This window comes from Notothenia rossii (genome assembly GCF_949606895.1).
Source record: "Notothenia rossii genome assembly, chromosome: 1".
Classification (NCBI taxonomy): Eukaryota; Metazoa; Chordata; class Actinopteri; order Perciformes; family Nototheniidae; genus Notothenia; species Notothenia rossii.
The window spans coordinates 66,981,880-67,270,237 of record NC_136912.1 but is presented as its reverse complement, the minus strand read 5'-3'; the positions used below and the strand labels follow the sequence as shown (position 1 = coordinate 67,270,237).

Genomic DNA, 288,358 nt, shown 5'->3' with positions numbered 1-288,358 from the left:
ATCCTCTGTAGAACCCGCCGCAGGGCTCCTAAAGCCGCCTGGAAGGAGCTACCATGGACCAGGATATCGTCCAGGTAGACCAGGCACTCCTGTCGGGGAACGTCAGCGAGCACCCTTTCCATCAGCCGCTCAAACGTGGCCGGAGCGTTGCACAGGCCGAAGGAGAGGACTCGAAACTGCCACAGCCCCCTCCCAGTGCAAAAAGCTGTCTTTGGTCTGGCTTCTGGGCTGAGGGGAACTTGCCAATACCCGCTGCGCAGGTCTAAAGAGTAGAACCAGGATGAGCCAGACACCAAGTCCAAACACTCATCTATGCGGGGCAGCGGGTATGAGTCTTTCTTGGTCACACTGTTCAGCGGTCTGTAGTCCACACAAAACCTCATCTTTGAACTCTTCTTCTTATTGACCATCACAACCCCCGAGGCCCAGGGGCTGTCAGAGGGCTCAATAATGCCAGCTGACAGCATCTCATCAATAGCGCTGTCTGCTGCTGTCTGATGGGCCAGGGGAAGGCGGCGGGGGCGTGTCTTGACGGGCCGTGCGTCGCCCGTGTCGATATCGTGCTGCACCAGGTGTGTCAGGCCCACTTCCTCTTCTGTCAGAGCAAAAATGTCCTTAAACTCCCACAGCACTTGCCACAGTTCCTCCCGCTGCTCGGGTCTTAAGTCATCACAGCTGCGTTTCCACACCTCCTTCACTGCCGCCCGTCTGTCCCCCTTTAGAGCTGCAGGTTGTTGTTCCGGGGCCGGGGGCCGTACATCAACTGGAGTACGGGGTGTGGGGTTGGGGCTGGGGTTAGCATTGATGACAGGGGGCATGGCTGCAGGGGGGGGGGTTTGGGGTGGGGGAAGTGTTTCAGTCACTCTTGATGTAGGTGGGTGTGGTGTCGTGGCAAGTGTGGGGTGCACCATTTCAACTGTGGGACCCCCTGGAAAGGCCAGCGTGTTCCTCCCCAGGTCTAGCACACAGCGTGCAACCCGCAGAAAGTCAAGTCCTAATATGCAGGAGTCCTGTACTGCCGCAACCCACACCTTAACAGACACTGACAGCCCCCCCACCTGTATAACCACCACCCCTCTCCCAAGCATAGGGGCTAGCTCACCGGTTACTGTTCGCAGTTTCACCAGAGTGGGTGTCAACCGTGTCCCCGCTGGGACCACGTCCGGTCTCATCAGTGTCGCTGTGGAGCCGGTGTCAACAAGGGCCGTCCATGGGGCCCCTGCCAGGGTGACGGGGACATGGCAGAAATCCCCCGCGTGAGTCCAGCCCACCACCCTCACAGACTCTGCGATGTCGTTTGCTTCTGGGGGAAGCGGAGCCCCGCTCCCCCCTCCGTGCAGCTGGGCTCTGTCCACTGGAGACCAGGCAGGATGGGACCCAACGGCGGGGGTCTGTGACGTCCCATTTACACAGACCCGGGGGCGTTTCCCTGAATATCAGCATTCATGGGGCACCTTGTGCTAATATGGCCGACCTGGCCGCACCCCCAACACACCAGAGGACCCCGACGAGGACGGTTGCTGCCCTGCGGCGATTGCAGTGCCATAGCACGGATTAGCTCAGTCAACTCAGCCGCCCATGCTGGTTTCTCTTGTCCTGGCTCCTCCTGTCTCACCGTTCTCACAACCGGGCCGCCTCCCGTGTGCGTGCTCTCTGCCGCCCCTCCTACAACCTCTCTCTCCAACGCCAGCTCCAGTGCTTCCTGCAGAGAGCGGGGATGTGCCAGTTGTGTCTGGACGCGCAGCTCCCTGGGGGTTATGGCCCGGATAAACTGGTCCCTAGCCAGCTCGCTCTGCACCTCAGGGGACATGTGGCTGTATGCCCTTCTCGCCAGGGTTTCAATGTCATTAGCCAATATGCGGAGCGGCTCACCCGGCTGTCTCTGTCTGCTTGACAGCTCCGAACGCAGCACCCCAGGCTGGCTGCATTGTCCAAACCGCCGCTTCAGAGCCCCAACCAAGGCCCCATAGTCAGTTCTTTCAGCCGGGCTGAGCAGTAGCAAACAGGATAAAGCTTCATCTGTAATACACAGGGCCAGCTGGAGCGCCTTATTGTCCTCAGACCAGCCCACAGCCCGTGATAACAGTTCAAATTGGGCATGGAAGGCTTCCCAGTCGGCTTTACCGTTGTATTTCGGTGTTTTAACTTGGAGCCGGGCGCCGCCATCATTGTTTACAACCGGCGCCGCGCCACTCCCGGGGGAGGTCCCTGCGCCGACGTGCCGCTTCCCGCCGGCCGAGTCGAAACCGGCAGCAGCATTTAATTCACGCCATAAATTGTCTTCTGAGTCACGCCATAAGCCATCCATCTCCTCCTTGACTTTCGGACGAGCTCCGGTCCGGTTCATCTGTGCTTCCATTATTTACCGGCCGATGAAGCAGAGCTAACGTTAGCCGAGTCAGTGCTAGCTGCGGCTACCGGCGATTAGCGGATAAAACTCTGTTTTTTTTGTTGTTTTTTTTACTTCTGACACCAATGTAACGTCCACCCGGACGTGTCGGAATGACGAGTGAAGCGTTCTCAAGTTAAACAGGTTTATTAACAACCAACGGCTCTCATCCGTCCTTTCTCACTCTCTCTCCTCTCGCGCCAACCTCTCACTCACCTCCACGCGCCCACACAGACACACACACACCAAACCCTCTGCTCCCCAACCCCGCCCCTACCTGCTCTCCTCACAGAAGCCTGACACAAACAGTTAACAGAACACTTGAACAATAAATGCAGATCGCTACAGTACTATTTAGTTTTTCTTTAGTTGTTTTTCCGTTACATTGGAGTATGACAGGTGAGGCTCTGCCTCCCCTGCCTCCCCTGACTGCACGTCGCTGGCTGACACAATACATTACGCTGAGGTGATGAGGCTAAGGGGTGGGACATCTCTAAGCTGTTGACCAATCACAACAGAACCGGCCAGTTAACCAATCAGAGCAGACTGAGCTCTGGTTTCAGAGAGGGTGAAAAGAGGTGCTAATAAAGAGCTTTTTGAACATTAAAGCATGGAAACATGTCACAGTAGAGGAACAGTTACAAATATGAACCTGAAAATGAGCCGAATAGGGCTCCTTTAACAATACTGTATACATCCCTACTTGTCCCATATTGGACTGAACATTGTTTAGAACCAGTCCAACTGGGTTCCTGGATCAGGTTTTGGTTCAAAGGAGCAGAATAGACCTCGGAAAATAAGCAGTTGTAAAATATACTGTTATAGGTCTTGCCAACGTTTGGAGAGGAATAGCCTAAGTGAAGTACAATTAGGTGTGATGTAAAGCCTTTAAAATGTTTCCTCCTGATTCTATAAATTACCACCTGTTTAAAAAGTCAAAAAGGCCTTTAGTGGAAAAAGTACCGTCTGTTTTTTTTCTGCTTTGTCTCAGAATCAGTCAGACAGTTTGTCCTACAGCATGAGGGGATTTGATCTCATCCTGCTGGAGTTTCACATTTCATATCATCTGACCTTATTGCCAATACAACCCAATCTTTCCACATTAATTCAGCATTACTACAATCTCTGCTATAGCTCCATCCTTCACTAAAAGGAGAACAGGATAATTACAGCAAGCACCTCAGACCCATAATACACCTGGCAAAATTCCCAGAAACTATTACTCTGAAAAAAACTGAAGAAAACTATTCCTCTCATCTTTTTAGTTCGAAACAGCAGCAATAATTTAGCCGTGTGGCTTTTTACAGAATGTTTGATTCCAATTAAAAAAATATGTCAGCATATGTGGGTTTCACTCAACTATTCATATATCTCCTTGTAATTTTTCAGGCATTTGCTGTGATCATAGATACTTTGCAGGATCTCATATGAAAACTTATTTGGGAAATAGCTGATAAGCTTTCAGAAGGAAATGTTGGTATACCAGCATTTTTCAAGTTTTTTTCCACAATAAAACAATAAGGAAAAATGCTTATTTTTATTTATTTTTCAAGTCGTTGAATGTTCCAATCATAGCCATAATAAATAGCATTCTGATGAACAGCAGGATAAATCTGTGCAATAACAAAACACAGATGCCGTCATTTCTCTTTTCATTTTTGTCAAGACTGTAATGTGATTGAGTTTCATTCATGCCAAACAGTTACTAAAGGAAACTGGGATTTCCGGCCTTCAAAAATAAAACACAAATATATGCTAGTGCAGCTGTTTGGAAAGGTTTTCTGAAATGTTCACACGTAAATTAATCTACATTTTAAATCAAAAATGTTGTTTCACAGTAGACCCTGCACTAGCTGGCCCCCGGAAAAGAAGGATGGAGGGAAGCATTAGTATGCATGGTGTATCTTCAGATTTAGTTTTTAGAGGCTGTAAAATGTGTTAAGATTAATTAATTAATCAGATTTTTTTTAACAATACAATCAGGGTTCGATTGAGTAAGGGGATACACCATTACAAGGGGGCTACTGTATGTATCAATACACCAATGTGGATGGAAGGACATCACAGAGACAAAAATACATGTTTAGTTTACATTTGTCCAGCAGTTACGATTTCTATTATGCCAAACAACACTTAAACACACTTGATCTTATCCAGTGGCAGCAAGTACAATAAGGCGATCAGAGATGCTGCAGAGCTCCTCAGCTGTACATTTAAAAAAAGGACCTTTTGATGTGTCCCGTCAAAAGTGTTGAGTTCAGTCATGTTTCATGTTTTTTTGTCTTGTCTCCCACTTCCTGTCTTAGGTGCCGTTTACACGAGGACAAAACGGGTTGTATCCGCTACTTTTCTCTTTCGTATAGCCCGTTCGTTCACACGAGGCCGACACATAAACGCGGAAACGGACCCCACAAACGATAACGGGTCCCAAGGTGGATAGATCTGCAAACGGAACGCTCTGGGGGGGGGCAAACGGCTCTGTGTGTACGCCCATAAACGCCCATTTTCTGATAACGATGTAATAGCCCCGCCTCCCTCTCCCAACGTCTCCTGCTCAAACATCTGCTGCTGGGCTGTCAGAAGAGGGGGAGGAAAAGAGAGGCTCCGTTTATTATTATTATTATATTATTATATAGAGCCGTTATCAATTTGTTTTAAAGCTCAATAAATAACAAAGAAGATCTCTGACCGGCACTTTTCTAATTTTGTCCGGAAGATTTCAACTTTAACAGACACTTTGACCGGTGGAACGTTTTTTTAACGGAAACTCTGCCGCATGGTTCCCTCGTCCCTTGGAAGAGGCGGATAGGTGGGTGTTTTTCATCTGCAGGTGGACTACTACCGGTGAGATTTACAGCAGGAGAACACGGCATCCACCGCGGAGAATAAACAGAAGGGCAACCATGGCAACCATGCTCCGGGGTCTTCTTCGCTGCTTTTGCTGTATTTTGTGGCGGCAGCAGCGCCACTTACAGGCTCGGCATATGTACTACAGTGTTTCCAGCGGGTCGAGCAATATCGTGTGAACGGACACGTTAATTGAGCCGAATGCGTGTGAACGGAACACTTTTTTGAAAACGAATTCGGTGCGTAAACGCAAACGTACCCGTTTCATCCTCGTGTAAATGGGGCCTTATTTTGGTACTCACCTTTTGTGTTTCATTCTAGGTCCCTTCACTCCCTATCCTTGTGTGTGTCTCCCGCTCTCATCAGCGTCAGCCCCGCCCTGATTGTTTCCATCTGTGCCCAAATTACCTTTTGTTTAAATGTCCCAGCCTTCCTTTGTCTTGTGTCAGTTTGTCTTGTCCTGTCTCCATGTCAGTCTGCGTACCAGCAATTATTGATCTTATCTCAATCCTGATTCAAGCTCCTGATTTACTTTGTACATTTTATTCCTCACTTAGAGAGCGATTTTATTTTGTGCCTTTTTGAGCCTTTTTTCACCTCGTTTAAGAGTGTCGATCTTTTTTTGTATTCCTATTTTGAAAAGAAAGTATTCACTCATACTTTAACTCTGTCTCCCGGGTCGTGCATTTGAGTCCTTTACCTTGTGTATCCACGCTTGTGACACCTTTAAAGAAGCAGAAGAAGAAGCATGTTTCATTTCAGAAGCGGAGCATCTTGCCTGCCGGCTCGCAGTTTTTGTTGATTTGGGCATATTTCCTGGACAGGCTACTTTGAACAGACAAAGTTAATAATAATTGTAATATCCCAGTTGTAAACGACATGAATCAAAGATGTGTTGCTGTATTTTAGTGGTAAAAAAATGCATTCATCATCATAATTATTCTATATATACAATTTACACAGTGCCTGTAAAACGGAGGAGAACGCTGGCATTTCTCCTTCAACTTGAAAGACTACGGAGGGATAGGGTCTGCAAAATTAGTTTATTTTGGGGATCGGCCGGATGCTCTGACCATTCCACTTCCTGCCCGGCACCTCTACAATGCCTCGCGTTGCGTGGAAAAATAGACTTGAATCCTATTTTGAGCGCAGCCCAGCGCCGAGACACTTCTGGGATGCTTCTGAGCCGTAACGCGGCACACGTGGTGGAATAGCACCCATTGATCGTTGCGAACGCCGCGGCGCAGCCGTAACGCGGCCGTATCTAGGGGTTAGAAGCATTTTGACGGGTGATTAATTGCCGCCCCTCACACACACACACACACATTCTTACACAAACAGAACGTTACAGATAAATGCGGCTTAATTTGCCTAATCCTCCCTCGGGGACTTTAACGAAAACGAACCGAGGTCGACATCAAAAAGTCTTCCGTCCGCACGGAATCGGCACAAGAAACGTGTCCGTCCACACGAGACCACTCGACCCGCTGGAGACGCTGTAGTACTTATGCCGGGCCTGTAAGTGGTGCTGTACTTCCGCCACAAAATACACCAAAAGCAGCGAGTATGGTTGCCATGGTTGCCTGGTTACCCTTCTGGGTATTCTCCACGGTGCATTGAGCAACATGTAATTAATGTAGTTCTCCATGTCCACTTGTTGCTGATGGTTGTGGTAGAGGAGCTGTGGATTTTTGCACTAACATCTGGAGCACGAAAGCAACCCTGTGATCCGCCATTGTTGTTGTTGTTGTTGGCGAAACACATCAGCAATGACGCAGGTGACGCTGGTGTGAGCAGCAGAGGTGGGGAGAGCTATGGCGTCATCATTATCAGGAAATGATCGTATTGGGCGTACACACGGAGCCGTTTGGCCCCCCAGAGCGTTTCGTCAAAAGATCTACCCACCTTGGGAGCTGTTATCACAGGGCTATCGGATCGGGCTCCGAATCCGCATTTCCGTGTCGGCCTTGTGTGGACGAACCGTCTATACCACTGACCATCAACTGGAGGCCCGTGGGGCAACATCCGGCCCACCAGACATTCTCATCCGGCCCGCGAAAGTGTCTATTGGATAAATGTTGGCCCTTGGACAAATGTAGTTGGTGACCCCTGGTCTATACGATAGATAACGTTAGCGGATTCAACACGTTTAGTCTCCGTGTAGAAGGGGCCTTATTCCGGTGAGAACGCAATCTACTAGGACAGTTCGAGGGACTAAAGAGTTTGGGGGGAACAAGTAAGTAGTTTTGTTTCCAACTACTATTCTAATCACATGTTCAAACGGGGGAAAATAGGCTACTATCAAAACTTTATTGAGAATGCAGTTTCATTGTACAGGAATCTCATCTTAAAATACAGGGTTTCTTAATGCCCACTGTGCAGCTTTATTTCTGTATCTGGAAAATATATTAATCAAAAAGTGATGTATTGTAGGCAGATCAGGACCAGGGTTAAAAGAAGAAAGATCTGAAGTTACAACGACCGTATTATCCAGTTCGTACATAATGAGAAATAAAAATAGTTTTACTGCAGTATAACAGACAGAATAACAGTGGAGATTCAGCGTGAAAGGAGGAAAATCCTTGACTCATGCACCGTTTCAGTTGCCACATCGTCTTTCCAAACACACCTAGTGATTACCCCAAAGCAGAGACAGGCCAGGACACATCGGACACATTACATGTTACTTGTTAGACGCTTTTATCCAAAGCGACTTACTGTACATAGTATACTCAATACTGTGGACAATTTGGGGTTAAGTGTCTTGCCCAGGGACACAACGACATGCCCCACTGCAGTGGGGTTTGAACCTCTGCTCCCCTGATCCGAACACCAACGCACTAGCCCACTGCGCCACACACCTCCTATGACACGCAGCGCTACGCTAACATTACCGGAGACTCATCTCTCCCCAGAAACACTTTTCCTTAATGTCGCTACCTTATTTCCTTGTGCTTTTCAATGCAGCTGCATCATCAAAAACATCATCATATGGCAGGCACGCACCTTATGAGTCTCTATAGGTGAAACACAGCATGTATCAGAGCGCATGTTCTTACCTGTTCGAACTCTCTGAGGCTGTGCATCTGTACCGGAAGGCCTTTGTCTGTCTCATCACACGAGAAATCTGTACAGGTGGAGAAGAAGGTTGTAAATAGATCAAAGCAGACATGTCTTTATAAGGGAATATATGGGGGAAAGCAATAAAGAAAACTTGGCTCCATTCATTTTTAACTTTCATTTCATCAATCTTTCTTCTCGTTTTGTCTTTGGTTGTGTTTTATGACCACTTCTCTCTGAGAAACGTTATGTTCCATGTTTTTTTACTGCTGACTGACATTTTTGTCCAACAAGCGCTCTCTATTGTCTAGGGGTGTAACGGTTCACAAACATTTCGGTTCGGTACGTACCTCGGTTTTTAGGTCACGGTCCGGTTCGAAACGTTTTCGGTACAGCAGAAAAAATTATCACAAAAAATAAAATCTTTTTGGGGTTTTTTAAATTATTATTAAACTGTGAACAATGTATTCACTAAAATAAATACAAAATATAATAAAATAAACATTAAGGTGCAGCATTTCGATGAACTGAAATAATCTGTATTTGAACTTTACTGTACTAGTACTCACAAAACATAAACTATTAGTTTTGGGTTTTTAATTATTATTAAAATGTGAATATTCACTCAAATAAATACAACATATAATAAAATAAACATTAAGGTGCAGCATTTCGATGAACTGAAATAATCTGTATTTGAACTGTACAGCCAGTTTGACATTATGACTTGCTTTTCATTGTATTTTCAAATTTTTTAAAGAAATATGAACTTGTCCACATTGCTTGCCGAAAGGGCAGATCTGCTGGCACTAACAATGTCTCCTGCTGTGGAGAACACCCTCTCACTAGGGACAGAGGTAGCAGATACAGCCAGGTAACGCTTTGCTAACATGGCAACATAAGGATATTTGGCGTTTGTAATAGCTTTGGCTCGATCTGAACTTTTTGAGAGTGGTGGAGGCTTAAATGCTAGTGGGAGTTGGGTTTGCACTTCAGTCTTTTTTTATTTTGGTACCGATATTGATATTCACGTTCGGGTGATGCCTTTTCAAATGATTGTGGAAGTTTGATGTATTGCCAGCCGTGTAACCAATTTTAGTTGAACAATGCCGACAAACAGCTTTGGTTCGGTCCACCTGTCTTTGTCCGTCATCCTTGTACGTAACTGCGAAACCAAAATGTTCCCAAACCGGAGACTTCAATGATACTGGAGGATTTTCGAGCTCAACTTTACCTGCGTTCGCCATTTCGACAATTCCTCAAATTACTGACTAAATTTGAACGCATCCCTCTGACCAGCTTTCATAGTATGGCTCTCGTCCAATGAAATGACTATGACGCGTTGAACCCAATGTGAGCAAATTACTCTGAATGCTGCGACGCAGCACCTGAGATTACTTCCAGAAAGTTGTTCACGTTCTCAATTTTTTACGTTTAACGTTATATTCGTTCGGTACACTTCGGTACACACGTGTACCGAACCGAAGGGCTATTCGGTACGGGTATGTGTACCGTTGCACACCTACTATTGTCTCTTTTCTTAAATAGTTGGTTGTTGCTGATAGATAAATGCACGGTTTTCCTCTTCACACCGCAGCGGAGCAGCCTCTTAGCTCCGGAATCCGGTTCGTCTCAAGCACCAAAAAATTGTCCGGCCAGAGCAAAAGCACCACATACGTCACGCTTACGTCGAGGCGGGGGCAGGGGCAGGGGCAGGGGCGGGATCAAGTCCTGAACAACAACAAAAAGCCGGCGTTTTATCCAGTTTGTACATAACGATGGAGAAACTTAACAAGCAGCAGTGGTCCACTGAAGAGACCAGCTACCTACTAAGAATCTGGTCTTCCGAAGAGGTACAGAGGAAGCTGGAGCACAATCGGCCGTAGTTGTTGTTGTCGGTGTCAGCTGTGAGGGGTCTCCGCGCGGTTTGGCTTTATGAAGCAGGCACGCAAACGGTTACGTCATGACGCAAACGATGACGCAATAACGCAGCACCAGTCGGACTCTGGGCAGTGTGAAAAGAGCCGGAGCTAAACCGAAGAACTGGTTCTGAACCTGAAAAGCTCTAGCACGGAGTTTGAACCGGAGTTGCGTTGGTGTGAATGAGGTATCTTTCAGGTTAGTAATGCTCCATCACATGTTTTACATCTATTACACGGTGAATCTTAAACAGAAGCTCGACTTTGAAGCAACCCAACGGAAGTTTCATGTAAGTTTAGTTCTTTCACTCGTAGCTTGGGCTGCGGGGGTGCTAGAGACGGGAGCACATTGATACAACCTTTCTAGCCGGAGATATGGCCGCATTTTGTAATAAACTTCTGTTGGGTCGCTTAAAAACAAATATCGCAAATCGAATCGCAATTGCAATATCTGTCAGAAAAATTGCAATTCCATTATTTCCCCAAATCGTGCATCCCTAGTGGGCACCAGAAAAGCCTGAACTGAACTATATATTTGAGACCTAACATGTTTAAAATTACCAAATTATATGGGCCTTCTTGTTGTATTCTTCTTTTAAAAACCATCAGCTGACAAAACAAATCTTTCCTCTGCTTTTGATTGATCACATGGTCTTCCTCAAGAGAGTAAAAGTAGCTTAGCTCTTGAAACGTTGACACTTTGGATACAGGAGTTTACATTATTTAGAACCCTTTTAGGACTTGGGACAGGATCTATACAGGTCATAAACTTCCTTTGCTGATGAAGACCCTGTGAAACATTTCAAAGCTCAACAACAAGCAAAAAATTGGGGAATGTTTTGTCAACTTCGTTTTTAAATGGAAGCACACAAAGAACAGGTAAATCTAGTTAGTTGTGCTTAATGCAAATAACCATAGACCATTAATTCTGACTTCCTACAATTAAAATAGTTCCGCTGTTCGGGAAACACAACAGAGCTGAAATGTAAACACCTCTTGGCTTTAGCCCCTCTGAGACGCCCTGATCAACCCTCGCCTCATTATAACCCTATTAAACCTTGATATATGGGCCGTGTCCACACACACACACACACACACACACACACACACACACACACGCACACACACACACACACACACACACACACACACACACACACACACACACAGATTTGACACAGTGTATTAACGTCCAGCTGAAACACTTCCAGCGGTCTCAAGACGTCTCAAAGCCAAACTTATCATCTGTAAAAGGCCAGGAGCCTTCCCAGAAAACTCCACATAGAAGGGATTTATACAATAGTTCATATTTTATCCCTTTAAAAGCAGGCCAATTGGTTTGCAGTGGAATAGGGGCGGGGGTGGTGGCGTGCCAGACCCCGAGGGGTGTAATCAAGATGACTTTGGCAGAGCACAGATTTCTGACGGTTACTTAAAATTGCGCAACATTATTATTAAAAAGCTACTCCGTAACATGAAGGTAGACATTTATTCTGGATTGAGGCCTGGAGCACGCTGCAGTACAAACTATTACACAACAGTGATATGAATGACGCACGTGTAAAACTATGAACACACAAGCAATTAAATATGTTGTGTTACTCTAATTGTGAGGACCTTCATTGACATAATGTGTTCCTTCGTGCAAACTGTAATGCCTTAAATCAAAAGTTTAACATTTTAGGAAATGTGCCATTTTTGCGTTTTTGTTCATATTGACATCAATGTCTTGGTTGTTTGTTAAGAACAGAGCTGGAGTCAAAGATATACTTAGCTAAGCTTAGCATACAGTCTGAAAGCGGGGGGAAGCAGCTCTTCCTCTGTCTAGAGTTTAAAAAATAGACCTCAAAACTAAGGCAAACCTCTTAAGATGAATAACTACCATGTTATTATATCTCGCTTGTTTAAAATGTACAAAAGGTATCATCTCATTAAAAAAAGCCAATTAGCACATTAGCACAACTCAAGACAAAGCCAGCAAGATCATACATGTTTCCGTTCACAAAGGCCCATGTCCCAATTCAAATGTCTGATTGTCTGGGATATCTTTCCAGTACACTTTCATTAAAAAACAAGAAACAAAAGTGGTAATGCTTTTTGTTTAGCAATACCACGGTTTCCTTCTAATTTCCTAGACATAGAACCTGTTTATTCATCAAAGGCACCTGTTAAGCACTATTTAATTGTCTTCTAATCATTTGGGATTTTTACCCTTTTAGTCAATTAATTGAACTGAATTTCCAGTGTAATCCTTATAGCATTTAGTTAGTGAGCAACTTGTAGATAAAGGAAAGATAATCTCCTTTTTGAATTAAAATACAAACATCAACTTGAGTGTACAGATGTCTTTCTGTTAAAGTCATTTAATCCTAAAAATATAACAAGATCTTCAAATGTTCTCTATTTCTTCTTACTATTAGCAACACATGACCCAGCTACCCGTAGGAAATAATCAAACCTGTAGATTCACACAACAAAATCTGATCAAAACACATTTACCCGCCATGCTGTACATGTAGCCTAAGGCATCAACACCTAGGGCCAGACACACACACACACACACACACACACACACACACACACACACACACACACACACACACACACACACACACACACACACACACACACACACACACACACACACACACACACACACACACACACACACACACACCTTTTGGAGGGTGGTGGTTGTTACCGGCACACTGAGTCATTCATAGCAGCATAGTGGCAACATACTGTTGCTCCTTCAAACAGCTAATTAGTCAAAATACAAGCTTGTACCAGGCCATGGTGGGCGAACGAAAAAGGCTTTAGTTTATATGATTTTCCTGGGGGGGAAACAGTCAAGTCTAACACAAAACATGACACAAGAGCACATTGATTAGAGACGGCAGATTAAAGAGTGAAATCTTTACAACATTAAACAATATTTAGAAAAAATTTACTTACCCATCATAGGTCCAATGCTTTTCGGCCTGGCCCGTTTCTCTGCACTACAGTGCCTGAAACAAGAGACATTAATCAGCCCAGTTCCCTCAAACTCAACACTGTCCCATGTGTCTTCCCAAGCAAGCAAGGAAGCAAACACACACACACACACACACACACACACACACACACACACACACACACACACACCTGTTTTTCCACATGTATGGTAATTAACTATCTTCTCATACCCTTCCTGCTGCTGCTTAATGTGTCTCTGAAAATGTGGTAAAAGTCTGAAAAAACACAGTAGGTCAAAAATAGTCCAGGAGCTTTCCCAATGACATGTTGGAGACAGCAGACACGCTCACACACTGGTGGTGGAAACTGAGTCAGCGCATGCTTTCAGTCACACACTCATCACTCACCAGCTGAGAAACAGTAAACAAAGACGGAGAGTGGAAGAATCCCTCAACTCCTTCCACTGACTGTTCAAAACTTAAATAACAAATGAAGCTGTTTATGAGATGTATTTATGACAGGGTTACTTATAGAGTACCATTTATTGTTAATTTCACTAATGAAAATACTTGATGGGCTGGTAAAGTAAAAAGAATTTTCTAGCTTGGGAAGTAAAGAAAAGACTGTTGGATCCTGAGACGTCTCAAGTGGCTTAAAATTGATCAATAAGGCGGCTTTTTAGGATAAGAGGAACGTAGACAGGATTTCTCTCCATTAGCACCTCCTAGGAGCCTTCATGAATAATCAATGAACGAAGTCAAAGCCAATCGTGCAGGCCTGTAAAGGCTTCTTTTATTACCTAAAGTGAAGATAAGGCAGGCAGAGGAGCTTCACACTAGGGTGAGAGAGACCCTTTGAATAACACTGGAATCAAAGGCTTTGGGTGAATTGAGAGGATTAGCTCATTTAACAGCACCTTGACCACCTGGGTGTGTGTGTGTGTGTGTGTGTGTGTGTGTGTGTGTCTGCTGGTCTGCTAGACCTCCATGCTGGTTTGATAACTTGGTGGCGACAGCTGGAGGAACTGCTGGAGATGTGGGTGCACGTGTGACAATAGAAGCAGAGTAGACAACAGTAAATTACTCTAACAGCAGCTGTGTGTCGTGTGAGAGCATTTGTTTTCTCCTGTGTGGTTACTTTTCATCAAACCTCAGCAAATCAGTTCCGTGTTAACTCACCTAACCTAACCTATGCTGAGGTTTCTGAAAGATAACCTCTTGGTCAATGATTTGCCTCCTTAATGTCCCTTTATGCTCATTTTCAGGTTCATATTTGTATTTTGTGCCTCCACTGTGACGTATACTTGCTTAAATGTTAAAAAAGGGCTTTATTTTTCTCATACTGCCTGTGCTGCAGCACCTCTTTTCACCCTCTGTCTGAAACCAGAGTCCAGTCTGCGCTGATTCGTTAGCTGGCCGGCTCTGTTGTGATTGTTCAACTCCAGAGATGTCCCGCCCCTTAGCCTATCACGTATAATGTGTTGGAATTCATGTCAATAGAAGTGCAAATATTATGAAGTGATATCACTATGTTGCGGTAGAAAACAAAGGACCTAATTAAGGTGGTGGGGAAACATTTAATTGAACACAATATTTTCAGAAGGCACAAAAGGTTAATCCCAAAATTACAGTGTAATTATGTCCTGGATACAATTATATAAGGATTTGATTTAATGAAAAATAATAGAGTTAAAAACATAATTCTAAAACCTAAAGATTAGCCTGATTCTATAAACTGCCTTTAGGTTTTCAATTGAGAAAATAATCTGGATATTTGACTATGACAAGCCACCACTTGAACCTTGAGACATACATTTGATGAAAATAAAACTACTTGACGTGTTATTTATATCCACAGTATATATTTTAAACTTGCTGACCTGCCATGTGGGTCATAACAAACTGATCAAACTTTGTTTATTAAACCCACACAAGTGACTTTTGTACTTTAGATGGCGTCCTGACATTTCCAAGGTTACCAAATGTGTCTGACTGAACTTCAGGAAATGCATAATTTAGCCCATTTGAGGGAAGGATGGTGCCAAAGAATATGAACTTACTTTTGAATATTTCACCCAGTGAAAATATTATGAAGATTGAATGAAGAGCTGTAAATAGAGGATACACAATATGTATGACCCAATCAGATGTGGATTCAAATGAACCCTAAACGCTCTAAAGGAGAAAAATGTGAGTTAAAGTAAGACACATTTCTAGCAAACTGAACTTGACTTTGACAACATGCAAAACCAGCGAAGTGTTGTGTCTGGCAGGCTTCAAGAGGTCAGAATGACAGTAGTGAACAAAGACAATGCAGGTGTTTGCTTTAAAAGCGACTGAAATTAGCTCAGCCAATAGCTGTCCATCATGCTGGAACGACACATGTGGGGGTCGAGACCTCATTATGTAACACTGGCACAAAGGTCCTATTTCTTTGCAAGGTACAGAAGACTTTTCCCTTTATTTATCTGCATACACTGAAGAGGACAGGCCTTTCTGTTCATATTAAATTCATGAATGCACACCCACACACACAGAAAACCACACCGACCCCCATGACTCATCACTAGAGCTGTAATCATCCAAAAAGCCTTACCTTCCTCTGTAAAGATATTCACTCATTTTTCATAGAAAAGTACACTTCCAGTTGATCCAGTATCTCCTCAACTGTCAGGTGAGTCCTCAGTCTGACTCGCTCGAAAATATCTTAACACATCTGTTTATCCTCAAACAAGCAAAGCTCCCGAAGAGGCAAGGCTTCGAGTAGCCTGGAATCTTCCAGCCAGTAGTTTGTGACTCCTCAGACCCAGAGCAGAATGACCACAGTCAGGCTCTTCTGGCCACGAGTTCCCGGAGGAGCGAGCCAAGCAGCAAGCCGGTCATTTGACGTGGCAGAAAGCAGCAGCAGAGAGCCGAGGTAAACACCAGTGGGGAGCAAAGGTACACACACTGCCTGTTCAGCATGAAAGAGTGATCTGTTTCAGCATGCTCAGGAACAGAAGCTCCACTAGCTTTGTGTGTCAGCATGTGCACAGACTGCACCAACGTCTGCCTCCTGGTAAAACAGTCACTGAGCTGTCAATTCACTATTTTGCCCCTGGTGTTTGTTAAAAAGCAGGGTGGAACACAAGCAGGGCCGTAGTGTGTATATGTGTGTTTTTATGCATCCCCTCCTCCCCCTGCAGGTGTGTGTGACATGTCGGAGCACGCTTCCAGCAGGTAAAACAGGGTATGAATTCAAACCTGCCTCCGGCACAAAACACACATCAAGCTGCTTTACATTTATGTCTGCAGGTCATGCACACACAGGTGACACATCCAAAATCTTTCTCTGAAAAACCACATTATCTGAGGCTAGTATCGCTCTCTTAGAAAAGCCGTTTGAAAGACAAACAGAGCAGATGAATTGAGTTGATTCAAACAGACGGGCAGCACATTGAGGCTGGTGCAGGGAGCGCAGGATCAAAGGCCCCGAGACTGGATCAACCGCCATGGAAATTCCTCCTCCAAACGGGAAGGTTTAATCTGATGGAGTGTGTGGTGAACAACACAACTTGAGTATTTAGTTCCAACTTGAATAATCATCTGTTTGGTTATGGGTACCTAAGTCCAAAACATATTAAGTCATTAGTTTAACTGTATAGTACGTTATATTTTAAATATTTTCACCTCTTCACCTTGCCACAGACAGCCTTTTCCAATGGGAAACTGTAGCTTCTATATTCATCTATGCTCTCTCCAAAGCTACCAGACTCCATTGACCAGAACTGTAATTTTACCATGCAGAAAACAGAAATTGCTGGGCTACCACTGCCTCAATCTTTATGTCAGTTTGTGTTATTATGTGACTTTGGTGACTCCATTTGAACAAAAGTTCCAAAAAAACACAAGCTAAATAACTAATCGAGGCAGCGTAAGCCCAGCAACTCCTGTAGTCTATAATGCAAAATGTATGATTTTGTTAATGGAATCTGGTGGCTGTGAAGAGGACCTTAGTATAACTCAAACTGGATGTTCTTAACGGCTGTAAAGGGGAGAAAGTGTTTGCAACGTGCATTCCAGATTCAGGACTTTGTGTACCTTTAGGCCCCGTCCACACGGACACGAAACGGGTTGTATCCGCTAAAGTTCTCTATCGTATGGATGGTTCGTCCACACGAGGCAGTAACGGAACCACGGAAACTGAGCCCTCAAAAGGTAACGGGTCCCAAGGTGGGTAGATCTGAGGACAAAACGCTCTGGGGGGCCTAACGGCTCCGTGTATATGTCCTATACGATCATTTCCTGATAACGATGAAGCCATAGCCCCGCCTCTCCCCACCTCTGCTGCTCCCTGCTGTAACATGGTCAGTAGGTACTGCTACTGACCATGCTACAGATGTTAATGCAAAATCTACAGCTCCTCTACCAAAACCATCAGTATCAAGTGGACATGGAGAACTACATGAACTACATGTTGCTAAATCCACCGCAGAGAATAAACAGAAGGGCAACCAGGCAACCATGGCAACCCAGCGCCATGGCAACCCAGCGCCATGGCAACCATGCTCGGGCGGTCTTCTTCGCTGCTTTTGGTGTATTTTGTGGCGGAAGTGCTGCGCCACTTGCCCTGCATATGTACTACAGCATCTCCAGCGGGTCGAGCAGTTTCATGTGGACGGGCACGTTTCTTGAGCCGATACCGTATGGACGAATTTGGTTCGTTCTCCGTTTCGTCTCCGTGTAGATGCAGCCTTAGTCTGCAGACACAAATTCTAGGAATCTCTCTCCCTTTCTGTATCTTTTCGCTTCCTCGACCAAGAGAAATCTCCTCACATACCTGCCTCACATTCCACACATGCAGCTGGTTCAGGCAGGAGTGCTGAGGGGAGTGCAGGCCTACAGGGCTGAGCAGGGAGGAGACCTCACATCAGAGGTTGGACTGTAAGGCTTCCCTCTGCCGTGCCAAACACATATGCTATCAGCCAAAACAACAATCCTTAACTCTCTGATCCACTGCTCAGTTCATTTGGAGTCTTAGATCATTATTAGGTGTTTTCCACTTCGGAGAAAAAAATTCCCAAACATGGTTATCAAGTCAAACGTGAGGGATGATGAGAAGGTATACAAAACAAAAACTGAATTCTGCCTTGTTTGTTTGCCATAGGCTTTTTCTCTAAAGTTGTACTTATTCCTGCTTCAGAATTTAAAAGCATTACCAAACGGTACATAATTTTTTGTTTTTTGCTGCTTGTAACAAATAAGCTACAACAACTTGTGACAAGGGCTCATGAGTCAACATATATTTATTTATTGGGAACTAGTGTGTTATTTCAGATCGTTCATGTTAGCCGTATTTCCACTGCATGGTAACACTCTTAACCTGTTGAGCCCTGAGCCTGCTTTTCAGGTCTCAGGCTCGAAAATGACATTCCCAGAACAAATGACTACTATCTTCACTTCTAAAAGGGGTCAATTAATAATATTTTTTCTCAAAGCAATGATACACCTGTGAGTTGGATGTAGAAAAGTCAGAATCAATATAGATTTTTTTTATTTTAAAGTAAATTCAGATTGAACATAGTAAAAATATGTAAATTATAGTGTCCTTCCAAAACACGGGTGGGCGGGGGCTGCTGGGCTTAACAGGTTAAACCGACTTGCCCTGGTTTTTGTTTTCCATTGGAAAAAGTTGTGTATAACACATGGTACCTGGTACTTCTTTATCGCTCCAGTTGAGAGACCAAGCAGGTTTACTGGATACTAGAAAGTGCCCCTGCAGACCACTGGTTGGTCAGGAAATTGTCTAGGGTGACACAGGACATTCTGTCTAAGGACTGATTTTTAAATAGCCAGGTACTGTCAAAAAGGCAATATCCACCTGACCCAAAGGTGTAGAAATGTCCGTCATACAATTGACAAAGTGGAAAAATTAATTTGTGTGGTTGCCGATAAAAGGATTCAATGGGTGTTACATTCAAATATGTCATAACTGGTACAAAGTTGCGCAATGGCATTCAGCTGATAATCACACCTACAACGAGTACAGGAAAAAGGGACCTGGTACCAAAAGTAAGTCCAGGTGAACCATGCAGTGGACATGAGGCAACACAGTCTAATGGCGCATTTCCACCATGGCGCGGAGCGCGGTTTAAGCGTGCCGTGTCGTGCCGGGCCCGTTTTTGGTTGCGTTTCCACTGCCTAGTCTGGCCCGGGGCTACTTTTTCACCTTTTTTCTGGCCTGACAAAATTGTGGTTCTATCGGGGCCAACAAACAGGGCTGAGTCGGGCTGAGTTTGCTAAACTAGAGAGATAATCGCTGGCAAGGGGGCTACAACTACAACAAGATAAACATATTTGACCGTGATTTAATTGTGAAACAAGTTTCAAAATGATGCCGAAGTAACAACATACTGATAGCGGTTAGTAAAAACCATGAATTAATTATTTGACAAGTCTGCAGACAGACGGCAGGCGAAAAACCTTTTAAAATGCGTGATCTTCTTATTATAGACACATGCATTTCCAAACATTTGGTCTACCTACGCTGTAAAATGTATTATCTTTTCAATTTACACACGGCATCTATTGCACGTCTGTCCGTCCTGGGAGAGGGATCCCTCCTCTGTTGCTCTCCCTGAGGTTTCTCCCATTTTTCCCTTTAAACTGTGGGATTTTCTTCCGGAAGTTTTTCCTTGTACAATGTGAGGGTCTAAGGACAGAGGGTGTCGTTTTCTCATACTGATATTCTGCACAAACTGTGGTGTTGTATTTACTGTAGGGTATTTTTATTATATGCACAGCACTTTGGCTCGACCAAAAATCGTTTAAAAATGTGCTATATAAATAAAACTTGATTTGATTTGTTGTCTAAATGGAGATTGGCTAAGCTAACGTTGTATACAGTATGCTCCGACCGTCCACACTCACAACAACGGCCTACAGACATAAATAAACCAGCGACTGTATTCGCAATGACACAGACAGTCTGTGGTTTGTACTTGTCTAACTTTTGTCTAGTTTCTGAACAGATATGAGGAGCTGTGAGCTCTGAGTGCTAACAGCTAATGGCTGATGTTGTTTTTCTGGGGTGCTCATTGAAGATGACGTCACGGCTCCGCCTACACTGCGTTACTATAGTTACTGCCCCAGCTCCTAAACTGTAATGGAAGCGCAGCATTAAAGTGAGCCGGGCCTAACAAGGCCTAAAAAAAACGTACTAAGTCGAGCGAGGCCTGCGGTGGAAATGCGCCATAAGTTCAGACTTCTGAGGCTGTGTGAAAACGTCTGATCAGCTTCCTCTTGGTTGAGTTACTTTTGGATATTTATTTTCAGACGATCAGATAACCTTAGACACACTCTGATGATCTGAACCGGGTCAGAGAGAAACAACGAGGACAGTTTTTTCTGGATTTAGAATCAGTTAAGTTGGAGTTTATGTTCTGACACACGTATTTCATCACAAAGTTTACCAAGATGAATCTTAGAAGGTTATAATCATGGTTTGAGGTGAGACCAAGTGGAGGAGGGAGGGAGTTACAGTAAGAGAAAAAGAAAAACATCAAGGAGACAGACGTGGTAGAAGAGAAGGGGGAGTCTGAGGAGAGAAACGTAAACCCTGTTATTATCCTGATCACACCTTTCCTCTACCCTTCTTCCACTCGTCCCAGGTCTGCATCCCTGCCTATGTTTCTCATTGACTTACTTCCTCCTTTCCCTTCTTTCTTTTGGCTGCTGTCATCAGATCCCTAACCCTAACCCTAATGCTGTGGTAGTGAAGGCACTACCACAGCTGATCCTAACCCTAACCTCCGTCACCTAAATGTCATACTTACTACACTTAGACAAACCTACAAATAACTATCTGTAGACAGAAAACACAGCTGACAATCTCCAACTAAGCCTCACCAAACAAAAAGAAAGCTGTAGATGTTTATTCATTTTTATTCAACTTTCTGTTTGCCAAGCTTTTCATCTGGGACATTGGAACACAACCTGAGAGATGAATCCAACATAGGGATTGTAAGGTAAACATGAGGGTTCATGAGACGGTAAACAAAAGAAGGAAAAAGAACAACATAAATACATAAATTGTTTGTTTGTCTGTAGTAGTGTTTTAACTGTCATACCTCACCTCAATCTCATACTTGCTTCACACAGATAAACTGAAATATTGCTGTAGACGTAAACACGTGTTGACAATTTACAACTAAGCCTCCCCAAACAAAAGTAAGGCACAAAAAACAAGAAAAGTTAAAAACAGAAAGTTAATTAATCAGCTGGCTGGCTAAGCTAGTGGCAGACATTGATCAATCAAATCACAGGAAACGGAGCTTCAGCAATATGACAGTTACGGTTATGCATATACACTACTGTATACAGCGAGAACAGAATATGGAATACCTGGGGAAATGTGATTTTCTACAGTCCAACAGATGTCTAAGATTTTAAGACATGAAAATGTTGTTATATAGGCAACATTTGGAGTAAACCTACATATCTGCGTCCAAAAATCAAACTGCATTGAATGCCATTTTCCTCAGAGCCTACTTACTACCAACTTAAAGACTTATTTAGACCATCTGGGTCGAATATTTTTTTATTTAAATATATTAAATTGCTATTTATCCTAAATACTTCATAGGACTCATTTTGTTTTCCGAAGCTTTGTGCCATAAATCAAGCCTTCATTGCATAGAATAGACATGGCTTATCTAAAATCAATGGTGTTATTATTCTGCAGCCAACGTATTGCCCAATCAACGTTTACTTTATAATGTAAGTTAAAGCAGAAAACCTTTATTGCCAATTTCAATCGTACAATTTTTCAGAGCTAGAAGTCCTGAGAAACCTCTTGATTACCAACTGTTCTCTGATCCGGTTTTTTAGCATTCAACATAAGATGTAGATTTTTTCTGAATCTTTATCAACCATTATGTTAAGAATGAAACCCAGACCTCCTCTCTCTCTGTGTCAGTTGAGAGGGATGTAATTGTCCACTTATATTGTTCCTTTCTTTACAAGCTGCCAATGAGTATCTCTCAAAATGTAATGTGTGTTTTTACAAAGACAAGACCCTGTCAGAGAGGGCTGGAATAATGATACACATTTTAACAGTCAGGCCAAAAAACACCCATAAAACATCACTCTGGTGTTTTCTAATAAAAACAGAAAAGGAATGATTTTATCGTATCAACATGTGCATACAAGCAAATTATGGGATTGTCAACGCTTCTTTTGGTTCAGAGTCGTAATTATTCTCCTACAAATGTTTCAATTAAACCTCAGCATGCAACTGCATTCATTATTTATATGGACCAACCCCCTATCCCAGTCTCATATTACTAAGACCCCTTTTACAAAGAAATCAATAAGTCAGTGTAATGTTTTGGCTTAAAGGTCCCATGTCATGCTTTTCCGGTTATTACCCGTCCCTTTGTGTGTTATGAAGGTTTTTCTGCATGTAAACGGTCCGCAAAGTCACAAACCCTCAAAGTACACCCTGTAGCGATTAAAACTCTAGCACAGAAAAGACTAAGTCTATGCTGCCCCAGAACGCCTCGTTGGAGATTTTTATTTTTCTTCCTGGGTACAGTGACGTATTGGGTATTAGTTACGTGCGCGGAGCCGATACGTTTGGACCAATCCACGGACTTCCTCATACACACACTCAATCCTTTCTCAGCTGCAGCTCCGCGGATTTCTCAGCCTGAGAGAAGGCGGGATGTGGGGAGGCTGCGGGTGTGTGTGTGTGCACACACACAGACTCACAGCCAGGCTGCGTGTGTGTGCTCGGGCTGGGTTCGGGCTGGGTTTCACTGTGTCTCGCTGTCTCGCAGACCCCACCCAGCAACCAGGAAACGACACCAGTAATCCAGCTCACACTGTCTGCTCCTCGCATCAGCGAGCCCTGCAACGTCCCCGCCAACACGGCACCCAGACCCCACGCAGCATTCTCATCTGTTTGCCATTGCTGGTGTCATTTTCTGGTTGCTAACAAAAGCACAGTGGGCTCATAGGGGGGGGGGGGGGGGGGGGACAACAAGGCGTTTAGGACAGAGAGTGAATACACATACTATACAGAGATGCTGTATGAGAAACCAATGTGATTTTGGAACATTGAACAATGTAAATCTATTCTAGTAGACCTCAACAATGGAATTATGATCAGAAATGGACATGACATGGGACCTTTAAACATTAACAATAGCCTCCAGGAACAGTTAGAGTACTTATCACATTTCTTTAAAATTTGTGATTTTGTCATATTTTAGTTGTAAACATCGCAGTTTTTTCAGGCTACATAGATAAACAATGGAATCTGATAGTAACTAGATGTATCCAAAACGTACTCAAAGTCAATTTGTAAAGAAGTACCAATTGTTTTGAACCTTAAAGTTTATGTTAAGCAGTAAAGTGGATTGTTTCTCAAGTAATTTGAATAAGAAGATATTAAGGAAGACAATGACATGAAAAAGGAAGCAAGTAAAGGGACAGATCCTTGAAGCTGCCATCAATATACTTAATGAATGTTTCCTCTAGTATCATTAAAGTGTTAAAACTGCATATGACGCCTTAAAGTCTCATGGAAAAGGGAAACGTTATTTGGTTGTTCGCTATGATTTAAAATCAAAAGCAGATAATAGTATCTGCCTGTAGAGTAGACAAGTATATACCAGTGTTCTGGTTATATACAGTTTAACAAGCTGAACTGGACATCTGCTGGACAAGTCAATATCACTTTATGTGAAAAACTGCAATTAGGCCAGTGTGGACAGTCAAAATGCAAAGGCACGTACCTTAGATCATTTTGTCACAGTATCACTAGATACAATTCTTGCCACCATGATGTATTATCCCATGTGTTTTGCATCTGATAGGCCTTAAAATGTACTGTTTCTGAAACTGGACTTCCTGATCCACCTTTGCCTGAAGAAACACACCCCCACCACTGCAGCCCCTTGCATAATACAGGGCTAATTTCACTCTAAATGCTAACTGGCTACATTTAGCATTTTGGGGATATTTTCAGAAAGGTCTCCTTTCACATTTGAATGCTAAAACAATAGGAAAATGCCAATATATCTTCATGCATAACCCAAACACTGTCCGTACAGACTACAGTAGGTCACCATGTTCCTGCTCATTGTGGACAAAGAGCTAAAACAGCTTGTTATAGACAAAGTCTGAGATCCAGCTGTGTCTCTGCTCACACTTCTCGTGCTCCATCCGCCTGGAAAACACCATCACTATGGGATTTGCCACAACCATGACCTCATTGTTATACTTTACGAATTATGCAGCAATATGGATTTAATGAAACATGTTTGTCATGTGTTAGCCTATTATCTGCCGACATATCCCAAAGCACTGTCTGTACATCATTCAGGAAGCTCTTGGCCTCCATTCATTCAATACAGTTTGAAAACGTACTTCCTTGAAACTTGATTGATAAAGCTAATCAATGAAACAAACAATATGTTCCTTTCAAACACAAACACACACACACACACACACACACACACACACACACACACACACACACACACACACACACACACACACACACACACACACACACACACACACACACACTGGGCCTGTTGAGTTTGATACAGCTCACAAATCAATACATCAATACTGAACAGGAAACAGTTATTGGCTCAGGGCAGCAGACAGACAGCTGTCACACTGACAACATCAACACTCTGGATCCTGGTTTCAAATGAACTAACTCAATAACCCTGTTTTGAGAGTAGCCTTATAACACTGCTGCAACATAAGTAACACCTTTCTCACATATATGCAGATAAGCAATGTGTAAAACCACTTATATCACGGGTTGCAGTGGATTACCTCTCTGTCCCTGACTAGTGTTGTGTAAGTCGGTGACAGCAGTAGTCCCCTCTCCATCCTTTTCCAGACACGTCGACAATATCCTCCAGGAGCATCACCGGTATCCTAAAATTAACCATCCGTCATAACTCCACGATTAGATCCCGGTTCCGTCCGCCAGTATACCCGGTTACCAGCCGGCTCTGGAGTCAATGTCAGAGGGATGCTGCAGCTGCGCTCCGACGCACCGCCGATGCTCCCGTTTCAGCTCATTGGTCGGTAGCAGAGAGGGACTCCCCCCCCCCCCCCCCACCCCCACCCCCCCTTCGCCGCGACCCAAACATCAAAGGAGAAAGCCTCGTGATGCACGGGCGGGGGGCATGCATTGGTTTTTAACGCACAGTCTCGTGAGTGATGAGTCTGTGGAATTAAAGGTGTTACAGCAGCAGGGACAGGAGAGGGGTCTGAGGGGGGGGGAGGGGGGGTGGGACACGGCCCGATGTAAACAGACAGGGAGATCCCATCAGGTATACGTCACACAGGTGGAGGAGGCTAATGATAATACTTGTAAGTTATCAAAGGACACACTTGGGTCATGTCCTTTGTATGTTTGTGGGAATTAGGAGAGTTCTCAGGCTACAATTATACAAAAGGACCCATGGTGAAGAGCAACAAGTCCTCCAACTACGAACAAATAGGTCGATTGTTCAAGCCCTTATTACGACCAAATAGGTCGATTGTTCAAGCACTTATTACGACCTATAATCACGTTTTAAAGTTTTCGACCTCTAGTGCTCCCGTTGAATGCAAACGCTACGGAGGGTCGTATATCCACAAATAACCCTCTCTGGAAAATCCTAAATTGTAGGATAGTTTGTCCATTAAAATGCTTTTTGATTAGATTTCTAGCGGGCTGTTTTATATCTAAAAACAGCAAATAAAACATTGTGCAAGAGGATATAAATAAGGCTAAACTTACTATTCTGTAGTTATCTCTCTTTTTGTATGGATATAACCCATTGAAAGCAAAGAAAAGCTAAAGCACATGGAATAACAGAATAATTTACATCTTCTGATGACCATTTACATCTTCTTATACTTTCTGCGCCATAGTATACATTTTTAATCTATAGGACATCACAGAGACACTTTTTAAATGTGTACGGTCTGTTTCCCTGAAGGATACACACATTTATATATCTGTATATTGTTTTAATCACATCATTCTTGATTTGCTTCTTGTATTTTTTTAGTTTTGTTTCATCACTCCCCAGTTGTCCCACACAGCAGATGAACCAGTGCCAACTATTGCTTTTATGTCACTTGGTGGCCAAATGCTGAACTACACCCCTTTGTTTTTGTTGTCACTTTTTGTCATGCAAAGTGCAAGTCTGGTTACAAGTAGTCTCAATGTGTTTTCAATGTGTAAGGATTGCACCTGATCCATCATAGCAGGGGCGGACTGGCCATTGGGAATACCGAGAGTTTTCCCGATGGGCCGTACCGAGTTGGGCCGGTCGAGTTTCCCGGGCTGATTTTTAGTCCCAGTCCGCCCCTGCATCATAGTACACAAACACTGTGCAAGGTCTAATCAGTGGCCACACCGCCTTTTGATTTCTGAACCTACTTAGTGTAAACAATGTAAGGATATTTACAGAGAACAAAAGGTGCTTTAAAAAAAAAAAAGAGTACGAATTATCACTTTTCATTTAGTCTCTGAGAACCGTCACTTGTGGCTCACCCAAAGAGTGTCAGGTTCTGTCTTAGAGACTTTGTAAGCAGGCAATCAAGAAGGAGTTACAAAAACGGCCGACAGCACAGAAAATACGCAAATAGCAAGGCGAAACGCCAAAACTGACAAAGGTCAAGGTTCCAAAACAAGAGTTAATCTGGGATTGGCAGAGATGGGGGGAATACTGGAAAATAAAGTGTTCCTTTCCTTTAAAAGGTGGGATGTTTAGACTGATATAAATTGCATGCCTGTTAGCTTAGTTTAGCATAAAGACCTGAAGTAGGCTGAAGCTGCCTGGCTCTGCTTCAAAGCTCACTGATTACATAACATTACATGTCACTTGTTAGACGCTTTTATCCAAAGCGACTTACATACTCAATACTGTGGACAATCTCCACAGGAGCAATTTGGGGCGAAGTGTCTTGCCCAGGGACACAACGACATGCTGACTGCAGCACGGTTTGAACCTGTGACCCGCTAATCTGAACACCTACGCACAACCCACTACACCACACACCCCTTTTAACACAAATATATGCCTTTTTTAATCTGTAAATAATCAGAAATGTAACAAAAATTGATTTTATTGGTGAATGGTCATAGCTGTAAGTGGACAGGCAGCTACAGACTATAGGCTATGTGAGGTCCATGATGTTGAATCAGGTATTTATAATACTACATTACGTTACTTGTTAGACGCTTTTATCCAAAACGACTTGCATATTTTAAAGGAGTGTGAGTTTACACCTTGCATGAATCATGTAGTGAGTACTGACTCTGGGTGTGTTGATGATTGACATTGCCTTTATTCATATTTGAAATGATTACTTTGTAGAAAATACTCTTTAGTTTCCTGCTGTGTTTGTTTGAATTTGTCATAATTGTGCGCGAGGTGCCGGCTGATGCCAGGACATTTCAGCTGACTGTTAATATTACATCATTCCTGCACAGAGATGATGTAGGGATCAAAACCTTCATCACTGGAGGATACATCCAGCCTGTCACCAGCCTGCCACTCATATTAATCATTACCTTCATCCAGTTGGCCAAAAGGTGGGTCCGTCATCATGCATGGTATACATTTCCATAAAAGGGTATTTTTATAGTTTACTTTTGAATTGTGTCTGTTGAGTTACTGAGTTAAATGATGATGGTGATTGAAGCTGCTGTTCTTCATGATGGCAATGCCCATGAGGGTCCAATGACGAGCAATTATAAAGTATACAACCCTAAACATTACATTTTTTAATTTCTGACTTCTGTCTTCTGACGTTACCAAAGTAACAAAGGAAACGCTTAAACCTTATATCTCCAGGTAAGAATCTGTCATTTAATTTACAGATAAAAACTATTACTACATACTATTATTACCTATAAAGAAAAAAAACTCCAGCAGTTTTCCAGCATGACAATGGAGGGTTGTGATTGGTGAATATACTGTGGGAGTTTAATGAGGGAATAGGGAACAGGTTAGGCTCAATCAGGAAAAGACTAGAGGACCTTAGTGCTGGGGCATGGTGAGTACAGGAAAGTCAAAGGGCATCTGCTGGAGAGATGGTGTATGGCAGGGTCCCAAAAATAATTCAGGGATTAGAGGGGAGGCAGACAGGGGCTGCATCTCAGGTCGATTAAACGGAATCCTTGCGTCCCTCACTTGCGTCGTTTCCCTGCGTTTAGTCCCTCCCATCAGGGAAGTATGGAGAGACGCAAGGAAACCACGAGAAGCAGGGAAATTAGTTATAAGAGCAATGGGACGTCCTTTCCTCCGGAGCGTCACGTGAAGCGACGTCCGTTTGTGATGGGAAACGACGGGAAACGACGCAAGTGAGGGACGCAAGGATTCCATTTAATTGACCCGAAAAGGACCCAGGGTGGGCAGATGTCACCATAATAAAGTCATCAAAACTATTACTGAAAATGAAGTAAGGAAATATACTACAAGCTATTATAAATATCATAAGTATGAACTATGATGGGAAAATGCTACATTAAATTGTATTTGACTACAACTTCTCATATGACAAAACTAGCAAGAATTCAGCACCACATTTTAATTCTGAACGTTAACATGTTCATGCTAAATGTTACATACGCAATGTTTGCTAATAGCTCAATGCTACAATTCAGCAGCCAGCATCAGCATCTCTAGTGGATGAAATGCTAACTGAAGGGGTGTAAACAAGGTTAGCTAATCTTGTTTAAACTAAGCTAGTAGCAGATGTGCTTCCAGTTTTTTCCCCAAGCCCTGGTCACATGTTTCCAGTTAATCTCATCTGACTCTGACTAAGGCAGGAAATACACCAACAATTAATTGCAGTATTAATGGGGTTGTTATGTTTTTGGTTTAGAAATACGGTCCTTGTAGGTCTTCTGCAGAAATGGTGTTAAAAAATGTAGGGTTTGCAGGTCACAAGACACTTATTTCTGCAAGAGAATAGTGAACTGAGGTTACTGTAAATGCCATGAGCTAAGAAAGATTGTTCAAATAAACCTAAGGCTTCTGTAGTAGGTCAGAGTTATCTTTGATGAACCACTCTGTTTTTCTCCGATTTTTGCTCTCCCTTTCACGGCCAGCTGATTTTCTCCCATCATTCCAGCTGTCTCTGTAGATGTAACATGTGTGCAGGGCTGGCTGTCTGACCGAGAAAAGATCTTCCACAGCACAATAGTCCAAAAACTCACATAATGAGCGAAGAGGGGAAAATAAAGATGAAGAAGAGACTCTCCTCAGGGGGAAAGAGGCGTCTCGGAGATTTCATTAGGCCCGTTCAGACAGACGATGAGTCAGAAGAAAAACTGAATTCCTCAGATAAAAAACTGCAAAGCTCAAGTCGTCCAACTTGTAACCCTTGGATGATGTTTAATGTAAAGTTTCTGGTCATAATGTATTATTATGGCATTGTTTCAGTTCAGAATCAACTTTTTCCTGCGCCAAGACACATTCTGGAAAGTGCAGCGTCAAAGCTTTTTATGGCAGCTTGGCTGAGCTGGAGGCTCGGTTCAGTTTATCATGCTCTATGTGTGTACTGGAATCATTTGTGCTTTCCTGTGCTCGTCCAGCAGAGCGTGAACAGAGTCTGGATCACATAGAGGACCACTTCTCAAAGTCCAGATTGTCTGATCAGGGACTGCAGAGTGTAACTGAGGTAAAGTCCTTGTCATGTTTCTGGGAATTTGGGGGATTTCTGCAACTTAAGGGAGGTTATGAATACTAACACGTATTGGGTTGTTGTCCCTGGCTAATTTAACTATTCTAAGACTCAATACATTTAAGTTGACCTTCAGTCAAGAAAAAAGTGATTTAAAAAATAATTCAAGTTGAAAATAGTTCACTAAAGTGAAGCTGACATGGTTGTCACTTCTGATTTATTGATTGATCAGAGAAAGAGAGGCTGCCACATCCGAATCTGGAGACAAAGATAGTAGTCTCATCTCCCCCCACATACAAGCACTTTTATTCCGGGACTGTTATTTAACAAGTAGTAGTAGTATTATTACAACATAACCGTGTACTTGGCAACTTCACATCCATAAGACCATGAGATGTGGTAAAAGCTCTAGAATCCTAAAGAAATTGGATCTTGTGTTTGGAATTTGATAGATTTAACAATGTTTTTTAAGTTGAATTGGCCTGTTAAATTTGGAATAGCTTAATTCAACCCTTACATAATAATATCAGTCATTCGAACGACGGTGTAAAAAGAAATAAAAAAAAGGCAGCTAATAGACAATCCATTCTAGATTGTATAGGTTTTCGACACTTCAAACTACTCTAACCTTTATTGTTTTGCCAGAATTTTGCAAGAGTTATTATCTAGCATGACCCTATTGGGTTAACATTTCCATAACATTTATATTTATGGTATTGAATTCAAAATGTTATGATTATCAGTCTAGCTGGACTCGCTAGTTCCACCAATTTTTTGTCAACAAGGACAAGTTCGTAAAATTAAGAACTTTAATATGCTGTTTGTCTAATAGAGTAAAGTGTGTCTTGATCTGACGCTTAGGTCGACAGCATTTCAAACTCTGATATCTGATTTTGTTATTTTTGGGAGAACAGTCTCAAGAGAACTATAGTCTAGTTTACTCAGAGGCCGACAGGTCAGGCTATAGATCAGAGTGATGGAGTAAAAGGAAATGGCCTGGTGCGCTTGCAATTTAGAATTCTGTGCCTTTAAGTGGTAGTTTGTATTTGGGATGAAAAGTGACAGCCCCACTGAAGAGAAGGCTTTGGAGTGCCATTCAGGCTTCATAAATAAACTTGTTGGAAGACATGCAATCCTTGTTTGATCCTTGCCACTACTGAGATGAGTTACACTTTCCAAGCCCAGCAACTTTAAAATAAACGTTTTGGGAAATAAAACTTGAAAGCAATATAATAGAACAGTCAAATAGGGGTCCATGTGTGGACTTTGACTCACCACGCCTGTATTTTCAAAATACTGGCTGCTGGCCTGGGGGAAGAACATAATTTTAAAACAACAAAACACTTAACATGAGTTTATTTTTGTATGTTGATCACAATCTCCATTAATTCCCCAACATGGTTCTCTTTTTGTTCCCAGATGCACTCAGTCAATGTATTCCAACCTGGATCTCAATCAAGTGCATTCAGGAAATTCAGCCAATGCTCAGAATTTATGAGTACAAATACAGAAGTTGTGTCTCTAAAAAAACATTCTTATTCAAGTTTGTAATAGTCTTAGTGAGTCCGTAGAGGTTGTGATGGTAGGAGGCGATTACTGGAACTGTAAAAACAAAGAAACAGCCGCAGCGTCACAGCTTGATGTCTCAGAAATATATTTTAAGCGGTGACACACGCTAATCAGGTATTAGTTTAAACGCCATTGTTAAATGAGGACAATGCAAACATTTCCTCTCGGCATGGAGCCCATCAGGCGCCTGCCACTTACACTAAATTGATAATTGAGAACAAAATAAACTGAGGGGTCCACTTGCTGCAGGCCAACTAGATCTGCTGTGTGTGTGTGTGTGTGTGTGTGTGTGTGTGTGTGTGTGTGTGTGTGTGTGTGTGTGTGTGTGTGTGTGTGTGTGTGTGTGTGTGTGTGTGTGTGTGTGTGTATGTGTATGTGTATGTGTGTGTGTGTGTGTGTGTGTGTGTGTGTGTGTGTGTGTGTGTGTGTGTGAGGGAGAAGGCTCGGCCTTGGGTCCTCTCAGTGTGTGTGTGTGAATGAGAGAAAAAGGGGATTGGAGGGGTTAGCGCATGCACAGCCACCAGTGAAGGAAAATTGAAGGCAGATTTTCCGACGGCAGGCGTTGGCTCCAAAATTGCTCGTTTTGGAAGGGGAATTTGCTCTGGCACGAGATGTGACAATGATATTCATTTCAGAGCTCGCCCCCCATTTATACCGAGCTGAACACACACGCAAATACACACGCACACACAGCTGAACCAAAACTATTAGAGAACACTCAAACTGCCTTCAAAGGAGAAAAAGAAACATTCCTCATAGCCTCGAGTTTAGGCACTGATCAAAAGGCACATAAACCGTATCCCTCTATTTTACTCTCTTTCAAACACACACACACACACACACACACACACACACACACACACACACACACACACACACACACACACACACACACACACACACACACACACACACACACACACACACACACACACACACACACACACACACACACACACACACACACACACACACACACACACACACACACACACACACACATTTATGTATCCCTTGTTTTCGGACGCACACATGCATGCCCAGACCTGCAACATGTGCCCACATTTCGGCTGATTTATTCCAAACCCAGTGTCGTGTTTCTCCAAATAATCATCTCCAACTGGCCAGCATGGAGCCCATTAGAGACAACGCCACCGCAGATGTAGTGTGTCGTTTCCCGTTCTCCTCCTCCGTCAGCAGTACAGAGAAACACGAAGAGGTAGAGACACAACATGTCATCACAGAAAAGAAAGCATATTAAAGAACGCCAATTTCTCTCCAGTTTACATAGAACACTTCAATCCTTTTTATCGTCAGTTGATTAAAGATGAAGAATCAGATCCTTCCTTGATAAATAATGATATCAACCCTTGATATTTGTTGTATGTTAAGGAAAGGGCCAGTAGCTTACCAATGATAAGCAATTGTAGACTGTTATTCAACCAAGGATCCAATCAGCCCTAAACATTCCTAAAATAATTTCAACACAGGAGTTGAGAACAAGATTGAAAACCTTTCTCTAATAGTCAGAAAGGGGGGTTGAAAATAGTCTCATTTAACATTCATGGCATTTGTTGACTCTAAAATTATTCATTAAATTATTACAAAGAAATCTAAGCTTTGACCAAGTCAATTATTGTCTGTAATTGTCTCACTTGCAACAGCGCCTTTTTACTTGTCAATTGTGTCTCATCATGAAAAGCTACTGAACGGGGCTTGTAGTGGGATCGTTGATTCAATTATTTTCTAAAATTCAGTTATGGAATGTAGAGCAGTTCGTTGCCATATTTTCTTGTTCAAGATGCATTTGTAAACGATTATTGAAGCAATTCAATTTCTAAACAAAATGGCCTGAAATGTCGCCGCCTTTATAACCTATTTCAAGAAAATAGATGCATAGGAAGCATTAATATACAGAAAACACTTTATAAGCTTAGTTGGTTATTAATTGAAGAATTCTTGATAGTTTCATGACACTGTGCTCTCCCCGGTGGTCAGCAGCTTCTCCTGACCTGTGGCTGTGTGGACTGCCAGTGTCCAGCAGAGGGAGTGAGACAGCTGATAATCTGAGGAAGAGTCCCTTGAGGTTACATATGGATACTTCACATACTGCCATGCACTTTACTGTCCTGAGAAACAAAAGAAACGGACGTTGGTTGTGTTTTTGACTCAACTGGTTGGTTCAACTGTTTCCTGTTGCAATCTATCTTAAGCCTGACAGTTGGAGTGGATGGATTTGCAGCTCTGACCCTCACTTCAGGTCTTCAAAGTGGACGAGGAGCCTGAGGTTTGGACACTGTATCACACACTTAACACCAGCTGTTAGGAACACATGAAGGGCCCTCAACAGGCGCTGCTTAGTTTTCTGATAACGCTGTCTTTTGAAGTATTTCACTGCTCTCTGTAGGCTGTGGAAGAACGGCTTTAATGGAACAAAACTCAAATGAGCTAGAGTTCTTGTCAGAAGAATAAAGTAATATTCCCTGCGGTCAGTAAATGTTTGTACTCCTGAGAGTTCTTACATATTTCCCAGGTCCTGCACGCGTTCTGCTGCAGAGGCCGGACTTCCTGTAAGAGATTGAGAAAGTCTTCCAAATACTTAGAATAGTGTGCCATGAGGGAATATGAAACTCTGGCGCTGATTATATAGTGACAATTTCTCTGAGCTCATGTCACGTCACTCACCATAATTGTTGTTTTGGACGTTGCCCCGCTGGACCTCAGCAGGGCCAAGATAATTCAAATGCTAATTCATCCAGGACCAGAACGCTCAACAGCCATTTAAATCCTGCCTGAAGCTTTTTATCACACCATAATTACATTACTTCCAGAACAAGACAATAACTATCTTCGAGACATTAACATGGGAAAATACAGAATGTGACATTTTGGTTCCTACTTCCTGTACTTATGGTGAAATGCAAAAAAAACTCAAAAGCTCTTGGGCAACGTTCATCGAGATTCCCATTCATCCCAACTACCTTTGAAGGATGATTCAGATGTATTTTGTTAAGTTTTATGAGTTATGATAAGATGGTACTCACCAAGTAATAGCTACCACCTGGAAACATGGCAACATCACTGAAAAGAAGTCTGACAGGTCGAGAAACACGAGCAGTCGGGGTCAGTCAGGTTAAAAACAAACTTCCAGGTTAGCCAGAGACACTTCCTGCTTCGATGTTTAACCTCCTGTCATTACTGTAGTTGTGTGCTCACAATTTTCTGTTGCAATGGGGGGATTATTAGCAACATCTTAGTTGCGCTCTTTTACCATTTTACCTCTACCGAAGGTAACTGTTTGCTTGATCACTACCTGTCTGACCTTCTGACAGTTTTTTGTGATTTCCACATTTCCCAGATTTTAGAAATTCATTCTGTGAGTACGATTTTAGATTAACTGATACAACTGATGGCCAAAAGTTGCAATATACCGCAATCATTCTTTTACCATGAGTTGGCCAAACTTCTTGCAACCCTTTCACAACAAGAACATTGTCTTCTCAGAGATGCAGAACCCCAGGAGATGTTCAATGACATTCACTGCTGAGATTCAAAATGTGCATGGTAGTTAGGGTTTGTTAGGTTTATGGTTTCCAAAAAACCCACAAACTACACTATTTTGGATGACAGTCAGGTCTTTGCATGACTGTCAGGGTTCATTACCTTTGAAAGAAACTAGTTCGTGTTTGCAATATGCACACTAGAGGGCGGGGTCAACTAAAGGCCAACCCTCATTGATGTCTTTCCAGTTTAAAACACTGGTGTCACATTAAATCTTTCCCGTGAAGAGTATCAGGACCCCTACATTCTTAATTGGACAGGGATTTTTCAGACATTTAGGCAATCGGACAAGTACTTCTTTACATCATACAGAGGCCTTGCCACATACAGTAAAGCGCACACCATTTCCAGTATTGGCTCTGAGCAGTGCGACCAGAGGAAAATTGTTTGCTGCAGAACTGTCCAATGTGAATGCATATCGAAAAGCTGTTTTCTAGCCTTTTCGGACACCGTTGCAGCAGTATCACTATAAAAATAAGACCCACGTTGTCATAAACCGTAGTTAGCCTTTAAAGTTGTTATGGTCTCTAGTTTCTAAGCAGATTAAATGACTTTTAAGGCCATTCAATCCTGTGTATATATTCACAAATAGTCCACGTTAATCAGAAAATGTAAACATCTCTTTTATGGGAAAAGCTGCAGCATTTCTCACTTCCCGAATAAAAGAAACAAGCCTTGGTTGGCGATGGGAGAACAGTACATATGGTCATCAGCGTTAACCTTGAGATGGCAGTTTGGAGTTAATTATGTTTCCTTTACAGTGCAACAGACTGAGTGTGTATTCCAGCCTGCATCTGTGTTTATGAAAAGTGCGTAACAATAGTGACTTAATCACACAAACAGGGCAACCTCTCAGTCAACTTGACTTTGCGTGGAAACTCCACATCTCTGGAAATTCTTTTGGTTGTTCACCCAAACCACACACTGTTAACAGCTGTGCAGTATTTCACTCAGGCTGCTCTCAGATTTTCTCTCTTCTTGTTTTTTTTTTTTTTTTTTTTTTCTTGTGCCGAGTTCTTTTCTAAAACCGCTCATTAATAAAATATTTGCGATCATGTGGCACTGACAGCGGGATAAAGATCACTGCATGCAGAGAGGGAGGGGTGAGAAAAGCAAAAGTTAAGAAGAAACGATACAAAGAGAATGAAAGAGGAGAAAAAAGGTGGATGTTTTAAGGGGAGAAGGGTTAAGAAACACTATTTCCCGCTCTCTTGCACACACACACACTCTGCACACAGACTCCCCGCCCCTCCCTCGCTCTTACTGTCTCCTCTGTAATGAGCTCCAGATGTGTTGCAGAGGACGGGGGTGGGTGGGTGAGGGCGGGGGAGAAGGGCGGTGGGGGAGCTGCCTTGTGTGTCATGTGCTCAGGCGAGGAGAGACGCTGTCCGAGGGGACGGTGTCAACCCTGATGGAGTGGCTGGCCAAGGCCTGGGGGCAAATGGGGAGGGGCGGGAGGAGGAAAAGAAAGCGGGGGAGGAAGGGCGAAGGGGTGGGAGGGTCAAAAAGATCTCCACATCTGGAATCACTTCAGGTCAGCCCGGGCCCTGGCCATGAAAGGTGAGACCGGGCGCCTGGCAGGGGAGAGGGGGACAGGGGTCTGACACTGGACATACCACAGTCAGGGATCAGTGATCGGAAAACAACCAACAGCAGAAAATAAAACGGCCAGAGGGAAACAGAAATATCCTTTTTCTAATGTCAATGAAGCTCTTTATTACGACTAACCACACAACTCAACAAATGGCCATTACATCGTTTACTTAATCAAACTGCAATCAAAGATATACGCAATTATAGGTTGATCCAAAAAATTCTTAGTTGTAAAAACTCCCACATTGGAGATAATGAAATGACGAAAAACTCCCCAAATCTTCATGCTTTCACAGGGATTCTCCTGCTTAAAATCAGATGATGGATTACATGCCAAAGTGGAAGAAATCCTCAGAGCTCATTCCCTCTAGGGTAGCATGCTACAAAGACTAACAAAAAAGGCTTTTTCTAAGAGTTTTCAAAAGGTTTTTTGCTGGACAACTCGCTTATTTCGTGAGCTCGCCACATGTTGGCTGTTAAATCTGAATCTATAAAAATAAAAATGTCAATAAATGTTTTGAAATATTGAAATACTTCAGTAAAGTGTCAGAATTTCGAAGCTGTACCAAGTACTTGAAAAATAAAATGAAACAGAAAGCTGAAAAGTTGATGATGGATGCCAAAGGAAATAGCACGAGACAATACCAATAATAGTGAATCCAAATATTTTTGGAGGATTAAAGTTGCCTGAAATGTAACTTGTATGCTGAATTTAACATAAAACTATAGGAATTTAGAATATGTTGTACGCAAAAGTTCATGATGTTTAAAAATTTGACATCAGCAAAGCTAAAATAACTCTCAACTCAATGACAAATAAAAAAAAAACCCTGCAGTCGTTTCAGTATTGTATGTATTTCCACAGACAATATGCTTGTGTCCCTTTTGATAACTTTTTCCTGAAAAATCGAAACTCTCCCACATCAACTGCGGTTTCAATCGTCCCCACTCTTTGGTCCTGTGTGAGTCATAGGAGGACGAGTGTGGACATGTGTTTGTTGCAGGCGGAGGTTATGAGGGGCCAAGGAGAAGAAACACTTTGTGTGACAGCCGCAGAGTCAGACGAGGCCCAGGGGCCCTCCACATTAAGGAGAGGATTTCCCTGCACATAAATATCCTGTTTTTAAGATGGAAATGTCAGGTTCTGGTAATCAGGAAAAAAAAGAGAAAACACAAAGCAGGAGCCGCTTGAGGTTTCTGTGAAGAGAATCTGTTCTCGAGTTGTAAATCTTCCTTTTATGGAACTCATGAGGTCCAACATCGTTGTGCTTTCAAAATGGATTCAACTGTCATACAATTATATGTTATTCTTTCTCCAGAAAGTGGAAAATGTGTTGAACTGTTGAATTGGACACTGTGCCATTGCATTGCTTGTAATGCATTTTTTATTAATATACATGTTTTTATTCTGTTACAAATAAAGGTTATCATAGGAAATTTAGAGAAGGTTTTGGATTCAGAAATACATTAGCCTCTCCTTTATATTGGACCATTACACGAAAATCAAAATGCGTTGAAAATGTTTGCTCGTCAGTGGTATAGCATGGCAGAGAAAATGTGGAAAAACAAAACTTTTTTTTTTTTTAATTGCATAAATGTCAGAGGAAGTCCTTGTCGGTGTATTGTTGATTTTAAAAGTGGGGGGAAAAAAGGGTTGTTGATCCCAAATTTGATGTGTCATTTATCCAAACCACAGCCAACGGGACAAAGGGAATTCCACGTAGTCCAAACACGAGTCTCCGTCGAGAACAAAAGTTCTTCGATTGAAAAAGAAAACGTTGAAAAACTCTCCTTCCATTTCAGTCACAATCACAAAGGTAAAACTAGGCAGATATTTGGCTACAGCTTCCAGTCTATGTGTCTCTTTGTACAAACGAGAGTTCAGCGATGCCCAGGAGGATAAAAAAAGGCGGCTTAGGGAAAATCCGGACATCACTCGGGGTCCGACAATCAGCATATAGGTGTAGTATCGCTGCCCCAGGAGGAGAGGAGGCTTCAGGATCCAGGGTACGTAAGATGATGCTCGACCCAGAGACGGTGCCCGTCTGCAGGGGTCCAGCGGCAGAGAGGCCCCCCCCCTCTCCTGCACCAGCCCCCGGCCTCTCCTCTTAGTTGACCGTGGGCACTTGATTCAAGCTGTACTCCTTGGCTTTGAGCCGCAGGTTGGCGATGCTGTTGGCCATGTTCATGCCCTGGGACGTGTTGGTGTTGGAGCAGGTGGGCGGGTAGGTGGCCATGGCGCTGAGAGACAAGAGGGGGGGGAAAGGTTACATCACCTGTGGCTGACAGCGAGCTGAAGCTCAGCATGAGCCGCAGCTGTGGAAATATGAAAAAGGAACAGAAACAGGTATCACTCATCATGTGAGGAGACTGAGACTCAATATGACGTTAAGACATGGCCCGAAACCCCCCAGAAGAAATGAACCAGTGTTTTTGCACGTTTTACCTTCACTTCACACAGTTTATCAGAGGAGGGTTTAACGTTTTATCGCTCTTATTGTATTTCACCTGAGTTCATTTGGATTGAATCTTTTCAGTCTTTTTAATCTGGCAAACTATTTGGAAGAAGCCATCGTGATACACACATCCACTTTATTTTCACATCCTCACCAGGTTGTGTTTTTTAAAAACAACTTTTCATGAACAGGGTTCGGCTTTTACGGCAATATTTCTTTTATACAGAAACGGGTTCACATTTCTTCCCCCTATTTTCATAAAAAAATCTAATCTGCCCATTCAGTGAGGAAATGGTGGATTGAACTGGGATCTAATAATAAATAATTTAACAAATACTTATTAGTCACAAAGCCCTTAACTGGCCTTTTTCTATTGCTCTCTTAGAATAATTTTTTTTCTTTAGGAATTTGAAATGTATTTTTGCATCATTTTCTTTACTTTTTATTTTTCCTGCATTTTAAATGAGTCTTCTTTTACCTCCTTATGACTGAGGACATATGTCTCTTCTTTCTTTTTAACCAGATGTGTTTCTCCGTGCATGATTTACTGACTTGTTTGTTGTTGTTTTTAACAAAATGTTCTGCAGCTTTGTTTTTAGTTCATGCAACCAGTCAATTATGGAGGTGTTATTTTGGTGGTAATCTTGTCTGCTTTTGTTTTTGTTAAAGTCATGTCCTTGTCAGAATGAACAATGTTGAACAAATGTTTTTTATTGTTTTTTTAGTTTTCGCCCCAAAACTGCGGCTCCTATGACTTGCATTTTGTTTGTTTGTTTTGTTCTTTCAAGACTCCTATCAATCATCATGTGTCACATGCACATCCAAAAGGACCTTGGTGACTATTCACATTTTGTATTGAAATTCTATTTCCAATGCTTCATATATTTCAGGTGTTTATTGCAAGGTTTTCAACATAAAATATAAGAATAGTCCAGATTTGATTCAAACGCATTGGTAGTCACTGGCTTTTAACCACTTAAGTGTTTATTCGAGACAATTTTATTCTTAAAATGGTCAGTTTTTTTCTTATCTATATTTTTGTTCTTATTCTTTTTTTACTCAACTTTATTAGTAAAACAGTTTGGATCAACTGTGTGCTATTATCGTGTGATAAATGAGCTGTGGGGTCAGATGGAGATACACATCCTAAAACTTTAGCACATTACGATAACATGATGAAACTAAAGCAAACATGTTGCTCACTAATAGATGTTCTATCTCAAGCATATTTCAAGTTGCAGTATCTATTAGTTTTACTGTATAGAAAGTGATGGCTTCATGAAGAAAGGAAGAAATTATCAAACAATAAATTAATGGTTTTTTTTAAATGGGTTGAAATGTGCAAAAACATTGGTATGATGCTTTTAAAAAAAAAAAAAACCCCAATGTTTTTAAAATAAAAGTATAAAATTGACATAAAGGCAGAATACAATTCAAGGAATACATTCAAAGCTTCAAAATGGTTTTGCAAACAGTCAGTGTAAAAAAACTGCAGTATTCCTCTTTAAAGGAGAATACTGCGAGTTTTCTATGATAAGAAAAGAGCTGAGTGTAGTAAAGTGAATGCGTACTTGTTCTCTGAGGGCAGCATTTTCTGTGGCACTCGCACTGGCCCCCCCTCCGGCATCGGATACCAGCTTTAGGATAATATACATTGAAGTGTTAGCACCACATTAGCGTGTTCCACATTATGCATTATTCACAGAAAGATTTCCATCGCTGCCCTGCGTTCAGCCAAAACAGCTCTGAGAGAGTCTGAGCCGTGGCCGCAGGGTTTGGCATTTTACACCGAGCTTCATAACGGAGGATTACTGTAAATCACGACCAATGTAACCAGAGTCACAAAAAATGTTGCCCAATAGAGCCATGTCCCTCTGTGTAGCGTTCATTATATGGTGTAGTGTAGCAGGCAGGGGTCACAGGGGTCAACAGTGGATTTAATACGGTTTGTTTTCACATTATCACCTCGTCAGGAGGGTCACAGGATCTGGGCCCGCCCTGCTCATGCTGACAGAGGGGAGTGATGGGACTGAGGGCGAGGAGAAGGGTGTTTTTATTCAACATAATTTGAGAGGTTGGAGTTAGATGTGTGCAAGAAAAGACTGTTATATATGCAGTGTAGGAAAATAGCTGGAGGAGAGACAGAGGCAAAACACGGCAGAGTAAAAGAGACAGAAAAGAAAGTTTAAAAGTAGAAGTAGACAAAACACAGCTTTCTAACAGCCATGGAGGACGGACTCGGGGCTTATATTACAGCGTGTTATGATTACTTTGACTCCATTTTTGCAACACAATCTTAATGTACAAACTTTAAAAAGGTTTATATGTAATTGAGATGACCAGCACTAATAGTCTGTGGAGTACATTTGCAAGACAACTGCTATATTCCTTCTAAATACATAAAGCATAACAACTTTACCAATATAAGTAACGCACTACAACACTGTATTTGTGCTTCAATAACTGTTGCATTTTATAATAAAATAATGCAGTTAAACAATCTTCATCAAGGGGACATGCTTTCAGATTTCTCGCAATTTACACATAAGTAAGTATTTGATAATATCAGGACAAACTGAAGTGGAATTTCAAAATGAAAGCCCTCTAAGATGTCATATATCAGGAAACTTTCGTCTAAATTCAGATTAAGTAAAAGGAGAAGGCTGGTTGCCGCAGACCATGATTAAAAGATTCAAGATGATTAATCTTTAAGTAGACCACCTCGGAGTGACAGTAAGCAATTTCAGGACGTTATGATGTGGATTTTCAAAATGAAAGTTCTTACATACAATATATCTTGCCTTTAAATTAGGATTAACACTGTGATGTGAAGATAATCTGGTTTCAAACCTGATTCAACACTACGATACATACAAATATTGTGTTTTGACATGTTTTGCTTCAGATATTTAAATACTGGAAAGCATAAAACTGAGGATGTGATTTAGTATTTTTCATGTTGTATGTCTGTGATTCAACAGTACATTTTACATGGCAATTTGGCGCTAGGAGGTTTGTTGTTGGGAACGTTTGGCCAAAGATACCACAAAATACAGTAATATGAAAACCGGAAGATACTAGTCACAGTTATGTCCTTTAATGTTGACTTAAATAAAACGGTTTAAAGGGAAACATTTCTTTATCTGAGGAATTGTAATCCTAAATAACTAAATCCATTTTGAGTGAAATCCATTTTAAATCCATGTACAGTATTGACCAAGACCGGCGTTTTGTCATGAAACGTTTATCCTCTGATTTAAAGAGGACACAGTAAAGAGAGGGCCTCAGAGGATCAGAGGAGAGGAAGATGGTCAGAGGAAGTATGAGGAGTATGTGCAGCAAGAAGAGGACGAGGAAATGAAACAATAACAGAGAGCAGTGTGTGTGTGTGTGTGTGTGTGTGTGTGTGTGTGTGTGGTGTGTGTGTGTGTGTGTGTGTGTGTGTGTGTGTGTGTGTGTGTGTGTTACGGTGGTGTTAACATGTGGTTATAACAGCTTTTGCTTTTTCATCTGGAGACACTTGGTGAGAGGAGAGGTTAGTCAGCACTGAAGTACAGCTTGTAGTAATGCAACAGAGCACATTATGGATGTTGGTACACTACATTGTGCTCCACTGCAACAGGATTTATATCCAACATGCAATCATTCATATTGGAGGTTTCCTCTTTCTTCTCTTTCTCTCTTTCTCCTACTTTTTTTGTGTGAAGTTTCTTATCTCATTTTGTATTTCCTGTTCTTCTTGCTTTCTCTTACATTTCTATACCTTTTAAATGCCATCCTTAGCTATTTGTTTTTCTTCTCCCTTGCCTTCAAACTGTCCTTTCCTTCACTGCTTTCCTTTCCTCTGTCATCTTTTCTTTTTTACTTTCCCATACAATTCTTTAAACCATCCTTTTATATGGAATGTCTTCCTAAACTAAAGTCAAAGAATGAAAAATCGAAAAATGGTAGATTATAAGGTTTTGACTTCTTCACAATTACAGTATTTTTCCTATTGATACTTTAGACATTTAGTCTATGTCCCTTGTGGTTGTCCTGCCTTTGCTTAAGTCGTTTGAGTTCTTCCCTTCCTGCTGTGCTGCAGATCTTCACTGTTAATGCAGACGTTAGTACAGAAGCCGTGTTGAAGCAGTGATGTGTTGTTGTGATGGTTGCTGGTTATGTCAGGTGACAGAGCAGAGGGGAGTCTACCTGTAGGGGGCGGCGCTCCCCCAGGACAGGTAGTCGTTGGGGCGGGGTGCCGGACGCGGGACGATCGGCTGCTCCACCGCCGTCACGTCTCCGGAGTAGGACTTGAGGAGCGAGGCGTTTTTGCTGGCCAGCATGGCGCGCTCGTTCCTGCGAAACTTAGCTCTCCTGTTCTGGAACCAAACCTGGAACAAAAGAGGGCAACGGGGTGAGGGTTGGGAAGTAGATTGCCATTACCTGTTTATAAATATGAGCTAACGGTGTATATGAACATAATATAACCTTTGTGGAACTGCAGGAGAGAGTCCAGAGCAAATGTCCATACAGGGACAATAGAGTGCATCGTATCGTATTATCGTAAACATGTCTTGTCATAAGTCATTCAAAAAGAAGGCAAGTCAAGGTAGATGCATTTATAGAGCACATTCCATTACAAAGAAACTCAATGTGCTTTAGATTACAAGGGGAAAAGCAGCTTCTCTTGTTTTGTCTTCAACTCTTTAACCTCTGTTAACCTCTTCAATCACTACAAACTCACATTTCCAAAACAAAACAAAAGACTTCTAGAAAATGTCCCTTTTATGTAGAGTGGTGCAGTAGATAAAAACAGCCCTGGATTATTTTGACTAAAGACCTTCTATTGGATCAGTCAGCAACAAACTTTGTGAAGAGGAAGTAAGAAGTGTGGACGTCGGGGTGGAGGATGGACAGATATCGAACAATAAAAAAAACAATATGCGTAGAAACAATGACTCTTAAAAAGTGTTGCCATGCTCCTCGGTCTGCTCTTACAGTACATTGTTCAAGAAAATATACCCAACTCAAAGATTCAAAAACAATTTTCAACCAGCTCTCATAACCTTCATCAGTGGCTAACAGAAGTGTACATGTTATGACTGGGTTCCTCTGCACTATAAAGTCAAATCAAAAGTAATACAACTCTGAAAACGAATCTTAAATCTTCATCTAAATACAAATCAAAGCAACACACACAAATCCTTGAACAGATGATGGTGTGACCCAGGGGGTGTTAACATTGTTCCTCGCTCTGAAGTGAAATCCATTATTAGACGCTCACAGGCTCGCTGCTCGCTGACGCACAGCCTCAGGAATGAGCCCAAAGTCTCTTTTATCAAAGCATCGCTCTCTGCTACACATTATTCACAGATGTGCAGCTTCTCTCTCCAACTTCACAATTTCCTCTTCCCCTCTTTCTCTGCCCACAGAACAAATGCTCTCTCTGTTGTGTTCCGAAGACAGGCAGTTAAAAGAGACCAGAAAAAGCTTTAAAATACATATTAACCTGCAGTGTGGAGGCGCACATGTGTAACTCGTATCATTATTTAACAGGTGCTAAAGCCTGTTCGCAATTGAAAGAATAGTTGGAATAATGTTTCTTGAGCTGCTTATAAATATAGAAAATGCTTTACATAAATGCAAAAATATGTATGGACTTTTTCCATTTTACAAAGTTGTTCTGCATATACAACACAGAAATAGATAAGTACACTTTTTTGGTGGGAAAAAAATACATTTTGATTTGCGGATGATACAGGAATGACTTTGCATCACTAGCTGGAAAACTGGAGAAATGTTCTTTATTCAATGCATTTCAACACACTTTATCGTGGTTTTGTTACTTCAGCACAAAGTTGCCAGGAGAGGTGACGGCACCCGCCTCCTGAGATTTTGAATAAAATATGAATTAAAACTATACGCAGCAGGGTTCCAGGGACATACATTGACACATTATGTTTACAAAAACGTAACACGTAATGGTTTATACAGAAACTAATGCAGCATGACTTATTTTCTCTTAGACTCATGGAACGCACTGAAATGATTGATGATGTATATTTTAGAAGGTGTATGTAAAGTCAGAAAATAACATTCACTTTTTACAGTATGCATAAAAAAACCATGACTCTCGAGATGAACGAAAAATGGTTTGCATTTAAAACACTAAAGCCATATTCTAGCTTCTTATTCTATGTTTGGTAGTCTGATCTCACTGGCCAGTTACAGCGTTGTCACATTTAGCTCGGGTTCTGCTGCAGCCCTCATGTGTTGCACATTTGCCGTATATCACTGATCTGTTAGGCACTGAGGAAATTAGACATCATTACATCCACTTTACTGATCACATGCAGTCCCTTTGGGGAGGCAAACTGCTCTCAGCCTCCACACTATCAGCCATCACTGTAGAGATAGTAAGTGTGATGTGTGTGAGGCGCTGACAAGTCCTTATCAGTTCCTCAGAGACCCCAGAATGGGGAATCTAAACATGGTAATAGGCACTGATAAGCCACTAAGTAGGAATATTAACTTGTAAGAGCTACCAGATGATGTGAAGATGTCCACCTCTGTAACTTCATGTCCTCATATAAAATGTCTCTCTAATAACAAGCTGGTCCTGCTCTGCTGGCAACCCAAACAAAGCTGTTCATGAATCATTTCAGAAATCCCGGTGTGAGTCATGAGGACCCACAAGGATTCATTAACAGGTCCCCCGGGGGTCCCAAAACCTCAAGAAGTATGTTCGATGGACCAAGTAATGGAGGGAGTTTTTGTGTGTGTGTTTAAAGAGATCTGTTTATTTTCCCTACACTGACTAAAGCGGTTTACAGAAGGATGACCACAGGCATCTTCCTACTTCTGATGGCTGTTATGGCTTTTTTTCCGTCAAAGTTTGTCTGATAAATTACCGCCGCTAAAGGAGAACCGTCAAAACTTCCAAGAAATCCGGGTCTGTTTTGTCAAAAATATCCCCTGAATATATATAAGTAAATTATTTTCTTTCCCTCCTATTTCATGTTTCTCATTATAATGAGGCCACACCTCAGGCCATTATGATTATCATTTATTATTTGTATTAATTTTCTCTCTGTGCTTTTATTTCAGGAATGTGTATGTAAGCTGAGATATAGATATCTTGCTACATGATTAAGGTGAGGTTATTGTCACCCAGTGATGTATGTTATGTGCGCAGTGGGTGTATGTATTTATGATGTCTGAATGTTTACAAAAATGACAATAAAAAGAGTATTACAAAAATAAATCCCCTGAATGAGGTTGAGAGTAACATATTATGTTTTTGCGGTGCTACTCCTATTCCTACCTGGACTCGGGCCTCTGTGAGGTTGACCCGGCGGGCGAGGTCCTCCCTCACGAAGGCGTCGGGGTAGTGTGTCCTCTCAAACACTCGCTCCAGAGCCTGCAGCTGGCTGCTGTTGAAGGTGGTCCTGTTCCTGCGCTGCTTCCTCTTCTTCTTCTCCTCCGTGTTCATCTGCTCATCTATAGGGAGAAGAAGAAGAAGGGGATGTTATACAAAAAGAATGAGACTTTAGATGCTTATAGGTTGAAGCTTGAGACACTTTGCCGGAGGGGATATAATAATAATAAAAGAAAGCAGCGTGTCAGCCCACATCACATTTTAATAATAAATATAGCTCTTCACATTTGTGCAGTTCACTGCTGCTGCGGGCTGTTCTAAATAGCTGCGGCTGCCTCAAACATCAATAAGAGCTTATTGATGTTTTAAAAGAATATGCACCATTGATGTTCATCAAATAAAGATGTTTTTAATGTTTCATGGTATATTCTAGTACAGTTTCTCAATTGTAAAATCTGCAAAAGTAAAAATCACAATGCGTCGTTCTTGTTTGTATAAAAGTTGAAACTTTCAAAAATGTTTGTATATTATGATTGAATCCGGATAATATTACTTCAATAATAACTTTGTCCGTTGCAACTTCAGTTATATTGCCAGATTCAGACTATAGACCCGCACTGTGTTTTAAAAGCCCCACGCAAGCTTTTTGTGAGTAGCGTTTCCATCTAACAGAGATTTCCAATATAACTGATGAATATACAGTATCTGATAAAGCTGTTAAACGTTTACACTTTTAATATATTTTGCAGATCTTTTTCTGATTCTTGCATTGGACTGTTTTTCTGATCCAGTAACTGTTAATGTTTTTTTGATGTGCATAACCAACGAAATTTAAATTCCTTGGCTGTGCATGAACAGGTTCAAATATTTTTTAGGGTGCAGGTCTTGATCAAAAAGCTTCCAATTTGCTCTACCACCTGACCTACAGCTGCTACACAGTACTTTTAAGTGAGTACAGGTAATACTTATGTACTCTGAACACCGTTTCCCTCGATGATAACCTGATGGCAACTGTAACTAAACAGAGTATACCTTCACAAAGACACAATTCTCAGAACGTTTGAATTGGTATCAAAAGACACAAAGTGGCGGCTGTCGCTCTCTCAGCGTCTAAGAATTGTACCAGGTAAACATCCAGGATTTTAGCCTTGCAAGGTATCTTAGTTGCATCTCCCTTCACACTTTCTATCTAACGCCGACCCCTATTGTATCAATTAAAGGAAAACATGCCCATGCAATACGGACAATTCAGAAAATTGTTCAAATGTAAATATGTGTGTCTCTCAAATAAAAAAGAAAGATGGTCCAACAAAAATTCAAGACAATACAAATGAATTCAATAATTCCTCCTCCAGATTATCCATATTTATTGTATGATTGAGATTATGAGACTAAAATCTAGATATCAGAGAGAGCAATCTCAAATGTGACATGAGATAACAATAATGTTATTTAAAAGAATACTTTTTTGTTTGTGTGTGTGATTCTATTAAATCCTTTAGAAACTATTCCTGGACCAGCACTGAAAGCACTAGCACATGTAGCAGCTAACGATCAAAGGTAAATATATAATCTTTTCTGCACCTTCCAGCAGCTTGTGTTGTTCAGGGTAAACGCTCCTGTAGGGGAATCAGTTCTGTTGTGGCTCCACAACAAGACCACAAAATAACACTTTCACATGGGAAGAGAGGCTGTGATCATGCTGCTAATTACACACTCACACACACTCACACACACACACACACACACACACACACACACACACACACACACACACACACACACACACACACACACACACACACACACACACACACACACACACACACACACACACACACACACACACACACACACACACACACACACACACACACACACACCCATAACACAATCTGCATCAACACACAAAGACACACACTGAGGTGGGAAGTTATTGTTCCTCATGTTCTATACTGCATTACGTCTAAGTGCCTCATAAATAGAATTTGAGTTTTGAGATTATATATTTCAGAGGGAAATCTATTTTTTTGTTTATTGCACTGTGTTTATCTAGGAACTGGATGATTAATGGATTATTTTGGAGATAAAGATTTGATATTCAACATTAATCCTAAAGACATCTTGTACGGTAAAATTATACTTGTCAACCTTTAAATATTACATTTTTAGAAGCGATGCAAAACAGGAAATAGTATTAAACAAATCTAAATTAAACTGGTGAAAACTCAAAGGATTTCGATGTATTTTATAAGTCTTGTGTGTCACCACTCAAGGCTTATTTGCTGTTTGGCTGTACATTATTTAGCATTAGAACCCAAAACATTTGACGAGTGTTTTCTTAAGAAATTCATTTAAAATACATACATGAAGTGGGTGCAATTGGATATTCTTAGTAAAATATATTTGTATCATGAAAATAATTTGTTATAAATAAAAAAAAAAGATTATGACGTTCATTACTTATTTAAAACACAACTGCAATCAGCTGTAGTTCGGAACAGCTCTCTGCTTGTTCTTCTCTGACTGCGTAACGTGTTTTTACTGTTTTAACTTATTAATTTTAATTAATAAATTGAACCTCATCTTAAAATGTAATTGACCTGGAAACCTTGGTTTAAGAAAACAAAAAGTCTTCCAAGCTTTAAATCACATCTCATGGTCTTCCTCAGCAAATCTAACATGTTTACGTCAGGTTATATGCTGAACCTGCGGAGAAGATTTTTTATTTTAAAGATGCAAAACTTGCTGACACAAGAAATTCCCAAATTCTTAAAGGCTTTGGCGAGATTTCTAAAACGGCAGATCTTCATACTACTAAATAGGTGTATTCCTACATTGGATTGCTAATGCTCTATTGAACTGTGAGTATGTGTTTCTAGTCAAATTCTGGGTACAAATGCTTTTGCTTTTCCACACACACTTGGTGTCACACACTTAGAGCAGATGATGTTTGTTTTGTTGTCTAATGAGAAAAGCTCCCCCGCAGCCTCAACCAATCAGAGAACAGCTGTCAGTAAACTAAATGTAAACGCTGCTTATCTGCTGGTTAGAAGTCACCCTTTAGAAAAAAGCAATATTGACTTGATCACATAGCAAACATTAGTTTGTGTTTTTTAGTTTTTTAACAGGTGGCCCAAAATGTCTTAATTTTGATTTTTACAGGCCGGATTTGTTAAGACACTCAGTATTTTTTGATAATAAATGCAAAAATTGGATAGAAAGCAGGAAATAAATGGAGATCATTTTGGTTGAAAGAAACCAGTTTTTTTTATCAGTCCTCATGTGGCCTTTCACATTTTCTTAGGATCTCTTTGTAGCATTGTCACCGTTTGCAGCAGTAAGTCCTAATGATTCTTTATTTATATTTGTGTGACGAAATAGATATGTTTTTGTATTTGCTGTTTTGTTTTGTTTGAAAAATACATCAGGAAAATACTCTGAATGCTGTGAAGCTGTTTTCCTTCTCCTTTCCAATCCTATGAATCCTTGAGTGATTTTTCAGATTGACCTCCCCTCTGTGGGGATCGTGACTCGGGGATAAGAGCCATTCAAATGTTTTTTGTTTTTCATATAAAACTTAAATATGTATATTTATATATATCCTTTTCCCTTCAAAGTATATTCCTGTAATTGAATCGGCTATATGCAGACAAAAACTGAGCTCACATAATATTGTATAATATATAATATAAAAGTGTTCTTAAATAAATGACATTCTTGCAATGTATCTTCGGTGTATGACGAAAGATTTTAAGAAACTGCGATCAAAAACACTGTCCTCTGACTTCCATCTTGTATAAAACAGTTAGTTATAAATCAGTGCAGCGGCTCAGCAGGCTCACAGTTTAGGATCAGTGTAAATGGAGAAGTTTCAGAGTGGACGCAGTTACAGTGCGGCTGTAAACGACCAAACAGCGGCCGACCGCGCATTCTTTCCCCAGAAAACAGCCGCTGTTCAGGCTCGAGGTTAAAAGGAAAATCATGAAGCACTTCATTAGTCCGCGCGCCCGTTTGATGACGTTACAACCGGAGAAAAGCGGGCAAATTAGATTACATGAGCAAATAAAAAAGATTGTAGGCCATACATATGCTACTGAATAACATATTTTTGTATTATTATTAAGCACAACATATGGTACGGAAATATATTTTTTGTGAAAAAAAAGGACAATTATAATGTAACTTCGATAGAAAAGCCTTATTTTTTTTTAGAACTAAGTTCAATTATATGGTGTTTCTTGGATGACCGATTCAAGTTTTTCAAAAATGTTTTAGCTCTGTTTAAAGTATAAATAAAAATATAAAATCCCAGAGGGAACTCTTGAATGGTCGTGCAGAGGCAGAGCGGCGGTTTGGCCTCGGAAAGCTTTAATTAAACATGCAGGGTAACATTAAAACCAGCAAATCCATTCCTGTCATCATCATCATCACCATCATTATCATGCAGCCAACACGTGTGATTACATTAATCTCATTAGCAACTATCAGTGAAAGTCAATTAGTCTTGCCAAAACTCTATCGCGAGAAGAGAGGTTGTTGAGTTCTCAAATAGTAATACAAAAAGTAAACATCAGGCTACATTTAGATATGTAATACTTTACTTTAAAATATTGTACTTTTAAATGATAGATATGGTTATTTTGATGATGTGCGAAATATATTACATTTAACATTGTTGCTTCACGTTTCTGTAAGTAAATCGGAAAAATAAAATGTATGAACATTACAGCTCCAACGTTTCATTATTAATATCTGAATCTTGCGTAAATCTGCTGATGCATTGTTTCCTCATTATTAAATACGCAAATAAACAGCACAAATGTTTCTACTCATCAGACAAATATTAGTTTTCTAAACCCCTCTTTCTAAGTATCTCTATCCACATGTAATCCGATAAGATGCTGTTATATGATTCCCTAATTGTTGGCGCGAGGACACGCGCGGTAATTATGACAAATGATTAGGCTCCGATATTCTGAAAGTGTTTGACAGGACGAAAATAACCGCGAATTAACGATGTGACCCGGCCACTTCCTCCCGCATATTTCTCACACGATTTTTAGCCTTTTAAAAAACTAACAATAACACTCATTAAACCCTAACGGCTCTGTCAGAATGGCCCTATGAGCAGAAGAGGAGGAGGAGGAGGAGGAGGGAGCGTTTATTTATCCTCTCAATGGCGAGCCGCGGATTTATCGGAGATTTAGTCAACTTCCATGCACCCAATGGCACATTTAATGAAATAACACCCGTAAATAAAAGTTTTAAGTTTGAGGTTCGGGCGTCAGCGGCAAATCAGCTAAAAGGACCCGCCTGGATCACCAAACTCGGCTTGGAATTGCTTCGTTTTTACCCTCACGCCCAAGAATGACTGGTGGTTGAGAAAATGCTTTTTATCATTATTTAATGGTTACCTAATAGAGATGTGTGTCATAAAACTAGTATACACATGAAACGACCAGCGCGTGACTAGGTATTTTTAATGTATTGGTTTTCTCTTAAATAAAAAGATGTGGCTTCATTTTGCTCATGAGGAAGATATTTATTACCCCCGGGTTTTACTTGCAGGGTTACTGCATCGACCATGTCCACCAACATCACCATACCTCACTGACATCAAAGTGTTAATGGTAAATTAATGGCCGTTTTGAGGGGGAGGCCGTCAGGGATGATGCATTGCCAAAACTCACTAAAGGATTCTTCTCCGTGCGCGCTGCGTTCTGACGAGCTTCATGCATGCGCCCTGCACGCGGACACACGCCAGAATATAACGAAAACAAATTACTTCAGTTTTCAGCTGCTCATTAGAAATACATCTGTGCGAAAGTTGCCGTATTTTCTGGGATCGAGCCTGAAGACTCGTAGTTTAGAACCAAAACAAACAGAGGAATTTTAACATTTTTGGCCACAACATTTAAATGATGTTCTTTGCTCAGTGCTATCTTTCACTTACTCTCCTGCTGGGTCGTGTCGCTCCCGCTGGTCATCCCCGGGGACTCCAGCATACTCCTCCCCGCCTCCCCGACGCTCTCGTCAGCCTGGGTGCCGACCATTTCCCCGGCCTCCTCCAGATCCAGCAGGTGGCTGACCGAGAAGTTCTTTTTGGCTTGCAGGTTGTCCAGGTTAGAGGTGATCGGACTCTCCAGCCGGTTTGATAGCGAGCCTTGCCTGTCCATTGCATGTGCATAGCTAGAAGTCATGACGCAAGAGGGGAACAGCGAAAAAACGCAGCGATATTAAAAAGAAAGAGAAGAAGATCCTTGCATGCAGAGCGTCCGAGCAGATTCTCCAGAAATACACAGAGAGACTCGGTTTGTTCCGAGCAGATCTCAGGTCTGCTCACATCCAGATCAGCCGCGCAGGGCTCCAACAAACTTCAGCAAAGTTTTCTCCTCGCCTGATGTTCCTCCCGATCAAACCCTTTACAGACAATCCATCCAGCCGCGCGCGTGAACTGCAAAACAAGAGAAACATCAGCGTGTCCTGCTGCAGGAGAAACTGTCTCTTTTTTCCCAGAAGTCCTCTGATTAGCAGAAGAAGCTGTGTTCCCACTCGGGTTGAGTCACATCTGAGCAGGAAGGGCTGCTGCTGCTGCTGATGACGACCAGATGCGCGAGCTCCGTGTGTGCGCAAAGCTTGCTCAGCGGCAGCTAGGCGCGAGGAGGCAGGACGATACCGCCGCACCTCCAAACCATTGGAGCCTATAGTCTCTCTCTCCCTCTCTCTCTCTCTCACTCCTTCTCTCTTACTCACTCTCTCTCTCTCTCTCTCTCTCTCTCTCTCTCTCCTAAATGAAAGCGTCGTAATTACGTGGCAATGCCTTTATGTTGTGTCTGACGTTTTACAGGCCCCCATCACCACCTCCTCCTCCTCCACCACTCCTCCTCCTCCTCACCCTCCTTTTAGGCAGAAACATCCCCATCAGCACCATCAACACCCTGCTACGGCCTGTTTTTGTTCCCCATGCTGGCAAAGCTCAGGCCTAATGAGTGTGAGAGACTGTTTGGGGATCAGCAGCAGCAGGAGACACACATGCTGCTGTTATCACTGCTCTGTGTTGATAAAGCCACTCCGACCGTCCTGCGGTCTGCCACCAATTAAATAAACCCTAACCAGTGCCAGTCTGCATGAGGCTCAGCTGCCAGGACAGCAGGAAAACGAAGGAGTTCAGCTAAGTCTATGACATAAAATGTATAGTCAATGGGGTTGGAATTAATTAATGTATCTGCAACTGCTTAGGGCCACCAGCGGCCCCTAAATGTGCAAACCAAACTTTAAAAGAGGACATTTAAAGCTGCACTAATTGACATTTTGATATTAGAAATTAACAGAGGGATGTTGTTTGGCACACAGCTATTCCGGTCAAGGTAACAGATACAAAAATGTAACTTAAAAATGTAATGTTTCTTGGTAAGACACACCTGAATGTCTCTCAATCTTTTTAGGGAATAATTTCAGTTGTGAAAATAAAAAATAGCCCATTTTAAAACAGTGTTAGATAGACATTGGAAACGTGTTCCTGTTTGTTAATAGACAAAGCCTTCATCACAGAATTGGTTCAAATGTGAGTAGGGTTGGATGGCGTGATGTCACACAACTATAGGACAATTGTTTGGTAATGAACATCATGAAATTAACCATTAATTACCTAATTTGGGAATATATCATTGGTATTTCGCAGGAATTGAAGTGTGCCCACCATCGCCTAATACAAAAAGTGTCACTCATAACACCCACAGACTCTACAGATCAACCCTATACAGTTCTAAAAAGCTTTTAAGACTATTTCAGTTACAAGTTAGCACTAGAGATGGAAAGTGACTCATCTTAAAACATTTTTTTAAAATATGATGAATGTATGCAATGATACATATGCAGTAACATTCAGATTAGTTGAGGAATGTGAAACTCATAAAAGCATTATGATGTATTTTCACAAGGTAACATAAGATAATACTTTGTTTATTCCAATCTAACTAAGCTGACCAGTATATCAATTAGCTTATACCACCATCATTCATAATTATATTAATGTAACATATATAATGTACATTTGCCCTCATGACAAAACATTTAGTATTTTTGTAAGCTTAATATGTTTTGTACTTTTATCTGATTCAACATTTGAATGCAGAACACTTTGTTATTACACTTTGTTATTACACTTTGTTATTACTGCTTTTCTGATTTTGGTGGAGAACAAACAATTGCAAAAATACATGAAAATATTTGACTTACATTTGTTGAAATCATAACTGAAATGTTGCTCCTGATAGTTGATTACATATATTACATTTTATTTAGCTGCTACTTATGTTAAAGGTCCCATGTCATGGTCATTTCTACTGACCATAATTCCATTGTTGAGGTCTACTAGAATAGATTTACATTGTTCAATTTTCCAAACTCACATTGGTTTCTCATACAGCATATCTGTATAGTATGTGTATTCACTCTCTGTCCTAAACGGCTTGGTGGAGCTCCTGCCCCCGCCCCCTCCCTGTGAGCCCACTGTGCTCTGATTGGTCAGCTCGCCCACTCTGTTCTGATGAGTCAACCACCGTTGCAGCGGAACATCAGTGATCATGTATTACAATGGCGTTTGTTAGCAACCAGAAAATGACACCAGCAACGACAAACAGATGAGAATGCTGCGTGGGGTCTGGGTGCCGTGTTGGCTGGACGTTGCGAGGCTTGCTGCTGCGAGGAGCGGACAGTGCGAGCTGGGTTCATTTCCTGCTTGCTGCGTGGGGTCTGCGAGACAGCGAAACATCAAGAATGGACGCGGGAAGGAGGGGATGCTGAGGGGGCTGCAGCACCCCCATCTGCGAGGCTACACCAGCACCCGCACCCCCAAACGTGGCGCACCTAAAGTGTAAGCGTGCCACAGTTTCACCGCTGCGAGGATCCACTAGCTCCTCCCACCCCAGCGGGTCACAGTTTAGCCGCAGAGAGAGTGTGAGTGTGTGAGGAGCTCCACGGATTGGTCGTGGGTCCATTTGGGTATGGGCACTTCACTGTACCCAGGAAGAAAAAGAGACATCTCCAACGAGGCGTTCTGGGGCAGCATAGACAGGTATTTTCTGTGTTAAGAGTTTTACTCGCTACAGGGTTTACTTTGAGGGTTTGTGACTCTGCAGACCGTTTACATGCATACAAAGCTACATAACACACAAGGGGATGGGTAATAACCGGAAAAGCATGACATGGGACCTTTAATTACTTCTATCAAACAGCTGCACTGAGGTTAATCTAGTTATATATACCCAAACTTACCCAATCAGAGCAGGAGAAAAGTATGGACCCGCCTACCCTTCAAACCCTGAGTTGTTGGCATTTCCAGAAATATATATCTCCCACAGTTTCCTGTTAGAATAAAAGTCCCCAAAAAGTACAACACCTGTATAAATGGCAAAAAAAGAAAAAACATCGTAAATGTGCACAGTAAAGTCCAAATGCCTGACGGTTTACGGCTAGCGTCCTGCACCCACCTGTCAGTCAAAGCGGCCACGCCCTTAAAACATGTGTAACTATTTTGTAGGGACGTGGTACATTAGCTTTTGATGCCTAAACCATTCTTTATAACAAGGCCTTATCATGTTTACTTCAGCTCTACATTTGCATTTGTGGGTTTAGGGAATTTACTCGCTATCGGAGCCAGCCTCAAGTGGCTTTCCGAGGAACTGCCTATTGTTGCTATTTCCTGGTTAATTTTTCTGCACCATAGGATGCTGGGTACCACGTTGTTATAGTTAGTCAGTGAATAGTAAATAAAGAAGAACTCCTGTTACTGTTACGTACCACTGAGGCCCCGGCCCCGTTTGCGTTACTGTTTAGTGTCATATAGACCGTTCGGCCACACGAGAACGACCGAATATGAAATTAAACAACTGCGGAAACGATAACGGGTCCCAAGGTCGATAGAACGGCATACGCAACGCTCTGGGGGTCCAACGGCTCCGTGTGTGCGCCCTATACGATCATTTTATGATAATGATGACGCAATAGCCCCGCCTCTCCCCACCTCTGCTGCTCACCCCCGCGTCAAAGTAAACTGCACACTGAATTCAGATTATTTATCTTTCTCTCAGTCTCGATATGGACATAAACGCGAGTGAAGTCTAATCTGACAGGACGGAGACACGCAGCTCTGTTCGCCTGCAGCTCCTCCCGCTGTGATGCAGCGGTGAACGGAGCAAAACACACACTTCAAGTCAGATCATCACCCTTAGCTTTAATTACCTCTCAAACTACCTAAACTAATTATAAATATGTTTATTTTTTACTGTCGGTCGGGTCACTCATTACTGGATCAGCTGCTGCTTGAGACAGACACTGACGCTGTCAGAAGAGAGGGAGGAAAAATAGAGGCTCCGTGTATTTTATTATTATATTATATAGATTCGTGATTCATTTGTTTTAAAGCTCAATAAATAGCAAAGAAGACCTTTGACCGGCACTTTTATAATTTTGTCCGGAAGATTAAAACTTTAATTAAGCAATCATATACGAGAGGCCGTTCTTGAACGTCATTATTGGTACGACAGTACTGGTCCGTACGCCTGTACCGGAGTACAGAGCTCATACACATATAGAAGAAGATATAGAATAAATATGTTTACTTACAACAGTCATAAAGAAAATAAAACACGTACAGAGCTACTAAGAGCTATTAAGAGCTAATTACTAGCTAGCCGCTAGCTGCTAACTGCCGCGGCCGCCTCGTTAATATCAAACTCCATCATATAACAATCCAGTGCCATGCTGTCATGAACGCGCGGTGCTGTTACGTGTACGCAAATTGACGTGTTTGATGTGAACGAGCATTTTGGGGGACATGGTTAAAGTTGCGCATGCGCTATGAGCGCACATACGGGTACTTCTCAGGCATGCCGGATAATCTGTGACGTTTCGCTCTCTCGAAAGTTGGGCCAGCAACTCTCATAGGAATGAATGAGGCCCCGCCTCCCACGCTGTATCCAGTTCTTATTATACATCCATGGTTGGAGCTAAACGGAGCTGTCTCGTGTGGACAGACACTATCCGGTGAATATTGCGTGTGGACGGAAGCTTTTTTGCGATTGCGTTTGTGTTCATCCTATGCGTTTAGCCGTATGCGTCCTCGTGGGGCCGGGGCCTAAGTCCAGCCCTCAGATAAATGCAGTTGAGTAAAGAGAAGGTGTTTCCCTCTAAATTCAGAGAAAGTAGAGAGTCTTCAACCCTTCCCACCTCAGTGTTGGTACTGAACTGTTGGTTTGAGAGGTGGTGGGGGTGAAGGGATGAAGGAATGGAGGGAGCTGGATAGTAAAGGTGATGGAGGGGGGGGGGTTTAGTGGGGGGGTTCATGTGTTCAGATGGCAGGAGTCGACTCTGGGCTCCAAGCTGCCATAGACATCCCGTAGCTTCCAGCCCCTGATCTGGGAAAAGAACACTTGATGCCATCAAAGGGACGCAGATTGAATCCAGATGTGCCTCTCTCGTTCTTTCCATGTATTTAATGAAGGCACAGGGATAGAGTAGACTTTTTCATCATTAGTTTTCCCCCCAGATTCTCTTTTCCTGCCTACAAGTCCATTCCGGTGCCAGCTAGGGCAGAGGAAAAAAAAGAAAAAAAGGCCTCCCCATGTCTCAGACTCACAGTCTTTCCTCCAGGGCCCCTATTCTTTGTTCAGAGTCGATGTGAAAGTGGCCTGTTTGCTCCGGCTGCTACAAGTTTGTCTTTAGCGAATGGAAACGTCTAAACATATCTGAAAGGAAAATGCCATCCTGCAGAGCTGACGTTAGCAGGACGAGTCTGTGAAAAAAAGGCTGAAATGGGCTTTGGTGCTAAACATCTCCATCGGGATGAATACATTGGTGCATAGAGATTTGGAGAACTAAACTGTCCTTCTGCATTGAGTTTATTTGGCCAAATAACAGATAGTGTTGTAGACTTCATAACAAATAGCTGATTTGAAAGGTTATTAAATGTTTGCTACAAGCAGTCAAGCTTTATGTAATTAAAATAACTCTAAATGGTTTGTCAAATTAGCATGTCAAGCCTGTTTATTAATAAAGCACATGTAAAAAATGTGTTCTTAAAAAAAAAATCTGAAAAACATCAGCGGCAGAATCAATTATTAAGAATCCATGATTGCATGATATGGACGTATAAAGAATCAGAGGTTAACTGTAAAATGTAACAGAATTGTGAGCTGTCAAGATTTAATGATCATTTTAGTCATCGGGAACAACTTCTGAAGACTTCACATTTAGTTTATGCAGCCAAACTTCACAGAGTTGTCTTTGAGGAATTCAGTAGCCCTGAGTATGAAAAGGGAAATATCTTTTTTGTTACTTGTAAACTAAATATTATTTTCATTGTTTGAGTCTTGCAAAACTTCTTCAACACTGCTTCTTTCTTTTCGTTGCGAGGGTTCAAAATATGTTCACCTGTCAAACAGCATCATTTCAGTCTTTACACACACATACAGGATCTGTAATTTATTTCTAATTGTTACTGATTCAACCCATATTTAATTCATATTTTGAAGAATGAAATGGGCCCATGTTCGATGACACCAACAGAATATTAGCACCTTTTGTTTTCAGCCAAATTGAACCATGTGAGTGTCACTTTGCGTCCTGGGAATTTTTGTCTGCAGTCAAACTTTGACAACCTCTTTTCTGTCATTTTCTTTCGCAACACAAAGTAGGAGTGTATTTAATCCCTAAATCTGAAGCAACACTTCATCCAAGTCTCCAAGTGTTTCATCACTGACACAGCCTCACTCAGACACACAGTACGAGTCTGACAGGTGGGCCCTGGGCTCATATTTCACTACGATAGAGTGTGTCACATAAATCTTCTGATACAGTATCAACATTGCCAGAAAAGTGGATGATCATAAATGAATGCAGAGCTTCATTAAATTGGTTTCCTGAGTTTGAAATGATCACACAGAGTCATGAAACTGCACACTTTAACTCATGTCAGGGCTGAGAGGCTGAACTGGGATAATGAGGGTCCGTACCAGGGGTTAGTCTGGTCCGGCTCGGGACACCGTGGGTGGTAACTGAACGGTGAACCCACAGAAACCTGCTGACCCTCGGGGGCCGGCGTAAATCTTAATGAGGTGAATTCAGCAGGCAGGTGAATACACAGTGTCTGCATGCAGCGTGTAGGATTAGGGTTATTGCATTGCAGTGAGTGAAATCCGGATGATTGAAAAAAGCAATTACAGGCCTACTTATATGACATTTCACAAGGAGGTGGGGGGTATTTGTCATGCATTACTCATGTTATAATATTCCAACAAGAATAAAATTAAAAGTTAAGGTGTCAGTTATAAATAAATATGTATAATGTGCGGAAAATGTATTGTAAATATAGGTGTTTTCTTATCTATAGGGCTGGTTGGTGGCGGTCATAACGTTTAAATGCTATGATATAAAGAACATGTAACAAGCAATAGATCATTCAAACTAAAAGCAGAACAAATGTAACATTATATAGAATATCTGATAATTTTTAAAGCCTATTTTTAAAAGCAATTCATCAATAGGAATGACTTCCTGTAGCAGTCAGACTACGGCTCATAGTGGGTCATCGCACAAAACTGACTATAGCAACTCTGTGTGCAATATATAATGTATAGTATTGATGTAATACTACTTTATTAATGCTTTTAGTACTTGATACCATTGTTGAGATGACTGTGCTATGAGCAATATACACTTTTACACACTGTTAAAGTTGTCACTGGCTGCTATCTGAGCTACCATTGCTTTTTATATGTTCACTTAATTTTTAAATACTGCTTTATAATGATATTATTTTTTGTTCCATGTCTTTTGGAACACATTTCGTTCCATGTGTTTTCTTTTTCTTTAAGGTGTGTTTTCCTCTTTATTTAATGTTACCCCTGTACTCTACTAAATATGTTTGCATTTTGTCTGTACTGGCTTCTGGCTGAAACACTATAGCCTAAATGTTCCCGCTGTGGGACGAATCAAGGATTTCTGATACTTATTATTGACCAATAAAAATAATTGTTGCTAATCTCTCAAAATACCATAGTAAAATATTCATAAACAGTAACATTTAACCTCACTATATAACAAGTTACCCTTACAAAAATAGTGAATGGCTTTAGATAAAACAGGAATGCAAACATATTGATGTTTCATAGTTGTTTGTGTGACTTTTAAAGTAGCAGAAATAGAGTAAAGCACCATATAAAGTAGTTAAATTAAGTATGCAATAATTAAAATGTGGCTTACATGCTTTTAAACTCAGTGTTGATTCTCTTATATAACATTATGCTAATGCTTCTCTTCAGGTTATGTTTTAAATGCACTAGATTACTTTTACTTGTGTGTGTGGTTTAGGGTTGGGTGTGTGTACACTGTAATCATTTCGATTTAAAAACTTCCCATACCAGACCTGTCAATCAAAGTGAAATAACATACCTTCATGGTGTTAATGTGCTTCCTTTCTCAGCTGGTCCTGCATCAACTCAGTCCCTCAGTGCAGGTCTGGCCCCGGGCTGAGGAGGACGATGATGTTGAAGGTGATGAAGGTGAGGATGTCGCCACCCTGCCGCCGCCGCTGTCCACTGAACCCTGGTGCTGATTGGAGCAGCGCTTTGGCCCCTGTCCTGTTTTATTTCCCTAATTGGGAGTAAATGGCCTCCTTGTTGACTCTCCACATCCTGTGCAGGAGCACATGTTGCAGACACGCTCCCCTGGCTGCTGGCTGATTGCAGAGCTGCACCGGGACTCCTCTCAGCAGATCCCACTCACACACTCTGAGCTGATTACAGATCCAGAGGCGCTGGAGCTGGGTCACATAACAATGCAGCAGAACAAATGTTAGCTGGCTGGTTTTGTTAAACACACAGGAAGTACTCACATCCCTTATTTTTCACATCATAAAAAGGATATTTGTATGTCTTTATAAGGATCCCCATTAGTACTATGAGGATTGACTATTCTACCTCGGATTCACACATAAACACAACAAACCTGAACAAAAAAAACAACTTATATCATGTAATTAACAATCATTGGAATTGCAAAAAAAGAGATAATCCCTTTAACCATCCTGCGTTCACACATATTACATTTCAAGAATATAGGGTAATGAAAAGAAAAAAAAAGAATACAAAAGTAACATTAACTGAAATAATAACACCAATGTACAGTTATGTTTAGATTTGCATGCCTAGTGGTGGAATATTACTAAGTTCATTAAGGCCTAATCAAAGTAGGCATTTGGGTATGCGGGGGCCACTTCTTCTTGAGTGTTTCTTAAATGCTACTTAATACTTAAATGTCCTCCCCTTTTAGAGGGAAACTATCACATTTGTAGTAAGATTTACAGATTTTACACACAGAACATGTGATTAGTTGTTTATTTTCATTAGATTTTTTTTACTTTGAACTATAGGCCTATATAAAGTATATTCAAATATGAAGTACACAGGAATGAAAAAAAACGGGAAATGTGTGTCTATTGTGCATAATGCATATGTTTACTTTTCATCTTTAAATGTACATTTTTGCTGATTTTACTAAGTATGCTTTGGATGCAGAACTATGACTTGTAATGGGTGTTGTTTTATATATTGTATGCTACTTTTACCTAAGTCTGCTATGTCACTTGGGTAATATTGGTAAGGTAATGTATAGACTAGTTTTGTCAATTATTTTTTATTTATTTATGACACTGTTGTAAATGTCCCTCCTCCATTATCCTTATCTTGCCGGCTACCTTAACCTACCCTGAATTATCTTTAATATATAGAAGAAATTCAGTATGTCTAAATCTATGTGGTAATGAAGCAGATTCCGATTCTGACATTTTCAACGAAAAAAGGTTAAAGGTAAAGGTTCTTAATTTAATTCCACTTAGTGCCTTGTTAAATTAGATTTTATAATTGCAAAATAATTGACGAATGTGTATTTCAATAAATCCCCAAAATTAAGGTAAAAACCCGTAAAATAATTGATATTTTACCTGCGCTTAAAAACAACCTTTATCTTCCATCTATTCCCGCGCATCCAATTAGGCTGACGGATCACGTGCTCCTCTGGCCTGACAGAAATACAACTCTCCACATTATGCCAGAGATCAATGCATCTATGGGATCGAGCTGAAATAAACCAGAAAAAGTTTTTTCGTTGAAAAAACTGTTTTGTTTTATGATATGATCTGCAAATGAACTCCAGCTGTCAGATAAATGTGGTGTAGCCTAGCAAAAAATATATAAATACTACACCGCCAGTAATTGCGTTTAATTGTAAGTAAACGTAGCTCTACTTATACGAGCTATCTGTGTCCCCTCTTTATATTTTACGACACGTTTTGTTCTGCTGTTGTTTCCATTGTTGCAGGCGGCTCGCGCTGCCCTGCTGAAACTGTAAACGGTCTGTGGCGTCCCGACATAAAACAGCCAATCTGCTCCTGATTAAAATAACACGGAGGGTTTACACAGCAAGGCCGTGTGAAATTAATTCAGCCGAACTCCCTCTCATTATTACAAAACCCCAAAGCCCGCGAAAAAAAAACGTTTAACACCGCAAACATTTAACCAAAATACACAATCAGTTCATTAGTGGGTTCATTTATTTGAGGGTTTGGTTCGTTTATTCGTTAGGTTAAGGTGTGGTTCATTTTAAATATGAAGTAATTAACAAATATTGTCCAAACCACACATTTTTCTTAATTATTGATATATATTTTAGTTTGTTTTCCTCTCATAATACACATAAATTCGCATATGTATCGAATTTGTTCCAATTATATATTTAAGTAGCCGTGTCATTAAGCCAAATTAGGTTAAACTTCCTCTATTTTTACTTAGTCTAATTTTCATATCATTGCGCAAAAATAATCTATATTGACAACATCGATGGGTTTTTATGGGATGTATCCTAAATTCGGCTACAACAGTGAAAGTTTAAATCAAACGTAGAAATTAGAAAGTTAATAATAGAGCAGCTAAATGTAGATTGTGTTGATTGCCATAACAAATAAAAGAGGGGCATGGGACTACTTTCCGATAGTGGGCCGCCTCCTTACAGTATTTATTGTCACTGTGTTTCTGCGTCTTCATGGCTGTACCGACAGTGGGTTCAGAGTTCAGTTGATATAAAGGTGAAGGCTCCAGATGGTTGAGGTTTTCAGGAAAACTTGATTTGGGTTTTTTTTTTTCTATGGCTCTAGAACTTCTCGGGTTTCAGAGTCTCTCTCGACCTGTCGGGGGACGCCAGCGCCACATAAATCACACTTTACTTTATAAACCCTCCGCTCTCTGAAGTCCGGCCCAACACACACACACGCACAGAAACACACTTCTCCCCAATGGAAATGTACTTCTATAAGCCATTTCTGCAGTTTGGAGCCCGGCTGGATGCCCTAATCTCAGCAGCCTGTATTTTCTCATTTTTCTCTTGTCATAATCCAGAGCACACTTTCTTTTCAAGGGGCCCCCCTCAAAGGAGTTCTGACAATTATCATTATTCCCATTTTAAAACGAAGCAGTGGGTATAGGATCATGTGAAAATGTAAAGAAGCTTCTATTGTGTTGCTTTTCTACATCTACTAATTAAACACATACATCAAAATGTTCAACAGCAGAGCAGTTAACATTCTGAAAAGGGCCATTGTGCATAAAACGTTTTTATTCTTTGTTTCGCTTTATGAATTCTATTCTCTCTTTTTTTTTTTATTATTATTATTGATGCATCAAGAGGCATTTTAAAATGTGTATTACTGATGGAATCCAACTTTATGAAGTAATGAAAAGACTATAACTTGCTTTTCATGAAAAAAATTAAGAGAAACAATGTTTAAAACAAGTAGCTTAAATTGAGGACTTCAATCTCTTGGTAAGGATGTATTGCTGCTAGCATCAGGACATTAAAGCATCATCATTATTGAGAAGAGTTTAAATCTGCAAGTAGATCTGGAGAAGATGTGTAGGAAACACTAAAGTAACTCAAAATTGACCAAGTAAATCTATTTCATTACATTCCAACAATGTGTTTTGGTATGACATAATTCAGTCCTATTTATCTGATTATAATTTGGCCGAAACTGATCCTAAATCTGCTGTGGGGGACTTCAAACGTTGACCTTGGGTCTGGGACAGACAGGACGGTGGTCACTCTCCCTCTCCGAGCTTCTACCTCCCGACTAATTAAAAAGGCTGCTTTTACTGCCTCTCCCTTCAGACGGCCAGATGTGACCGGAGCGCTGTAAAATCTCAAAGCGCTTTACAGAAACACTTACTGCACTTTCAAAAACCACTTGCAAAAGCGATGAGAGTCCCAAAGTGCTCCCTGTGTTAAATTCCTTCCAGGAGCTTCAGTCCTGATAAGTCATTATCTAAAATGAGCACAAAATACAAGAAAAACACACTTTTTTAAAGAATTTATTTTAGTAAAATATCACCTTTTTTAAATATTTACCCCATTTAAATCACTTTAGATGCTTACAATCAGGCGCTCAGGCCCACATATTTGAAGTTTAACATCAGATTATAATCATATATATTATTTTCGACACATTGTGCAGCCAGAGAAAGTAAACTGCATAATCCCATGCAGCTGAAAGCATCTGTACATACATTAGCAGATATCATCTTACCCTTCAGGAGGCCCGCTGCTCCTCCACTGCACTGACAAGAGCAGAATTAGCTTTGTGAAACACGAGCCCGCGCCGGCCTAACATGTTCATCTACAACACATGAGACAGAAGGGTTTATGTTTGGAATAAAAATGGATTCATACCTCCTTCCCATCGGCGTGAAACTGAGACTCTCCAGGAAGTAAACGGGACCCATCTTTCACTGTCGCCCACAACGACCAAGAACTTGGGAGTACAACCTGTGCTCACAGAGATGATTCACATGTGATGTAAAACCACATGTTTAGAAGAAGAGATTTCTTTCCTTTGGAAGACATAAAAAGCAAACCGATTGAGGATAATGGTTGAAAGATACTCCAAATTACTCAGCAGCTGAATATGATTCTGTCTGGCCCTGCAGGTACACACACTGAGAGCCCTTTGAAAATGTTCTATCATTTACCCGACAAAAGATGTCCACATTCGCCAAGTGTTGCCTACATACAAGCCATGAAAGAAATAGGCGTAAACAACTTCTGATTATTAGTTTGGTAAATAAAATGTCAGAAAATGATGAAGAATATCTATCCCAGTTCCTCAAAGGTCTTTAAATGTCTTGTTCCGTCAATCCAAAACCCAAAACTATTCACATAAATATGATATAAATAAAAGAAAAGCAGGACATCTCAATAATTGGTACGCAATAGTTGTTTCTGCCATTTTTACAATTATTAAAATAATTGGCAAATATTTTTCTGTCAAACTAATCCATTAGACGCCGACTAAAAACATAACTATATGATCAAAACATCACATGATTATTAACCTGAGCAGCTGTTTGATGTAGTAAAACGCTGCTAATCTGCAACAACAAAAGCCTTTTGATGGACGTGCAAGACTGCCCACAGTATCTGTTATTGCTGATTCAGTGTTTTAGCCCATATGGGATAAATATGACAAAACGTGAAGCTGCTATAAAAATGTCATCTTAGTGAATAACTGAAAAAGGATGTGCTTAATTTTTCAAAATGTAAAAACCAAAATAATAATATAAAATAAAGACAATGGATGCAGGACAGAAACCCCCTTCCATTCACCCGAGCTCCTCCCTATGGGGAGCCAAAACGTATTTCGCACAAATATTTAGTAGCGTAAAAGTGTCATTTTTGGGAGAAATGTTGGTCTGGATGATACATCATTGCTTTCCACATACAGTGGACAAAGTGGTAGTATTAGTGTTTTAAATGAATGCCCACAGTGCAGTTTGTGCAATAGTCCCACTATCTTCTGTCTTTTTGGCATCAAGAGGCCACAATTTCACTCTGAAAACCGTTTTCCAGTTTTTTACAGTCTTGTTCGGTCTTTGGTGGTTCAGTCATCGGGTGGTGCTCCTGCTGGACGTCACCTCCCTTCTCCTCCTCATCCTCTGTGGGTTTACAGTCCTCACTCGATTGCACTGTTCCCTCCTGTTTCTCCAGCGAGCCGTTTTCTTGTTTCTGCGTCTCCACACGGCCTCCTCTCTCCTCTTCTCTCTGCTTCTCCAGCTCTTCCTCGGTGGTCTGCAGGTGCAGCTGCTGCATCAGCTCCTCCAGCTTGTGGGCCTTGCGCAGCTCGTTCTGCTGGATGATGGCGCAGAGGTGCTCCGTCAGCTGCTCCTTCACCTCCGTCTTCTTGTGCAGGTCCAGCTTGCTCTGCACGTACTCCACCTCCGCCTTCTCATAGCGCTTTCTGAGGGACAATGGAAAGGAAATGTTAAATAGAACAAGGCTGCACAACTTTTTATTTAAATGATGCATTGTCCATCATATTTATCTTTTCCATATAATGAATCAAAATGTACAATGTAAGACTTTTATCAATCCCTGAGAGGAGCTTCAGTTGTTCAGTACTCATGTCACATATTCCTCTTAATGCTTTCTTTATGTGAAAACTTAACCACGTGAGTGTAAAAGATGGACAGAAATAAAGCGAGGATTCCTATATTTTTGAGAGAAAATATTCAGCAAACATATTAAGGACATGGCTAAGTAGTGTTGGGATTTTTTTGTTGAGAATTTGGTGCTGTGCTGATATGATAATTTAACCAATTAGTTTGAACATGAAACAAAATGTCTAGTATACTTTGGTTCCAGCTTCTTGTCCGATTTCTTTCTTCTGTTTTAGATCCCTTTTCACATTGAATATATATTTACATTTTGGACTGTTTGTTGTAGAAACAGCTCATCAGCTTCAAACAATATTCTTTGAAGTATAAGATTGAATGTTTGTATTGATGTGTTAAGCAACCTAGTTGGAATGATCAGATCCAGAATTGTCCAATTCTAACATTTGAGAGCCTTTTGTTTTATGAAATGTCAAAATATGTTATGTAGAGAAGATATTTATAGTTTTGAGTCTCTGGTATTGTATTGGCACAACCCCCATCATTCCTCCAACGATCTCTGAATGCAGAAACAATTTAATTGCGAGAAACAGGACGTCACATGCAGTTTGGACACGCTGCAGTAACTAAACAGATGATGTCAAACATTTCTCCTCGGAGGGGGGGTTTATGTTGTGCCTCAGCGAAATCTACACAATTGATTGTATCAACATAATCATAACACAGTCCAGTGAGATGACCGTGTGAAGGTCAGGTCCTCTTCCCATTATACAAACATCCGTAATGAAGAGCGTTTCATGACTTTGAGCTAATCTGGCTACACAAGAGACTGAATGAGGAAATCACAGCTACAAGGTCAAACAAAGCGGCTCTGGGTAATTGCTGGAAGAAAAAACAAACAATATTTGAATCACACTTTACACATTCTGTGACTGCAGCGAAAGTTTTTAGGCCGCACTGATCAAGAGTAAAATAAATAACTAATTATGTTGGTTACATTTAGCTTTTTATTCAGGGTTTTAGTTCTAATCCTGTTTCATTAGTCTCTGTGTGTTGGCTCTCGAGATCATCGGATCAGTCTGCTGTTTTTCAGTGTTTGAGAACATGTGGATAACAATCGTTGGAAGAATACAGGAATACTGGAATCCATCTGCAGGGGGCAGCATTAACAGTGGAAGTCCAATTTATTATATGCTAATTTTTCAAATTCAAATCTCTGTAAAATATGGTGTTTAGAAGAAAACAAATCCTGAGAACTTGGTGGCAGTTGAATGACATCTCATCTGTCCACATGTTGAAGTGTGTTTTAGCAAACCCCAAAAGTTTCATCATGTTGAAGTAAACTTAATAAGTAGAGTTGTCGCTTCCTCAATAAAAGTTTGCAAATTAAATTCAACAGTGGCAGGGTGTCAGCTCTCTTTACGACTACTTAAGCCTACACTCTGTGATGCTGGTCTGTCCTTGAGGAGCGTTCAGAATAGAGAGAGAAACACAGTGAAAGCTTTGATTATGTATCCAAAACACTGGTCCTAGGTGTCACTATGAGACATGTGATGCCCTTGTGGGTTCATCTGGAGAGGGTGTGGCTGTGCTGTGTCCAGCCTTGATTGCAGTAACGCAGGGCACCTGGGTCTGGTGCCCTGCAGCTCCTTAAAGTCTCTCTGCTCCTCTCTGTCTTCTCTCTGCTTTTGTCCTACAGGTATTTGTCCTACCCGGTTCTGTTGAGTATGCTATGAGTTACTTGAGTTGCTTTACTTTGTGCACCTCAACACCCTCACACATACAGGACTGTCTCAGAAAATTAGAATATTGTGATAAAGTTCTTTATTTTCTGTAATGCAATTAAAAAAACAAAAATGTCATACATTCTGGATTCATTACAAATCAACTGAAATATTGCAAGCCTTTTATTATTTTAATATTGCTGATTATGGCATACAGCTTAAGAAAACTCAAATATCCTATCTCTAAATATTAGAATATCATGAAAAAGTATACTAGTAGGGTGTTCAACGAATCACTTGAATCGTCTAATTAACTCGAAACACCTGCAAGGGTTTCCTGAGCCTTGAAAAACACTCAGCTTGGTTCAGTAAACTAAATCACAAGTATGGGGAAGACTGCTGATCTGACTGCTGTCCAGAGGACCGTCATTGACACCCTCCATCAGGAGGGTAAGACACAAAAAGAAATTTCTCAAAGAGCAAGCTGTTCACAGAGTGCAGTTTCAAAGCACATCCACAAAAAGTCTGTTGGAAGGGGGAAATGTGGCAGGAAACGCTGCACAACCAAGAGAGATGACCGCAGCCTTAACAGCATTGTGAAGAAGAGTCGCTTCCAGAATTTGGGGGAGCTTCAAAGACAGTGGACTGAAGCTGGAGTCCAGGTATCAAAAGTCACTGTTCACAGACGTGTCCGGGAAATGGGCTACAATAGCCGTATTCCCATGGTCAAGCCACTTCTGAACTCAAGACAACGGAAGAGGCGTCTGACTTGGGCTAAGGAAAAGAAGCACTGGACAGTTGCACAGTGGTCCAAAGTCCTCTTTTCAGACGAAAGCAAGTTTTGTATTTCATTTGGAAGTCAAGGCGCCAGAGTCTGGAGAAAGGCTGGAGAGGAGCAAAATCCAAGTTGCTTGAAATCCAGTGTGAAGTTCCCACAGTCAGCGATGGTTTGGGGAGCCATGTCAGCTGCTGGTGTTGGTCCACTGTGTTTCATCAAGCCCAGATTAAATGCAGCTGTGTACCAAGAGATTTTAGAGCACTACATGCTTCCGTCTGCTGAAAAGCTCTATGGAGATGAGGAATTCATTTTCCAGCATGATCTGGCACCTGCCCACAGTGCCAAAACCACCAGTAACTGGTGTACTGACCATGGCATTACTGTCCTCGATTGGCCTGCAAATTCCCCTGACCTGAACCCCATAGAGAATATGTGGGGTATTGTGAAGAAGAAGCTGAAAGACACCAGACCCAACAATGCTAATGAGCTAAAGGCCGTTATTGAAGCATCCTGGGCATCCATAACACCTCAGCAATGCCACAGGCTGATTGCCTCCATGCCACGCCGCATTGATGCAGTAATCCGTGCAAAAGGATTCCCAACCAAGTACATTAGTGCATTAATGGACATTTTCAAATGTTTGATTGTGTTTTGCTGTTATAAATCTTTTTTTTTTTACTTGGTCTGAGGAACTATTCAAATTTTTTGAGATAGGATTTTTGAGTTTTCTTAAGCTGTATGCCATAATCAGCAATATTAAAATAATAAAAGGCTTGCAATATTTCAGTTGATTTGTAATGAATCCAGAATGTATGACATTTTTGTTTTTTTAAATTGCATTACAGAAAATAAAGAACTTTATCACAATATTCTAATTTTCTGAGACAGTCCTGTACATGTCCATGCAACCCTCACCCTGCATTTACACTACGGATACCACTGACGTCCACACCTCATGCTTTACTTACTTTGCACTTTAATTAATTAGGTTAATTTGAATTGTTTGCTTAAATCAGTGGTTCTCAAACTTTTTCTGTCAGGCCCCCCCTTTGGAGAAAAAAGAAAGTCGGGCCCCCCCAAACACAAATAGTCACGTAATGGGCCAAGTTAACCTTTATTCAAATACATCAATATGAACGTGAGCATTCCTTTCAAAAAAACAAACCATCACTTTGCTAGAACAGTGATAATAAAACAATGCTCCATAAGTCTGTGTGGTAAAAAATAATAATACATAACACAATTGTGCAATCCCTTTGCTAGAACAATAAGTTATACTTTGCAATCTGTGCAAAAAAATGAAAAGAAAGAAAATGCTGATATTTGGCAAAAAAGTGTGTCTTATCACAGCATTAGTGGATGCAATAGTATTTGCTGGCATTAGCATTAGCATTAGCCAAGCGCACAAATGGAGATAGACTAACTTATGGCAATACAAAAAAAAACATGGTAGCGGTGGAGATGAGGAGGTGTCGGCGTTCTGGCGATTTACTCGGAAGGCTTCAGTAGAAGCAGTTGGGAGTCCCAGCAGCTTCTACTGAAGCCAGTCCCCAACTCCGGGGACTTCGGGTATACGCCGTGAAGTTGTTTGCGGCCTGCCAGTAAACCCAAAGCAGAAGAAGAAGAAGAAGTGGCGTCAGCGGCTTCATTTGCGTAATCTTCCCTCAGGGACTTATTCCGGTGTGAACGCGATCTGCTCTTTCGTTCCATGGGGGTACTAAGTGCTGGGAACTAAGTACGGCAAAGTACTTGGTGTAAAAGCGGCTATAGCCCAGGGTTACTTTGTTCAGGGGGACTTGCTGGTGCGTAACTGGGTGCCCTGTGTTGGTGACGCAACACCCTCACACATACATGTCCATGCAACCCTTACCCTGCATTTACACTACTGATACCACTGACGTCCACACCTCATGCTTTACTTACTTTGCACTTTAATTAATTTGAATTGGTTGCTTAAATAAACATATTTTTATTAACCATTGATATGGTGTGCCTCCCACTTTGTTGTGGCCTTTTGAGTCAGGTCATAACAGACATGTGAACCAATTGATTTAGAGCGTTACAGACTAAAGACAGCTTGCTTCAAAATTTTGCAGCAGCTCCCAAGCAATCAGAGTACAACCTGAAATCATGCAGAATACACACAGTTTGTTGCATTCAGGGCCGGTTGTTTTGAATCTGAGGTTTTGAGCACATTTAAACATGTTTTTAAATATGACAGCAGATTAATATTGTGAGTTGATGATGTGTCTGTCTGCATTTTATTCTCCATACTGTGCTACATTAATCCAGCCATTTGCCCCAACGTTTGACATCCACAAAAAGAAGGTAACATTTTATGAGACTCATCTAATTAACATGCAATGATTCTGCAAGAGCGCCACTATCACAGTGTGAATGGGCCATTGGGATTGTAAGTACTTTACATATAGAGCTGCCCCCTTTTCTTGGCTCAAATTGAAACACTAAAGAAGTTTGATAGATACCTGTTTCTAAGACCCCATTTACACGGGAACGTTTATTCACCGTATGCCTTTTCAAAAAAGTCTTCCGTTCACATTCATTCGATTCATTTAACGTGTCCGTTCACACGAGACAGCTGGAAACGCTGTAGTACATATGCTGGGTCTATAAGTGGCGCTGCTGCCGCCACAAAATACACCAACAGCAGCGAAGAAGACCCCGGAGCATGGTTGCCATTCTGTTTATTCTCCGCGGTGGACGGCGTGTGCTCCTACTATAAATCTCACCAGTTGTCCACCAGCAGATGAAAAACACCCACCTCTCCGCCTCTTCCAAGGGACGAGGGAACCGTGCGGCAGAGTTTCCGTTAACATTTTTTTTACGCCGGTCAACATGTCCGTTAAAGTTTAAATCTTCCGGACAAAATTAGAAAAGTGCCGGTTCTTTGATATTTATTGAGCTTTAAAAAAAAAAAAGCTCAATAATAAAAAAAACGAATCTATATAATAATAATAATATGAGAATAATAAACGGAGCCTCTCTTTTCCTCCCCCTCTTCTGACAGCTCATCAGCTGATCTCTGAGCAGGAGACGTGGGGAGAGGGAGACGTGGGGAGAGGGAGACCGGGCTATTTCATCGTTATCAGAAAATGATCGTATAGAGGCGTAGACACGGAGCCGTTTGCCTCCCCAGAGTGTTCCGTTTGCAGATCTATCCACCTTGGGACCCATTATTTTTTGCGGGGTCCGTTTCTATCGTTTTGTTACGACCTCGTGTAAACGAAAGGGCTATATGCAAGAGAAACTATGCGTATACAACCCGCTTCGTCCTCGTGTAAACGGGGTCTAAATCTCTCTAACACTTAAATAAGGGCTTGTATGAAGTGTTGCAGTGACTATATATTTTTGTAGTTACCATTGCAAGGGCCATTTCAGTAAATTAGTAAAGTAGAGATTTCAGAAAATTATAAAAAAATAACATCCGTGGCAGAATGGCAGAACATTTATGATACTTGCATGTTTTCTTCAGCAGGATAATCTCCACATATTAACACCACTGCCTTCTTTTTTTAAACCTAAATGCAATCAGCAGAAACAAAAATGCTAACATGAGGCTATAAACAAACTCCATCACTCATGTCATTTTGCGTCACCGCTGCTAAACTAAAGGCGGACTAGTGTTCATTGTGATGACGTTTAGTAGTCTCATTTGGTCAATTGTAAGCAGTTATCACTGTTATGATCCTACATAGAAGCTTTGGACATTCATGAGTGGGGTATTTACTGACGCATTGTATGTCATAGAACATGTGAAAATCTATTGATCTTGTATTAACTACAGAACTTATTTCAGGCATCTTAACGACATATGCCAACTCAATTCGAGGTGTTATGACTCATTCCTTCACGACTCTATAAGAGCTTACAGCCAGGGAAGATTTGGGGGATTTTTCTGATTTGGATTCCTGATCCTGAGTCTGTAGCTGTTGTCATGTGCACAACCTTAGCTTAGTTTCTAGAGTTGGTTATTATCACAAGATGTCTCTCTACCTGGCACCGGAGAACTCCCAGCTGGCCTGTTCTATCCGGCTTCTTAGGATGCCGATATCATTGGACACCATGTCATCGAGGGCCTGGAGCTCCTTCTGGATCCTCTTCAGCTTCACAGCCTCTGCCTGAGTTTGTTTGGACCTGTGGAAGATACAAAACTCTTATATTTCTTCATTTGGCCTTAATGTTGGGCTTACTTTCATGAAAACAGGTTGCACACTACAGTGCCACAAGATATCCAGACTTACTTCTCAGCAATAGTTTTTGTCAGCAGAGCTTTCTTGCGCTTATTCCTCTCTTCGATTAGCTTTTGCTCTTGCTGCAGATGCTCCAGACGTGTTTGTTCCCGTCTGTAATCAAACAGAGAAATGAACACACCAAATGCATTAATATTTTTTAAATGCCCAACAAAAACTAAATCCACAGCATGAAAGGAGGTTTGGGTCTCCTATGGCAGAAATAGTTCAAAACAAGTATGCAAAGGCAGCTTGATGCAAAGTAAATAAAAGTTGCCTCGAATCCAACAGAAAGGTTTGGTGGTTATTCAAAAATAACGTAGATACATAAAAGTTTAAAGCAGGGGTTCCCAACCCCCGGTCACCCCAGGTGTTACTGCCGGGCCGCGAAATAGCTGTGAGTTTATCGTAATATTTGCAGAATTATAAATATATAAAAATATTTTATAATTTTTGCACCAGTCATATTATTTCATCCAGTAGCCTAGTTAAACTTTCACCAGAAAACCGTTGAAAATGGCTTTTATGATGTTCCGAGGGATTCGGCAGCTCAGCCTAAGGTCTCAGCTTCTTGTGCGCATGAGAAAGTTACCGGTGCGCCAAGTAGGAAGAGGAGCGCACAGGAGACAACCGTTTGATGCAGACTGTTATGTTAATGTGGGGAAATGGCAGTGCATACATTATTTGAGATATATTTCAAACTCGGACTTCATTTTAGGGACATGTCGGCCAGGGGTGTAGAGCTATTTGTTTAAGCACCGGATTGGCAAAACAGGAGTAAACCAGTCTGCCTTGATCTATGAATTCATGTCCGGGACCTCACGGTATCTGCTGCCCGCAGCTGTTTTATAGAAGGAAAACCTCCTTCACTTCATGAAATGGCTGCAGCATCAGGAGGCAGCGGGACGTGTAACTCCGCCTCTGAGAAGTGCAGCACCGGCGGGTAAAGAGCTGTGCCTTTTTACGCACCGCCTTCTCTGTGTTTACCTTCATCAGAACAGCTTAAGAGTGACTGCAGGCTGCTACGTGTTAACCACACACACCTCTACACACATCGAACTGCCCGATTACTCCCCCTTTTATTAGTTTTATGAAGGAGATGTCCAGTCACCAAGGCGCATGATGTGTGTGTGTGTATGTGCTCTGCTCAGCTCAGCTCTGTGTTCCGTGTGTTTGTGTCTGTCCGACACCGGCATTTGTTTTCAAATGACCATGAACAGTAATTTACACAAATCTGGCTAACTCCATAGGTAACCTATATGCGGGTGTTCCCAAAAGAAGTTAGTTTAATCTTAATCTCGATGTAGTGCTAAATGCTATCCGATTGCACCGGAACGAAGGTTAGAAAAACAGCCCTGTTTTCAGCTTCGTGACAATGCATTTACAGCTGATCCAAGAGGCTTTTTAACTTGTATATTAGGCTTAAGAAGTAGTATAACTTAATCACAAACATTCAAAAGCAACATATCTGTAGATAAATGGTTTTCACTGGACAGGAAAGGGATGGAAAAACTTTTATCTGGAAAATAAATTGTCAACCAAATGTAGTGAAATCCCAGCAGTAAGTACAATAAGGAAAACATACTAACAGTGCCACCTCTTGTTTCTCCAGCTCTTTGACGGCCGGGATCTCCTCTTCTGGAGCCGGCTTTATTTCGCTTGGTTTAGGTAGCACCCCCTGTCTGACAGCCGGAGCTGCTGCTGCTGCCGAGGCTGTGGGCTGAGGTTCAGGCTCTTCCCTTGGCGGCGGTTTGGTGAGTTGTTGCTCCGGTGAGAGACAAGGAGACGCGTTTTTTTGAGCGGCCATCTGAAGAGCATTCTCCCGCTGTATCTGCTGTCGACTCCGGTTGGCTAGAGCTGGCTTTCGTCCCCGGGCAGCCGCAGCGGCCATCGCGTCTGGAAACACATGCAGCAGAAAAAATGTCACACAAAACGATTTCGACTTAATGTAAGGTTTTATTTCAAAACATGTCAACAAGTGGGGGAGCTAGAGTCAGAAGCTAACTTCCAAGGCTATAATTAGCAGGAAGAGATGTAACCTTTCGGCTGCATCTTCCGTAACTCCTCGTCAGAAAAGCCGGCCCAGCCGCTCATTTTACAGCTTCACGCCTAAAGTACTGCAGGTAATACAGCAATAATTATGCATGTAGTAAATATTTAGTTTATTGACCTGAAATAGTCATTTTAAACTTCTAAAAGACGGATAAACTGTGAAGCTCAAAACCTCTCCGCCATATTTGTTTATTAATGCCACGTTAAGGACCCAAAAGAAGACCCGTGAGGTTGAAGTTACAGATGTCGCCTGAATAAAAAGAAAATAAACACTCGCGTAATGTGAATTTAAATAAAACAATACACATTGCTATCATCATATACAATCTTTATTACAGATAAAATATTATTCTAGATTTTGTATGCACCTTAAGACGTAAAGGTAACTTTGTAGATTATAATACGAAGGGCATATTTATGGTGTACTACATACTAGCTCCATACATCTCCTTTAAAAGTTCCCTTGAATAAATTCAATTGGTATTTATTTGCTTTGGGTTAATAATAATACTAATAGTACAGCATACAGTTCACCTAAACGTTCTTCATTGAGAATGTTACTTTAATACAAGTATGTCATCATGAAAATGTTGTATTTAAAGTACAAAAATGTACCCTGTTGCTGTTACTAATAGTAACTATTATGTTATATCATTTGATTATTATTATTAGGATACTCATGCATTAATGTAAGATATGTTACTTTGGTAATTGGTTGAAATGGGAGTCATTTTGAACAATTAATTATCAATCATTTTCAGTTAACTAGTGATAAATGGTGTCCCAATTACCCGAAAGCAATGCCTTCATAATATTTGTTTTGTCCAACCAACAGCACAAGCCTCAATATTATTACAGATAAATTCCAATCATAACAAATATTCAAAGGAATAGCAGCAGTTTTGTCTGCAAACATCTTAATTTGAAAAGTAACTAAAGCTGTCAGATAATTTAAGTTAAGTAACATTTACTATATTTCCCTCTGAGATGTAGTGAAGTAGAATGATAAGGTTACTTATTAAATTCCAACCTCGGAATTTCCTAATCAGTACACTAATTTCCTAAAGATACTGATGCAAAAAGGCTGCACATAATTCATGGTGTTCATTTCATTTTCCGCCAATTTTCCGCTTAATTTCTCATCCACTGCCCCGTCTAGCTCTTTTCTTATAGAGTGACTGCCCGTGTGTCAGAGGGGTGAAAGGTTAATTAAAGAAGTGCTTCATGTGAAAGCAGCATGACATTTAAGTGGTTGTACTGCAAAGGAGGGCAAAAAGAGGGCTACACACACCCTGTGTGCAGAGTGTGGTTTATTATACTACGTCCCCTTTTGCGAATCAGCTGGTTGGTATACAGATATGAAAATAAACTAGAATCAACCAAAAACAATAAATTAAGCAGAAAGGTTTCTCCTTAGATATTTCATTATAAATACTTTTTACCTTAACCCATCTATCCATCCAAATTGACTTTAATATGTTAATTTTTAATTCCCAAATGTCTAGCAAGTCTACAAAATCAGGGCATCAGGCTGACTTGAGGAACAGCAGAGAAGATGAAAAACAATCCATTAAGGTCGAATGGTTTAAGGAATAGATTCATGAGCTTGAAGGCTCATTACAAGTCAAAACACAGAATATATTTTCCCTGAATACCTTGCATGTTTTAGCGATAGCCTTTGTACCATGTTTCAGTGGTTAGAACAGTCTGCTATTATCAGTCCCAATATTACATTAGGGGTCACCATTTATTACTTGGTATGGTTACGCCTTAAAGTGATGTCTGACTTTCAATCAGACTTTTGAAGGTTCTTATGCCTGCCATGTCATGTGCTTTTCTTGTGAATATCGCCTATTAACTCATACAAATTAACAGCAGACGTATCATGTCTGGTGAGTAAGTCACGGAGGTGGAGCCTACGGACATGAAACAAGACAGAAGGTATTTCAGGACTTTGTAGAAAAGGGCTGAGTTCATATGATTTGATTTTTACTGCTTCCTTCACCACTGTCATTTAGCACACATCATCACACACTGGGTTCATTCAGCTCTAAATTCCAGCATTACTGTCATTTATGTATGACTTTGTATGGACTCCTTATTTCTTTCAGTAATTGGTTCAACATAAAGCATGTCTTTTTAACCTTGGCAGCGCTGAAGAGTCGGAGCAATGCAAAAACAATGACCTCTGCTTGGCAACTAATAAAAACTGGCCTCCACATCTTTTTCTGCATCTGGGGGCCAATTATGTGCAAGTTAAAAGGCAAAACACCTCAGGAGGGCATAAATCGCCGGCAGAGTGGAGACAGGGCCAGGCATGGAGGCCAGATGGCAGAGAGACAACCTCTCCGGGTTCAGAGTGTGTTGATGCAGCGGCGGCGGCGGGCCGAGGATGGGACGGCCTTGGATCCCTGATTAGTGAGCGCCAGAGGGGACCACATGGCTCATTATTGAGGTGACCTGTGGAGGCACATCAGGGTTAGAGGTGGGGGAAGTGTATAAATTCCCTGTAGGAATGGGTGGAACTGATAGGAGAAAAGTAGGTTACCATGATGGCTGCACTCAGTTCAGAAGTTCAACATGTCAGATCTGTCGTCCACGTGTGTCGAGACCATAGACGAGACGCGTCTTCGAAGAACCAGAGAAAGTTCCTCCTCTCTCTTACACAGCCATTGGACATAAATCTGAAGTTTCACGGTTAGTTTAACTAAAAATGTATTTCCTGGGTAGGAACCAGAGAGATTAATTGAGTAAAACCTTCAAGCATCAACTCAATTACATGTTACAATGGCAAATAGTATTCCATTTACAAAAACAATAAGGAAACTCAATCCAAAAAAACAAACTATAGTAGTTATTGTTACTTGAGGTAATTATCTGGTTCTTTGAAAAAAGCAAAGCATGTCGAGGTTTAAACTGAAGGAAATAAGTCAGCTATGAGTTCGGGATGAATTCAGCAACTATGGTAATGTTTTCTTCCCAAAGGCTATCCCCTCCATTGAAAAGCCCTTACCTTAACAACTATAAAGAGACACAGCACACCAAGCTTTGGCAGTTTAACATGTCAACATGAGGTACATGGAGCTGTAGTGCAACTTCTATGAACAAGCAGTATACTCCTATTAGCTATTCTTTCTGGGGTTACAGATGAAATTAGGACTTTTCCCCAGCACTTTGAGGTATAGGAGATGCAGCTTTAATGTCTTAAGATAACACAAAGGGCAGACTTGAAACAGAGCTAAAAACCAATGGCAAGAAATGATCAATCAATTACAGAAACGTACACATTTCATTTAGTCAACAAACTGAACAGACAGGCACACAAGCTAGCTAGCTTACAACTAACATAGTCGGTGCATTGTCTGTTTTGGGTGAATCACCACAAATTGCAAAAAAAGCAACTTAACGGTCTCAAATGAGGCAACGGCCAGACGTAATGTTGCTGTCTTTTAGCATGATAGACTGCATGGTTTTGCTATAAAGGGAACCAACCAGTTTAAGCTAATTAGCCTACCAGCTACAGTTGATAAATCTGCTAGCTTTCATTTAGGTTAAAAAAAATAAAAATTGCAGGGCTATACAAATACAAATGGCCCTATGCTGTTTTAGGAATGTTAATAACGGAGATACATTTAAGATACGTTGAAGAAGATTGACTGCTTGTGGTGCTGGATGATTTAACATGTGTGGTAAGTATGCACCTGACCTTTGCCCTCCCTGTTATCCACAAAGACATACAGCCCGTGGTGCTCAATCAAACAGGAAGCGCTGTGAAAAATAAACAGCCAATCCGAGGAGACACGTCTCAAACCTGAATGAAATTGAGGATGATTAGGGGTCAGGCTGTCGCCGTGGCTCTGAGCTAGAAGCTGGAAGAACTTCTAATTGCCGTTTAAAAAATCTGTCTGCCGGCTCGACGCTGACCCTCGTCCCGGTCAGAGCCCCTCCTCTCCGCTCAGCTGCTGCTCTGAATTTGTTCATTTCCATCTCTGACCTCTCGTTCCGCCATCTGCAGCCAGTTTGCAGCACTAAAACAGCGACCTGACATCATGCACACTGTTTCCCTTTATCTCTCAATCTCCGCACCCTCAGCGTCTGTTTTTCAATCTTACTGTTTATTTCTCTGCCCTCTCTGTTTTCTCTGGAGAAGAAAGTGCTACTTGGATTAAATCCACAGTTTTATCTGCTCCCTTTCAGTGGTTCTGTTTTGTCTTTGGCTTTGTTTGATGATATTGGACTTAACAACCTTGATTGACCTTCCTATTTACTTATTCTACTTTATTTCTTTAAATTACTTAAACATTTTAGACAATGTCACATGTGACCCTTGGTGTTGCTGAGGAAAAACATTTACAACATTACAGATTTCCTCACTTAATTTTGCTAAAGCCATATTAAACCTTGTAATAACACCAGTAGTCCATCAATACCATTTCCTCCTGACCGAGCTTTTAGTCTGTGTGGTGCCAACTTCACGCCAAGCCCTCTTAATGTTCTTGGAGAGTGTCCCTGATCCATCTAAAGAGAGGTCTGTTGCTGCAGACTGTGAGGAGTCTCACCTGTAAGGGGGCCCAAACAATGCCTCCCTGTCTCACCTGCCTCCCAGCTCTGTTTCCCCTGGCAGGCGGTTTGGTGTGCGGGCTCTTTTATACAAGCCAGTGAGCTCATGGACATCGTTCACGTTTTCAGCGCTTTTCAACAGTCCCTTCATCAGTCTGACGTCCAGACGTTCGGGTTCGTTCTGGGAACTGAGGCTTCAGCGAGCAGGGCGGACGGGTGAAGGTCAGGAGTGGAGTCGACTGTCGACTGTCAGTTTGTGTTAAGATGAAAAGTACAAGCAGCTACAGACACCCGGACAAAGAGAGAGGAAGGCAGGAGTAGAACAAAAGGACACAAGGGAAGTTCTAGAAATGTAAATAAGGAGACTGCCTGAGGCATTCAGACCATTCATTTAGGAATCTTAAACAAAATGCAAATATGAACTCTCTTTGGGCTTCTCTGCCTTTAAAAGTATTTAAACGAAATACATGACATATATTAATTTGGGTATCAATCCAATCTCAGTTATCGTAGCATAGTCTTGGACAAACACAGGAAGCAGGTAGATCAAAACTGCCTTTTCTTTAATTCCGAGCTGCATCTTGTGTGTCAACACTGACACACAAGTAATAGGTTTTATGATCCAATATCTAGGCCAAACTGTACACAGTACGAAAACAACCTCTTGGAGTAAGGCAAATGACCTCTGTTTCTCAGGTTCTGGGACCGGGAGTCTAAGGCAGGTATGCTTGGATGAATGGTTGTGTCAAAGTGTCTGACTGTCACACCGGGGGTCACTGTTTGCATCCCATCGTCCAACTTTGTTGATTGGTTTTGGAGACCTAGTGATAGAACAGCCATAGAAATAGTCATTTGAGGTTTATGGAGCAGTTTCTGAAGCCTGACCACACTTACAAATTGACAACTCTGGCTCATTCCTGCATCAAACCCAGCTGATTCTGTTTCTCATCAGTTATGTCCTATAGGTGGAGTTTTTGTATTTGTGTTTTTTTAAACAGAGTATGATTCTGGAAAAAGGTTTCTAGCATATGTTTGGAACTTCTTGAGGACACCTTGATTTTCATAGTAACCTCATTCAAGTCGTTAAATGTTTGGTTATTATAACTCGTGAATTAATATGCAAATATGACACTTTTTTAAATGTTAAAATAGGAAAAGAATGTGATCGGGGTATTGAATAGAGCATACAACCACAAGGCAGTTATTCTAAATGTTATATCACAGGGTCAAGCTAGCTGTTTCCCCCTGGTTCTAGTCTTTATGCTAAGCTAGGATACTCACATCTTGAATCTAGCTCTGTACTGAACACACAGTTTAGCCTAGTCTTGTTAAAACATCTGTTCCCATGCAATAAAACCACAGTCAGTGACCTTTTGAGAGAAACATATTCTCTCCAGGATTATATTTGTTTCACAAATATGTTGGTAATCATAGTCTACTAAAGTCTGCTTGGTTGAAGGGTTGAATGGGCGAATAAAACACAGGACTCTTAGGGGAACGCTGTTTGTGCCCAACCCAAATCCAAAAGCCTTGACTTGCATTAAGAACTGACTTAGAAAACTCCTAATTGTTTTTTGCCAAACCATGATGTTTTGTGTACAAAACGCAGAGCCTAATTGGGGAGAAAATATGTTTACCTCGAAGCGTAAGAACGTATTTTATTTTTTACGGGAAAATCATTTTGTCAGAGGCAGGGTTGCTCAGACATGAGATTCATATTGCTGTTATCTTGCTCTCCGAAGAAAAGCCAATATCCGTACAAATGTAGGGGCCGTTATCGAGCCCCAAAAGACCATCTCTAATATCCATGATTAATGAAAATGACAGGGAGCTGGAGGCACTTGTTTATAAAGGCAGGTTATTGGCTGCAGAAGGGGAGTGTTTTGACTTTGGATTGACCCTGGGTGAACCTGACTAAACAGCGTCAGAAAGTTTGGGACTTTTTTAAACAGGCAATCACACGTGATGACAACTGATTCATTAGGCCCCGAGCTTTGCCCAGAAATCCCCATAAAAAGACCTCGATCCAAGTCTCGTAGAAGCTCGTTAGGGAAAATGTGGCCTCACACACCAGAGCTCAAATAAAGACACAGCTGTCTGCAGCATGGCCTCCAACAATTTGGCCGCCGAATCAGATTCTTAATCAAATTATTTTTAGCTATGGCGCATTTAATCCACTGTTGTTTTATTCATTAGCCGTTCCACAGATTTATTGTGGCTCTGGCGGCCCTTACTGTCTCTCATCTCAGCCATTTCCCAGAGTGTAACACACACACATCTGGTCCCAATCAAGGAGAGAGAGGCAGAGCGAGAATGCCTATTAGCAGCCTCTGGCATAGGTGCATTGCGAGCAGTGGCGCCCCACTGAGTTTCTGGTAGTTTTGAGCTGTATACAAGCTCTAAATCAGCTCATTTGCCACACCCTTGATACCTGGTTTCATTAGGAGGCGAACAAAAAGAACAGGAGTCATGGATTTGGATCTTTTTTTGGCAGTGTTGGAGGTAAGGAGTTCCCGCTGAGAGCAGAGTAAGGAGATTTATGACACAGAAATGCAGAGCCTCTGCTCAGTTAATCACATTAAACCCAAGTATGTGTCGTGTTTGTGGATATGCAAAGCAATAATGACTCATTGTTCTAAAGAGAAAAAGCTGTTATAATTACTTTAATTTATGCCCTTCCTTTGTTAGGTCTTTTAATGTTCTTCATAAACAATAACATAACACTAATTTGATTTTTTTTTATTAATCTGACTGTAAATAGGATCACTGGATTGGAGATTTAAAACATTACAAATGTGAGGTGAAACCAAAAGGTCACACAGTATATTCCAGTGAACTCCAGTTAACAAGCTTTCATTAAAAGTAGCAGCCAGTTGCTAAAAGATCCCTGATGCTGTGTTGTCAGTGAAACATGTGTTGGAATTTTAATGTGATTGTTTTGATTTCTGGTAAAAATTATCTTTGTTTAAATATTTTTGAATAAATGATGAGAAACAATCCGATCCAATGAACTTTCAACCCCCTTAAAACCACCATGACCAAAACCACACCCATCATCACACACACAATTCATCCTCTAACCTAAGAGGACTGGACAACATATTTTCACTTTCCCCCAAATAAAAGCATTATTTTTCTTAAAATGTACATGTTCCAAAAGGGTCTTTAATTTCCAAAATGTCCACACTTCAAAACAATGTTCTTACTTTTTCCAAAAATGTTCCTTATTTTGAATAAATACCCTTCATTTCGAAAATAAAACCCGCTATGCCCTCTCTATGTTCTCAATTTTAAATTTGGCCCCACGTTTACTATATATTCCTAAATTTCAAAAAATGCCCTTACTTTCCCATGTTATCTTTATGATCCAACAATATCTTACTTCTAGAAAAATATTCTCAATCTGTCAAAGACATGCAAATGTAATGAAATGCAAAGTTAGAAATGTAATTTACTCACTACACAAGAAGCAGAGTGGAAATTACATTCAATAAACTGTATACTGTACATTATTCTCAAGTCGTTCATAAATGTTTATAGGCTTTTAACAACCACCAAGAGTTTTAATTGTAATTTTATAAAAGTATATTTACACTGAATGAGTCTTCCACAGGAGCTACTTGCTGAACATAAAACAGGAAAGGGTATCTAAGGGGATGGTTAACTGGAGGGTTATGATGTAAACTGACACACACACACACACACACACACACACACACACACACACACACACACACACACACACACACACACACACACACACACACACACACACACACACACACACACACACACACACACACACACACACACACACACACACACACACACACACACACACACACACACACACACACACACACACACACACACACACACACACACACACACACACACACACACACACACACACACACACACACACAGTGATCAAGACATCCTCCCACAAACACACAGTTAATCAGATCCAGAGAGTCTACGAGCTATTCCCCTCAGAAACCACCTCCATATTTTGTGGCCTGATTCTAAACATCCTGACGCTTTCTGCTCCGGGTGACAGATTCCTGAGCTGCAGTATCAAACCACAACCCACCAGCTGATAGCGGGGGAGTGGGAACATGGTGGTCTGGTACCATGGGAACCAGTTATAGAGATTGGCACACATTCAAAAAGGTACACTGGCATATCATGGACACAACACACAGGACCAGGCACGTTGTAAGACATGGCACATGTAAGAAAGGCTCTTTAGATACAGTATGTGTGATTACTGGAGAGGTTTGCCTACATTCAACATTAGTTCATCGTCTTTACTGTAAGTGTTGGAACCCTCAAGAACACTTGTGACAAAGCTCAGAGAACAAACATGGCAGCAGAATGAATGTGGATTTAGAGTTTTTGTTCACATGTCCTTGTGTTAAAGTTGTTCTACTCAAAGGAAGTTATAGGAGGTTTTTAGGCTAGGAATGTGCAGTTTGGTCTAATGTCAGTCCTTGGCTCAAACTTTTGAACATCCAACAAAAAACAGGATTGCCGCCAACACAATAAGTTCTGGTGTTATGCTTAGTTTAGTCAGACAACTCGTGTTTTAAATGTTTATTAACACTAGCATATAGTTTGAGTCTTGCAGTTTAAATAGAGTACCAGGTTTACGGAGAATGTTTGGTTGGTTGTTTTAGGCAGTAAGGCATATCACGGGTGCTCGAGTTGACTGCCTGAACCAGATTGCAGGCTTCGCTCTATTTCCTATAAAATATCAGACTGAACAAAAAGGAAAAAGACCTAGAAGGGCAGTCGGAGATCACTGACCTCCAAGGCCATTTCCATAAGAGAAAACAATTATACCTGTGATTTGCTACAAACCGAAACACATTACCTCAAGGCGGAGGTCAAATCCTGAATTCAGCCTGATATTCAGTCCAGAAAAAAGCTACCATGACCCAGAGGTCAGAACTGTTTGTGAAACAGTATTGATTAGATGGATTGATGGATTTGCTGAACTGATGTGGTTAATTTTATCATGAGAGAAAATAATAAGTCCACACAGATCCCTTTGTGTGAACAGCTTTAAAGAATCTCTTCTTGCCATCTTCACAGGGAGCAACAGTCAAGCACAATAGACTGCCGAGTAATTTGATTTCTGCCGTTTGTTTATCTAATTTGAGTTACAGCCCCATAAATGTATCTGCTGTCGCCACCGCAGCAGTTTTTCTTAACGCCCGTCTAAATGTATTCATGAAATTAGCCGTTTGAATCTGCGGCCAAACGCTTTCATCAGTGCGTTTGTTGGTGTTCATCATTTCTCAAAGAGCTTATCCCTCTCTGTGTCTGTCTCTGTCTGTTAGTGACATGATTACCACAGCACCACATCACAGCCCGGCACTGTTAAAAGTCCCACATTTAACATAAACATGAAGGGTTGCCATGGGGAGGACTGCCCACTTTCTTTCCTATGGTCGTCATTATCAAGCACCTCGAACGCTACACAACATTTTGATTTCCACAATAGTCCCCACCAAAGCTACACAATCTTCACTAATTACTTATGTCAATCAAATACTCCTGATATAACCTAACCTGAATCCTGTGAGTCCCGAACTCCTTAAATGTCAAAAGGTTATGGTAAGATATTTTCTCTTTTGAAGAGTCACTTTTCCTGCTGATGTCATCTGAACTGACTGAATCACATACTTTGACTCATTAGGACTCCTCCACGCTAACAAATATATATTTTAAGATGCATTTTATGTGTCACAGTGCTTTTCCCCCCTTTGCGTTTTCACATTTTTTTCTAAAACAGCCAAATCTACTCTCACCAGCATCTGGTACAAACATGGTCCGTTCCTCTTCTTGAGTCTCTCAGCAGGATACTTCTTTGTTTTGTGTCCAACGACACAGAGAGAACTTGTTAGGTTTTTGGATGCAGCTAATCGCGCCAAACAGATACAGGCGACAACAGATTGAACATCTTACAATAGCAATTTCAAAAGTTCAGTTTCCATGCAAACAATAACATGAACGAATATTTATTTTATACATTTCGGGTTTTGCAAAACAGCAATTCCTCCTCTTTAATGCAAGTTGTCATTCACTGCAACCACAACATTCTTGAGCATAGAGTCAAAAATGAGAACAAAACATTTTAAGGGCTCAGTTGTATGCGAGATCAGGTGCGGACCGACAACCAGACATACACCCTAAAGCTGCAGTCACATGATAGGCGATTTTCTCTTTGCTCACCACGAAGTTGGTTGCAGAGACTTGCAATGTTAACAGCCATGTTTCTATGATCAACTCCTTTGCTAGCTTGCACTGCTACAATCAGCTTGTATCTGATTGGCTGCGTGTCGAAAGATCAGCAGTAATGAGGTCAAAATTGAAATAATTTGAGCGCCTGGTGACAAGGTTAGCACTTCCGCCTAGTCGGATGGCACTGCTCTGTCCATAGATACATGCAGAGCCGTTTTACCGCGTATTATGTGAATGCACCTTAACCCATGACCGAACACATCATTTACGATAACAAGCTATGTTGCATTTTCGGATCTTTTGCCACTAATGGTAAGTTAAAAACAGATACCATAACATTTGCTTTCAATCCAATAACATGTCATAAAAGGGCCAGGATCAGTACAGTAGAATGGAAAAGCTAATTTAGTCCATATTTGTCTGGATATGGCAGCTGAAATGCTTATTATTAAAGGACCTACTGTGGCTTGAATTGTCGCAAAGCCAACAACGGAGAGAAAAACATGCATTCCCACGTTTATCTGCATTTGTGTGAACGTGGTCTTATTAAAAAAGTGTTGCACCTTTTTTCTCATTTACACCCCTGAACATAACTCTCTCTCTTGTTCAGTATTTTCTCTCATCACACAGGTCCCCTGGAGCCCCATGAATACCCATATGTTTGTAATTACATCTCTTTAGCCACCAGTGACATAGAGGTGCCCTGGCACAGATTCACTGGCAGCCAGTGCCTCTGCCTTAATGTTTGTGCCCCCTCCCAACCCCACCACGCCAACCCCTGTGCCCAAAATAGTTTAATGAGGAGCCTTTTAATGCCTTTATTATAGCAGAAACTGGCACCATGTGCCGAAGCCGAATGCCACGCCGCCCCCACCTCAGCTCACTAACTAACCGCTAGAGGTAATAATGTGTGAGCGCCTTGCCCTCAGGATTGGGGAACATTTAAAGCCTGTGTTGCCATTTTGTTTTTAATAGGCTAACCCTTAACCACACACTGCCGCACGCACCTACCTCTGCATACATCTCGCTAGCATGCAAAAAAGCATTCATGCACAAACACACACTTACTGTATACAGCTGTGCACTAATCAGGCCTCCTCGGGGGCAGTGATTTACTACCCGGGACTATTTTATTAATTTAATTACGCATTTACAATCATTCTTCTCAGAGGAAAACAGGGAGAAAAGTGCTGCCTGTGTGTTTTTTTGCGGAGGCAGACAATCTTGTTTTATTTTATGGCCAAAAGAGAAAGATGTTATTTTTTTATTTTACGAGTAGCCTCAAGGTTTCCTTAATGTGTTAGAAACACAAAGGGTGTGTCCTGTAAAGCAGAGGTTTTTAAATGCTGTTTTTGTTTGTTTGGTTTCTTCTCTTTAAATTTCCACCAGCACGACGAAGGAAACAATCACTCAAAGCAAAACAAATGAGAAGCCTTTTTTTCTATTAATTTTCTAAACTCAAGCTATCTGTCAAAAAGAAACAATGCCGGGCCTTCTTACTGAATCATGAGGATCTGCTTATGTTCCACACTTAAAGGGCAAATCAAAATTGTCCATTAGTCAATGTAAGACAGCTTCCCACATTGCAAGAGTAAAAGTGAGTTTGGGTCAGAAAAGCTGTGAGATGAAATGAAGTGGAAAAAAAATAGTCACATTATTGTTTATTTATGAAATAATGCAGAAACTCAGGAAAGCTGTTTACCAATCATGGCTGGGCCATTAACTTACTATAAAAGATTCATTATTTTGCTGACTAATTAATGTAAAATTCAACACAAAGTTTAATAGGTTTTCGAGAGACTCTAATCTAATGCTCTAAGTTAACAAGACACGAAACGAAAACAACTTAAAATGTGTCCAAGTCGGAACCTAAATGATAAATTGAGAACATATTGGTGTCAAGACCTGATATTGTGGAACAGACTGTGCAAAAGGAGTCAAGACCCTGCTCTTGTCAAGAAATTTGACAAAAACAAGACCCATTTTGAATACTTGAATTTTCAGAAACACTACTGTACTCCCTCAGAGTTTTTAACTCCCCCCAAATTGCCATTCCAAACCACTCAAGTCACATTAACACATTATGACATTACAACAGTGTTTGACAGTTAAAAGCAGAACAAGTTGAGGAAGTTCAGACACAAAAGTCTTGCTAGTGAAATGTGTTAGTGAACTTGTGGTGAGCGCTGCTTTATCCTGAAGGCCTGCTCTCTCCCTTGTGTTGTAATGTTTACCAAAGAATACACTGTACCAAATCTCAATTCTCCACTGGGTTGTGACCTCGAGCTGTTCGTGGGCGTATCACGCCAATCATCTCATCACCTTCCTCCACCGGGGCTGGTCAGAAAAGCCACCATTTGCATGCATGGATCTGTCGTTAGCATGCGGCCATCAGCTCTCAGGGAGGTTCGTCTGCGGTGGAAAACGTCAGTCAGCCGCCAGTGTCTGACAGAGCTCATTACTCACGTTACCGGCTGACGATGGCAAGGAGCCTCGGCTTCAAGTCAAGACATCCAGCATCGCCTGTTATTTGGGCCCTTCAAGTGCCAGGGCAGAACACACACAGACAGCGTAGCCACCAGGAATGTGTGTTTGCCTTATTTCTGTTGATGTGTAAGAGCAGCGAGGGAGAAGCATCTGTCTTCATTTTCCCTGAAACTCTATATATGCAGAACAAGCCTTAATGCTGTCATTACACGTACTGTCTTATTGCTGCAAATCAAAACCATGGTCATTGAATCAGTAATAGATATGGCTGACAGTCACTGTGTGTCCGTGTGTGCATGTGTGTGTGTGTGTGCGTCTGTGTGTCAAACGCAAAGGCGTGTACAGATTATGTACAGGGCCGGGGGTCATTTTTGGAATGGGCACCTCTTTTTGAACACAGGCTAAAAAGGAGCTCTTGCTGTGCTATGGATACAAAATTACATTTATGGGCATGCGCTCATGGATTACTATTTCAATTATGGGGTGGCCTTGAGTAATATAGTTCACCAAAATTAAATACCACAAATATCAACCAGCTGCATTCATCTACATTTGTCATCGTCTAATTGTTCTGACCACATCTAGTGGCGACGACAAAAAACGCTTCTTTCTTGTAGGATAATCCACATCGGCCTATTTTGACATTCACAAGTCTATAATATTTCAACGTTTATACGTGCAAAACAACTTCTATGAAAACCCGACCTACAGAACAAGAGAGGAGTGCACGCCAGGCACAGCAAACCATTAAAAAAAGTTGGTTTTGCAGCCGGTCAAAGAGGAGGAACACATGCACACACAAGGAGAGCTCTTGGAATTAGAGGGCCACTTCGGCCAAATAAACAGGGACAAATGCACAAACCAAAAAAGTGGTTAGCCTCCTAGAAGGGCATTTGGGCAAAAATATAGGCGCACCTAGTCCAATCGTTTATCCAATAATTGGAATTTCAGTCAATCAGAGGGATATTATGTCTACTGGGCTAGTCGGGAAGCATTTTGGCCACTGAAGTACCCCTTAGCTTTCATAAGAAAATAGGAAAAATAATAAAGCGAGTCCTGTTAATGGTAAGATACATCATGCCTTAAAAAAAAGCCACTTTAGCTTGTCCTTTATGGTAAATGATCTTTGCTTTGTTCCCTGTTCCCCTTAACACACACAAAAACAAACACACAGAGGCGGCACCCTCCATGAGTGAAGTAATGCATACACCAAACTATGACACCTGTTAACATTCATGTCTGTTACTGGCATGAGCATGGCCCGAATTCTAGTGAGAAGAAACTATTTCCCACCACAGCCGAGCTTTGTACAAAACATTGACTAACCTCTGGCCTGCAGAAGGCAGATTATTACAAAAATGTTCGCTTAATGAAAACAAACACACACGCATTAAGCCATCACAGGAAGAATGACTTGCAATGGAGATTACAGCATCCTTCATGAGTCAAACGTGTGATATGTTTTATGAGGACAAGGGAAAACAAAAACACATGGATCTACTTTGATTTTATATATAGGAGGATCTGTTGGCTTAACAGTGTCCAAGGTCGTGACACGCACATGCTCAAAACACACACACAATTACTCCGAGACCAGAGATCAGATCTGAACCTCATTTGTGCCACAAAATATTTATGATTGCAAACACAGACATTTCTTGTCCAGTATGTGAAAAGTTCAGATTAGTGTGTGTCTGCCTTTTGGAAGGGGGAAGGGTGTTCCAAATTAAAGTATAATTGAAAACAAATCCATATTGCAGTTTATTTTAAGCTGTAATGAGGTTAAGTCACTGTTTGCCTGGAGACATGCAGGTTGCTGCGCCTTGGCTGCTCCTCTGTCATGGGAGAATAAAGCCAGCATCGCACCTCATCCATCTGACTGCTGGACAACTGCCACACTAACACACACCTACACACACACACTCTTCTACACACTCACACTGGGCTGACCCTGGCATTGTAGAGGCTCTTAGAAAAAATATCTATCTGGTATACTCATTCTTGGAAAACAGAAATCTTTCAAATATTGTCACTGATTTGATTGTGGCACCAAACTGTCAGCAGTTCTTAAATGTTGGCAAAGCAACCACAAATTTGTTATTTGCAATTTACTCAAATTGTGTCACAGCATGCCCAAATCCCCAAATCTGGTCAAGTAAATGCAGACGTTGGTAGATGTTAACTTGCAAGATCTATCTATTATTAAGTCCAAACATTTTCTTCAGACAAAATGCGTTATTTGTTATATTCCAAAATGTGGTTAAATCACCCAAAATGTTGAATTGCCCACTTCAGTTCGGCAGTTGCTCAGTCAGTATGGGCTTGCACTGTGAGCCGTAGGGTCGCCGGTTCAAGTCCCCGACCAGACCTAAATATGGAGTGTGGATTGGTACTTGGAGAGATCCCAGTTCACCTCCTGCCCTGCCGTGGTGCCCTTGAGCAAGGCACCGGACATCCCCCTTCCCCGCTCACTCCCATTACTCCCCGGGCGCTGTACAATAGCTGCCCACTGCTCCTGGTACTAGGATGGGTTAAAAGCAGAGAAAAATGTCACTGTGTGTGCTGTGTGCTCTGCATGTATAAGTTGAAATGGGTTATAATGCCCATGTTTTGTGCTCCCAAATTCCCAATTAATAACAAATCCCCCAATACTTTATATAATCCTAAATGTGTTTTTGCATCTCCAACTTGTTGAAATAATCCCAAACTTCTTTTGGTGATGCCCAACCCCCATAGGAAGTCAGAAAAATACCAAAAAATGGTAGAGCATTCTTCCAACCAGTTTCGCATTAAATCCCAAAATGTCATACCGCACCAAAATGCGGTATCATGCACCCCAATTAGTTTTAACGAAATCCAGGCATTCTGAAAATCTTGACGGGAAAAACAAGATCCAACAAAGAGCGTTTACCTCTTTTAGGTCATTTGGGTCGCTAGTGGGTCGTACCTGCTTGTACACACTAACTTGTACTCTTCATTGGATAAGAGTTTACCTGAGCTGAATGCTTTGTTGTGTGTGTATGCATGTTAATAGACAAGAGTGTGCATTGCGTGTTAGCTGGGATAAAAAAAAAAACAGCAGTGGTAATACATCACACTGGTGGGAGTCCATTCCTCACCACATCTCCCCTGTGGTGGAGGATCCTCCGTGATATTAAACCCTGGTGCGGTGCGTCAACACGCGAAAAATACAAAGTCTGGCAACCATGCAAAGCGCAGCAATGTCCCCGTATTCCAGCACAACAAAAGCTTTGAGCTGTCAAAAAGCACCCATCTGGAGCCAAAGAGAGAGGCTTCATTGTTCTCCCTCCCTCCACCTCTCCTCCACGACCCCATCTTCCTGTTGTGCTGGCTTGGCGGCGAGAAGGGGATTTTTATTTTGGTTTCTCTGCTGGAGGTCAAAGTTCCCTGGGATGTGGAATCAGAGAAGACGTTGCCATGTTTCCCCTCCCTCGTTTTTCAACCCTTCCCAGCAGTCCCTCAGGGATAGCGAGCAGCGTTTTTCATCTGCCATGAGAAACGGCAGCGAGCTGCACGGTGGAGTTGGCGCAGAATTTCATGATCACACGGCGTGCAGAGGGCTGTGCCGGCACGCAATCCCATGTATGATGCATTCATGCAAGCATGCGAGCACATGTGCTGCTGCAGATGATTTCACACACATCCAGAAACTTCTCTGTAGCTAAACAGTTACTTTTTTTTATTTCTTTCACTTATTGACGACTTTTATTCCTTCGTGCATGGTTCAATAGGATTGAATAAACACATTTCCAAAAAGTCAATTTTAATGTTCCAATCCAGAGCTCTTAATGAAAAGTCCTGCGTTGCTTAACAAACTATGTGAAATATGGTAGTTTCCATGGACGTTTACACGAGACGGTTGGGTAATAACTTACAGTCTTCCTTCGTTTGAACTTTTAATATCAGTGTTTTATATGATTGTGTGAAATTGGACTTTCCTCATGTGGCGATGCTCATTAGACATTGCAAAGCTGTGTCTCCGCAATTAAGCTGCCGTGTAAAATGTTATCATAACCAATAAGAATAATGGTTAAAACCACAAAAACAGACCCAGCTTTTTATTTAAGTCTCTGGTTGGACGTGATGGAGGTCTTTAGGGGCCCAGGCCAATTACATCATTATCTTAACCAAGCTGACGGAGAAGAGGCCTTGAGACCTCTTTCTTCAAACACAATCAGGGGAACATTCATCACAAATGCCTTTTTTGTTCCTCCTCCCACCTCCTATTTTTCTGTAAATAATTTGTTGCCGTCTGTTCCTTGACGGCGGATATGTTTTGGTGACACACTCCGTGTTTTGTCAGGTGAGCGTCTGACACAGCGATGAGTGGCCTGCAGATGTGTCCGTCAGCAGCAGCAGAAGCCGCAGTGTTCCTGTTCCTGGCCTGCAGACAGACAGCAGAGATGACTCTCCCTTGTTGTTGCGCAGCACAATGATGAGTCATTAAGTGTTTTTAGGAGGCCTTTTTAGATGTCTGCCCCCCACCCCCTAAACCTCTTCTGCCTTCAGCTTGGCTGTTCATTGCAAGTTGAGGGGGGTTTGATATTTTCCGTGCACTGCGTCCAGGACATTTACAGTTGGCGTCAGGGTACGCTGTTGGTCTGAGGAGAGGCACTTTGAAGTGTTTGCGGTTTCGCCACATCTGCAGGCAAGATGTGCGTACGGGGCTGGGGGTTTCGGAGGGGGGGTGGAGGGAGAGGAAGGCGGTTTAGAGGGAGGAGGTGGAGAATTTCTGACGGTGCTCCTAATGTCATGTGACAATGAACAACATCCCTTAACTCTTTCCAAGGATCGCTCGGTGGATTCGAAGCAGCAGTCCGTGGTGATGCGGTCGTTAAATTCTCATTTCTCATACGGTAAATGTGTGCAGCGTGCTTGTTTTCTTCAGAGAACAGAATGTGGCAGGCATCATGTGTTTGTGTACACAAAGACAGAGATCCTGTCCACAGGAAGGGGAGGATCTCAAGGCTGAAACAGGGACTTTCCCAACATGTGCTTTCTATGTAGTCAGGGAGGTGTCTCTGCTATAATGTTGATAAATGCCCCACATTACTCCAACATTGAGCCTCAAAACAAGAATGCTGTCTGAGTTGATTGAATGCTTGTTAGTACAACTTTGCAGAGTCATTATTTTCAGTTTGTTTCAAACTCTAAATTAAGAATATACAAAGCTATAAAAAGGCACTCCAAACATCAGCATCACAGTTATAAAAGTCCCACCACAAGGCAGGGGTGAAGCCAGGGTGGTACCGCAGTACCCCATTAAACCGTGTCGCGGTTCCCGTCAAATATTTCGTCAGACGTTGGTTGTCTCAGTCTACTCGACTTCGTCAGAGGCCAAACTTCACCCCGCAAGTCGCCAAAGCAAAGTGGAACGTCTATACAGAATTAAGCCCCCGCCACAGGGACATTGGTTTAATAATCAGTTTATGGAGCTGGATTTCACTGAGCCCATAGTCGCCGCGCCCACAAGTATTTTCGCATTTCCTTAGTTTGCAAGACCGAGGGAGGTGGCGGGGAGCTGGTGTTGATCCCAGCGTTGGAATTTCAACTTCTTTAGTTTCCACACTTTTATTCCGCCATGTTGGTCTCCCTCCCATTCTCCCAGACGACGGCGCTGCCATTTGAAACCATTATTAAAGTCATATTTCACAGCTTAGTTCATAAAATCTCTCAACTTGCTTCAAATTAGGAGGATTGCCCTCCCTCCTCTCTGCTTCTCTGTTCCTTTTTGCCTCCCCCAAAGCATCAGAGTGAATGATGAGTTAGAGCTGAATTTCACACTGTTTCTGCCATCGAGCTTTGAGCTGCCATCTCAGGTCAGGATTTCTCATCTCACATCAGGTTCAGGTTTGAGTCTTGGCTCCTTTAGCCTACACATAGCAGCACATTTCCTCACACCATAAATACAGTGTGACAGAGTCTCTGCCTGATACAGGCTTCATACTAAAATGCTGCCTGCTTTAAAATTAATATCAACTGCACTTCATCAATTCATAATTTGAAGCGGGTTTTCCTCATTTGACCAAACCCATATAATTAAATCTTCATTCAATAAGCTTAAAACAATAATATAATTGCATTGTGTCAACACCTACATGTTTGTCTATTAGCAGCATCATACAGAGCACGAGTGAGCACGAGTGAGCACGAGAAACTAACCGGTTAGCCTGACTTTTTTGGCAAAATGCATTGCACTATGAGTACCCGGATGGTGCACGCGTTGACAAAGTTGACATACCTGCCAACTCTACCGATTTTGGCGGTAGTCTATCGCTTTTAACATGTTTCTACCGCCTACCTACTTAGCTGACTTTCCCTACCGATGTTCAATTTTCCCAAACTATAACAAATTTAAATGACACTACATAGACACTGGACTCGACTTTTGGCGGACACCGTTTGCAGCGTGTCTGTAATCCCATTATACACACAGTACTCTGTGTTTCTGAAAGAGAAACAATGTGCACCCCCGGGGCTGATGGGTAATCACTCCCAAATGAGTTTAAGGGAACAGAGACGAGGCATTTGAGTCCTGCAGGGTTTCCTCGTTAATATCAGTGTCTCGAAAACACATGTTGGCGACTGAAAGACATCCAGTGTTTGGTATTTTCCTGAAGCATCCTTCACCAACAGCAGGGATGGGCCAATGGCGGCCCGCGGGCCGCACGCGACCCCCACCTCCTCTTTTTGCGGCCCTCAGATTAATTAATAAACAACGTAATAAAAAAAAAAAATTAGTACTGATACCGTCCACTAGACTCCTAGTTACGTCGCGAGCTGCGTACATGATTTCAAATACTGCAAAAATAATCTGTGACGCATTTGTGTGTATTGTGTTTGTTTCCCGGGGAAACCCTCACAAGAAACACCGGCTGTTGTTATGCCTGCTGTGACGTTAAATTGTAATTATGCCTTTACAAGCTTCAAAATTGTATTTATCATCTGAATTTGGCGAAACAAGTTTAATATTCTTAAAACCAAGACTTTGTTTATTTGAAATCAGATGAAAACAAACTTTCACGGACCCTGCCGTGTTATCTTACTACGCTTTTCATTCATAATTTCAGCGGGAGGGAGGGGGAGTGTTGCTGAGGAACAGCAGAGTGCGGGCTGACAGGTTTCTGTGTTGACATTCCCCTTATTGTGGAATAAGGGGAATGCAGAGACTGGCTACAAGTGTTTTAGGTTCAAGTTAGACAACTAATGTCTGGGTTAGTGCTCATGACTTCATGTGTATGTCATTTTAATGGTTAATCTCAATACACACACATTTTCCGTGCTTTCCAATAGTTTAAAATAGTTTTATTAAACTGTTTAATAACCTGTTCAATACAAACATGCCACTTGTAAAAATTAAATAACATTTCTGTGAACTGATATTTGTTTAGTGAGCTTATTAGAGGATGTTCCCTGAAAGATTGTAAAATGTCAATGATGATGTCAGACTTAGTTTATTTGTTAATAATTACATACAACACATGGAATCTTTGTGTGTGTGTGTTCCAAGTTAATCTGCGGCCCCCTGGTGGCCAGTACATCAATGATGTGGCCCCCACCACCATCAAAGTTGCCCATCCCTGACCTACAGTGTCTCAACTGAAAGAGGAACACAAACACACACAAAATATAATACAATTTTGAGATTTGGGGATTTTTATCTCCCATTCTTTCACTTTTTCTGACATTTTCAACACCAAACATGTTGTTAATGTCTCTGTTTAGTGAACTACAGCAATCTGAAAGCCTGTACATTATTTATATCACACTTTATCAGTAGAAAAATGCACGAAATGACTTTTTTAAATGCTGTATTTTCTGATTTATGGCACAACACAAAGATATTTCGCTCTGTGCAAACCTTTGACTCTATATGTCAACAACATGAAACAAGAATATGAACCTGGCTTTATCCAATGTTCACACATAGTTCTACATCCTGACACATCCTTGATCTACACTGTCTCAACTGAAAGAGGAGCAGAAACACATTGAAAACATAATAAAATGTGGAGACTTTGGGATATTTATCTCCCATTCTTTTACTTTTCGGGCATTTTACAGACCAAACATGTCGTTAATATCACTGTTTACCAAACTAACACTTTTTCTGAAAAATGCATAAAATTATGCAATATATGTTAAATACATGGTTTATACATGTAATTACTGGGGTTCCATTTCTTCTGATTACCTAATTTGGGCGTGCACATTTGCCGTGCGCAAACCAACCTCTTTTGGATTTGGAAAGGTTGGCATGTATGTGTTGAGTGTGGAAAGCAGTACACTTCCCACACTCCACAATAGCTAGCTCTGCTACGTAGGCTAGCGAAAGTTGCGTGACCAGGTGCGGTTGCTCCAGTGAAAACACTACAGCACTATACAAATAATAGTTATTTAAAAAAAAGTCTCTATTTGATAAACAAAATGTAAGCTAGTCTGCACAAGCTAGTCTGCACAAGCTACGCTACAAGCTACGCTGAAAGCTGTAAGTAAGCCACAGAACACCAAGAGAAAACATCATGCCTGGAGATAGACACAAAGGTCGATGTCGTAAACGAGGGACCCCTTCAAGACCGGCATTGACAGTCATATCTGTGAACATTGAAGGGTTCTCCTCTGCAAAACAAACCATCTTAGCAAAACCTATGTAGCAAGCAAAACTGTGACGTCCTCTGCTTGCAAGAAACGCACAGAGGGAGTGAAAACAATCGCCCCACCATACCAGGAATGGTCCTGGCCATTGAGCGACCTCACCGGCAGTACGGCAGTGCATATTTGTAAAAACAGGCTCAGCTATAGAAGATACAGATATGTCAGATGGCCATAATAACGAAGTTCTATCTGTTGAGCTAAGCAGTGTTTTAGTAACATCTGTCTACAAACCACCACCTGTAGACTTTGTATTTTTCAGCCAATCCCCAAAATACACGGCAAACCACAGATCGTTATTGGTGACTTCAACAGCCACAGTATCCAGTGGGGCTACCCTGAAATGAACAAGGATGGAGAAGCAGTAGAGGACTGGATGGATACTAACCAACTAAGTCTGATCCATGACCCCAAGCTACCACACTCGTTTTTCAGTGCTCGCTGGAAACGTGGCTACAACCCAGATCTCACCATGGTCACAAGTAACATCGCTGGACTGTGTAAAAAGATGGTGCTGGACCCTATTCCATCAAGCCAACACCGTCCCGTTGGGATCCTAATCAATGCGGCTGTAGTCCCAACCATCGTGCCCTTTAAAAGGCGCTTCAACTACAAGAAAGCAGACTGGAAAGGTTTCACCAACGAGCTGGAAGAAAAGATCACAAACATAATACCAGTTAGCAAGAACAACGACCAATTTGCTAACCTGGTGCTGAAAACTGCTCGGAAAAATATCCCACGAGGATGTAGAGTTGAATATATACCGGGACTTTCAAAGGACTGTGCAGGACTCTATGACAACTACGTCAGCATGTTTGAAGCAGATCCCTTCTCAGATGAAACAACTACCCAAGGCGAGAACTCTCTGAACTTTCATTCATGTAAACGCAGAGCGCTTTAAGGATACAGTCCCGTCGTGTTTCAACTGTGGGATCCTGAGGGACAAACACATTTTCAAAATCTTCACACAAGAATACTGATTATGCTTGTGTGCTGATTTTTGGCAATTCAAAGAAACGGGGTCAGAGAGGTTAAAATATATTTATATGAGAGGGACAACAAGAGAAAGAGATAAAGAGAATATGGTGTTGCAGTGCCAAAACTACACAATTTAATACAACTACATACCTTGTCCATGGCTGTCATGATCAGGCCCAAATTGCATCCTGCTGTTCCCCCCTTCTTTTTGAAAACCTTCATCGACTGAGACGAATGGCGATCCAGTTGAGACATTAAGGTAGGCAGCAGCGGAACAGTGGTGATGCGGGTGAATTCTGCGTTTACCTGCAATACATTGTGATACAGGTTAAAATGTTTTGTTTAAAGGTGTTGCATCTATAATAATATCCATCAAGTGTGTTACGGCTGCTGCCTTCCTGGTCGTCTGAGTGTTTTCAGCTGTGTGTGTTCTATGTAAATGAGCTGTGCGGTTGCCCTCCCGGCATTGGCTCCCATCTCCTGGTCCGCCCCTGAAGATTGCGATTGGAGCACGCCGGGCCCGACGCACTCCAATCGCAGCGCACAGCCGGCGCACACCTGCTGGAGATTATTACAAAGCTTGGGGACAATCATCATTCTGGAGGCTCTGTAGGTGGACAGATGCCTCTCGCTACTTGCTCTTTGTTCTGGGGTTAAAACTTGTGTGATTAGTTAGAGTGTAGAGTAGCTTAGTTAGTGTTTAGAGTATAGTTAGGATTTGTGACTGTTGCCTTTAGTTTAGCTGTGTTTTTGTATAGATTCTTTGTGTTAGTTGTACCACTTTTAGAGTGAGGTTTTGTTTCGTTCTTTATTTAGTATATTAGTATGTATTTTCACTGTATGTCTTTAGACTCCCTTTTTAGAGTCCTCCTTTAGTTGGTTATTTGTCAACCTGTACCCTTTTGGCTCTTTTGTTTGTTTCAGGCTGTTTGCCTGCTATTTTGTTTACAGCTGTTTTAAATAAACGCTTATAATTAATACCAATTACATACTGGTGTGTGTTGCATTCCTCTTCCCCTAGTTGGGACGTAACAAGTGTCATAGCAGAAAGGACAGGAGTTCATCTACTGGTGTAAACCAAACAAAGAAGTTCAGCTGAGGTTCTTTTCTTATACATGTGCATCTATTAAAATATTAAAAAATTCACCTCGCTCTCTGAAAACAGAGCTGGCCATCTCTCTCCGAACTCTGTGATGAAGGGCTTGTCCTGAATAATTTTTAATTTATCGTGCTTCAGTAATTGGTACCTTGTATTGAGTCTCAGTACACTGTTTGCATCTCTACATTCAAAACCTACAGAAAAAGATAAATGTGTTAATGATCAAAATGTACTGTAAATAACAACTATTATTGCAGCCACATAATTCAGGGTGTGAGGTGCAGGATATAGAAACCCATTACTGGATCTTAAGCAGTGGTGGAAAAAGTAGTCAGATCCTGTACTAAAGTAAAAGTATAAATACTCCATTATTTGCTATAGTCCCAAGTTCAAAATAATACTCACCAAAGTGTTATTAGCCAAATATAATCAAGTATCAAAAGAAAAAGTACTTTTGTAAAAGGGTTGCATCATTATAGAATAAAAATGAATGTTCTTATAATAAAAAATAGACATATATACAAGATGTGTTAATGTTGTGATTTGTTAATATAGAGCACATTTTGGAAAGAACTGAGTAAATTAGTAGTAAATGTATGTGAATATAAACATTATCAAAAAGGTAACTACAAGTGTCAAATAAATGTAGTGTAGTAAAAGTACAATATTTCCCACTAAAATGTAATTGAGTAGAAGTACAGAGTAGCAGAAAATGGAAATACTCAAGTATATTTCTGTGGTACTTGTACTTTGTGCAGTAATGTAAATGTAGTTGGTTACATTCCACCACTGATCTTAAACACGGCATGTGCTTAGAGTTGAAGCCAACTTAGAACATTTTTGGTTTTAACTGACAAATCCTACTCATTTAGCATTCAACTTATTTGGAGACGTGAAGGATACTTACTGTACTTTTGAGCCACCAGCTTTCATTGATACATTTGGCTAATCCTCAACAACTTGGAAATCTGAAATTCAAAGTTGGAGAATTAGTCACACAATGAACTTCATGTCAAAAATAATTAATCCTGTATACTGTCATTAAAAATAAGAATGTTGCAACTGCCACAAACATTAGGCTTGTTTGAAACAAGCGAGACCTGCGCAATTTCGATCAACGCCTTGCTAGTGCGTTGCATGATGGTTAGTCATTTTGTCCGACTTTCTCTGGATGCTCGCCGACATGAGACGTTGAAATCTCGCGGGACAAAGACGCCCGCAGCCTTGAGAGCGAGGCGCAGCGAGGCGGCGCCATTCCTCTCCACGGGCTGCGGAAGCGAAATGCTTGATGGGAAACGACTCGCTGGTATCTCGAGCTGAGCGCTCATTGGTGGTTTTTACCACGTGCTGGTGATGAAACTCTCCAATTGGCACGGCTATTCTCGTCTACTTTCGGGGCAAGCCGCAACGCGTACTAGGCTTGTTTGAGAAAAAGCTCGCCTGAAGTCGGACAGCTCCGAGTCGGCTTCTTCTTCTTCTTCGCCTTCTTCTTCGCCTTCGCCTTCTTCTTCTTCTTCTCTCGGTTTTTTGGCGGATTGCAAACAACTTTAAGGTGCATACCGCCACCTCCGGAGTCGGCTTGACTCGGTTTGCATGTGTTTAATCGTTAATGTCAGATATGTACTAAGTAAATACATTTGTTCCTGCTCAAGATTAGATTCAACTCTATTGTTATTGCACAGATTACAGGTACTGATACAACCAAATGCAGTTTAGCTTCCAACCAGGAGTGCAACAAGCAGTAAAGTGAAAAGTAATGTACACAATCTACAGAATAAAATATAGAATGAATTGAATGATGAATAAACAGTGAGGGGTATGAATATACACAGCAGTCTGTGAGCAGTGTGAACAGTGTATGAATATGCTAAGATGTATAAAGTATGAAAACGGTAAGCAGTGCAAGTATAGTATAATATATATAGATATTAATTTCATGATGATAAACATTGTGGAACAATTATGAAAAATGTTAATGGAGGGGGCGACGTAAAACTGACACAAAACAACAGCAAACTTTTGCCGAGCCAATTGGAGAGTTTCATCACCAGCACGTGGTAAAAACCACCAATGAGCGCTCAGCTGGAGATACCAGCGAGACGTTTCCCATCAAGCATTTCGCTTCCGCAGGCCGTGGGGAGGAACTGCGCCACCTCGCCGCGCCTCGCTCTCAAGGCTGCGGGCGTCTTTGTCCCGCGAGATTTTAACGTCTCATGTCGGCGAGCCTCCAGAGCAAGTCGGACAAAATGACTAACCATCATGTAACGCACTAGCAAGACGTTGATCGAAATTGCGCAGGTCTGCGCAGGTCTCGCTTGTCTTAAACAAGCCTACTGGCATCTGCGGCGGAAGTACCTGCCACTACCACGATTTAATCTTGCTCTCTCTCTCTGATTATGATAAAGAAACATGTTTTCGGGGGAATTCCGTGTCTATTTAAGAGCTGTCTTAAGTGAAGATGTGCTTGTTGAGTGCGTTCCTTTACATGCTTTAAATAATTCACATTTTGATATTCCTCACCGACATAATTAACGTAACGACCAGGCACGGCTCCGGCTGACGCAACAGTAGGCTACAGTGCAGATGGGAATTTTTTTTCTTCCAAATAAGCTTTACAATTTAACAAAAAAACCTCCCTCAGGGCGTTACACTTGATGAAGTTATTTTTAACAGACTTAGAAAACCTTAAACGACTATGACCTTTTTGGCATTTGCAACCAGGCTCTCAAATCTTTAAATCAAGCACATTTAAAACACATTTTTTTAAAAGGAGAGAAAAAACGTTTCCACTTGGTCAGAGGTAAAAGTTAAGCTGACATTATTAATTATAACCACATCAAGCTAAAATCATTAAATACATAACGAATGAGACTTCTACAGACAAAGCTTGAAATTTCACCTCTTTTGTGACATATTGATTGACATATATGTTTTTTAATTCAGAGGTTAACCTGGTATTTTTACTCCACTATATTTATTTTAGTTACTTTGCAGATTCTGATTAATGATGTGACATATAAACAACCATTAAATCAGACTTTAGTTACACCTGAGTAAAATTCAGGGAAGGTGATTATCAAGTGCCAACAATTAGGAGAGATATTTGATAGCAGATCTCTATAAAGTATATTCATTACCCGTTATTCTTTACTAATAGTTAATTAAAGACTGTATATAAAGGCTATTTTGCACATCCCTTTCAAGATTTCAAGATTTTCTAAGGTTTATTGACATATCATATACACAACTACGGTGTAGTTATGCAATGATTAGAAACTTGGGTCGCAGGTTCCTCAATCAATATGTGTGTATACCTCCACCATTAAACTGTCATATTCTACACATTTCTTATACTATCTACATACATCTTATAAGAGTATAATTCATATGTATAATATCAGTTAAAAATAAGTGCTTCAACATAGTTAACATTGCAGGAAAGCAGTATATTAGACGTTAAGAACTTTGTCAGGCTTCATATTTATCTGTAGATATCCCCAAAGCTTTATTCTTATTTAAAAGAAGACCTTAACCTAAAGTATTCTTTAATGTTTAAATAAAGGTTAATTAGTATTTCCGTTTTGCACCTCCTCCTATTAATATCTTTGAACACCCAGCACTAAACTGTTTCATTGTAGAGATCACTACAGTATCTTCTTGATTTTTTATATTCTATATTTCTATCATTGACCTTCTACTTTCCCCCTATTTTGTATGTACTCTTAATATTTTTTCCATCAAATATAACATATTCAACAAACATATTAATATATAATATAATAACATATAATTAATAAATGGGTGGAAATGGCTTGCGTCCATAATGGGCAGCATTAATATACCCACATGACAGCTAATGTCTGTGACCCCTCCTGTTGTTCATTGATAAGCCTGAAACATGCACTTGTCAAGGTTCAGAGGCAAATTTTGCAAATATGGCAGTCAACATCGATCATTTTAAGATAAGATAAGATAAGATTATACTTTATTGATCCCAAGTTGGGAAATGTTTTTGTTACAGCAGCATGTACTACTTTGTTATACTCCACTACAATTCCGAGGTTAACCTGGTATTTTTACTCCACTACATTTATTTTAGTTACTTTGCAGATTTTGATTAATGATGTGAAATTTATAAACAACCCTTAAATCAGACTTTAGTTACACCTGAGTCAAATTCAGGGAAGGTGATTGTCAAGTGCCAAAATAAACTCTGCAATATATTAGACGTTAAGTACTTTGTCAGGCTTAATATTTATTTGTTGATACCCACAAAGTGTTGTTCTTATTCAAAAGAAGACCTTAACTTAAAGTATTCTTTAATGTTTAAATAAAGCCTTATTAGTTTGTCTGTTTTGCACATCCTCCTATTAATATCTTTGGACGCCCTCTACTAGCTGTATTATTGTAGAGATCACTGCAGTATCTTCTTGATATTTTCTATTCTATATTTCTATCATTGACCTTCTACTTTGCCCCTATTTTGTATGTAGGCTTCTCTTAAAATTTAAATGTTTTCATCAAATATAACATATTCAACAACAACATTCAATAACGTGCTTTAACCACTAGGTGGTGCGGGTTTCAAAAACAGTGGTGTAGTTCATAAAACATAATAATATCAAACATAATGTTACTATTAACTTTATTGTGAAATTAAAACAGAGCGATAAAGAAAAATACAGTTTCAGTCTCTCGATTTGAAGCTTAAGCATTGTACCATGAACCTGTATAGACCTGTAACCGTCAACTGCATGAGGAGTTGGAAAGGTAGTTTCTGAAGATGTTACAAATAACACACAGCATATAATGCCATAATAACTTTGTATTATTAGAGTAAGACACATATGTATCTGAAGATGTGTAGTTTTATTCATGTTTTCACATAATTGTACAGGATATTGCTATAATATTTCTCTAGAACTACAATATGTGAAATATTATAGCTGATAATGAATATATATATATGATATATGATATAGATAATGTAATATTTGATTTGAAAAACATCACAGACAGAAAGGTATATCCGTCATTTAATGGTAAGCTATTGAAATTCTGAATCCATAGATGTGTCTCCCATCACCCAAAACCCCTGACTATTCTCTCAACTCAGTATTTACATTCTTATATTCAAAGAAAATCATTAATATCTTTAAAAACTATGAGTCACTTTCTATCAGCTGTGCACCGTTATAGTGTAAATATAGCCTATCTACCAATTGGATCAAATATAAAAGTCAGCCGAATTAGTGTTGATACTGCAAGGAGACGTATTGCGTGAAGAGAAATTGAAGATGTTGTTTAGTTGCTGATATATTTATGATCCACGTCACATATTCAGTTTCGCCGGCATTTCTTCCAGTTCGTCCAAAGATCTTTTAATCAGGGCTCTATAAATAAAGAACTACGGCAGATGTGTAATATTTAATGCAGCCGAACCGTGTATTACAATGCCGTTATGTGATGACTTCCAAAGGGAAAAGCAAGAACACTCGGAATACATTTTATTTTCCCCTCTTCGAATTTCATATCGCATAGACACCATATCCCAACATACATTGCAGCTAAAACATCCAATCATTGAGCTTCAACCATAGCTGAGGATCTTGGGTATTCAGGTGTGTATCGCACGTCTGTTTCCGGTGAATTAATTTTGAAATTCAGTTCCTGACGGACGGCAAAAAAGCCCAATATTATAGAATCCAACAAATAAATAAAAACAAGGATAATTGTGTGTTATTGTTGAGTAAATAACAGTGTGTTATTTAGAAAAGAATAACAAATTAGATGGAAATACATATTTCAGTATTCTGAGGCTCTGAGCCCCATTTATTTTCCTCACGGATAGCAAAAAAAGTCTGGCATTATACCATTGAAAATAAAACCAATAATCGTGGCTTGATATTGAGTAAGAAAATGTTTTTATAAACCACACAGCCTCCAATCTTCCAAGACAAAAATAATGGGTGCAGGCGCGAAACATACTACCAATAGAAATACATTGCTTTTATAAAAGGGGGAAATCGTGTTGGTGAACACGAATCAATAGATGAAATGTCGTGACTATAACACGAAATGCCGTGAGACTGGGTTGCCCTTTCAAGGAGGACACTGCAGCCGTGTGCGATTTGAATGCTACATGGTCGAAATGATCACACATTGCAAGTGTTCAAAGTCCATGGTACGTTATTAAGGATAATATTTGAATTGAGACACAATACTGGTGTAATCATCACAATTTTAGCATAAGCATTGTTAACTTAATCCTTTTGTTTTTTTTACCTCACAGTTTCACTTACTGAGTTTACTCTCAGCACTCTCATCAGAATGGATAAACCCACTGTAAAACGCACGCCACCGTGTGTAAGCTCCGTTATATCAAGCAGGGGGCGACTCCAAACGTTGAAAAAAAAAAAAAGTAAAGTACATGCGAAACTACTTTTCATTTACATTTTTACCTCAATAAACATTATCATGATCAAAGTCTTCTAAATTAAAGCATGATGGTAATTTAGTAAATGATGGTTCCATTTAGATTAAAAGGAAAATAAAGCAGTGTGTGGCTTTTGTCTTTTGTCTTGCAGTGTTTTCAAATGATTAGACTTAATTTTACCATTTTGGTCACCAATCCGGTTGCTTTTGCTCAACCTGCTTGTGTCACTTCTGGTTCCATAAAAACAAGATGGACGACAGCCAAGAAACCAAACTCAGGTCTATAAAATGGAAGTCCACATACCAGTGAGTGACATCATGAAAAGGTCAACTTCTTCAACCCAATCTATTCATTAAACTAATTTAACCTATTGCTCTTCAGAGGTGCTGTTGCTATGAATCACTTCCTCTCTTAACCAAGTGTGTTTATGATTCTCCAACACATTTCCTTTGAAACAGACCTTGATTTTCCCTTTTATTCTTGCAATGTGTAACTAAGCTAACAAACAAACAAACAAACAAACCTCTTGTGACTGTGTCAAGAAGTAAACAGCTATAAAATGCTAAAGAAAGGTTTTTCCTATCCACATCAATCTACATATTTGATGTCAACCGTGAAACACTTTGATTCGTGCTTTTAATTGATCATTAACTTTAACAATAAGCATCACTTATCATGCAACTCAACCCAAATTACTTCAAACTATTATCCTTCTCTGGAGTAGTCGGCCCATATGAAGGCAAATTACTATTACGTTTTACTAAAAATGTCGCCCATGTGAGTCCAATAAATGTCTCCCTCACATCTTAACCACCGGAGTGTTTCAATGTTCCCCTTGTATACAAGCCCAGGAACATGACTGAACAATGTCTCCCTCTATCATAAACTCTTTTAGTGCGGTCTTAAAAGTTCACATCCTGTTTTTCTCCAAATGCAAACACCCTGCTTGAGGTTGGGATCTTAGAGTGGCTTAAAACCAGGAGAGGAACACAAAACACAAGAGAGGTTTCAAGATGTTGCTGCTCTTTCCTGTGTGGTTAGAGAATGAGTATTCAGACAAAAGAGGCGTTCACTGTCTCTTCCTGTCATCACCAGAAAAACGACCCAAAGGTTGTTTGTTAAAATGTCCTAAATAACCAATAGTTATGTCAATCTGACAGGCTTTCATGTCATCGTATAAATTATAATTTATGACCTTTGTGTTCCACAAGGACAACATAGCACGACATTTTTCACTTTGACACCTTACTACCAAAATTCCATATTGCTTGGATGAGACTTTTGACTATGAAGATAAAAGTTTCCCAAATTTAAAGAAGAAAAAGAAGACCCTTTATTTATCCCAAAAGAGGACAATCGGTTGTTCACTCAGTTGTTATTACACACAGTCCAATACACAAACATGTACAAGACAATAGCTGGATACATAAACAAACATTATTTGTTCTGTTATATGGTGAGATGACAGAGAAAACAGGGGGTTCGGTGCCTTGGTCGGGTGCCTTGCGTGAGTACTGGCACCTCTCCAGCTACGAGTCCTCACTGTATTATTTTTGGTCCGATTGGGACTTGAACCGGCGACCCATCGGTCCCAAGCCAAGTACCTACAGACTGAGCTACTGCCTTCCCCATTCAACAAAGTAAAACACCCGTAAGTAAGCATTTTTGCTTCACAACTAGAACTATTTTCAACCACAGCAACTCAATTAAAAAATGAAATGCCCTGTACACATTACAATTGAGTTTGATCTGATAGCATTATTATCCTAACTATATGACATGTAACAAATACTTTTTTAATCATAGTCTGCAAAAGTCTGCATAATGAGTAGGTTGTGGATGGATGGGATAAATAAACATTGGACTTTAATCCAGGAGACTGCTTTCCATGTCCTGTGTTTAACCAAAAGTCAACGTTGACTGATTTTAACTTATTGTAAGCCAAACCATGATCTTTAACCAAACCTAATAGAGAAGTTGTGTTGCCTTACTAAAACCAAGATGTTCTGTTCCATATTTTTTTTGTTTTGTCTAATCTTACAACGTTAACGGGACCAAACTCTGACCAAAATCCTGGACGTGATTGACAATGCAGTCATCAGACCTGGTCGACAATAACATGGGTGATTTTCTTTCAGATAACCCACAGTCATTTTGTTCATGAAGAATTGTTGCTAGAATAAAATATTTGATTAGTTGGGCTTTAATAAAGTGGTTTGCTTTATGATAACCACACCTTGCAGGAATATTGTGGGAATCATTTATTTTTCGAAAATTGGCAGCAGACATTGGGAAACGTTGCCAAAGTCTAGTTTAACAGAATTGTCCAATTACAACAGTTGGCAAGTGGGCTTCATGCTCTCACAGAACAAATGGTATACACACACGCGCGCGCGCACACGCACACGCACACGCACACGCACACGCACACGCGCACACACACACACACACACACACACACACACACACACACACACACACACACACACACACACACACACACACACACACACACACACACACACATACTCAAAGAATAAAATTGAATAATAAACTGTTGGCATCAAACCGCAACTTATTATGAAGGCCAATCCCCCACCGGCAGAAATGAGCTCTGCCTCCCAAGATCAAGAGACAGGAAATACCTGCCGCTGAAGGGCCGACTCTCTCAGGTCCCAGCAGATTTACTGGAGCAGCTAATGGCTCCAGCAACGGGGCCTGTTTCTCTGCCCTCCTCATGAATGCATCACATCACACTCACACACATGCCGAAGTACACACATGCAGATAAACATACCAATGTCAAAAAATATTATATTACAAGAAACGTTTATAATTAACTTAAACATTTATGTAAAAAAGGGGAATAGATCACTTCAAGGACAAACATGCAAGGGCCAGATACTGTTGTTTGGGGCACATTTGACCATTTACCAACAACACAATGAAATTCAACCCAGGAAATCTGGTTTGAGTAAGATCCATGATTTAGAAGATATATCAAGATGGCAAAATACGGCAAGGCAGTTTATAATGCTCTGATACCTCATTCACACCAACGCAACACCGGTTCAAGCTCAGTGCTAGAGCTTTTCAGGTTCAAAACCGGTTCTTCGGTTTAGCTCCAGCTCTTTTCACACCGCCCAGAGTCCGACTGGTGCTGCGTTATTGCGTCATCGTTTGCGTCATGACGTAACCGCAGCGTGCCTGCTTCATAAAGCCAAACCGCGCGGAAACCCCTCCCAGCTCACACCGACAACAACAACAATGGCCGATTGTGCTCCAGCTTCCTCTGTACCTCTTCGGAAGACCAGATTCCTAGTAGGTCGCTGGTCTCTTCAGTGGACCACTGCTGCTTGTTAAGTTTCTTCATTGTTGTGTACAAACTGGATAAAACGCCGGCTTTTTTTTGTGGTTCAGGAGTTGATCCCGCCCCTGCCCCTGCCCCCGCCTTGACGTAAGCGTGACGTATGCGGTGCTTTTGCTCTTGCCGGACAATTTTTGGTGCTTGAAACGAACCGGATTCCGGAGCTAAGAGGCTGCTCCGCTGCGGTGTGAAGAGGAAAACCCGGTGCTTTTCAAGCTCCAGCTCCGAACCCGCCCTGAACAACGTTGGTGTGAATGAGTTATGAGAGTTTACCTAGCAATGGGGATATAATTTTACTATCATGACAATCACAATTTAAACAGTGATATTCACATTCCCAGGAAGATGAATGCAGGGGAAACTTGACTGGCAGGATTTTTTTTTGCACGTTTGCTTCTACTTCATTGTACTATTTTATATGAAAAATAAAAAGTTGTCAGATAAGAAACATATCTATGCAGATTTGGGGGATATTGTGCTTTCAAATCAGTTTAGGAAGGAATGAAAATAGAAAACCAAACCAAAAAAACGGAGCCTGTTTGGAAAAAATAAATGTGTATTTAATTTCAGTCTTAGGATAAATATAGGGCAGAAAAATGGCCAATATTATGAAAAAGTTCTGGAGACTCAAAATGTCAGAAAGCTACAAAACTTGAATAAATGTACTGTGTTACTTTCCACCTCTGATGCAACACACACACTCGAACACACACACTTGACTCCCAAACACACTTGACTCCCTAAAGACACACAACACGCTCCAAACCTCTACTCCGCCTGGCTCTCTGCTCTGACTCACGTTGGAAAAAAAGATTTAATCATAGGAGTAAATTGGCTCGGTGGAAAATGATTCGTTGGGGCATAATGTGCATGTGCGAGCTATTTTGGCTCATTACGCAGTGATCTGAAAGGTTATGGAATTGAAACCAGCATGAGGGACGAGGCTTCCAAGGGCAACGAGAGCGCAGGGCCCCGAGAGCGGCTCCACATGTTGTCAGACAACACACTACCACAGCAACACAGAGGGGGGCTGAGGCGGTATGAATTGTGGGTAGCCCATATCTAATTGACTGGTTCTGCTTAAAAAAAAAAACCTCAGTCAGAGGAATAAAATGAGGTGTTTGTTGTTCTAAATTATCCTGAATTAATGTATACACTTTCACTTACCACACAAACACCCACACTCATACAGTACACACTCACACATGGATGCCATCATCTGTGGTGTTAGTTTCCAGCTGTAAATTGCTGCTTGCTTTTTTTACAGGAGAACACTAAATATGGACAAAAATACGGAGACACCCATAATATTTCACAACATGTGATCGTGTGTAACATCATGGTGATAAAAGTGCTCCTATAACATAATTCATTGGTTTAAGCCTTTCCAAAAATAATTTGGACAACAACAAATTCTCTAAGTTAAATGACAAAATAGACCCTTCCCCCACATCCTCTCAAACAACACCTAACGGCAGTATCTATCAACAAAAACATGTATGTGCCGTGGAGAGCTGGAAATCATCAGTTCTAAAAAATAAATCTGTTTTATGATGTGGTAACTCTATGGCTAAGGTTGGTTAATTTTAGGAAAGTATCTTGGTTTTGGTTAAAAATATTACTTTGTAAGTTGAGGGGAGCTTCGTCATCATGGTTACTATAATAAGCATGTGGTTTAAGTTGTGAAACCATGGTGGTTTTAAAAAGAAAAAAAACAACAATATTGACTGTCTGTTTGAAAAGAGAAACGTGTTTTAGTTCATCCCAAAGGTTTTTGATGGGGTTAACGTCACAGCTCTGCGTTGGCAGTCAAGTTCTTCCACACAAAACTGGGCAAACCATTTCTTTATCATGCCTGTTGTCATGATTACACACCCAACGATTTAACAATCATGTGAAACCAGCCCATTGCTCTCCTTCTATCATCTAAATCTATCATCATGATCTCTCCTAGTTTGGGGCAAGTACGACGTTACCTACGGTGTAACATCGGCACTCCCTAGTTCCCTACAGGGTAACAACGGCATTCTTGTTCCCCAGCATGTAACATGGGCACTCTCTCGTTCCCAGTGTGACATCGGTGCTCTTTCGTTCGTTATGGTGTAACATTAGCACTCTTGTTCCTTAGTGTAACATTGGTGCTCTCTGGTGCCCTAGGGTGTAACATAAGCACTCTTGTACCCTAAGGTGCAGCATTGGGCTCTCTGGTTCCCTACAGTGTAACATCAGCAGTCTTGTTCCCTATGGTGTAACATCTGCACTCTCGTTCACTGTAGTTAATCATTGTTGCTCTCTTGTTCCCAACGGTGTAGCATCGGATCCCTACGATGTGACATCGTCAATCTTTCGTTCCCTCAGTGTGACATTGGCACTCGAAAATGAATATTGTATTAAAACATTTTAAAATATGAACTTACCTAGGGCTTATGCCTTTTTCAATGAACAATGTTTGAGACAAACAAACAAAAAGTAGCCCATTTCAACCACATAATTGTTTTTGTTTATAAATATATAGTTTTTTCTGTTGTGCAATATGTTTGGATAACTAACAGAACACTCTCTCTTTCTCTTTAAAGCCCCAGATAGGAATTCATTCCTCCTTTTTTTGTTGTTGTAAGCAACGTTTTCTGTCAAATGCTAATGAGGAGGCAGTTCATTTTTTGTCAGAGAAATTATTCCTCCTATTATTATTTTACAGTCTCATTCCTAGTGAACACAGTTTTAGTAATCATAGGGTAAGCTATATTTAGCTGAAGCTGGGACATACTGGATGTCTGTATTAGACAGTCTTTGTTTGGCTCACAAATTAAAGGTGACCTATCATGCAAAATGCACTTTTGTACGTCTTTTATACATGAATATGTGTCCCCGGTGTTCCAGGGAACTCACCGAGTGTCAGAAAACACAACCCTCTCTATCTTCCTCCATACCCAAATCTCTTAAAAAGGGGCTGCAACGGATCTGATACAGACTGATCCAGATTTGAACACTTCTATGACGTCACAGAAGTGGCGCTACGGCTATTGGGCCAACTCCACCAATCAGGAGGAGACAGCCACGGACATTGCCTTTCGAAAGCGCTGGAGACGCTGTAGTACATATACCAGGCCTGTAGATGGTGCTGTTCTCACTGAATCAGCAGCACCTGATCCAGGCACCCAAACCACATCGCGCCATGAAACATTACATGTTCAGTGGCCGGGCCCTATAACAAGTCTGTGTAACTAAAGGCCGCTACACACCAACCTGAGACCAAAGAACGCGTACCGAAAGCGTCCCGACTTTTATGTTCGCTACGTCGGCTAAGCCGCCCGCCTACGAACACATCGTAAAGACTTCAGTCGACGAGTGGCAATAACTGTCCTTACCAGCAGGCAGCGGTAGTGTGTATTCGTCATTCAAAAGAGGCAACAGCCAATCAGAGCGATTTCTTTGGCCGACTTTCTTTGGCCGATTCAACATGTTGAATCAGCCGCGGGAGGTGTGAAAATGTGCCGTAAAGCAACGACGGTGCGGATCACACCAACCTGAGTAAGGCGCCGCGAATGCCCGACTGCCTCTGACGGCCTCTGACTCCCAAAATCGGGTAGGTGTGTCAGGGCCTTAATCCCTGCCCTCTGAGCTGAGGAGAGCTGAGTGGGGGGGGGGGGGAAGAGAACACCCTCACACCCTCGACGACATGCTGGGAGAGTTAAAACCCCCCGTGAGTAGCCAAAGAAAAAGCAGCCCAAAAATCATCAGTTCTATTTTTTTTCTGTGTTATGTTGTACTATGACAACTGAAGATGAAGAGCAAGCACATTCCATGGTGTGGATTCTCCCAGAGACTGGAGGTTAGGCTTACTCCTCTATGTCTCAATGAAACCGTCCCGGCTCCAGAGACTGACTGAGGTTTTCTCTCCGCTGCAGATTCCACAAAGCCTCAGTGTGTTCATGATGAAAGCTTCAGGCTGTCTGAGCTGATGGCTGTGCTCTGTAAATGACGCCTTTGCTGTTTCCTAGGGGGTCTTCACTATCTCCACATAAGGGTAGAAGCTGTAGGGTGAACGTCACTTTGTGATTGTTCGCAGCAAGAGTAAAGAGGCTCAGTTAGCACCCCCTAGAGGCTGCAGTGTTCATTACATCACACAATTAGAAATAATTGAAAACCTTTTGTCAATTTCTTTGTTTTACTGGTAATGAGGCTTGAGAAATTCTAAGAAGAAAAGTTAATCACATAATATATATATTTTTTGCAACAGGGTTTGGGTACAAAAAGCAGGGTCAAAATTCCCACCAATATGTGTCCCCCACTGTATATTCCCTTTAAATATGTTCTTTTGATGATGTTATTAAAGCTGGGGAGGCAGTATACAGTATTTGGACGTCATTGTGCAAATATTCCTTCATAACCTTGTCAGTGTACAGAAACTTCTCCACCTCCAGGAGAGCAGACCACGCAATTTGAATTCAGCCCTCACAAACTCCAGTGCTTGGAGTCATAGTGGGCTGTTGCAGCACTGTATCTAACAAGTGTTATCACAAGATAGGATGGGCCTGGGCTCAGCTAGCATGCTAATTTCCTTAGATATCTATGGAACACATACTGTACATGTCTTCTACATAACGGCAATAATGTAAACTTTTCAAATTCTGTAGATTTCTCTGTTTAGAAACTTAATGTCTGACCATATCTCACACATTGCACCTTTAAAGTGAAAAGTTAATGATGTCGGCATGCACAGCACATGTGACTGATGTGAGTGAGGTTTTGGGATTACAAGCTACCCAAATGAATGGTGTATTACATGTTTAGGCGATCACACATCCCTCTGTGCCCTCTGTCTTCCTCCTGTCTCTGAGAGCTGTCTGAGATATACTCTGTCTGGAATGAAGCCCAAAGCTCTGCTCTGCTGACGTGACCGGACAAATTAGTGTTACTCCAGCTAATATATTCAAACTGCTGCCGAGCCGCTGCAGAGAACATTGAGAAGTATTAGAAATGATAGCCTTGACTGTCAGCGACGCTAACCACTCCTGAAAAGGTGACAGCACATTTGGCTGCTATTTGCTGCGGGAGAGAGAAAAAAAACACTTACAAGTTTAACTTTGGGGCATTTTGATCTTTAATTCATACGGGATGTGGAAAAACGTGTTTGGTCTATTCACTCTCAAAAGAGTCATTCTGACCAGATAAACATGCCATGGAGATCATCTCACGCCATCGGGCCTTCACCACTTTGATGATTTTATACTTTCTCAGTGCCAGTCGACTCATTGACAAACTATCCTTTCATAGAAAAGCCCAGGGAGGAACAACTCCGCACCACTCCCGTCCCACTCTCACGCACCCAAATGCTGAATATTTGAGGCGACTCTTGGATGTGTTTTATGCAGACAACATCTGACAGGCTTGAAATGAAGCCAAGGCAGATATGAAAGCCGGCACTGTCTGTCAAAACCATGAAATAATCAGCCCCCCCCCCCCCCCCCCCCCCATCCACCTCAGGGGCCCAGCTGAAAGTCATTAGTCCAACACAATGTGCTGTCTCTACAGTTAGTCTAAAAATATAATAATAGTAATAATACTTAGGAGAATTACCATAACTATCGGAGAGGATCTCAATTATCTGGTGCGTTTTCAGCCCACTGTGGCAGATTGCAGCGCGGTCACTGTCAGGGCTGAACTGTAGGAATATTTCGGGAAAATTGGTCAGCATTTATGTTCCAGCCTTGATTATAATAGCCAATGGCGATTACCCATCTCTAATCCTATTAACTTTGTTTGGATCATGGGATGAAAAACATAAAATATGAAAAGGACATTTCAGAAATCATTAAACTACATCCATATGCTTTCAGATTGTTATTTTTTTATTTTTGAAAAATGTAAGTAACAACTAAGCTAAGCAAGAGCTACATTGAAGAAAACAAACAGTAAGTTATAAATAAATTAAGGTTTTCTTATCTTCACATTTGTAGATATTGTGCAAGAAAATGTATTTAAGCAAATAAAGCAATTTATAGTGTAAATGCAAACACATAAAAGAAGAAAAAATTAAGAACTCCATATAAAAAAATCGATTCATCTGCAATATTATAAGCAAAAATAAAAAAACAAACTTACATAAAGTTTTAATATTTACACCAGACTAGCTTGTACTGAGTGCACTGAATGAACAGTATTTCTCCTGCAATACAATGTGAACAGAGAACTACATGTTGCACTGAAAGGTGACATTAGGACCTCATCTCCAACCGTTATTAAAGAGGACATATTATGCTCAATTTCAGGTTTATATTTTTTATATTAATTCTAAATCATTGAAGGATTAATATTTTTGAAACTTTCCAAAACCCTAGAAAAGCAAGGTAGTGTTAGAAAAAAAAAAGTAGTAGGAAGTTCAGCATTGTGCAGAGCAAGGATACTATTTCCAATAAAGAAAGCGATTTGGCTCTCTCAGGGAACAGAATTGTGAGACTGACCCCTAGGCTACTGATATTTTTGTCACATGACCTTTGTTAACAGGTTCCCCCGCTCAACTTTAAATTCAGATCATATTACAATGGGTTGAGAATTCATATAACAAGAAACTCTTATAAATATCAAGTTTAAAATAGTTACCATGTTTAAAACATAAAGCAATATGTTTTTATTTAGAAATCTAACATGGTACATTATGGCTGAGTGCTGTCCTTGTAATGTAACATGCTGGATTTAGTGTCTAACGGGATACAAATCATTCACTTGGCAGACAAACCATCTTAGTCCACATGTTATTCCAATGATCCTCGTGGTTGAGACAGGAACAACTCAAGAGAGCTGAGGGTCCACCTTTAATGTCATCACGATACAGACCCCGGAGTTGGTCGGCCGACAATAAATTACAGTCTAGCTTTGGTGGACGTACAGAGTGCTTCTGTAGAAGGTTAATGTCCACGTAAAACCTTTATTTTACTTCTGGGCTGTGCAGAAAAATAGCTCCTGTCTCCATAAAATCTCCCCGGGTGCCATAACACACTCCACACGGCGGTTTCAGGATTTATCTGCTGTTGAATACTTGAAAGGTTTCTTGCTGTGGTGTTGTAGTTTTTCGAGACCTGATCAAAAATATAGACTCAGACAAAAGAGGAAAAACGTGTGCATTCAGATTAAGGTTGGATTTCCCTCTGAGGGTTATGATGTCACTACTTAATTGCAATCATCCAGACAGGCATGATGATGTCAGGGAAGCCTTCCTGCTTTTCTACAGCCAGGACCTCGAGGCCGGCCTTGTTGATGATGCACCTCATGATGTCCAGGTGGCGGCTGATGCTGCTGTCGATTGGGTCCAGCTTGCAACCCTGCCGCGCCATATTATCCTTTATTATGATGACGCCGTTTGGATGCAGACTCTTCTTACAGCGCATCAGGAAGTTCATCAGGTCCTTGTCTGTTAGGTGGCCTAAGGAGAAAAACAGAAAGGATAATAACAATCCCCAAATGGTATACATCATAGTAGATAGAGTCAACAGCACTCTTCTGTGATGGAAACTCCTGAAGCAATGGAGACGAAACTCAGTGAGGCAATGGGAGAGCTGGGGCTTGATAGCAAAAACTGAAGATTTATTATGAAGTTAACGGCCGGAGAATTGACAAGACATGTGCTGCAGCCACGAGGTGACACAGTGGTTGACGGACAAATTCTGAAGAATCTTTCCCCAGTCCCGTGTATTTAGCTGGTTCTGAGAGAATAATCAACATTGTGAACAACAAGATAAAACAGGCAAAGCACAATAACACCTCTATCAGCTGACGCCAACAAGCAGGAATAGGGAGACAAAACAATGAGAGCACAGCAGCGCAAGGTTGCAGGCCTGTGCTCAGTGTACAAATTGATAAACTGGGTCAAAGTTATGGGCCTAGGAAAATATTTCCCCAGCCTCTTCCTTATGTATTGCTGACCTACTGCAGTCTTAAGAAAGGTAAGTCACAAGAGAAAAGATAATTCTTTTTTTTTTGGTATTTCCTCTCACAAATAGCAAACAAGGTCATGCATCCTCTGGAGGACCCTGAGACGTTTCCAGGCCTAATTTATGTATCCACTGAGAGTTTTCCTGCATTCATAACAGTGGTTGTACACCAAGCTCATTCCTGGTGCTCAGACACCTTGGGACATTGTGCCTGCCATGACCCATAATATTATTTTTTGTTCGACACTATCTGAAGCTTTTGAACAGAGGTGAGCAGTGGCGAGCCGTGACTTTTATACCTAAGGCCTCTCACCCCCACATCCCTCGAAAAAAAAGAAAAGAAAATAGTTATTACGTTACAACGTATACTTCAGCGGAATATCAAAACAACGGTCCGGGGTGCAAAACACATCAATGACAGCGACCCTCTACCACACAAAACAACACCTGTAAATAACCCAATTTGTGTTCTTTGAAATTGAAAAGGATATTGCATTGTGTTTGTTGCTTTCTTTGCAGTTGTTTATATGTCTTAATATAACTTCAGAAACACTTTTTGTTATATTCCATGGAATGCTCTTAACATCCCGATAGCAATGAATACATGAAATGCTTTGACAATAAATACATACAAAGATTTCATCTGTGCAAATTCTAGCGCACTCGAGCTGGTTTCTCCATTCTTACCTACCCTACCTTTTACATGTAAGTGTAATTTGGCTTGGCTTCCTATTTTGTAAGGACAAAAGCGAGTTTAAGCTGTTGACAGGAAGTTGTTGTTGCTATGGAAACAACGTCACGGAGAAAAGCTTCACAGCGGGCGGAACATGTCATAAAGTCTGCGATAATAAATCCCACCCATTTAGAGGGAAGATATGATTGGTCAATTGTACTGTTATTTGACATTACTCTCTCGTTGAGTTACTATAGTGGGCCCTCTGGGAATTCATAGCTGGACCACCAATCAGCTCCTGTCTTCACAGTAACTCGCAGAGACGAGCTTCTTTCATTTAACCCTTCACATTCCAACAGGAACTGAATAGGCAGATTTGAAGGATTTATTTCTTTGGAAATGTTATTTTAAATATAATTAAATACATTTATTTTGGTAAAACTAATGAAAAATATAACTAAAAAAATATTTAAAAAAAATATATGTATATATTTTTGTAATGTTTTTAAATATTATTTTGTAGAATATCTTAGGCCCTCAGAGAGGGCCGAGAGGGCCCTGGCGGCTCACCACTGGAGGTGAGGAATGGACCACAGATAAACTGGTAAATAAAAAGTCAGGCTCAGTTTCCTTTTAATCCTAAGAGTCCATATTTCTAACTGATGGGGTAATTGTGTTTCATAATTACAGAAGAGGAAGTGGTAGTGCCTAAATGATTCTGTCCGAGAGGAATAACTTTTTTTTGTAAATTGGATAATTAGTAGATTTTAACCTAAACAAGCTATCAATTGACCTACAGAGCTGCTGAAAACAAAACTCGGTGTGCTTTGGAATGCAGCGACTTGCGTCCAATACCATGTTGTGCTCTTTAAATAATAAGTTAGTAAAGAGATACAATCAACTGAGATACCTCTAATACTTACATGCCACCCACTGCATCCAGATGACGTCATATTTGTTTTTTGGAGGCGTGAAGTCTTGCAGGTTGTAGCAGTAGTAGGTCTCAATGCGGTCGGCATCATCGCCAAGGTACTCCTCGTGAGCATGGAGCAGGAAGTGCTCCATCATGTCCACCAGCTCCATTTTCTCAAACACAGGGAGGAGGACGCCTTTGCTCACACGGCCGATGCCTGAGCCACAGTCCAGGGCACACTGTGTGCCTGCCTTACCAGGACCCTGTGGGTAAACAAACGGTATTAAACATTCATAGTTGTATCCACGTTGTAGTATAAATCAACCTTATTTAGAGGCTTATTCAGAGGATAATATAATCTGTTACATTTCCAAATTAAGATTATTTTTAAGGAAACCACAACAAATATGTTTCATGTTTCACAGAAAACAAAAAGTACATTTAAATGTCAGTTTCCTTGTAGCATGTTATTACCATATCTTTAAATCAGGAATCTATACTTAATTTTCTGTTGCCAGATGTCAGGCATGTTCCCTCAAAAGCACCGAAAGCACAAACAAGTCGAGCTCAGTTCCTCAGGGCAACGAAACTATGAACTTCACCATGAAAGAAACAAAAAGTCACCTCACTTGAATCATGCTTGGTTTTCTTCCTTTTTCATTTGGTATTCTGACCTCACTCCAACCCCTCCACATCTTGGGCTGAAAGATGGGGCCCCGAGGAGCTCTGTGCTTGTTGCAGGAGGTTTCCTGGTTTCGGTGAATTACTGCCATATTGCTCAGTGCGTATGTAGCTCAGTTTAATCTGAATGTATTCTAAATCTTTTCCTTCCCCAACTTGTTTGAATGGCCCTGTCAACTTTAAACAGGAGCTGCTGACAGCCAGGGAGGAGGATGTGTAACTGAACACACATTTGCAGAAGAGGTGGTGGAAAATAGACAAACCTTTGGACACTTTATTTTGTATTTATTCATGTTAGGAAATAAACTCTACCTATTAGATGCAAACCAACAAAAAAAACACCAACCACTATAAGTCACAAATTTCCAAATGAAGTTCATCCCTTTAAAGAGAGATGGACCACACAAGTATAGGAAGTTGCAAACTCTATTATTTAAGAACATTCACTGTTTTAAAGCTCCTTAAAGACTACTTTTGTTTCACAAATGGATATGAATGCACAATAGTTTTTTCCTGAAGTATGGCAGTCGTGTTGTCTCTACGATTATTGGATTTCCAGCATCTGGCAGTGCTGCTGCCCACTGGCTTTAACATCATCCCAGTGCAGATGTCCAGACAGAAATTAACATGAACCAAAACACTTCTATAACAAAATTATGCATTATGCATTTCTGTCAATTTGTTGTCTAACTTTATTGGTTTTATACAATATTATACAATTACTTGTTTTCCTCCCACATTACAAGAATGGTGTAGTCAATAAGAAGAAGATCTTAAATATCAAAATGTTACGAAATACATTAGTGATAAAAGGCAGTTTGACAAAAACCTATATTTAGCATGTGCTGAAAAAGGCCATTCTTGACTAACAAAAGAAATACAGATGAACTACAAATCTTTCAGCTTTGAAATTAGGCCTTTGATTTGTAATTCATCCTGTTTGGAGATAAATGTGTTGTTTTATAACTATCATCAATTGTATTCTGACATTTTATAGACAACTTGATTGATGAAAATAACCAATAGTTGTGGCCCAGCCCAGTCGTAGTTTCTGAAATGACAGCTCAGCTAAACTTCCAATGTATGGTAATAGACTATCCCTGTAAGCAATCATGTTCTCGTGTCAGACAGAACTCTAACATCTAACATAAACATAAACAGTGTGCTGCATTGTATTAACCAGTAATGGTAAGATGTGTTTAATAGGGGCTTGTAGTGTTTAAAAGTAAAATGTAGCTACTTAGCCATCTGCAATTCCTTCAAAATATCCAATCTTAGCAGTTTATAATTAGAGCTTCTGTAAAACTGATCCTCTAAATAACCTTGTCCCTGGGCCAAACCCATTCCCCGGAATTAGCACTTGGGCTCTCCCAACATCTAAAAATACTTTAAGTTAACTCTGACATACATACATACATGCTCAAGATGCATGTGTGCAGGAATGGAGGAATGTTGTGACAAGTATAGGAAGCTGAAAATGATGACGTCATTTATATAAGTAAAGCTACACCTTTTAAGGACATATACTGAAGTACATTTAGTACAATTTTTGTTTTGTACAAATTAAACAAACAAGATATGTGAATAAGTGTAAATGAGTGAACGTATAAAAACTGACCCTAGCTTGTCTTGTTTTGTTTTGGTGTTTATGGGGCTGACATCAAGTCTGAGCTACTATTATAATCTGCACTGAGGCCTCGTCCCACGTGAAATTATTTCTATGCAGTAAGAAAGATTCCTCAAACATAATAGATTGTGATATATATTTTGTGATAGCTGCAACAGTGTTAATGGATTGGATACACACGTGCATAGTGTTTAGAAGTCGCAGTAAAGCCTTTATTATGTAGAAACAGCAAAGCAAATGTACTGTTGTTACTTTATCAGTTTAACAGATTTCTTTGAGACTCGAGAACTTGAACAAGAGTTGCTATCTTGTGACTCACCACAAACCTCTTCAGAAACTCACGGGAAGCCTCCAGATCCACGTTGCATATCTCCACAAAATCTCCCAGCATGCCCTCCTCCGAGGCGGGGACGTCCTCATAGAACTGCTGAGATCTGTAGTAAAACTGTTTCTCTCCTTTGATGATCTCACAGGTGACTGGAAACAGCTTCACTGTTAGGACACATGGACAGACAAAGAGAAGAGAGGCTGGATTCATATAATGAACAATGAAAAACTTTTCAGACAGATTCTAAATGGTACCTAACATGGTATATTGGTATGTTAGGTGACCTTTTAAAGAGTAAATAAAATCCAGGAGGAAAATAAAATGTGGTTTAATTTAGTCAGAAATGTGCTTGTTGCACATGTAAACAGCAGTGATGTCATGTTGTCCAGTACACCCTTACATCCAACCCATTCTCACGGCATTTCGTTTACGAAATGTAATCTATTGATTTGTGTTCACCAACACTATTTTCCCCTTTTTTTCGTGTCACACAGAACGATTTTAAGAGCAATGTATTTATATTGGTAGTATGTTTCGTGCCGGTGTTACAGTATAACTAGAGTCATGACAACTGGCGTCATTCTATTATTTTAGACAGATGTATCGGGGACGTGTACATTGAGGACTCATTGTTCAGTTACCAGGAAATAAACATTTAGATCGCCTCGTCTGTCGTTTACGTTCATCTTTTGCTATATCTGCCTCCATAGGATCACTTTGGTGCACATTCAGTACTCGTATGTGAAGTTGTGGGTGAGAGGTCGATATCGTGACGCTTACAGGGAGGTATCGAAAATTACAAAGCAGGTGACTGCGTGGATGCCTGTTCAAAACATTACAAACTTCAATAAATCATTTAAATTATATATTTGTGTCCGACTTTCATTTGTACATCGTTCTTAATGTGATGTATAGTAGCTTTGATAGCTGTCCATACCTTCAGAGAGCCTAAAAGTAAAACACAAGTTGTTTATTCACAGCCCGAAAGCAGCATTGAGATGACTAGATCATCTGTGACAAGTTGTGATCAGCTCAGATTAAATTGTGATATAAATTCTGTAGCTTGTTAATCAAATGTCATGCTCCGACACATCTTTTAGTGTAAACCAGACTCAGGGACCACGGAACTTAACTATCATGAAAGATAAGATAACGAAATATTACATTTACTGTTATATAACTCTATAGTTTAATGTTTGCAAAAAAAGTTGGACGTGAAACTGAACTTTGCTGTTCACAATCTCAAAGGAAATGTAGAATCATAATGTGATTACCACAGACTATAAATAAAGACATGCTGCACTTGTCTTCCACTCAGCTGTTACATGATATAAAATAACAAGCTCGATGATTCATCTCCGATTGTTATGCATTTACACACTTAAATGGCAGAAAGTTTATATTTCTGTGAACCTAAAAGGAGTTTACATTCCATTTAAGTATGTGTACTACAACACTTCTCTATTATAATATGGTGTCAATGACTACTGTGACATTAAGAGATTTAACAACTTCTTACACTATCCCAACCCTTCACTGCCTCAGTTCTGCAGATCTGAAATAAATCCAACAGAATGAACGCAGCATTTCCAAAGGCTTAAATGACACGTTCCTGGTGTAGAGGGGGTGGGAGGTGGTGGTCAAGGGGGAATATCAGTGCTCTTGTCAATTATCTCCAGGGGCTGAATTCATGACACCAAAGTGAAACATTAAGAGGGGGAACTCAGTTTCTAGCTGGACTTCCTCCACCATGCTAGAAACAACAAGATGGAGCAGGGAGCCACAAAGGGGACTGAATCGTTCAGCACCTGGAAGTCAGGCTGACAACAAGGTGTAGAAACAGACAGTTCATGCTATGACTTTCCTGGCGAGTGCCCATTGAGATGTTTGAGGATTTAGTCTCTGACATTAGGTTTGATTGCATGTCATGAGACACCTCAGGAAGTCTATCAGTGGAAGGGTAATTATAGAAACATTAAGACCAAGAAGGGGGGAAACCAGAGTGATGACATACACGTCTGCCAAGGAAGTGTCAATCCAGTGCCACCATGTTCTTTTATCTCGCACCTTTAAAGTGGACCAGCTACTTAGAAGACAAGACTCACTTTTGACCTTGGATCAGGCCTACATTTAACCCCAACGACATACCCTTTAACTTGTGTTCAATATAGCTAATTTAGGTTCACTACTTTTGCTTGACATGTTTTGGATGAAGACATAAGAAAGCTGAAATAAATATGTCTTTCAGTGCATCTAAAGCTGTCGCGGTTGTGAGTAAATAATCCCACTGCAACTGTCATGTATAGCACTGACTGACATGAGTTAGAGCTTTAATGCTTGGCATGCCATGCCATTAATGGTCCTTGTATCCCGTGAGTGTTAAGAAAATAAGAAGTCTTTGAGACAGAATGGCCAACTGGTCAGGATCTCCTATTTCTGCAGCCTAAGGACTCAAGATGGACAAATGCATAGTCGGCAAATGATTAGTTTTGACCTTCTTACGAAGGAGTGTTTGTTATAATATATGCGCACCAATATGTTTTGAATCCCCTGTTGTATTGAGGTTTGTCTTTCTCCTTCAATAAAGGCCGATTTTACAGCATTACCCCATTTAATTCTAGCTTTTTAGAGGCGTTATTGTGCACCTGACACTGAACCCGTTTTATTTTAAATTCTGCACACATCTTGATGCTAAGCTTACAATTTATTTTACCAATGACTGCTTGTTTTTATATTCTTATTCAACTGTTGCTCAGAGGCATATTTGTCTCTTTGGCCTTTAATTGTCAGTCTGGTTGAACCATTGTAAAATACAGCACACCCTTCTCCACAGTGGCGACTCGTCATTAGGAGCAGGCGCAGCCCCACCTACTGTCAGCAGAAATTAATTAAAATAATAATTCCAAAAATATATATAAAATATGTTAAAATATATTTTAAGATCATGTTTAGTCGTCTGATTCGTCTCTACATTGCTGCTTCGGACTGCGTTCTTCCGATTAGTGTCCACAGTGTGCCTATTGAGCCGTATTGAGCTGTGTTGAGCCGTGTTGAGCGATGTGGGGCAAGCTCTGATCTAGCCCCTCTCTCTGCTGTCAAAATGAATGGGTGCTGTAAAAACTACACTGCGCATACTCATTGCGTCTTTTTGTATTCAATGTGTGAGGCAAAAAAATAATCACAAGTGGGGCAAAGTGATGGCAACCCCACCAAAACGTCATCTCATAATTCAGAGCTGATTGGCTGTAAGTATGTGTGCCATGAAAAGTGTTCTTGTGAAGAGGAGACGAGAGAGAGCAGCGTATAGCGATTAAAAACTGTAAAACGCAAAATAAATGAATGAAGTTGACCATCTACTTCAGCAGTTCATTTTATGTCATATCTTTTGTTGATCTTCTGTGTTTTGCCAAGATGCTATTGCTCTGCTGGATCGATTGATATTGCGACCTCGGTGATGAGTGTCTGTGTTTTCCTTATTTTTACAGTCTATGGTGTTTTAATGCTGAAACATTACGCTTGTTGTTATTGTTAAGTATTGCTTTTTGATGGTTTACTCCATGTTCTAAGGTGCATTACAATAACATCCCCATGCTGTGTACGTAAATGTATGCGCTCACAGTGTTGCTCTGTGTTGCTCTGTGTTCTTCATTCAAGGCTTCTGACAGTAGTCATTTGACACTCCCCCCCCCCTCTCTCTATCTTAACCATGGATAGCCTACAGCTATTTGTTTAAAAAAGCTTAAAAAAGCACCAGAAGCTTAAATATAAGTTGTTCGTGCCCCACCACTTTTGTATAAAAACGCCACTGCTTCTCCATGATCAAAAGCAAGAAAGACCAGTCAAGTATACAAAAGCCGTCTGACTGAAACCAACCATGCCCTTGTGATAAACAACTTTTAGATGGTATTGCTTGTTATACAGCATGCATTCACTAGCAAATGCTGGAAAATATGATTTCTCCTGGTGTACTTCAAAGTAGGAGCAAAAAAACATGCAGTATAAAGAATACAGTAATGAACAAATACAACTCAGCAACGCATCAGACATTACAGTCATTGTGTGATACACAACCTATGTTACTAGATTTTGTTTCTCATTTAGTTGGAATGCTGACACAGCATTCCAACTATCTGTTATGCTACGTACGAAATTCTTTATTATTCCGCCGGGTTATTTTGCGGTGCTTCTTCTCCCACATTGAACATCGCAGAAACTCCGTTCAAACATCAAAACGTTCAGCTCGGTCGGGAATCAATGGCGATTACTTTTATCCTTCATAACTTTCATAATTCCAGAGATACATCCCATAATACATCCAATTTTTAACATGGAAGTCAATGGAGAACTCTACAGACTTCAAAAATCTTCATGCAACTTCAACTGCTAACTGCTCCTTCATACTTTCACTCAGAAACCTCATTCCAACTTTAAAATGTCACACATCTTTCTGACATTATTCGTGTAACACAACTTTTAAATCGGACGCGTACTTTTAGAGGTATTAAACATTGTTCAGACCTTGGTAAAGAGGCCTTCTTCCGATTTTAGAGTGCGTAATGTCACAGCTAGAGTGGAGGACAGATTTAATTTTGCCTTCATATTTTCTTTTAAACCTGCCATAATTCCCAAACCCTACATTCCTGAGACATGATTTTTCATGACGAACGTAGGAAAACACCTCGTAGCTTGAAAGATAAACAAAAAATTAAGCAAAATAATTAAACAAAATGCCTCTTGACTTAATTTCAGTGAAAATGCTGCAAATGGCCCAAAACTTCACAGGTTTGGTAACAATGCAGCCATCTACGCATCTAAGCGTATTATGGGATGTCATCAAATGCCGTTGACATGGCGACAGATCATTCACCATCAAGTTAGTTCAAACGTTTGCAGTTCAAATATTCTGCTGCTTTTCCAAGCCTTTTTACTTTCTTTTCTTCTCTCATCACACATTCAAGCCCCCAGTGTTCATGTATCATTTCAATCTAAATTCTTCACTTTCTTCTTACACATTACATTTCAGCGTAGCAGTTTAACGTCAGGTTTTCAGCATAAAGCATTCCCACTAGCAATTTCTTCAGGAATTGCATTCTACATGAAACACTCTGGTTCTGCCAACAGGTCCTTCAAAGCTTAGTAATAAGCATGCGGTGTCTCATTTATATAAACAGAGTTGTGCTATCAGGAGGAGTTACATGCTGGAAGTATTGTTTGACAGTTTGCTCAGTGAAAGTGTGCAGCTTCCTAATGTCTTGTCATCACAGAGAGGTAGCCAGCTTTGAAACCTTGGAGTGCAGAACCCAACATACAGTATGTGATCACTGACCATAACAGCACCATAGTTGAAGAACTAGATGGAAAGATACAATGTCGTTCATTAACTAAGAGTAAAATGTTTATGTTGTCAAACTTTGTTGTCCTTGTTTTGAGCTATATGTTTATTCGTAAGTACATTTTGAGCAAAGAAATACTGGAATGAATTGCTTGCATTACTCAGTTAATAAAGCTGATGATGGGTATGGTCTGTAGCATGTCAGGAGAGATTATAGATTGGCTATTCCAGTGATTTATTAGCGTAGGAAACCCCTACACTCATAATCAGTCCCTATGTTTTATGGTAACCATTGATTTCCATTTTTTCTACAATATGCAAATCAACTTCAGACAGGTGATCTTTTTCAGTGTACATCTGGTCTGATTTGATTTGTCTCAATCTTCGTGGCATAAAGCATCTTTGAGCGTTAGGAAAAACACTATAAAAATCCCATGTTTTATTATTATTATTGTTCTAAATGGAGTATACAGCTTTCCAATCAGGAACCCACTTTTTAAATGCATTACCTTGTGATGAATATGCGATTCGACTCATTTGAAACAATTTGTTTCCTGAAATACAAGTTTAAAGCCAACACATATCTTTTTGAAGGAAAACCTTTGAGAAACTGTTGAAAATAAACTACTTTTACTGCATATGGTGTACTTACAATGTATCAATACAATGTAAAGTGACTTGTACTCAACCAAAACATGCAAAACCTCTGGCATGCTCGTTCAGCCTTGCACGATCCTAAATGGAGTCAAGGATGTACAGTAGATCTTGACTGTTTGACTGTGAAGCTGGTGAGTGGCCCTTCTTCTTACCAACAGGAATCTTCTCCATCAGGTACAGGTAGCTGGCAAAGAACTCACTCCTCAGCGAGTGGTGCAAGTGGAAGGACATGCTGTGGCGACACATGGTTTCATCCGTCTCTTTCCAGCGGTCCCTGAATGCCTGGTGAGCGGCCTTGTACTCGAATGAGCCCGTATCTTCCCCTACAACTGCAGACTCCATTTTGGCTGGATGTGGCCTTGCAGCACCTCACAGAGCAGTACTGTTATCCAGAAGGTGCTTGACTTGGCAATGGTAGAGACTAACACCGTGTGTTTCAGTGCCTGTTTGCGACTCTGTTTCTTCAGCTGCTGCTATATCTGTCTAGCTGAGTGTTCAACACGTCTCTGCCAGCCTTCAAGCGATCGGCGGAGATCTTTTTCACGGGGCGGTGCTCAGGAAGCCCTGCCACATGTACAGATCACCTGCTAGGGACACTGACTGAGTACAAGTCGGGGAGGGGGGGGGCTGTCACATTTTCTGTCTCAGGACAAACAGAGGCGACTGAATTTCAGGCTTCAAATTCCACCCGCACATGAGAGTTCATACAAGGCCTTGTTGCCATCAGAGTTGGGTAACGCGTTACTGTAATAATATTACTTTTGTCGGTAACTGAGTTGTTATAATTCAGTAATCACACTACAGTTACTAACATTGCCCCGACGCGCGTTACTTCGTTACTTTTATACAATAATCACACTCACTGACAGACAAGAGGGGTTTCCGCCGCAGGTTTGTATACATGTAGGCCTGTACGCGATTTGCGCGTCCACATCTCCACGTGCAGTGCTGCATAAACATAATAATAATAATAATAATAATAATACATTAAATGTATAAAGCGCTTTTCCTGGTGCTCAAAGCGCTTAACATTGCTGAGTCTTTTCATCTGTAAACTTCCTCAACGGGGCCGCTCGCTCTCTTTTCTTGATTGCCCTCTCACGGGTGAACAGTTCAATGTCCCGCTTCATTGTAGGAATTCTGCCATGTCTCTACCACTTTAGTTTGACCATCTCTGTTACTAAGTTATGGAAAACTAAATAAATAAGTAATTTGATACCTTACCGTTACTGCGGTCATTCATAAAGAATGATAAGAATAAGAATAATGTGTCTTGAACTGGTTTCATTCATTAGTGTCTTTACGTTTCACAGACTGTTAGCTTGTTGTTGTAGGCTGGTAGCCTATTTTATTAAAGAGCATATCAAAAGAAAGACTTGTGTTATGTCTTTCTTAATGCAATAGTAATTGGGGGTGCAAGTGGAGTCTCGCGGAGGCAAAACTGTGGCGCGCTTACACTGTAGGTGCGCCGCAGTCTGCGTGATCTGCCTGTAGGGAGGGGCGGGCCGGCCCTGCGAGTAAAGTAATGAGGAAAGTAACGAGTAAAGTAACGAGTTACTTTATGTAGACAGTAACGAAGTAGTGTAATATATTACTTTTTTAAAATGTAATATGTAATATGTAATATATTACTTTTTTTTAGTAACGACCCCATCTCTGCATGTAATGTGGCCATAAAATTAGCAGCGTCTTCTCATGTTTGTATACATTATGGCTCCTGTGTTGTCCTATGTCCTAGTACTTTTTCATAAACCAAAGAAGTACAGAGAGTACGCCGTGGGCTCCAAGTCAGCTTATTCTTTTGGTACACAGACAAAACTCAACGTGTAATTTTTCCACCCATTTATATTAATAATGTAGAATGAAGACATTTTGGTTGGTTACAAACATGCACTTAAATAGGTTGTGGTTCATTTCCTAATCCAAGCAAAGACCGGTAGCCAAACATATTTCTAAGTTGTTGGGAGTTAAGTGCTGCTGTGGGACAAAACTTTAGTTTTGCAAGTCTCAACTTAAATGTAATAGGTAAAAGCTAAATGATCAGCATTATTACAATGGCTCAGGCTCTAGTACCAGTTAAGCTCCTACATTTTTGAAATTTCTAAATTGAATATTTTTAATATTGAGTCTTTACATTTGAACATCCAATCACAATTGTTTGTTCAATGTAATTGGTTAATAAAACATTAGTGCAATTAAGCTTCTTTGCTACATTTTGGTCAAGCTTCACAGTCACGACAAACTCTTACTTTGCAGAACTGGTGTTTGTTTTTCTTTCTTTCAAAATGGTTGCAATCTTTCATCTCAACACTTCTAAACATCTAAATGTGTCTCAGTGGTTTAAGTAGCCGTTTGTGGTTCCCATTGACTTAACATACGAATAGACAGCTTTACAGATGAGGTATTTAAACCTCAATGACTGCAGGTGTCTGTTTTGCAGAGTAGGAAAGGGGTTCTCTAAAATTGTGTGCATATTTTCTACAGATGAAAAACAAGCTATTTACATTGAAGCACATTCAGTCCATCAGTCAGTCACTAGGGAATACTATATATTTTTAACCCCTAACACAAATACTCAGATATATACATCACTAGTCAGAGACTAATTATAGTGCGGTGACATCAGCTGTCACTGGTGCAGAGACAAGCAAATACTTTCTGGAGAGCAGATGTACCATGTTACAGTATTAATTACACCTACTCACTATTTGTTTAATACTTACTTGTAACTTTGATTGAATAGATGGATGGCATGACAAATGCTTCCCTGAAAAACAATGGCTTGTCTTATTACAAAGTGAACAAATCTGCCAGTGCAGAACACATCAACTAGCATTAATTTTCAACTTTGATATCTTGTTCTTTTTCTTTTATATTAAGTTATGATCTGCCTTATTTTTTCTTCAATCCAGATACTGACACTTTTTTTTTGTAAAATGTTTAAATAATTTAATTGCTTTGTATTGAATACAACTTTTCTTGTTTGAATAAAAAAAATGTTTAGGATTCAATAGGCCAAAAGACTTAACAAAATAGCTGCTAAGAAAATGACTTTTGCAAACTCTTCTGGGGAATGCCTCAAAAACCAAAACCTAAAGTAGACATGAGCATGGCAGTATACACTTATATAATGGATAAAGTCAACCAATTTGACAAGAATCCACTTGATAGACTGAAGATATTTGACACAAGGTATTAATAGTCAAAGGAAAGTTAAAACCAACACGTTTCCTAACACACCCTAAATTCACAGATCCTTTTTTTACATTACGCTATGTTTGGAGTTATTAATCCAGACTTACCCTGGTGGTCTGTCACTTCAGCCTGCAACAACATCATCCATCATATTGGGCAGATAAACTCCTTTAAGACTGATTTTTCAATATTCTTTATAAGTTAGTTGCGCATAGAAAATGAAAATGAATGTTTAATAATCTACACGTCTGGGTTTAAAACTTTTATTTCAGATATTGTGCATGGCACTGTTACTCTCACTATAGAACAGAACAGAGACATCATTTATGTTATTAGTAACACATGTGCTTCTCCTAATGTGACAAGTGAAATGTCTGCTTTGAAATTGTAATAGTTTTGGTAATCCTCTGACTGAACATTCAGTATATTTATGTTGAAAAGTAAAGTAGGTAAAATCAGGAAAATGTAAGAAAAATACAAATTGATAAATGTCCGAGGCTGTGAGTGTAATAATGTAACATGTGCAATTATTTGATTATTATTATCACTCATGTATTCATGTGAAAGCAAGATTAAATGCTGTAGTTGGTAGTTGTGTAATTTGTGAGATTCTCACTAATGATTTTTTTAATCGAGTATTGAATATTTTGTCCATTAATTGAATAATTGTTTTTTTTTTAAATAATGAATGTTCAATATAAACCAGAGCCTTAAAATGTGCTAGGTGACTAGAAGGAAAGCCAATATGCTCATTAAGATGTTATCAATTTTTGCAATGTGTTTTCAACATATTGTTTCAAGTCTAAAACGTTCATGTTTTATTTGTTTAAATCTTAATGCATTTTGAATACACAAATCTAAATTTGTAAAGTAATTTAAGGGGTCATACCTTTTTTCATAGTCTGGCTTTTACGTACACTATTTCCCTCTCTGTAGAAGTGAAACTTGGTTTATAGAAGATACTTAAGTAAAGTACCCCAATGTTCTCGTTTGACAGTATTTGAGCTAATCTGGCATTTCATACTTTACACACGTAATTATTTTTTTTGTCAACTCGCCTGGTCCTCCTTGTCTACAGGTGGCAGCAGTGCTAGCCTGCTGTAGCTACAGTGCATGCTGGGAGCTGGGTCGCCGCCCTAGCAACAAGCTGCATAGATAAAACATCCGCCCTGTTTTACCCATCATCAGCGGGTCCCGTTTAGGAATAAGGACATTTTAACGTGGGCTTTTCCCCCTTTTTTAAATGGACAGTTTACAAACAGGGGATCCACGGTATCTGAAAAGGTAACGGCTGCTAACGCTAGCTTGTTTAAGTTTGCACCGTGAGGGAACAGGTCGATGAGGCAGCAGGATGCTCAGTGATAGCCTAACGGGACATTTAAATGAGTGACTGCTAAACTAACTCTGTTACAAATATTCGTGTTACAAATATGAATGTATTTCTGTGCAAAAACAGAAGTAACAACACTACAGTTAGCATCATATTAGTAGGATCTGTCTTAGGGTGTGTACGTAAAGAAAAATCGATTAAACGTGACATGAAAAAACCTGCAGCCACCATCGAAATTAGTAACTAAAATAATGAGAAATATTCAGGTTTATTAAACAATACTGTATTGCTTGTTTGTTTGTTTGTTTTTACACCCCTACAAAAATATATGAGTGAAAAGTAACTTAATTACATTTAGTATTAAAACTGCGTATCATCTAACGTTTGAAAGTACTTGTAATTAGCTCAGGTAATTGCATATTGGTTGGTACATTTTATATTTTTTGCTGAACTACATTATTTTCCAACTTTAGCCGCAATATTATTTTAGATATTAATTAATGAATACTATCAAAATAAGCCACACATTGATCAGCTGCAAAATGTTTATAAACATGTAATAATTGTATATGTTTTTAAAAACTGATGATTCTGACATCATCTGGTTAGCTCTTCTTAATCAGGACCCTGACACATAGGATAAACGAGTATTCAAAGAAGCAGAGTATTTCTTATGATGCTTGCCTCCTTGTTTAGCTGAAGGGAGATGAAAGGGTTAAACACAGTGAGGGCTGGCAGAACTGTATGCAAACACAAACATATCGTACACAATTTCTCAAACACATACCATTTATCGAGTACACAGATGTACATCTGCTATATTTAGCCTATATAACAATATTAATGTATTTTATATTACTCACTTTAGCTTACTTTGTGTCTTTGTGACCAACAGGAAAGTGAAGGGCTGTACTCTCGATGTACACCCCACTGAGAGGGCTCTTATCGTTCAATATGAGGTGGAGGCCACTGTCCTGGGAGAGCTGGGGATCCCAATGGTTGGAGAACGCAAAGAGTGTCAGAAAATGTGAGAATCAAACTTAAGACAAATTATGATCGTGTATCAAACAATATCAATCTGATTCTGTATCATGATTTCAATTTTTTCTATAAGTCTGAGAGCCAGTGTTATTCTCAAAAGCTGTAATTTCCCTTGGTCTATATGTTTGTGCTCCCTACAGTATTCGTCTGAAAAGCCTGAACGCCCACACAGATACGGCCTCTTTGGCCCGAAAGGTCGTGGAGGAATGTCGACTGATTCATTCTTCCAAACTCCTCGAGGTGGAGCAGCTGCTCTTTTATTTGCAAAACCGCAAACAGTCAAATGGTATTTATAATCACTACTTTATAACAATATAGATGTGTCTGTGGTAACACAACTTTTCTTACTAAAAGGTAAACGTGGAAGTAATTTGTCTTTGTGATGCTGAATTTAACCTTTCACAGACAACCAAGAGAAGAAACACATCTCATCTCGAGAGCTCAAACCTTACACAGGAGTGGAGGTAGAAGTTAAGCTTTACAGTACAATATGTTTGTGTTTGCAAACAGTTCTGAAGACATTTGCCAGTCCTCAATATGCTTAACCCTTTCATCCCCCTTAAGCTGGACGAGGAGGCAAGCATCAACAGCATCGATGAGTATGTGGAGCTGCTGTATGAAGACATCCAGGAGAAGATCAGAGGAGCCACCCTCATCTTCCAACTAGCTCGAAACCCAGACAACCTGGAAGAACTCATACAGAACGGTACATTGAATATAAAAGTACATTTATAGCATGTTGTCCATATTTACATTTAATCCCTCAAATGGTCAAGTAACTTAGGTTGACACACCATGTCCGTTCCAGCTTTGTTTCAGATTTAAATAAAAATATCCCGAAGTGTAGCCTTGCTTTGTTCACAGTATGGCGACAACGCTAGTCATTTCCATTATAAACTGATGACATGACTCTACAAACTGATGTGCAACAAATCAAAGTTGAGCTGGTCTCAAACTTTCTTTTCCGCGTCGAATGACGCGGTCAACCAATCATAGTTTTTTGTTTCACCATTTTGGACTTCCCATTGTTTTTTTTTAACGCCATTACAATTTAACAGCAAAAATGTAGCTAGCCACCCTGTTTTTAACTTTGCTTCTTGTAGTGTCAACAAGAAGTAGTGTTTGGCAGTACACAAATTGAATTCAGGTCTCGGGTATTGTTTAGGCAGTGGTATCAACACATTTCTAACAAGACCAATTTCTACTGGTATATTGATCACTTCAGGGTACAGAGAGCACAAAAGAAAAGATAAATAAAAGATATTTCATGAAATGTAACATTCCTCTTAATAAAAGGATTCACGAGTTACTAAGTATTATGTGAACAATTTCTAAATATCAATTTCAAGTTTTAACATGAATGTGGTCACGAAGGTCAGCAACGGTCTGCAATATGTTGTTATAAGCAGACCCCAAATGTAGTATAAACAGATCCGCCCCTCTGCGTCCGATGTCCATTTTCTACTATTTCTGTCCCTTTACATACTGAACCTGACAAAACTTTTGTGAAGCGCATGCAGGGAAAGGCATGTGAATGGCCTTCGTCTGTTAGCCATCCAGTGACTGTTGGTATGATGGCTATCTGTGTGACATCTGAGCAGACTGCATCTCCAGAGGAAGATCTTGAGATGTGGTTGACAGCTCTAAAAAAGTCAAGGATGAACTTTGATGCTCAATTATTCAGAACGTGTTCATTTTCTGAAAATAAACTTTTCCTGGCAAAGTGGATCCAATGGCTAAAGTTGAAAAGCGCAGCCATATTCCAAATTCTCAAGCTAAAACTGGATTTTTTTACAAAAACTTTTTGTATTGCTTGAGTGTCTGACATTTATCAGCATGTCCTCTCTGCTCCCCTTTTAAAGAAAACAAAGCTCAGCTTCACTTCTGCTCCCTTCCGTGACAACCGGGCTGTTTCTCTCACAACAGCACGAAGCCATCATCCTGTGCTGCCGCGGTGAGATGGCACAGCTTCATTTGTATCTGTCATAACGCGCCGTCCGCTCACTCTGTCTGCCGCACCGCATCAACCGGTCCAATGTTGATAAGAGCAGAGTGTTCGTGTGAACCCAGAGGAATGGGGTCAGGGTGGAAAGCGGAGACAAACCCTGGGACGCACGTCTTTAGGTTGAGAAGCACCCATCGCTCAAAATCCTCAGGAGCCTCCGACCTCATCGCATTCCCCCACGCTTCTTCAAATTAACCTCAAGCTGCACCGCCCTCTGCGCAATCTGACTCTGATTGAATTCCACACACAGACACTTTTGTTTTACTTTCTCATCTGTAGTCATTCCTTATTATCTTGCCTTCTCTTTGTTTGACCTTTTCTTTAATTCTGCCTTTGTGTGCGTGTCTTTATTGACATGTTTTTGTTCGCCATCGTCAGAGGCGGCCATTGGAGCCCTGGCCAGAGTATTGAGGGAGGACTGGAAGCAGAGCGTGGACCTGGCAACAACCATCATCTATGTCTTTTTCTGCTTCTCCAGGTAAACCTGCTGTTCTAAAAAAACACAAAGTTTCTGCTTCTGATTTATTTATATTGGGTGTTTGTGATCGCTTTTATGTGTTATTTTTTTATTTGTTGTTTTTGTTTGCATACAAACCCCTTGACATATCCTAATGTGCTATACCAACAGAGAGCTGCAGTCCTTAAACTCGGAAATGAGTTGGACATTTTTGCACTGCCTGTTTCCTCAATGTTAGTAAAAAAGAAATTGTTACATCCCTGTGGTCAAAACAAGCTTAACATATTCTATATCTAAATAACTACACTGATTGCATTTACGCCTCAAACTTGTGCTAGTACCATAAACTATCATTCTAATTTTCAAAAATGTATTTTAATAATATTGGTTACTTTTTAAAAAGGAAACCAGGGTCATGCTAACTTTCTGGTTAACATGCAAAAGTACTTAATCCCTAAATCCTTCCATATGTGTTGAGTTGGTATGAAATGCAATATGGCTGTAGATTTTGAGGATGCCAGTTTAAAGTAATGCCTTACACATTGAAGTTGTTTAAAACTTAATTTATCGTCTTCAATGTTTCATGGTTTCATGGTGACTGCATTATGTAAATGTATTCATTAACCCATGCCCCAGCCAAAGACTTTTACTGTCACACAGAACCGTGTGCTTGTAAACGTGCACTTTAATACTATGTGATCTGGCTCACAGTTGTTGATCCAGTCCATCCCAAAGGTGATGGAATGGTTCAAGTCGGACAGTCAAGACACTCGAAAAAAAAATGCAAGGGCTGCATTTTTATGTAAACAGGAAAGAGACTAGTATTAAGAATTCCCTGTCATTGGGACCAAGAAGCTGAAACAAGGACCATAAGCTTAAATCAACAGAACACAAATTCACATTCTTTTGAATTTGCAGCACAAAGCCAGTAAACCAGAATAAGTCAGTTAAACATTTTTAAGAGCCATATGGTTGCCTCCTTGTGTGCAGTAACGATACATTTCTGTTGTAACATCACTGACCCACACCCCCAATTGCCTCTGCTCTCTTTTCTTTTTTACTGCTCTCCCCCTTTCTTACAGTAGTCATCCACCTTTTGGCAGCATACCTAGTACTGAAGTTTCACTCTCCAACTGGGGGTTAGGAAACACTAAAATTAGCCCTTGCTAGAATAATACATAAATGTCTGTCAGAGCTGATTTAGGAAGCGAGAGGACGTGTTCTTCTGAAAACTGATCGTCACTCTTGGCTCTTTTCCATCTCCATGTTATGCTGTTTGGATTGTGGAACTGTTCAAGTTGGACTGATTATAAGTCGGACCAGGACGTACTGTTTGACTGAATGTGTTTTGACTTTGACAGTTTACTTTGTAAACTACTTCAGGGGTGACAGATTGGGTCATTTTAGTGACAGCTCCCAGCTGGAATCCTCAAATCAAGGTGGATTTTTCAGTTTTCAAAACAATTTTGGATAAATAGTATTTTTCTCTTTCTCTCCCTCTTATTTTTCTCCTCTAGTTTCTCCCAGTTCCATGGCCTGGTCACACATTTCAAGATCGGAGCCCTGTGTATGAATATTATTGAGCATGAGCTGAAGAGATACGACCTCTGGCAAGACGAACTACAGAAGAAGAAAAAGGCCTATATCCTTTTTATAACAAATCCAATACAAATATAAAGTATGTTTTTTAAATGGAACTCAAGCTTGGCACAATACTAAACCTGGAGACATTTGTAATGGTGCAGTATAAGATGACACTGTTTTAGGCTTTTTCTATAAAATGTAGTTCCTTGACTTATAACACATGAAGAATTCTCTGAGAACCAAAATCTGAAAAAGGAACATGAGAAGTCTTTTAGAAAGTACCAGAGCCTTCTGATCAAACAAGAGCATCTTCTCAGAGGTAACTGTTGAAATGTTTTGTTCAATTTATCTATCCCATACTGTAGTTATCAGAAAATGTTTGTTTATGGAACACTTCTAGAATATGTATGTTCAATGCACTTGTGCAGGTTTAACAACATTTATCTTAAAGATGTGAAAATGTACCTGATGTGCATTATTGATTAATTCATTTATTAAGCAGATCAAGAAGAATGGTTCTTTCAAACTTCTCCAATTTGACAACTGCTGCTTTCTTCTGTTATTTTATTTTCAAACTAAATGGATAGACAAAACAATTTGTTCAACATTGATGGAAACGACTGATCAATTAAAAAATGTTTTGTCGAGGACTCAAGAGGCACACTTAAACTAAAATAGATATAACTTACAAAAGCAAGAAAACACAGCCAGGGAGTACAAGTGAGTTGCAGTTAGATTACTGTCCATGTTTCCCTGCCTGATCCTGTTGTCTCTGACACGTTTCCTCCTGCAGTTGCTCTGGGCCTGCTGCTGAACTTGGCTGAAGACACCCGCACAGAGCTGAAGATGAGGAATAAAAACATCGTCCACATGCTGGTGAAGATCCTCGACCGGGAGGACGAGGAGCTGCTGTTGGTGGTTGTCTCCTTCCTCAAGAAGCTCTCCATCTTCCTGGAGAACAAGAATGATATGGTGAGACAGGGAGTTATTTTTTTGTTAAAGGTCCCATGTCATGCTTTTCCGGTTATTACCCGTCCCCTTGTGTGTTAAGAAGGTTTTTATGCATGTAAACAGTCTTCAGAATCACAAACCCTCAAAGTACACCCTGTAGCGAGTAGAACTCTAACACAGAAAAGACCTGTCTATGCTGCCCCAGAACGCCTCGTTGGAGATTTCTATTTTTCCATTGTTTACTTCTTGGGTATAGTGACGTACGTAGCGTAAGGGCGGTAAGAGCCGTTACGTTTGGATCAATCCGCGGACTTCCTCATACACACACACTCGGCGGGACGTTGCGAGGCTCGCCGCTGCAAGGAGCGGGACACTGTGAGCCGGCTCACTGGTGTGGGGTCAGCGAGACAGCGTGAAACCGCGGAACTCAGCCTGGGCTCACACACAAACTCCCAGCCAGGCTGCGGGTGTGTGTGTGTTTGGGGCTGGGTTTTGCTGTGTCTCGTTGTCTCGCAGACGGCTACTTGGCTCAACAATGGAATTATGATCAGTAGAAACGGCCATGACATGGGACCTTTAAGATATAGAGTAGCTTTATTAAGTGTCACCTATAGAGTGCTTCAGGGATGATGTATTTCTCTAAGCTGACTTGGAATTTTCCATTGCCTTGTCTCCCTCGACAGAAAGCCAAAGGGATATTTCATTTGGATTTCAGATTATTGTAGAAAGTAACTTCTGTGGTAAACAAACATTTTCTATGGTTACGTGATTGGTTTGGGGAGACGTATTTACTCCACTTCAATGGTGGTGTTTAATAATTATAATTGTTTTGTGTCGACTTCAAGGATCTAGATTTTTTTCATGTTGCTTTGATTCATTGTTATGTCAAACATGACATGTACAGTATCATGGATTTTGAAAGTAATTTAATTCATTAATCTAAAAAATGGATTCTTCTTAAATAAATATTTCTAAAGGCTTAAAACTACAAAAAAATAGGCAGTAGGATTATTTTAATCATGCATTTTTAAATCTCAAAATATATATTTTTAAATAAACACCTCTGACATTACAGTATATTTTTTACTTTAATTATGAGTGGCTTTAAAACGTCTTGGCTTTAAGAACCATGTATGATTATAACAAAACATTTGAATCTAACTTTTAATAATGATTTAAGTCCCTGCAGAACTTTTCATTGTTTGAAATGAAGGGCGTCAGTGTGCTGTTTTGACTTTTTAACAACTAATCTTCTTTCTTTACATCTCTAATGAATGTGTCTTTTACAACGTTGTTTTTGAGACATTTAACTCAATTAGTAAAGTTAAGAGGAAACAATCTTTCTTTAGTTGTTCTGTAAAAAACTCCCAAAGTCACTTTGACAAATGGTCTTCCCCCAGAAGAAATGCCGGTTGAAACCACGCTTATCAAATTTCAATTTAATAAATGCTTAGAATGTCCGCTTTTGGCCACGTGTCCCCCAGCGCTCGTACAGGCACCTCAGCGCTCCGACTTTCCCCTAATCCAGCCCCACCTGGTTCCAATCTCACTCAGTTTGCAGGACTTTATCAAAGCCAGACCCTGTTAGGAACTGGTTTTATCTCCTTGTTTCCCCCTCAGTGTATCTTTGATTCAGATTAAAGAACCCTTCAGGGGGTTTGGACCCACTCAAGCAGGGAAATAGTGGTTTCAACACTTTCACTCTGTTGAGTATATCAGTTTACACAAGGGGAAATATGTTTCCATTTAAAGACATGGGTGTTTAATTGATTACATTAAAGAGTGATCACTTAATTATGCTGTATGTCATCAGGTTTTATTTACTCCGCAAATGTATTGTAACTTTCTCCAAATCAGATATGTCTCCCAAAACAGTGTGATGAGTTTATTTTGCTGTCGCTGTCACTAATGGAAGGGGAATGTCAGTGGTAATTGATGAAGGCTGCAGTTGATTATGCTGCTCAAGGTCTGGTTTGTGATGGTGCGACTGGAGCTGGTTTTGCGCACAGTAGCAGCGAGTGCGTTTTAACTGGGAGCAGGTTGCGTCACTGTGATATCTGGATGTGGAGAGACCACAGCAGAGGGGAGACGGGCATGTTAACAAGCGGCACCGGCTGACGAGCACTGCTGCATCACTCTGACAGTCATATTGACAGCATGCATTCCAAACAACACCACGCTGTGCACCTTTTCACACATCAGTGTTCCTCTACAGAGTCGCTGGGGCGTGACTTTGTGTTTTTAGTCTTAGTTCTGTGTCATCAGCTCAACACCTCCACCTGCCTGTAGATCATGTGAACCTTGTCCAAGCTTGTCACCAGGTTATTAAAAAAGTAATAGCAAGATATCAATATGTTATGCAGATGTTTACTAATGTTATTTAAGTGTTCTAATTCACCCTATTTCAAATACATCATGACGTTCCTGTATTTAATGCAGGCGTGTTAATGGATGGCAGGTCTGAACAGTTAAGACCGACAAATAATGTAAAACAATTTTAACTTTTTGTGGAATAATTGAATGCAAACGTTCTGCCCATGTATATTTTAAGTCTGCAAAAAATAGATAACCAAATTATCTTTTTATTATTCTCTTCAAACGTCATCTTTTAAGCATTTCAGCTGTAGAAATGTCATCCATTATGGTCTTTTCTTTTGTGGGAAATACTGTTTTTAACTGCTTAAAACAAAATTAAGTATGCTTGATAATATTAGTGGTTTTAGATCTATAAAAAATATGTTCCGATGTTCCAATAAAAAAAAAAAAAAAGTGTTGTTCTCACACTGCTCACACATGTACAAAACGTTTTCCAAAGATTAATAGCAATGCATGGTGGCAACTTGTTTGTGCTTCCCCAACCTGTTGCGCGACTCATATACTGGCCTATCGACTGCTAGTATTATTACAGATGCCAGTTCTCGTCTGGAGCAGAACCTCAAAGTGTTTGTTTCACTTGTCCGTTGTCTGCAGGCTGAAACGTTTGCCGTGGAGAAACTGGCTCGGCTGGTTCCCTGCGAGCACGAGGAGCTCCTGAGCACCAACCTACGCCTCCTGCTCAACCTCTCCTTCGACACGACGCTGCGCAGCCACATGGTCCAGGCAGGACTCCTTCCCAGATTCTCGTCACTGCTCGGTAATACGTCTCACTGTTTACTGATGACTGTTTGTATTCCTGTAGTTGTGTTTATGCTGGTTCATTGTGTGTATTTATCTGTGTGTTTATCACTGAGGCTGTCCTGTCTGTATTTGCATCAGGGGAATCATTATTTCAGGTTTTCACTCCTCACAACAGACACGGGACAAAGAAACACTCATCCATCCTCAGCCGGCGGTGGAGCCTCTAATCTGTTATTACTGCGGCGTACTTGCAGGTGCAGCTTTTACACAGCACCCAGGCCTCTGGTGGCCATTACAGCAGTGACCTCCTGAAATCTGCAGAGCATGCGATCGTGCGATGTCTCATCCGTGAGGTCGTGTGACACAGTCAGAATCATATCTGACGGGCCTTTTGAAGCCTCTCAGGGGGAGGCTCGGGTAACGGCGCATAATTAATGTAATATATTTGTTAGAATAACATGCCAGAGCCTCTGCACAAATGTTGTTTTTGCAGGAGCGAGCAGGAGAGGTGGAGAGGTCTTCAGAGATTTAGGGAAGGAGGGCTGTTTTTTGGGAAGTGGAGGGGTGGGGGCTGCTCATACAGGAAGCAAGGCACACACATAATATAAGTTAACAGTGAAATATTACGCCTGCTCACAGTTTTGACACTGTTGAGTTTGCCTGTATTTGTGTGTTTGCGTATGTGTGTAATGCCGTCTGTATGTGAGCCGATGCTTCATTAATCATCTGCTTCACTGCTGACTGTCCACCTTTTCAACTGACACACTCTGCATGAGGACTTTGCTCTTATCTCTTAGAGAGAAGACAGAGGAGGGGGGGGGGGCGTGTTTATCAGCCTCCAACCTCGCCATCCAGACCTGACCCCAGGACAGGACCCCTGATGATGAGATGAAAGTGGAGCGGGAGCCTCCACTTGTCATCATCACCATCATCACATCCCAGTAGATCCATCCCATCAACACTTGAGCTCAACTTAAAGTAGAAGATTCCTCCTAGTAATCGTTTGACTAATGTTTACAGAAAGGGCAGAAATAATGAATTGATTAGTTAATTAACAGAACTATATTATTAAAAATAGTTCAAGTAATTTGGAAGGAAAAATTCCAAAGGTTGGTTTTGGGCAGTTGGCCTGGCGAGAAAAAAGGCACTTTGACTCGATGGCTTTTTTGCGTCAGCATAGCTCAGAAGGTCTGCGTGATGTTCATTTTGTGTCCATTCATGGCCCAAGTCTGAAGATTTCTTGTAAATATCCGTGCGTAGCTTTCACTCATCCACATATGATACAACCCAGTTAAATGATTCAATCTTTGAGTACAGGGGCCGTCAAGCAGGACAATGATGCCACGTTGACTGTACGCACGGACCGAAAAGAGCTGTCTGCACCCGTATGTCCAAAATACCGCCTGTAATATAATTCAAACATTTCTTTACCTCTTAACGCTTTAATTCTTAATCAGATTATCTTTTTTCCCTTGTTGGGTTCCACTATTATATACTAAAGAATTAATTTACAATTAAATAGGTGATAGATTAATTAGCAGATTGGTAAATGATCAGGAAAAGAATATTAGTCCATGATAATGAAATTAGTTGGACACGAAAATGTATCGGCATCAAGTCTTGCCAGACATTCTCATTCTTTTCAAATGCGCCGCAGAGTATATATATTTTTTGCACAAAACTAAATACATTTTTTTAAATCTGTTAATCAACCAAAAGTATTATTAATAATTAAACACAATCATTTGCAGCAGCCCTATTTACAGAATTGCCACTCACTCCAAACTTCCTTAAATCTTTTAATGCAGCATGTTGACCTTCATTACATTGCAAAAACAAATTAGGGAAATTAAGTGAGGGTGGGGCCCAATTTTTAAAAGCATTTCACCCCCATCATGCGGTGTGTGATGTCTCCAAAGACCCAACCCAGCTTGCTTGTTTATACAGAAAATGCAATAACAACGGAGTGGCGCTGTCCACAAAAGCTCGCCCAGACGCCTCCTAATGTGTGCGGGTGTAATTTTACGAAGTTTGGGGCGGTTTTAAATCAGGCTGGGGTGTAATTGGAGATTAGCTAGCCCACTAACTGCCCCTGAACAGTCTAGTTAATTCTTAACAGCTCCCCTTCACCTTTTTTTTTCTCTCTTGCCCCAACCCTACCAGTGTTTTGAACATTTAATAGGATCTCTCTCCTCGCCCAGAAAGGATCCTCCATGTTCCTACCAGCAGAGTGAGTCGGCAAGGTCTGCAGGAGCTTATTGCCTCCGTCTGTGCGCTTGGTTTTTTTCATGTGCATTTTAAGGTATCGACTGAGGTAAAGGATCGCTAATGAGAAGCACGTGTTCTGGCCAATCGCTGGCCGCGCTGGAAGGTCCGGAGCAGCAAGCGGCGTAGCTTAAACTTAAGGCAGTAAAATTGATGCTTCCTCCTGTTTTCCCAATTAAATCTAGAAGCCGTCTCTCCCTCCTGTGATTCCAGGGCTTCACTGAGCACATCTGGATCTTATACTTGGCGATAAGGCTCCCTGTATGGCCAGTGACCGAACACGGCTGGGACCAGTTTTAACTGGACCTGGTCGGGCTTCTGGAGGCTGGTGGGCATTACAGGAGGTCTGCCGGTGGTTCTGCTCCAGTGAAGAGCCTCTCTCTTAACACTTCTCTTAATGAAAAGTTCCCGGGTCAAACTCTGGTCTGAACTCTGTTAATTCTCCCGGGCTGGCTCCTCCTCCAGCTCCCCCCCAGCTCTGGTCAGAGGTCAAACTCATGAAAGTCTTGGGCTCACTGACAGTCTAACACTCAATCCATTCTGCCTTTATCTCCTCCATGTTGCTGTTGAGGCCTGATAAGCTCACAAAACTGTAGATCCAGAGTGTAATACATTTATTAAACATATATTTATGGATCAGTACAATAAATGAAATTAAGCTGTATCTATCTATGCAAATGGTTTTGGTTTTATTTATCTTTTTATCATATGCATGACATCGCCATGACACATTGTGTGCATAGTCTAGGTGTCTTTAATTGTGAAACTGAGAATCAGTGACAATGTATTGAAATAAATAGATCGACTGTATGCTGAACAAAAGGTGTTGATTTTGGAGGATTTGAGCTTGTTCCACTACCTCCAAGTAGCAAAGACATTATTAATGCAAGTTGATGTGTCTCTACACGAACACTGTCCCAGTCTCTCTCTGGAGAATCAACAGACCTGACTGTCCATAGTTTTCATTGGAACTACTTTCTGCTGTAGAAATGGTCCCTGTGTAAACCGTCCTCAGTAAAGTCTGTGGAGTATCCTAACACCAGTCACTGTTTCTGGAGGGAGAAGAGATGTTTTTCAAATAAGGCTGGCATCCTTCTATATGTTTTCTATTCAAATCCCATGTATAGAACCAAACCAAAAACATGTTAGTCCGTCTCCCAATGCTCTTTCAACTACCGTCTGTGGCCCTCAGCTGTAAGCTACTGTTTTTTAACTAAAGATGTATATCTTATATTCTCCCAAATATAGTCTTCCTTCTTTATGAGGCTTAATACAAAAAATACGCATTTGTTAATGGTAATCAAGAAAAAATGTCTTCCAGTGCAACCATGTGGCTCATTGAGGTCTTTAAAACATTCTGCACAACAATGGACCTCTATAGCACAGACGAAGAAGATATATTAGGCTTTGATAGACAATACCTTTTAGTAGATGCATTCCATTTTGGTGTGGCTCCAAATGTTTTGAGAAAAGGGAAATAAAATATATTGTCAGACTTATCCCTAGCTGCTGTGTGTAGCAGAAATGTAATTCCATTTCCCCTGATTTTGACAGACATCTGGATATCTCAAAACCTGAATAACGTATTTTAGTACAACTGTCCCTTTGAGCAGCATGAAAAGCTTGCCTTTCTTCTGCAGTAGCCTGCTGAAGATCCACATTTAACCTTTTAAATATTGTTTTTCCTCTGCTTAGCTGCCTGTGAGACACGACAAATTGAGAAACTGCAGCCGACTCGTGCTGATTCTGCAAATAATGCAATTTGACCTCCAACAGAATTCCCTTAAAAAGGCCATTCAGCTCATTAATATTTTCAAAAAACACATAGCTCTCCTAGATGTGGTCATTGGCATCCCACGAAGCGTAAAGGCACAACCAGTCATTCACGCATTGACTTTTCTCCTCCTCCTGTGTTTATGTTGCAGCTGACGAGGGCCAGAGACAGCTCAGCATGTGCATTCTGTACCACATCAGCATGGACGACAGATTCAAGTCCATGTTTGCCGACACAGACTGCATACCGCAGGTAAGACTGGCTAATGTATACCGCCAGCAGACCAAGACAGACACATTAGCATGGGCAGCTAACGGCACCCGGGAATGAATGCATGAGAAACAGAGTGAAGGGAGGGACCCGTGCCACATCTGGAACCAAAACCACTGATGCACAGTCTTTGCTCGCATTGCAATGAAAACCTGCAAAACTCCTCATTTCATTTCATCCTTTTCTGTATCTTCTCCACATACCCTTAATTAGCATTGCCAAACTGGTCCATCAACAAACAATCAGCACTGTTATGTCCAAAATGATTTGGAGTTATGATCAGTAAAATTAAGTTCACAACTAAAGTTCAACACCCCTCAGGCGTGTTTCTTTCAACTTTCGATCACAACATTTTTGTTGAGTTGCACTCCCTCTTGATTGAGTTGACCCGGTCAGTCGCTCCTCTCATCATTGGCGATTAGCTAAATGTGCGTTGTGTTTGTTTGTTGAGATTGGGTGTAAATGCGAGCCAGATGTGGCCGGGAGAGTCGCCTGTTTGTTCAGAAGGTCACGTCAGCAGCAGATCTGAACCCCAGGCTCCCCCCGTGGTAGAAAGGATGCGGGGCAAGCAGCATGACCAGGATGTGACCTCCGACCCCGCCCCGAGGCCCGCTCACTCTCACCTCACCACCCTCCTCTGCCTCCATTTCTCTAATGTTATCAATCCATCTTCAGCTCAGAGCAAAATGTGAAGCTGCATGTTGTTCTCTCCTTTTTTACCTTCAATCCACCAACTGGAGAGGATAGAGAATCGATGACGGACACTGTTTGACAGAACAATTAAGAAGAACAAACTTCCTGTATTTGGGGAGTTGTATAACATTAGGAGGAGTTACATTGTACAGTTATATGCATTAATTGGGAGTTTATCATAAAATATTGATATGATTTACTTGTTCAAAGTGCTTCAAAAACAGGATTTTACTGTGTTCAAAGGTTTTATGTCATGAAATCAGAAAAAAGTTGTTTTAAACCAAAAAGAAGCCTGTGGATGCAGGTCTTTAAGTAAAACCACATGAAAACGCCATTGCAAAAGCTAATATTCATACTTAAATCATTTATTAGAAAATGAGGTCAGTTTAGTGTGGACATAGTTTCAGTTTTTATTTTTATTCAATATTATTTGTATCTTCATCCCAAATTGACCCCAATAATAGTCCAACTCTCCTCGTGTTCTTGTCACACATGATATCAAAATATTCCTCCAACTGCCTTGTCTGTAAAAAAACGTATATATAACAAACAGCTTCACCCAGTTCCCCACCTTTTTTACCCTCTCACCTATTTAGTAGTTTTAAGACTCTTCTCTTGTATCGCTTTCCCAGGCTAGTGACTGACCTGCCCCTTTCCCCTTCTCCAGCTTTTAATGGGGTCACCGTTTGGTGCTGGATTTGGGGTTTCCAGATCGGGGATGTCAGGAGGGAGGGAGGAGAGGAACAGAGGTGGAGGTGGGGGACGGAGGTGTGTGAGCTGGTCAGGCTGCAGCGTGGCGTTGGGCCCTGACTGGGCCTCCGGTGGTTGTCTGTGGTAAATAAGCAGAGGCAGGTGCCAGAGAGTCTAGACGAGGCTGATTTGGGGTCCGGGGCCCCTGGTATGTGATACCTTACCCAGGCCCAGCCCAGCCTTTCTCTCCCTCTCTCTCTGATTCCTGACTCCTCACAGGGAAGCAGTGCACCTCTGCCCCCCCCACCCTCCCTCAGCTCTTCCTGTTTAATGTTAAATCAGTGCAGGAGAGACGGACAGACAGAGGTAGGGAGGAGGAGGAGGGTTTCAGGGAGGATAGAAATGACACTTGCCTTTATCTCAAACACTCTCTTTCTGAATCACACTTATTTTATATCATAATTTTCTGTTTTATTTTCATCCCCCCTCCTCAGCTTCCTTTTCTCTCATTGGCTCTAACAGCAATGATTGGCTTTAACATGATCAAATAGACTACAGGGATGTTCTTAACAAATGTGAGGCTTTTCAAAATGACATATTACAACCATGCACACAAACAAAGCCACAGACTGAAGACGTTTTGTTTCTTTTTGGGAACCACCTTCCTAATCAAACAAACACTTATGTGTGTAGTTCATTTATTTATCCTAAGTCTCAGCGATGGTTGAATTAAGCTGTTAACTGACATTTGAAACTTGCAACTGACAGCTGATGAAGATGCTGTGTGACTGTGTGGAGAAGGAGTTAGATGTGGAGCTCATCTCGCTCTGCATCAACCTGGCTGCTAACAAGAGTAATGCGCGTATCATCTGTGAAGGTATGAGCTCCAAAGAGACAATGAACACAACATATGGACGTTTTATTATACCGTATGTTGTTGAGTTATATTATGTGCTCTTTGTCCTTGCTTTCTTTCTCCTTGCTGCCCTAGGCAACGGTCTGAAGAGATTGATGAAGCGTGCTCTGAAGCTAAAGGATGTTCTGGTGATGAAGATGATCAGAAACCTTTCTCAGCACAACGGACCCACCAAGAGCCTCTTCCTGGTCAGTGCCGGGTCTATTCAACTCAAAAACGTGTTTGCATTATGGTGGCCTAATGTCTATCTTGTTAACCCTTAGATGCATAAGTGGGACTTTTTTGACCCGGTGAGCTGGTTTTCTTGAAGTATCTTTTGTCGTTTCATATTCCAGCTATTCCTCAAAAAACATTTTTACATTTTAAGAAATTGTAGTTTTTGTATTACTACCCCAAGCTTCCATAAGTGGGTCGAAAACGTTTTTTTTCAAAATGTAAAAAAAAATGTCTAAAATTATAAATAGTGAAAAATTAAATATAAAATATTTCTAGTGTGAACCAAAATATAATACTAAATATTATACAAGTGATTTTTCTTAACCAAAATGACAAAAATGGCATAAAAACACATATTATTCTAATACGGGTCCTTTTTGACCCACTAATGGAAGAGTGTAGGGTCTAGCCACTCGTGCATCTAAGGGTTAAACACAAAATAGAAATTTCCTGGAGTAGAAGAAGAAATGTAGTGTACATCCATGGCTAGAGTACAAACAGGAACTGCTAGTAGTTTATACAGCATGACTTTTCATTGTTCAGAGCCAGCAGATTTTAAAGATCGGCAGGTCTCCCTTGTAAAAGAGATCGTTGGTCTCAATGAGATTTTATTTACCTGGATAAATAAAGGCTACAAACAAACAAAGAAATACATGCCCACACAGTGATTCCTCAGCAACATTACACTTTCTCTTCAGACTACATAAAGAATCTGAGAAACCCTGATGTCAAAATCTCAAATGTTCAATTCAAACAGGAAAAGAAAATCAGGAGTGACAGGTTTCTTGAACCGCTATAACACAGACAGCGATCCATTCATATAGAGAGATTTACTGTGGGTTGAAAACATGTGGACATACACGGGGGAAAACCTTTTTGATGGTATATCTGAGTAGCCTACCATACTCTGCAAAAAATAATATATGGCATCCATAGCTGAAATGTGTAGCGACAATGCTATAAACCTGTAAGGAATATGGCGGAACAAATCTGTAACTGAATGCTGTTTTTTTTAAATTTGTCCATATATTATCCCAAATTTAAAGATAATATGTGTTTCTGCTTTTAGGACCATGTGGGTGACCTGGCAGCTCAGATCAGTGAGGAGGAGGCGGAGGAGTTTGTGATCGAGTCTCTGGGCACGCTGGCCAATCTCACTATCCCCGACCTGGACTGGCAGCTTGTACTAAAGGAGTTCAACCTGGTGCCCTACCTGAAAGACAGACTGAAACCAGGTGTGTGTGAAATATTTCTTAAAGTTTGTGTTACATGGTGAAAATATTGCGATATATTTTATAAACACCAATGTAACAAAATACGCAGTAACGCATCCATACAGGAAGACCCTGCCACATTTCTATCATCTATCTCCTTTTAAAACCAGAGGCCTGGTCTCTCTCTCTTAACCCTTTAATCAGTGAAGTTTCCCTGATCATGAGGACAGAGAATACTCATTTAGGTCTGGGCCTTATCACTTCCTTTGATGACCACTGACCTCAGCTTCACTTTTTTTGGCTTTTATAAAAGCAGAATTAAAAGTCTTATGCAATTTCTTTAGGTCCTTCAGCATGATAGTAAATGGTGAAGAATGACAGAAAAGTTGGGGAAATTAAAGGGGAAGGAACATCAATGTAGTTATGGCCTCAATTGTGTGAACGCTGATTCAACAGCAAGAACGAGAACCCTGGCATATTTAATATAAGATCCATGTTTGTTGTATGTTTTGATACCTGTGCCAATGCAGTATCAGAGTTTCAGCTCCCTTACAACACGTTTTTGACACTTGACTTAGACTAGTAAATTCGCTTTTCTACATTACATTCCAATGTTCTTGATTTGTTTTGTTTTTTTAACAGCCAATCAAATACTTGGCTAAATTTAGTCTAAAATCAACAAAGCTGTTGTAAATATATTGTTTCCAAACTAACGTAGAGAACACTTTTATCCTAACCTGACATTCCTAACTGCCTTTAAATGGTCGCAAAACCTGGTGCTAGGGCCATGTTAGGTCAATGCAAAAATTATAGACACATGCATTTTCCAGCATTTGAACTACCTATGTTGTAAATGTATTATCTTTTTAATTTACACACAACATCTATTACACGTCTGTGCATCCTGGGAGAGGGATCCTCCTCTGTTGCTCTCACCGAGGTTTCTTCCGTTTTCCCCTTTAAACTGGGGGGTTTCTTTGAAAGTTCTTCCTTGTCCGATGTGAGGTTCCAAGGACAGAGGGTGTCTTATTCATATTCTATATAAACTGTAAAGTCCACTGATACAAATGTAAAATGTGTGATATTGGGCTTTATAAATAAACTTTGATTGATTGATTATAAAAGCAGTTTTCCAGACTGCATTAATATTAAGACAAAGCAGTCAAAAGAACTCCATCCAGTTTCCCTTTAAACTGTGGGTTTTCTCCGGAAGTTTTTCCTTGTACGATGTGAGGGTCTAAGGATAGAGGGTGTCGTTTTTTCCCATACTGATATTCTGAACAAACTGTGCTGTTGTATTAGCTGTAAAGTGTCTCTACTGTAGGTTATTTGTATTATATGTACAGCACTTTGGCTCGACCAAAAATCGTTTATAATGTGCTATATAAATAAAACTTGATTTGATTTGATCATCTCTGTGTGTTCAGAACCAAATACTCACAGAACATGCACGTTTTCCCTGGCTCAGCATTATTTGATTCTACTCGTTTTCAGAGGCCAAGTGTTTTCATTTTCGTCCTCTCAACTTGTACTTTTCCCTGATGTCAGGGTCTGCTGAGGATGACCTCATTCTGGAGGTGGTGATCATGATCGGCACCGTCTCCATGGATGACTCGTGTGCAGCCATGCTGGCCAAGTCTGGCATCATTCCTGCTCTCATCGAGCTTCTAAATGGTAAGAACCAACTCCCATACTGCAGCTTTCCCAAGGATTATGAAATGTACCATGTAGTGTTTTTTTAATTAGCTTTTAATGCCAGAGACTAAAAGTCAAGATCCTACATGGATAATGACTGTTATTTAAATCTAAAAAATAAAATATCTGATTGGGGGAAAATCCTTCTGTCATCCACTTTGAAAATCTTATTTTTATTTTCCTTCTCTACCTGTTTCCATCTCAGCCCAACAGGAGGATGATGAGTTTGTGTGTCAGATTGTCTACGTTTTCTACCAGATGGTGTTCCACAAAGCTACCAGAGACGTCATAGTCAAAGACACGCGTATCCTTTTGCTTATTAAAGTATGAGTCCACATTTCTTACCCATTGAAAGAGATTTATGTTTAGAGATGCAAGACATCGACATGAATGCAATTAATGGATTTCTAACCAGTCATGGTCATACTGGCTGTATATTGCTCTCTCCAGAGTTACTACATTTTCCTTCTTCTTTAGTGTGTGTGTCTGGGCCTTTAGTCCAAATGTTAACTCCCAGGACTGTACTGTATTTATCTCTCCTTGCTGTTTGTCCCCAATTGCTTCTTCATTGCAACCTCTTTAACCTCTCGATTTAGTTGTTTTTAACCCTCTGGGCATTCTTAGCTGCCTGTAATTGTGCACAGTTGTGGTCGGCGTTGGCGGTTTGTTTCAAATTACAAATATGCCCTCTGTCAGCACGATTGATGTTTTTCTTTCTGCGTGAAGAATAGAACAGGAATATCTTATGTAAGCACCGCTGTAGGAGGAAAGTGTTCACTTCATCACAGGAAATGCAGACAGTGGTTCCTCCAGCCGCAGGGCACCTGTCTCCAGTCTCTGTCATTAAATCAAAGCGTAGGAGAGGACCACAATACCACCACATCCCACCATTCCCCCTGCGATTGATTAGGGACACACAAGTGATTGTTTCGATGTCCCAGAGCAGAGAAAATGTTTTCTTTCTTTGAGTCCTAATCTCAGAAGCCCCTGCATACCTCATCGACCTGATGCACGACAGCAACACAGAGATCCGCAAAGTCTGCGACAACACGCTGGATATCATCGCTGTGAGTAAACACATGTCTTATGAACATCGTTTTTACACTCCATTTGATAACTTGGTTCCAAGGTCACAAGCAAAGGAATAAGGAGTCTAACATAATCATTTTCCCCAATGTTTTTTTAACACTTATAACGATAATATTTGACGTTTTATTTTCAGAAAAAAAGGAAATTGAACACAAATATTCAATATTATAAAATCAAGAAAGCCAACGGGAATTTGGTTTTAAGTGTGTGTTTTAAGGAATTGCACTCATTTGGGTTATGTTAAGGAAGAGCAACCACAACAACGTGTTTGTTTGCTGAACGCAGGTTTTTAGCTAAAATAGGAATATTCACAAAATCAACAAAAAATAATCATGTTGCTGAAGGTTTTAAAACAAGATTTTGACACTTCCACCAAGGATCTGAATTTAAATGATAAAGCAGAGCCACTAACAAAATTAGATGGGTCAAACTGCAACAAACCGAGTCCCACAAACTAATGCTTTTGTGGGTCTGTGGCCTTATTCAGCTCAGTTCCAAACAAACATAAAACATTTTGATCTTTTCCAAAGTCCTTACTTTTTACTGATGTGCCCGAGTCAAATTTGACTTTGGCAATTAACAAACCGATAAACTCCTGAGTCACCTTTTGTGACTGACAGGTGTGGTCAGCTCCCAGTCAGTGAGTGATCGCTGCCAGACCTCAGATCAGCGTAATTAGCTGTAGATTACAGCTAGGGAGTGCAGCGGGGCAAAGGAAGTGTTTCATTGAAATTATCAGTGCGACCTATTAAGCCGTGAGCCACATGAAAGGCAGCTCTGGAGTGTGTCAGCAACTGGACAGCAGAGGTGAGAGAGAAACCAGAAGCAGAGCTGCGGACACACACACACACAACACACACACACACACACACACACACACACACACACACACACACACACACACACACACACACACACACACACACACACACACACACACACACACACACACACACACACACACACACACACACACACACACATACACAATCATTAAGGGATCCTTTTGGCAGCACACGCCATAATGCTGCAGTCCTGAAATGTTTGGTCTTTGATCATCGTGGCCCTGATCATGTACAAACACACACGTGGCTTCAGGAGGAACTTTGTAGAGGTTCCAAGTACAGAGGCTTAATTCACTGTGATTTATTCTTAGCCCAGCCACATTTCCAGAGGAATATGTTGAAAAGCTTCCAAAACTGTTGTGCATTTCCTCGCCCCGCTGTGATGAGCTCATTCTGTGATGAGCTCAGCTGCTAACAACTGATTAGGCATATTTAACCAATAGAAAAACATGATTGTTCAGTGAAAAACATGAGTCATAATGCTTTTTCAGCCCCTGCTGACAAACTGTCCCACTGTCACCTCCAGTGTTTTGGGCGAGGTGGCCCTCTGTGACAGTCAATAGGCCTATATGAGTCTGGGGTCTCTGCTGGCTGTCAGTACCCGCGGGGCTCTGCTTTGCATCCGAATGATTAATCTTTCGGGCTGGTTCGTTGCTGTCTCAAAGGCAGCCTTTATCTCTCCCCCTTCAGCCCCCGCAGAGAAAAGAAAACAGAACTCTGTGGTAGTCTCTGCCGGGCTACGCACGCAAACAGGGGAGCGGACGAAGGTTTTTTATTAGCTGCAGTGAAGAGGACGGAGACGACACACGGTCAAACATGAACTTGATACAGAGCTGTGATTTTACTTGTATGGTCTGTTGTGCCTTGTGGCGATTAGTCAGTATAGTATTTCACATTTTGTGCCATGTCAAAACCACAAAGTGAACCCTCTCCTCTATTAGAGCTCTGGCTCACCACTCTTATACACGATACATTTCCAGGATGTTCAAACTGTTTTGCTGAGGTGAAAAACTTGTTGTTATGAGAATGAGAAGATTCAATAAAGGCTGATGCATTATCCAACAACGCCCTGACATGGTACTAATTTCCTTTAATACTGTCGTAAAAACATACATTCCCACTTCAACTATCTTTACCAAAGACCAAATGTATTAGGAGAAGAAAAAACTCTCATTAAGAAACGTAATTGTGTTCTCTCCTGTTTTGTGATGTATTGCCGGGATGATTGTTCTTCTAACACTAATTTTTGCCAAAAGAGGCTGAAGTCTTTACCATTACTTAAAGTGAGAAAACTATTAATGTCACTAATTTGAGAGTGAGGTGAGAACTAATTGATATTCTTACCTCTACTGGCATCCATGGAAAACACTGCAAAAAGGAAGAAACAGAGATTTTACAGAAAAACGAAGCGCTGAACTAATTCCAACATTTGTCCCAAAAAACTTTAGATTTTGCAGCAATTTGTGGACATATTTCTGTTGTTTTCTTCTCCACCTGACCCTCTTTTCCCCCTCTTACATCCTCCCAGGAATATGACGAGGAGTGGGGAAAGAAGATCCAGAACGAGAAGTTCCGCTGGTACAACGGTCAGTGGCTGGAGATGGTGGAGAACCGTCCGTTGGATGAAGCGGGAGAGCCCTTCCTGTTCGGGGAGGACGGAGAGTCCTTCATCGGGGAGAGAGACATCATGGAGAGGCCCGACCTGTTCTACAGCCCTGGTACTGAGAGCTTTAAAGGAATAGTTCGCTTTAAAAAAAAAAATTGAGAGTGAGATAAGAAGCTAGGTTACATGTTTAATAACCCATGTTCGTATTGTTTCATCCAGATGGGATCACGTCAACGGACGGGGCCATCAGTCCGGAGTTCTACACCGACCTCCAGGATGGAGAGCTGGGACAGTCCGGGTACATGAGCAGGTATTGAGCTTTCTGATCCCCTTTAAACCTAAACTAGGGCTAATAATTAATGTACTTTACCATATCTGTTTTTCAGCCATAGTCCATGTAATGTAGATGATGCAGGACCTGCATCATCCCCAATGAGTCACCATGATATGAAGTTAATGTTACTTCATATTTACTGTGAACCCTAAACTGTCAGTGTCAACACAAAACTGCACCAAAACGAACAATGCTGGAAACAATTTATCCTTTTTTTAACTGCTAGGTGTGTAAGAGTACTTAAGTTTCAAAATAAGAAAGATTGCAAACGGATGCAAATATTAAATGAGGGGAAAAAAGCAAATTCCAAATATGAATAATATATTTAATGCCGAAAAACAAGTGAGCAGATTGATGTTGTAAAGGTTTCCTTTTTTAAAAGCTCTATTAAATAATCTTTGTCTTATTGTGTGTGCACGCCAGCGTTTAGAGGGCATACAAACCATACAATAGTTTCATTTTGTCCTTTAAGTTATGGCAGAGATTTTCAATTGTATTCACTTAAGCCATTCCAATATAGAAAATATACATGGGCCCCCAATCCGTGTATCTACTGTCCATTATTTTTCTTTATTAAACAAGTAAACGGAAGAGCGTCTGAGAGGCCTTTTTGCTTTTTTGCTTCCTTACTAAATGGTCATTGGAGCGAGGGACGGGGCAAAACAATCCGTGTATCTACCGTCCAATTGTTTTTCTTTATTAGACACGTAAACGGAAGACCGTCTGAGAGGCGTTTTTGCTTTTTACGTTACTAAACTCACGGAAGTGATTTCAAAACAAAAGCACTCGTTTGCTTGGAACGGTGATAATGTTAAGGGAAACAAGGTGAATTTAGCGATCACAACAAAAATGGCCAAGACACATATTGAGCCCAGAAAATGGATGTTATTGAGGGCTGTAAATATAATAAGCCTATGTCTAAAATGGACAACATTGTTAGGAGATTTAAACTATACAGCGGTTCTGCACTGCGGTCAACTCAGCCGCCTCTCCACTTTGTTTTTTCAAATCAGCTTCTCTTCATTCCTGCTATATTTGACGATTGATACAAATATGTTTTACCACAAGTTCTTAAGAAAACTGACACTGTTGGACTCGGTTCTTGTTTGACTTCTACCAGAAATAAAATGAAGTACTTTTGCTGTGTACTTTCTGAGTAATCCTCTGTCAAAGTCCCCTCCATAATGCATGTTTTTCTGCTATATTTGATGAATGATAAAAATATAATTTTACCATTCGTTCTTAATGAAATTGATACTGTTTGACTTTGTATTAGTTAGCCTACCACTTACAATACATTGAAGTACTTTTACTGTGTATTTTTTGAGGAATCCTCTGTCAAAGTTCCCTGCTGAGAACAAAATTAAGCCACTTCTGCTAAGTTTGATGAGGGAATTCTTTTTTGTTGCCATTAGTTCTTCGTGAGATTTATCCTGTTGGACTCAGTATAGTGAAACTACCCCCACAAGTATTATGAAGTACTTACTGTATACTTTTAGTACTCCTCTGTTAATGTCCCCTCCTGAGAACAAGAATGCTATTTTGAATAAGCGTTAAGAAAACCTTTCTTCATGAGACTGATATTGTTGGACAGAGTATTTTAATAGGATGGTAGACTGCACACTGACAAACTCTGTCACTCTTGTTGGCCTCTTATGAAGCTGCTGTCTTTTAATATATGATTATTTCTCTGCTCCTAGTTCATTCCTCGCAGATTCTTCCATCAGTCCCAGTCATCGCATGTCAGTCAATAGAGCTTTGAAAAATGTGTCCAATTCAACTAAATGTTTTTTTGTGAGTGAAGGCCAGAGCCAAATTATAGATTGTTTGATTGTGTAATTACAAGGTGAGAGAAAATAAATCCACATCCTCCTACTAAACTTATTTTATTTCCTTTTCCATGTTATACTTATACTTACTTGCATTAGAACATTTGCATGTCTAACTACATACTACTATCTTCCCCAGCCTCAAAGAAATAACTTCAATTAAATGGATTCATAATTTTAAAAAAATGATAAAAATGTATAAATTAATAATGATGTGTGCAAAAATTTCAATTTAAAATATGAAATGAAAAATAAGTTTACTTTTGAAATAATTTCTCACAAAAACCTTTCTAAATTATAGTAAATTATTAAAAAAGTGTTTGGTATACGTTTCTCTGCCTAAAATAGTTGAAATTTAACGTAAACTATATCAAACACCACTTGCATGGCAATTAACCCATTTTTGCCCACTATTTAAATTGACTTTGGTTAGTTAATACAAATATGAATATATATATATATATATATAATATCAATATTTACATATATATATATATATATAGCATATAATTGATGCAGTCTTTCTGAACACTTTTTTTTTTTTAAATACTGCAAATGCAGAATATTTAAAATGTTCTGCACAGACAGTGCCTTAACTAACAGCAGTTGAAAAGATTTTTGAAAGGATACATTCCTCATGGACTTCAATGGCTCTCTAGTAAAGGGTGTTTTATAGTTGCTTGTATTATCCTCAGATAGTGGTTTGTTTAAATAACTACTGACATTTTATAAATATTGCAAAAAAGGGCTCCAAAAAAGGCATATACAGTATATAACCTGGCCAGCTTAGCCAGTGTGTATTTTTTCAAGCACCACAAGATTCAGAGTTTATCAAGTAAAATTCTGGGCCAATGATTGTGTCATTTCTCCAAACACATACACTAAAAATGACTGTTTGGAAGCCTTAAAATGTTGCAGGAAAAGGACTTTACATTGTATTATACTTAAAGACAGGGCTATTCAGTTAAGAGAAGAGCAAAAAGGAAAGAAAATTGTTATAATGGGTGATGTAACATGAATGCAGACATAATATGAGGTCCTTGGCACTCAGACTCTAGAGGGGTCATTTTGTGATCATGGGGCATCACTGTTACAGCATCAGGACAATATCATATGGAGTCAGACACTGGAAGTGTGCTGGAGGCATTGACTGGGACTGATGGAAGGATGAGGCTGATGAGACTGAAGAATCTGCGAGGTACGAACTAGCGGCGGAGGAATAATTATATATTAAAAGACGGCAGCATCATAAGAGGGCAACCAGAGGGACAGAGTGTATCAGTGTGCAGTCTACCATCCTCTTAAAATACTCTGTCCAACAATATCAGTCTCATGAAAAAAGGTTTTTTAACGCTTATTCAAAATAGCAGAGAAACATGCATTTTTGTTCTCAGGAGGGGACATTGACAGAGGATTGTTGGGAAAGTAAACAGTAAGTACTTCATAGTACTTGTGGGGGTAGTTTCACTAGTACTGAGTCCAACAGGATCAATATCACAGAGAACTAATGGCAACAAAAAAGAATTCGCTCATCAAACTTAGCAGAAGTGGCTTGATTTTGTTCTCAGCAGGGGACTTTGACATTATTTCTCAAAATGTACACAGTAAAAGTACTTCAATGTATTGTAAGTAATAGGCTAAGTAATACAAATTAAAACAGTATCAATTTCATTAAGAAATAATGGTAAAATTATATTTGTATCATTCATCAAACACAGCAGAAAAGCATGCATTATGCAGTCTACTAAGTAGGGGACTTTGACAGAGGATTACTCACAAAGTACGCAGTAAAAGTACTTCATTTTATTTCTGGTAGAAGTCAAACTAGAACCGAGTCCAACAGAATCAGTTTTCTTAAGAACTTGTGGTAACAAATATTTGTATCACTCGTCAAATATAGCAGCAGGAATAATGAAGAGCAGCTGATTTGAAAAAACAAAGTGGAGAGACGGCTTAGTGACCGCAGTGCAGAACCGCTGTATAGTTTAAATCTCCTAACAATGTTGTCCATTTTAGACAGAGGCTTATTATATTTACAGCCCTTAATAACATCCATTCTCTGGGCTCAATATGTGTCTTGGCCGTTTTCGTTGTGATCGCTAAATTCACCTTGTTTATAATAATCACCGGTCCTTCAGCAGGATACTGCAGTGATTCAAAGTGTGATTTTAGCAAACGAGTGCTTTTGTTTTGAAATCACTTCCGTGAGTTTTGCCCCGCCCCTCGCTCCAATGACCATTTGACCATTTAGTAAGGTGAAAAGCAAAAAGCAAGAACGCCACTCAGACGGTCTTCCGTTTACGTGTCTAATAAAGAAAAACAATTGGACGGTAGATACACGGATTCGAAACTCACGGAAGTGATTTCAAAACAAAAGCACTATGGTGATAATATTATAAACAAGGGAACGAAGTTGAAGGATCGGTTTATGTTGTGTTTGTTAGAAGTTTAGGAATTAGGTGCGTCAATATGGGCGATCATACGGTCATGTAGCCAGTGGTGGACTGGGACTAAAAATCATCCCGGGACTCTCGACCGGCCCACTTCGGTACCGCTAGTAAATTGTCAACGGGGGGAGTGGGGGATGTGCTAGTGACTTATCCGACCGGCCCACTTCGGTACCGGCCCATCGGGATTCGTCCCGATTGCCAGTCCGCCACTGCACCCAGCCCAGCCCACGTAAACTGTCAACGGGGGGAGCCTCGCTGCAGGGAAACGGTGGACCTAGTGTCCCGATCGGAGTGGGACTAATAATAATAATCCGTGCATTTCATCCATTAATTTCCCCAACATTGTGGTAAAAAAAAACACGTTTAATCCACGTTGGTGTACTACAACTACAAAAAGCATCGGTTTGTTTTCTCATCAGGAAATGCAGACCGGCTCAAACAAACGATTTTTAAATCATCATCCTCACGATAATTTAATGTATCATATGTTCGCCGAATTGACATGAAAGCACTAATAAATGTACTGACAAATATGAATATACTGTAGTCAACTTCATTAAGACGTTATTAACGTGCCTGAACTCAGTAATTCACAATTTCTACGCATGACAACACACTTTGTACGTGTTTGGCTCTCTCGCCGCACAGTGAAGCGTTCCCGCATTGACGTCACTTCCGGCTTCCCCCAAAACTTCAAAATTAGTCGAAGGAATTTTCCCGTGATGTTCGAAATTATTGATATTTATCGGAACGGTATCGCACCTTCTTTTTTAAACTGACGGTTCGAGATGACTAGTAGCCCAATATTTCATTGCACAACAGTTGTTGGGATGCTGTCACAGGCTCTTTAAACTATACAGCGGTTATGCACTGAGGTCAACACAGCCGTCTCTCACGTTTGTTATTATTTGTTCTGCCATTAGTTCTTCGTGAGATTGACACTGTTGGACTCAGTACTAGTGAAACTACCCCCACAAGTACTATGAAGTACTTTTACCGTGTACTTTTTGAGTAATCCTCTGTCAATGTCCCCTCCTGAGTACAAGAATGCATGTTTCTTTGCTATTTTGAATCAGCGTTAAAACACATTTCTTCATGAGACTGATATTGTTGGACAGAGTATTTTAAGAGGATGGTAGACTTGATATCAGCAATACTTCCAGTCAGCTACTCCGGCAGCAGCATGTTTACCCCTTGGAAAGTCTTTAGGGACTGACCTGGATAGCTGGTCTATCCTTCAGCAAAGTGACACACCCTTGTAACTCTTGTTGGCCTCTTATGAAGCTGCTGTCTTCTGCTCCTAGTTCGTTCCTCGCAGATTGTTCCATCAGTCCCAGTCATTGCAAGTCAGTCAATAGAACTTTGAAAAATGTGTCCAATTCAACTAAATGTTTTTTTGTGAGTGAAGGCCAGAGCTAAATGATAGATTGTTTGATTGTGTAATTACAAGGTGAGAGAAAATAAATCCCCATCCTCCTACTAAACTTATTTTATTTACTTGTCCATGTTATACTTATATACTTACTTGTATTACAACATTTGCATGTTAGCATATATGCTGGATATCTTCCCCAGCCTCAAGGAAATACAATAAAATAAATGGATTCATAATTTTAAAAAATTGATAAAAATGTATACATTAACGGAGCATTTAACAAATGGACGGTAGATACACGGATTGGCCCCCCTTGTATATATGTCCCTTTAAATGATCACACATCAAGTTGTGATCACAAAAGTGGTTTAAAAGACAAGATAAACATCGAGACTTAGGTTACAATTGTTTTTGATAAGAACCATATGGACCGATTAAAAAATGTATCCTATTCATTCAAACCTTTTGTAATAAAACAACATCTTTATATCATAATAATATAAATGAATGAATCAAAACTAAAATTGACATCCTGGCAGATTGCAACAGACCTTATTTTTTATAATCACTGATGGGTATAAACATGTGTATACTGTTATTAAAGCTGAGATAATGATTAAAATCTGGTTTAGTGAAACCAACAGTCAGTGCTAGCAAAGAAAGGAGAATCATGCAACCGAAGAAGATTGGTCAAATGTTTTTAAAACCTCAGCGAGTACTCCGTGAAAAGTGGAACTGGATGCAAAACTCAGACAGCTATTGGACCCCAACCCGGCACCCTCATGATTGTGAGTTTGTGACGCAGGTTGTCTTCATCAAGAAACTCTGGTCGTGTCAGATAGGAAACGCTAAACTGTGAGTGTTTACCTTCCGTCGGTCCGTCCAACAGCCTGCGCTCTGCCCTCGCCAATTGTTTTTTCTGAATTACTATTCGCTGATCTGTGTTATTGAACCAGACTGGGCCTGAGTCAACAAGCCCCGCCAATCCCAGAAGGCATCGCTCCACCCTGAACCGCAGTACTCCAGCTTTGAGAACAAACACTCTCGGGCTGTCTCTGTCTCCATGTTTCCCTCTTTCTCATTCCTCTGAGGCTCCAATACATCAGCTAGTATAGTTCCAATACGCCGCTCACATTCCTCCGCGAAACATGAAACTGAAGCCTTGGAATTAAAAATCAATCCTGTTATCGCTCTGATGGACCCGGAGTCCATATTTTAGTCCCAATATCAACGGCAGCTCATTTGATACGCTGCTGAGATGATGAATAGTTGAGGAAATACAGAGTTTATTGTGAGTAATTTGTCTTGTTTATTATCAAACTCCTCCTTGCGTGCGATAAAGCTTGTGTCGACGGATTTTTTTCTCTCCCCCCTCGCCGGCAGGAATGTTTAGCTTGGCTGCTGTTGAGAGGCCGACTGTGACCGGCTGAATCCACGACACAGTCTGTCCAATGAGAGAGAAATCCCAACCTGACTTCCCTTCACTCGTTTCTTTATTGTCCGTGTCTTTTCTCCTTCTGTCACTCTCTCTCTCTCGCACTCAGCTTTGTAACTGATACCTTTAAAATATACTGTGAGCGCCGGGGGAATCTGCGTCTGTGGGACTGTTTTAATTTGGCCGCTGTACTCGGAGTGATCCAGGTTAACATAATAATCAAAGCCAGCTCCGCCGCTTATTTTAAACTATGTGTGAAACATGGTGTGAATGGGGCCTTTTTAAAATGGCTGTAATATTGTACAATCACTGTTGTTTGTAATAATATCAGAATGAGAGTTATTCCAACTTTATGCAAAAAAGAGCCTTACCGACATGTTGGCCACTACTGAATTAAACGTATTGTTTTCTGTATACTTTATGAGAAGAAACTACATATAGTGACATTAGTCATTGCTGAGGGATCCATTGATCACAATAATACATCCTACGTGTTCATACATTTGGCAGCTGTGATTAGGCAGGAAAAAGCAATTAGTCCTCCTTATTAATAAAAGTAAAGAGCTCCTAATCAAAAGTGTTAAAAACGGATGTGATATTTCAAAATGTCTGAAAAAAATTCAAGTATTTAGTCCCGCTCTAATTCAATATTTTACACTGTAAGGACAGGGGGACAGATGAGTTGGTGTTAGAGAGGTGTCAGACAGACAGGCAGTGTGCGACTGTGCACACGAGCACGCCAACCGGAGAATCAATGAGTGCTTTGAGAGGCTGTCAGGATGTGACGGGGCAGCAGGGAGTGAAGTGAGGTAAATCTGAAGGAAGTGAGCACCGTCACAATCAGGTGAGACGTGGAGATACGATGGGAGGGTGCAGGGAAGGCGGGGGCGAGACCAGGTTCCTTACCGGGGCAGGCGTGTTGCTTAGCTGTAATCTGAGCAGTGACAGCGGGGAGAGATCAAAGCGGAGCCCAGCCAGGGGCCCTGGAGGAGGCAGACGCAAGGGGGGAGGGGAAGGGTCACGCAGAAGGAGGAGAAAGGCCTGATTCCCTTTCCTGTTCACTACCAAGGAATGTTCTCTGCGGGATGGGACGTGTCCTGCAGCCGCTCCTCTGGGGGCCACACTGGCATTTGTGGGAACACCGGGCCCCTTGTCTCAATGACCCCCAACCACCCTCTCCTCATTTTGTCAGCGTGTCACAGCACACATGAAGGGAAAGAGGTGGCAGATTGATTTGCATGTTTCATAATGAGAAATATCAGAGCCGTGTCAGGCGTCGTTTCTGGTGTCCAGACCGGCTGAATACATTTGATTTCCTCAGCTACAGGGTTTTTATATCCACATCTGCAGCTGGAGACCCGAGCCTTTTGTTGACACCAATATTAAGATTTGGTTTCCTACCCTTATTGAGAACAATGTTCTAAAGATGACATCTTTTATAATTTGATTGATTTGATTTCAATCACCAAATATTTCTATATATCAAAAAAAAAATGTTTTGGGTACATGCAGGTTTAAATTAAGTGTTATGTTTTCTGAGAAAATAACTTTTTCTAAAAAATAAATTAAAAAAAAAGAATATAGATTTCTACAAAATACTAAAAACAACAAAAATGCTTTGGAATGTTTAACTACAGTCTGACCAACATCCAATCCAAAAAATGAATAATAGGAACATAAAACAGTAGTCTGCCCAAACTGCCTGTATGGATAATTACAGGCAATTATATTAGAATTTTGGATTTAATCAGAGCTAATGGATGACCATCCCTGATGCTTTGGGAGATGCAACCTGTAAAATGTCTAAAAACACATTCCTGGCATACATTGCCAGGCAAATAATGTTGAATTCTTTGTATCATGTTGTCCAGTACAAACACATGACACCATTTTTCTTAAAATTAAGTTAAAAAAGTTGAAATACCGATTAGAAATAATTAGAAAATTAATGATTTGTCGATTAATCCCACTCGGGCTGTCCAACCCCCTCTGAAAAGATGAATGATAAATCTAACAGGTTTTAAATTATATGCAAATAAGAAAGAAAATACTAAGATTCCAAAATGTGGAATAGTCACAATGTGGTTAAACAAATGTAATTGATGATCCACCGTCCCCACTAAAAAAAAGAAATTAAATTAATTCATAATAAAAACGATTATTACCTGTTTACAACAAGCCGTAATTGAACAGATAAAATACCATGAATGTATTTGGATTTGCTCTAAGTGTGTTTTTTCACCCTTAGAGCTTTCCTGTTCTAAATTATCCTGAACTATGGCTGAGCATCAGGACTGACACAGGTCCTGCACATTTCCTGGAAGTCCAGGCTGGGGTGTAACCGGACAATCGGCAGTGTCTGGGGCTGACACGCGGGCCGGCCAGCCAGCGGGCGGGCGGGCGGATGCTGTGACTCAGAGCTCCAGTGTTCCTGCAGCCTCCTTTAGCGCGGCTCTCAAATCCCCCCTGACAGCCGTAGCGTGCGGAGAGGAAAAAATACATATTTCTGCCTGGAGTGGAGATGGTGGTTGGAAGGCAAAACAGAGTGGTGGAGAGGAGGGGAGGGGAGTGGGTGGGGATATGCTGCAAGCTGTGTAACTGATCGCTGGAAGTGATTTGGCTAAAAACAACACGTCATTATAGGCGCTTGCAGGGGCAAAGCAAACAGCTCGTATTTTAGAAGTACGGGAGAGGACCAAGAGCTGCGCAGCAAACAATTGGAGAGAAACACGGGGATGGACGTGTGAGATGTGGTGTCATCCATCAGAGCACAGTTTATCCATCAAGTGCTGCTTACGTTGCTGTGACCCCATCACCAGACTCAAAACTTCCAGCAGCTGGTCAGAAGATGGAGCGTGAAATGGGCCCCCTCCTTCTGTATCCACATCCCCATAGTAACTGATTTATACGGTGTAGATACAGGCCTTTTATCATCCCCCTAAACCAGCCCCAGTTTGCCGGGTGGAGGGCAGCCAGGTCCTCAAGGTCTGGTCGTCAGCCTCCGTCCTCGTCACAGCGCAGTGTTTTGACATCTTTACATTTCTTTATGGCTTGGCAACTCTACTGTTTACCCCTCCAGCCATTAGCAGTCTGTAACTCACACACTCATTGTGGATGTCCAACACCTGCACCAGGGGAGATGAATATTACATTCACTTTTTTATGAGATGTTTCTTTTCACCAATGACTGAGTGATTGGGTTGGTCCTGAGAGCCAGGGGTTTACAGAGAGTTGGCTAGTGTCAGAGCTCCACCTGGTGGTGCTGCTGGTGCTTTCTGCTTTCCGTCTTCCCAGAAAATGTTAAACCTGCTGCAGGGATTTGCTTTCATGGAGATACATCAATGAAGTTCTTATTTATTAGTTTCAAACTCTTCCTCTTTCACGACTTCCTCTGAACAAATTGTGTCTAAGTGATCTTTAAACTATTGTAATACGTTCCCCTGAGCCACTCCTAAAACATTCTGCAACCCATGACTTTGAAAAATTGCCTGGTTTCATGTCTCTTTAAGTAGTATTAGTATCTGTCCTAACCATATCAAATATTGTTTTATATATTGAGAGTTATGTAATAAAGATACTGCCATCTCTGTGTTTTTCATTCGGTCTCACTATATTTGAGATTGTAATAATTGTCCCCGTCTCTTCCCTCTTCTGCCCTGTCAGCGTGTCGGAGCAGTTTGTCCCAGCAGATCAACCGGTTAGCGGCTACGGCTTCCAGCCCGAAGAACAGTTTTTCTTCAACTACAACAATGCCTCCCGGTAAAAACCTGGAACCTGTCACTCATAAATACTGTACATATGTCTCTGACATTGAATGTGTGCTACTAAAGATGCGTCTACTGTGGAGGAATAGTAGCCACACATCTATTGTTTCTGCACCTCACAGCGTTCTACAAGTTTTCACTGTCGTCTTAACAATAAGTCAGTCTATTAATGAGGTGAACAATCTGCATTTTTTTGAACAAAGTGTCATTTTGTTTATTTTAAAGCACCAAAAAGTAATCACTTTTAAACAAGTATGACACAAGTATCTCACCCGCAACGTCCTTAAATCTCTGAAAGTATGTGCCCAATAAATAGACATATTTGTCGTCTTACTAACTTAAAACTTCTGAAAACAATCCTGTCTATGGCAGGCAGTCTTAGATTTCATTTTACTTTTATTCAGAATTTTTTTTAAATATAATTGTAATGTTTCTTAAGTGATTCAAGCACACATACTGTGTGTCAAAGCCTTATCATTTTATTTTTCATTAATACAGTATACAAAAATAAAGATCAAAAGCATCTACATATTTCAGAAGACAGCATTTGCTTCCATTCTTGCAAAATCATTTTCTTTTTTAACTGATCATCAATTTGATTAGCCATTTGTATTAGTTGTTAATTGACAAAGCATTGCAGCCCTTTAGTCGGGAACCATTGACTAACACATTAAACAAGTAGTTGAAATTGCTGGAGTTATAAGTTACCAATACACCAGCATTTAAAACCTTAACTCAACTAAGTAAACTCAAATGTCTAAGATTGTCTGTATAATAAAAAACAAACTACACATTTCCCTTTAAGAAACGGCCTGGAAAAATATTACGAAAAATTAAGTATTTTCTTGTTTTTGCACACAGTCTCTCACTGGAAGCTCTGCAGTACACTGAAAAAAAGAAAGAAAAGGTCCAGGCACTGTATTAAAGTGTCATTTATCTCTATTTCTGTGAATGTAATTGAAGAAGAAATGTAAACAGCCTTTAATGTCTTATATTGAAATATGTGTCTAAATATGAACAAATCTTAAATAATTTATATTCACTCTTTATCTTGTCCCTGATGCTGCTGGCCCACGAAAATATGAGAAAAAAATGTTTCTGTGTTGCAATATATCAAATGAATGGAAGGCATATTATTGTAGTCAACCCGTATTAGAATGTAATCCGTCACAGATGTTGGATTACAGCTTTTTGATATTTCTCAGCGCAGTGTCTGTGATTGTTTAAAAGAAAAAAAGTTGTGCATCGTAAATAAATATTTAAAGCCTGAAGCTGTTTGTTTTATTGGCAAATAAAAATAATTTATAGTTTGTTTGTGTATAAGCCAGAAATGGAGCGATCACATAAATGATTTCAAGGTACGTTTGTTTAATATAATCTTTTTATTATTTATACATTTCCACACACATTTGTCATTAACCAACATTCATCTGATTTACAGTAAAAGGTCATATGGTTTACTCTCACTGTAAACTTTCCTACTAACCATATCTGTGTAAGATGCTCTGCACAGGTTAAAAAGGCACAGGTGTTCAAACTAGGACCCGTCTGTACTGCAGCTGCATCCACCTGACAGAAGCTGCTTTCCTTCATGTGACGTAAGGCATGTGACGGCAACACAGAGGTAATGTAGAGGCACTTGAATACGCTACTTCTTCAGTTTCTTTGTAAGTTCAAAGTCCTTCAGTAGGTCCAAAATAAAGCACATTTAAGAGAAAAAAATGGGCCAAATCTACAGCTTTAAAATCAATTTGGGAATGGTATTTATTTATTTGTGCTAATATATTAAACATATCTGTTATCTTGGTTTCTAAATAATGTGAAACTCACTGATTTAACAACAATAGTGTGAAGGTTCTCTTGTAGTCTGTTTAGAGGAATAGTTCAACATTGCTTTTTCCCCCAAAGTTAGCTGTTCAGACAGTAAACAATCTTGTGTCTTGCATAACTGGAGTCATGAAGTTTACCCTAGCTTAGCATAACAACTCTGATGAAGTCTTTAGTTCAAAGCCAATTGTTTAACATTTCTGTTGGTCTTGAAATGAAAGAAAGGTAAGACATGTTAATGGATAAGCTTCTGAAGCTTTGCTAGATGTCATTTTAAACTTTGGTTAAAGCCCAGCTAGTTGTTTCCCTGTGCTTTCAGTCTTTATGCTAAGCTAGGCTAACCATGCCCTGACTCAAGCATATATAGATATCAGACTGCTATCTATCTTCACCTCCCAACTCTGACATTGTAGAACATCCTTATACACTTCATTTCAAAGTAAATTCATAATCTACCACAGCATAATGACATAAGTTCTTCACAATCTTGGTAAAATAGTTCTAAATCTAGTTTCTCTAAAGAAGTCGGTGCTAAGTCTGTGAGAGACAGAAACTTGATGATGTTATACACCTGAAAGAGCTGATTATATGGATTTGTGTAAATGAGTTGTATAAATAATTAACCACAATTTCATGCATATGGGCTTTAAAAAAAAGAGTTAATGGAAGCATTTGTGAATGTTTTTCAGGAGTATTTTCCTGTTTCTGCTCTGTGAACAAACATTTTGACTCCAGGTCTGTTTGAGGCTACTGTATTACCGTATGTAATAATTCTTGAAATAATTTGGTTCCCTTTAGCAGAAGACTCCTAATTATTTTTGTCTCGTCTTGTCGAAAGCACAGTGATGCAGTTGTGATGCTTCATTCCTCCTCTGTTGGAACTCCACTTGGGTAACGCTTCACCAGCTCCTCCACCTCAATCACCTCCATCACCAGGTCACGGATTGCCTTGACGCTATCAACGGGCCTTGCTTCAGGGCTGGAGGAAGTTTCTGCTTCTGTGGGCTCGGGAGGCTGAGAGGGTGTAGACTCATCTGGCTGAGAGGTTGTAGACTCTTCTGCCTCCACCAGCAGCTCCACGTTCGTACCTGCCTCAATGTCCTCACTCACAGCTTCTGTCTGTTCCTCACGACACGGATCATCGACTGTTATCTTGTCCCCAGGCTGCTCGCCTGAGCTGACGGGTGAATTACTCATGTTGGCCTCATCCAAGACGTCCGAGGTCGTTGAGACTTCGTCCCCACTGCTCTGCGTTGTTCTCCCTTCCTCCATGGACTCCACATCGGACGGGGCAGACTCACTTCCCACTGACACATCCAGAGAATTAGGGTTAGAGACAGTAACTGTCTCTTCTTCCCGTCTCTTCAGGTCCAGGCTGATGTCTTCAGGTGTGAGTGCATGCGTTTCACCACTAGAGGGAGCCTCCAACTTGATTTCTGAGCTTACACAGTGTGACTCCTCTTCACTGCTGGCTAACGTTTGGCAAGCAGCCTCTTCTGCTGAAGTGTTTTCTGGTTCAATGGTAGGACTTGGTAAAGTAGCATTTTCTGGTTCAATCATTTTTTCAGAACTTGGTACAGGAGCGTTTTCTGTTTCATTAGAAGAATCAGGACTTGGTACAGGAGCTTTTTCTGGCTCATTAGAAGAATCAGGACTTGGTACAGGAGCTTTTTCTGGCTCAATAGAAGAATCAAGACTTGGTACAGGAGCTTTTTCTGGCTCAATAGAAGAATCAAGACTTGGTACAGGAGCTTTTTCTGGCTCATTAGAAGAATCAGGACTTGGTACAGGAGCTTTTTCTGGCTCAATAGAAGAATCAAGACTTGGTACAGGAGCTTTTTCTGGCTCAATAGAAGAATCAAGACTTGGTACAGGAGCTTTTTCTGGCTCAATAGAAGAATCAAGACTTGGTACAGGAGCTTTTTCTGGCTCAATAGAAGAATCAGGACTTGGTACAGGAGCTTTTTCTGGCTCATTAGAAGAATCAAGACTTGGTACAGGAGCTTCTGTAGATGCTGATGCTGCTCCTTCTTCTTTCTTTTGACTTTCTACAACAGTGGGCACTTCGGACAAAGTGATTTCTGTCTCTTTTGGAGCTGCTGTGCTCTGCATCTGAGGCTCAGCAGCCACCTCCACTGCTTTTGTTTCTACAGCAAACACATTATCTTGGATCACTGTCTCAGGTGCCACTTCTACATTCACTTCCTGGGTCTCACTCTTTTTAGCTGTATCTGTTACCTCTGGTGTCTCCAGTGAAACAGGGAGGCCTTCTTCTTCCTTCACGGCTTGGACGACTTCTTCTGCTTTGGTTGGTGTTGCCTCCTCCCTGACAGTTGGAGCTGCATCTTTTTCTTCCACCTTCCCCAGAGGTGTCTCAATGGCGGTCACATCCGTCGAGGCTTCGCTTGGCAGCACACCGTTATCCATCTTCTCTTCCTTCTTGGGGCTCAATGACAGATCATTGACTGCAAGAGGAGAGAGGGGTGGGGGCTCAGAGGAGGTTTTGATGGGGGAGGCGAGCATCATGGCGGGGCTGTTGGGAGTGGAGGCGGCCGGCGAGGGGGAGGAGAGGCTGGAGCGGCTGGACTGACTGAGGAGGTCTCTGCTGTCTGTGAACAGGTTGTACTTCTTCAGGCTAGCTGCCTCTTTCACCACTGCAGGAGAGAACAGGGAGGATTAGAGGTGTGCCTGTGAAGAAAGTGTTGGTATATCATCAGCAGTTTAACATACCTTTAGTGACCTCCTTGTCCAGAGTTTGCAGGAGGATGATCTCGTAAACGTTCTCGACATGGATGTAGTTGGAGTGGTCACCGTCGATGGTCTGCTCGAGACTCTGAAGCTCCTGTACAGAAACGCATACACAAGTCATGCTCTGAAACTATATAGATGTTGAATGACACTCTTCATCATAGCTGTGTGTAGCCGAGACTCACAGTTTTGCAGGTGGGGGCCAGGTTCTTCTTGATGTAGGGCAGAGTGATGGAGACGAGAGCCTCCCTGGAGATCCTCTTCCTCACCGTGCTGCTGTCATGGTCATATTGCTGCAGGACACACAGGAGAGAAGGGACTTGTCACTTCCTGTCTGTAAGGCCTTTTTTGTTTTAAGTTTTAGGTTTCCCCGAGGTATGATTGCATTCCAACACCAGTGTCAATACATGAAGTTTGTCCCATGAAGACATATCGATAAACAAGTGGGCGTTCATTGTAAATGTATTCTGTAGTGCAGAACTATTAACCCCTAGGAATCCAGAATCTCTTTTAAAACTGTCAATACAAACTCAAATGATTCAGAATGAATCCAGTTCCTGCATTAACCATGCTTTCTGACCTTGAGCACTCTGTGTTTGGCCTTGTCGATAGCAGAGCCGGGGTTGTCAGGGTTGTCCTGGACCGCTTTGTTGAGCAGCTGCCCAAACGTGTGGGCTGCATTCTCCATCAGCTGACACACACACACACACACACACACACACACACACACACACACACACACACACACACACACACACACACACACACACACACACACACACACACACACACACACACACACACACACACACACACACACACACACACACACACACACACACACACACACACACACACACACACACACACACACACACACACACAATGAGATTAGATCAGACAGCAGTTGAATGACCCAAATACAGAGCCAAAGATAGCATCTGAAAATCCCATCAGTGTGGATTATCACTACAACCAAGGTTTTCATTATTTACACTGAAACAGACAGTGAATGTATTGAAGAAACATGCATTACAGTCACAAGAGCATCATAATCAGAAACACTTTAAAGATCCCCTCGGGGAACTGCTGGCTAATAAAATGACTATTTCACTCAAATGAAAATAACCTCTCCACCCACTCAGTCTGAGCGTCTGACGGAGAAAGCGAATGAAAAAGATCATACTGTTTGTCTCAATGGTGAAAGAAGTACTCTGGTACTTCGTCACTTTTCTTTTTTCTCCACTACTGTGTGTGTACCTGCTGCAGGTCGATCTGAGCGCTGTGGATCACTCCCTTGATGTTGGAGAAGCCGAACCTCTCCTGCAGGTGCTGCAGTTTCTCCTGAAGGGAGCCGATCTTCTGGTAGCAGCTCAGCAGGTTTGGTCTCGCCATTTTTGCAAGAGCCTGAGGCACAAGCAGAGGATGGGGTTATGGATTTTAAAGCCCCCTCAATAGTATTAAAACATATCCTTTCTTTAGCATCCATGTTGTTTCCATATCATGTCTAAACAGATTAGCACATCAAAGTGGAAAAGAAAGACTTGCCACCTGGGAAAAAAATAAATCCATCGGAGTTCTTCCAAGTTGCCTTTTAGTTGTATATACACTCAAAACATTTTTTATATAGAATGCAATATCTTAGATACAACCTAGAAGGTAAAACCAAAGAATTATCAGATTTTTTTCTCTGAAAGAATTTATTTAAATGATTATTTTTGGTTTATAGTAATACGTTCATAATCTGAGATCAAATATCATTCATCATTTCAGCCCAACTATTTTGTTTTATGGGACAGCGATGTGGATATACTTTAGAGTATGTCTGTTAAGAGTACAGTACAAAATGTGTCTTATTTGGTCACATGGGTTGGGCTATTTAAAATGTTACAGCAACATTCTTTAGTAGAATTTGTTGGGTAGACACTTTTCTAGATTGAGTCTTAAAAAAAAGAAAATGTATTATTATTAAAATTAATTCTGATGTGACAATAGAAGATGATTATTCCTCAGTTCATTTGACCAATCTTTTCTGTAATATATGTATTACAACCACACCTCCTTCACTTGCTCATTGTCCACCAGCATCATGACGTCCTGGCACAGCTGGTCCATCATGGTTTCACTCAGCTGCCGTCCCTCCTGGAAGCCTGAGCTGACGGGCTCCATCAGCTCCTCCAGCACAGAGCCCAAGTACGGCTGCACCGACTCACAGCACAGCTTCTCTGCTGGCTCCGATACTTTGGCTGGAGGGAGAAGTTAAACGTTTTATTCTCAGAAAACAGCCATGCATCACAGCTCAGCCTGTGTTTGGCAGTCGGCCTCTGGACGTTACCTCTGACTTTCTCCTCCAGCTGCCATCGGGACTCGAGGATCTGGTCCATGTCGGAGTGGATGAGAAACTCCTGCTGCCGGAGCGATGTTCGACATTCCTCCTTCAGTGTGGAAAGTCCCTCCAGCAGATGCTCCTGGATCAGGATGTAGGCCGCCTCCACCGTCTGGGCAGAATACAGTAATTAATCAAAGGTCCATGATTTCGGCTATATTAATTTGCTACTGCTTTACAAAATGAAGCTTTAGAGCCTTAATATAATTCAGGGAATGGCCTACAGCATGAAGGCACAATTTATCCTTTCAGATTTGACTGGGTTAAGTTTGTGATTAAACAAAAATATAACCCTGAGACTGACATTAATATGCTCTTCGGGTGCCAATTTGCAAATAAAATAATACTTTTTTATTGAATTGAGAAGGAAACAGCAGCATCATCAGTCACAGGATATTAAAAAAGGTATCAAGTTAAAAGTGTGACTCACAGCAAACCACACTCTCTTCTTCTCCGTCTTCTTGGCCTTGAGGTGAGGCAGCATGTCTTTCTCCAGAGACGGCAGTAACTGCTCCATCACCACGTTGGCCATCACCTGCAAACACACACAGGAATTCAATTATTACTATTTTCCAACACATCATTTAACATCTCAACTGTTTAAAACATTTCAAGGTTGCCAAAACCCAAAGTGATGTTGGATTGCATTGCGTTTGGCCACCTGAGACTATTCAATTACTACTCAGTTTGATTATAAAACACAAAGGTATTTAGGAATATGCATTCTATACAGAGCCTTACATAATAACCTACTCCTGTTTTACCTTATTGCAGATATTTATGTGTTCATCTTAAAATGACAAGACATTGCAGTTTAGAAATGTCAAACTAGGTTTAAAGTCTTTTTTTAATTTTTTAAAGGTGACTTTGTACACTAACATTGTACCACATATTATGATTCTGGTCACAAATAAAACATTTAAAAATATATAAAAAGGCCTCCAAAATTGCTTGAACTTGTTGAAAAAAACAAACACATTTTGTCTAAAGATGTGTATTCATATCTCCAGTTTAACCAACAAGTGGGCAAAAGTCTTAAAACTAGATTTTAACTATAAAAAGAATCACATTTTCCCATTGAGAATGTGCTTCAGTTATGCATTGTACCAAAAACAACTCTTTACTAACCGCAAAAATGATGCTGTTAAAACAAAAAGCAAACAAAACTGATGTCGCCCAGTTTGTAATCCAGCCTTGGTGAAATGAACTTAAAACAAAGAGCTTGATAAACCCCAAATGCCTCAACTGGGGTTATGAAGAAATCCTCTCAATCAAATCCAATTCTCAATTATTTTTTAAGATGACCTGCCAACTAACAGAAGACAGGATGACATGTACCACTGAAGATTAGTCCTTCTTACAGTTTTTTGGAGAGTGTAAAGGTTATTTGCAACCAATCTAAACTGGTAATGGATACAGTATTTGTAAAATAAAATGATAAACTTCACTGAAAAACATTATTTTGAGGAGCATACTTTTTGTTCAAGTGCATTTATTGGCAAGTCCCTTTTTTCTTACAAAAATAAAAAGGCATCAAAAATATCCAATAATAAAATCATTAAGCCTGGATATATTATGGTATTGGGTTTTTTGATAAATTGCTTAACTGCTTACTTAACACAAAGATAAGTGAACTCTCTGCTCACTCACTTTCTATCTATCTAACCATTCGTTAAGTTTGACAGCTTTTATGATTTAGCAGCTGCTGACACTCTTTACTCTGACTCTGCCGACATTTCATTCATTCCTCGCATGTCTCAGCTCTGACGAACGCTATGTGCAAGAAAGAAAAAAATGCTGTTGAGTGAGGGCAAGCATGTGTACTCTGGTATGTATTTTTATTACACGTGTATGAGCTGCACACTTGGGGCACAAAACAGGAAATGTCTGAGTTATTACTAAGACAAATTGCTTTTAAATTGTGTGTGTGGGCTTCCTGCAGCAAGTCCTACTTCCTTTCACCTTCAACTGATTGTGCCTAAACACAATGTGAGCGAAACAACAAAACAATGGAGCATTTAGCCTGTCACCATGCTCTGCTTTAGAGGAGCACCAGGAGAAAGCACAACACATAGCAGAGAGCATGGAGAAGAGCAAAGGGAGTAAGGAGGACAGTCTGAAGCAACAAAAGCTCCTCTCATCTCATGTTTTTCCCAGAGAAAGCATGAGGAGTGTGAGGATGCAAATGAGACTGAAGGTACACACCCTGCAGCCTGTAAACACTGTAGGAAAGGGAAGCTATTATATAGCAACCGAATACCTATTTATAGGGGCCTTATTATGCGTTTTTGGTTAGGTGGTTTCCCTTTCCTGTAGTGTGTTGTATATATGTTTGTTTATGTAAATAGCCTGCAAAGGCTAACATCCCAAAGTTCCCTCCAGAGGGAGTTTCTCTAACATGACTCGAGTCACATGACTTGACTCAAGTCGCATATTTTTGGACTTGAGACTTGCTTGACTAACATTGATAAAAAACTTGACTTGACTTTGACTTGGTATTCATGACTTGAGACTTAACTTGCTTGACTCTCACCACAGTGACTTGGGACTTGCTTGATGCTTGATACTTGTAGGTCAAGACTTGAGACTTGCTCATGACTTGCACATGTAGGACTTACTCCCACCTCTGCTTTGTACCACTTGCGCTTCGATTGGCTAGTACTCCAGCAGACTTTACATGATAGGCTAAGGGACGGGACATCTTTAAGCGGTTGACTTATCACAACAGAGCCGGCCAGCTAACCAATCAGAGCAGACTGGGCTCTGGTTTCAGACACAGGGTGAAAAGAGGTGCTGCAGCACAGGCAGTATGAGGAAAATAAAGGCCTTTGAATTCACCCTAAGATTGCTTTAGAAAAATGTGGGACACACATGTTGTACATCATGCTGTAGCAACTGATGTCAGATTCTGTCTATTCAAATGGTTTTATCGTCAGCCAACCACGGTGTGCTGCTCCTCACAAATGTTTTGGTCTCACAGCTGAACATCTGTTTCATGAATTTGCTTAAGTGGTCTGCAAGCTCAAGTTTCTCTGTTTGACACACAGAGATAATAGTTCATGGTTCACCAGGGGATAGAGTGAGACTCAGTGGATGGTCAATGCAACAAGAAAGGAAAAACATAGGGGAACACTACATTTGTCTTTTTTCCAGTTTTTCTGTACTTTTTTATCTTTTGTTTGACTTTTTTTCCAAGAAATCCTGGGGATTATAGTCAGAAATGAATACTGTTGATTATTTGCTTATTCAGCAATTGCAATTGGGATAAAATATGAATCTCATGTCTGTGTGTTGAGTACAGAGTCAAGACTTAGCCTAGTTTAGCATGATGACTGGAAAAAGGGGGAAACAGTTAGCCTAGCACCTACAGGCATCTTTAAACACATTCAATAACAGTGAGGGTATTTCCCCATCAATCTTCTTTAAACTATTCTTTAATAAAAGGTGTAGATGAATCCTATAAATCTAGTGAGGATCTAAATGAATAGAATAATTAGTTGAGAGTTTGGGACGTACCCTGACATCACTTCCTATCAGCATGTCCCAGGACTCGTATCTGTCTTTGTCCTGTCTGTAGAGCTGGATGGCTTTGAGGAAGGCCTGCACTTCACACGTCTTCTTCTTCAGGAAGTCTGACAGAGAGGGAAGAGATGGAGATTTTAAAAAACTACCAGGTTAAGAAACTGCCAGAATAATTTGTCATCATTCTCTTTGTTTTAAGCTATGATGTGAGCTGAGGGTAAAGCTACATCTCCTCGCTGGGCTGCACAGAGAAGGGATGTTCTGCTTCAACATCATTATATAAAAAAAGTCTTGAACGTCTCTGCTCCTCGGAGCTGGTGTGGCAAGTCTGTTGCCATGGAAACTTTCGAAAGTGGTTTAAGTGATGGTATGCAACCTAAATCTATCTCTCGTCCTCACTTAGCTGTGATCTGTTTCAGTTCATTCAGTCTGTAACAAGTAATGATGCATTCCTGCAGAGTAACATGGATCATTAGGTACCATCTAATGAGCTATACATGTTATAACGTTTTTTAAATCAATATGACACTGGAGATAGGACAATCCTTTTCCATATTCTGGCTGCAACTAAATCATTGTCATCATCCATAAATCTGCCTATTCTCCTAACAGATTAATCTTTTAAATGTATGAAATGCCACATAATAGGGAAACCATTCGTCTGAAATGGCAAACAACTGTTCCAATCCAGAATATATTAAATCTACTATTAAATAAAGGCCTCAAAAACCGGAAAAGCTTGAACATTTGAAGAAGGCTTAAAAACTAAATGTGTACTGACGAAATAAATGAAATTGAAAGACGTGTAATTTTCTCATAGACTTCCATGCAATTTGCCTTCTTTCTGTATCCATTGGAGTTGCCCCCTGCAGGCTATCAGAGGGATAAGACGGCCATTTTAAGCCACTCCCTCATTGGATTTATTTCCAGATCAGGGGGTTACTCGCTAGTCTCACCCTGGTTCTGGTGCCTGATGCAGTCTGACAGGATGGAGAGGAAGGCGTCCTGCTTGGCCTGCTGTTTGAAGCAGAAGTAGGAGTCCCTCCTGTAGGGAAGACGCAGGTAGACGGGAAACTGTCCCGGCATTCCAGAGAGAGGAGGAGCAAAGTCCTCATTCACATCTGAAACAAAAGATCAGCTGAGGGTGAGCACCAAAATAAAAGGAAAGACGATGTTTCAAACACATTAATGGTTTAATGTTGGGTTGGTTGGTTTGAATGTTTAGTCCACACCGACTTTTTATCAAGTATGATCTCGAATGACCACATCCTTATTTCTATCTGAATTTGCTTCATATTAAACACAATCTTCTAGGTACATCAACTCAGTGGGCGTTTCTGCTACCAGTAGTGGAAAGTACATTTACTCAAGTACTGTACTGAAGCACAATTTTGAGATACATGTCCATGAATATTTCAATATTATGCTGCTTTATAATTTTACTCCAATATATATATCAGAGCGGAATATAAAAGTTTTTGCTGCACTACTGTACATGTATTTGGCAGCTACTTTCACTTACAGATATACAATTATTGAGTAAAATGCATCGTAAATGTTGTAATTATGCAAATTATTTAAAAATACTTAAATACTATAGGTAGGTGGAATCACAATCTGTAACCATAACTGTAATAAAAGAGCTAGAACACCATAATATTATACATTTATATATATATATATATAAATAAATAAACCAATACTTTATTTTTTTTAATATCACATTAGCCCTACTAACTGGTACATCGCGTGAACGCTAATGAGTACCTTTTGTACTTTAAGTTTATTTCAATGCTTTTATATGTAACAGAGTATTTCTACACTGTATTAGTATATGGGTTCTATGGTGGGCAGATTATGTTTTACTGTGTGGGTTTAAAATAAAGAAGACGAGTAGGGTGGATTATTATTTTACTTCTACTCTAATAATCTCTGTTCAAAACGTTTAAACTTTATGACCCCATAACACATGGATGTTCTTTAAAGCTTCAGGGAGTGTGAACTTGTGTCGGGAACAGAATATCTGAGAGGAAAGAGACGCATGGCTGACTCCTGAGCTCTCATATTTCATGTTATAGACTCTCACAGCTTCAGTGGCTGGACCACTAAGCCAGATGAGCCTTTTGGGGCTTTGAGCACCACAACACGGTGCTACTTTGCAACTCATATTTTCAACACTCTTGCAAAAACAATCTTGATTGATAAATTGCTCCACAGTAAAGAGGAAAAATATATCAAACATCTTTAGATTTTTGGATAAAATATCCCTTTAAACTTAACAGCTATTTATTGCTGTAAGAGGACAAGGCTAACAATGAGTCAAACTACAAAGTGTGCCTTTTTAGTTCATGTTTATACTGGTGGCAATTACACAATTCTCTATAAACAGACATTCTCAAGGATAGCCTTATCAGTCATTATGATTTAAGTCATGCTCTGAGTGTTTGTGTTTCTTAAACAATACTTATTTCATTCCTTCAGTCCTTCTTGGCTCCCACCTGAGCTTCTTTAAGCTTTGAGCACCCGTGGGTGGGAGTTTGTTGTTCAAGATCTAAGTGGGAACACTTCAGGTTTCTGTTGTTTAAGAAACAAGTCCTACAATTTAAACATGAAATGTATTATCTAGAGGGGTAATAATGTCTTCTTTGTGTGTTAATAGAATGGATAATGATGTGTGATAAGATATTTCACATTTTACTGATGGATAATGATGATTAGAGATTGTAAAAAGAAACAAAATACATGTATTTTCAGAATTATTTTCTATTTAAACTTAATTATAGCCTGGATATTCTTTGCATTTTGAAAATGTTAGAAACATTTAAGGATAATATTTATAACAATTTAACTTATTTAAGCTTGAGTTCCGCATTTTGTTACAGAGTACATGATCCTGCAGGTTCATCTGTAAATAGAATTCTTTCTTATTCATAATCTGTAACAAACAGGCGAACATAGCGCACAGGTCAAAACACCCAGCATCTCTTTATGAGAGCATGCTTGTGTGCAAACAGCCAAATTGTCATCATTACGTCATAAACTCATCCTCTGCACAGATTACTGCATATTCAGCACAGACACACGACTGTTTCCAAAATACCAGGGGCTGAAATGACCTCGATAATTGCTCCGTGTTGAAAAATCTGCAGGGATATTTTCAGGACAGATAATCGAGGGCTGAGACTTTAAAGTCTGTAAACACAATAGAGGCGCAATAAGGCTGTGATATCCACTGCACACAAATTACATTCTGATAGAGGAACAAATGGAGAATATTTTGCTATTTTAGTTTGTAGACATTAATCACGTAGGGATCATATATGCTGTCTTCAGTGCTGAATGAAGTATGCAGATGCTTTTCTTAAAAATGAGAAAACACTCCCATTACAAGTAAAAGTATTTTGGAAAGTAAAAATCCGTCTTTTTCAATAGGAATAATACTTATATAAGTGTTGCCTAACTTTTCTCTGGAACTCTCCAGAAATACTGTTTGAACATAATTACGAATGAGGGTAGAACTATTTATTTTTGAGAAATGGCTTGCTTTAGCTTAGCATATTAGCACGTTATAGCATGATTTCAAAAATAGCTATATAGCTGATGCTAACAGTAACAGTGAAAAGACAACATAATAATATAACAATATTGAATTAGTGAACAAGTAACCAATGCTCTGTGCTGTTTTTTTATTTTTGTTCAATTACATGATAAGAGTTATAAGGCTTTACTTACTGGTTTCATCAGTGAAGAACTTGTCCACCATGGCCATGTACTTCTCCTCTGTGGTCAGAACACTGCCCCCTGTAGGCAGCATTTTCTGGCGTGGAAGCATCCCTTTTAAAAAAGTCTGATGGAAGAGGAAAGAAAAAAGTATGATTAGAGGGCGACAATTGGTATGGAGATTGAATTGTCCTTCTGTACTGTTGACGCTGTTCATTTGACTTGGTGGCTGTCCTGCTCACCTCCAGGCTGTCGTGACACTCCAGGCAGTAGTTGGCTCTCACTACCACGTACCTCTCCTTCCACTTCCTGGTTTCGTCAAAGAAAAGGACCGCCTCTTCGTATAGCACCTCGCCCTCCTCAGTAGCCTCCTGGTCGGCACAACACATACAATTGATACACAGCTAAAAATGTGGCACAGATTTAAATGTTGTTCTAGGTGGGGATTCAACCACTGACTCTCTTATTGGTAGAAGCCCATTTAACCCCTGATCTACAGACGCCTCTTGAATTAATGACTATCAATTTTGAAACTATTACATAAACTAAGATTAACATTTTTGGGAAATCATACTCTGATGAGTATCTCTATATTTTCACCTTCCGTCAAGGTTACGGTCCATTTGTAAATGGAAATAATTTAAATTGTAAATGTGTGTATGTTGGAGGATTACAACAACACTACTGGTCTGATTTTCTTGAAATTTGATTTAGGTGTGTGTCATGAACAAGAGAAGAACACATTTAATTTTGCAGCAGATCTAAATCCCGAAGCTGATACACAAGTTATTCCCTGGAAACAGCCTTGGTAGAGGTTGGTGCTCTTCTAGCGTCAATGAGACAATTCAAACAATTTAAAGCAGGAGAAAACACATCAGGTCAGGCTGGATTTGATAATCAGGAAAACAATAACCTTTGATTACTTTTACTTATTTGTCATCATGGATTGTTTTTCAATTGGCCCTTTCATTAGTGAGTTTGAGAAGAGTACTTCTGGCTGTTTCTTTTATCCATCTCCTAAATCTGTCCCTGTAACATATTTAAAATGAATCATCTCTGTCTCAAGCTGGATAATATTTCAGATGTTAGTCACACCTGCACATATTCTCACTCCTCCATTACGCTGTCAAACCTTAACCAAACCTTTGATTCATTCGACCCATTTGTAGTAAGTTCTGACTCAGATGTCTGGAACCAGTGTGTGACACATACCTTCTGGTTGAGGAGCTGCGTGATCTTCTCCTTCCGCTGCTCCAGGTCATCTTCAACCTGAGAGAAACGGGCCACAGAGAACTGCTTCCTGTAGTACGGGCTGAACTCCTTCAGCGTGGTCTCAGCCTGGCCTGCAGGAACACACAGAAAAGAAGCCTAAAGATAAGTAACTGACTGGTTTTATTAGGATATGAAAGCAACAAAAACATTTCAATAGAACTGATTATGCAGACGACCGGTGTTAAATACTGAGCCCAACATTTGAAGCTGGATTCCTGTTCAAGTTTCATCCAAACAAGAAAGAGGACACTCCAGTGTGGGCGTATAGCAACAGAAAGAGGATGATACATGAACAAGAAAGTCCAGTTTGAAGACGTCTCAAAAGACAACCTATTTGTACTCAATGAAGCCAGACAGAGAAGGATATTCATGGCACAATCTGATTTGTACCTAAATTAAGTCATTTAAAAAGAGGACATTTTCAGATTCATATGACTATTTTGTGTCTCTATGTGACATGTCTCCATGTTTTAGTGTTGAAAAAGTGCTTAATTTGTCTCCTACTGCCTGTGCTGCAGCACCTCTTTTCACCCTCTGCTCTGATTGGTTAGCTGACCGGCTCTGTTCTGATTGGTCGACACTTAGAGATGCGTCAGGTATGAGGATGTATGTGCCGCCCCCGTTAGCGTATCATGTACAATGTATTAGAGCGCTGGCCAATAGAAGCCAGCAAGTGTTAAACGGTGATGTCACTATGTCATGGAGGTTTCTGGCTTTGCAGACCATTGATATGCACAAAAAACGATATAACACTCAATAGGACAGGGAGAACCAAAAAATTATAATAGGGCCCATTGAATTACAAGCGATTTCCCTGCTAGCTCTCTTCATGTTAAGCAAGGCTGACCCCAGATCTGCACTGAACACACAGACATGAGATTTATAGCGTTCTGAATATCTCACTTTCCAAATATTTCCCAAAATAAGAAAGAGATTACTTGCATTAAAACAGCCAAGCTAAAAATATAATACAAACCACATGAAGTTGGAACTGAACAGGTCAAAACTGCTCAAAACTCTTTTGGTTGTGTTGCGTTTGCCAAAGAACACACACAACAGAGCTTTCTAAAAATCAAAACCTGAGCTCATCTATGTGCTCATTTTCCATCTCTTCCTCTGTGCTGAGACATGCCAAAGTCTTCCTCCCGCCTGGATAACAAACACCAGATGACATCACACTGTTCCCGAGGTGATTTCTGCATGATGCTGTAATCCGGTCACTGAGGTTAGTGTCTCTCTGGATCCTCTATCCATTATAAGACATCTAATCAGACTCTGTCCGAGTCCCCAAGGCCTCTGTCACGACATCATACATTCAGTCCCTCCTGTGGTCTATCAATATACGGCTATCTGGCAGCGCATTCCCATTATTTGAGAGAGAAACCTCTCAGATTTCACTCTGCTTAAACCCGGCCAGATTCCTGGCGCAGAGGGATTCTGTTTCTTGGGAAAAACACAACAAAGAATAAAGTCACTGCAGAGAGTTCCCCATGTTTCTGTCTTTTCTCTGCACGGCTGCAAACCACATCACCGGGGCACAAAGAGAAAACATTAAATGAGTATTTACGCTGCCTTAAATGCTCAATATCCACAAACTATGAGAGGTAATTCCCAGTGACACATCCTCCACTTAATGGATAAACATGCCTGAGCGTGCGGTGGCTGTTTACTCTCTCCCTCTCAGTGTTAATGTCGGGGTCCGTGAGCTCTGTCATTATCTCTCTGGATGTGTTACAGCAGGGGTGATGGCACGGCGCCACCACAACCCGGCTCAACATCACCATGGAAACAGAAGCTGCGATCCTCCGTTACACTGGGTTTGAGAGTTGAAAAAACAAATTCTGAGGCTTCGAAGGGCGAAGAAAAGGGAAACCTTTTTTTAATGATAACAAAAGAAATCCCTCATGTTTACCTTTAAATTCAATTATTTCAAACATGCATAGGAATATAATTAATGTTTTTAGAGAAAGTTCAAAGGGATCACAAAACTAACTTTCTAATTAAAATATAAATATATAATTAATAGCTATTTAAGGTATTTGATCTTCAAAAAGGGACTTTCATTTTTCGAATTGAACTCTAATTCAGCCATGACTTTTGTGTTACTTTTTAAATTTCATACATTTTTACCCCTTAAAAAAACTTTTTAATTTAAGTGGTAATCCATAAAGAAACCCATATCATGTTATAGGTCAATAAATAACCCCTTAATTTAGGAAATTCCTTATATGCGCCTCTTTATATAAAGATATTTTTGTTAAGGACTCAACTTGGGGTAGCTGTATTATTATATTGCATTAGTGTAAGGATCACTAACTCCTTAAATCAATCCATATAAAAAATGCATTAATACTTATAATCCATAATTAGATTTTGAAAGATTACCCTATTGAATACCTGGATGATACATTTTTTATGTATGCTTGTTTGACGTATTTTAGAGCCCTAATGTAAACCTAACTCACAACTTTAATAACTTGAATCAATAATGAATTCCAATGTCAAATGTTTCAAATAGTATAAATTAGGGATAACAAAATGTAAGAGCCTTGAAATGAAGGTGTTCTATTATATATTTCTGGCCACTATACCAAACAGGTATAGGAGACCGATGGGTAGACCTAGGACCGGGTGGAGGGATTATATGTCTTCGCTGGCCTGGAAGCACCTTGGGATCCCCCAGTCAGAGCTGGTTGATGTGGCCAGGGAAAGGAACGTTTGGGGCTCTCTGCTGGAACTGCTACCTCCACGACCCGACCACGGATAAGCGGGAGAAGATGGATGGACATACCAAACAGTAAGTCACACATCTAGAATAAGATTTTTGGTGTGGATGAAGCATAATGAAATGTATTTTACCAAGTATTATTGTTCACAGCTAGGCAGAAGTTGTTTTTATCAGCAGCTGCAGTGTGAAGCTGGATCTCAGGGGACCGCCCTGTTTTTTCCTCAGACCTAAACAATGCAGTGTGTAAAAGGTTAGCTCTGTGTCTGGTCTACCCGTTGACCCTGACAAGCCCCCCTCCCCCCCTCCTCTGATCAGCTTCTCAGAGTGGATATCCTGCTCCCAGTCGTGGGCAGTTTCCCTCTCCTGACCCCACACATGCCATTGTGATTTCACAGGGTCTGTTCATCTGGGCAAGATTCAGTATGATCTTCTGAGGATATTTTGGGGGAGTATCCACATTTTTACTGACCCCCTGACCTTTGCTGCAGTGACACCATCAGTACGGAAAGAAGCTCCACAAAGGATGATTCCTACACATAGGGCAATGCAATGTGCTGCGATCAAATTGTCAACTTTACACACAATGTATCTTAATCTACTTTAGATGTTTGCTTTGGGGTTGCAAGACAAAACAATAGTTTTTTCATGATAATTTACAAGATGCAAGGAACATTTTGAAAATGGAGTAGTTTGGGCGACATCACCCCACAAAATAAGCTGCATAAATCAGCGAAAATCCCTATTTGCTCAAACTTGTGACTTCTCAGCAGCACAGGTTTGTTTTAAAAGGTCTCATGCAAACAACTGTTGAGAACAACTGTTCTAAATTAAATCACTCAGGTACAAGGTTAAACTTTTTCCAATAAAGTAGAAGCTGTGAGTCACTCACAGAAACCCCTCACAGACACAGAGAGAAGTTTTATTCTCTCTGTGCACAGAAAATGGATTTGATTTGTCAGTTAGTACAGATGTTTGTTCTGCTTTGGCTGCCAGCTGGGAGACATATACGTTTTCTGTTATAATTGACTGACTCATTCTCTGCAATTTGAGAAGCTGCAGCACAAATCAGGCTGGAGGAGGACTTTCTTCTCCTTCAGTGAGTCTCCTTGCTCCGAGTTCATTTTAGTCCACGTTGCAGAGTGAATGGCTGTGACGCCGGCCCCTAACTAAATGCCCAGCTGCTGTTAATGCAAAATATCTGCAGCCGCTGTTTGTTTAATTTATTCAGATTGGGTGGTTATGCAAACGCAGAGAGGAAGCCGGAGGAGGCTTGGAATATTTAGACAATCCTTCATGCGTGTACAGCACTTTGGCTCGACCAAAAATCGTTTTAAAAATGTGCTATATAAATAAAACTTGATTTGATTTCTTTAAAAAGAGGTTAATGTTAATAAGCATTGTATAGTAACACACACACTTTGATTTTAGTCACTGCTGTTAAGACAAGGCACTTTTAGGGACTGTGTAAAAATTATTATTATACAAATACATGTCGTTTTCTAAAATATTTCTATAACATATTATTCTTGATAGTCAATTGAGTGCCTCTGCTGTTTAAAACAAATATTGAAAAATATAGTCAAGCTAGGGCTGCACGATATTGGAAAAAACTGACATTGCGATTTATTTCCCCCCTGTGATATATATTGCGATGTGAAAACATACAGGAATTGAAAACCATCCTTTCTTGAACTTTAATGCTATATGTATTTTTTTTAACTATATTTAACCGGATGAACGATTTTAGTCACGGACGTCTGGATCTTAAGTTATCAGAGCAACAAGCTGAGCTAGCCCGGTTAGCAGCGCCGAACTGCCCTGGAGAAACACATGAAACTACTTTATTCAGTGTTTTTACCTTTAATCACTGGGTCCGTTTGCTTTGGAGATTTGATTGTGATTTTTGCAGAGCCTGCATGTTACTCACTCAAGTACCCCTGACCCCTTGTTTTCCTTTTGTAGCAAGCAGCAAAATAATTTTAACATGACGTGTTTGAGTTAATTTGCCTACTTTTTTTTTAAATCGCACGTCCTGCGATGTGAATATCGCGCATGCGCATATCGCGATTATCGTCACGACACGATATATCGTGCAGCCCTAAGTCAAGCCTAAGCACGACAATATTTGTTTTCCTATAGTCCCTCAGAAATGCGTTGGGGCTGCGCTAACTTGACATTACGGAATTATTATTATTAATGGACATAATCACAGATTTCTCACAATGCATGTTTTGTTTTTGTTTTGTTGCCGTTTTTCAGGGACATTTCTGATGAATCACAATGACTGTTAATGAGGCAGCGTAAGCCATCTGCCTGCCTCTCATTGCTTCCCTCGGCTCATTAAAACTGAGTGGCAAACACACATTATAAAGACATTATATAAATCCAAGCATGATTGGGTCATGATTGGGTCATGAAGAGCAAATTAACCACAGCCCACAGAGTTGGAAACGTACTACATCAGATACAGACACTTCCACACAACAGCGGCTTATGCATCAATGTGGTTACTACATTGATGTAAAGGTGGAGCCACTGTGACTCTTTATTGGTGACATTACACTCACAGTTGGAGTCAGATATGGGGGTTTCCTTGTCTCATTACTAATGGGAGTTCCAGCCTGTTAACTTTGTGCATGCACTGTGAGAACTAAATGTTTTGTTTTTAGATGGTGACAATTAATTCAGATACAAGTTGCTCAGCTACTATTTTCCTAAAGTCTAGCAGCAAGGCCCAAACTCAGCATAGAAACAGCTTTTTCTAGACCTCAGGAAAGTTTAAATATTCATAAATCTGCAGGGTTTGAATGTTTGCTGAGTGACTTTTACAGTCAGAGTCAGAGATATTTGGTTATTTTAAATACTGATAGCAGTCTATCCCATCATGCCCAGGCTAAATAAATATATACTAACATTTTATTTGTATCATTATTTATTTATTTTAATCTTTCACTTTCACAAAAGGGACTGCTTTGTACTTTAAGGCATACGATGAGGCATGTTTCTTTGTCTCGTTTTATTTATTTATTTACACAATATGTCAAATAAATAGATTTGTCCTGAAAAACAGTACATGTAATGCAATACATAAAACATGTTGGAACCTAGAACATTAAACTCCCCACACATGATTTAGATTTGATTTCAACCCTGACTTTATTTTAAAGTCAGAAATGAGCACATATGGAGTGACTTTGTAGAAAACACACAGAGCAACAGGTAGAGATTGGCACCCTAACTCCCAGGAGAACGCTCATGTTGCATGAATGATCACCAAACTGTAAACAGGCATCCATCAAAAACAGGTTCTCCTGCTAATGTATGCTGCAACCTGCACATTGAAAGATAAGACACAAATACCTCCTGAGTCGCTAAGCTGCACTCTACTCCAGTGAGTTGACCTCTTCTATAACGATGACAACAATCCAGATTGTATCTCTGAATAATGGTCTAAAGAAAGAACGTTAAAAGCTGGATCCGAAGGCAGATGATTAACATCACATACCATATGATTGTTTCTTCCGACTGTCAGCACAAACTGAACCAGACACCTTAATATAAATGATAAATATCTTAATTGAATATTTGTAATGTTTGCACCAAGGTATGCATGTATGTATTTTATTCTTTGTGATTCAGTTTCACTATAACCTTTGTGTCTTCCTTTATTACCTGCCTCGTGACAGGATCAACCAATCAGCTCTCAATCATCAAGTCTTGCTCTCCTAGTGAAACAACACAATCATGGCAAGAAGCAGGAAGAGATATTTTGTAGAGTATCACACAGTGTGTGTGTCCTAAATCATAATTTAAAAAAATAAAACAAGTCGAATTTCTTTAATTATTTATCTTAAAATGTGGGAGAAATAGATTCTAATTGTATAACTTTTTCCAAGTGCCCACAAGGGTTACGTCGTTTGGGAAAACCATGGTAGCTGCACATGCTATACATATTGAACTACTGGGTTTTACATCAGACAGCCCTCTCCTGTCCTCTGCTCAACCCGGTATCCCGGCAAGACGTGAACATGTGACGATTAACCATGCTGGGAGACGTGAAGATGTCACGATTTACCCTGCTGGGAGACGTGAAGATGTCACGATTTACCATGCTGGGAGACGTGAAGATGTCACGATTTACCATGCTGGGAGACGTGAAGATGTCACGATTTCGTCCCTTCAAACGTGACAGTTACACAGTATTGTTAACCCATGTTAACCAGTGGAGAAATACCCGGAAACGCCAAGCAAACGCTACCCCGACGGTCGGTTGTTATTGTCAATATTAATATAATAATGATTTATTTTTTAATAGTCACACTCGATTACGCCGATTTTCTTGTTTCCCCAGCTGGTCAACACCTCTTTTAGCAGAAACGAAGGCTACATTAATGTATTAAATCGATGTTAATCCATGCGTGTGGATGTGGAATTAATGGACTTGAAGCATAGACGTGACGTTGTGCGATTGCGTTGCCAGGTTACAGCTTCGGTTCATGTTAATTTACAAACTCTTCAACTACAACCATATTTATATTTAAAAACATGTTAGAAGGCCTCACAAAATACTTTAATGTAAATTTAAATGTGAAGGAATGTGTGTATAACAAAATACATCCGTCATAAACGAAACCGGAAACAGACGTAGGCAAGATTCTCAGCTCGATGATTGGATGGTTTAGCCCAATGCACGCTGGGATTTGGTGAACACCTTCATGCCGATCTAGATCCCTCCGCTTCGCGTCGGGCTCCTGATCAGCCTATCGGTGTTCTTTTCCCCATAATGACCGCGCCGCAGCACATTATCCCTTACTTAAAACACCTTCTTGTTGAGATACTATGCTTCAACACAGCCATAGACAGAAGCGATAATTCCAGGGACCAATTTCTCTTTTAACATCCATATTCTGGCATGAAAGTCTTGTATTAAGACAAACGTGAACTTGCCAACCTAGCTGAAACCTATGTTGGCATGTGAGTGTTTGGTATGTGACCTGTGAGTGATTTAGGAATTCAACAGCTCTACTATAAGCTCACCGGAGAGACCTGCTCTTCCACCTTCATGATTTAGGCAGCAGAAGATAATGCACTTAATGCACTGGGAAACACAGTTCCTGCAGGGGGAATGTTTATGTCTTAGAGAACTTTAAATTGTGCCTTTAAAGTAACATAGTGACAACATTATGTCAGTCCAAAACTCACAGATATTCACTTTAACATGATTTAAAAACACAGAAAAGCTGGAAATCTTAATTTATTTAAATTAAAAAAGGTGAATGGAAAAAAAGTTTGAGGAAGAAGATAGTTTGCTTCGTATAAGAGTATGGGAAAGTTATTGTGGTCTAAGGGTCTGTGCATGGAACACTAACATGTCAGCATATGTTAATGTATGTTTTCATAAACATTAACATGCAAGCACACATGATGACTAAGTATAGAGGAATGTGAAACACAGCGGACATCTTTACATAAGTTATAAGTATCATTCAATGCTAAACACAACCCACACTTCAAATTCTTTATGAAGAGATTAAAAAACAATAAAATCAATTAATGCTCTAAATATTTTTTCTTTCGCACATGTGTAGGCATTATGTAGCTGCTCATGGGAATTCACTGCACTGTGACGTTCAGAGATCCTCTTTGTGATGTCAGTGAGGAAATACCCCAGACACAGAGCAAGTCACTACAAGGCAGAAACATGCTGGACAAGCCACAATGAGAGTGTGTGTGCGTGTGCGTGTGCGTGTGCGTGTGTGTCAAAAATAGGAATGTGTGCATTTGTTGTAGACTTTTCTCTCGTTTTCTAACTCTCAGAACGCACAGTGTAACGCAGAGAGCTTGGTGAGAAGTTAAACAAATATCTCTGTCTTGTTTACTCCATTTAGATCATCCATCTAACCATTAGCCATGTGACTGATGAGTGATGACTACTACATGGTAATAGTTCCTATTTCAGTCTGACAAAAGTAGGCTATTGGGCCGTGGTCCGGGGAAGTTAGTACCTGGGATCTCAGATCTGATCACACTTGAAAGTCTGACATTCCCAATCAAACAAGGTAGATGTTAAAAGGCACCAAAATGTGTCTATTTAGCTGCTGCAAAAAAAGAGAAAAAATGAATTGTGAACTGTTTTCAAGGGTGTAATTCCATGTCCTGATCAAAACAAAGACTCCTTGCTTGTTTGTACAACAAAATAAATTAAAGGGACATTGATTTGGACAATATAATAACGCTTTTTAAATCATCTCCAGCTTTTATATTAGTAGGAAAGAAAAATTGGTGTTGCAGCATACATAACATTTTCTATCCAGTTAGTACAAAGAGTTTTTAAGGATTTTAGCAATTTATTTAGTGTTTTTAAAAAGGACCTTGTGGGTTTTTTCACAGATGGTCAGGGATTTATCTCTCAGACAATGGATGCGCTGCTTTGTGCCGTGTTTGCAGTGAGATTTCATAAGAGACAAAACAGAGGAGGGATAGACAATAATGATATAGATATGCACTAAGAAAGGTTACATCACTCACAGCTGCCAGGTTTCACTGGACTGATGTTATTGACTGCAACACACCCTTATTATTAGAATAGAAAGCTGCTTCAGATGGGCGTGAGCATGCCAAAGCTTTTTTGAGACAATAATAAATGAATCTGTCTGTCACTTTTACAAGCCGCAGAACTGGTCTGACGCTCACATACCATCAGACCTGGAGGATGCAGAAAACAATCAAAATCTTGACGCCCAGAACCAGTTTACACTCAATTTGATGCAGTTGTAAATCATGAGCTTTAAAATGTAAAGCTCCATTTGCTCTGAGATTGAAGCAGAAAATGAGCCAGATAAAACTTGCATGTAACACCAGAAAATTAGCAACATCTTTAAACTTTAGCTACCCCTTTTCAAGTAAACACAGACATAAGATCCATCTGAATATCTCAGTCTCAGAAAAAACAAAACAGTTCATTTTCTAATATTTGTTTTTGAGAAACAACCATTTTACAGAAACAAAATAGGATATTTCAAAATCAGTATACTGAGACGTGATGACTATGGATCCCCCCCACCAACAGTTTGGCACTCAAATGAACGTTGGATGAATTACTCAACCATCTTGTGAAATAATGTACTCCTGCTGGGAGAGCTGGTAACTCTAGCTGTTAGCAGCCAGAGCAAGATTCCATTGTGATACGTCATGATGTGTTCATGCTCTATTCAGTCACAAAGATTATTGGGCAAAGATAAATAATAACATATCATGATGTGCTTAAAATGTAATCTTGTATTCAATTGTTGTTTTGTCTAAGAAAACTTAAAATAAATACAGTTGTTTCAATATGACTTTTTTCAAAACATTAGTTTTTAGAGAAGGTATGTTTCTCAAAACCATGATATGATGCAATCAAAATCATTTTGTGATAAATACATGCTTTGTCCACTTGGGCAGCAGATTTGCATTGTGTTGTGTGGTCAGTCAGTCAGTCAGTCAGTCAGTCAGTCAGTCAGTCAGTCAGTCAGTCAGTCAGTCTGAGTAAACAACAGGTGGGTTTCCAGCATGGAGCCTGAGCAGCTTCCTCTCTTTGTGAGAGCAGTGGACTCAGATCTAAAATGTGTGTGTATGGGGGGGGGGGGGGTCCTCCCAGCCCCTCTGAATATCTGAGGGATGGTGTAATGGCAGCTGGAGTGACACAGCGGGAAGAACTGACGGCAAAAACAACCAATCTCTACAACCTTTACAGCCATTTTAGGGAAATCTAAGTTACAATAACCTTTTATAACTGTGAACAAACTGTCTCGCATTTTAATTAAAACAGATAAAGACCTTTCTGATGGCATATACTGCCTGAAAACATTATGTTACGCTTTACACTGAGCTAAGTCTCATTTCACTCCACTAAAGAATCACCTACATCAGACTCAAACAACAGCTCAGCAAAGGAACATCTGGAAATGACTCAATGTACTGTAATTACTTTAGTAAAAAGACCCCTGTGTAGTTTTGGACCTCTAGTAGTGTTATGTAGCTGTTTTAATAGCTTAAGTACAACCACAAGGATGCGCATCCCTGCCAATATTTCACAGCACAGGTGGCAGTGACATGTCAAGAAACACAACAACGCAACATAAAAAGAGAAGAAGAAGATTGAAAGATAAATATGGATGCAAACAATACTGGATTTAAAATACTTGCTTAAAATCATCGCTGAAGCTCTTTTAACTAAGGAAATGCATACAATATGTTAGTTGGAGCTCAATACACACATGTTTTGCTGGGGAAGACTGAATGTAAACAACATTTGTCCTCTTTAAAATCTTTAACTAACCCTAACGTTGATAGTACAATTGTGAAGTGTTTTTTGTTGGTAATGAGTGTTACACAGAACAATTTTTTTCATTCACGTTGATATAGTTAGTCCAGTCTTTAGAACATTTCAACCCTTCTGTCTCTAGAATGTAAAAATAACTACAACTTAGTTGGATCGTCATCATTAGCTGATGGCTTCACGTAGGGAAGAAGACGTTTGTTGAACAGGAAGAGGGGGCATCTAATAATTTATTTAAGAATGACGATAATCTTGCCAAAAACTAAAAATTCTACAAAACTATATTTGAACACATCATGATAACTTCAAAGATTTACCTTTGAACAATAATAATTGTTAACCTGTTGGCAACCCCAATTTAGCCAAGCAGGAATGTCGGCCCACCAGCCGTTAACAGCTAAAGCTAAGAATCTTTTCTCCAGACGATTCTAACACAGATGTGTTCTATTCAATCTGCACATCATTCATAAGCTGTATGGTAAACATTGGTTCCAGAGTACTGTGATAATTTTTAATAATCAGGCACTCAAGTTTCACAAGGATTCGTCACAGCCCTGACAGTCAACAAACTTGAAATGTGTTTAACGTATTACAAGAGACCCCTGTTAAAATGAACTAACATGTAAGGCTCAGAAACTTTTTTGCCGATTTCAACACAGATTTGTTGTTCAAGTCAACCTGCGCATCATAGATTAGCTGCAACATAAACAGATGCTCCACAGTGCGGTGGTCGTTTTTAGTCATACCGTTACTGGAGTTCACAAGTATTCGTCACAGCCCTAACAGTAAACAAACTGAGAATGCGTTTAACATATAATAAAAGACATTAGCAGCATCGACTGATGCTGGAGCTAACTGGCATTCTAGTCAAGACCATCTGTGAACCAGAACCAGCTTCAGACCAGGCTTATACCCATCCCGTCCAAACATATCAGTCACTGAGTGGATACTGAAACATTTCAAACTGTTGAGTAATGCAGACTCCACAGCAGAGCAGATGTTGAACCAGCATCTCCGTTTGGTGAAATATGTGAAGATAAACATGTGTCACCATACTACCAGATGTAGTAAACATCACCACTGTACATCTATGCCAATGGTTTGGTGTGTTGTTTAGAGTCTCAGAGAGTTAAACTATGCCTTACACCAGGGCTGTCAAACTCAAATACACAGTGGGCCAACATTTAAAAATTGGTACTAGTCGAGGGCCGGACTGGTTCAATGCTTATTGCAAAACTTATTGCACATATTAAACCTGGAAATAACAAAGCTTAAATGATTGCCTATAAAAACAACGTTAAACATTAAATAATCAGTTGCATTCATTTGTTATGGCTCTATCTGCAGCTTCATTTCTTATGATTACATTTTTCCACAGGCCAACAACAGCTTCAAAAAAACAATTTCCCTCAAAGAAAAAAACAAACATGCCCTGATGTCGCAAGAAAAAAAGTGCAGAAGGAAACATCCATTGAAACTCAGTTTGCTGCTCTCTAGTTCAAGCCAGATACTTGGCATCTCATCTTGGGTGCAAGTTCATCAATATTTGGGGTCAGACTGAGCAGAGGAAATCCTCAGGATTGAGTGAGGGTGTGTGTGCAATATACCGGCGGGCCAGATCTAATAGTAATTACAAATTATCCTGCGGGCCGAAATTAAATCCACCAAGTGCCTGATTTGGCCCCCAGGCCTTGAGTTTGACACATGTGCTTTACACACTCTGTTGCTGTTGAGTTTTTACTGTGGAAAATATCCCCTTGCAAATCCATGACGCCCAACAGACACATGTTGAAGCAATTAGTGAAATATGCCCTCCACAAGCTCATTATCAAATATTTAAACTAGGAGTTGATTTCATTTTAAGCACAGTTCTGTATCTGCAGGGCTACCCTTCCTGATTTACTGTAGCTAGAGAGTGTTTGGAAGAAATCTGAAATGTTTTCCATCACAGCAACCATTGAGTGGTGCATTTGTTCAGCTGTGATTAGGCAAATCCTTAAAGCGAACCTACACTGATAGATGTTAAGAAAATAATAATAGTGACATATCCTAATGCATTTGAATGTTCAGTAATAAAGTTAAAAAGAAAGTTGTATAGACTAAAATACAATTGGCCTACAACTTCATGAATGTTTGTAAATCAAACTAAATAAAATGGTTAAATCTTACTTTTCAAGGGCCCTGTAAAGATTTAGGTTTTTTTCTCTGTTTACTGCTATTGAATAAAACATAGTGTTCCAGTGATGTCATATGTTTGCAGGCTGACCTGGTAGTTAGCATCACAAGGGCTACCTCAACACAAATAAGTGGGATATTTTGGGAATATTGCAGAAAAATAAGCTTTGTTGCCAACACACATTGATGATACTTACATATTTGGTTCAGCTTGATAATCTCCACATAAGTCACCACTTGGTGACTTTTTAAACGTTAATGCAATCGCAAGAGATAAAAAGCTTATGTTAGTTAGACTATAACCGCTAAGCTAAAGGCGGTTAATGTTTGGCTTGATAATGTTTAGTAGTTCATTTAGCAACCACCATTTCATAAATGTTATGATTTTTTAGGCAAACACGTTCAAAAGAAAAAGACAAGTGAACCAGAAGAGGTAAAATGCTAACTCATTTCCAGGTTTTAGGATCCATTCCTGCAATACTTTATATGGAGCTATCCATAAAATACACAATGTCACTTTTCAGGGTCTTGCAATGATAAAGGGATCCCTTAAGGAGAATGATTGGGAATGACTGGTTGAGGCCATCTGCATGGTGACGAAATGTTGTCAGTCATAGTTGGAAACCAAAGAAAAGTTACATTCTACAGCCCGGCTCACAAAGAGGACCAATGTGTGGAATCTGCCTCCACCCAAACTGGACTGCAGTCAACTCATGAATCACACGTTAACCTCATCCAAACCAGCCTGCTCAACAAAAACCAGACCAACCCAGTAAACTACCAACAGATATTCAGCAAACTCTCCAGCACACACCCACTCCACCCTCCTCCCTCCACACACACATTTAACTGTTGAAAGAGAGGAAGGTTTTCCTCACAAGAAATGAATGCACGGTGACACTGCTTTTTGGGTTAGCTCTCAAATAAAGAGCCTTACAAGAAAATCTGACAAGACAAACATCAAGCTCCTCGCAGAGTGAGTGAGCAGCTTCTAAAATAGAAAACTACATGATCTGCCGGAGAAAACCTCACCCAAAGGACCCCATTAAACCACAGTCTGGTTTCCTCCAACCTTGATTACATACAGCATATTGTTCACCAGCGGGCAGAGTGAGGGCTGATTACTGCAAAATCTGAAAAACACATTTAGAAGATTTTCTAGTTCACAGGATCAATATTTTCACTTCTCCATTTTTACCATATGATCCTCCTTCTCTGTAACTATGGCAACAGCAGCGGCAATCGGTGTCAACATCAACAACAGACACAGGGGCGTTTTCACAGACGATTCTTTATCTTTTCTTAGTACTACAATAATATCTAAAAATGGACACCAGACGATTCTGCATTTAAAAAAAACATTGTTGCAGTTTTGGCCTTTGTTCTCTTTTCACCTTTTTCTCAGCTTTCTCTGACTTTTCATCTTTATTTTGTTGCTTTACAACAGCGTGGTTTTACTAAGCATTGACCCTGTCTGTTGTTCAAGTGACCCAAGAAGCCAAAATGGCTTCGATTCTGCACACCTGGGGCCGTATTCACAAAGCATTTTATCTTACCGCTAGGAGTGCTCCTAACTCGCGCTAAAACATTTTACGTAGGAGTTTTTTCTTAAAAGTTATTCACAAAGCCGCTGAGACCTACTCATACTAAGGATAAATCACTAAGAGTGAACTAAGAGTGACGCGCCGTTGCTATGGATTACGTCGATTCTCGTGCATGAGTTTAGAAGCGGTCAGTACGGTGATTGGTTGTTCAGAGCAGGCGGTCTCGGTGAAACTCATCCGCAACATCCCACAAACGAGCCCACTAAATCACCGAAAAACAAGGAAATAGGAATACATTTCTAGCCTAGGCTATCAAATAGTTATGGACAGTGCAGTTAGCAGAATACACGCATGATGACAAGTTTGTGCAGACCACCATAATGACGTTGTATATGCACGTTAAAGAGAGAGAGCAAACAATAAAAATACGTAAATTGCATTAAATCAAGGAGGCAATTAAAAGCACCCTGCAAACTATTATCCAATGAGCATATTTCCAGCACTTAAACACTTTCAATAACAGCCCATACCGCCGTTCAAGTCCCCCTATCATGATGAATGAAAACAATCTGCGTGTTGATGGAATGTACTTTCTTTCTATTGACGAACACGTCCTCATCTTTTGATGGCGCAATTATTTTTATGTGCATCCCGTCAATAGCACCGACCACACCGGGCATACCTGCAATTTCCATGAAGTTGGCTTTGATGAAACCGGATAAACTGTTGGATGATATGTGGTCTAGAGAGCGCGCTGATGGTTTGGTTTATGGCACGGCTGACTGATGGTTGCGATATTCCTAAATCGTTGATATTGCAAAGTTGCATTTTCCCTGTTGCTAAATATCGTAGTGTTGCCAAACATTTTATTTCCGGACTAATCGGGTTATTCCTGTTAGTCGGGGATGTTATTCCATCCCGCACTAATTCCACAACAAGTTTGATACCCTCACGATTTAGCCTATATCTCTTGATCAATTCACAGTCTTCCATTGTCTCCAAAACATTTCGTCTCGCAGCCATTTTCAGATTCTTTGTGAATAGGTCTTACTGAGTTAAGCTCTCCTAAACTTAGGTGCTACTTTTAGGCCTAAAATACTTTGTGAATTGCTCTTAGTGAATAAAATTAGGAGTCCTAAATTTAAGACTGACACGCCCATTATGTTTAGGAGTTTCTCCTAAATTCGCCAGTTAGGAGCTACTTTTAGCCCTAAGATCCTTTGTGAATACGGCCCCTGGTTTCTAGACCAGTGAATGAAGCTCTAGAACTTTCTGATCATAGTCATCAACATGAAGCTGATACAAGTCCTGATGTTCAATATCCAACTTTAACGGCATAGTTGATGTTGTTTAAGGTAGTACTGTACAGCACATTTACAAGTTCAGAGAAGCAGACAGGAGTACCAGCATGGAAGCTAATGGACTGCTTTGAACGGGGGCGGCAGCAAATGGATTTTAGCCACCTGTCAAAAGGTCCAACTAAAAAGTATCAACACCAGTTTAAGTGTGAGCCATATTTAAATATTTTCCCAGCTTAACCTTGGTGTCGGACAACTAAAACAGTGAACTGAAGCCATTATCCATTTTCTCTTTAAAAGGCACCGACAGTAATTTGGTGTATAATATTTGTCTTATGCTGCCTCAAGGTTATTATACAAATAGTGTTTGGCATGCAACCAGTTTGAACCAAGAGGAGTGCCAGACTCAATTGAAAAGAACAGTATGTTTGCAGTCAGTTTTTTTAGTATGCTAGTTTTTGGGTTGGCTAGTTTGCGCTATTGTGTGACTTTGATACATCTGAAATGACCAGACCATTACGCAAACACTACCGTAGAAACTACCATAAACACTACAGGAAAACTAACGTTTAAATTAGTGTTTTTGTCAAGGGAGTCTGGTACTCCTGTTTGTCCAAGCCAACAGCTATCTACTGTAGTTAATACACTGATCTTCAAACAATCCTATCTATCCCATTAAAGTGACTTCAGCCTGATGCAGACAGTTGGATGAAACTGATGATGACCAAACTAACTATAGTCAGGCGTCTGACCTGCATTGCTCTCACTCTGGATGTTTTCGTTTTCGTTTTCGTTATGTCTAGCGGGGATTAAAGCTGCTCTGATTGTTTCACAAAGAGAAGCAACAACCTCATTAATCATCGTCTACAGCCGAGCTGAATCCTGATGCATTCATGCTCTGTTTACACGAGAACGCAAACGGTTGTATCCGCTACTTTTCTCTTTCGCATAGCCCGTTCATTCACAAGAGGCCGTGGCGGAAACGCGGAAACAGACACAACAAACGATAACGGGTTCCAAGGTGGATAGATCTGCAAACGGAACACTCTGGGGGGCCAAACGGCTCTGTGTGTACTACGCCCTATACGATCATTTCCTGATAACGATGAAGCCATAGCCCCGCCTCTCCCCACCTCTGCTGCTCACTGCTGTACTACAGATGTTAGTGCAAAATCTTCAGCTCCTCTACCACAACCATCAGCAACAAGTGGACATGGAGAACTACATGAACTACATGTTGCTAAATCCACCGCAGAGAATAAACAGAAGGGCAACCATGGCAACCATGCTCGGGAGTCTTCTTCGCTGCTTTTGGTGTATTTTGTGGCAGAAGTACAGCGCTACTTACAGGCCCGGCATACGTACTACAGCGTCTCCAGCGCTCCCGAGCGGTCTAGTGTGAACGGAATACTTTTTTGATATCGTATTCGGTTCGTTTGCGTTTCGGCTCCGTGATTACGCCCTATACGATCCTTTCCTGATAACGAAAATACTGACGGGCTGTCAGGAGAGGGGGAGGAAAAGAGAGACTCCGTATATTATTCTCATTTTATTATATAGAGTCTTTATTCATTTGTTTTAAAGCTCAATAAATAACAAAGAAGACCTTTGACCGCCACTTTTATAATTTTGTCCGGAAGATTTTAACTTTAACGGACATGTTGACCGGCGGAAAAAAATTATATAACGCACTTACCGGCCCGGCATATGTACTACAGCGCCCCCAGCGGGTCGAGCGGTCTCGTGTGGACAGACACTTTTCTGGTGCCGATTGCGTGTGGACGGAAGACTTTTTTGATATCGAATTTGGTTCATTTTCGTTACCGTCTCCGTGTGGCTAGGGTCTACGTTTCTGTTCGTTGACATAAGCCGAATAGAAATCACTCCTCAATTATACTTTTGTGTGACAGCCACCCATACAAACAGTTTCACAAACTTGGAAAATGCAACTAAAAGCATGTAAGGCCACATGCACGAGACAGATGAGATTAAACTTGATTGCACTAATTAAAATATACCTGGCCTAGCTCCTCCACTAAAGTTCAACATTTTCAGGCATTTATCTTTGAGAAAATCAGATTTCTGGCACTGGAATATGATCATAATACACAAGATGCACAGACTGGGGCCAGACCTGTCCTGTTGCAATGGTGGATTTTCAGCTAACAAGTTATCATTAGGGCTGCAATAGTTTTAAAATAATTTTCCATTATCTGTTGATTATTTTCCAGATTCATCTATTCATTGTTTGGTCAGAAAATAGAAAAATGCTTCAAAGTCCACTGTGTTGTCCTCAAATGTGATGTTAACACCTGTGTCCACAGGTGGGGAGACTCACAGCAGAAGCACCTTTTGTCCTCTGCCAGGGACACACCCAGCAGCGGAGGAAACAAAAGGGTCCAACAGGTATTGGCACTTTCTCCCAGCTCACTTTTCTCCCCTGCAGGACTGGAAAGGCAGGAGTGACCTGATCAGCCCCGCAGATAGCGGAGACGAAAACACTGACAACAGAATTAAACCTCCTCCCTGAGTTTATTATCTGTCAGAAAAAAATACTGCTTCGGGAAATGTTGATTTTGATCTATAGAAATATTTATGTGCAAAAAGCAGAGACACAGGTTCCACATAAGATATTCAGATCTCTGAAAACAAGTTATGAGAGGGGGGCGGGGGGGGCGGGGGGTTGGGAGGTTGTTTGTCTCCACAGAAACTGTCAGATGAGTGATTTGAATGAGACATTCCTAGCAAGAAATTCGCAGATTCCTCTAAAGCAGATTAACCACACATCCTTGACTGATTTAGCTATGTCCTCGTATCACTAACATCTTAAGCTCCAAAACAGCACAGAAAGAAAGAACGGGAAGTTTTCTGAAGAAAAAGATCAATCCAAAAGAGCAGATTTGTGTTAAAGGAAACGCGGTGAGAGCGCGGTGCGTAATCTCCACGTCGCTCCAAAACGCGCTCCAATCTTATCATTATGTTACCTTTGATGTAGTTGGATTTGGTCTCATCCAGCAGACTGGATGCGGAGATCCCCATGGTGCTACTGCCGGGAGAGGATCCACAGGTAAGGTTCAGTCCTCAGGTACAAGCTCCGACACATCGATCTGCAGCGGCAGCGAGGAGGGAGGGAGGAAGGGAGGGAGGAAACGCCCTCCTCCTCCTCCTCTCCTCCTCCTGAGCACCGTGTCATTCAGTGACGTTTAGCCAGAAAGCCAACTCACCTTTTTTTTCACCTCTGGATAACACCCATCATGCCCTGGGGGGTTGAATCAGGTGCATTGATTACTTATTGAACAGCAATCGACATATTTAAATGTAATTTGGACCAAATCATTCCATTACAATTATTAATTAATACTGTCAGATAGGTCATTATTTAATTTTCTCAAATAGTTTACAGTTGTGAAAAATAACTAAGTCGTGAAGTAGCCTACTTAAGTAATCATTTGAGACACTTTCATATTACCATTTTTGTTATACTTTCTAATTCAACTCTAGTAGGGACATATTTATTTACGGCACTCTGCATATCCTAATTAATGATACAATAAATCAACTAATAATGTAATGATGTAACTAATGATGTATTATTTCAGGTTAAGCTACACAGCATCACATATTATAAAAACAAAACAAAAACTCAACCTTTGACTGCATCATAAAAGTGGATTTGTAATTAAAAACTCATTTGTCAGTGCTTTTGCACAAACCTGAGTTAATCTGAAGTAAATACCAAACGAACTAAGGGATTCAACAAGGAATACAGAGTTGGTTCCCTTGTCTCGTGCATGGCTTGAGACTACCTTTGCAAAGGTGTGCCAAATTTAGCTTGCAAACTAATCAGTTCAGAATGGGCATTCTCAGGGGCGTGGCTTAAAAAGACAGGCGCTTAAACAGAGCGTTTTAGACGAATAAATACCGGTATATTCAGATTGGCAGTATGAGAAAAATATGATGTTTTTTTTACATTAAAGAGGCCCTATTGTTGTTTTTGTTGTTTTCCCTTTCCTGTTTGTAATTTTTTTGTGTGGCTAAAATCCCAAAGTTTACATCACAGGGAGTTTCTCTCACACACACTCCCCTGCCTGAAACCCCTCCATTGGACTCATTTGTGTATTGGCTAGTGCTCCAACACATGATCACAACAGAGCCGGTCAGCTATCCAATCAGAGCCGACTGGGCTCTGGTTTCAGACAGAGGGTGAAAAGAGGTGCTGCAGCACAGGCAGTTTGAGAACAATAAAGAGCTTTTTGATTAAAGCATGGAGACAAGTCACAGCAGAGGCACAAAATACAAATATGATCCTGAAAATAAGCATTGTATGTCCCCTTTTTAAAGTGATAAACACATTCATGGGTCACTTTTTATGACCCAATACCATAATATATTATGTATTTGAAATGGGTCATTTTGAATAATGAGGTCATAACTTGTTACCACTTTTACAAAAGTCAACAATCTGAACACTTCCTTCAGTTCTAATGTGAGGTTCAGAACCGACAGAAAAGTCACCTCTGGCAGAGGCTACAGGGCGAGCACACCGAAGGTGAACCTCCTGCTATAAAAGACACACGATTACCTGTTCATAAACTCAAATGCAGCTTCACCACAGCTATGGTAGTGCTATCACTCTGGAAGATTAGCAGTGATTACATCTGCGCTGATTAACTCAAAAAAAGTGAAGCTATGATCTGATCAATCATTGACATCTGCTGAGGTGAATCCCAATGCATTTGGTGCTGTACTTGAAGGAGTTAGCAGATAATGGTCAGATTACTCCTTTATATGTGGCCTTTGCTGTGTGAACTGCTTGTTTCCCTGAAGCTTAATACGCATAATGTATTCCTATTAATCTAATTGCCCTCATGTTGAGCCTCCAGTGTAAATTCAGCAGGTAATCACGGTTTTCTCTACGCATTAATACAGAGCAAGAAAACAAATTAGATTAACACATTATTTAATCATCAGCTTTAAAGCCTCCCAAGCTGCTTATGATCTCTTTCACAGATTCCCCATGTCCTTCTAAAGGTTACTGATAAACCCCAAAGTCTTTTCTGTCCTTTCACCCGAGGCTCTCAGAACGAGGTGTGAAATGGTGAGTTTCCCCATAAATACGGGGGGAGTATTTGCTAATGATGTGAGTGACCATTGTGTTGTAGCCACAATTAGGAACACAAAGGTCCAAAAGGGTAAACCTCACATTATCAGTAAGACAGACACAAAACGTTTTGTGGAGCAGGGTTTTGTACATGATTTGTTTGGTTTTGATTGGGAAAAAAATCGATCTATGTGATGATGTTGAAACTGCATGGTCTTATTTTTATCTTGGTTTTATGGAAATTATAAATAGACATGCATCATTGCGTACATTTAGAGTGAAGGGACGAGACAACCCTTGGTTTTCTGCTGAACTGTCTAGTGTCCTTCATGAGAGAAACAAGGCCTGGGCCAGGGTTGGAAATTGGGCTCAGAGGTAGAATGGCTTCATTTCAGGCAGCTAAGAAATAGCTTCACATCACAAATCGAAAGTGCTAAGTCTAAGTATCTGTACCCACAAAGAACCTGAATAATCCTGGAACATTTTGGAAAGCCATAAAATCGTTATCCACCGGTGAAATCCGTAATGAGCTACCTCCGTGCCTTACCACTGCATCTGGCACTATATCGGACAGGGCCACCATGTTAAATTGCTTTAATGAGCATTTTGTGTCCTGTGGCTCTGTGTTTGATTCTGTCACTAACTCTGCTTCTGTGAACACCACAGTCTGTGACTCTGAACAATGTGGTCTGGAAAACCCTTAAAGTTTTACTCCTCAGTCCTTTTACTGTTGATGTTGTTGAAATCTTGAAACCTTAACCAAGTTAGATCTTAAGAAACCGGCTGGCCCGGACAATGTAGAACCTTTCTTTTTAAAGATAGCTGCAGATTGTATCGCTCCACCTCTCCCTCAGCACAAACACAATTCCAAAAGTATGGAAGTCAGCTTATGTCCTGCCTTTACTAAAAGGAGGGGAGGCCACCTTATTAAATAACTATAGGCCCATCTCTAAATTGTCAGTTCTGGCTAAGTTTCTTGTAAGCCTAGTGAGTGAACAGGTAAAGGAGTTTTTAGTAAAAATGATATCCTATGTAAACATCAGTCAGGCTTCAGAAAGCAACATAGCACCATCACTGCGACAATGAAAGTGGTGAATGATATGGCGAGTATTTTAGATAATAAGCAGAGTTGTGCAGCTCTATTTGTTGACCTGTCCAAAGCGTTTGATACCGTCGATCATCGCATCTTGAAGCAGAGGCTAGTCAGTATTGGCATATCCAGCCATGCAGTAGGGTGGTTTGTGAACTACCTCTCTGAAAGGTCCCAATGTGTTCAGTTTGATGGGCTGTCTTCTGAGTGGTTAAACATTACTAATGGTGTACCACAGGGTTCTGTTTCAGGTCCACTTTTATTCTCCATCTACATCAATAGTTTAGGTGCAAATGTCGATGGAGCAACCTTACATTTTTATGCGGACGATACCGTGAAGTATTGTGCAGGTCCCTCCATTAATGAGGCTGTTGTTAAATTGCAAGCTGTTTTTAACATTATTCAGACTCAGCTCTCTGAACTAAAGCTTCTTTTAAATGTTGATAAAACCAAAATAATGCTCTTTTCAAAAGCTGAAAAGACACCAGAGACCACTTTGGATATTGTAACTACGCAAGGAATAAAACTTGAAGTGGTTACCTGTTACAAATACCTAGGTATCTGGCTTGATGACTGTCTCTCTTTTAAACTTCATGTCAATAACCTGCTTAAAAAACTGAGGGTTAGACTAGGTTTCTTTTTCAGGAATAAGTCCTGTTTCTCGCTTGAGGCCAGGAAAAGGCTCTGTGACCTTTTCACCTATGCTGGACAATGGTGATTTGTTTTATATGAATGCACCTGCCCATTACCTGATCAAGTTAGATGCCGCCTATCACAGTGCTCTGAGATTTGTGACAAACTGTAGTAAGTATTAACCCATCACTGTACCCTGTATGCCAGGGCAGGTCTGCCTTCACTAACTGTACGGAGGCTCAGTCGCTGGTACACGTTCATCTACAAAGCCATGTTGGATAAACTACTTTCTTACATCTGCTCTCTGATCTCTCGGCGAATTGAAAGTAGCTATTGCCTGAGATCTCATGATGTGGTTTCATTAAATGTGCCAAGTTCTAGGACTGTCTTAGGGAAACAAGCTTTTAGATGCGCAGCTCCACTAACTTGGAACAGTCTGCAAAAGGAATGGAAACTGAGCAATTTGGTTCCACTAAATTTTTTAAAGCACGGATAGATGCTATGCAATCGGAAACTGTTGGAACCTGTAAATGTCACTAGCTATGTAAACTGTAGTCGCTGTAAATATGCTGTATGATGTCCTTTTTGTATTTCTGTTGTTTTCTGTTTTATATGTATTCATGTGGAACCTACTTGCAGCAGGTCACCCTTGAAAAAGAGATCAATGATCTCAATGGGATTCACCTGCATAAATAAAGGCTTGAAATGAAATGAGTTCTCATTGAGGAGATAGCATCATGTTCTGTTTGGTAATTGATGTGACTTGGATTACTATAAAAGAAAGAGAGAAAAAACCTTTATGCAACAAAAATAAAACATTTATTAATTGATTTTATCGCTCAGAAAACAGGATAATTGTATTTTGCTCAATTAAGAATTACAGGAAATCAGTACAAATCAGGCTTTGCGTTGATTTTGTTTTTTTAATGTTTTCTTTTTACACACAAGAAATATAACAAGACAATTAACCAGCTAGAAAATAAAATCACAACTTGTAACCCATAGATTGTCATAAGAACTCTGAACATAAATAGAGAAACAGCAGATAAATTAGGCTCTTCTGTGCTGCAGGATCCGCAGTTTAATATACAAAAATCTGTTTTTGGTTTGATTAAAGATATATTAAAGTGAAAACATGTCCACGTAGTTTCGGTGCAACTTTCTTTAGACAAATAGAAACCAGACGAGCCGACTGATTTAGTTTCAAAGCGTGGAAGGCTTTCTCACGTTCTCGTTTCTCTCACAGCGTCTTGTCCATGCTCACACTCGTCTGAGGGACGCTGGCGTTGGTGTTCGTGGGCACGCTGTACTTGGTGAGGACAGATTTAAACTGCTCCAGCGTGGCGTCGGTTCGAACCCCCGTCGGGTCGAAGTGGGTCCGACTCACCCTGAAGCCGGCCTCCGTCAGGTACTGAAGAAATTTGTTCAACCTGTAAAGAGAAATATAGAGAAATAATAAAGTTAGATCAAATGTTCCTGCAGTTTTATGTCTATATCTAAAGCCTCTGAAGTTGTGTTTCAGTATTTCTATAAAAGGACAAAGAATAAATCTTGTGTTATTCTTAATTTTTCTTTTTGTCAACCAATCCCATGTGCAAACCTACATGGTGTTAGTGTCTTAATACTTTCTGACTTTGTGTGGCTTTTAGCTCCAGGCCCATTGTTTTTTTTACTGCAGACCTAAATATATATATATTTTTAAATTGTATTCATCTTTTTTTAGTCTCAGTAATTTCCTCACTGTAGTTCCTCAAGCAGGGACATGGTGGATGGAGGACATTTTTTTGAGGACTATTTCCAGCAGTGTAGTAATCCTCAATTGGTCAATATTTAACAGCAGAACAGTTGGATCCAGTCAAATAAGTACAGACGATGTGTCCATGATAATAATGGAATGTCCACCAGTGCAGCAGTGTGGTCCATTGATGTGCTGGGGTCAGAGGTCACTTACTTGGGCATGTTCATGCCTCGGATGCTGTGGCGGTGGATGCTGTAGTAGAAGGGCGGGTGATCCAGAGACGCTTCACACTTCATCCTCTTCAACACATTCCCCGACTCCTCTCCTGACTTCCTCTTCCCTGCAGGAATACTGGAAATTAGATCTGAGAGGGATTCATGTCCAACTCTGCTAAACCCAGGAGTGACTCTAGTGGATATCTCAAAGTTTCAAAAGCTACCAAATACGTCAGATTGAATTTTGGGTAAATATGAATGTGACGTTTTGCACCGGACATTATTTGTATTTGTGATGCTGCGACTGGAGAGAACATTTTGGCGAGAACATAAGTGTCCCTGAAGTATTTGAACAAGCAGATACAGAATGCACAGTCAGTGGAACTGTCATACAGTGTGTGAAATGGCTGTTGTGGCAGTAAAATAAACTTTAAGGGTAAAATAAAGAGGTTAAAAAAGTCATTTAAATGTTCCTGCAGAGCATCATAAATGCACATTCTATGCAGTGGGTGCAGTTCAGCAACACTGCCGTCTAGAGCAGGGGTTCCCAACCTTTTTCACCCAGGGCCCCCCCAAATGACTCCTGTTGGAATTTGCGACCCCCCAAAACTCTGAAACTTTAATTATCGCTGTTGCCGATCTGCCCGATCTGTACTGCGCATGTGCGAGATGGTCTGCCATACTGCACAACTCCGTACGGCAACCCAACTAGGACACTTGAAACAGTGGCGTTTGGCAAAGCACAAAAAGAAAACAAAAAAAACCGAGAGAGATGAGATATTGTTATTACAACGTGACTTCACTATTATTTAACAACTCTTTTTATTGGGTTCTTTTATTTGGGGTTAAGTACATTGTCAGAATAAGTGAGAAATGGATTTAACTTCAGTTTGGCAGCTATCATACTGAATAAATATTTACTGTGAATGTATGGCAAAATGTATGGCATATAGCTGTCTAACAGAAGTTAAATCCATGCTTTGCCAAACGCCACTGTGTGAAGTGTCCTATTAGAGTTGCCGTATGTAGTTGTCCAGTATGGCGGACCATCTCGCACATGCGCAGTACAGATCGGGCAGTGACAGCCGTGCCTGGTACCAGCGGTTACACACACACACACACACACACACACACACACACACACACACACACACACACACACACACACACACACACACACACACACACACACACACACACACACACACACACACACACACACACACACACACACACACACACACACACACACACACACACACACACACACACACACACACACACACACACACACACACACACACACACACACACACACACACAGCAGTAATTAAAGTTTAAAAGTCTCAAATGCTACAACTACTGTCACAAACTGGATGAATGTGCAGTATTTCATTAAAGGAGGATGAAAGCGTAATTAAGGAGCACTTTGGAGTGACTTTGTTGGTTATTGGACTCAGGATGAATGAATTTGGATGCCCGCTGTATCAAGAAATTAAAGGACGGCGCAAGTGGAAACAATTCACAAAGGGATTCAACTGTTTAAAACACATGCTCAAAGTAAGCCGGATTTTGGCGATGTGTTTGTGGATTAAAAAATCGCAAATAATCTACAAAATGGAGGAGACCGATCTGATCGGAGCAACTTTGACAAATAATCCAACTGAAACCGACACTTTACGCGCAGAAGAAACATTTATATTGAAGAAAAAATTATACATTTCTTTCTTTGTATGCTTTTATTAGCTACTAACTTGCAAATGTATGCGTAATATTTATTTCAAATGTCGAAGAACAGGACACTTCAAAATAATATACTATGTCTAATAAATAAATGGTAATATGGTTGCATAGGCCTGTATAAAACAAAAATGAAAAACGGGCAGATTAAGCAGGTAAATCAAATGCTTGTCTGCCATGGAACAGGTAGCAGAGAGAAGACGAGGTTCAAGTAGGTTCATTAATGTGAACCTTGGGCTTGCACGCCCGCAGCCAGGGATGGAATGTCCGGTGTAATGTGAGTGACAGCCAGTCTAAAGTCGTTGTGAACGTCCAGTGTGTTGCGTGCTTTTGTTTTGATGGCAACAAGTGCGCTGAAGGCTGTTTCTGATAGATATGTCGTACTGAATGGGAGTGTAATCCTGGTCGTGGCATGCAGTGTGATTTTTGGAGCGAGGCTTGGTCCTTTGAGAATCCAAAACTTTTTAAATCCTTTTTCCTGGAAGTATTTCTTTGACAGCGAGTCAGTTTGGATGTCGGTGAGCTCATCTTCGCAATCCAGGTATTCCACATCCTCAACTTTGGCAATAAAGGGATCTAAAACCCACAATTCCTTGGAGACATACTCGTCTATGTCAGCGAACCCTGATTGCATTTTCGTTTGCAGTGCGTTCATATGGCGGATGAACTCGCGACGTACAGACACCGTTTCAGGATTGTTTTGGGATTGTTTCAGCAGTAGTGGAAACTGTTGCAGCTCCCCCCTCTCCATTTTCTCGACCCTGTACTCCAGTTTGTGCACAAATGCATCATTGGAGAATGTTGGACTCCACGCCTTGCAGACGCTTGTTTGTTTCATTGTAGAGACTGAAGATGTCGGCCAAGTATGCTGTTTTAATCCAGAATGACTCAGTCACTTGCTCTGACAGTGCGCGGTTACGAGTTTGTAGAAACTCTTCCATTTTTTCCTTCAGTTCTAAAAAGCGTGCCAGCACTCGGCCGCGTGAGAGCCAGCGCATCTCGGTGTGCAGGAGGAGGATTTGGCGCGCTTCATCCTCGCACAAGTCTGCGAATAGACGCTTGTTGGTGGGGCGACCTTTGATGAAATTGACTATTTTAAGAACAGTTGAGTGTTTCGCTGAGGTCTTCTGACAGTTTCTTGCTGGCCAGGGCCTGGCGATGTATCACACAGTGAAATATTGTGCAGTGTGGGGCCTTTTTCTTTCAAGCGACTGTTAAATCCCTTGTTTTTCCCCGTCATTGAGGCAGCTCCGTCTGTGCAACAGGCAACTAAATTCTCATAGGAAAGCTTGTGGGATGAGAGGTAAGAATCCACTGCAGTAAAAATGTCCTCACCCCGGGTGGTATTGGTAAGGTTGACTGACATAAGAATGTCCTGCTTCAAATCTTCCCCATCTATATATTGCACATAAGCGATCAGCACAGCCTCGTCTGCTACAGTTGTGGTTTCATCAAGTTTTATGGCAAATGGCCCCTTTCCAAGCTTTTCGAGCAGCTGCAGCTCGCAGTTACTTGCCATCTTCTCAATTCTGTCTTTCACCGTATTGTTTGACAGTGGTACAGTTTTTAGCTTCTCCGCCACCTGCGGGCCGCATAGTTTTTCTCAACCATCTTAATGCAAGCTGGCTTAATGAGCTGCTCGCCAATGTTGTGCGGTTTCTTTGCCTTTGCTATTAAAAGTGCACATTCAAAAGAGGCCTCGCTGCCAGCCCTAACAAACGCTGTTCTAATATCCATTGGCTTGTTTGCCTTTGCAAGGTGTTGTTTCTTTATGAAAAAGTCCCGATCACGCCCGACTGTTTCTGGGTGCATGGTCTGTTGGTGTCTCTTCATTTTGCTGGGTTTCATGCTTTCGTTGGCTAGCTTCTCTCTGCATATCACACACTCTGGGCGGGTTTTGTCTGTTTCCTCCATGAAACCGAAGTTAAGATAGCTCTCTAGGTAGTTCCTCATTTTCTTTTTGATTGCAGATGAGCTGTCATCTCCTTTACGTTTTTCAGACATTTTTAGACAAAAATATTCACCTTATGAAGTCGGTCGCTAGCTAGCAAGCGCAGCAAACTGTTATTATTATGAAAGCTGACACAGTAACGTCAATGTCGGCGCGAATCGGAGGAGTATCAGATACATTTTTATTTTAATTAATCCATTTCTATATTTTATTGTAATGTAGAGACAAGGCTTTTAGTGACAATCATGTATTGCGTTACAATATGTAAAAAAAATGATATGTAAAAAAAAAATGATATGTACATTTTTTTTTTTAAAATTCAATTAATTTGGTTTCTATGATATTAGGCCTCAAATCATCTGAGGCCTGGCGCCCCCCCTGATATCTTTGGCAACCCCCCAAGGGGGTCGCGCCCCCCAGGTTGGTAACCACTGGTCTAGAGGACAGAGTAAGTAACAGGTCAGCTTTTTTTCCTTTTTTATGTACATTTCAGTGTACAAGTAGATTAAAAACAACCTAAAAAGGGAGTACATTCCTTCTGCTGCCACTGACTCACCGGACTGCTCAGCCTGACCCGACTCTTCTCCGCTCTTCAAGGTCTTGATGACGACTCCGCACTCCACTGCAGAGAGGGAACAAAACATCTTGTCAACACGTTGTTTTGTCATACACACACCCTGTGTTACAGGTGGGGATGTGTCACCTTGGTTGCTGAGAGCAGACGACCCGTGGACTAGCGACTTGAGGGTGGTGCAGTCCGACTCGCAGATGAGAGTTTTGACGAGCGGCTGGATGTCGTCCATGCTGTGCTTCACCGCCGCAGACAGCATCCTCCTCAGGAAGCCTGTGTTAAACAGAGGGCCGGACCTGGACACACACATGCATTAGCTTTGAAAGTTTTGAAATCAAAAAGAGTATAATACCACAAACTGTTTTATTATGTTGAATGACAGAATATTATTTCAATTTTTTACATTTGTTTTGTGACCCATGATCAGTATTTAACGGTGCAACTGGGCTCTAAATATTAAGTTTGAACGATTCTTTTTGGGCCCTCTGCAGACTCAGTCAGGGACGTGCACAGGTACGGGCTAATGTTTGTTGTATGATAAACCCACAATTAGTATTGTAGCGTCTTGCTGCGGGAAACACACTTTGTCAGCGCTGTCATCTGCCGGTGTGTTAAAGACCACCTCAGTGTCGGATTTTGGAAACTTGATTTTGAGTTGTCTCATGGCAGTTAGGGTAGAAGGGACAAACCAGGGGACTTTACTTCCTCTTGATACCGTCGGTTATTTACAAAAAAACACCTAAATATACATGTTATTGTGCTTCTGTCTTTCTGTGTCTTTTCATCTGTAAACTCCCTCATGGGGCCGCTCGCTCTCTTTTCTTGATCGCCCTCTCACGGGTAAAAAGTTCAATGTCCCGCTTCATTGTAGGATTTCTGACATGTCTCTACTTTAGTTTGACCATCTCTGTTACTAAGTTATGGAATACTAAATAAATAAGTAATTAGATAGGCTACCTTACCGTTACTGCGCTCATAAAGAATGATAAGAATAAGAATAATGCGTATTGAACTGGTTTCATTAATTAGTGAGTTTATTTAAGCTAATTAGTTAGAAGCCCTATTTTATCAGAATGTCTGCACATCAGTTACAAAAGTCAAACTACATTAAAACAGGATTGTCCCCATTTTGTCTTTAATAGTTACTAACATTAGATATTTTAATGAGATATGGACCGCAAAACAAAAAATGTCCCTGGTTTTCATTTTTTAAATCAAGTCACAAGTAGTCGCCTTAGCTTATTTTGTTATGAGATGTGAATTACTGTTCAATTTAGTTGATGTAATAATCGTTTGGTTTCTTTTGAATTAAGGACAAGTTAACATTTTCAAAAGGTCTTATGTTTTCGGGGGGAGGCCCTTTTTCCAGTTTAGAGCAATAGCTCCTCCAAATGTCTGTGCACGTCCCTGGACTCAGTGTTATATTGAATAGATTTAAACTGTGATTGATCAGTCTGTATGTTTAGATGATATTCCAACAGTTCTAAAGTTTTGTTTGTATTGTGTTAATACCATTTCCAAATGCCACAAGTAGTTAATTCAGCAGGCTAGAAGCATGATGGTGCACTTAACATTGAAGCAGGAAGTTGTTCCGACTTTAATCTGCACACATTTTGATGCTAAGCTTCCAGTTTCTTTTACCTATGACGGCTCATTTCTTCTATTCTTATTGAACTGTTGCTAAAAGTTATACTTGTCTCTTTCTGCCTTTTACATTTTCAGTCCGGTTAAACCATTGAACAGAGTTCTCCATGTTCCGAACAAATCTTTCATGCAACATCTGAAAACGGACTTTCTACAACCTAAAAGCTTGAAACATAACTCCTCTCAGACATCGTGGCTGGAGATTTGACCAGCAGCGTATCTGATAAGCTAGTTTTCAGAAGCAGCTGATGTATTAGGCCCATCACACAGCTCAGTGAGGTGTGTGTGTCGGTGCCTGATGCTGCAGTGATTTACCATAACGGCCCCAGCTGCACTGCTGTCTTCCCCGGCATACTTCCGTGACAGTTACAGGGCAGCGTTTCTGGAAGAAACACAAGAAAGGACAGTATTTACTTTTCATATCTACTGCAGCTTCCTGTATACACTTCTCTGTGGGAATTTTTTTTTTTTAATTTAAACAACAGGACACATATCACATCATATTGACAACAACTGTTACATTTGGATCTCTTAATATATACGTATATATATATATATATATATATATATATATATATATATATTATAGGCGGTGAGGAGGCAAAGATGGTTGCTCATGGAACATATTTTTATACCCATAAAGACCGTTTCTAAAAATGAACGAAAGAGGCCATAATAGGCTTATTATACATAAGGTTTTTTGGGATGAAAATGTCTGCTTCATTGATTTAATTGTTGCATTTTACTGCTGTACGTGCTTTTAATAGCTTTATACATTGCTTTGTAGTTTAATCTACAACAAGTCTTGTTATTCTATAAGATCATCATGTGTATATAGTTTTGTCGCCTCCTGTGAGACCCACATACAGTGGGGGAAAAAAGTATTTAGTCAGCCACCAATTGTGCAAGTTCTCCCACTTAAAAAGATGAGAGGCCTGTTATTTTCATCCTAGGTATACCTCAACTATGAGAGACAAAATGAGAAGAAAAAAAATCCAGAAAATCACATTGTCTGATTCTTAAAAAATGTATTTGCAAATTATTGTGGAAAATAAGTATTTGGTCAATAACAAAAGTTCATCTCAATACTTTGTTATATACCCTTTGTTGGCAATGACAGAGGTCAAACGTTTTCTGTAAATCTTCACAAGGTTTTCACACACTGTTGCTGGTATTTTGGCCCATTCCTCCATGCAGATCTCCTCTAGAGCAGTGATATTTTGGGGCTGTCGCTGGGCAACACGGACTTTCAACTCCCTCCAAAGATTTTCTATGGGGTTGAGATCTGGAGACTGGCTAGGCCACTCCAGGACCTTGAAATGCTTCTTATGAAGCCACTCCTTCGTTGCCCGGGCGGTGTGTTTGGGATCATTGTCATGCTGAAAGACCCAGCCACGTTTCATCTTCAATGCCCTTGCTGATGGAAGGAGGTTGTCACTCAAAATCTCACGATACATGGCCCCATTCATTCTTTCCTTTACACGGATCAGCCGTCCTGATCCCTTTGCAGAAAAACAGCCCCAAAGCAGGATGTTTCCACCCCCATGTTTCACAGTAGGTATGGTGTTCTTTGGATGCAGCTCAGCATTCTTTCTCCTCCAAACACGTCTAGTTGGGTTTTTACCAAAAAGTTCTATTTTGGTTTCATCTGACCATATGACATTCTCCCAATCCTCTTCTGGATCATCTAAATGCTCTCTAGCAAACTTCAGACGGGCCTGGACATGTACTGGCTTAAGCAGGGGGACACGTCTGGCACTGCAGGGTCCCCCCGTGTGGTTCTGGGATTTTTGCTCACCGTTCTTGTGATCATTTTGACCCCACGGGGTGAGATCTTGCGTGGAGCCCCAGATCGAGGGAGATTATCAGTGGTCTTGTATGTCTTCCATTTTCTAATAATTGCTCCCACAGTTGATTTCTTCACACCAAGCTGCTTACCTATTGCAGATTCAGTCTTCCCAGCCTGGTGCAGGTCTACAATTTTGTTTCTGGTGTCCTTTGACAGCTCTTTGGTCTTGGCCATAGTGGAGTTTGGAGTGTGACTGTTTGAGGTTGTGGACAGGTGTCTTTTATACTGATAACGAGTTCAAACAGGTGCCATTAATACAGTTAACAAGTGGAGGACAGAGGAGGCTCTTAAAGAAGAAGTTACAGTTCTGTGAGAGCCATAAATCTTGTTTGTTTGTAGGTGACCAAATACTTATTTTACAGAGGAATTTACCAATGAATTCATTAAAAATCCTACAATGTGATTTCCTGGATTCTTTCCCCCCATTCTGTCTCTCATAGTTGAAGTGTACCTAGGATGAAAATTACAGGACTCTCATCTTTTTAAGTGGGAGAACTTGCACAATTGGTGGCTGACTAAATACTTTTTTGCCCCACTGTATCTCTATAAAGTATTTGAATGAGCTAGGAAAAACAGCCATGTGTTCAGCTTTTCTGCTAATGCATTTTCCAGCCGATCCAAAACGGTTATTAAATATTTGGGTGAAACACTTTTCAATCAGTTCATAAGAAAAACATTTGGATCAAAATATCTGGAAGTACATGGTTTTAGCTGGACAGGAAGAGGATGAAAACATTTCATTTGTAAAGTAATAAAGTAAAAAGTAGAATATTTCCCTCTGAGATGTGAATGGACGTATAAAGTCGGAAAATATGGAAATACTACTTTCGTAAAGTAAAATTACCTCAAATGTGTACCTAAGTGAAATACTTTAGTAAATATACTTAGTTAAACTCCATCAGTTGCATCAGGTGTATTCTAGACTCTCACAACAACTCACCGTCCACCATGTTCCCCTTCTTGAGGAAGACTCTCTCCTCACACCACTGACAGTGGACCAGTTTACGTAACTTCTTCGTGGACTCGTCCGCCTGCGTGGGGCCCCGGAGGACTCGCACCACCACCAGGACGAAATGCTCCAGGGCCACGGCCAGCAGCACCTCGATGCCTTTGTTACAGCGAGCCGCCGCTCTGCAACACACAGCAATATTCAGGATCTCATTTTTTCTGCCACATCAGGGCAGACAGACATCCGGATGTGAAGTCCTACCTGGACACTGTGTCCACCACCATGCGTGCAGCCAGCTCTTTGTAGTACTCCGTGCGGATGATGTGGCAGCCGTAGTGCCGCAGGGTGACGTTGGGACTCTTGGAGTACAGAGAGGACGTGTCGGTGGACGTCACAGAGATGATGCCCAGGTTCCGGATGTTCCTGAAGGCAGCGTCCAGGTAGTTCACTGCAGTGCCGAATGGATCCAAGTGACTGTAAGATTGAAAATAGTCAATTAATAACTGCACATTTTTAGGAAGCATTCATTTATTTTACTCTGTAGAAAGTTAAAGGGGCCCTATTGTGCATATTTTAAGGTTTCATATTTGTGTTTTGTGCCTCTACTGGGAAATGTCTATATGCTTTAATGTTCAAAAGCCTTTTATTCATCTCATACTGCCTGTGCTGCTTTTCACCCTCTGTCTGAAACCAGAGCCCATTAAAGCATGTAAACATGTCAAAGTAGAGGCACACAATACAAATATGAACCTGAAAATAGGCAGGAAAGGGCCCCCTTTAATAGTTTCTGGACAACTATGGCACAGAGGAAGAAGGATACAGACACAATACTTGATTAATTCGATTTATATTCCTGCAATGCGACTTATATGGCACTATGTTCGTTCCAGTACGCTTTTTTACAAATATTCGTTGTGATAATTACATTGAGTCTGTAACATGTGTTCACTGTTTTGCCCTCAAATGTGTCAGAAACTATTAATAAAGACTAAAACATCTAACCAATAAGCTAAACTAATTACAAACTATCTTCCGACTTACATGTAGTCAAAGGGCCACAGGTGCATGGTGACGTTGGCGTCCATCTTGACGACCTCCACGGTAGCGATGGGTGTTCCCTCAACCTCACTGGTGGCCACCTCGGGACCCCGGGGGCCTCGCGAGCCTCCATCCACCCTGATGTTGTTGAGCTCGCAGTTCTCTTTGATCATTTTGACGCACGTGTCGCTGATATCTGTGATGGTCACTTTGACGGCGCTGCGGAGGTGCTTCGCCCACTGGAGGCCCATAATCCCTGAGAGACGGGCAGGAAGAATTCAAGGCACGGTTTAATGTGGATGCAGACTCAATGCTCCTCTCTTTTCTTTTTCAAATGGATATATTTTACATAGTTGATGATCAATCTTCAGTGAAAAGACATTTGTTTTACAATGTTTTTTAGTCTCAGATTCAAGATTGGACTGTCTTCAAACCACGGTTGTAATAAAACCAATACTTTCATTATTATTATTCATCTTATTTTCTAAGTTAAAGGTGGGGTATGTAATTTATTTCCGATTTTTTTTTTGTTATATTCCATGGAATGTTCTTAACATCTCGATAGCAATGAATATCTTAAGTGCTTTGACAACAAATCCATAAAAAAATGTCATCTGTGGAAGCCGTAGGACTGTAAAAAGAACGACCAATCATTTGAGCCGGCCCGGCTAAAATAACTGGATGGCCTACCTGCCTGTCAGCCTTCCATCTGTGCACAAACTTATTTCGTGCCCTCATTGGTCATGTGCGCGTTCGTGTGTGTTGGAGGAGGGGCTCTGTAAGGAAGTGGCAGATTTTTTCCGGCTGTGTATTTTCAAATTCTAGCGCGGTCGAGCTGGTCTCTCCAAAATTACCTACCCCACCTTTAATCAATTACGATGCGATATTACTTTATTTGTCAGATCAAGTCTGAAATTTGACTTGCATTAAAGCAGCTCCATGTCCAACATCAACAGACAAATATCCAGACACAATACATGAAACACAAACAACAAACATTTAACATAACAGCACAATCAGTGAGAGAAAAGCTGCTCAAAGAGCCTTCAGCGTGCATTTGATCTGGGATTTAGCTCTGTATTTACTGTGAGGATTGACTGATGCACAAAGGAGTGCTTCAGTCTGACTTTATTGAATCGTGGGACCCTTAGTCTTTTGTTGTATAAATAACAGAACATTCTTGACATTTAAAGGACTGTTCCTCCATTTGATATGGAAAGAAGTGGGTAATGTGTTGTAATTTTGTAAAAGATTCTACGCATCAGTGTATTTTTTTAAAGCCCTATCCGATCCGACCTACTATTTTTAAAGAAAACCCTAAAAGACAAGAAAACCAGGAAATATTTGGATTTTTTTGTGTGGAATGTTGTTATAAAAATGTATTATTATAATTAATTATTTATATTTAATTATTATAATTCAATTATAATTGACTGATTGTTTTATCACAACGTTGTTTAAGATCTGAAATAAGCCAAGATGGTAAAATGACTGCTATTATTGGCAGGAATTTGACAACAATAGAATCAAGTTAATGATTCTTATCTTAACTCTTTGAAATAAATGTATTTTGAGGGGCAGATTCAATTATGTCAAAGCAGTTGGAAGACTTGTATTTTTTTTGTGTGCAAAATTACTAGACTAATGTATTTGATCAAAACACCACATATTGAAATGACGTCAAAAGCAGCTGTGATCTGTGTCACAGTAGATGGCAGGGAAACCCCGACTTTATATGCAGATAAATGGGAAATAATTTCAAATGTATACTTTATTTAAATGCAATGTTCTTTGGCTGTTCTATATAAATAAGCAGCCATCATTTTGTTAAAACTAATTACTCCGAAATAAAGATTTGCTATAAAGTGCAAAAAATACAGATAATAAGAGAAAGTTAAAGAAAAAATAAATGGGTATTATAACAAAAAAATTAAATAAAATGCAAAATATGAACAATAGAAGATATGCATTTGGAGATCTAAACTCATAGGTAAACAACAATGGAGAGATTAGAGTAAGATATTAGCGTGATACAGGAAAAAGTGTCTATTGAATCTCACCTGTGGCTCCAAAAGCATCCAGACACTCGATCGGGCTCCTCTCCTCCGCCAGCACTGCCAGGGAGCAAAACACCAGCTGCCTGAAACACACACAACCCTGCTTCAATGCATGTTGGTTTTCATAACATAAATCTGCATGATTATACATTTTTGTGAGAACTGGTGTTGTTTTCAGGCTGACCTGTTGGTCTTCATCTTGCGGTTGAAGTAGGTGTCGCTCTTCTGCGGGGTGGTGTGGTTCGGGAGGAGCTGGACGTTGGTTCCAAGTTCTTTCATGATCTCATACGGCTGACCGGACGGAGCTACAGATTGAATTTGATCAGCAAGATTCTGTATTGTTTTGGACAGGAAGAATGTAATCTCTGTCGGATTAACAAACACAAAACTCAAAGTGGTGCCTCAACAGGGATGATCTGAGGTAGGAGGTGGAACAGATTTGGAGTTAAGAGCTTTTTAATAAGGAGAAACTTCTGGATATTCTATCTCCACACATTCATGTAAATATATCTAGTATGTACCGGTATATATGACCCAATATGTATATATGCTCACTTTAATTAATCTCTTAATTCATAGTTTTTTATCATTTTTTATTTTTATCTTTGATTTGATCTTTAAATTGTATTAATCTGTGTGACTGTGCGGTCCTGTTTTTCATTCTAACCCTGTTGCTGTTAAACCACTGAATTTCCCCACGGAGATTAATAAAGGTCCATCTTATCTTATAAAAATCATGTCTTTAACAGAAGAAGACTGTGATAGTGTTGTTTTTAAAATTCCTTAACGCAGCTCGTAGTCTTCAAAGTTCTGGGTGTTGTCAAAATGTATATATAATTATATTTATCCTGCATTCATTGTTTGTTTTTCTTAAGATCCAAGAAATGTTATGCTTTGACTGAGTTAATATGCAACACAAGATAACATCCATTCTTAAGATAAATACAACCACACCAACTGATTGATATTAAATGGATTGGAGACAAAAAATACATAATTTGGTATTAAAAAAATACTAGAAAGATTATCTATTTTTGCAATTGAACCATCAACATTGCCTTGATGTAAGCTACGGGCAAAAACTTCAATCCTAAGAAAATGTGAAGCTGCTAAATGCTCCAACAGCCAGTCTCTAACTGTGCCTGTCTGTGGTGTGAAATAAAACAATTTTTTTTTAAAGCGGTTACTCAGTATAAAAGCTAAGTAGGGCAGCATCGTTCCACTTTTACATATACATAGTCCTGAAGTCCAATGTTCTTATATAAATATATGTATTTTAAGACTCAAACCTGGGATGTTGAAATTAAACTGTACCATCTAGTGTTTTTTAGAGCTGAGTGAAAGTTTGTTTTGACCATTTCCTTTTCGAATCTAGTGCAGCATGTTGTGAGTAGATGGTGTCGCTGTTTCTTACCCGGCTCCTCATACTGCACGTCTGAGCTCCCTGAGTAGCTGGCCTCAGTCTCTCCTTTGTTGACGTGCCGCTTCAGGTGGCTGATCATGTCCGTCTTCCGGGCGATGGTGACTGAACACACCACACAGTGGTAGTGAGCCACGTGTCTCCCCGAGGCCTGGACAGAATATATTGGGATATCAACTTAATTTAGGGGTGAAAGAAGTAAAGAAATGCAGCATCTTCACAATAATGTAAAATGGCATGATGAGAGGAAATGCCTTAGAATTCAGTATTTACTAGGGATGTAACGATATACCGAATATCGCGGTATCGCGGTAAATAAACTTCCTAATACCGTCGTGAGACCGACAAAATCTACCGCGATTTTTAAAAAAAAATAATTTTTAAAAAATATATTTTTTTTTTAAACACTTTTTTTTTTTTAAACCTTTATTTAACCAGGTGGTCCCATTGAGATCATCGATCTCTTTATCAAGAGAGACCTGTCCAACATGGCAGCAAGTAGGTTACAACATGAAAATAAAACAACAGATAACACAAAGGGACATCGTATTTACAGGGCTAAATTTACACACCTAGAGACATTGACAAGTACCAACCATATATTTATATCTTGCCATGTCAATAAGCCTGGCGTTAGACTTTTTCGCTGTCCGTCATTTTGACAGAGAGGATCGTAAAATATCCGTCATAATCCCTTATTACCCGTCGGGTCTGAACAGTTCACGATAGAGCATGCTCGTGAACTGTCAACGGGGGGGGGCGGTGTTATGCCGTGTGTGCATGCACCTCGCGGGACGCGCACAGCGTGAAGCAAAACCTCCCAGACATGTATTGATCTGTACGGCAAATTACGGTTTGGGAACTATATCATTTCCTTTTGGAGGGCATGCATAACACGGCATAACACCAGAGCCTTGCTGTGGGGAAACGTTGGCGCTGTTCCGAGTTTGTTCTAATCTGTCAAAATGACAGACTGCTTTCAGATTTTTCCGTCATTGTTAAATAAAATATTCGGTTAACGCGACCACTGGTGTCCCAGCAACATCAGTACCAAGCGAGAGAGTTGTTTCCAGAGCAGGGGATATTGTAAATGCCCAAACACCCCAGCTTATAAATACCTGGAAATGTGGACATTCTCATATTCCTAAAAACCTGTCTGATGATGCTGAGTGAGTGACTAGTGAGTTTGAGTTGAGTTACTTGAAAAACTAAAGTGAAACTTGATTTATTTTATTGCAGGGTCTGATTATTAAATGTCCTTGTTTATTTGTGAGATGCAGTGGCAAAAAGAAAATGCTTACTTTGTTTGGTAGTACCAGTAGGTACAAAAACACTGGTTTTCTTGTTCCAGTCTGTTACTGTCACTTTGTTTTTGACACTTTAAAATACTGCTATCCTACAAAAAGGCTGTAAAAATCAGATTTATTATGTAATAAAGAAACATTTTCCGAGTAAAAAAATGTTTTATTGAAAAAAAAAAATTATGAATTTTTTTTCTTCCCTTTATTATTCAATATCGCGATAAATACCGTACCGTGGACTTGTTATCGCGATATTATCGTACCGTGAGTTTTTGGTATCGTTACATCCCTAGTATTTACCAATTCAGAATTTGGACGATATTACTTGTGAATTTTTTTAAGGGGTTCTATTATGCACATTTTCAGGTTCATATTTGTATTTTGTGCCTATGCTGCGACATGTTTTCACGCTTTATTCTTCAAAAAGGTATTTATTTTTCTCATACTGCCTGTGTGCTGCAGCACCTCTTTTCACCCTCAGTCTGAAACCAGAGTTCAGTCTGTTCTGATTGGTTAGCTCAGAGGTCTGCAACCTTTTTGACCAAAAGAGCCATTTTGCTCCTTTTGCCAACAAAAATGTATTGTCTGGAGCCGCAAAACATATTTCATAGCTTGATAGCTGATAAAGTTGTATTTATTGTTATATCAGACAGAAACTACAGTTTTTTTGCATTTATTAGGCTATTTATTACGTTATATAAAACTGTTAACCTCTAATAAGAAACAAAGAACTCCTATAAGGAGAATTCAAAATAATCCAGAGGCCTACTTTAAAATAAATTAAACACTTTAAAATAAATTAAACACAGCACTTGGGGAGTCATCTGCACATTTGGAGGAAACAAATATATAATTAAAATGGGCCGACTTTGAAATAAATAAAACATATAGCTGCACCCTAAAAAGAGTTAACGGTGGGGTATGTAAGAATGGAGAAACCAGCTCGAGTGCGCTAGAGTTTGAAAATACACAACCGGAAAAAATCTGCCTCTTCCTTCAGACTTTCTTACAGAGTCCCTCCTCCAACACACACGAACGCGCACATGACCAATGAGGGCACGAGATAAGTTTGAGCACAGACGGAAGGCTGACAGGCAGGTAGGCCATCCAGTTATTTTTGCCGGGCCGGCTCAGATGATTGGTCGTGCTTTTTACAGCGCTACGGCTTCCAGAGATTAATTTGTTTATGTATTTATTGTCAAAGCATTTAATATATTCATTGTTATCGGGACGTTAAGAGCATTCAATGGAATATAAAAAAAAGTGTTTTCTGAAATAAATTACATACCCCATTGAATTATGACTGAAGATCGTCAGCTGTCTTCCTCTCCCGTGTTGTTGCTCGATACGTAAAGGCTGCAGCACCTTTGACAACCTCTCTCTACATATCAAACATACCGGTAAACCAGCATCGTTTGCTGTGAAAGCATATAACTATGTCCACGCAGAATTAAATCCTGTGTTCCTCCGGTACTTTTATTTTCTTTGATTTATCCATAGTTCGCTCATCGAGCCGGGGGTCAGATTATTCACCCGCAGGAAAAAGCGCTGGCGCGGGACCGTAGCAGGATGTGACGCATATTTTAGTTGACCTAATTAAAACCTTTTTGTTTTTTATTTATGTGTCACAGTATCACCTCAAAATACAAGATACGAAACATTTTCAACCATGCAACAACATTTAAATAGTCCTACAAATACCTTTATTTTCTTCTTATTTTTGTCTAAGCTCAAGGGAGCCAGAGCAGAGGGCTTAAAGGGCCGCATGCGGCTCGAGGGCCGCGGGTTACCGACCCTGGGTTAGCTGGACAGCTTATTGGTCAAGTGCTAAGAGATGTCCCACCCCTTAGCCAATCACGTACATGGTGTTGGAGCGCTAGCCATTAGAAGTGGGAGTGTGACATAGTGATGTGATTATGTTACAGGAGAAAGCCTAATAGAGCCTCTTTAAGAATGACAGAATGCAGAGACAGTCAATTGTTGCCTACTTTTGCTCAATCATGAAAAATAGGTTTTATGATTAAAAGGCAAAACATGTTTAGGAATATAATAGGGGTCTTACAGAGTAAGGATTTATTTCCACATGGTGAAGAAGGTTCAGTTTTTTTCTGATTTACATTATTTGGGTCACATTTCATAATAAAAGTAACAATACAGAACTTACAGGAACCTTAAAAGTAGGGTTTACTGCAGCACAACAAGATGTATGCCGAAACTAAGTATGTGAAATGTATTTTTGTTTTGTGTTATATGTGTAACCAATCTGCGGCAGGTCTCCCTTGTAAAAGAGTCCTATGTCGATGAAGCCCGAAGCTACAGGGTTTGCTCTAATTGTTCCAAACTGATGGGAGTGTGATCTGCAGACTGTGTGTGTGTGTGTGTGTGTGTGTGTGTGTGTGTGTGTGTGTGTGTGTGTGTGTGTGTGTGTGTGTGTGTGTGTGTGTGTGTGTGTGTGTGTGTGCGTGGGTGCGTGCGTGCGTGCGTGCGTGTGTGTGTGTCTAAGGTCTCGCCTGATCTCCACTGAGGCTGGGTTTCAGGTTTCTGCAGGGCAGGTGGCAGATGCACATCATCTGGCCTGTTAAAGGTCAACAGTTATGCATCAAGATTAGAAGATGTCCTTAGCTGTCACTTTCACATGCATTTCTTTATCATTACAAGTAAGGAAAACATGATTTTTTAACTTTGCACACTTCCTCCGACCGGTATGACTGCAAAGAACAGCTAAAGGTACGTAGAGTCTCTTGATGCTGTATTTTGGATTTGTTCTCTCGGTATAGCCTTCACAGCTGCTAGTATAAACTTACTCTATGATCTATTAAAAATGTCAGAAGAAATCATGATAAATGCCAAAAATATGTTCCTAAAACTGTTTATTTTGTCTGACCAACAGACATTTAATTTCTTTTGGACAAGTAACAAAGATAGCACATACAATTAGCAGTAAAGTATGTCAAACTCTTAATTTAATAATTATAATAAACAATATAAATAAACAACCTAAGTAGGTATTACACAATCCAATACATTTTAAATAGTTTAATTTGAGAAACTATGATAACATTTTCATTATTCCCACAAATGTTCACTGACTGTGTTAGCTGGAAGTGGTTGGGGCTAATTGTTGTCTTTTATAACCAGAAAATGTAATTCCAGTAAGCGTCCAGGAAGAGGGATTTTCGTAGCGGCCAAACGGTAGTACAACTCTTCCGTACTAGTCCGTGACGTCATTGCGCCAAAAAATACTTTTTCCTATTAACTGACATTGTGAAAGAGACATCTGTAAGTCGGTATATATATTTTTAAGCTAAGTAATATATACCTAGTTCGAACACTTTTATAGATCATATTTAAATGATTAGGGTCTAAAAGTTGTAAAATGCACTAAAACTTAATCCAGAGCTATTTTCCTTCTCCATTCATTTGACTGAGGCGAGAGCGGGAGATCGGAGGCGGGACCTACAGTTGATCCATTCTGGCTTTATGCACCACTGGGCAGCTCTCATAGGAATGAACGGGGCCTCACCTCAGATGCTGTATCCAGTTCTCTTAATACATCCATAGTATAACTCAAATGGCAAAAGTGTTCTTCCAACTTCCTGTTTCAGCATGGCACAAAGCCAGCTCCATAAAGATTATTTTTCTAGTTTGTTGTAGGAGAGCATCATTGTGTGACCTTGTGTTTCATGTTCCTACCTTCAAACTCCACATAGACTTTCCAGTGGAGGTTCTGCAGGTGTCTGCGGAGCTTGTGGCTGTAGCAGGCTTTAAACTTCTCCTCGGGACACAGAGGGCACGACTTACGTCCCGCTGGTGAGTGAAAACACAAAATCAAAAACCAAGGATGTATATAAAAGTTATTTTCATTTTTGATCATTCTCTAGATTATTTCTCTTAATTCTATTCTCTAAAACTGTCAAAAACATATAACACATTTGTTTTAACAGCAAACACGACATCTAAAATATCTTGCTGTGTCCAACCAACATTCCAAAACTTAAAAATGGCCACCTGAGAAGTATAGACAAGTTAAATTGGTTGCATGACAAATACTTTAAAAGTTATTTGATTATCAAAATAGTGTCAGATTTATTCTCTTGCGTGACTTACTGATAAATCGTCTTTAAGCTGCAGCTTTAAAAGTCACGATTTCATTTAAATGTTCTTCTGTATTATGAGATTTGTTTAAATATTAAAAATCTAAAGAAAGCAGTAGGGCTGCACCGGATAATTTTAAGATTCAAAGCCTCATTCACAACATTGACATTCAAATAAAAAATCTAAAGAGTATGAATTGTTTTTAAAGCTAAATTGTATTATTTTTATTATTAAGTTAGGTTGGGTTCCCATGGTGTATTCCCATATAATCAGATTCAAACATTCTGCACTAACTACAACATGTTAATAAAAGTCAACATTTATTGAATTTCTTTTGGATTTTTCTAAAATCACATCAAATCACATATCCAACAAATTCTGCTTCAATCCATATTTGTAGTGTTAAACCTTTCTAATACAAAATGTTCACTGTGGTCAAAAAACATTTTGCTGTATTAACGGGTCGGTCCAGCAACCATCTAACCGCACAATAAATTACATTTATTAAACCACAATAACAAAAAAATCCCCTAGTATTTAAGGATGCTTACTTCATAAAATATAACATGTAGTCATCAGCAGTTCTGAAATGTACGTTTGGTACAGCCCAAGATAAGGAACGCATTATGAATAGTTCCTGTAAAAGTGAACTCACCACCATTGAGGTCAACCAGCACCTCGAGTCCTTCCAGTTTAGTCTGGATGGAGATGTGTCTGTCTGTGAAAAGGAGACAACATTAAGATGTTGTGTTCAGTCAGAAAAAAGTTGTAGTCCATATCATTAATGTTTCCTTCCTAAAGTCAGTGAATATAGATGACATGAGGCCATCGAACCCATCCACACAGAGAAAGAGTGTTATATATATTAGCGGTTTTATATATATATATATATATATATATATATATATATATATATATATATATATATAGGTATATATATAGATTTAGCATATCACCTGAAATGGTAGTTGAGGGCTTGGCGTCACTGTCTGCAGCGCCTTCAGTCTTCTCTGCCTGATCTGCAGCTTTGTCCCCAGCTGACGATGCATCTCCACCATCTGCACCTTCACAGACAGAAAGAAAGGGACATCAATGATTTATAAAGCTATCTAGTTTAATTCACTGAGAGCCCCAGCTGCAGTTTGTCAGCTACATAGCTACTGAAACCAGTTTACAAAAAAAGGAGATGAAGCAGTTTGTTCATATTTGTCTACTCAACGACTTTCAAAAACAACGTAGGCTACCTCTACTTTTAAAAGTTGGAGTTATAAAAGTCTAGGTAGCATATTATCTAAGGAAGTGCAACTAGTGATGTATTGATTAATTCATTGAATCAGGAACAGCATTATTTTACTGTGACATCATACAGAGAAAAAAAAAAAAATTCGGAGACAATGAAGAAACTTCAATAGGAAGATTTATGGTGTTTGTCTCGCTACATTACTTAAAATAAGTATTCAAATATTGAAACTGCTGTGGATAATATATTAATAGATTATCTCCCACCAGGGCTGTAGTTATAAAGATATGTATCTTGGTATTTGGAGGTTTTACATTCAAAATAAAACGTTTGGTAAAGCAAAGTTACATTAGCTGCAAGCAGTGTTTGTCATGACCTCAGTAGCCTATTCTCTAATATAGTTACATGTAGCCTACATTATAGCCTACAATAATATACTTGCTACAGACCATATATCGCTGCTCCACTCCATAGATAGACCGTTTCACACTTTCTAAACCCTTTCATTTCCTAACGCGAGTTTTTTTTTTGTGAAACCAAAACCAGAGTCTCCGTAGAATAATGGACAGTCGATGTCCTAACTGAGCGGCCCTGTAGTGCAGCTCCGTGAAGAGACCGTGTCAACCAAACCTGTGGTCTACAACCTGAATACAACACTTACAAAAAGCAACTGCGAAGAGATACACTACTTTAGAGAACAGCTGACCACAACGGTTAGGCCAGTGTAAGCTCCTGCGTCTTCATCGCTGTTATTGTTGACTATTTAGGTCCCATGGCGGAGCTCCGTGGTGAGGCCCTCGTTTAGTTAAGCAGTTACAAACTGATATTTACTATGAATTCACTGCACAGTGCTGATAGCGACTACATTGGAATGTATTTTACAATTATATGTCCTAAATTTGGAGTTGAAACGACAAATGGGGTGAATTAACTTACGTTTGATATCGACGTCCTCCTGGTGTAGCTGAGCAGCATCTGCCTCTTTGAGCTCCGCCATTGCTAACCACAGCAATACTCCAATACGCAGGAAATGTCTGTCGTACGTGCTTAACGTAAACTGCGCAGTTTGAAAACGTAATTTGCTTTTGAACATAACACTCATTTACACAGAACTTTACAAGGTACATTTCTTTTTCAAAACAGTTTCACGCAATGGAATGTCAGTTGTAGATCCTTCCCCAACACCCACGTATACAAATATATAGAGACATTAAAATCCGAAATTAAAAACAAATTGCAGAACAAAAAACATTCCAAATATAAGCATCTTGGTGATCCGCAACACTGGAATATGTTGGTGCCCGATACCTCGAACAATATAAAGTAACTATATTATTATTATTAGTAGTAGTAGTAGTAGTAGGCCTATTATTGCAATTATAGTTTTTTTTAAGTCAGATAAACTGTTGGCCTTTTTAACAGCTGTCACTTTTACACATCACTTTAGCAGGGTAAACACATTGAAGTTGAAAATATCAGTTATGGTCTCGTTCTATTTCACCAGCGAGCACAATGTCTTTAACCCGCAACACCAGTAGATGGCAGCAGAGCTTCATGATGTCTCTAGCTTCACCTGTGATTGATGTATAACAGCCATAGACTGTATAGATAACAACCAACCAACACACCCTGCAATATGGGTCATTCCAAAATTGGAGGACATTTTCTCTGCCACGTATGACATTTCAAATAATCCATGCCCAAAATGTTAAAAAGTGCACTTGTTTTGCTAGATGTACTTGTCCTTAGACAAAATGAAAATGAAGTTGTATGAAAAGTGGTATCAAAATATGATTAGGTCTTGAGCGTGGAAAATGGCATTTCCTGGTCCCTCCTTCTTGGTGACCAACTTGCATATTAATAGCCTTTTTATTGACTTTTTGTTGCTATTATTTTTAAATAGCAGTCATAAACACTGAAACTATGTCCCTCAACATGCCGAATCCTATTTATTTGGCAGAGGAAGAGAACAACTGTAAGTGAAAGGACACAGAGGAAATTACATCAAGCCATGTGATACTGCTATTGGTAACCAAAGATAAGTCCTCTCTTTTATTTGTCATATTTTTCTTATTCTTTCAGAAAGAGTCTGGCCCTCCAGTCCAATGTATTGCTGTACAATTAACTTCAAATGAACACAACTGTGTTTAAATTATAGTTAGATTAAGAGGGAAATAGACATCAAAGTGCTAAACCACCCTTTAGGGCCGTTTAAAATCAACAAATAAAACATACTGTAATAAAATAATATTACTTGGCTGAGCTGGCCAAATCAATGTGTGTTATGGAATGGCATACATAGCTTTAAATAGAAAGACAAACACTTTTGCCCACGTCAATTTAACAGAAAATATGACCCAGTTTAAGGAATCAAGTGTGAAAAGAAAGTGAAGGCACATTTACCCCCCCCCCCCCCCCCCCTTCTTATGACAGAGTAGGTTTTCATTCGTGGGAAACGAGAGAAAACAAATAATGCTGTTGTTCTGATCCTCCCTTAGATGTAGTTTCCATTACCGGAAAACGAAAGTCAAGGCGCGACGAGGCAGTTCATGACATTTATGCCATAATGCCCCGCCCCTGTTTTATCAGCAGTGAGCATTTAAAGCTCCGTGCTCAACAACATCCCATCATTTACAGCAAAACTGAAGATAGTCAAGACACACATCACTTACTTTATATCAGAGCATCAAGAGCAAAAACCATCCTAACATTTACAGAACTACAGAGCTAGTAGTAGTAGGCCTATTATTGCAATTATAGTTTTTTTTAAGTCAGATAAACTGTTGGCCTTTTTAACAGCTGTCACTTTTACACATCACTTTAGCAGGGTAAACACATTGAAGTTGAAAATATCAGTTATGGTCTCGTTCTATTTCACCAGCGAGCACAATGTCTTTAACCCGCAACACCAGTAGATGGCAGCAGAGCTTCATGATGTCTCTAGCTTCACCTGTGATTGATGTATAACAGCCATAGACTGTATAGATAACAACCAACCAACACACCCTGCAATATGGGTCATTCCAAAATTGGAGGACATTTTCTCTGCCACGTATGACATTTCAAATAATCCATGCCCAAAATGTTAAAAAGTGCACTTGTTTTGCTAGATGTACTTGTCCTTAGACAAAATGAAAATGAAGTTGTATGAAAAGTGGTATCAAAATATGATTAGGTCTTGAGCGTGGAAAATGGCATTTCCTGGTCCCTCCTTCTTGGTGACCAACTTGCATATTAATAGCCTTTTTATTGACTTTTTGTTGCTATTATTTTTAAATAGCAGTCATAAACACTGAAACTATGTCCCTCAACATGCCGAATCCTATTTATTTGGCAGAGGAAGAGAACAACTGTAAGTGAAAGGACACAGAGGAAATTACATCAAGCCATGTGATACTGCTATTGGTAACCAAAGATAAGTCCTCTCTTTTATTTGTCATATTTTTCTTATTCTTTCAGAAAGAGTCTGGCCCTCCAGTCCAATGTATTGCTGTACAATTAACTTCAAATGAACACAACTGTGTTTAAATTATAGTTAGATTAAGAGGGAAATAGACATCAAAGTGCTAAACCACCCTTTAGGGCCGTTTAAAATCAACAAATAAAACATACTGTAATAAAATAATATTACTTGGCTGAGCTGGCCAAATCAATGTGTGTTATGGAATGGCATACATAGCTTTAAATAGAAAGACAAACACTTTTGCCCACGTCAATTTAACAGAAAATATGACCCAGTTTAAGGAATCAAGTGTGAAAAGAAAGTGAAGGCACATTTACCCCCCCCCCCCCCCCCCCCCCTTCTTATGACAGAGTAGGTTTTCATTCGTGGGAAACGAGAGAAAACAAATAATGCTGTTGTTCTGATCCTCCCTTAGATGTAGTTTCCATTACCGGAAAACGAAAGTCAAGGCGCGACGAGGCAGTTCATGACATTTATGCCATAATGCCCCGCCCCTGTTTTATCAGCAGTGAGAATTTAAAGCTCCGTGCTCAACAACATCCCATCATTTACAGCAAAACTGAAGATAGTCAAGACACACATCACTTACTTTATATCAGAGCATCAAGAGCAAAAACCATCCTAACATTTACAGAACTACAGAGCTAGTAGTAGTAGGCCTATTATTGCAATTATAGTTTTTTTTAAGTCAGATAAACTGTTGGCCTTTTTAACAGCTGTCACTTTTACACATCACTTTAGCAGGGTAAACACATTGAAGTTGAAAATATCAGTTATGGTCTCGTTCTATTTCACCAGCGAGCACAATGTCTTTAACCCGCAACACCAGTAGATGGCAGCAGAGCTTCATGATGTCTCTAGCTTCACCTGTGATTGATGTATAACAGCCATAGACTGTATAGATAACAACCAACCAACACACCCTGCAATATGGGTCATTCCAAAATTGGAGGACATTTTCTCTGCCACGTATGACATTTCAAATAATCCATGCCCAAAATGTTAAAAAGTGCACTTGTTTTGCTAGATGTACTTGTCCTTAGACAAAATGAAAATGAAGTTGTATGAAAAGTGGTATCAAAATATGATTAGGTCTTGAGCGTGGAAAATGGCATTTCCTGGTCCCTCCTTCTTGGTGACCAACTTGCATATTAATAGCCTTTTTATTGACTTTTTGTTGCTATTATTTTTAAATAGCAGTCATAAACACTGAAACTATGTCCCTCAACATGCCGAATCCTATTTATTTGGCAGAGGAAGAGAACAACTGTAAGTGAAAGGACACAGAGGAAATTACATCAAGCCATGTGATACTGCTATTGGTAACCAAAGATAAGTCCTCTCTTTTATTTGTCATATTTTTCTTATTCTTTCAGAAAGAGTCTGGCCCTCCAGTCCAATGTATTGCTGTACAATTAACTTCAAATGAACACAACTGTGTTTAAATTATAGTTAGATTAAGAGGGAAATAGACATCAAAGTGCTAAACCACCCTTTAGGGCCGTTTAAAATCAACAAATAAAACATACTGTAATAAAATAATATTACTTGGCTGAGCTGGCCAAATCAATGTGTGTTATGGAATGGCATACATAGCTTTAAATAGAAAGACAAACACTTTTGCCCACGTCAATTTAACAGAAAATATGACCCAGTTTAAGGAATCAAGTGTGAAAAGAAAGTGAAGGCACATTTACCCCCCCCCCCCCCCCCCCCCTTCTTATGACAGAGTAGGTTTTCATTCGTGGGAAACGAGAGAAAACAAATAATGCTGTTGTTCTGATCCTCCCTTAGATGTAGTTTCCATTACCGGAAAACGAAAGTCAAGGCGCGACGAGGCAGTTCATGACATTTATGCCATAATGCCCCGCCCCTGTTTTATCAGCAGTGAGCATTTAAAGCTCCGTGCTCAACAACATCCCATCATTTACAGCAAAACTGAAGATAGTCAAGACACACATCACTTACTTTATATCAGAGCATCAAGAGCAAAAACCATCCTAACATTTACAGAACTACAGAGCTGAGGAAACAGCTGAATGATGAGGTGAGTTGCTGATTCTGGATTTCATTGTAAAAGTAAATCATAAGTAACATTGGGAAAATGAATGTCTTACTATTGAGTTATTGGAGAATATTTTTGCATAATGGACCCTGAAAGTTACGCAATCCGTTCCTTCTTAATTCTTAATTTACTTCTTCGATTTATGCCAGGTCTAAAGGAATTTAAAAATTATGTAGGCCTATTTATTTTTTCTTTTATTTAATAATCAGCCTATTACTATGGGATTAGTTTTGTATCATAAAGATAAAGCAACACTTTCTCAGAATAAAGCAAAACTATGAGTTTAAAAGAAAAAAAAACTGAGTCAAGCAAAATAAGTGTAATGTCGAAAATAAAACTGTAAGTTGCAAACAAATCATTTGTGTAATCATGTAAACTATAAGTCTTTTGTCTTTGTTTTAATATGTCTTTTTGTTTGCAGTTCTCTTTGCTTCTTTCTCAATGATCAGACTTTTGCTCTCGCTGCAGCTTTCTCGTTTGCGCTCCCTCATTGTTGGTTTTCGATTCTGACACAAACGTCCCAGGTGGGCGGGACTTTCAGGGGTGTGTCCCCATTGGCTACTCAGTTTTTGAGTGACAGCCCACTACACCACAGATCGTACAGTGCAACTCATGCAGCAAACTCCGGAGTCCACTCGGCCACGTTAGTGTTGGTTTCTCCTGGGGAGTTTTCATGAACATATCGGACTTCTTTTATGGATTGCTGTGCATTATACTTGTGTTGTGTAGTTTATACTTTATTCCAACTTTAAATATTTTAATACCTGAACACACTGCTGCTGTTAAATAATTTCCCAATTTGGGATTGATAAACTGTCTGTCTATCTATTTTATAGAGAAAAAAAAACCACATCTATGTATTTTCAAGCTAAAGGTGATACACAATATAAACTGTATACTATTATATTTTCAAAGACATGTTACATTTCAAAAGCATATATTGCTATGTTTAGGGCAAACAATTAAAGACTGCTTTAATTTAACAAATTCTACAATATAAAAGTGGCAGATCTGCTTTATTAAACAGACCAGACCTAGGCTGCATACCAACACAATTAGGAACATGCTCACATCTTACTATGTTGGTCTGAAGAGCTAAAGCATTCATACACAATGGATAAAAACGGTGTTGTCTCATTCTATATCCTGTGAGAAAATGATATACATTTAGCATTAAAAATTCGACATACTATTCCTAGCCTGAGGAAGATCTGAATAATCAACACATTTGAATGGAATCTCTAACATTTCCATGTAGAATAAAAAGAGTGATTATACAAATTACATTTATTGAAATTTGAACCAGAAGATGAAGTCTCAAAGAATGTTTTAAATAAAAGGACATAAAACAAAAAGGTGGATAATAATAAAATATATTACATGTGTTATGTAAAGACATTAGGCCAAATGAAATGACACTGAGCCAGTGATGCCAGCAACGCCCAGCGTGGATGAAGATGGTGCAGGTCTTTCTTCATGCCCCCCCTCCGTGCTGTTCCCTCAGAGGAAGTGGGAAACGGGATAAGACCTCTGGACACCACGCTGTCTCAATGATCCACACACTGTTAATATGAGAGGAAATGTTTTAGGAAATGATAAATATTAAGTTAACAAATAAAACACAGCTCTGGGGCAGTCATGGACGGTAGGTTTTACTACAAAGTTAACTCAGCCTCCATTGATTTTCATATCCAATTAGCGTGTTAATAAAATAAGCTATCATGGCTTATACTTGCATATCTAAACAGAATCATGAAAGCCTGTTGGTAGAGTCTGGCACACAAATCCGTTTGAGTGTGTGCGCCGGTGTCCCCACCCCTGTTCTACAGTATTGTTGTTTTATAGTTATTTGTTAATGTAACCCAATTTGTGCTATTTGAAATTGAAAAGGATATCACATTGTGTTTGTTACTTTCGTTGCAGTTGTATATGTCTTAAAGAGCATCTTGCAGGTTTTTATTTATTCTACATTTATGCTTAAACTTGCTTGAAAATTACAATTAAAAAAGTGAATGCAGGATTTGATATGTTTTACGAGAAACAAGGGCAGGAATTCAGAGGGAAAGGAGCAATTTTGAGCTCTGCTTTTAAAAACGCCTTTTTTTGAAGGTCATACGTCAAACGCGTCATATTACATCACGCAGGGGACACAGCTCCGCTCTCTGACCGCGGGTATAGTAGAGTTGCGTTGAGTAGAGCGGTTGTGTTTTAAGGAGCTGGTATTTTTCGGTAGTTTTACATTGTATTTCACCATTTGTAATCATGGTGCAGTATTGTGTTTGTGCAGGTTGCAGAAATACCAGCCTGTCAGGACATCGAGTCCACAGTAAAAAGGACCGGAGCTAGCGTTCGTTCCTGGGTGCGTTGTGCATCCACGTCCCTGCAGCACATACTCTCCACAGCTTTATCAGAAAACCTTATTACTTCTCTCTCCTCCCCCCCCCTTCGCTTCTCGCTTCTCTCTCTCTCTCTCTCTCTCTCTCTCTCTCTCTCTCTCTCTCTCTCTCTCTCTCTCTCTCTCTCTTTACAATGTTGTGATGTGACGCCGGTCACTCACCAAGATAGCTGCCCAGTTCTCCACTGGTTCTCCTCACACCACAGCTCAATTTCTCTCCGATGGCCGTTATTTCTTCTAATCCTTGGCTGCTCCTGGTCTCTTGGACGCCTAGCAGGCTCATAATTATAAGGTTGTGGTCCGTCATATGCATTCGAATATTCATGTTCAACTTCTTCTGTGTCGAAAGTAGCATTGGGATCCATGTTTATTAATACGTTACACCGGCCGCTCTCCCCCTTGTGTCCCCCGTGTTACGTCACACGCGGGAGGTCACGTGCCGAGGCTTGTTTATGCGGAAGTGAACATTTCTTACAAAAACGACGCCAGATGTCACTGTAGTGTATATTTCTGTATATGTTTTTGAAAATCTAGTGTATTGATCATTTTCCTACACATTTATTCACAGGTGTCTTTTACCTGGAAGTTGCTCTTTAAGTGTAATTTGGCTTGGCTTCCTATTTATGGACATGCTTTTATTTTGAAGGAGAGGTAGCGCTGTTGACAGGAAGTTGTTGTTGCTATGGAAACAACGTGACGGAGATTAACGGAGAAAATTAATATATAAAGACGGAGAAAGTAAACAATAACGTTTATGGTTAAGTGTTAGCACCCCCCGAACAGGCACAAGCTCTTACGTTGATATTGGAGATTTCAATAAATTCAATATGAAAAAAAAACGGGGAAAAAACAAACAAAACGAATATCCGAATAGTACTCCAATGTACGAATATTCGGATATTTGGGTACAGCCCTAGTATGTATAAATAAATACTAGTGACAGTGACGTGAGCAGTTATGTGGAGAAAACACCCCAGATGCTTCGCTGTCATTTCCTTAGTGATAACAGGTCGCTTACGGTTGTGACCCGTTATCCCCGGTATACCGGTATAGCCTAGTCAGCGCCCCTAGTTACACCAATCAGCGTCCGATTACCGTACAGCCAATCACAATGCGTGACGTCATTGGTAAGCAATGGACCCCAAACACATATGGTAGGGCGAACACATATTACTGACACCAGCGAACACATATGGTACTGACACCGGTGTCAGTACAATACGTTCATTGGAGTGTCTGAACCATAGACTGTATATATAACGTCTGAACGCTCACTCACTGCTCGCTTTGTAGCTAACTGTCCCTGCTATTAGGCTACTAGCTTGCATTGTACACAACTAGCACAACTTCTTTACTTCTCACTTAACACAATAAAGAAAAGAAAAGCAAATTAAGAATAAAGAAAATAAAGAATAAAGAAAGAAATAAAATAAAGAAAGAAACAGACCGTATAGTACAGCACAAAAAAAACAAATGATCAATACTTACATATATTTTCACTTGCAGTATTATAATAATTGAAATGCTGGTTCTTCTGGGGGTGTTCTATCCACGCTCAGGCAACTACCGCACCGCAGCTGCCCTCACTGTACAATCGCTGGAGGACTTGGGCTGTCACTCAAAAACTGAGTAGCCAATGGGGACTCACCCCCTGAAAATCCTGCACACCTGGGAGGTTTGTGTCAGAATCTCAAACCAAAAATGAGGGAGAACAAACGAGAAGAGCTGCAGCGAGAGCAAAAGTCTGTTCATTGAGAAAGAAGAAACAAGAACTGCAAACAAAAACCTATGTTAAAACAAAGAAAAAAGACTTATAGTTTACATGATTACACAAATGATTTGTTTGCAACTTACAGTTTTATTTTTGAAATGTATTTTATTTTGCTTGACTCAGTTTTTTTTCTTTTAAACTCATAGTTTTGCTTTATTCTGAGAAAGTGTTGCTTCATCTTTATGATACAAAACTAATCCCATAATTACTGATGAATGTATTTGTGGTTGTGTTTCAGCAGGAGGAAAAATGCTAAATCCATCTGTTTAGTATCTTTTTTTTCAATTAACTATTTTATTTCCCTTAGTCACCGTTACATTTCCTGGCTGCTTTGTTCGACTTTGTTGCTCAATGTCATCATACCTTTCTTCCTACCACCCTATACCTTACTTACTTGCAGCCTCCTTCCCAGTGGCGAGCCGTGACTTTGACCTACGCCCTCTGCGCCCCCCTCGAAAAAAAAAGGAAAAAAAAGAGTTATTAAGTCACAGCGTATACTTCAGCAGAATATCAAAACAACGGCCTGGGGTGCAAAACGCATCAATGAAAGCGACCCTCTACCACACAAAACCACACCTGTAATTAACCCAATTTGTGTTTTTTGAAATTGAAAAGGATATTGGATTGTGTTTGTTACTTTCGTTGCAGTTGTATGACTTAAGTGTAATTTGGCATGCTTTTATTTTGAAGGCGAGTTTACGCTGTTGACAGGAAGTTGTTGTTGCTATGGAAACAAGAAAAGTTTCACAGCAGGCGGAACTTGGCATAAAGTCCGCTATAATAAAACCCACCCATTTAGAGGGAAGATATGATTGGTCAATTGTACTGTCATTTGACATTACTGTCTTGTTGAGTTACTATAGCGGGCCCTCTGTGAATTCATAGCTGGACGTCCAACAGCTCCTGTCCAGCTCCAGTAACTCGCAGAGACGAGCTTCTTTCATTTAACTCTTCACATTCTAACAGAAACTGAATAGGCAGATTTGAAGGATTTATTTCTTTGGAAATGTTTTTTTAAATACAATTAAATCAAGTTATTTTGGTAAAACTAATGTTTTGAAACATTATTTTGTAGAATATCTTAGGCCCTCAGAGAGGGCCTAAGATATTCGCCACTGCTCCTTTTTCTTACCTTTTTCTTTCTTTTTCTTTTCCGCCACTGCTCCTTCCTTACCATCAACCTTTTTTAAAATTATTATCTCTTATCTTTCTGCCTTTCTTTTTTTTCTTCCCTTATTTGAAACACCTTTTTCTCTACTCTTCTGTTATTGTGATACACAATTTTATCCATTAATTTGCTTATTCTTTCTTTCACTTTGTTCCTTGCTGCATATCAAATCACATTTATTTCTTCACATAGACAACCACATTGAACTCTACATTGTAGAGCTCAATAATGTCCAACAACTAACAGAAATACAAATCCTTCCCTCCCTTCCTGTTAATTCAAGTTTACTCAATTTGTATCGGTCTCCCTCCCTCCCTATGAAATGTTGTTATCCAAACATAGCAAACTTTAGACCAGGGGTGTCCAAACTTTTTTCACACAGGGCCACATACAGAAAAATATACGAAGGGCTGGGCCACTCACTCGACGTGAGGTATATTGCCTCATCAAAATTAATCAAATGTAGGTAAATTATGCTTAACCCTTATGTTGTGTTCGGGTCTACCGTGACCCGTTTCAAGTCAAAATTATATAATAACTACGCTCTAGTTTTTTTTATCTGAACAAGGCTTCATGATATCCTCCATAACAGCTATATAAACACTACACAACTGATTTTGACAATTTTAGCCAAGTCTGAAGGTCTTTCTTTTTTTTCTAGCATGTGGGTCAATTTTGACACGTAATACCACAGAGGTTACTGTAGTTAATAATATAAAGTTGTAAAAACTTTTTGGGGGGAAATTGTATTCTAATATTAGTCTAGTAGTCAGATAACATAATTATATACTTCTTCACTATAGGGAATATAATGAGTGAATTTAATCATATTTTTTTACTTAAATATGTGGTGTAATGTGTTTTGGGGCCATCAAATAAAAATGACAGCAGGATTGTACGGTTATGAATGCATAATAAGTTAGTTATGATGTAGTTAAAACAATATTGGATGATAATCATTATCTTTGAGTGTTTTGGACTGAGATACAGCATGGGTCAAAATTGACCCGCGAACACCATGAACGGTAACAGCTTTTGAACACAACACAAGGGTAAATACTTGAATATGCTTTTAGAAAACAACAGCATATATCACAGCTCTCCGTAGGGTTTCATTTATTCTGTTGGCAGCTCATCCCTTAAAACAGAAGCCTCAGAATTGCTAATCATAAGAGGAAATAGGAAGGGTTTATTTCAAGCGTGATATGAAAATAAGTTATTGGGCATTTTTCTTATCAACTTAGATTTGATAGAAAATGTTTTCAACTTGAATTCAAATCAAGTTTGATTTATATAGCACATTTTTAAAACGATTTTCGGTTGAGCCAAAGTGCTGTAAATATAATAATTACCTTACAGTAAGGACACTATACAGTAAATACAACAGCACGGTTTGTGCAGAATATCAGTATGAGAAAATAATTGACTGAATTTGTTTGAAAAGTGGGCTTAACACAATACTGTGTAATATCGGTTTTCATCTATAATTAAGAAATACAATACAAGACAAGCACAAGTGTCATTTGTGGGCCATAATCCATTATACTTTTTGAATTTGCTTTTTGAAAAATGTATTCCTTTTGTTCTTCTTCAGTGCCTCTAAGAGTCAAACACTGGTGTCCAAACTGGAGGCCCTGCAGTGCCACTTCACCTGGGATCTGGACCCCAGCAGATCCTTACTTATACGTTTAAGAGAAAACGTGAAGGACATTGGCACTGAGGAGGGAAGCAGCTGGCTGGGTCACATCTACAACCTGCGAGGGTTCATTCAGTACAAGCTGGGCTTCAGTGAAGACGCCCAAAGTTTCTTCAACAAGGCTACAGAGGCCTTCAATAACATGAGAAACGCAGGTGAGGGCCCCTGGTTAGTGGTGAACTACGGGAACCTGGCTTGGCTGCACCACCACCTGGGAGACCAAGCAGAGAGTGAGGCCTACCTGTCAAAGGTCGACGCCCTGAATAAAAAATACCCATCTCCATCCCAGGAGGAGCTCCACCCGGAGACCTACGCTGAAAAAGCCTGGACCCTGATGAAGTTCAGCGCAGACAAAAAGCTGCTGTCTGCAAATTACTTCCAGAAAGCCATTGAGATGCAGCCGGACATTGTGGAGTGGAACACTAGCTACATCATAGGGTTAGTGAATGCTTCTAAGCACAGCAGCACAGGGCTGGAAGAGGAAATCTTGGAGAAAATGAGAATCGCTAAGGAACAGGATCCAGAGAACTTGTACCTTGCTGTTAAATACCTTGATCAACGTGCTAAGAGAGGAGAAAGTATTGAAGATGAAGCACGTGAGTTAGCCAGAGAGGTTTTAAGGAATCCTGTCAGCAGCTACAGTGGTTTTAAAGCCATACTAAGGGTTTACAAAACATATTTATCTGTTGATGAGGCTATTGATTTGGCAGAGGAGGCTCTGAAGGACCATCCAGATGAGCGTTATCTGAAGAGATGCACTGCTCTCTGCTACAAATGGAAGATAATCCTTTCCAGGGACATTCGCCCAAAGAAAAGCATGATAGACAGAGCAGTGGGTCTCCATCAAGAGGTGATTTCTCTCTACCCTCATTCTTCCCTTGTGAAGAAGATGGACCTTGCAAATGTGTATGGAAAGGCAAATGATGGCCAGGCGAAAGCTGAGCAGATATATCAGGAACTGCTAGAAAGGGATTTGGAACCAGCAGACAAACAGGTGCTTTACAACAACTACGCAAGATATTTAAATTTTGATCGAAAGGAGTATCAAAAGTCACTCAAATATCACATGAAGGCAGCAGCAATACCGCACCAATCCTTCTATCGTGACGGCAGCATCAAAGTTCTGGAGAAGATCAGGGCCAAAGGCAGGGACAGAATGTGCGGAGAAATAAGGGAGTTTCTGGCAAACCTGCAAGAGCCGTAGTGTTTTTAACAGCACAGGTAAAACAATCAGAAAAAAACGTAGGTATTGCACTACCTAAAAATAATCTGTATATACTTATTGATTGAGAAGATGTATAATAATAATAATAATAATAATAATAATAATAATACATGAGACTTGTATAGCCCTTTTCAGGAAACTCAAAGACGCTTTGACAGAGGATTAAAAAAACAAACAACAAAAAACAAAAAACAAAACAAAGAAAAATACAAAAAGAGATAAACAAAACACAAATAGGGGGGGGGGGGGGTGGTCAGTGGTTGAATGCAGTGTTGAACAGGTGGGTTTTGAGTGATGTTTTGAATACTGTGAGGGAGGAAGAATCTCTGATGGATTGGGGTAGTGAGTTCCAGAGGGTGGGTGCAGCAACGGAGAAGGCTCTGCCGCCCCAGGACTTGAGGTTAGTCCGGGTGGGGAGGGACAGGAGGTTGGCAGTAGCAGAGCGGAGGGAGCGAGTGGGAGTGTGTCTGTGGAGAAGGTCAGTTAGGTAGGATGTGTCAGAGTTTATGCACTGAAAAACTGTCAGCAGTACGATACACTCGATTTAGGAAATAAGCCAAATCCTTTATAACACAGGTTGTTGACATGTTGTTTTCCTGAACTATGTGTATGTGTTTTCCATTTGCACTGTTCTTTCTAGCAAAATACTCTATAACCTATGAAATGTGCTTTGCCGTAAGCTTTTATTTGTGTAATATAAAAATGTGTGATTTTATTGCAATATAGTATGGATGTATAACCTCAATAGTATTGCATGATGCAACTGATTATATATCAAGAGTGCCTCTATATTGTAAAAAACAATAAAAATGCATTATGTAAACCAAGAAATGTACTTGTTTTTGGTTTCCTGGTTGCTTTAGGGTTAATACATGCATATACTCTATAGAAAATGTAGCACTACTACTACCCTGTCAACAGGAAGTGGTATCCAAACAGTAACCTGGTTACAGCAGTAGATGGCAGCAGCAGAGCGTCATGGTGCAGGTGTCTCCAACAGTTCTTCATTGACACTGCAGACAGCTGCTGCTCATTATCTAAATGAGTAGAAAATAACGTGCATTAAAACTTAACTTCTCCATTTGATATGAACTCATTTACATATCACCATACACTGTCTCTTTCTATAAATCCTTTATATGTCACAGGGAAAGGGAATCAGGACCCAAATGCATAATGAAAGAGGAGGGTATACAAGTATAAACAACTGTTCCAAATAAATACAAAAGAATTGAGGGTTAGACAAGGTCAACAAAAGAAAAGTAGCTAACAAAAACGAGTAACAAACCAGGTAAACTTGGAGGGCATAGGAGGGCAGACGAGGGAAAACCAGAAGAATACAGATAGGGGACAGGAACCAAACTATGGAAACAACGACGAAGAACTGACAGAGAACATGAGGGAAAACAGGCATGTATACCCAAAAAAGACTAATCACCAAGACAACAGCTGGGTATGCACAACCCAAGGTGTAACACTTGCAAAGAATTGCACAACAGAGGTGGAAAAAGTACTCAGATCTTGTAAATAAGTAAAAGCAGAAGAACCAGTGTAGGAATACTCTTTTACAAGTTAATGTCCTGCAATCAAAATGTTCCTCAAGTAAAAGTACAAAATAATTAGCCTCAAAATATACTTAACGTACACAAAGTAAAGTACTTAATATGCAGATTGGCCCATTTCAGAAAAATATATAATATGTTTTGATTATAATTATTGATGTAGGCCTATTAAAGTGTTATCAAAGCTGGTAAATGTGCAGCTAGTTTGAATGACTTTGTTTACTGCAGGGTAGCTTGTGAATTTACTCCAGGTGTAACTAAAGTTAAGTTGATTATATTTCACATTATTAAATACATTTAGTGGAGTAAAGTACACAATTGACCTCGGAAATTGTAATGGAGTACAGAGTAGCATAAAATGAAAACAGTCAAGTAAAGTACCTCAAAATGAAAACAGTCAAGTAAAGTACCTCAAAATGTTATATTAGTACAGTACTTGAGTAAATGTACTTAGTTACTATTAGCTTTTGTTAGTTATTCTCGCGTCCAGGAAAGAAGCTTTAAAAAGGGAGACTAATGGAGTCTCAGAGAAGGTTCAAATGGGTACTTTAATTAAAAAAGGCGCGGTAATGTTACAAGCAGAATATTGTTCAGGTGTGAAAAACAGCTGTCTTCTCTGGCTCTCGAGAGCGAATCAAAAGGCAGAGAAAACACACATCCGTTGTTTAAATATCCTCCAATAGAGCTCCTGCATTGTATTAACCTGCGGTCACGTGACTTTTGGTTATCAGCCACCATTTTGGCAGTAAACATGACGACCGGCGCCAGCGTTTTCCTACCGTGCGAGTATACATCTCATTTTAATTCAAGTGAAATTCGGCTTTATAGTACAAAATTAGAAAGATTAAATATAAGCGACCCATATAATGCACCCGGTGTGCTTTTCAAGAGCATAACCTCCTGCTCTGAAGACGATGTACCCGACTTGCGCTACGCGGACATCCACAGCTATCTTGTAAGCTTTCCATCAGTGTACTCAGGAGACTCCCTCAGAGCTTACAAAAGCTTGGAGGCTTACAAATGGTGTCAGTCCGGCTTCGTAAACAACATTCAACTGTGGAGTCTTACATCCAAAAACTTCGGCATCATCACTGCAAGGGTAAGTATTAAATTATTCCAGTTTGATAGGCAGTGTCACGTTAGCATTGTTTGTTTATTAGCTTGTCTAGCTACGGCAGTGTCACGTTAGCATGTTTGTTTATTAGCTTGGATAGCTACTGCAGTGCGTCTGAAACTAGTTTGTATTTTTGCTTTTTGAAAACTTTTTGTAGCATTGTACTGTATTCCTTCACCCACCTGATATGAAGTGATCACTGCATAAGCGAAAGCAAACGGCCGGGGGGTCCCATCTTTCAGTCTTGTTCAGACGGCTCCTGGCTCTTTTAATCGCTGCGATCCACTTTTCCCTCCTCTCCGCGTCTTTTGGAATGCGATAATAAGATACACCTTTCTTCTTCCCACGCCTATTTGTGCAACCTGGTGCACAGCAGTTATCCACCATCCTCGACAGTCTGCCAGTGCCTGCCAATGAATTTACTGACGCGATTACTGCCAAAATGGATGCCCCCTTCGTTTCTCGTCACGTGACCAGCATATGTGACATCATCCGCAGGAGCTCTATAGCTCCTCCTTGTATGCCGTTTGGCGCTGTAGGGTACGGTGGCCGGCAGGTGCAAACGCTAAACAACGGTCAAAAACACACACATAAGCAGGAAACACCTGCAAATAATGAAATGAAAAACCAACAAATCCTGAAAACAAATACAACTGGGGTTACGTAATGTAACCCAGCTTCTATGAGTATAGGCGCAGCCCTCTAAGGCTATCGCTATTGGGTAATCCCTCCTGCACGTGTGCAGCACTGACAGATTTAATCCACGCCCACCTATGACGTGGGCCCCACCTCCGGGCTCACTTCCGTATAAATAGGAAGTAGGCCCTACCATCTACTCCTACACAAACAGCTTTTCTTCAGCTATTCGCCGAGCTAGTGGGGCCCGACCCTTAGAGGGCTGCGCCTATACTCATAGAAGCTGGGTTACATTACGTAAACCGAGTTCTATATCGTATAAGGCTTCGCCCTCTAAGGCTATCGCTATTGGGTTAAGGGCGAAGCAGGATGTAGTCTACGCCCCACTGGTTCCGTCCGTTACCAGAAGCACAAAACACACCTACTCAGTTAATAACCCATGTCCATTTCGTCCTGCGTAAATGGAGCATCACATTCCCAGGGAATATAGCATTTAAAGAATGAATATTCTCCATCAGGGAACGAGGGTAGGCTTACTTAGGCTACCTGTAGTTTATAAAAGATAGAGACCGAGTCTCCTTAAATAAAACGATCAAGAGAGGGGAAAAAGGGCAGCTCTCTAAGTGCCTACAGGCAGGAGTGAGAGGGCACGCAATTAAAAACCCCGACATTACTCATTCTGACAGGCTATTCAGTACTGAATGTGTCAGAGAGGAATGGAAGACATCCCTCAAATAAAAACGAATAAAAGAACAGGGTGAAGACCAAGATGCAGCAGTGCAAATGTCTTCCACTGTCATTCCTCCGTGCAACGCCGTAGAGGTTGAAACTCCCCTGGTGCTGTGCGCTTTAATGTTCTCCGGGGGATCCAACCCAGCGGAGACATACGCCTGTGACACCGCCTCACATAGCCAGTGTGACAGGCGCTGTGTAGACAGAGGCTGCCCTAATGAGCGCTCTCTATAATGTACAAACAGACGCTGGGATTTGCGTAAAGCAGCCGTGCGTGCAATATAGCCTGCCAGCGCGCGCACGGGACAGAGGAGATGAGAAGTGGCTTCTTCCTCCGATGTGTGAGGAGGGGGCAAGAAGCCCTTCAAGGTTATCACTCTTGATCTAAAAGAGCTTGTGATCACCTTTGGCATAAACGCCGGGTTCGGGCGCGATACAGCTGAGCTGCCATCTCCTTGGATCTGGAGACATGACGGAGCCAACGAGAGAGCAGACAAGTCACTCACCCTTTTAGCTGATGTCAGAGCTAAGAGCAGAGCTACTTTGGCTGACAAAAACTTCAGGGGAACCTGATCTAATGGTTCAAAAGGAGCTTTACCCAGTGCGCGCAGCACTAAAGCCAAATCCCATTGAGGCGCTAAAGCGTGTGACACCGGTCTGAGTCTCTGTACTCCTCGTAGAAAACGTTTTGTCAGAGGGTGACTAAACACCGTGCTGATCTCAAAACCTACGGGGCATGAAGAAATGGCAGCGGCATATGTTTTTATCGTGATATAGGCCAAATTCCTGTCCAGCAACAGAGGAGGAATGACAGCACGTGAGGCAGGGGACACGTAACGGGGTCCAAGCCTTTCCCTACACACCAATGCTGGAACGCTGTCCATTTGGCTGTGTAAGACGCCCTGGTAGACGCGGCCCTACCCCTGAATAGTACTCACAACATCTTGAGAGAGGCCAAGCCTCTCTAAGTGTTCCCGCTCAGGGGCCATGCCCACAAACATTGGCCTAACATTGGGTGACTGCTGATCGCTCCCTCCACCTGGGAGAGAGCATCCCCCCGCCACGGAATTTCCCACGGTCTCCCTGACAGCATCCGCTGTATGCAGGGAAACCAGGACGCTCCCGTGCGCTCCGGGGCTATTAACACCGCTATCAGCCGCTCCTCCTGCACTCGGTCCACGAACCGAGGGATCAGAGGGACTGGTGGGAAAGCGTACAGTAACACCCTGGGCCAAGGTCTGTGCGCGAACGCGTCCACCCCCAGAGGGGGGTGATCATGCCTTCTCAGGAAGAACCAGAGAGCACATTGCGCGTTCCCGCGTACAGCGAACAGATCCACCTCCGCTCTTCCGAACCTGCTCCATACCTGGGAGACCAGCTCGGGGTGGAGGCTCCAGTCCCCTTGTCGAGGACCTCCTCTGGACATGAAGTCTGCCCCTCTGTTCAGCTCGCCGGGAATATATACTGCTCTGACAGAGAGTACGTGTGTGCGCGCCCAGCACAACAGCCTCCTGGCTGTGTCCAGCAGCTGCGCTGATCGTACACCTCTCTGACGATTTATGTATGCTGCCGCTGCCTTGTTGTCCGTTCGAATCAACACATGATGATTCCACAGCAACGGGGCGAAGGGCCGGATTACTCTCCATATGGCGAGTAATTCCAGCGCGTTTATATGAAAGGACATGTGAGGCGGCCACTGTCCCCCCACTGCCTGCGACATGCATGTTCCTCCCCACCCTGAGAGCGATGCGTCTGTAAACACTGAGGTGTGTGACGTCACTCTGCCAAGGGGAACCCCCACTGACAGGACGTGGGGACTTTTCCAGTAGGTCAGATCTAAACCTACGGACAGAGGAATGTACACCATGCGTCTCTTCTGACGCACGGGGTCGATGCGCAGGCGAATAAACCACCTCTGAAGTCTCGTCATGTGAAGGAGACCCAGGGGAATCACCACGTCACCAGCTGACATCATGCCCAACAGCTGAATCACGGAGAGGGCTGTCACCACCCTGCCGGCGTGACGCGCCCGAGGAGAGCTGTCAGATCCTCCACTCTCCGCTATGAGAGTCGTGCTCTCATGCGGGCTGAGTTGAATTCCACCCCCAGATATATGATAATCTGGGAGGGAAGAGGACAGCTCTTCTCCCAATTGATTATGAAACCCAGGCTTGACAGGTGAGATACAAGCTGTACCGTCTGTAAAGCAGCTTCCTCTCTGGAGCGGGCCAGCAATAGCAGGTCGTCCAGATAAAATAACACTCTCATCCCTCTTCTGCGTAGCGGCTCCAGCGCCGTCTCCACACACTTTGAAAAAGTGCGTGGAGCCAGAGAATATCCGAACGGCAGTCGATTGAACTGGTACGCCAGGGCTATTCAACTACACATTCAGTTGGGCCAGATTTTATAACTACAAAATTCAGCTGGGCCAGACATTCAGCAGCCTGTAAAAGCGGGTAGTGACACATTTTAAACCAACACATATTACTGCGATGAAAAACATGCAATTTTTATTCATTGTTCATCTAACAAAGGTAGGTCAAAAAGTGCATACAAACACAACAAATTAGCATTAATTTAACAGAATCTGAAAAAAAGTGCACAGTTGTAGCATTACATTTGTTTGCTTTAGAAGTCAAATATTCAGGTTATTTTTTTTTAACCAGGCACATCACAAAGTGCATTTACTGAATACAATAATAGCAGTCTTAATAAATGTCCTCACATCCAAAAAAACCAGCTAAAGAGCTCCAATGCAACACAAAGAGGCAGTACTGTAGCAATACTATTTTTTCACTTTTCAAGTAATAACAAAAAAATCATACGTTTTGGTCACATTTGACCCAGACACATTACAAAGTGCATTTAAATGAATACAGAAAGGGATACGGGTAACTCTATGAATGAATACTACACTACACGTCTACTATAGTAAACTAGGTGCTTACTATCACCTAATTTGTGATTTGTCATCGCTGACTTTCTCAATGGGAGAAGGGACATTTTTTGTTTTGAACAAGAGCAGTGATTTTTGGCTCATAGGATGTCAATGCAATCCTAAGACATTGGTGAAGAGTGCTGTCAGTCAGGGAGCAGCGAGTGCTACTTTTGATTGAGTTCATGTGTGAAAAGCTTGATTCACATGTGTATGTTGATCCAAACATACTGAGCACACAGATCGCTACTTTCTGAACGTTAGGGAACTGCTGTTTTTTGACATCACTCCAAAACTTCGCTGGCCCGTTAGTGCGCTGCATGTCAATAAGTTCCAGTGTATATTTCCCCTTGTCGATGCAGGGGACCACTTCCTTTGCTCTGGTTGATACGTCCCTCTCTATTGCAACAGTGAAGGGGTCTCTGGCAAAGCCCATCATCACCTCTGTGGGCAGAGCAAGTCCATCTAATCGACCGGCAAAGTTCTCTTTCAACCTCGCAATGAAATCTGTCATCACACCCGTGATTTGTGCCGGAGATGTGATGTGTTTGGGGAGCGTCGGAAAATTCAGTATCCGACCCGTGCTCAAGTCGGTCGCGAAAAGGTCCAGCTTGACTTGGATCTGCTCCACAAGATAAATGACCGTTTTGTCTCTGTTTACGCTTCAGAGTTGAGAGAGACATGTTTTAGAGTTGCTATCATAGGACCACCCAGGGCCGGCTCTAGACAATTTGTAGCCCTAGGCGAGATTTGAGTTGGCGCCCCAGCCAGAGAATCGTACAATAGAAAAGATAAAGATCAATAGAGTATCCAAGGAATACCCAATAGAATGGGGGGTGGACGTCACATCCTCTAGGGGGGTCCGGAGGTATGCCCCCCTGGGAAGATTTTTTTTAACATTTTAAAGGTCACATGTCATGCTTTTCCGGTTATTACCCGTCCCCTTGTGTGTTATGAAGGTTTTTCTGCATGTAAACGGTGTGCAGAGTCAAAACCCTCAAAGTACACCCTGTAGCGAGTAAAACTCTAAAACAGAAAATACCTCCCCAAAACGCCTCGTTGGTGAAACGTCATCATGACGTCATCATCCATTTGATTCTTCCGGGTACGTGCTTACGAAAGCACGTACCCGGAACTAAATGGGCCAATCCGTGGAGCCGTTACGTTACGTCCGCGGAGCCGTTACGTTAAGCCCCCGCTGATTGGTCCGAATTGACAAATCCACACACACACACTCAGTGCAGGCAGCCCTGCTGATTTCTGCTCCCTGCTGCAGGCTGATAAAAGGCAGTTGGGATCGCGCAAAATTCTCTCTGCAGACCCATTCTCACAGCCTTTATCAACCTATAAACCTTTTTCTTACTCAATATCAAGCCACACTTATTGTTTTTATTTCGGCTGTGACTTTGTGTGTGTTCAGGTTGAGTTTGGCTGTGTTTGGCTGTGTATCGCTAAACAAGGAAATCACGGAGGGGCGGGGGGGGGGGAGGAGCTGCAGTGAGCCGTTTAGTGGAGAAAGTGAATACTGCTGAATACACATACTTTACAGAGATGCTGTATGCGAAACCAATGTGAGTTTGGAAAATTGCACAGTATTTTTCTATTTTAGTATACCTCAACAATGGAATTATGATCAGTGGAAATGGCCATGACATGTGACCTTTAAAGTAAAATGCTTCAATCTGGTGCACTTTAAGCAGAATTACTACTAGATCTAGGGGGTACAACTCTAAACAGCCATATGAAAAAGATTGGTTTACATTTTATAAATCAAATAAGTATGTCAACATAACCAATAACCTACCATAGCCAATAACAAATAAATGTAACTTATTTTATTTTTGTTGTTCATTCATATCTTATTTGACCTATTAACATTTATTTATTCGTGCATTTTTTTAAATCTCTCCAGTTTAAAACAATATTTTTGGTTTACTGTCCTATAGTATACATTGAAATGATTTCAAACCTTTTTTATCCCAATAATTATAAAGGACTGCCTTGGAAATATTTGTTTACATAAATTGTGACCAAACCGTTTGAGACCCACTGAGATAACTTAGACTAAAGTGAACTATCTAAACACTCAAGAGTCCTTTACCTCACTGAGCTGTAGTCATCAGCCTCTCAGTCTGACTGGAGAGGACTCTCCCTCCACATTATTGTAGAAACGTCTTCTTCTAATATCCGTTAGAGCAGCTAGCACCAGATTCTAATAACAACAGCGCCGGTACCGGTCAGGTACCGGTGCACCCTCCCTCTCTCCCTCATTCACTCCCAAGCTCACTCGCACTTTGGCTGTGAGCTGCGGGCGCCTGATAAGCCAACATCCCCCATTTTCATCACATACAGTGCCCATCGTACAGGGCAAATGAAAAGTGTAACCGGGGTCAAAAAAGGGTGTTACATTTACTTAATTATGAATGTTGTTACATCAAGGCCGAAAATTAGGATGAGCACCAACCTTCCAAAATGTTTTTCTACCAGCGCAGCGCCTCCCCAGATCTGGCGCCCTAGGCGAAAATCTATAACGCCAGTGCTACGGGCCGGCCCTGGGACCACCGTTACTAGCAACACTAGATGCATTTTCAAAAAACGTGCTGCGTTGTGGTTTGGTGGTTTCTATGCAACCCGGAGTGTTGCGTTCATGGTCTGTACTAGTGTAGGAATTTGGCTACGGGAGGCTGGGCCACTCGGGAGTTGGTTATGGGCCGCATCTGGCCCGCGGGCCGCCAGTTGAATAGGCCTTTGGTACGCTATTCCCTGGAATGAAAAACGCAGGAATTCCCTGTGTTTTGGGATGATGGTTATGTGGAAGTAAGCATCCTTCAGGTCTATGGAGGTGTACCAATCTCCCTGGTGAACACACTCCATTAACTGTTTGATTGTCAGCATATGAAACGGTCTTTTCATTATCACCCTGTTGAATGCTGACAGATCTAGGATGGGTCTCCTCCCCCCGGTCTTTTTCGGGATAAGAAAATAACGGGCGAAAACCCCCCGATTTTCTTTCCCCTGAGGAACCCTGGAAATTGCTTTCTTTAACAGGAGTCTCCGCAGCTCTGAATGGAGCACAAGATGACAGTTCTTGGATCTTGGATGACAGGAGCGTTTCCTGACTCCCAGGGGGAGGGGGGGGGGGGGGGGTAAGGCAAATTGCAGAGAGTACCCTCTGCTGATAAGCCTGCTCATTCATCCGTCCATTAAACATAGCCGCCTCGACTCTGAGCACCGCTTTGAGAGTGGGCGTACCTGTTTTTGTTGTGCTGTGGTAGTCACGGTGACAAGCCATGCCAGAGCCTTTGCCGCCGTTGCCCGTGAAGCAACCCAAGGGGGGCCCCGCCCTAAAGGGCTTTGAAGGGGTCTCCACACGCTGCATCACACACCGGCTCTCAACCTGTCTCTGTTTAGGAGAAGACTCATCAACAGGACCCTGAGGCGGGTTTATGCTCCAACTCGTGGAGGTGTGTGCAGTGCTATTCACCTCGTGCGTAATAGCCGCGCTAGGCTTAATACGACTGTGTGTAGGCACAACTGGAACAGAGAAAAAACCGCGCTGCTTGTTACCCGAAAGGATAGAAGCAGCCGATTTAAATGTCAAGCCCTGCTGTCTTTTAACCGACTGGTTAAATACCGCAGGCTTATACAGCGAGCCTTGCTGTTTTCTAACCGACAGATTAGAAACAGCTGGCTCAAACAGCGAGTCCCTCTGTCTATTACCCGAAAAGGAAAAAACAGATGGAATATGCAACAAGTCCCGCTGCCTTTTAACCAATAGATTAATGGCAGCCGGCCTGACTAGTGTGGGGGACATGTCAGACACAGTTGCTACAGACACACTGTTGAGATTTGAATCATTTTTTATTAATAATCCTCTCTTCCCACATAACCCCCCCAAAGAGTCATCTTCGGTTCTGTTTCCTCGGAGGTTCTCTCGGAGGAGCAGACCAGGAGCGGGGGTTCTTCCTTCCTCTCCGACTCGACGCCTGCAGATCCGGTCTCTGTGGCGGAGGAGCGGAGACCTGGGACGGAGCCCCTGCAGCTGCCGAAGGGCAATTCTGACGCCGTTGCTGTTCTCGCCGTTGCCCGCGCTGCCCTCGCTGAGACTGTTGCGGGGGCTGCGGGTGCTGTCGTTGCTGTCGCTGAGGACGTTTGTCCTGAAGCCAGCTAGCGTGACGCCTTATGTCGTCTGCCTGCTCCGCGGCAGACTTCATAGACTCCACCATGGTGTGGAACTGTGGCCCAAACAGTCCGTCTGGACTGACTGGAGCCTCCAGCAGCTCCTTTCCTGCACCCTTCGGTATATTCCCCTGCTGTAGCCAGAGGTACCGTTGAACCTGTGTCGCCCATGTCGCAATCCGCGCCTGCGAGACTGCGACTGATGCGCACAGGGTAAGTGCAGTATTAGCCGCCTTACCTATCTCCTCAGCCTCCACTGAGGACATAGTTTTAGACTGCTCGGATATTTCCACCATGGAGTTTGACAGCAACGCTATATTGTTTGCCGCCGCCGCCGCCTGGAGCGCACACTGATGCATGCGATCAGTCTGTCGGGCGACAAACCGATCTTTGGCGGCAGCCAACATGGGTTGCCGTCCGGAAACCGTGCTGGCCGGCCTAGCCCCAAAGAATGCCGTGAGGTCCGGCTCTAGAGGAGGCACGGTCGGGAAATTCACGTCCGTGAATCCCTCCACTCTTGTGAGGGGCACGTATGTCCCTATCGGAGCTTTCATTGCTCCAGGGTCCCTCGCTGCCCCCTCCTGGTACTTCCTTATGGCCGGGAAGCGTAGCCAGATCGGGTCACTCCTAACCCTGTGCATCCGGAAGAACACCCCGGATATATCATCCGGCGGTGAGCTCTCCTGAGCTAGGGGAACGGGGAGATTTCTCCAGGCGGCCGCCTTAGATATAATCTCCGGAAGTTCTAGGAGGATCCCGCCAATCGATGGCAATGCCGTGGCGTCGGAGATAGGGATCACTGGATCGTACATCGGCCCTGCACCGGGCCCCATACCTGTCTCCTCCGTCCGGAGGGGAGAGATGATGGGGGAATCACCCGGTGATCCCTGAATGGAGGGGACGTAGTTGTCCGTCTCGTGCCCTCCACTCGGATCCAGGAAATCAAGGACTTTGTCCCCGGAGTACTCCTCCTGGACGGGCCAATCGTCCTCGGCGGCCGCAGCAGCGAGAGCATCCGCTCTCTGCTGTTTGAGGGCCAGCGGGAGACGGGCACAATGCGAGCAAGACACCCCGGGATTGAGAGCAGCGTTCGCATGCTCTAATCCCAGGCAGGACTCACACTGTGAGTGCCTGTCAAAACTCATAATGTAGCCCGTTCCGCATACGAGGCAATCCCTGACACAGCCTTGACTTTCCTGTCCAGTGTCCATCTTACCGGAAAACAGAAGCTTTTTAGGAGGAATGCTTGCTTTTCGGTAAGTAGCTCTTAACAGAACTGTTTTTGCCTGACAATGCTTCTGCAACGGAGTGCTGAAGAAAAGTGGGAGTAGATGGTAGGGCCTACTTCCTATTTATACGGAAGTGAGCCCGGAGGTGGGGCCCACGTCATAGGTGGGCGTGGATTAAATCTGTCAGTGCTGCACACGTGCAGGAGGGATTACCCAATAGCGATAGCCTTAGAGGGCGAAGCCTTATACGATATAGAAAAGAAAAACGCTGCATTTAAAGAAATGATGCAAGCTAAACCTACAGCACACAAACCCCGAAAACAAACGCAACAGAAAAACGCTGCAAATACAAAAACGAAATGCAAAGTCAAAAGCACATACAACCGAAAAACACATTACAAAAAAAAAAGACATTACAAAAAAAAAACATTCCGGAAGTGTTCCAGGCTTCTAGGGAGCGCGCTACGTGGAACAGATTGATGTATGACCAGACATAGAGAGAACGAACAAGGGGAAAGAAAGTTCATTTAAGTGGAGAAAGATATAAGAAGGTAAGTTTTGTTTGATTTGTATACATAGAGCGTCATATTTATATAGCTAGCGTTAGCCTGCCTAACTACTACACCAGCTGAGGAGAGGAGAGCTTCACGTGAAGATAAAGTGAGGGAAGAACATTGTTAAAAGAGATGACAAATCAAGTGTAGTCAAATAACACGGGCCATAGTGAGTACCGAGGAAAAAGGACATTTGAATTCTTAGCAGTTTATTTATATGTATGTATTTGTGTATAGATGTTGCAACTATACAGAGCTTTAGCAATTGTCTGCAACTATGGTCATGCTAATAAAGCTATTGAATTGAGAGAGAAAGAGAGAGAGAGAAGTGACAACATGTGAAGAGGGATAAAGTAATGACAGGAGAGTAGTGTGCATTAGACATGCTCAAGAACAAATATAGAGAAGACATTCAAGGAGAGAGAGAGAGATACAAAACACAGATTCAACGGTAAACATGATGTATCTTTCTATTTATTTAGCTAACCACTATTTAGACTATGTGTTTTTGATTGACTTGATTAAATGGATTTACTTGTCTTTTCAGGCTGCCATGTTTTGTCCTTTCTGTGGCCAACATCTGGGGACAGTTCAAGTGTTCTGTGGCAAAAATGTACAGTTTTTGGCAGAAGTTGAACACAACAGTAAGTTCACTTTTTTTTTTATTGTATCTGTTTCAAATGCAATAAATAAGGATTCAACACACTACTCTGTTTAGAATACTAATTGTCAGATGCATACACTAGTTATCAGCATGAAGGACACATTTTTTCATTGTCTGTTCATGTGAAATATGTAGAAGCCATCATTAAATTGTAGACCAATGCATTAAATACACAAAACTTATATAAAGCTTATATTATACATTAATAATTGTGTATTAGTTCTCTCTTTATAGAGAAAATTATACATTTGGAATCAGATTTTGAGACAGTGAGCCATGACACAATGTTTTCTTCTTTTTTTTCTTTTTTTTACAATCCGCATCTGACAGCCCCACAGAAGAGGACCTCATTCAGAAATACTTTCATGATGGCTTCAGCTACGATGAAATTTTGGATTTTCTGGAAACTACCCACAATGTAAAAATGAGTCTGCGTACTTTAAAGAGTAAATTAAAAAGTCTTTCATTATCAAGGAAAAAAAACGACTCCCCTCTGTCTAATGTTCGTGCTGCCATTCAAGAGGAGCTAAATGAACCTGGCCAGCATTACGGTTACCGCTCGATGTGTCAGACATTGCGGCAAAAGCACTCCCTTACTGTAAAAAGGGATGAGGTCATGAACTTGATGAGAGAGCTTGATCCCTCTGGAGTTCAACTTCGCAGTAATAGAAGATTTGTACGAAGAACATACAGCTCTGAAGGACCCAACTACATCTGGCATGTTGATGGCTATGATAAGCTAAAGCCCTATGGTTTGGCCATCGTCGGATGTATTGATGGCTACTCCAGAAAAGTATTGTGGTTGAAGTGTCGAGCAACAAACAATGACCCTGGGGTCATTGCTCAAAATTACATACGTTGTGTCACAGAGCATGGAGTCATACCTATGAGGCTGCATACAGACTGCGGCACTGAAAACGGCACAATGGCAGCCATCCAGTGTGCTTTAAGATCAAGACACACTGACCATTTTGCTGGTGCTGCCAGTCACATGTATGGCTCTTCAACAGCAAATCAAAGAATTGAAAGCTGGTGGTCGTACTTCAGAAAACAGAGGTGTGGTGCTTCTTTCTTTTTTTTTTACATCCTTGACAGTGAACATAGTATATCTATAAAAAGTAATGTAATTATATTTTCAGTGTATTAGTTCCGATCTCCTACAATAATTATTTTACAACTAAACTCTGCACCACAGGCACAGCCAAAACATGGTATGCCTAGTGTGGTTGCTGATTTCCTTTTCATTTAATTGATCGGTATCATCAGTTAAAACACAGATTACCCCTTTATCTCTGTTCCTTAATACAGTTCTTATAAATATGACTATTTGATACCACAGGTTTACTGTTATTTGTTATATTTATTTTTGAATCCCTTTACATGGAAATCATCAATGTATAAAAAAAAAAGCTCTCATTTGAATCTGTTTCTTCAGGTCTCAATTTTGGATGGATCTCATGAATGACCTGAGAGAAAAACATAACTTCAGTGGCAGTCATGCGCACACATGCCTAGTGCGGTTTGCCTTCATGGGTGTGCTCCAGAGGGACCTTGACGAATGCAGGGAAAAGTGGAACACGCATATTATCAGACCTGTAAACCAGTCTCGTTGTCCATCCGGGAAACCAGATGTCATGTACAACGTGCCATACAGGTTTATTTCTATCAATTAAACATATTTATATCACAATTGGTCATAGAACGCTTGATTTAGGCTTTTCTTATCTTTATATGTTTGTTCTGAGCTTCAATACACGTTAAACTGCTTTTAATAATTTTAATGATGTTTTAAATGCAATTTTTGTATTTTCCGAAAGTGTAAAGCACTTGGAATTGCTTTGTGTCTGAATGGTGCTAATATACATTTTAACCTTGCTTTAACATCTAAATGGTGATGTGTTTGACTCGATAACAATTCAAATATATTGAACTTAGGTTAAATAGTGCAGAAACATTACCTTTGTATGGCAAAATGGTTGCGGTAAATGATGTACCACGGCATGAAATCCTTTATGATTGCGTTTTTGCCATCCACACCATCAGGGTACTGCAAGCAACCTGCAGTCTGCAACAAGCTGGAATTTCTGTCGATTGATGCACACAGCTCGACTGAGCCTTCTATTCCCATAGCACTCAGTAGTAATGATTTTATGTGCTTTTTTAACGATAAAATTGTTACTCTTAGAAACAAAATCAATGACCTCTTGCCTTTGACCAGTATAGTATTATCAACAGCTCCCGGAAACGTAAGTTCTAATATTACACTAGATAGTAAACTAGAATGCTTTTCAGCCATAAACCTTGAACAATTAAATTCAATGATTCTTTCTTCTAAACCATCAAGGTGTATCTTAGACCCGATTCCAACTAAGTTGTTAAAAGAAGTTTTTCCATTAATTAGCACTTCTTTATTAAATATTATGAATATGTCTTTATTATCAGGCTATGTTCCACAATAATTCAAAGTAGCAGTGATAAAACCGCTTCTTAAAAAGCACAACCTCGATCCAGAGGTTTTTGCCAACTATAGACCTATTTCTAATCTTCCGTTCCTCTCAAAGATTCTTGAGAAAGCAGTCGCAAAACAGCTGTGTGATTGCTTAAAAAACTATGATTTATTTGAAGATTTTCAGTCTGGCTTTAGAACACAACATAGCACAGAGACAGCTCTGGTTAAAGTCACAAATGACATTCTAATAGCCTCAGACAAAGGACTTGTCTCTATTCTTGTCTTGCTCGATCTTAGTGCTGCATTTGATACTATCGACCATGATATCCTATTACAAAGACTAGAGCACTTAGTTGGCATACAGGGAACTGCTTTAGGCTGGTTTAGGTCCTATCTATCTGAACGCTCTCAGTTTGTACGTGTCAACGATGAATCTTCCATGCAAACCAAAGTTAGCCATGGAGTGCCACAGGGCTCAGTGCTTGGACCTATTTTGTTCACACTATATATGCTTCCGTTAGGCAATATTATAAGGAATCATTCTGTAAACTTTCATTGTTATGCGGATGATACTCAACTATATTTATCAATCAAGCCTGATGAAATTAATCCTCTAAATAAAATTCAAGACGGTCTCAAGGACTTAAAAACGTGGATGACCTTACATTTTTTTATGTTAAACACGACCAAAACTGAAGTTATTGTACTTGGCCCGAAGAATCTACGAAACCAATTACCTAAAGATATATTAACTATGGATGGCATTAATTTGGCCTCCAGTGAGACTGTAAGGAATCTTGGTGTTATATTTGATCAGGATTCATCCTTTAACGCCCACATAAAATCAATTTCAAGGACCGCCTACTTCCATCTACGTAACATTGCAAAAATCAGGCATATCTTGCCTCAAAACGATGCAGAGAAACTAGTCCATGCATTTGTTACTTCAAGGCTGGATTATTGTAACTCCTTATTATCAGGGTGTACAAAGAAGTCAGTCAAGTCACTTCAGTTGATTCAAAATGCTGCAGCTCGTGTACTAACCAGAGTTAGGAAAAGGGACCACATTACTCCTGTTCTGGCTGCCTTACACTGGCTCCCTATATAACACAGGATAGAATTTAAAATTCTTCTTCTCGCCTACAAAGCCCTTAATGGGCAGGCGCCATCTTACCTTAAAGAAATCGTTATACCCTACTGTCCTACTAGGGCATTGCGTTCCAAGAATGCAAGGTTGTTGGTTGTTCCTAGAGTCTCTAAAAGTACAATGGGAGCCAGAGCCTTTTCTTATCAAGCTCCACTTTTGTGGAATCAGCTTCCAGTTTGTGTTCGGGCGGCAGACACCCTATCCGTTTTTAAGAGTGCGCTTAAGACCTTCCTTTTTGATAAAGCTTATAGTTAGGGCTGATTAGATTCAGCCCCTAGTTTTGCTGATATAGGCTTAGTTTGTCGGGGGAAATCTTACTTCTTCCTTCTCTCTGTCTATACCTGTGTACTCTCATGTTCCGATTAACCCAGCTTCCCCAACTTTCTTTCTTTTTGGTGTCTATATACGCCGGGATCCGGAGTCATGGATGATCCTGCGGTCCTGTGTCATGGATCGCGAGTCCTGGATCTTGAGTCGTGGCTGTGGTCCTGGATCATAAGTCCTGGATGGATATCCTCGTGGATTCATCTTACTATTATACACACATGCATTTCCAAACATTTGGACTACCTATGTTGCAAATGCATTATCTTTTCAATTTACACACAGCATCTATTGCACGTCTGTCCGTCCTGGGAGAGGGATCCCTCCTCTGTTGCTCTCCCTGAGGTTTCTCCCATTTTCCCCTTTAAACTGTGGGGTTTTCTCTGGAAGTTTTTCCTTGTACGATGTGAGGGTCTAAGGACAGAGGGTGTCGTATTGTCATACTGATATTCTGTACAAACTGTGAAGTCCACTGAGACAAATGTAACATTTGTGATATTGGGCTATATAAATAAACATTGATTGATTGATTGATGTAGTTCCTCCAATGTAGCTGCGCTGGATATCTAGGGTAGAAAACAATCATAATCCATAAACATAAATGAATATGCTGTCAAACTCGCATATGAAGGAAGACAGGTAATTTATCAAATTAAAAATATATATTCTCAATAATTGTAACATCTTCTTTCCCTCCTATGGTGTTCGGTTTAAATCTGACTGATTTACTACTCTCATTAAATAGTATCATACATGTAAGTGTCCTTTGGTTTCTTGAAAGGTAAATAAATCCAAGTTATTATTATTATTATTATTATTAAACATTGTGTTTTACACTTAATTACCCCAATCATTTTTGACCAGCTGCAGAGGGGAGCAAGAATTATGAATGATACCTAATGTAAGGAGTTGCATTAATCAAAGCGGCAAGATATTAAAGCGTATATAACTATATCCATGTCATGAAAGGAGGAATACATTTTTAATATTGTTCTAAGATGACATAAACTTGTTCTTACTAGTGTTCATTTGTTTTCATTAATGATATTTGTAATGACAGTTAAGTATGATAAATAAATACTGCATCATTTCTAATGATTTTCTCATTTCTAATGGTTTGCCATAACAGCTAGCTAAGGTTGTTCGTTATGGTTCCAAAAGAGGCTATAAAAGCCCAATAACAAACTTCTTCACAGGTTATAAGGCAGACAACTTCATGTTGTATGTTGTGCTGTGATAGTAAAACAACAAATGTTTGCCCTAATATGCCAGCCTACCTCAAGCAGGGAAGCTCTCAGTGTCATCAGTAATGTCTTCAATGATGGCTTCAATGTTGGTGTTTTTCATTCCAGTGAGGTGCAGGTAGAGCGTCTCTGACAGGAAGCGGGGGCCTGGACCACCATGAACTATAGAAGTTGCAATCATCCTCCCAGCATGAAAGTATTCGTCATCGTTTGCAGCTGTTGATATTTTTTGTCAAATTATTATCACGTTAACCAACAGTTACCACGTTATCATAAAGATATACAGTATAAGATAATTTAATTGTCACCTAAATCCAGCTGCAAAAGCCATAAGCAGCTCCTATATTTACAGTACAGTATTGAACATAATACAGATTTGCGAACATCATTACCTGTATTGTCGAACGTGAGGAATTTCCTGTCCTGTGGACTATCAAATATTCTTCTCATTCTCAGGCATTCCATTAGGAGGGTCAGGAACTCCCGCTTGGGACCACCAGTGTCCACTCCATCCTCAGTTTGTCCCTCATCGTCAGTAAACTTGACCTGCATCTGATGAGAGGAGTCGAATGAGGCCCGTTTGAAGCCGCGGATTGCTCCATCCAATACATTGCATCGGTTAATATTAAACCTGCTGCAAGAGGTATTTTAAATTTTTGCAGAGAGTTCTGCAACAACGTCTGGCGCAGTCAGGTATTCTGTGCTAGGAAAGACAAAGTGATGTATTGTAATATTAAATGATGAAGCTAGTAATAAGATATACATCCATCCATCCATCCATCTTCTCCCGCTTATCCGTGGTCGGGTCGCGGAGGTAGCAGTTCCAGCAGAGAGCCCCAAACTTTCTTTTCCCTGGCCACATCAACCAGCTCTGACTGGGGGATCCCAAGGCGCTCCCAGGCCAGAGAAGAGATATAATCCCTCCATCTGGTTCTAGGTCTACCCCTTGGTCTCTTCCCAGCTGGACGTGCCTGGAACACCTCCCTAGGGAGGCGCCCAGGTGGCATCCTAACTAGGTGCCCGAACCACCTCAACTGGCTCCTTTCGACGCGAAGGAGGAGCGGTTCAACTCCGAGTCCCTCCCGGATGACCGAACTTCTCACCTTATCCCTAAGGGAGACACCAGCCACCCTGCGGAGAAAACCCATCTCGGCCGCTTGTACCCGCGATCTCGTTCTTTCGGTCATGACCCATCCTTCATGACCATAGGTGAGGGTAGGAACGAAAATGGCCCGGTAGACAGAGAGCTTTGCCTTCTGGCTCAGCTCCCTTTTCGTCACAACGGTGCGGTAAAGAGACTGCAGTACCGCTCCCGCTGCTCCGATTCTCCGACCCATCTCACGCTCCATTGTTCCCCCACTCGAGAACAAGACCCCGAGATACTTGAACTCCTTCACTTGGGGTAAGGACTCATTCCCTACTTGGAGTGGACAGTCCATCGGTTTCCTGCTGAGAACCATGGCCTCAGATTTGGAGGTGCTGATCCTCATCCCAGCCGCTTCACACTCGGTTGCGAACCGATCCAGTGAGTGCTGAAGGTCGCAGACCGATGAAGCCATCAGAACCACATCATCTGCAAAAAGCAGTGGTGCAATCCTTAGTCCACCGAACTGCAGACCCCCTCCCCCACGACTACGCCTCAAAATCCGATCCATGTATATTACAAACAGGATTGGTGACAAAGCGCAGCCCTGGCGGAGGCCAACCCTCACCTGAAATGGGTCCGACTTACTACCGAGGACCCGGACACAGCTCTCGCTTTGGGAGTACAGAGATTGGATGGCCCTGAGTAGAGACCCCCTCACCCCATATACTCCCGCAGCACCTCCCACAGTGACTCCCTGGGAACCCGGTCATACGCCTTCTCCAAGTCTACAAAACACATGTAGACTGGATAAGCGTACTCCCAGGCCCCCTCCAGGATCCTTGCGAGAGTAAAAAGCTGATCCGTCGTTCCACGACCAGGACGGAATCCGCATTGTTCCTCCTCAATCTGAGGTTCGACAATCGGCCTGACCCTCCTTTCGAGTACCTTAGAGTAAACTTTCCCGGGGAGGCTGAGTAGTGTGATGCCTCTGTAATTGGCACACACCCTCTGATCCCCCTTTTTGAAAAAGGGAACCACCACCCCGGTCTGCCACTCCTTCGGTACTGTTTCCGACTTCCACGCAACGTTGATGAGACGTGTCAACCATGACAGTCCCTCAACACCCAGAGCCTTCAGCATTTCTGGGCGGATCTCATCCACCCCCGGGATAAGATATACAGTATAGAATAAAAAAAATGAAGTGGTAATAGTAGCAATTAATACCTTTCCTCTGCAGTTTGCTCCGTTTCCTCTTCTGGCTTAGACTGGCTATCAATAATGATCGGAGCATACACATTTGTGTAGTTGCTGCAGTGAGAAGACAGTTGAATAATTACTTTCAAATACATAATATATGCATGACAGTCATATTTACAAAAGGATGTTGATCCTCTTCCTGTTCTTTTTTTTAATACATTGGGTTCTTAACTGACAACAGCACTTTGTCATACTCCTGCACAATCCTTGTAAACATTTGAAATGGATGCAAGAAACAATATCTGATCTGTGAAAAATATTTGTGGGTGTTTTTTGTATCGTCTTCACTAAGATGTCAGATATTGTGGGTGTCATTTGGAAATGTATGAAAGTATAATTGTTCTGCTTCCTGGCAATGTTACCCACTGTGATTGGAGGCAATACAAACAAACAAATGAAAAATAAAAATACACACCAAACAACTGTGTCACGATGCAACTGTCAACATCGTTTACCTAGAAGGTGTTCTGACCCGGGGCAGACTGGACCTCTTCCTGGAATAGGGTTGGTGCTCCATCCTATTTTTACCCAATAAATGATAATGATGCAGTTGATCTAATGACAGTGTCATTAGCACACAAAGGTATTTATTGATTTCATGTTCACAAATTCAAACCTACATGGTATAATTACATTTTTAATTAGTCTTAACCGATCAGATGCTGGTTTAGGGTGCCTGAGAGATCTGATAAAGGTAAACAAAAAATACTGTATCTTCAAACTACTGTACTGTTAAAACATTCTGCTTCTTGTGGCACAAAATAACATGTTGACAATGTTTTATTTTACCCTGGCAAACTGTTGTCCATTCTGGGAGTGCTCTGTTCATTTGGAAAGTCCCACACCTGCATACAAAACACAAATGACTGACTGAAATAAAATTAACTTAATTAAGAATAAATGCCACGATAGATCCAAACTGACCTCGGTGTCAGCAAGACTGTTTCCAGATGGCAACTTTACAACAACCACACTGTCCTCGTCACTTGAAGAGGTTGTTCCAATGTAACCTAAGAAAATAAAAGTGTCATGATTAATACTATAAAAATAATTGTTCCCCTACATCTGTACCTATCATCAAATGTTGGTTTGAATCCTGAATTATTGGATTGACATCAATCAGAAAGGATTCAATCGAAACACAAAAATGTTTGTGAAATGTACATTATATTGTTGACCGTCCTTTTCACTCTCACATTAGGATTTACATTGGGGCACAACAAACCAACATTGTTGTGAGAAAAAAGGTTAATTTAGAATTACAATCCTCAAGAGGGAATTTATATTTAGTTTGAACAGAAGGAAAGTTTGGAAGCTTTTGTTGATACTTAAATTACATTTCTTCTGCCACAATTCATAAAAGACCATTTGACCTCATAAGTTCAACCACGAAGAGAAAGGAATGATGGGTGGAATGAATTGTGTTAAGAAATATAGACAGAACAACTGTTATGTTTACATTTGAACTATTATACAGTTTAGTGCTTTAAACAAGGGGGAATATATGTCAGAAGCACTTACAACTGTTTTCAACGGCTTCAAGAGTACAGATGTACAACGTAATTAGTTGGTAGGGCTTTCCAATGGCCTCTTTGTACCTCTGTACTGTGAAAGGGGTGTCCGTTCCAGGGATATTTGTTATCACCCTCGCATCAGGGTACAACAAGACATGGGCACCATCTTCCAAGTCCTGGTTAAAGGCCTTCTGCTTTTTTATGGCAGCAGCCAACAGTTCTTCACATGCCCATTGAGGTTCAACATTAAGGGGAAGTGACCTCCCTCTCACGTGTTTAAGGCAGCCATCCATCCTCCTCATTACTCCAACAGAAATCTGCAAAAAGACAATAACATGCAAATGAATAAAACATTTTTTCGGACATTATATGAGAGTGTGGTGAGCGGATTTGAATTACAGATGTATTCATAATAGAAAATGTTGCATACCTTCACCAATTTCTGTTTCTTTTCATTTTTGGAGTTATGCCATCCCTTTGTAAAAAAGGTCTTTCTCTCCCTCTTTTTTATTTCCCTATATTTTTGAAAGGACTCTACAGCTGAGCTTCCTGCTACAAAAAAACACAGGAATAAAACATTCATTACTCTTCAATATGTTCAATAGGAATCTCATCCTCAATCCCTTCTGAGGAACATCTTATAACACATTCAACAGTAGGTAAGCCACATAGTTTAGAGATGTATTTGTATAATAACAGAATTCAAACTTTTAAACCAAGTTTTCTATAAATACCTATTGTTTAGTAATAAAACGAACAACCTACTTACCTGCTCTGGTGCTAGGCTGAGCACTTAGATGCGCACTAGTGGTGGGCATCCCCTCAGGGACTTTGTTATCCACATCTTTTAGAAATATGATGTCTCTGCCACAGACACCACAAAAGCCATGCGAAGATGTCACGCTGGAACCACAGAATGGACAGTACATCTGTGGAGAAATAAAATGTAGGACAGCTAGGTTAAGTAAAAAAGAGTGGATATTTTTCGGCTACCTAAATATTATAATAGTATTAAAGAACGGTCTTTCAATTAACTCATCAGAAGCCAACCTCCTGTCTATCCCCACACAAACCAAGCACCAAACCTGGGGGGACAGAGCTTTCTCCATCGCTGCCCCCTCCCTCTGGAACTCACTCCCATTAAACATCAGAGACTGCTCCGAGCCCCCCACCTTCAAAACAGACCTCTTCAGACTGGCTTTTAATGTGGGAATAATGTTGTGTTGCTCTTTTAATATTTTAATTAAACTTTTTATATTTTATTTTATTTCCTTTTTATCACCGCATCGCATTTGCGGCTCAGTTGAGGCCCCCTCCACGAGGTGAGGGCGTGAGACCCCACCCAGTCTGTGTGATCTGCGTGTAGGGAGGGGCAGCCCGGTTCTATAATATATCTATATTATGTCAAGTTACATTTAGGTGCACAATGCTAGCTACGTAAATATGACGCTCTATTTATAAAAACAAAATAAAACGTACCTTCTTATATCTTTCTCCACTTAAATGAACTTTCTTTCCTCTTGTTCGTTCTCTCTATGTCTGGTCATACATCAATCTGTTCCACGTAGCGCGCCCCCTAGAGGCCTGGAACACTTCCGGAATGTTTTTTTTTTGTAATGTCTTTTTTTTTTGTAATGTGTTTTTCGGTTGCATGTGCTTTTGACTTTGCTTTTTCGTTTTTGTATTTGCAGCGTTTTTCTGTTGCGTTTGTTTTCGGGGTTTGTGTGCTGTAGGTTTAGCTTGCTTCATTTCTGTAAATGCTGCGTTTTTCTGTTGTATTTGTTTTCAGGGTTTGTTGGTTTTTCATTTAATTATTTGCAGGTGTTTCCTGCTTATGTGTGTGTTTTTAGCCGTTGTTTAGCGTTTGCACCTGCCGGCCACCGTAGTAGGGGTCCTCCCTCCTCTGATCTTCAATGTTCGTTGTTGCGCATAACAGAGCATTCAGTCATTGCATACATGCCAACCTTTCCAAATCCAAGAGGTAGGTTTGCGCGCGGCAAATGTGCACGCCCAAATTAGGTAATCAGAAGAAATGGAACCCCAGTAATTACATGTATAAACCATGTATTTAACATATATTGCATCATTTTATGCATTTTTCAGAAAAAGTGGTAGTTTGGTAAATAGTGACATCAACGACATGTCTGGTCTGTACAATGCCCGAAAAGTAAAAGAATGGGAGATAAATATCCCAAAGTCTCCACATTTTATTATATTTTGAATGTGTTTCTGGTCCTCTTTCAGTTGAGACAGTGTAGATCAGGGGTGTCAAACTCATTTTAGCTCAGGGGCCACATGGAGGATGTGTCAGGATGTAGAACTCCATTGGATAAAGCCAGGTTCATATTCTTGTTTCATGTTGTTGACATACTAGAGTCAAAGATTTGCACAGACCGAAATATCTTTGTGTTGCGCCATAAATCAGAAAATAATGCATTAAAAAAGTAATTTCCTGCATTTGTCTATTGATAAAGTGTGACATAAATAATGTACAGGCTTTCAGATTGCTGTAGTTCACTAAATAGAGACATTAACGACATGTTTGGTGTTGAAAATGTCAGAAAAAGTTAAAGAATGGGAGATAAATATCCCCAAATCTCAAAATTGTATTATATTTTGTGTGTGTTTGTGGTCCTCTTTCACTTGAGACACTGTAGGATGCTTCCGGAAAAGACCAAACACTGCACGTTGTTTCTCTTTCAGAAACACAGAGGACTGTTGTATGATGCGATCACAGACACGCTGCAAACGGTGTCCGCCAAAAGTCGAGACCAGTGTCTATGGAGTGTCATTTTTATTTGTTATAGTTTGGGAAGATTGAAAATCGGTAGGGAAAGCCAGCTAAGTCGGTAGGCGGTAGAAACATGTCAAAAGCGGTAGACTACAGCCCAAATCGGTAGGGTTGGCAGGTATTTGTACATTCAATATATAACTAAACACGCATTTTCTCCTCCTTATCTCTTTCATGACTTTACATTTAATACATTTTAAACGCTGTAATCAATACTAAAAAAAATATACAGGAAATACTTCACGACAGTTTGGTTTCCGGTAGTTCCGGATGTTGTCACATGCTACCCATGTCTGTATAGACAAGTTTACGCGCCAAAACACGGGTAGCGCCATGACACTACACAAATGCACTTCATTTCCGCCGGAAGTCTTTTGCACAGCGTCTGTCGGTGTAAACCGATGTAAACAGTCAGACGGGCACTGGTGTAAACACAGCGATTTCGATGCTAACAGTGATGCTAGCTTGGGAACACGATTCTACTTCTTTGACTGGAGATGGCGTTACTCTCCCCCACCCGAATTCAGTGCAAAACTGGGAGGATAACATGACGACGTGGCCCAGCATAAAACCAAAATAAACTGCCTTATTTAGGTCATGCCCACAGGAGCCAACAGTTGTCTGTTGTTTACATAATGCACAATTTACATGATCTCTTTATGCTGTGCAATATATCATATGTGCCTGTACTGTTTGAGTGAAAATAAAGTTTGATGTAATTTAATTTCATTATTGCACTGTTATTGCATTATTGCATTTCATATGTTCCTTAGAGTGCTACAATTTCTTTTAACACAGTTCATCATTCATATTAAGCTCATACTGTACATAAATAACACTGAATTAATTAATTGTTGAGAGGAAACTAAAGAAATGGCTTCAACAAGAAAGATCACATGTTTAATCCTAACAGGTATTACAAATTAAAATATAAAAGCAGCCCACACAATTACATCACTATGAAAATATTCATATATAATATTAAAAAATACAATGCATGCAGTATTTGTTGTGTTTATCTGTATTTAATGAACAACATGGCTGGGTGCTGGGTGCTGGTTTGTGGTCGTAGCACTCTCTATCTAACCACTCGTTCAGGTGCTTTCTCGAGTGATTGCAACCAACTACCGCACACGTAGTTCCCGAACCACTTTTCTTCATGTTGTAATTGTTATATCCTCTTTGTCTCTGCGATATCAGTGCTTTGTCGGCACAACGGAGCTAGCTAGCAAAACAAACCCAGTCCGCCAAAACGGAAGTGCATTGCATCGAAGGGAGGAGTTCAGGATGTAGAGCGGAAACGGCTCAATAACTTGTGTATACAAAAACGTATATATATAAATAAACTGTACCTTCATTTAATATTCAGCAATAATAATATCTCGACGTCTATAGTTGTAGTGTTAAAATCTGTAGGTTTCGGTGTGCATCACTCCATGTCATTTCACTTCTAAATTCACTAGGAAATGGTATATTAGCCACATGCTAAATGCTAACCGGAGATGAAGGATTTTCAGAATAAAAGCTTAACAACTGGTTGTGCACGAGAACTTCTGGTTTTTCAGTATAAAACAGCATTTAAACTGAAGTATGTTTAAGCTACATTATGCCATCAAAACATTGATTTTAATTTCTAACATTACTTCCCACCTCTGTTGGACAATCAAATGGGAGGGAAAACAGAAACAGGAAGTAAAACAAGACAAAAGGACAAAATAATACAAATTAAGATCATGATAATATGTAGCCTATTGACCTGTAGGCTATACAGTATGTTGGCCAAGTTTAGTCAAAGAAAGCTTTCAAATATAAACTTCCAAGAGATATTAATAGCAGACTACAGCCACCAGGGAGACAAGCTAATCATTTGTAACTTCCTGCTGTATACAGACAACACTGATTCTTGACATAACGCAATTTGTTCCCACTATAAAGACCACAAGAAGAGAGGAATATGTAGTGGCAGACTCTTGGAGATGACGACAGAGACAACATATGCTGATGGTAAAAGCTTAGCATAACGGAACAATCATGTTCCAAAGGAGCCAGGCCAGTGTGACCTTAATCCAAGAAGATTTCAATATTATTAAGGAACTAACAAAGACACAAAACACGGAGAAAGCTGCGTTGAGGAGCAGGAGCTGCATCCTGAAGACAAGCTAAAGGGCACAGTGACCCTTCTCAGAGAGTCTATCTCTACTTGTTTTATTAAAGGTGGGGTAGGTAAGTTTCAGAAACCGGCTCGAGATACACTTTTTGTTATATTCCATGCAATGCTCTAAACATCCCGATAGCAATGAATATCTTAATGTATTATATTAATTGAATGCATGTTTTTCTTATGCTCAGAATTGTGTTTGTTTCAAATATGTATTTGTGTATGGATGTTGATGCAATTACACAGAGCGTTGGCAATACTGTATGTAATTATGGTCATGCTAATAAAGCTATTGAATTGAATTGATAGAGCTCGCACCTAGACCATGGATGTATAATAAGACCTAGACGGAGATTGTTGTTGTTAGCATCTGGTGCTAGCTGTGCTAACGGATATAAAACACTGTTGCTAGAACAAGGTGGAGGAGATCTCTCCTGTCAGACTGAGAGGCTGATAACTACAGCTCAGGTGAAGTAAAGGACTCTATATGTTTAGATAGTTAACTTTAGTCTAAGTTATCTCAGCGGGTCTCAAACGTTTTTATCACAATTTATGTAAACAAATATTTCCAATGCACACCGTTATAATTATTATAATTATTATAAATCAAAAACAGGTATGAGATCCTTCCAATGTATACTATAGGACAAAATAACGTTCAAAACGGGAGTGATGAGTAAAATATGCATAAATAAATACATTTAAACTAGATAAAATAAGAGAAGATAAACTTTAACACTTGTTCAAAGCTAAACCTTTACTTTAGTTGAATTACTGCTTCTCAGGAGGGGAGAGAGGAGAGAGAGAGGTTCTGAGACAGATTCAGGAGCCAAGACACAAAACCAGTGGCGGCCGGCCCATAGGGGCGCTAGGGGCGCCGCCCCACCTCTTCCCACATACAAACAAAAATATTTAAAAAAAAAATTAATTAAAAAAAATATATTTAAACAAATATATATTTCAAAAATATATATATTTTATATTTTTAATGAACAAGGTAAATATCATACAATTGATATCAGTAAAATGTATAATCTACAATACAATCTTGTTTAAAATTGTGTTACGATGTCTAAAGTTAGTGATAAGTCACATGTTTCCTGCCTGGCCTTGCCCTTGGCATTAGTTTATCATTACGGGGCGCTGCCCCCGAGCCAAACAGCAGCAACCAGCACGTTGCAAAAGTCTCAATAGTAAACTGTGCCACCGAAAAAAAAATTCAGCCAGTCAGCGCTGTCAAATATTTTGGTCACGAGGGCGCTCACGTTGGCGCCCACGTTCCTTATGTGCGTTGACGTGAGTTGTTTTTTAGACTCGTGAGGAACTGGGGTAGTATCTATAGCAGGGGTTGCCAACACGTCGATCGCGAGCTACCAGTAGCTCGCGGAGGTTTTCCGAGTAGCTCACCAGAGGGCGCTAAAGTGCAGTTGACATGTTGAGACATATTTATTTATGTAGTATATTTTGAGAGTAAGAAAGATAGAGAAAAAGAGATGTAAGATGCAGTCATGACAACTGAGGAAGGTCCGTCAAAGAAGAAATCTAAAATATACTACTTTCATGACGAGTGGGAACATGAATTTTTATTTACGAGCATCAAAGACAAGTGTGTGTGTTTAATTTGTGGCTCGAGTGTTGCGGTGGGGAAGAAGGGAAATGTCGAGCGGCACTTCACAAAACTTCACGAAAACTTTTCAAAGGAGTATCCCGCCGGCAGTTGCCTTCGCGTTGAGAAGGTACAACAATTAAAAGCTACGCTACAAAGGCAGCAGTCATTGTTCACGAAGCCTGCCAAGAAAGCTAGCCTAGCTACAGAAGCATCGTTCCGAGTCGCTCAGTATTTGGCAAAGAACAAAAAAGCTTTCACTGATGGCGGTGTTCTTAAGGGAGCGATGTCTGTTATGGCAGAGACTTTGTTCAGAGACCACAAGAGCAAGTCGGAGATAATGTCTGCCATTGACGATGTGCAACTGGGAAACAACACTGTGGCGAGGAGAGTGTCGGCGCTGTCAGTGGATGCCATGGGACAGTTGGAGCGGGACATGGTCAGGTGCAAGTGGTTCTCCATACAGTGCGACGAGTCGGTGGATGCGAGCGACACAGCTCAGCTGTCTGTGTTCATCCGGATGGTGTTTGAGGATTTTACGGCGAAAGAGGAATTTCTGACACTGCTTCCACTCAAAACAACAACAAGAGGTGTGGACGTGTATAATTCTATTAAGAATTATTTCATAAATAAAGGTGTGCAAATGGAGAAGCTTGTATCCATAACAACTGATGGAGCCCCGGCTATGAGAGGTCGCCACAACGGTTTTATCGCAAATTGTAAGTCAGATCCATATTTCCCACGTTTCCTGAGTTACCATTGCATCATTCACCAAGAAGCACTTTGTGCCAAAGTTATGGACTTCAATCACGTCATGAAACCTGTGATACAAATAATAAACTCTATCCGAGCGAAGGCAAAGCAACACAGGAGCTTCAAAAGTTTTTCTTGAGGAACTGTCAGCTGAATATGGAGATCTCCTTCTCCATGCTGAGGTGAGGTGGTTGAGTAGAGGGAAAATCCTACAGCGCTTCCTCTCCTTGCTGAATGAGGTAAAGCTCTTCATGGAAGAGAGGGGGGAGGACACCTCCATCTTATCTGATGCTGGTTGGGTACTTGACCTGGCCTTTTTGACTGATCTGACAGGAAAATTAAACCAGCTTAACCTCCAGCTACAAGGCAATGGCAAAACAGTATGTGACATGATTAGTGCTGTAAAGGCCTTTAAAGCAAATCTGTGTCTATATCTCCAGCAAGTAAAGGGAAATAAATTGCATAATTTCCCCTCTGTTCAAAAAGTACTGCAGGAGAATAAAGCTGCTGCTGGCTTTCTTGACTTATCAAAGTACTGAGACTGCTTAACTAAGCTTGGGCAGGAATTTGAGGACAGGTTTCTTGACTTTAAACAGCTTGAGCCCTGTGCAAGTTTCCTTGCTAACCCATTCAACATCGTGGATGTTACTGACATGTCTGAGCAACTGGCCAGCCTTTTCAGTCTCAGTGCTTCAGAGTTGGAGCTGGAGATAATCAATCTCCAGAATGACATTCAGCTGAAAGCACATCAGATGGACAAAGATTTCTGGAAGCTATTGGACCCAGAGAAATTCAAAAACATTCAAACTGCTGCACTGAAACTGTCCTGCTTATTTGGGTCAACATATCGCTGTGAATCAGCATTCTCTGATATGAACTTTATCAAATCCAAATTCAGGACCAGACTTACTGATGAACACCTCAATGACTCAATCAGAGTGAATTTGTCAGGATACACACCCCAGTACAGTGCTCTGGTGGATGCTATGCAGTGCCAGGTGTCACATTAGCTGAGTCAGGAGAAAGACAACAATGCAGTGACAGACTGAATGTTTGAAGACATATGTTTGCTTGATGCAAGTTGAGAAAAGCACAAGCCATATTCCCCTTTTACATGTGAAACAAATTTGTGAAATGCTTGAAATAATTTAAATTATAGAGCTAGAAATGTTATTATTACAATTAGGAACTTTGCACTCTTATCTGTAAAACTATTTACTGTAGTTATTGATGTTAAAGCAGAACTCAGTATTGCATGGTGATTATTTGTCTTTTTTTCTCTTCATGAGAAAGTCAAGTTTATTCATGTTAATGTTAATGTTTCTGCTCTTGAGTCACGAATGTGATATGTGCACTGAAATCTATATAAAATAACATGAGTAGCTCTTGGCCACTTTCTTTTTTCAAAAGTAGCTCCCGGTTAGAAAAAGGTTGGAGACCCCTGATCTATAGACAAGTTTACGCGCCAAAACACGGGTAGCGCCATAACCCTACACAAATGCACTTCATTTCCGCCGGAAGTCTTTTGCACAGCGTCTGTCGGTGTAAACCGGTGTAAACAGTCAGACGGGCACTGGTGTAAACACAGCGATTTCGATGCTAACAGTGATGCTAGCTTGGGAACATGATTCTACTTCTTTGACTGGAGATGGCGTTACTCTCCCCCACCCGAATTCAGTGCAAAACTGGGAGGATAACATGACGACGTGGCCCAGCATAACGTACAGCAAAATTTGCTCCTACTTCGTTCAATCCATGGCAATAGATGGAAAAGCAATGGACAGTCTGAAGGCATATCATAAGGCTGCGCACATTCTACTTTGCCCACATGCTCCCGAAAATTGTTGACGATTTTGTTGAGGGAAGGTTACAGTTCTGCAGTAAATATCTCAGCATTTTAAAACCAAAATAAACTGCCTTATTTAGGTCATGCCCACAGGAGCCAACAGTTGTCTGTTGTTTACATAATGCACAATTTACATGATCTCTTTATGCTGTGCAATATATCATATGTGCCTGTACTGTTTGAGTGAAAATAAAGTTTGATGTAATTTAATTTCATTATTGCACTGTTATTGCATTATTGCATTTCATATGTTCCTTAGAGTGCTACAATTTCTTTTAACACAGTTCATCATTCATATTAAGCTCATACTGTACATAAATAACACTGAATGAATTAATTGTTGAGAGGAAACTAAAGAAATGGCTTCAACAAGAAAGATCACATGTTTAATCCTAACAGGTATTACAAAAAAATTAAAATATAAAAGCAGCCCACACAATTACATCACTATGAAAATATTCATATATAATATTAAAAAATACAATGCATGCAGTATTTGTTGTGTTTATCTGTATTTAATGAACAACATGGCTGGGTGCTGGGTGCTGGTTTGTGGTCGTAGCACTCTCTATCTAACCACTCGTTCAGGTGCTTTCTCGAGTGATTGCAACCAACTACCGCACACGTAGTTCCCGAACCACTTTTCTTCATGTTGTAATTGTTATATCCTCTTTGTCTCTGCGATATCAGTGCTTTGTCGGCACAACGGAGCTAGCTAGCAAAACAAACCCAGTCCGCCAAAACGGAAGTGCATTGCATCGAAGGGAGGAGTTCAGGATGTAGAGCGGAAACGGCTCAATAACTTGTGTATAGTAACGCAGTGTAGGCGGAGCCGTGACGTCATCTTCAATGAGATCCCCAGAAAAACAACACAGCCGTTAGCTCTTAGCACTCAGAGCTCACAGCTCTTCATATCTGTTCAGAAACTAGACAAAAGTTAAACAAGTACAAACCACATACTGTCTGTGTCATGGTGAATACAGTCGCTGGTTTATTTATGTCTGTATAGGCCGTTGTTGTGAGTGTGGACGGTCGGAGCATTTACAACGTTAGCTTAGCCAAATCTCCATTAGAAAACACGCATTTTAAAAGGTTTTTCGCCTGCCGTCTGTCTGCAGACTTGTCAAAGCCTTAATTCATGGCTTTACTATCTGGTATCAGTATGTTGTTACTTCGGCATCATTTTGAAACGTGTATTACAATTAAATCACGGTCAAATATGTTCATCTTGTTGTAGTTGTAGCCCCCTTGACAGCGATTCTCTCTCTAGTTTAGCATACTCAGCCCGACTCAGCCTGGTTGTTCCTGGCCCTAGAACCACGATTTTATGGGGCCATTACATCACCAGAAGTCCCAATTTAAGGGGTCATTTCTCCCCCCAAAAATCTTTTTACTCACTATATTAACAGCCCCACCAAAAATATTTTCCACCAGCCGCCGCTGCACAAAACTATAAAAGAACAACAAAAATAGATAAAATATGTTACATTTATTTGTTATTGGCTATGGCATGTTATTGGTTATGTTCACATAATTTTTTGATTATTAAAATATATACAGATCTTTTTCATATGTGTAATTAGAGTTATACCACCTATAGTCTCTAGTTATTTGGCGCTCAAAGTGCACCAGAATGACCAGATTGAAGCATTTTACCTTCATACGATACTAAATACATCCGAACCCTTTTGTATGTTATAACCTATAGTTAGTAGAGTTGTAATTCTTCTATTGTGTATTCCTTGGATACCCTTTTGATCTTTACTTTTCTACTGTACGATTTTCAGGCTGGGGTGGGTGCCACCAGCTAAACTCTTGCCTAGGGCAGCAAATTGGTCAGAGCCGGCCCTGATCATAACAGTTATTTTATACTAAAAGTGTGTCCCTCAACATGCACGCAACCCTGTGGCGGAATCATATTTAACTTGGCAGAGGAAGAGAAAACTGTAAGTCAAATGACACAGAGGAATTTACGTTATCAAGCCATGTGCTACTGCCATGTGTAGACCAAAGATAAGCCCTCTTTTTTATTTGTCATATTTGTTTTATTATTTCAGTCTAGAAGACGTCTGGCACTTTAGTCTAACCTACTCATCCCTGTTACTCTTTTTATCTGAATCAAAAGGATTCAATTTAAAGTTATAGTGCATATCGAGCGAAGCGGTCCACTGAGGATGCAATCTCCTCTGCTCTCCATACAGCCTGTTCTTGACTCGGTGTTGTTACTCCAGGAGAGCACTTGGACACTAAAAACTCTTATGTGAGGATGCTGTTCATAGACTTTATCTCAGCATTCAACACTATCGTCCCCCAGCAGCCTGGGCCTCAGCCCCTTTCTCTGTGACTGGCTGCTGGACTTCCTCACTGCCAGACCCCAATCTGTATGGGTCGCCAACAACACATCAGGCACCATCACGCCCCCCAAGGATGTGAGCTCAGCCCCCTGCTCTTCACCCTGCTGACCCACGACTGCACACAGCTCCAACCACTTCATCATGTTTGTGGATGACACAACGACGAGACCCACTACAGGAGGGAGGTGAACCAGCTGGCCACGTGGTGCATAGATAAAAATCTCTTTCTCAATGTGGAGAAAACAAAGGAGAGTGTGGTCGACTTCAGGAGAAACGACACCCAACACCCCCACCCACTGACCGTTGGTGGTGCTGCTGTGGAGCAGGTGAGCTGCACCAAATTCCTGGGGTTGCATATCACCGGGGACCTCTCCTGGAGTAACAACACCGAGTCAATCACCAAGACAGCCCAGCAGCGCCTCTACTTCGTCCGAAAACTGAACAGAGCCCCCCCCCCATCATGCTCTCCTTCTACCGAGGCGCCATCAAGAGCATCCTCAGCGGTTGCATCACGGTGTGGTTCGGAAGCTGCACAGCATCCAATTGCAAGACCCTGCAGCGCATTGTGAACACAGCTGAGAAGATCATCGGTGCCTCACTCCCATCACTCCTGGACATTTACAACATCCGCCTCACCCGCAGAGCACTCAGCATTGTGGGTGACCCCACCCATCCCTCCACCTGCCTCTTCACCCTCCTGCCGGAGGTTATGCAGCCTGAGGTCGAGCACCACCTGACTAAAGAACAGTTTTTTCCACCAGGCTGTCAGGAGGCTGAACTCACTCCCGTCCCTCCCTGCCCCCACTGGACTATAACTCCCTCATACACTCAGAGACTGAAATCCATCACCAGACACTTTTTACGCTGCTATGGACAATCTTGCAATAAGATAAGAAAAGATAAGACGGACCTTTATTAATCCCCGTGGGGAAATTCAATTGTACAAGCAGCAACAGGGTAAACGTGAAAAACAGGACAGCAAAGATTCACACAGATTAATAAAATTAAAAATAAAATCAAGAAAAAAAACGAAAATAATAATAAAAGACTATGAAATAGGGGATGAGTAAAAATAAGAGTAAAATAACTGTCAGCATATATACAGATTTGGTCATATAAATTATGAAGTACGAAATTAGTTAAAGTGAAAATGGACATCTGTACATATAGTGACATATCTATCTACATATTTGTCCTACTACTAATATATTAACATGGGTTGTGGAAAAAGTGTATATTCATGTCCAGTGATTTTATTTTTTTACATTATTGTCCCCTTGTTTTGCAGCCTGATGGCTTCAGGCACAAAGGACTGTCCGAAGCGCTTGGTGCTGTGTCGTGGAGGGATGAGTCTGTGGCTGAACCTTTATATATACAGTCTATGGGCTTAACGTACTCCTCATCTTCACTAGCTCTGCATGGAGTGGGTGGGAGGGGTTCTCTGGATGCTGTCGAGCTTCCTCCTCGTCCTCCCCTCTGCCACCTCCTCCAGATTGTCCAGTTGTACTCCAACTACAGAGCTAGCCTTCCTCACGAACTTGTTCAGCCTGCCAGTGTCCCTAGTGTTTGTGTTTCCACCCCAGCACACCACGGCAAAGAAGAGCACACTGGCCACCACAGACTGGTAGAACATCTGCAGCAGCCTCGTGCACAGGGACGTGCACAGGTACGGGCTAATGTTGCCCGGGTAACGGCCTGTTTGCCATTTTTGTCTGACCTGCCCCTCTGGAGAGAGCGAGAGTTTTTTTTGTTTTCTACTGTGGCCGAATCAACATGATAAGCCCACAATTAGTATTGTAGCATCTCACTTAGATAAAAACACAACTAGCGTTGATAAACGCTGTGAGAATGGATCTGCGGAGAGCATTTCGCCGCGATCCCAACTCGTCTATTACCAACGTTCAGGGAGCTCTATGCAAGTCAATGGGCCGCCCTGCCCGTTGAAAACTGACTCTCAAGGGGTACCCTGTGCGTAATAGTTTGACGGGGAGGGCCCCTGACCGACCGTCAACATGTGACGGGTTGGGAGTGAGAACGTGTTGCTAAATGTCCTCCAATTCTGGAATGACCCTTATAGCTTTAAAGAGAAAAGAAAAAACACTTTTGCCCACTTCAAATTAACACAAATGACCCATTTTAATGACTCACGTGTAAAACGAAAGGTTGATCGATATTTGACAGAGTAGGTTTTCAGTCATGGGAAACTAAAGTTAAGGGGCATTAAGACATCACAAATGTTACCCCTCTGAAATGTCGCTTTGAGAAACTACAGAGAAAACAAAGAATGCTGTTGTTCTGATCCTCCCTATTGCCATTACTGGAAAACGAAAGTCAAGGGGCAGTTCATTACATTTATGCATAAATGCCCCACCTCTGACATTTGTTTTATCAGCAGTGAGCATTTAAAGCTCCATGCTCAACAACAACCCGTCATTTACAGCAAATCAACAGCATCAAGAGCAAAAACCACCCTAACATTTACAGAACGACAGAGCTCAGGAAACAGCTGAATGATGAGGTGAGTTGCTGATTCTGGATTTCACTGTAAAAGTTAATCATAAGTATCATTGGGATTTAATGAATGTCTTATTGAGTTATTGGACCATGTTTAGCGTTATGGATACTTAAAGTCACCCAATCCATTCCTTCTTAATTCTTAATTTATTTCTTCGACTTATGCCAGGTTGACAGGAATTTCAAAATCATGTATTTATTTTTCTTTGTTTTAATATTCAACCTATAACTGATTGATTTCTCCGTGGTCGTATTTCAGCATGAGGAGAAATGCTAAATCCATCTGTTTAGAATAATTTTTGGGAATTAACTATTTTATTTCCCTTGGTCACCGTAACATTTCCTGTCTGCTTTGTTCGACTTTGTTGCTCAATGTCATACCTTTCTTCCTACCAACCTATACCTTACTTACTTGTATCCTCCTATACTTCTATCAACCTTTTTAAATGATCTGTTACCTTTCTGCCTTTCCTTTCTTCCTTCTGTTCTCCCCTTCTTTGTAACACCTTTTCCCCTACTCTTCTGTTATTGTAATACTTTTTTTTAATCCAGTCAATCCCTTATTATTTCTTTCTTATATTGCCTCCACTTTTTACTACTGCTTCATTAAAGTTACTTTGTTCCTTGCTCCATATGAAATCACATTTAAATCTTCCCATGGACAACCAAACACAGTACATGGTAGAGCTCAGTTATTTTGGTGTCCAGCAACTAACACAAAGAAAAAATAAATCCGCCCTCCCTTCCTGTTCATTCAAATTGTTATTCGGTCTCCCTTCCTCCCTATGAAATGTGGTGATCCAAAAATAACACACTTTAGAGCAGGGGTGTCCAAACTTTTTTCACAGAGGACCACATACAGAAACATATACGAAGGGCTGGGCCACTCACTCAAGGTGAGGTATATTGCCTCATAAGTTAGCAAAATGCATCAAATGTAGGTAAGTTATGCTTAAAGGTCCCATGAGTAGTACGATTCATCCCGCTTTCGTCTCATTAGTATGCATAAAAAAGTGACAGGTCACACCTCCCCCCATTATGCAAATGAGCTAAGTCCCGCCTCCCCTTTGATCGAGGTGTGAGATCTCAAGTAGGTGTGATATCCCAAGTAGGTGTGAGATCCGTCGATAGGAGGGGGTTGATGTGTATTCACAGGTGTGAAAAGCCCCCACTGTTGCGCCTTATGGTGTATCATAAAAAATGTTTCAATCACATTAGTATGCATAAAAAGTGATAGGTGGGCCCGCCCCCAAGTCTATTAAAACAAAATGCCGCTTCCATCACATTAGTATGCATAAAAGTGACAGAAGGGCCCGCCCCAATTATGTGATGTCAGAAGACCGAGGGGGTGGAGTGAGATAAAAAAAAAAGAACCCCATGCAGATAAAAAGCCAGTCATTTCCAATCATCAAGTCATCTTTCCAAAAAGAAAAAATGGCCAAGAGACGCCTCGATATGGGTTTAATCAGCGAGACGCCTGTGACAACTTACCGCCATCCGTCCGGAGCGCCAATCAAGAAACGGATGCAGTATCTGTGCCGGGTTCAAACACCTCCGGTCGAAGATCTTGAAGAGAAATGGCTTCTGGAAAATGAACATGTTTGGGGATACGTATTCAACTATATGGCGAATGAACTGCATTTCTACAATCTGAAGAATGGAGAAACGTATGGACCCCACAGTGTTAAAGCGACGTTGACCTCAACAGATTGGGCTGTGTTAACTCTGGTGTCTTCCAGAGATCTCCACGCAACCGTTGTATCGGAAGAAGTAGTGCATCAAGAAAATACTGTGAAACCAGCGGTGTACAAGATATTTGCAACAAAAAGCAAAGAAATGCAAACAAAAAGCGAGATCAGAGAAGAGTTTTCACCGTTACCCCCCAATGTGGAGGAAGAAGAAGGAAATATCCCCCCGCCGCCAGAAGTGAAAAGAGTCCTGACAAGCACCGTCTGGGAAACTAAAAGCGAACCATCTGGGCGATGGTATTACCGCGCAAGCCGTTTGCTGACGCAGGGGGGAGGGGTTCTCTCTAAAACACAGTGTCCTGCCATCTCTCTCTGTTTCTGCTGATGTGTAAAATATACAAAATAACGTTTTATATACTTACTCTCTTGTTAAAAGGTGATGAAGTTTGTAGCGTAAGCCAGCCATCAGTACTCTAGTTTTAAGGATCGAAGGAAGGATCCAATGTATTTTTAAATGGAGCAGAAATAGAACTAGTCTCCCAGTGCAAGTATCTTGAACAGAGAGTGTCATATTGGACTCGCACTTGACTTTTTAAGAAACATATCCAGAAAGTATCCAATACCATTAAATTCAACTTGCAACATTTTAAACAAATTAGACCTTTTTCTTAACTGTCAATGCTGCAAAGTCATACCTCCACTGTATGATTCTATCCCACATTGAATACTGTTTTACAAACTGGTCGTTTGCTTGTGCCACACACCTGAAACCCATAGAACAGCTGTTCAAAAGAGCTATCCAGGTGTTTGACAGAAAGCCACAGTCATACCACCACTGTACCATCTTTGAATATGCTGCTCATGCTCTTTCTGCATATCATGTATTTATTTTTGCTGTATATATATAAATGTCATGTTCTTATATGCTGTATGTGACGGGACTATAGATGGAAATTAGCTCAGAGCTAAAATCCGGCTCATTTACACTTGTAAGCATTATATTTGTTTTAAAGTGTTCATCAATGTGCACTACGGTAGCCCTGAAGAAAATTAAACATTAAAATATGTTATCGATGTCCCCATTCCCAGTTTGTTTTGGGAATAATTGCGATGTTTACTATGTTTTTGGTAGCTCTTACCAAAACATAATTTTTGTAAAAGACTGCGACTCTAAAAGGCAAGTTTGTGATTTTAACACTGTTTCAAAGAAACAATACATTATACAATATTACGACTTTTTTGCCATATTTTTAACGCAATCTTTTTTTTGTGGTTGTAGGGCTTCAAGATATTTTGCATGTCATGCATAAACACGGTGTCATCTTTTCCTTGAAACTGACGTGCTGCCCGTTTTACAAAACAAGTTATTTTTCTGCTTCTTCATCCTCTGAATTTTCCTCCCCCGTCCCTCTTCCTTCAGCCAGCACAACAAGAATCAAGGTGGATCTGTGAAATGAAACACCTCTTCCCAAAGCGTGACTTCCCTATTGAGAGCATGCGTCTAGGGCAGTAGGGTCTAAACCAATTGGCCAGATATACTAACATGCAGAACGTATGGTATGTTTGAAGACTAACCATTTATCCAGTTCAAGCTGTCTTTAAGATGTGACATTGCGCTCTGACTATTTCCCGTAAAATGGTGACAAACTATTACTTATTCTTAAATTTGACCTCTTGCTGCTTGGTTGAAAATGATAGATGAAAAAATAACTTCAAAAAAAAAGACTGAAACAGCGAGGGACATTATACTGGTGACAAAAAAATGTCCTATTTACATTTAAACGTTTTCACACACAAAATCAATAGTTATACTGATTGTAACATCCCCAGGACCGTCTCCAGCTTAGAATTCCCCAGATTACTGGAAATATCATGATGGAGTTTTTTCACTTCAGTCAAAATATTCATGTGTATGCTGTTTTTGACACAAAGATGCATTACATCTACAAACAGAGCATACAATGAGAGCACATGATACACTTTTGATGTTTGTTTCATTTCTTCGGTAATGTTACAGAATGTTTCGGAAAATGAAGATTCCAGGACCACTTTAAATGTTTCGTTTACAATCGTTTCCCAATGACCAGGAATAGTACTGCCAGAACGAACGATATCCAAAATGTCTTCTAGTTTACAAACTTCAGCCATTCTGTTTACACGGGGATCACTATTCACTCTGTTTTCAATCGTCCTCATCACCACACTTATTAAAAGGGTATTGACTACATTCTGATCAATATGTACGGAGCGTTTTGCATAGTAGTTCCCCATTTTTATTTTACTTTAAAGAAAAAGTCAATGTATCGAAAAAGAAAAAATCCCTGGCTTCAACCAACCGCAGGTTATTAGTCTTCTTCTTCTCCATCCAACTCGGCATGGATCTTTTCAAGTCTCTCCTTGAGGCGTCTACAATTTTTGAGATTGTGCAGAAAAGCTTCCGAAGCGCCTTGGATCCTCCAATCATCCGTGAATTTTTTTTTATCAATAAGAGTCTGGTCGATCTCAGTAATGAAGTCGGTGAGCCAGAGTCTTTTCATTAACGTGTTGTAATTGTTTCTGAAGAAAAAATCGGGCATGTCATTCAGACAATCGTGTTGCCTCTGGCCGGGTGACTGACTCGGCATCCGTTGCATATTTCTTCTCTGTACCGATGTATCACCCCCTCCACAATATCAACCAACACTGATTTCACTGTTTCCATAAACAGAGACGTCTTGGCCCAAGGAGCAAAATAAGCAGCAGTAGTACTGCAAGATTCGGGTGTCCAGAATGGTGGTGATGATGGTAGTCCAGGAGTTTGTTCCTGGCTGCAACTCACGGGGGGAGACTTGGTTTTTCTCAGATCCATAGCTAGTATTCAAACTGTCGTCTTAGTGGGGTCCTTAGTTTTAGATGCTTTGCTGAGTGGAGGGAGGGACTTATTGCGTTGAGTGGAGGGGGAGTCATCTGTAGAATTGAGAGTTTTTTTCACCAGTATAATGTCCCTCGCTGTTTGAGTCTTTTTTTTTTTTTTAAGTTATTTTTCAACTATCATTTTCAACCAAGCAGCAAGAGGTCAAATTTAAGAATAAGTAATGGTTTGTCACCATTTTACGGGAAATAGTCAGAGCGCAATGTCACATCTTAAAGACAGCTTGAACTGGATAAATGTTTAGTCTTCAAACATACCATACGTTCTGCATGTTAGTTTATCTGGCCAATTGGTTTAGACCCTACTGCCCTAGACGCATGCTCTCAATAGGGAAGTCACGCTTTGGGAAGAGGTGTTTCATTTCACAGATCCACCTTGAAAAAAAAAAAAGGTACAAGTATATTGTGTTAAAAATATGGCAAAAAGTCGTAATATTGTATAATGTATTGTTTCTTCGAAACAGTGTTAAAATCACAAACTTGCCTTTTAGAGTCGCAGTCTTTTACGAAAAAATTCTGTTTTGTTAAGAGCTACCAAAACATAGTAAACATCGCAATTATTCCCAAAACAAACTGGGAATGGGGACATCGATAACATATTTTAATGTTTAATTTTCTTCAGGGCCACCGTAGTGCACATTGATGAACACTTTAAAACAAAAATAATGCTTACAAGTGTAAATGAGCCGGATTTTAGCTTTGAGCTAATTTCCATCTGTAGTCCCGTCACATACAGCATATAAGAACATGACATTTATATATATATACAGCAAAAATAAAATACATGATATGCAGAAAGAGCATGAGCAGCATATTCAAGCATTTACCACATGGCAGTACAATGTAGCAGCTATGATATATAAAGTGCAAGATAAGATAAAAGCGCTACATAAAGTGCAAGAGGAGATACCCCTGTGTTAAAGTGCATTTATTTAACAGTGATTACACGTCTGTTTGTTGCTCAACCATTCTTTAAGTTGACCTTTAAAACTATTGAGAGTGGGACAATCCCGTATCTCAGTTGGGGGGCTATTCCACAATGAGCTGCCTTTAATGGAGAGGACATTTTGTCCAAAGGTGGTCCGTCTGTGGTGGACCTCACAGTCTCCTCTGGTTTCTGACCTAGTGCTGCGTCCAGTGTGTTTTCTGTGGATGAATTCCCCCAAGGGGAGGGGGGCCAGCCCATGTAAATATTATTTTTTTAAAAACACATACTTTTAAAAGACATAAAAATGTCAAAAACTCAAGAAATTGTGATTTTCAAGGATGGTACAGTGGTGGTATGACTGTGGCTTTCTGTCAAACACCTGGATAGCTCTCTTGAACAGCTGTTCTATGGGTTTCAGGTGTGTGGCACAAGCAAACGACCAGTTTGTAAAACAGTATTCAATGTGGGATAGAATCATACAGTGGAGGTATGACTTTGCAGCATTGACAGTTAAGAAAAAGGTCTAATTTGTTTAAAATGTTGCAAGTTGAATTTAATGGTATTGGATATTTTCTGGATATGTTTCTTAAAAAGTCAAGTGCAAGTTCCAATATGACAATCCCTGTTCAAGATACTTGCACTGGGAGACTAGTTCTATTTCTGCTCCATTTAAAAATACATTGGATCCTTCGATTTTGATTGATCGTTTACTGAACATTGTCGTTGAGAGTTTTTTCACCAGTATAATGTCCCTCGCTGTTTGAGTCTTTTTTTTTAAAGTTCTTTTTTCATCTATCATTTTCGACCAAGCAGCAAGAGGTCAAATTTAAGAATAAGTAATAGTTTGTCACCATTTTACGGGAAATAGTCAGAGCGCAATGTCACATCTTAAAGACAGCTTGAACTGGATAAATGTTTAGTCTTCAAACATACCATACGTTCTGCATGTTAGTATATCTGGCCAATTGGTTTAGACCCTACTGCCCTAGACGCATGCTCTCAATAGGGAAGTCACGCTTTGGGAAGAGGTGTTTCATTTCACAGATCCACCTTGATTCTTGTTGTGCTGGCTGAAGGAAGAGGGACGGGGGAGGAAAATTCAGAGGATGAAGAAGCAGAAAAATAACTTGTTTTGTAAAACGGGCAGCACGTCAGTTTCAAGGAAAAGATGACACCGTGTTTATGCATGACATGCAAAATATGTTGAAGCCCTACAACCACAAAAAAAAGATTGTGTTAAAAATATGGCAAAAAAGTCGTAATATTGTATAATGTATAGTTTCTTCGAAACAGTGTTAAAATCACAAACTTGCCTTTTAGAGTCGCAGTCTTTTACAAAAATTATGTTTTGGTAAGAGCTACCAAAAACATAGTAAACATCGCAATTATTCCCAAAACAAACTGGGAATGGGGACATCGATAACATATTTTAATGTTTAATTTTCTTCAGGGCTACCGTAGTGCACATTGATGAACACTTTAAAACAAATATAATGCTTACAAGTGTAAATGAGCCGGATTTTAGCTCTGAGCTAATTTCCATCTATAGTCCCGTCACATACAGCATATAAGAACATGACATTTATATATATACAGCAAAAATAAATACATGATATGCAGAAAGAGCATGAGCAGCATATTCAAAGATGGTACAGTGGTGGTATGACTGTGGCTTTCTGTCAAACACCTGGATAGCTCTCTTGAACAGCTGTTCTATGGGTTTCAGGTGTGTGGCACAAGCAAACGACCAGTTTGTAAAACAGTATTCAATGTGGGATAGAATCATACAGTGGAGGTATGACTTTGCAGCATTGACAGTTAAGAAAAAGGTCTAATTTGTTTAAAATGTTGCAAGTTGAATTTAATGGTATTGGATACTTTCTGGATATGTTTCTTAAAAAGTCAAGTGCGAGTCCAATATGACACTCTCTGTTCAAGATACTTGCACTGGGAGACTAGTTCTATTTCTGCTCCATTTAAAAATACATTGGATCCTTCGATCCTTAAAACTAGAATACTGATGGCTGGCTTACGCTACAAACTTCATCACCTTTTAACAAGAGAGTAAGTATATAAAACGTTATTTTGTATATTTTACACATCAGCAGAAACAGAGAGAGATGGCAGGACACTGTGTTTTAGAGAGAACCCCTCCCCCCTGCGTCAGCAAACGGCTTGCGCGGTAATACCATCGCCCAGATGGTTCGCTTTTAGTTTCCCAGACGGTGCTTGTCAGGACTCTTTTCACTTCTGGCGGCGGGGGGATATTTCCTTCTTCTTCCTCCACATTGGGGGGTAACGGTGAAAACTCTTCTCTGATCTCGCTTTTTGTTTGCGTTTCTTTGCTTTTTGTTGCAAATATCTTGTACACCGCTGGTTTCACAGTATTTTCTTGATGCACTACTTCTTCCGATACAACGGTTGCGTGGAGATCTCTGGAAGACACCAGAGTTAACACAGCCCAATCTGTTGAGGTCAACGTCGCTTTAACACTGTGGGGTCCATACGTTTCTCCATTCTTCAGATTGTAGAAATGCAGTTCATTCGCCATATAGTTGAATACGTATCCCCAAACATGTTCATTTTCCAGAAGCCATTTCTCTTCAAGATCTTCGACCGGAGGTGTTTGAACCCGGCACAGATACTGCATCCGTTTCTTGATTGGCGCTCCGGACGGATGGCGGTAAGTTGTCACAGGCGTCTCGCTGATTAAACCCATATCGAGGCGTCTCTTGGCCATTTTTTCTTTTTGGAAAGATGACTTGATGATTGGAAATGACTGGCTTTTTATCTGCACCGGGTTCTTTTTTTTTTATCTCACTCCACCCCCTCGGTCTTCTGACATCACATAATTGGGGCGGGCCCTTCTGTCACTTTTATGCATACTAATGTGATGGAAGCGGCATTTTGTTTTAATAGACTTGGGGGCGGGCCCACCTGTCACTTTTTATGCATACTAATGTGATTGAAACATTTTTTATGATACACCATAAGGCGCAACAGTGGGGGCTTTTCACACCTGTGAATACACATCAACCCCCTCCTATCGACGGATCTCACACCTACTTGGGATATCACACCTACTTGAGATCTCACACCTCGATCAAAGGGGAGGCGGGACTTAGCTCATTTGCATAATGGGGGGAGGTGTGACCTGTCACTTTTGTATGCATACTAATGAGACGAAAGCGGGATGAATCTTACTACTCCCATGTCATGCTTTTCCTGTTATTACCCATCCCCTTGTGTGTTATGAACGTTTTTCTGCATGTAAACGGTCTGCAAAGTCAAAAACCCTCAAAGTACACCCTGTAGCGAGTAAAACTCTATAACAGAAAAGACCTGTCTATGCTGCCCCAGAACGCCTCGTCGGAGGTTTCTCTTTTTTCATAGTTTTCTTCCTGGGTACAGTGACGTGCCCATACCCAAATGGACCCATTGGTCCGAATGGACCAATCCGTGGAGCCGTTACGTACGTCCGCGGAGAAGTTACGTAAAGTCCGTGGATTGGTCTAAATGGACTTCCTCACACACACACACACACACACACACACACACACACACACACACACACACACACACACACACACACACACACACACACACACACACACACACACACACACACACACACACACACACACACACACACACACACACACACATAGTAATGCATGTGTTGTGTTGGTGAAGGGGGAGTTGAGCCCGAAGACAAGTCTCCCATTTACCAATCGTTCTACGTACCAACCCTCACTTATGACTTTCAGGGATTAAGTGGAATGAATCATTTACTATCTGTGTATTCAGTGTTTTTTTACTCCATTCCTTCCTTCCTTCCATTCTCCCTTCCTCTAAATTAGTTAAAGATTGTGTATTTAAATATTGCAAACTTCAGAGGCATTCTGTATTAAACTATTCAGGATGTTTTTTAATATTTTTTATTTTGTTATTTTCTATTAGTGCTGCTCAAACACTGGTGTCCAGACTGAAGGCCCTGCAGTGCCACTTCACCTGGGATCTTGACCTCAGCAGGTCCTTACTTTTACGTTGTAGGGAGAACTTGTTAGACATTGGCACTGAGAATGGAAACAGATGGCTGGGTCACATCAACAACCTGCGAGGGTTCATTCAGTACAAGCTGGGATCCAATGAAGACGCCCAGAAGTTCTTCAACAAGGCTACAGAGGCCTTCAGCCGGATAAGAAGCGCAGATGAGGGCCCCTGGTTAGTGGTGAACTACGGGAACCTGGCTTGGCTGCACCACCACCTGGGAGACCAAGCAGAGAGCGAGGCCTACCTCTCTAAGGTCGACGCCCTGAATAAAAAATACCCATCTTCATCCCAGGAGGAGCTCCACCCGGAGACCTACGCTGAAAAAGCCTATGCGCTGATGACGGTCAGTGGAGACAAAACACTTGTTGTAGATAACTTCCAGAGAGCCATCGAGATGCAGCCAGGCATACGAGAGTGGAACACTAGCCATGCCTTAGCCTTAATGTATGCTTCTAAGCACAGCAGGACAGGGCTGGAAGATGACATCTTGGAGAAAATGAGAATTGCCCAAGAACAGGATCCAGAGAACTTGTACTTTGCTGCTCACTACCTTGATCAACGTGCTCAGAGAGGAGAAAGAATAGAAGCTGAAGCACGTGAGTTAGCCACAAAGGTTTTGAGAAGTCCTGTCAGCAGCTACAGTGGTTTAAAACCATTGCTATGGGTTTACACAAAGTATATCTCTGATGATGAGGCCATTGATTTGGCCGAGGAGGCTCTGAAGAGCCATCCAGATGAGCGTTATCTGAAGAGATGTGCTACACTCTGCTACAAATGGAAGATCATGTTTTCCAGGGAAAGTTGCCCAAAGAAAAGCATGATAGACAGAGCAATCCTTCTCCTTGAGGAGTTGATTGCTCTTTACCCTGATTCCTCACTTATGAAGAAAATAGACCTTGCTCAGATATACGCACTGTCAAATGACGGTCAGGCTAAAGCTGATCAGATCTATCAGGAACTGCTAGAAAGTGATTTGGAACTTGCAGACAAACAAATGCTTTACAACAAGTATGCAAACTATTTACATTCCCAAAAAGACAATAGCAACATGTCAATACGATATCACATGAAGACAGCAGAGATACCACAACAATCCTTCTTTCGTGAGGCCAGCATCAAAGTCCTGGAGAGGATTAGAGACAGACGCAGGGACAGAATGTGCCGAGAAATAAGGGAGTTTCTGGCAAACCTGCAAGAGCCATAGTGTTCTAAACAGCAATGGTTTGAAGTCCAAGAAGAAGATATTGTATTAGCAAAAATAATCTGTACATCCTCATACATTTGATTGGCTGCAAATAAGAAAAAACATTATTTTGTTCAGTTGGTCGGGTAATACACAAGGCAGCAACACCCATACTCTCTATATTGGTTTTAGACTTTCATTGTTAAAACTGACTTAAATGTGTTATATTTTGAACTGTCTTATTTGCAGGCAGGTTATATGTTTTACACTTTAGTAGTAGACAAACGCTATTTAAAAATACAAATTAGCTGAGCACTGTTTTTAAATTGTTAAATAAAAACTATGAAATATACATAATATTTGCTAATAAACTCTTTGTAAAATAAAACCTTTGAAGCTACAACCAAAACATGTGGATAGTTTTAAAGAATAAACTCTTTATAGAAAACTGTTTATTGATTAATTTTTGCCTGTAACTTTAAATAATTTCCAAGATTTGTGTTTTGGAATTAAAATGTTAAGCCAGAGTATTGATAAATGTACTTGTTATTGAAAATTGTATTGGAGGCATATGTAAATAATATATTATTATCATTATATATTTGATTTGCACATGTCCTTCTAGTTATAAGGTGAACGGTGAAAACTGAAATCACAACTGTACTTGTATTATGTCTTATTTTATCTTAACATTACTGTAAATAAAATCCTGAAGCGTCAATCATGACTTTGGTCCTTGTTTTCTTCCAACTTCCAAAAACACACGACTCATTAAATCAGGGTCTTTATTTCTAACATGTCAGTGTTGTGTGTGAACCACAGAATGAGGCTGAAAGGCTGCAGATGTACTGAATAAAAGTATACTGTCTATATGTATAGACAGTGTTGAGTGTAGTGTTCTCTCAAAACACTTTTAAACACAATTCACAAAACCGCATACCCAAAGTGCAAAACCACGTTGATATCTTTAAAGGCCATGTAATGCATCTAACACAGGTGTTTTTTAACATGTAGTTTAGATATCACCAGAATAAAAATAAATAAAAATGTTTAAAGTTTCGTCATAATTAAATGACATATACGTTAAAAACCGATGTTGGTTCCGAAGTTTGCCGAGTACGCCCCCGATCACTCCCGAACGAGCGGTGACGTCACA

At 40.7% G+C, this 288,358-nt stretch overlaps 9 protein-coding genes and 1 long non-coding RNA gene across 18 annotated transcripts in view; 4 read left to right on the top strand and 6 right to left on the bottom strand.

Moving 5' to 3' along the window:
* The window catches only part of LOC307043897 (CDK5 regulatory subunit-associated protein 2-like), a 68,905-nt gene extending 52,787 nt beyond the window's left edge, over positions 1 to 16,118 (bottom strand). The window contains exons 1-3 of the mRNA XM_079688831.1: positions 15,766 to 16,118; positions 13,171 to 13,223; positions 8,296 to 8,363 (exon numbers count right to left, since the gene is read on the bottom strand). Of these exons, the coding sequence (XP_079544957.1) occupies positions 8,296 to 8,363; positions 13,171 to 13,223; positions 15,766 to 15,791 (147 nt within the window). The 5' untranslated portion in view covers positions 15,792 to 16,118. The remainder of the gene's footprint in view (positions 1 to 8,295; positions 8,364 to 13,170; positions 13,224 to 15,765) is intronic.
* Positions 16,119 to 37,954: 21,836 nt separating this feature from the next.
* Positions 37,955 to 53,061, bottom strand: prrx1b (paired related homeobox 1b). 4 transcript variants are annotated; one of them, XM_079684617.1, is made up of 6 exons: positions 52,360 to 53,060; positions 46,350 to 46,525; positions 43,235 to 43,416; positions 41,009 to 41,072; positions 40,615 to 40,680; positions 37,955 to 38,828 (listed from the first exon to the last, which is right to left on the bottom strand). In XM_079684617.1, the coding sequence occupies exons 1-6, from the start codon at positions 52,604 to 52,606 to the stop codon at positions 38,583 to 38,585; spliced, it is 981 nt and encodes a 326-aa protein (XP_079540743.1). In that variant the 5' UTR covers positions 52,607 to 53,060; the 3' UTR covers positions 37,955 to 38,582. The 4 variants fall into 4 exon arrangements, with proteins under 4 accessions (XP_079540743.1, XP_079540744.1, XP_079540745.1 ...); XM_079684618.1 differs by lacking the exon at positions 40,615 to 40,680; XM_079684619.1 differs by lacking the exon at positions 41,009 to 41,072 and having other exon boundaries at positions 52,360 to 53,055.
* Positions 53,062 to 64,809: 11,748 nt separating this feature from the next.
* On the bottom strand, positions 64,810 to 99,842 carry gorab (golgin, rab6-interacting). Of its 2 annotated transcripts, XM_079676524.1 has the most exons (6): positions 99,800 to 99,842; positions 98,803 to 98,958; positions 75,243 to 75,549; positions 73,666 to 73,767; positions 73,418 to 73,558; positions 64,810 to 66,747 (listed from the first exon to the last, which is right to left on the bottom strand). In XM_079676524.1, the coding sequence occupies exons 1-6, from the start codon at positions 99,825 to 99,827 to the stop codon at positions 66,321 to 66,323; spliced, it is 1,161 nt and encodes a 386-aa protein (XP_079532650.1). In that variant the 5' UTR covers positions 99,828 to 99,842; the 3' UTR covers positions 64,810 to 66,320. The 2 variants fall into 2 exon arrangements, with proteins under 2 accessions (XP_079532650.1, XP_079532651.1); XM_079676525.1 differs by lacking the exons at positions 98,803 to 98,958; positions 99,800 to 99,842 and adding an exon at positions 75,693 to 75,908.
* A 15,543-nt stretch (positions 99,843 to 115,385) lies between these two features.
* On the bottom strand, positions 115,386 to 128,283 carry ntmt2 (N-terminal Xaa-Pro-Lys N-methyltransferase). The gene is made up of 4 exons (XM_079654363.1): positions 127,849 to 128,283; positions 121,699 to 121,871; positions 119,082 to 119,334; positions 115,386 to 116,977 (listed from the first exon to the last, which is right to left on the bottom strand). Exons 1-4 carry the CDS (start codon positions 128,036 to 128,038, stop codon positions 116,721 to 116,723), a joined length of 873 nt encoding a protein of 290 aa, XP_079510489.1. The 5' UTR covers positions 128,039 to 128,283; the 3' UTR covers positions 115,386 to 116,720.
* A 3,706-nt stretch (positions 128,284 to 131,989) lies between these two features.
* Positions 131,990 to 167,107, top strand: kifap3a (kinesin-associated protein 3a). Its single transcript, XM_079653313.1, has 20 exons — positions 131,990 to 132,175; positions 133,117 to 133,248; positions 133,403 to 133,548; positions 133,668 to 133,726; positions 133,827 to 133,968; positions 135,646 to 135,745; positions 137,242 to 137,366; positions 137,529 to 137,627; positions 138,102 to 138,280; positions 141,230 to 141,392; positions 145,567 to 145,667; positions 147,837 to 147,945; positions 148,060 to 148,172; positions 149,270 to 149,435; positions 150,963 to 151,088; positions 151,315 to 151,413; positions 152,091 to 152,176; positions 154,572 to 154,761; positions 154,869 to 154,959; positions 165,736 to 167,107. The coding sequence occupies exons 1-20, from the start codon at positions 132,135 to 132,137 to the stop codon at positions 165,833 to 165,835; spliced, it is 2,367 nt and encodes a 788-aa protein (XP_079509439.1). The 5' UTR covers positions 131,990 to 132,134; the 3' UTR covers positions 165,836 to 167,107.
* A 92-nt stretch (positions 167,108 to 167,199) lies between these two features.
* niban1a (niban apoptosis regulator 1a) lies at positions 167,200 to 201,201 on the bottom strand. 4 transcript variants are annotated; one of them, XM_079653279.1, is made up of 16 exons: positions 201,025 to 201,201; positions 200,601 to 200,635; positions 200,361 to 200,422; positions 181,252 to 181,382; positions 180,282 to 180,410; positions 180,052 to 180,166; positions 177,276 to 177,440; positions 176,314 to 176,429; positions 173,228 to 173,332; positions 172,747 to 172,909; positions 172,470 to 172,657; positions 171,672 to 171,818; positions 170,992 to 171,102; positions 170,597 to 170,704; positions 170,394 to 170,505; positions 167,200 to 170,317 (listed from the first exon to the last, which is right to left on the bottom strand). In XM_079653279.1, exons 3-16 carry the CDS (start codon positions 200,413 to 200,415, stop codon positions 168,525 to 168,527), a joined length of 3,438 nt encoding a protein of 1,145 aa, XP_079509405.1. In that variant the 5' UTR covers positions 200,416 to 200,422; positions 200,601 to 200,635; positions 201,025 to 201,201; the 3' UTR covers positions 167,200 to 168,524. The 4 variants fall into 4 exon arrangements, with proteins under 4 accessions (XP_079509405.1, XP_079509407.1, XP_079509408.1 ...); XM_079653281.1 differs by having other exon boundaries at positions 200,361 to 200,419; XM_079653282.1 differs by having other exon boundaries at positions 201,090 to 201,150.
* Positions 201,202 to 205,103: 3,902 nt separating this feature from the next.
* trmt1l (tRNA methyltransferase 1-like) lies at positions 205,104 to 227,020 on the bottom strand. Its single transcript, XM_079682529.1, has 16 exons — positions 226,945 to 227,020; positions 225,725 to 225,832; positions 225,424 to 225,486; positions 224,367 to 224,480; positions 223,184 to 223,248; positions 219,367 to 219,523; positions 218,137 to 218,257; positions 217,956 to 218,035; positions 215,899 to 216,151; positions 215,119 to 215,331; positions 214,849 to 215,039; positions 212,375 to 212,441; positions 210,548 to 210,711; positions 210,401 to 210,466; positions 206,152 to 206,278; positions 205,104 to 205,630 (listed from the first exon to the last, which is right to left on the bottom strand). The coding sequence occupies exons 1-16, from the start codon at positions 227,003 to 227,005 to the stop codon at positions 205,441 to 205,443; spliced, it is 2,040 nt and encodes a 679-aa protein (XP_079538655.1). The 5' UTR covers positions 227,006 to 227,020; the 3' UTR covers positions 205,104 to 205,440.
* Positions 227,021 to 231,358: 4,338 nt separating this feature from the next.
* Positions 231,359 to 240,622, top strand: LOC307029407 (interferon-induced protein with tetratricopeptide repeats 1-like). The gene is made up of 2 exons (XM_079665369.1): positions 231,359 to 231,518; positions 238,465 to 240,622. The coding sequence occupies exons 1-2, from the start codon at positions 231,511 to 231,513 to the stop codon at positions 239,768 to 239,770; spliced, it is 1,314 nt and encodes a 437-aa protein (XP_079521495.1). The 5' UTR covers positions 231,359 to 231,510; the 3' UTR covers positions 239,771 to 240,622.
* A 12,617-nt stretch (positions 240,623 to 253,239) lies between these two features.
* Positions 253,240 to 257,846, top strand: LOC307029469. Of its 2 annotated transcripts, XR_013805336.1 has the most exons (3): positions 253,240 to 253,376; positions 253,727 to 254,452; positions 254,832 to 257,846. It is a non-coding gene; the product is annotated as an uncharacterized lncRNA (long non-coding RNA). The 2 variants fall into 2 exon arrangements; XR_013805337.1 differs by lacking the exon at positions 254,832 to 257,846 and having other exon boundaries at positions 253,727 to 254,812.
* An 18,411-nt stretch (positions 257,847 to 276,257) lies between these two features.
* Positions 276,258 to 288,013, top strand: LOC307029410 (interferon-induced protein with tetratricopeptide repeats 1-like). Its single transcript, XM_079665372.1, has 2 exons — positions 276,258 to 276,444; positions 285,927 to 288,013. The coding sequence occupies exons 1-2, from the start codon at positions 276,437 to 276,439 to the stop codon at positions 287,221 to 287,223; spliced, it is 1,305 nt and encodes a 434-aa protein (XP_079521498.1). The 5' UTR covers positions 276,258 to 276,436; the 3' UTR covers positions 287,224 to 288,013.
* The last annotated feature ends 345 nt before the right edge of the window (positions 288,014 to 288,358 follow it).

Excerpts from the sequence above, each read along its gene's own strand:
- prrx1b (XM_079684617.1), bottom strand. The coding sequence starts at position 52,606 with ATGACTTCTAGCTATGCACATGCAATGGACAGGCAAGGCTCGCTATCA. Across the intron at positions 41,073-43,234 it reads GGGAGCGCCGCCCCCTACAG|TCCCATCACTCCCCTCTGTC; the intron begins GTAGACTCCCCT and ends CCTCGCCCTCAG. Across the intron at positions 40,681-41,008 it reads CCTGTGACCCTCCTGACGAG|CTGGTATCCGATGCCGGAGG; the intron begins GTGATAATGTGA and ends ATTATCCTAAAG.
- gorab (XM_079676524.1), bottom strand. The coding sequence starts at position 99,827 with ATGGCCAGCTCTGTTTTCAGAGAGCGAG. Across the intron at positions 75,550-98,802 it reads TCATGACAGCCATGGACAAG|ACGCGATGGCCGCTGCGGCT; the intron begins GTATGTAGTTGT and ends ATGTGTTTCCAG. Across the intron at positions 73,768-75,242 it reads GAGAAACAAGAGGTGGCACT|ACGGGAACAAACACGTCTGG; the intron begins GTTAGTATGTTT and ends GTTTGATTACAG.
- ntmt2 (XM_079654363.1), bottom strand. The coding sequence starts at position 128,038 with ATGGAGTCTGCAGTTGTAGGGGAAGATACGGGCTCATTCGAGTACAAG. Across the intron at positions 121,872-127,848 it reads GATGGAGAAGATTCCTGTTG|TGAAGCTGTTTCCAGTCACC; the intron begins GTAAGAAGAAGG and ends GTGTCCTAACAG. Across the intron at positions 116,978-119,081 it reads CTGGATGCAGTGGGTGGCAT|GCCACCTAACAGACAAGGAC; the intron begins GTAAGTATTAGA and ends TTTTCTCCTTAG.
- kifap3a (XM_079653313.1), top strand. The coding sequence starts at position 132,135 with ATGGACAGTTTACAAACAGGGGATCCACGGTATCTGAAAAG. Across the intron at positions 133,249-133,402 it reads CGCAAAGAGTGTCAGAAAAT|TATTCGTCTGAAAAGCCTGA; the intron begins GTGAGAATCAAA and ends TGCTCCCTACAG. Across the intron at positions 154,960-165,735 it reads CAGTCCGGGTACATGAGCAG|CGTGTCGGAGCAGTTTGTCC; the intron begins GTATTGAGCTTT and ends CTGCCCTGTCAG.
- niban1a (XM_079653279.1), bottom strand. The coding sequence starts at position 200,415 with ATGGGGATCTCCGCATCCAGTCTGCTGGATGAGACCAAATCCAACTAC. Across the intron at positions 170,705-170,991 it reads CCAAACACAGAGTGCTCAAG|CAATATGACCATGACAGCAG; the intron begins GTCAGAAAGCAT and ends TGTGTCCTGCAG. Across the intron at positions 170,318-170,393 it reads GGACAAGGAGGTCACTAAAG|TGGTGAAAGAGGCAGCTAGC; the intron begins GTATGTTAAACT and ends TCTCTCCTGCAG.
- trmt1l (XM_079682529.1), bottom strand. The coding sequence starts at position 227,005 with ATGGCGGAGCTCAAAGAGGCAGATGCTGCTCAGCTACACCAGGAGGAC. Across the intron at positions 223,249-224,366 it reads AGTCTATGTGGAGTTTGAAG|GCCAGATGATGTGCATCTGC; the intron begins GTAGGAACATGA and ends GACCTTTAACAG. Across the intron at positions 218,258-219,366 it reads CGTGCAGTATGAGGAGCCGG|CTCCGTCCGGTCAGCCGTAT; the intron begins GTAAGAAACAGC and ends TTCAATCTGTAG.